The sequence below is a fragment of the Oryzias latipes genome, chromosome 24, assembly GCF_002234675.1.
Source record: "Oryzias latipes chromosome 24, ASM223467v1".
Taxonomy (NCBI): domain Eukaryota; kingdom Metazoa; phylum Chordata; class Actinopteri; order Beloniformes; family Adrianichthyidae; genus Oryzias; species Oryzias latipes.
The window spans coordinates 6343583-6597718 of NC_019882.2; the positions used below are offsets into that span (position 1 = coordinate 6343583).

Consider the following 254136-nt stretch of genomic DNA (forward strand, 5'->3'; position numbering starts at 1 on the left):
AATGTCGCTCAGTCCTTAGAAAACATTCAAACAATCACGTGGATTTGTGTTTCCAGTCGTGTCCCGACTAAATAAAGGCTGATGTTATTCTTACACGTTTACGTGCAGCGCCACCCAAAGCTAATGTTGTTAGCCCGTGTTAACATACTGCTAATCCTGGCTCCGTTCAGAAAAAGCACTGACCACACGGATTAAAATTCAAATGATGAGCGAACAGGTGTTTGATAATAACCGTAACATTATTAAAAGCACGTTTAGAAGATCATCTCGTATTTTACCGAGCTGACATGTCAATATATATAGCCGCTCGGTGCTGTTATCGTTTTGTATTGAATTGTTACATTCAATAAAGTTTGGAAAAAAAGCCGCTCGGCGGAAGTTGTATCCCCTTCCGGTTTTCAAACTGCGCATTTGCGAATACTGCGCATAAGCGAATGATTTATTCCGACCGAAATTGTGACCTTAGTGAACGTTTTTATATTCTGAAAACATTTTTTCTGGGCCCATGTACACAGTTGGATTCTAATCCGACCATTGATCCCATCAAGATATTTTGTACATGTAACCGCGGCTTATGGTGTCGACGCGCAACGTGGCGGGGGCGTGGCATCACGATGGTGGTCTCTCCATCGGGATGTCAGTCACCCATCACGATGGACGATGATATCGTCCATCGGCACAACCCTAGAAGCACATGTTGGCTTATATCCAAGATGTTATTAAAAAAAACGTATTATCTTTTATCAGAAGAAATTTTATTGTGTGTTGGTGGAATAAATGGAGCAAAAGTTTTGAACAAAGCAGTAACTAGACACATACATACAGCCCCATGTAACTGAGTAAAAGTTCTAGTCTGTTGTTAACAGACTTTGGAGAGAAAGCAGAAAAACGTATCTGAAGAGTTTACCAACAATAACTACAGTAAGTGTAACTGAGTAAATGGAATGGGATACTTCAACTGAACTTCTACCTAAAAAGTCCCTGTTATCTGGCGTCGCGTGGACACCAGTCTTGTCTAGTTTATTGTGCTGCACATGTATAGAAATTGTGAAATGCTGCTTTATAGATAATTAGAAACACATTTTTAAAGTCATTTATGGAAAAAAAAAGCACAACATTTCTATTACAATCATATGACAGCATGTACAGATATAAAAAAGTTGAGACGTTAAACATTTAACATAAATAATTTTTGAAAATGTATATGTCTTAACAAAAAGGCACGAAGTAACTCACAAATTAGAAAATAAACAGATTTTTAGGTGTGCAAAAGAACTGTTTAGGTTTAAAAGCTTTTGTTTTGAAAAGTTTTTAAATCAATCAACGCTTGTAAATCACTGGTGTTAAGACAAAAACGATTTAAATATAAAGCACGGATGGTAGCAGCTATTTAGTAATACAGAGCCATGCTGTAATCCATTTATTTGTATTGATCCAACAGAAAAACAACTTCCCTGAGTAAATTACCTGAGTTTCCAGTCATAATGGGGTGTAAAGCTTCAAAAACAGTAATGATTGTTCATTAGGGAAACCATTAGAACGTTATTTGTTCATCATGTGTTCTCTGTGAAGGAAGGTGTTTAGTAAATGGCAGAGTTAATGTTTCACTGGAGGCCCCCCACTGTACTTTGAAATCCACCTATCAGACTCGGATCACAGAGTTCAACGGGTTGCACCAGCAATCATTGATTCCTGCACGATAAAAAGAATGCTAACAACTCATCTCCAGCCACTCTCGCAAACTGTTCCTCCACGATTGTGTAACCACTGACTCCCATTATGTCACAGCTCATCTAATTAAGCAGAAAAGATGAGAAATATTTCAACTTCGTGAGCAAAAAGAGACATTTATCTGTTCATTTTCTGGTCAAGTTTAATAGTCATTAATCAAACTTTACTAACTATGGCTTTTGTGAGCATAAACATAAAAATATGTGGTGAAATTTAATTTTTAATGTTTGATTTATGAGTTTGACAAAGATGATGTGTCATCAACAGCTCATCTCCCTGATGACGCATTAGTCGCTGCTGTTGTTGCACAAGGCTGCAGCTCATCCATCCTCTTCATTTTCTTCCTTCTCAGACTCACAACTTTTACAAATCTCAGCTTCATAATTGGTCATCAAAACATTGTATTTACTCAGGTTTGTTAACAGGAAGTTTATATCTCGTCCATGGGACAACACTTAGCTGATCAATGTGCTTTTGATGTGCTGACACACACAGACACTGAATACACAATTCTGTGTGTTAACTGGAAACAGTCCAAACTAAAAAAAACTTTTCCACTCAGCAAACAACTTCAGGAGTTTATCCTTTCCATAATTTCAATAAAATTTCAGAAAATTTGCATAAAAATGTTTTTTACACTCATAACAATATTCATAGTAAAGTAGAAGAAAAAGAAGAAAGGCTGCAAAACAAATAAATGTTTAAAAGCAGCCTAATATTGACTTCACAGTTTATATTTACCAAAAAAGACAAAAGGTGGAGCTGAAAGAAGGAATTCCCAGACAGCTGAAGGAAGCCTGGATGACTGGATCTTAAACTGAGACTGTCTAAAAAACCAATTGCTAGAAAATATAGAAAAGCAAAATTACTTTTTTTAACAAGTACGGGACTTCAAGATAAACTCTTACAGATTTCATACTAAAAGTGTATTTCCCTGAGCTGCAATCACTTGAAATCTGCTGGAATTGAGATTTTTGCACACAAAGGATTTCAGCTTTGTGGTTTCTCCCTACATTCGTTCATTAGTTGCCTCACATAGCTGTCCCACATTCTCTTCCTTTTCTGACACAAAATTAAACTAAAATAAGTATCAGGTTAGATCTGGTTTGAGTCACCCCCAATTTTTAAAATACACACATTTTTCTGCATACAGATTGTAACTGCAACAATTTTAGTAAATGTAACCTATGCGATATCCTAGAGGAAAATCACCACACCAATAAAGGACTTCCATCCATCCATCTATTTATTCATCTATCCATCCATGCAAATAAAAACAATCAGCAAATCTATCTATCTACCTACCTACCGACCGACCTACTGACCGACCGACCTACCGACCTACCCATCTATCGATCGATCGATCGATCGATCGATCGATCGATCGATCGATCGATCTATCTATCTATCTATCTATCTATCTATCTATCTATCTATCTATCTATCTATCTATCTATCTATCTATCTGTCTATCTGTCTGTCTGTCTGTCCGTCCGTCCGTCCGTCCGTCCGTCCGTCCGTCCGTCCGTCCGTCCGTCCGTCCGTCCGTCCGTCCGTCCGTCCGTCCGTCTATCTATCTATCTATCTATCTATCTATCTATCTATCTATCTATCTATCTATCTATCTATCTATCTATATATCTATCTATCTATCTGTCTATCTATCCATCCATCTATCTATCTATGTAAGTAAACACCTCCAAAGGTGGTAGAGAATCAGAGGGCAAAGATCCTGTGAGACATCTAGATCCAGTCTGATAGGATGGTAATGGAGAACCAACCAGACATTGTAGTGGTGGTCAAAGAACAGTGGAAAGCCGTTGTGGTGGGTGTGGCAACATCAGGAATAAGGAACATGAGAAACTGGAGAAATACCAGGAACTCAGAGAAGAACTGGGGAAAGCCTGGAAATTGAAGGTGACAGTGGTGCCTGTGGTAATTGGAGCACTCGCGGCAGTAACCCCCAAGCTGGAGGAGTGGCTACAACAGATACCTGGAAAGACCTCAGACATCAGAGGATGAGAGGGGCAGTTTTTTAAAAATACCATACATATATATGTACAGTTCATCCCTTGTGCTATCCTAGGCACTTTAACATTGGGAAATGGGTCATCTAGACCCACTAGACAGTGCTCTGAACCTTTCTTCTTCAATGATTTGTGATCTTCACTGGTGTCCGTGGATTACATGAAATCTTTCCACCTTTATCTACCTCTGTCATGGTAAGGAGAACACGTCAATGTAAAGGGGGGGGGGGGGGGGGTGTCATCCAAGATAGCACAAGGGTTGACTATGCTTGAAGGTGACAGAGCGAGTGCTGAGCTGAACAAATATGCCCCCAGCATCTTCTGTCCTCCCTCAGACTGTTTACTCACAAACCATCTGGACTCTCTGCACTCCAAAAAAGCTGGCCGGGTTTTTTAAGAACACTGTTCACAATGAGTTTGTTTGTGCACAAGTCAGTCCGGCATGAATTAGCAAAAAACAAAGAAAAAAAGAGTCAATTCTCTGTTTAAAACCACAGAGATGTTACGTTTTTTACTGTCTTTCTTACAACAATTATTAGCTCTATGAAGCAGTTATATTACATCTATTATAAAAAGCAGACAAAGAAATACAACTATCCCATCAAAACACGAATATAAAGTTTATATGTTAGTTTATTAAAGATGGCATGGAGAGAAGCACCTTTGCCTTGAAACGAAATCACAGATAAGATGTCAGAGGCTGGGGCAAAAACTGAGTGAAATAAATATCATCGATTAATTCTTTTAGAGGTTTTAAGTTGGTGATCAATACAGTAAACCCCAACTTTAAATATAGACAGGAAAACATCACTTTAATGATTTTAGTTGTAATAAAATTACAAGTTAACAAAACACAACTAAAGATTTTGAGTCTGAGAAACACAAAAATAAAAAACAAACAAAGTTTTCGTAAATTGGGAGCATCTGTTTGCAGTTTCAAAGAGGATTTTATTCTTTGTTCTGTATTTTTATGACGTTTTAAATGTGGTTTTTATCAAGCCGAGAATCAGGCCTCAGGATGATGCCAGTCCACCGAACTGGAAAAACTGGAAGGATTCTGACAGAGACAAGATAAGAGGAAGTAAAGAGATCTGCATTCAAATGCTAATCATTTCTTTTCTTTATATATTTGAAAGAACTATAAAAGTTCAGGTTTTCAGTTTCATTTTTTTTTGTTTGGGTTGGGAGACGGTAATGCAACTTCAGGGATTTGTTGAACAATCATTTAACCAGGAGTTGAGCCTTTTATTTTAGTGACAGGACAACCCCAAAGCAACAAAAACAACACATTTTGGGTCATTCAGAATATTTTTAAAGTGTGTTTTAGCCTCCTAATGCCTGCTTTACGTACAGCTCAGAGCACGATGAGCAGTGAGAGTCCCGATCTCCACAGTGAATTCCCTGACCTCAGAGAGCAGTGGGCTTTTCTAGTAAAAAGGCCCGTTGAACAAAGACCAATGAAAAAGGGGATGTCAGCAAATCCGCCCCAGCTCTCATGTGATCTGCCCTGAGCTTCCTTCCCTGTTCTCGCCACAGAAAGGCTTAGGATTTTGCTGTCAGGTTTGTTCCTGTGTGATTCTGAGATTACATAATCAAGTCTGAGTAAAAAAAAGAAGGACTCATTTTGATTTTACGTGAATGAACCTTCATAAGAGCCTTTAAACCCACACAACCCCTGTTTTTTTTATTCAGCCCTTTTTTCTTTGCTGTAAGGTCCCTTTTAGGGTGGGTCAACAGACATATATATGGTGTTTTTGACAACTCAAATTTGACCAGTTAAGATTTATGCAAATAAGAAAGAGTCATCTGAAAAATGTAAAGACGTGTTAGCCTGTGAATGTAAGAGGAATCCATTTACTAAGAACAGTGTGTGCATGCGGTAGTCCTCTTTCCTGCTGAAAAATAACAAACACAGAAAAAAGTCAATGTATGATTGCACAACCAGCAACAAAAATAATCTTGTGTACAGTTTTTGTGTGTGTGTTTGTGTGTTCATGTTTTTTTTTTAAATTACAATAACACTTTTAAAGAACTGCCGGTCAGGATGACCTGACTTTGGTTTGTGAGACTTCTAGCTCCCAAAGTGTCAAAAGTGTCTGATTAAACGCCTACTGTCACATTTTCCATTCGCTTATCATCAAATGCACAAGTAATCTAACATCACTCCAAACTATTTGATATTTGTTTTTTAGACTTTCAAGATTTTTTACCAGGTCTTGCGTTGTTTTAAATTAATCTTTCACACCTTTCCAAGATTTTTTTATAAATCAGCACAGTGAATAATCTTTGTCTCATTAAGAGCTAGAATCTCAAAATAAGGAAATTGTTTATTAAAATGATTAAAAATGTGTTTGCGACATACTTTTGACATTAATAAAACTTGATTCAAGATTCAATAAAACGTCTGTAATTTTATGAGTTTCAATTGTGTTTTTTTTAAGTCCAGTAAATTTAGATTTATGTCCTAAGAATATGTGCTAGTTTTAGATTTTATGAGAATTTATTAAGATTGTACTAAAATGTGGTGTCCTCATTTTTTTTAAATGAGTCATTTCCACTCATTACAGTAGTTTTTCATTACTGTTATCAAAATAATCTACAATTAGGGGCATAAAAACTGATAAATACTAACTATTTACTTAGAATTGATAAAAAATGAAAGCTTCTTATTAGGCATAGAACAATAAATGTTCTATGCCTAAAGCTTTTTTGACAAACTAAAGGGACTCATGAACCTGTTATGCTTTTGAGAAGTAAAAATAAAAGCTGAAAATATGACTGTTCAGGGGAAAAACCCAAAAAGCAGTGTCAGTGGAACTGATGTTGGTATATTTTCATCATGTGACTTCTTCAAAGTGTGGCGTGCACAAAACCTGGCATGAGATTCCAAAGGCAACTCCATCCTGACTATCAAACCTGGCAAACGTGCGCCACACCCCTCTTTTTTGCTGAAACCTAAAACCGTCTGTTGAAAATTCTGCGAAATATTTCAAAGAGTGAAATAACTGAAAGCAGGTGTGAATTTCTGCCCCTCTAAAAACCTCGCCTCTTTGTTGCTGAGAGCTCAGAGAGGAATGAGTTCATGCATCTGGAATAATGTTTTTTCAGCAGGTGAAGCAGGGTGGTGCTTGTTGAAATTCAACAGTGATAAGAAAGGCTTTTCAAAACAACTCCTTCATTCCCTTTTATCCCCCCACCAGAGCAATGGTAAATTATTTGATCAAAACCTCGAGAATTTGTAGAGAGGAGGGACTCAGCAGTCCTCTGTAACCTTTCAGGAACATCTGAGCAGATAAAACTGTGATTGGACGTCCTCTAGCGGTGTATTTGAGTACTGCAATATGCACGTGCACATCAAATTTCCAGATTAATACTAGAATTCCCTCAGACGTGCCACATGACACCTCTACCTAAAGTGCCAACCACGGTGGCAAATGACACCAATTGCATCCTAATCACCCGTGATCAGCTGCTATTGTTACTTGAAAGGGGTAAATACTTTTGCACCGCAGGTGGGCCCAGGATGAGCCATCTCAGCAAGACCTGTTTTGTCACTTTGCTTTCTTTCTTAGGAAGAGATCAACACACGTTATCTACCCATTTGCTTCAAAGATTTAATGATTTAAAAAAGCAAGAAAATCATGTTTACAAACGTTTATAGTTTTAGAGCACATTTCACTGGCAATTGTAGCATTGCCATGGCCTCTCTATCCTGCATTTTCCACAAGTGTATCAGTAGCAATCAACACAACGCTGACTGGCATGATTCTTTTGACAACTGTGTGCAAACTTACATCTTTTGTTTATAACTGAGCAACCCCTGACATGCATACAAGTGTAAGAAATGTTCACCTAGATACAAAAAGAATTACCTTATTTGTGAGCAAGCTGAACGTAAAAGAATATATCTATGGGAGAGCAAATTTACTGAGAGGTGAAAAAACTTAACATCAGGATTGAGCGGAACAAGGAATAAGTGTTAAATAAATGTCATCCTTGTAAAAAGTTTGTAAATTGTTATTTTGCTCATTGAGCAAAAGTAGGCCCTGAAAAGCCTGAGACTTCTTGTGTTAATTGACTTAAATTACATGATTCATATAAAAATACTGTTCACTTTTTCATTATTATCAATGAAGAACTTACAATCGGAAACTTCAGATGTTTATAGAGATTTTACCAAGCTCCAATCCGAGGTTTGTAACGATTTAATGGTTGGGAAAAAGGACCTGATCCTGGTTTTTGAAGATGTGCTGCTGTTCTCGCCATGGCAGCTGTGTTGTTCTATTAGCTCAGATCTTTACTCACGCTGACTCACTGCCTATTTATTACACGTCCAACTGACTTCTTTATGCGGTTTATTTACCAGGATGAGCTGCATCTGAAAAGAAAAAAAAACAGCTCCAGAAACATTGGTATCAAAGGCAAATACATAAACGCAGGAGGGAACTGTGACAAATCAAGTTAGAATAGATTAAAACAAAAAACAAATAAATAAAAATCTGTAAATATTTTGTGAGTGAACCTAAATTTGCTATAAAAAAATGTCATTGTCTGTGTAAGTGAAATTTAGGAAAAAACAAAACGTCTCTCACTACGTATTGTTCAAATCATATTTTATTTCCATAGAACAACAACAAAAAAGAGATCTTAAAAAGATTTCCTTGAAAATGAAATGGAACATTGACACATTTTTTTTCTATCCCTTTTACATACTTTGAAGAAAGAAAAAGATTTGAAAAAAAGGAAAAAGAAAGAAGGTACTGCATCTAAACAAATATGTTCGTTTATTTGCATGAAGTTTACATTAAAACATTCAGTTCAGAATGACAGACAATGGAAAGTTTGTATCTTGTTTCGAAATTTAGGTACCTAGAATTCAGTAGCAAGGTTCATTGATTGTGTCGTTATTTTTAACATTTTTTTTAAGGTAATGTATATTCTTTGTTTTAGATTATTCCGTATCTTGACTCCTTAAATTGAAACACATATTTCCTTTGTTTTTGTTCAGAATTTTGGCAATGAGAAAATCTCGAGTCCTTTTGAATTGTAAGAATTTGCCTTTTTTTTTAAATCTTTGTTGTATTTTGTGTGTCAGGTAATTCTGGTGTGTATCATGCATTATCCTTTCCCTTCATGGTTTCAAACATGCTTAGACCTGCATAAAACAGAAACCAACATGAAGAAGCTGAAGAAGAAGACTGAACTTGGTTATCCATTGGTTATGGTGCTGCAGATTAAATCCACCTGTTAATCCATTGAACAAACCGGGGCGGATGATGTAAGAAGGACCTGCGTCACAACTTCACAAAAAGAAACCTGCTAAAACTCTCAGATAACATTAGTGCTGCTGATGCAGAGGCACAGCCTGGGGGGCGGGGAGGCCCACTCTATGAGGGCAACATGCATCTGAGGGAGCGAATCTCTTTAGAGGATTGAGATTGTTGTCTACCTGGATTACAGAGTGTTTACCTGCCCATCTGTCACCTCCTAGCAGAGCAGGCTGCACCGCATCTGCAGTTCAGAGTCACTTCTGCGGGAGGATTAGTCATGACACTATGAGCTGGAGTCTTTTTGTCAGTGTTTATATGTGGGAGACAGGTTTCGTGTGAGGATCTGATCTGCAGAGAGTGTGCATGAACACATTGGACTTTCTAGAAACAAACAAAATAAATGAACAGCTAACAACCAACAAGAATAAAGAAATTGGAAAATGAGGAATATGCACAGTTTATAGATGAAGGCTGAGGTAGGGCTGAAATATGACACCTTCATCATATTTTTTATCTTCTACTCCTCTTCTCTAAAATGAGACAATATATGAGAAATATAGATAGATAGATAGATAGATAGATAGATAGATAGATAGATAGATAGATAGATAGATAGATAGATAGATAGATAGATAGATAGATAGATAGATAGATAGATAGATAGATAGATAGATAGATAGATAGATAGATAGATAGATAGATAGATAGATAGATAGATAGATAGATAGATAGATAGATAGATAGATAGATAGATAGATAGGTAGATAAATAAACAGTTCATTTTTCTGTCATTAAAAAAACATCTTAATAATTTAATAATAATTTGATTAATAGATAAAAAGTGCATCATTTGGTCACCAAAAACAAGAAATTACAACATATTTAAAAATTCACTCTGATAAAAATTGTGTTATTGGTGTTTTTATCATGTTCTTGCAGCATTTTTCTGATGATGGAGGACACAAAATAATAATAAAATTGGATTTCTGTTTCTTTCTTCTTCTTAAATTTAGATCACTGTAAATCAGGAGCAGATGAAAAAATGTTTCAGGAAAAAGCCTGTAGCAATGTCTTAGGAGCTATAGTCTGCGTGCTGCAAGCTCCCTGCTCCCCTCCATTCGGATGCATCCACTTCTAGACGACTAGATCTATGTACATCTTCGTTCAGCATCTGGCTCCAAACTGTAGGGCTGGATAGCTCTAATATTGTTCACCGTTTTTGTTTCACCAGTAATGTTAGGTTCGGGTTGGGGGGGGGGGGGGTTAAAAGCTAGCGAGAGAGGGTGTAAACAAATGGATGATGGGAAATGAAGACAGGCTCCAGAACTCAGAGGTGAACTTCTGATTAACTCCTGCCGCTCTGCAGAAACTATGTCCCAGGAAATGACACAGGTTTTGTGATATAGGCTAAAAACGGCATGATCATGATTAAAAGACCACTGGGAACACTTTGAAAATAGATCAAAAGATGATCCGGGAGGGACTTTAAAACTACTAAAAGGTGTGTCCATCAATAAAATCAAGAATTTACTATTTAAAGAGCATCAAAACTGTTAAGACAAGCCTGTTAATAATGAATATACGCAAACATTTCATTGCTTCAGGAGCTGCAGTTGGTTGTTGTGTCTGGACATGTGTTGTTGTTAAATGCCTCGTTAAAGCTTGTGTTTTATCCACATATACATACCGTAATTATCTATATTTGCAAACATAGTTTTTAAGTATAGGGACTGATTTGTGTGTTGGCTCACATCCGTTTATTTAGCAGTAAGATGGAGGGGGAGAACGGTTTTGTGTGATGAAGAGGTGAAGGGAAATGTGAACGCGTACAGAAGGGAAAGTTGCTGAGGTCAGGTTTCAAACACCTACACAGAAAAAGCAGGGAAAAAATGGATCTCCACCCACACAGCTGCAGTCTGGACTCTCTCAGCTGTTCACTTCACTAACACACAGTCGCACGAACAATCTCTCCTGTAATTAACATATTTCTAACCCTCCTGGGAATCACCCTGGGCTTTTCTGCATCAGTGGGCCTCATTATGTGTGAGAGGTTCAATCCCGCCGGCTGATCTCTCCCAGTGCTTTCCTCTGAAAGGAGCTGCTGCCGGCTCACACTGAGCCCACACCACGACTCCATCCTCCAAATTCTTTGATTTGTCTGCCTTTTTCCATCAGCCCACTCAGTCTCTATCTGCCTCTCCGCCTCTCTCCAGCTCCCTTTAAGCTGATGGAGCTTATTGTGGGCAAATAGGCTTATGAGCATCTCTATGGTAACAGCGAATCGTAAAAAGCTACATGAGCACTTCATCGCGGGGCCGGGATCCAATGGCTCCCTTTAGAGATGGTGCCCTTAACCTCCGGCAACAAGTAAAGGCAGGCCAGGGGAGCTCAGGGGAGGAGGAGGAGGAGGCACAAGGTAAAGAGGAGGGGCTTAAAGAAACCAGGAGAGGACCGGAGAGCAGAAAGAAGAGGACTATTCTCCTGGTTTTGTTTCTTCACCTGACAACGCTCTCTGGGTTTTGAAGACTACTTTTAAATCTAATTTCTGCTGCAGTTTTGATTCGTGTGCAGACCAAGAAAAGCCTCAGAGGAAGAAGAGCAGGTAACACAAAGGAGAATTTTACATTTTTTTATGATTTGGGCAATCAGAATGCTTGAAAAAAAAGGTGGATGCTTTAAAACAAATGAAGATAAAGCAAATAAATGATTTAAATAATCAGTTTTCTGCTGACCTGGTTCAGAACTACAATTTCATGCCACTAACGCTTAAAAAAACTAACAACAGTAAAGAACAGACACATATAAGGCTGTTTGAACACTTTCCAAAGCGGGATCTACAGATTTAAAGAGTTTTCTGTGCTTTTCTGGACTTTATTCAAGTTAACCCCACCGCTGTTGCAGACACACATTAAAAAGACAACAACCTCTTCTGCTGAGATCAGGCTTTTATTTTTAACCTGAACCAGCTGCTAGTGTGTCTGTCCAAATGTCTGCTTTAAAGCAGGGGTCAGAAACCTCAGGTAAACTGGAGGCTGCATATGTGAGAACAGCTTTCCCACTAATCTCACTTTGTCCCTCTGTTGTGAAATCTTTACTTTACTGTTTATTGGAGTCATGAACAGGACAGCAGCATGTGCAGGGTTTAATGGTACAAACAAGCAAGCCCACTTTAAATTGCCAAAAAAATTGGACAGAAATCCCTCATTTATGGGGAAAACTGAAAAGATTCTTAAATAAAAAAATCTACACTTTATTGGAACGTGAGTAGAGGAGAGATGAGAAGCAGCAAATCTAAAAATTGAAGCAGCACACCTGATTATTCATTTGAATACATCAGTGAGCAGCTTTACTTCAATGCTTTTGATGAAAGGCACCTGCGGAATAAAAGAGCAACACCAAATTATGCTCACATTTTGCGTCTTCATAAGCAATACAAAATCAAAAATCAAAAATTCTGAACAGGCGTTTTCAACTCAGTTGTGTTCTCCTCACAAGGAGCCGTAAAGGAGGACAATGGCCTCCTGGTTCAGCTGGAATGAGCCTTACTGCCGGAGCCCCCGCAGGGACCCGGCGGATGTGGTCACCGACACCTTAATGCTGGAGCTCAGCTGGCAGCTAAAGGAAACAGAGAGGCAGCAGAGGGAAAGGGAGAACGAGTACCGGCGCCTGAAGAGCGGCGTGGACTACAGCTGGCTGGCCAGCACGCCTCGCTCCTCCTTCAACATCAGCACCGGGGAGAGGCTGGCCCTGGAAGACCTCTGCTCCAAAGTGCCTCCGTCCTGCTGTGGGATGGTCATCCTAAAGTAAGAAGACACAGATCTGGTGTAGGCTTCAGGTCACATGGGACCAAAAATGTTTTTTTTGCATTTTTAAATAACATTATTTGTGCAAACTAACTTCTACAATAGCCAAAAAAAAAGAAGAAAAGAAGTTACATTTTCAATCTTAAGGGGGTCTGCAAGGGGTCAGCATCCTGCTTTTGAAAGGTATTATTGATGATTCACATTCTGATGTGATTCTCAAAGCACAACCGATTGAACTTTTCAGCTGAATCATGTCCATTTCTTTTAAAGGAAAAGCACAGGAAACAAGGAAAGAATAAGCCCTTAAACTGTTTAATGGGAGGTCTCACAGAGCAAAGACACTGATCAGCTGGCGCACGTCTCCCTCGTCCAACATGTGTTCTTCCTTTAATCTTCTGCAGAGATGCACTGAGCTCACCTAACACCTGTTCTTAGAAAGCTGCTGAGGTCTTCAGCATCTCATTACAGTTTGACACCATTAATGTTACTGAGCAGGAGGGGACGAACAACATGGAGGACGTTTTTTTTGCTTTTACTTTAGGGTTTTCTGTGAAGTAAAGAAGCTTTGGATGGTTATAACTCAAAAACGGTGGTTAAAAATGTAAACAAAGCTTGACATTTTACAAATCAATAGTCTGGACAGTAAGATGGCACATTTTGTTTCTCTTAATGACTTGATCGAGGATTAAAACAAATCAATTTCCCATCCAAGAGAGAAAAACAACGATAAAAAACAAAGCAAGATGACCGAGCTGGAAGCTTTTACTGGAAAGAGAGTATTTAGAGGCGGGTTGAACCTAAGCTTTGTCTTGTTTGGAGGAGAAGTGATAATCGGGAGCTTGGCAGGAGTGTGGTGTTTGTGTCATGTGGGTGGAGGATGTTGCTGTGTGCAGGGAGGAGGAGGCAGGGTTTGAGGATCCCATGATGCTAGCAGGACCATTTGGTCCAGTTTCTTACCAACCGGAACCCAGCGAGAGCCACAAAGTCACCTTCAACATTTAAATTATACAATTTATTTACATTTTGTGGCCATTGAGCCATTTATTTATGAAAAGTAGCTTTTAAACACCTAATTTAGAACTGACACATGTTTCTGTATATACAAATAGTTGATTTCTTTTACTTTTTCAGCACACACGAGCTCATTTCAAAATAAATTACACCCTCTGTCCAGTAAAATCCTCCTGCTGCAGCAGATTTACTTGAATTAACAATGCAAAAAAAGCAAAGTCAAACATGGAAAATTTTATGATTTTTATTCGATGCACCGTCATCCTTTTTCTTCTTATGCTATTAAATCTAAATATGACAATCTTAAAAAAATTGATACATTTTTTAAGATCATTGCTGATGTGGTCCCGAGGGAGTTTATTTTTCTATTGGCAGATGCACACAAAAGAAGGCAGGAGACGGAGGTACAAAAATTAAAATGATTTTATTACAAAACATTAAAACCAATTAAAAATGGACCCGTTAAAAGACATACACAACAAATTCAGTATGCTGAGGACCAGAAGACTTAAGGGAGGTGGAGGCTCCCAGAGAACAAAGATAAAATTTCACCCCACTCACGTGATGCAGACCACACACACACTGTGAAACCTTCACCCAAGGACACGTCACTCCAAACTGGGGGGATAGCCTCCACCTAGAATTCTGGGCTGGCACCTGAGTCCTCAGCACTGAGGGAGGGGGGAAACAAAGGTGGATCACACAATAAAATCCAGTTAAAACACAGGTCTAAAAGAATTGTGTAAAAATGCTAAAAACAAAATAAAAGAAACTCTCGTGAGAGTAAGTCCGCCCGTAGGGTGCTGCTCAATGAACGGAGCGCGGCCGAGCTTTTATTCTCGTTGGTGGAGGATTCAGGCGTGACGCCCCGTTAGTCCTCCGTTGCTCAGGCTCAAAGGCAGCTGAGGAGCACCCGGGCCCGGCAGAACCCTGGTCAGGAGTCTACAGGGATTCTGATCACGAGCGGTGACAGTTCCTTAAAATAATTCTAAAATTCAATATATAAAAAGCAGCAGCTGTTCAGCAGGTGGGAGCGTCAGAAAGTCCCCGGCGCAGACAGACTGTTCGTCACCTGGGAGGCGCGCTCGATTGCAGAGGCTGTATTTTGCTCAATCTGTGCCTGCAGGTCTCATCCGGAGCTGTGAGGCTAGCCGGAGGTGTGAAAACAGGAAGTGGGCGGTTCCAATGGCCAAATGCTGCCCCTGGCCGAGTGAAGGCTTCTTTGCCCTTTATAGCGCCCCATGAGGCCACTGCTAGTAATCCTCTGCCCTACAGCACCTGAGCCAATTAATCCTGCCACAATCCTCCCCCACAAAATGCATCGTCGACCCGACGATGATTCAAAGTAAACTACAGCCATGGTCTAAAAGCAACAGCAGATGATATGCTTACTGAGGAGGAGCTTTGCTCCTCCCCTACGGCCCGAGGAAGCCGGTGAGGGTTGGAGTGCTGTCCAGCAGTGGGCCGTGACGTCCGGCGCACTGGCACGCTACTCCTATCCCGGTCAGCTTGTAAAGTGACTCCGGAAGCACAGGGTACAGCAGCTGCCGCGGAATCAGCCTCAGAGAAGACTGGTGCCACCTGTCCAAGATGCAGTTCAGGTTGGTTGTCCTCTACCGCCTCACTAGTGCGGTCCTCCCTTAGAACAAACCAGTCCCCGTTCTCTATTGGGTCCTCTTGGGAGAAAGAACTTTGTGGGGGTTGGCTCGGAGGGCAACCAGCCAACTCTTTGTCTGGTCCTCGCCTGACCACGGCCTTCAGTAAGGACCGATGGACTTGTCGGGGTGTACAGGGTTCATCCCTGGGGGAAATGGTGTACACTGAGCCCCCCTCTCTGGGTGCCTTTAATACTCTGTGCACCCTGTGATCCCACAAATCCCTGATTTTCTGTCGTCCTCTAAACCCCAGGTCACGCACTAAGACCAACTGCCCCTCACTCAAAGGAGGGTCCCTTACCCCCTCATCATGACCTCTCTTCCTGCGATCAGCAGCTGCAAGCAGCTTCTCTCTGGTACCCTCAAAAGCCAGTTTTAGCCGAGCTTTGTGTTCCTGGACCCACTCCTGCACAGTGCCCTCCACTGGCTCTTGCACTCTTCCTAACAGGAAGTCAACTGGAAGCCTTGGCTCCTGTCCAAACATCAGAAAAAATGGTGACTCACCCGTTGAATGATGGGGAGTCGTGTTATAAGAATACAAGAGCTGCGGCAGGCACACGTTCCAGTCCCGCTTCCGGGACACTGGTAGAGTTCTGAGAAGGTCGTGGAGGGTTCTGTTGAAGCGTTCACACTGACCATTACCCTCTGGGTGGTAAGGTGTGGTGCGAGACTTCTCTACTGCATAGAGGTCACAGAGTTGTTGAATGAGGGCGCTCTCAAAGCTCCGACCTTGATCGGAATGTATCCGAGCTGGAACGCCAAATTTTGAAAACCATTCTGTGACCAAGACCTGGGCCACTGTTGCAGCACGCTGATCCCGAGTCGCAACCGCCATGGTGTATTTACTGAAGATATCAGTAATGACAAGAACATTCTCTATGCCACTGGTAGTTGGCTCCAGCACCGAAAAATCCATAGCCAAAATCTCATTGGGCTTGGAGGCCAGCAAATGACCCATGGGGGCGCGGGCTGCGGGACGAGTGACTTTAGCTACTTGGCAGCGCTCACACTGACTGCACCACTCTGCCACCTCAGCTGACATACCAGGCCAATAACAGCGCTGCCGTAGCAGGTCAAGGGTCCTGTCTACACCCTGATGACCATGCTGCTGATGGACTGCCGTCAACACTTCCTCCCTGATCGAGCCAGGAAGCAGGATTTGCAACACTGCCTCCCCACCATCATCTCGAAAGACCCTTCTGTACAGAACCCCACCTTGCTCAACCAGCCGGTTCCACTGTCGAAGCAATGCCAGCGTGGGTGAGGACAACTGCCTACGCTCCTCTGGGCTTGGGCGAGTCTGACGTTCCCAGAAAGGCAGAAACTCCTTTAGAACAGGATCAGCCCCTTGAAGTGAAGCCATGTCAGAGGGGCTGTGATGGGGCAGGGCAACCATGGTGGCTTGGGTTGTACCGACAGTCTCCGTCTGTTGCACCTGCTGCAACGACATGGGCAAGCAGCTACCCGGAAGAACATCTCTCCAGGCCTGCATGTCTGGAAAGTGCTGCCTTGACAGAGCATCTGCATTTCTGTTGCTGCGGCCCGAGCGGTACCTTATCTCCAGGTCAAACGCTGCCAGCTGCGCTGCCCACCGTTGCTCCATGGCACCAAGCTTGGCGGTGGACAGATAGCTGAGGGGGTTGTTGTCAGTGTACACAATACACTTCTGTCCCAAAAGGTACTCCCTGAATTTCTCAGCTACTGCCCATTTTAGTGCCAAAAATTCCAATCTCATGGAGCTATAATTGACTGGGTTCCTCTCGGTAGGCCGCAAGCCTCGACTAGCGTAGGCTATTGGCCGCACCTTACCCTCTTGTTCTTGGGAAAGAACAGCTCCAAGGCCTCCGTTGCTAGCATCGACCTCTAAGATGAAAGGGCGGGAGAAGTCTGCATACGCCAGGACTGGTGTTGTAGTCAGCTTAGCCTTTAAAGCCTCAAAGCTGCGCTGGCATTCCTCCGTCCAGTGGTTAGTTAAACCACGTGCAGACTTTTTTCTGACCTTGTTTCCCTCCAGCTCTGCCACTAACCGGTGCAGCGGTGCAGCCAACTTGGCAAATCCCTCCACAAAACGTCTATAATAGCTGGCAAAGCCAATAAACGATCGCAGCTGGAACACTGTAGTAGGGGGCTCCCAATTAGCCACCGCTTCCACCTTGCCAGGGTCTGTAGAGACTCCCTGGTCCGAAATCACATGACCCAGATAATGCACCTGGTGCTGAAAAAAGGCACATTTGGCGAGCTTAACCTTAAGCCCTTCGAGCTGCAGTCTCTCAAGTACCAGCTCTAATCGCTCCAGATGCTGCTCGATTGTCGAAGAAAAGACAATGATGTCATCCAGGTACAAAAGCAAGGACTGACCTTGTTGCTCGCCAAACATTCGCTGCATCAGCCTTTGAAAGGTGCTGGGGGCGTTGCAAAGGCCAAAGGGCATGCGGTTCCACTCAAAAAGGCCAAATGGTGTGCAGAACGCGGTCTTAGGACGATCTGCCTCTGCCACCGCCACCTGATGGTAACCGCTGGCTAAGTCCAGAGTGGAGAACCAACGAGCTCCGGACAAGGCATCCAAGGATTCCTCTATTCGAGGAAGTGGAAAAGCATCTTTCCTAGTCCTGCTATTCAACTGCCTGTAATCCACGCAAAGCCGGAGACCACCATCTTTTTTGCGGATCAAAACAATTGGGGACGCAAAGGGGCTGCTGCTCTCACGAATCACCTGAGACTGGAGTAAATTGTTAATATGCTCCTTAGCCGCCACATAATCCGATGGGGGAATGCGCCTATAGCGCTGCCGGACTGGAGCATCATCCACCAAGGGAATCTCATGAGTGATTAGGCTTGTGCAACCCAGGTCCCCCTCATGCAGTGAGAAGACAGTTAAATACTTCCCTAGGAGGGCCCGGACTTTCTCCTGCTCTCCCGCCGAAAGTGCAGAGAGGTCTACTGACTCCAGCTGAGCCAGAGGCAGGGTGGATGCTGCATGAGCAGCCACCACAGCGGCTTCCGATTGTACCTCAGTCACTTCCTTGGGTAAACTTACCACTCCAGCTGGAGCCACCGTACCCACCAGGGTACGTGGGTGGAGTCTCACAGCGGTGGACCCCACATTGATGATTGGGATGTAGGCTGTCCCCCTTTCCACCCTTACGAGTGATGGAGTTGCTAAAAGGCCGGCAGGGAGGCCTGAGCTACATGGCTCAAACAACACCGCTGAACCAGCACACTGCTCGGAACAAGTGGCAGCAACGATAGCCAGGACACCACCAGAAATCCAACGAGCCTTTCGACCACGTGTCCTTACATTAAACATGCTGGGGGTTACCGTAGCTTGAGCTTGCTGGCACTGTTTCAGGGCCCCAAAAATTACATCTGGGGCTGTGGACACCTCAGATTGTCCAAACAGGGCACTGCCATACTGGGCAAAGAGCTCTTGGTAACAGCGCTGGATGATGTTCATCCCCAAAACGCCCGGCGCCTGTAAAGGTCCTCCACCGGGAATATCTTTAACTACTAGTACACCACATTGTGGCAATAACTTGCCACAAAGTCCCACTTCCAACTCCAAGTAGCCAAGATATGGTATAGCCAGCCCGTTAGCTGCCCTCAATTGTAGCCACTGACAGGAGCGAAGTCGCTCTGGTCCCCATGGCTCAAAATTCTGCTTGAAGAAACTTTCCGTGATGGTGGATACCATGGACCCAGTATCCACTAAACACGAAATGGAACGACCCCCCATGCACACCTGTAAATGAGGACAAGATGCCAGAAGTCCATCAAACTCCCCCTTGGAGCCAGCGGCTGCCCCCTCCGAGCTGTGGCTCAACAACTCGGTGGGCATTAGTTTTCCGATGGTGATGGGGTGTTATTATTTCTCTGGCGGGACCTTTGGGTAGGCGAGACTGGGCGGGCCGAAGGAGCCACCCGAACGCCATCACAATCCTGGGCAAAATGCCCAGGCTGCTGACACCTTCTGCAAATAATGGGACCACGACGAGGGGGACGACTGGCCTGGCTAGGATTCTGCAGGCGTAGCAGGTCCTGAGACATCTGGAGGATCTGCTCTTGTTGGAGCCTTAACATCTCCTTTATCTCCGATAGTTCGGACACCGGAGGGACTGATTGGGAACTACCCCCAACGCCACACTGGAACCCAGGGACAGAGGGGACGGAGTAACTACGACTCCGTACGCCTCCAGGGAGACCCTCCCGCTCCCACTGCATTGCCTCACCCCTGACCTCCAGCAACGTAGCGGTGGGCTGTCGGCGCACAAACTGTTTTAATTCACGGCGTAGGGCACAGTCAAAAACTTGTTCCACAAATTGATCCCGCAATAAAATCTCTGCATTTGGAACACCACTAGGTGCAGCTCCCTTAACGGAGGCCATTAGGCTCATTAAAGCCAGGGAGTATTCATGCAGTGTCTCACCTTCCTGCTGCCGACGAGAAAAAAATGCCTCCTGCAAGGCAACATAAGAGTCAGTGCATCCGTATAATTCCTGCAGCACTGCAATGACCCTAACCGGGTCCTCCCTGTCGGAACCAGGGCGATATTTAATTTCGTCGCGGGCCTCTCCCTCCAGGTGATCGAACAAAAAGAACGCCTGATCGGCTACACCTAAATGGCGGGTCCTCATGCAAGCCTGCACCTCCTCAAGCCACTCCGTAAGCCCAATACCAGTCCGTCCCCTAAACATGGGACATTTTCTGTCTCTAGGGACATACAACAGTCTCTCAACCACGGGAGGATTGGTCGAAGGCCCAGCCAAAGTGGCAGGTGCTGCACCAGGGCCAGAAACTGCTGCTTGTTGCTGCCGCAGCCTCTCATTTTCAGCTTGCAGCCGTGAAACCAGGTCTGTCAAATCCTGGACCTGTCCTTCCATTACTTAAACCTGGAGGTCCCAAAAAAACAAAGTCCACTTTCCAAGGTTATTAGGATGCCAAGTTACCTTGCACAAATCACCTTCCTCACTTCCAAGCGGAACCAGCTGCTGCTTCTTTAAAATTAAAAAATAAATAATTAAAAACAGAACAAAAAAAAACAGTCTGCGTGGGACCAAACACAACCACAGAATAATGTAAAAACCACACGTCTCTGCCAAGTGTGCGATCCTGCCGACAACGCCAATTGTGGTCCCGAGGGAGTTTATTTTTCTATTGGCAGATGCACACAAAAGAAGGCAGGAGACGGAGGTACAAAAATTAAAATGATTTTATTACAAAACATTAAAACCAATTAAAAATGGACCCGTTAAAAGACATACACAACAAATTCAGTATGCTGAGGACCAGAAGACTTAAGGGAGGTGGAGGCTCCCAGAGAACAAAGATAAAATTTCACCCCACTCACGTGATGCAGACCACACACACACTGTGAAACCTTCACCCAAGGACACGTCACTCCAAACTGGGGGGATAGCCTCCACCTAGAATTCTGGGCTGGCACCTGAGTCCTCAGCACTGAGGGAGGGGGGAAACAAAGGTGGATCACACAATAAAATCCAGTTAAAACACAGGTCTAAAAGAATTGTGTAAAAATGCTAAAAACAAAATAAAAGAAACTCTCGTGAGAGTAAGTCCGCCCGTAGGGTGCTGCTCAATGAACGGAGCGCGGCCGAGCTTTTATTCTCGTTGGTGGAGGATTCAGGCGTGACGCCCCGTTAGTCCTCCGTTGCTCAGGCTCAAAGGCAGCTGAGGAGCACCCGGGCCCGGCAGAACCCTGGTCAGGAGTCTACAGGGATTCTGATCACGAGCGGTGACAGTTCCTTAAAATAATTCTAAAATTCAATATATAAAAAGCAGCAGCTGTTCAGCAGGTGGGAGCGTCAGAAAGTCCCCGGCGCAGACAGACTGTTCGTCACCTGGGAGGCGCGCTCGATTGCAGAGGCTGTATTTTGCTCAATCTGTGCCTGCAGGTCTCATCCGGAGCTGTGAGGCTAGCCGGAGGTGTGAAAACAGGAAGTGGGCGGTTCCAATGGCCAAATGCTGCCCCTGGCCGAGTGAAGGCTTCTTTGCCCTTTATAGCGCCCCATGAGGCCACTGCTAGTAATCCTCTGCCCTACAGCACCTGAGCCAATTAATCCTGCCACACTGACTTGACCCTTAAAAAACAACACACCGAATTTTGTTTATGTTTTTCTTATTATGATAAATTAATATACACTACTGCTTTTTTAGCATAAAAAAACGTGAAAAAAGTGAAAATAAAAAAAGTTTATAACTTTTGACAGAGGTTCACATGACTTCCTTTCAAAATAAGACACCCTATGTCACATAAGATCTCAAGGCAGCAAATATAGTAGTAGGTAGTGTGATGTCAGCAGTGATTAAAAAAATACAAAACACAATTTATTTTACCGTCTCAGCCAGAAATGTGAAAATCAAACAATCCAAAATTAAATCAGAGCTAATTGTGTGACCCTATTGAGATTTTTTGAACCACTTAAAATCCTTGAATTTGTTTAAAAATAGAAAATCTGGTTTATAATCTGGTACACCTGAGTTCTGGTTATTATTGACTTCCAGTTGATCTTCTGTGGTACACGGCGCACAAATATCTACCAAAATGTTTTAGTTCTACTTGTGATATGCACTGTTCTTCAGTTCCATGCGAAAAAGTTAAATAAAGTTAGATTTTATTCTGCTTCATTTTCTTTTTTTTCTTCACTACTTTCAGTTTTCGATTTTTCTTTAACCCGAGAGTCACTATAGAGGGGTAAAATAGTCACATGGAGCTCTGGAGCAGCAGGTTGCAGACCCCTGAACTAGACACTATTGTGCAGCAGAAAAGAAGAATCTGTGCTTTAAGCTTATTCTAGTAACAAATCACTCTTTTTTGCACTTTTTCAAACAGGTTCAGAGATTTGATTCAAACTAATGAACCCGAGGCCCATGAGGTCTCCGGCCTTTTCCGCTCCGTTGTCATGGAGATGTTGGATGGCTTGAAGGAGGAGCAGGAGGCCCAGCGACTCTCTCGCCAGTGGAACCACAAGCGCGCCATGAGCATGAATTTCAAGTCACGGATCAGGATCAACCCGTTCGGAAGCACCACGGGCCTGACTGCTGTGCCCGACAGGACTGGCATGAGCGATCTCAAAACAGTGTCAGAGGATGTGGAGAAAGGGATAGAGAGGGAGGACAAATTTCAGAGGGGGTGGAGCATGCCTGACTTCAGATACAAAGGAAGCAGCAGTAAGCTCGTCTGATGTGGACCCTCACAGATTGTAAATTCTGCCTCTGTGCAGTATCTCATCTTTGCATCAAGCAAAGGTTTTTCATTTACTACCACTCAGCATTTAATCCTGATTTAGGTTTTCATCTCAAAGGGGAACATTGCGTCTTTTCTCAGTAAGAGTTAGACTTTGCCTAAAAATACTGCCTCTTGCTTTGAGATTTACTGCAGCCAAATAGGGAATTTGTGTCTTTTTTTGTTTTTCTTTTTAGCAAAAGGTTGGTGGATCAGAATAAATAGAAGAAAATATAAAACATGTAATGCCTTTTAAAAGTAATCGTGTTTTACAGAATATTTGGCATGGACTTTAGATAAGCAGCTCTTGAAATTCAGAGCTTGAATTCCTCTCTGAGAAGCACAAAGACTCAGATGCAGAAAGCATCCGTCATTCAAGGTCACTAGTAGGTACCAAAAGAACAGAAATGCACTCGCCTACGCAGTGACATGTTCTTTTTGAATAAAACAAATCCAAGAATGACTGTGTTTTTATTGAGGGCTCTCTTCCTGTTGAGGTTTTTGAGGCAGAAAATAAATCTTAAACAGATAATTAAACAGCAATTAGGAAAAAATATACAATTCAATAATGATTTAGATTCATTTTAAGATTTTTGTTGTTGTTGCAAAAAAATATGTTCCCATACTGAATGACAGTGAGCTTTCAACATTAAAATCTGAAAAACAAAAAGAAAACTCTGCTGCACTGGATTTCTTTTAATCAGAAAATCTGACATCAACAGATTCTTCTGAATTGTACACTTCTTTCATCTTAATCTCACATTTAGATATGTACAAATCGATTTTTACAATTTATTTTACAATGACCGTTGAAGAACTTAAACATTATGTAAAAAGGTGACATGTCCAACATCAAGTCTGAACAGGGAGCTGAAATTCAGCTCTATGGGTTAAATTAGTTTTAGTTTCCGTCTTCTGGGGCAGAAAACCTGCCTTTAATATTTTCCTTTCATAAAAGTGTCTTCAACAACAAAAAAGAGGGGGTTTGCTGAGTTTGCAGTGGCCTCAGAGGGTCGAGTTCAAAAATTCCAAAAGTTCTGCTCGATTTTTATCCCGCTGGAATGAAACACAAATATCAGTCAAGGCGGCAAACTGTCAAACACATAAAACCACATGGATTTACTTTATTTTACCTGCTTATCTTTTTTGGACTTCTTTAGTTTCATTTTAATCTTCTTTCCTGAAATCATACTGTACTTGCCCTTATCTCTGTCCTTTAAGTACTGCAAGAAAAAGATACTTGTAATCCTGAAAACAGATCAGAGTAAAACACCTAAGGAAACCGTTTGGAAATATGTCGATACCTTTGAGATCTGAACAGGTCCAGACTTTTCTTCTCCTTTAGCTCGCTTATCTTTTTTATGCTTAGGAGTCTTTTGCTTCTTTCCCTTCTAGTTCAGAACAAACAAACAAAAATCAGCACATTAAAAAACATTTTAAAAAGACAATAAGTTAAACTCTGCTTTTGGAACCTTTTTGTGCTTCTTCTCCTTTCTTTTTTTGGACTGCTTTCTGGATTTACTGTGTGAATCTGTAAACAAACAAAAAGCATTGAAAAGAGGAGATTTATAATGGTTGCTGCTGTAACAACACATTCAATTCAGCTAATCTGACCGAATATTTTGGAATTTCTTGATCGTTGCCTGTACAGTATAATGCAAACTAGTGCCAGCAGTTCTTCAGTTTTTGCCAGAGTACATCAACACACACGTGTTCTTAGAGGAGACGAGCGAAGGATGAGTTTTGGCCAAAGCTGCAGCACGTCATGCACCAAGTTCACACAAAGATCCCCCTGTTTAATGTTCTTCACTGACATTTAAAGTTGACTTACCGCTGCTACTGGAGCTACTCCGAGAGCTGCTGGACGAGTGTGATGAGCTACAAGAGGACGACGAAGACGAGGATGAAGAAGAGGATGAACTGGATGAAGACGAAGAGGAAGATCTACTTCGACTTTGTTTCCTTTTCCGTTTTTCACGTCCTAAAGAGAATTTAAAACGTTTATACACATATTTTGAAAAACACATCCGAAATACCCAATCCTTAACCAGCAATTATTTCCAAAATCCGTATTAAAAAATGGTAAAATATAAGTCCCTTAGCTACTTTTTAATCTTTTGGTATTATTATTTGTGTGTGTGTGTCAACAGGAACCCTTTGTGAGTTTGTCCCAGTCCCTGTGCTGCCTGTGTTTTATTGAAACCAGGTATGGTTTTTAAGTTAAACATTAAGTAGCACAGTGAAAGCCTTGCCTCTGCTGCTTGATCTCCTCCTTTCGTCCGTTCTGGACGTGGAACTGGACGTGGAACTGGACACCCTGCATTCGGTTCTCGTTGACTGAAAAGCAGAGAAATGTTTCCACGTTTACGCGCGTTTCATCCCAAACAAGAACCACAACATAGCTTTAGTTTGTACGCTAAACAATAACTTAAGCAGCCACTTACTGCTAAAATATATATTTCAAAGTCTTACATTTGAAAATGAGCTATTTTTATATTTTCATTGGTGCAGATCCATCGTTGTGCTAGTTAAGCTAAAGCTAAAAGCGTATCTATAAGGTATATAAGTCATCTATACTTACCATGTTTAGATTCTATTGATGTTAATAAAAACATATATCTGATATATATATAAAAAACGAAACAAATAAGGAAGAACAGATAGTAAAACGTAAAATATACTCGTTGTTTTCCCTGGTAAATTAGCAATAGTTAGCATCCTTCGGAGACATTATGTATCCCATGATGCATTGCTGCGTTTAAAAAAAAGCGTTTAAACGAAGGTCACTAATGTTGGTGTTACACCTGCGACCGGACCATAAAAATACATATGCGATTTACCATCTATTATGATTTTCTAGTAAGCTATAACAAATATAGCTTTATGTGGGGTCAAAAACAGCCTTTTTTGTCAGATTGTTAGAATAGAATAGAATTACAGACTCAAGTCAAAACCATAAAATACCATAAATAAAATACATACACAAGAATTAAAACACAAGTAAAACACAAATTGTAAGGTCAAAAACTTCATCTCCTTTTTTCTCCAGTTTTTATTTGTTTTAGTCAAGAATTCATCATTTACTTTGTGTTTTTTTCTTCTTTCCATATTGTGGTGTTTATGACTTCAGAAAAGCTGTTGTTGACAATATGCTTGACAATATTGCATATTTTATCTTTTATCTTATAGGGCTCCTGACAGACTGAACTGGCCTGATACTACTGTCATTCCTCGTTCCTGTTCTCAAACTACCTTTTCTTATTTCCAAAGTTTAGTCTTTATATATATCATAAAAAAGTCATAATTCCATTTCCTTACTGTAAAAGTACTTAGATTTAGATCAAAAGTATCACATTTTTGAAAATTTCGACCATAATACCAGTAATAAACCTTCTTCTTTTAAAATAATATTTAATTCATGAGCAAGACGATATTATACTCTAATTATAATTATTGCATAAGATAGGACACATTCTTGTCTTTGCAAAATCTTAATTAAGTTTGGCCTTGATCGTCTTGATTTATTGATCTTTTCTTCCCTAGCAAAATACTTTCTTATTTATTTTGCCATAAATAGTCCTTTTTGTTCAGTTATCGGAATAGAATATTCGTTTTTTATGAGTAACCTAACATGTTAATAATGTTCTACTTAAGTTAACTTGTATTGTTTGTAAAAGGTTTTGACTTTTATCAGACAATTTAAAAAAACACATAATCATTTGAATTTAATTATATTTATGTCTTGATCTTAATTGGGAGGAAATTTCAAAGATTGAAAAAGAATCACTCTAGCGTGGCTAAAAGCCAAAAAGGACAAAGGAAGCAGGAAAATTGTACAAAACGCTTTTATTATTATGACAGTATTAGTATATTAAACAAAAGGAGCACATGTTCGCTGTGTAAAAATACAAAAATGTTCATTTTCTTCAGTTTTCTGGGTGTCACATGTGACCGACCTTACTGTCTTTGATTAACTTTAGTTGAAGTCAGTTTTATCAAGCTTAACTTATGATTGAAAGCAAAACCAGTTTTTTTGCACTTTGACGCAAAAAAGTCCTTTACAGAAAGCGAGTTTGTTTCAACGTTGAAGGTTTAATTTAAGAGGCAGACAGAAAAGGCATAGAATATGTAAAGCACATGGTGTAACTTCAAAATAAATGTTTCATTTCTTTGCTTTGATAAAACTGACCGTGTCGTCTGTCTGTATGTACATGTAAAACTAGTAGTAAACACACAAAAAAAACCTGGTTTGTCTGGGAACCCCCAAAGTCACGCTCAGATATACAGGCGTCCCCATAAAATAGGAAAGTCAAAGAAGTGGAAACACATTTATTGTGGGTTCATTGTGCGACCATCGCTGCCCTCCTCAGAGTCTTGATGCTGGACTCTGACTCACAAGGACTGGGCTCCAGTGAGGTAATGCAAAGCTGGAGAGCAAAGCCCAGTTTTTTGGTTACAAATGCAAATGTTTTTTTTTAATGAAAAACTTTCAAGACAAGATTATTGTCCTAAAGATGCTTGTATGCTCCTTATAATATATAAAAAAATATGCATAGCTCATAAAAATAGTGATCTTGTTGGAGTAAAACGTCTTTTCATATTCTTCTGCGTCTTCTAATTTAGTTTTGTTTTATTTTGAAAAATCTGCATGTATATATGTCTCGCATAAAAATATTTAAAAGTTTGACAGCTAATTTTTCAATTGCATAAAAAATTTCAAGATCTACAGTTTGACCTAAAAGAAAAATAGCTCATTTGTTAATTTCCAGCTGGGTTGAGGTTGTTTGTGTATTTAAGCTTCAGTTTTGTTCTTTGAGTGATCTGCAGGAGCCAAGCTGCCATCGCTCTCCTCATCCGCCTCGGGCACCTGAAACCACAAAGGAAATGTCTTCAATAATAGAATCAATCACAAAGTTTTTAATCATTTTGTGCTGTGCTGTTGCTCTTGATGTCAACATCTGGATATATTCCTTGACTTCATTATTTCTGCTAACAGTTGGCAACTCTGTTTTTGTTGATTCTTAGACTGAATGTGAAATTTATGAGGGATGGGACATCTTACCTCCCAGTAAATAGAGTCATCGAAGCAGTTCTGGTCTGGTGGCTGTCCCCAGACAGGCAACTTCATTATTAAACCTTACAGAAAAAAAAACAGTAATGGTTCATTGAAAGCTATAAGACCCTTTAATACAGTCGTAAACTTCCTCTTCAGACATTTCACATCCACCAACCTGTAATAGCACCTCCAATCAGAGCAAACCCGAGGGATGAAGCCAACGCGGCAGCTTGCATGGCTGCAGAGCTGAAATTTAAACACACTTAAAGTCAAAGCAGTAACGCCTATTTTGGTTGAGCGTTTTTGTTTTGAAGAGATTTTTTTTTACCCATCTTTCTTTCCCAGCGCCACAGCCACGATACCAGCAAGCCCACCCAGGATGCCGGGCATGCCGTGCAGATTGTGGACCCCGCAGGTGTCCTGGATGCCCAGTTTAGATGCCAGTACGGGCTGCGAAAGGAAAAACAACACATTTGACTAATACTGTACACATTCATCAGTACCTGTAAATATTTTTGTTGGTTTTCTTTTTTAAATTGTTGGCTTTGAATTTTCTGTTTTCTAAGTCAGAAATTCATAAACAGAAACAAACAAATATTTGAAGGAACTGATTGGTTTAGACCAGGGGTCTGCAACCTGAGGCTCCGGAGCCACATGTGGCTCCTTTACCCCATCCATTGCGGCTCTCTGGTTAAAGAAAAATAAACAATGTCTCCTTTTGAAAAGTAACTGTAAAATAAAAAGTAAGTAAGTTGTGAAGTTAAAAAAAAAAAAGTAAAGTAAACAACTCAAACTTTAGTCATTTTTTTCACTAACAGCTGGAGGACAGAACATATCACAAGTTGAACAAAATCATTTTGACAGATCTTTGTGCGCTGTGTACCATAGAAAATCAATTGGAAGTTTGAATGCCCATCCAGAAATATAAACCAGATTCTTAAGTGCACCTTATGGTTAAAGATCCTGTAAGGGGCATTTAATTAGCTCTGATTTAAATTGGGGCATTAGATTTCTGGCTGAAATGCACCAAAAATAGTAAAATAGATTGTGTTTGGTAATTTATTTTTTTAATCACTGCTGACATTACACTATACTACTAGTACATTTGCTGTATTGCGATTATCTTATGTAGGGTGCCTTTTATTTTGAAAGGCAGTCATGTGAACCTCTTGTCAAAAGTTGAACTATTTCATATTTTGAAAGACGGCTATTTTCTCTTTATTTTTATGTTTTATCAATGCAGAAAAAACAACAATAGTTCATATATAGTTTATATACGTTTATCATAACATTAAATTATGAATTAGACGAGAGCAAACTGTTTTCTTAAACAAGTAAATAATAAGGCAGTTCTTTTTTTCATTACTTATACTTATTGAGAATTCATAGATCTGTTTGTAGTTACATTGTTGGTAGGAAAACACACTTTTGACAGGTTTATGTTTTTCTGGTGTTAACTCACAGAGAGATATTTGAAGCCCAGGGTTGAAATGATACCAGCCACCACTCCGATCAGCATGGCTCCAAAAGGCTGGATGTTCATGTCAGCGCACGTTCCCACTGCAACTCCACCGGCCAGTGTGGCGTTTTGAATGTGTACCTGTGCAAATGACAGATAAACAAAAATAGTTCCACCATTTTGGCTGTTTGGAATATTATTTTCAGCATTTTTTTTAAACAGCAGCACTGCAATCTGACCATGTCCAGCTTTCCTTTGTGCTCCACAAGGCTGGAGATGGCGTAGGCAGAGAGCACACAGGCAGCCAGGGAGAGGTAGGTGTTGATCACTGCAGTCAGCTGGACGAATCCTGGTTCGGCAATGGCTGAGTTAAAGCTGGGCCAGAACATCCACAAGAAGACCGTTCCTGCAGAACAGCTCAGTTAGTTTTTGCTTTTTAAAATCGAAATTCTGCTCCTTTCCTCTTGGTGGCACAAGTGATGCATGTTGAGACAAGTTCAATGCCACAAGTGAAATAAATCACTTGCAAAATGTCAACCTTATTTTTTTTTTTTAATCTGTCTTGATGTTTGCAGTGGTTTTGCAAAATTATCAAGGCAAACCAAAACTTCAATAAGGAAAATTGCAGACTAGAAAAGTAAAGCTTGTGACTTTAGAACAGAACTTCCACTCACCAATCATAGCAAACAGATCAGAGTGATAGACAGATCCATCGTTCTCATGTCCATTTCTCAAACCAGGCCGGTACAGAACTCGGGCCACGGCCAAGCCGAAGTACGCCCCAAAAGCATGGATGATCATGGAAGCTCCAACATCATTGGCCTGTTTAGGAAATATGCATTTGAACACATTTGATGTTGATGAATAGTCAAAGATTTGGCTTCCATCCACCTCAATGAACTCACGCTCAGAATGTTAGCCACCAGGTGCTCGTTGATGGAGAAGATGGTGATCTCCAGGATGGTCATTATGAGAAGCTGCACAGGGCTGGTTTTACCAAGAACAGCACCAAAGGAAATCAGGACCGTCGCAGTGCTGAAGTCTGCGTTGATCATTCTGCAGGAGACGAGGCAAAAAAAGGGACCAAAAACTCAACTCACATTTGTTGTACTTTAAAGTCAACTGTCAGAGATGCACAGCAGCTAAAAGCTTTGATATAAAAGCTCCGTGTACGACCAGTAGACTTTGGAGTCTCTGCAGGACACATTTAAGACTTTCAAGATCTTTGCAAAATATGTAGTAAAAAGGCATTAAAGAAAAAAAAACTAGAGCTTCTTAGTTCTGCAATTTTTAACTTAACTGCAAATCTTTCAGAGTCATGTTTGTGATAAAATGCCACAAAGGACTGATGTTATCCAGTTCAGAGTTTTTTTTTTCCAGAGACATACTTGAAGACGTCGACTTTAATCTTGCCATGATCCATGTGCCAGACTCCTTGCATGAGGAGGCCCCACTGCAGACCGAAGGCAGCCAGGAGCAGGTTGATTCCCACGCTGCTGAACCCATACTTCTTGAGGAACGTCATCAGGAACCCAAAACCGATGAAGATCATGACGTGGACGTCCTGAAACACTGGAGGTTTGAGAAGGGAGGTCAGTTCTGCTGTAGTCAAACAAGAAAGCTGAGCGCGACGAAATTTTAATACTCCATCAGAAGGAAAACCGCACTGTCAAGCATACATTGGAAACTGGTAAAGAAATCAATCCAAAGACGGTCCAATTTTCTGCTGTGACTCTTAAAAGTTTTGCCATTGCATGTTTGTTGAAGCCTTCTCTCCTATTGTAGAATCACACAAACTGGCAGAATTGAGGTCGTTTAGAGCTGAGCACTTCTCCCAAAAGTCATCTTCATGCTTTCCTAAGGCACCCAAGTTCCCAAGATGAGCTTCTCATGTGGAAAACGTATTAAGGAGGAGATACTCAGGATAAGAGACAATGGGCTTCATTTCCTCAGATCTTAATGAGTGTTTACAGTGAGCGGCCTCTATTGTCTAGACCGGACTCTAGTGGAATTATTTCTAAGGGTGAAAGCAGCCTTTTCATTTCTGGCCAAAACAAGTGGAAACACTTAGACTCGTGTTGACTAAAATAGCTGAGATGTTTGCTGTGTTTAACTTGATTTATCTGATGTTTTTAGTGAGGAAAGGCTTTAGTAGTACTGCAAGACAACCGCTAGAGGCGTCATTGAGCTGCTGCTGCAGAGCTTCACTCATCCATACACATACTTTGAGTCTTTTAGCAGCAACAAATAAAAATAAAAACAAGCAAATAACAAAACAATCTTCTCTAGATTAATTCATTTTATGCGCCGGTTACATCTTTAAGTGTTATATTAAAGCATTGAAATTATTTTATGAAATCTTTTGTCATATTAAGCCTGAAATGCCAATATATCGACAATAGATGCTTAAAAAACTGTGAGCAGAGGGGATTTTTTTTTATTTTTCTTGCACTTTTGATGAACAAAAAGTAATTTGATCTTATATTCTATGGAACAAATTTTTTTATTAGATTACTCAGTATCAACACATCGACAACAACTAAGATACTCCTCATAGATTTGCCTTTTTTCGAGAAAGAAGACAAAAAAATATTTGTTTTGGTTCAAGTTCTTTAAGTTTGTTTTAAAAATCTTTTAAAAAGGTCTGTTTTTACTTGATTTTGCAGCCTTATACTAAATTAACATTTTTCTAATTGTAGTTTTTGAGTCAGCTTTCTATAACCCTGTTTATTTGTAATAACAGTGTGCAACATTGTCTAAAGTCTCCTTAAGGACTCCAAGTAGTTTTCAGAAGCCCACATGTGGAAATAACTAGTAAAATGAATCAAAAAGCAATTAGCGGAGCATTGTTTTAAAGAAAAGTCTGTTTTTTCCTGTAGCTCTTTACGGCTTCTATGTGAGGCTTAGCAGGCGGACGCAAAAACTCTTTTCTGGGAGAAGTGGGGTCCAGGTGAGCATTTGTTTGATGAGACCACAGTAAAAAAGCTGGAAAGGCACTGGCACTGCGCCCAGATGTTAGGTAATGCACTTTATCTTCAGCAGAAATGAGTGAGCCAAGACGGGAGAGAAGCTCCTCAGGAGCTTCTGTAGCGCAATGTGGAGGAGTTATGTAACCGGCGCATAAAAATGAATTAATCTAGAAAAATTCAAATGCAACAGCCACGCATCTGTTTGTCTTTGATGGCTCCATCATGTGTCATGTTTGCTTTAAGAGAAAATTAAATTAAAAACTGATATTTGGTCACATCAGACATTTAAAGTGTTTCTATAGACTCATTTTTAGCACCTCCATTTTTTGCTACATTTAACATTATTTCACATGCTGTCAGTTCTCATATTTAAACATTTATAGGTTTGATTTTATAGTTTTTTTTCCTTAATTGGATTAAACAAATTGAAGCTTTCTGTATAAATTAGTTGTCTGATCCAAAATCCAGCCTTTGAGAACAATTATTAACCTAATATGACATAAAAATAAATAAAATAAGCATTTATGATTAGATTCTGCAGAATATTTTCTTTTTTGAGAATATTTCTGCATTTATTACATCCACCCTGAATGGAAAGATGTTCATAAATATGAAGTTTTGCTAATCTCCAATGCTCACGCCGGCCCCACCCAACCGTGAGCAGACATTTGTGAACCAAAACGGCTGTTAAAGCTTCCAACCATCCAAATGCAGATAAGAAGATGCAAGCAAAGGAACATTTTCCTTTTTGAAATGATGCTCTTAAATAACACACACGTTTGTGGCTGTTTGACTCTATTATCGTGTAACATAGATCACATGCAGGCTTCTCCATGTCACCACCAACACTTCCAGTAGGATCTTCACGTGTTAGATAGGCAGCCACATGACTTTCTTTTATTGCATTCAGAAGACTTGGTCTGGAAATACCCTCCAAATTCTGTTTGACTGTAATTGGGAAATTAATTTGGTGCCTTTGAAGGAAATAACATCAAGTTACATAGGTCTTTTGCTTTTTTAATTTGGAAAAAACTTGTCACCTCTTGCTAAAGTGTCCACATAGAACTTAAGAAAAGGGAACCATTTAAAATGATGCTATAACTTTTAAAGACAATAAAAAATAAAGTCTTCAGCATGCTGGGGGAGTTGGCTCCTCAGCATACCGCCTCAGGTAAACTTACTGGGGTAGAGCTCCACAGGATTGGAGGTATGATTAGAGTTGGCATCATGTCCGTGACCTTTCCCATCATCATAGGTCACAAACACAGCGTACAAAATGATGGTGATAATCTCCAAAATCAAGGCCAAGATGGGGAACTTCAGCCTCATGTTGGTGGCGTACGCAGGCATCCTGGTTCTTCTTATCTCTCAGCCGCTCTGAGTGTCTGTCCCTCCCTATGTCACTTTTTTTTTTTTGAAAGGTTGTGCTATGTGAAGGGCGGAAAGAGAGCAGCGCCTGGTTTTAAAGTGCTGCGGGTTTTGTGGTGACCAATGAGAGAGCAGAAGATCGGGGCTTGGACACCCTCCTCATGCACTTTGCTCACAAGGGATGGGTTTCCTCTGTGGACCGAGGAGGGGGTGAAGCAAGACTAAAACATAATGACGCCCAGTTAGGGGGCCGACATAAGAAGACACTAAAAGGCCTTGTTTCACTATTTACTGTCAGCTTTTAAAATGTAATTTGTTATCAAAGTCTAAAAATAATTAGTAGAAATGTAAGGTTTAAACTTTCAAAGACTCACTTTGATGAAAACAGGGGTTTTAGTGTTTTTAACATGTTCTTGTGACATTTTTCTGATGATGGAGGACATATAGAACAGAACAGAATGCCTTTATTGTCACTATACACATGTAAGATTCGCATCACGCGCGCATACAGTGAAATTAGAGCCGATCACTGTTTAGTGCAGACATGCATAAGGAAAATAACTTCACCCAAAAAAAGTAAAATTCACAAAAGAACAAAAATGTACAATAAAAAATGTATCTAAAAAGCTTTACTTTCCACAGTGAGGTAGGTATTGCACTGCTATGCCCATGACAGCAGAGATACATTGCACATAATGAGATGATGTTGACATAATGATGTATTGACATATAATAGTAAAATTAAGTAAGTAAGTAAAGTAAAAGTAAAAATTAAGGTCAAAATTGTATTTCTACGTATTTTTATTTAAGTTGTTGTAAATCAGGAGCAGATGAAAAACTGCAGTTACAAAAAAAAGCTTATTTCAGATGTAGAAAATACGCTGGGCGGGCCACAAAGTCTCTGCTCTGCTCCATTCTGATGTAATTCTCATGCATTGAAGACAACTAGAGCCATGTACGTTTTTCTTGTCTGAGCTGGCATCTGGCACAAAACTGTATGGCTGAATACCTCCAAAAATGTTCGCCATTTTTGCTGCACCGTGAGGTTGAGGCTGTAAACCATGTAAACACAGAGCTCTCAGCAACAGGGACGGGAAAAGAGGGAAGGGTTGCTTCAAGCCAATGGCACTGCCTATAACTCAGAGATGAATCTCTTATGAACTCCTGTTGCTCCGCAGAAACTATCTCCTAGAAAACGACAGGTTTCTTTATGCCTGAAAATGGCACAATCATTATTAAAAGACCTCTGGAAACGCTTTGACATTAGATCAAAAGACGATTTGAGTCGGTTTTTAATGCACTTGCACTTTGACTTACAAGGTACTTAGCAGTACTGGGCACAGTCAGTGATATCTTAAAATATTCTCTTATTATCAACTCATTTAAAAAAAAACACCTTAAAATAAAAGGCTCAGTTTGAAAATTCTTTCTCTGTTTTCATAAAGCAATGCTGCAAAACACAGGAAAGAGATAGGACATGTCACATTATCAAATCCTTTCTGTGTCTTATCTTTTGGGGTATTAAATGTCTGAAGAGATAAAACCAATGTAGAAGAGACATTTCTTAAAATGCTTTTTGCAGTGTAATTACATGACATGTACATAAAGAAAAGTGCCAAGAACCAAAGTTTGATGGCCAAAATACAACATTTCCTGTTTGGAAAAAAATCCCCTTTTTTTAGGAAACAAGAAAACATTTCAAATATTCCAGTCAATGCTGTTAGGTAGTTCTCATCTTGTGACCTTTCTGTCATTAAAAAATGCAGGATTTTCTTGCAGGCTCACTTACATCCATGTTCCTTGTTAAAGTAAAAATTCAAATTCTAAAAAAATGTGCAGATATGAAGTGTTGCATTTTGGCCATCACCATTGTCAAACGTCAAAGCTCTGTCTCCACCTCTGGTCACCGGTGGGAACCGTCTCCAAAGTACTGAAAACACTACATCATTTCTGGATGCCACACACTGGACTTTCTTTTGCAATCACTAACAGTATACTTGAGTCTGCACTAAGCCTCACTGCATTATAGAGTGGTATATCTTGACATGATCTTCTGCTTTCCTGACCCTGTTTTGTCTCTCACTCCGTTTGCCTTTCGCCTGCCCCGAATCTCGCCTGGATCCTGACTACTCCTGTTTCTTCTCAATGCTCTCATGCTCATTATTGACCCCTGCCTGACCTTGATTTAACTTTGAGGGCTTTTAGCTGAGTTAATAAAACCTGCTGCAGTTGGAACCAGCCGCCTCCCCATTCTTGTGACAACTGTGCATGATACCAAACCATAAAAAAATAAATGAAAAGCAATTGTGTTGAAGATTCTCATTTGTCCAGATGACGTCTTGAAGATGTGTCACGACTTCTAGAGAAAAATTTTACATCTAGATGTCATGACTCAACTTAAAAAAAAAAAAGAAATGGTGATTTTTGTGAAAACTAGCTGTTTCTCAAACCCCTTAACAAGCTCTTCCTGTTTTCCTTTTCTTTTTTTAACATATTTAACCTCCAATTCAAATCCTTTAACTTCAAATAATAAACTTTTGTGATATAAAAAAGTATAAAAACTGAACTTCCTTGCTGTAGAATCTTGGTCAAAGTACAACGCTCAACAGAATAAAATTAACTTATCAGATTTAATGACGGTGGATGGAAAGTTAATGATGCTGCTGTAACTTAACTGCTGTTGCTTCATGTTATTCGCCTCATTCTTTACAACACATCACTTGAAAAAAGTAACAAAAGACTGATGACCTTACAGATTTTATCTTGTTCTTTAAATATTTTTATAGAGATATCTTGGTACTTTTACAAAAATCACTGATCTAAATGCTTTTTCCTGTATGGCCTGGTTGTCATCATTTGGAGTGCAGCCCCTGGAAATCGTCCAAGCTCATGTCAAAGTCAGTTATGCAGGTTTTGCTCCAGCAATTGGCCCCCACTTCAAGCGTGCTGACAATCTAACAGCTTCTCACCAAACTGCATTAGGCCACAGGTCCTTCGTGAGGTCCAGGAGCTTTACGAGCGAGCAGAGAGGCTGATCACTGCCGGCGGCACATTTCTGTTTGTCTTGGAGTGGAGACCAGTGACAGTTTTCCCAGAAACTTTCAGAAATCACTTTTAAATGTTGAGAGACAAACCCCTGCAGAAATTGTGCTACACTAGTGCTTACACATCACTTCATCAGTGTTGGCTGCTAGATGTTTCCTCTTCTTAGCATCTAAAGGATGCTCTTCCAGGAGATGGAAACAGAAATGATCTGATGGGACAGGTGAGAGAAGTTCTGCCATGTGGAATGCATGGGAAAACATGTGGATGTTGCTTTATGGTTCCTGAGAACCCATCATGATTTTTATGGCGATTTAATGTTTTGTGCCGACATAAAAGAAGAAAATTCAGGGAAAAGACAATTAACTTTTGAAAATCTTGATAGAAATAGATTTTTTTGAGCCAAGAGAATAATCCTACTGCAGCCTCTGAAAGGAGGTGTGGCTTGATGTAAACCCCAGATAAACATTGTGGCATTTAACAGATCATTTAGGAGCAAAATAGAGGAAAAAAAATCTGTGAGAAATAGGTGGGAAAACAAAGAATAATGAAAGCTGTCTTTCATGTTTCCTCACTTTGTTAAGGAGCTTTTCACAAGTGCTTTCTGACTGACAGCTTTTTTTCTGTTTGACCTTTGGATTGGTTTCCTTTGCTCAGATTGTTTAAACAAAAACAGTGGTACAAAATGTGAATGCACAATTCCTTGAGGATGTTTTTGAGGGGCAGCCGTAGTGCAGAGGTTACATGGATTTATAATGTTTTGTGCAGACTAAAAGGAAAATTAGGGGAAATGTTTTTTCTGATTGGAAGATCACAGTTAAGGTTCCCGCCTTGCCCGTTCTTGGGTCGAAGTGTCCATGGACAAGACGGTGAACCCCATAATGTTTCTGGTGGTTATAAATTGGCGCTAGTGTTAGGCAGCAGAGCTTACAAAGCTTTTAGGTGTGAGGTGCAAGCGCCCTGCTTTGCTCCATTCCATGACCAGATCCATGTACTTTTTTGTTTTCTGGCATCTGACTCAAAACTGTAGGACTGGATAGCTCCAATATTTCTGATTATTTTTTTTGCACCTGCAATAATAAGTTGGAGTTGTGAGGGTCTATAAGCTATCGGAAGAGAATGTAAACAGATAGATGAGGGGAAATGAGGGCAGGCTTACTCTGCGCCAACAGTAGTAACAGAGTAAGCCTAGTTCTAAGGAGCTGCTGGTGCCCTGCAGAAACTGTCCTAGAAAACGGCACAGGTTTTTAGATTTTGGCAAAAAACCTCATGATCATAAATAAAAGACCACAATGCTCTTACAAAAAATTAGATGATTGTAATGGGAATTCTGATTAACCTATGAAAATACATTAATATAAATTGCACAAAAAACACAGAAAATTGAGCAGTTTTCAGATTATAAAAAAAACACTTCATTTCCCTTTTTTGCCATGATCTTGTGAGACATGTTCTTGTTGTTCTAATCCCAGTTGGGGTGTTCTGTGTGAAGTCTGCATACAGTAGATTTTCTCCAGGCTTCCACCCACAGCCCAGAAGACATGTTTTACATGATTGGTGGCTCAATAATTAGCAGACTGTGTTTGGTTGAAACCCCTGTGACCCTGCTAAGGAGGTGGGGTGAGTATGGGACGCTCCTGATCTTGTTTTGCAACACTGTTTATGTTTAAATTACATTTTTTTAGCACTTTCTAAAGATTCTTGCTCATTGGTTGGAGCCATAGTTCGACTCAAGGGTGTCATTTATGAACACAGACACATATATTTAGACACAAACAAATTTTTTTTCAGAGTTTGAATGTTCAGCTTTCAAATTAAGTGGTTAAATAGCCCAATAAACCTTCTGAAGAAGTGATGATTTCATATTTTGCAGTTGTGCTTCAGCCTTGCAGAGATTACATCAGTGACTCCCTAAGGATGCACTGCATTTATCTTGGTTTCCTCCCTATTCTCTAACATGTTCTGCAAGCTCTGCATGGATTCCATCCCACAATTCTCAGTGTAAAAGAAAATAAAGCTTCTGATCAACTTGTGAGCAAAATTTTTGAGCACAAAAAACAAAAACAAAAAGAAAACCTTAGCTGGGACAAAATGTCAAAGCAACTCATTTATCAGCTGAAATCTGTTTTATCTGTCCTCCCTGTGAACTTAACATTCCAGGAAAGCCATTAGGCCATTTATCTCTCCTCACTCACAACCCCACCGTAAAGCAAAGATTTGTGGAAAATAAACAAGTCATCAGGCTTAGATGTGCTCCTTTTGTCTCAGATGCCCATGAAAAGTTATGCAACATGGATGCCACATTTCAAGATCAGAGTTCACTCACTCTGTCCATCTGTCGCAAGTCTCCCTGTACAATGAGACGACTCGGTCAGACTAAGGGATCAAAGATGTGAGGAGGATGACAAAATACTCCTTTCTATCCCAACATTCTAAAATTCTTAATTTTTTAGAGTTCCGATTGAGGTTTGGAGGGTCATTTTTTTTCAGGTAAGCATGCACGAAATGAGAATTTCACATGTTATCGGGAGCTTTTGATCAAGCTTCCCACATTAGGAAAAACAATTACTTTTATCTGATTGGTGAGAGAAGAAAGGCTTTCACTTGAAAGGAACATTTTGAATGAGAAAGATTATCTTGGAACCTCGTAACACACTTTAATGACTTTGCACAAAAACGAACATGTAATAAAGCTTTAACCTTTGAAGTGCGGAAACTGATTTTTATGTAGAGGTTTTTTTAAAAAAAAAAAGCTTCAGACCAGCTGGGACGTAATGGAGTCATTAAAGAAGATTCATAAATTCTTTAGTATTTGTAAATCGTTTCTGTATCAAAATGTAGGAATAATACAGAAAAAAACAGGACACATGCAAAAGAATGATAAATTTGTTTTAGAAATGCATGCTCTTGAGCAACCTGCACATCTGGAAAAAGAGCAATTATTTCTGAGCAGTTCATTCAGCTTTGAGAGCAACATAACCGCCGTCCAGATGGGTTTTTCTTCACCTTATTTATTCTGGTAAACAAAGAGACCTTAACTTCTCAGCATGATGCCCACTGGAAACATTTGGTGCATGAGGGAATTAAAAAGAGGTCCTGAATTTCAGAAGAAATGCAACAAAAGGAAAAAAAATATCTATTGGATTGTTTCTTGCATTATTTTTGCTTTGATTGCTTGAAATAAACCATTTCCAAAGCACCAAATGTGTTTTTAACATGCTGAAACCCACACAGATTAAGATTTTATTTTTAAATATCAACAAATGTGGCACTTTTGATGTTTTCTCTGAGCATTACTTAATTTCTTCAAGAAAATACCTCCATGGATGTCCAGGTTGTTCTCATGCAAAGGTCATCTCCACATGCTCCACACTCCTCACTATGAGCTGCTTATCATTGCTCATTGGGGCCCCTTGAGGAGTCTCTACACTGACCTCAGCACTCGTGCGAAGGTTCAAACCCTCCTCTCGTTGCACACTCAGGGGAGGACATTCCCTATAGATGCGAAGGGTTCTTCTGTATATGGATGTATATACGTGGCTGATTAGAATCAGAGACAAGCTAGTGAAAGACGAAGCCCAGAAGTTTTTCTACTCCTGTTTCTGAAATGTAAAGCCATCCATCTTTGGGCTTGGTGAGGTTACAATGTGAAGTCACGTTCAGCTCTCCCAACAGACCAGCTGCTGCTCCGGAGACTTTTACGTAAACAATCTGCAAACCAGCTCCTCCTTTGAGGCCAAAACAATTAAATTGACACAACTTGACAAAAAAAAGTTCAATTTTTTGTAGAAAGCATTGTGATGCTTGCTGCTTTTCATTTTATAATTGTGGCGTCATCTTTCTGCTGTGCCGTAGCTTCTTGTCATCTTGTTTTTAGGCGTTCCGAGTGGTCTTTTGTTTATAATTATTACATTTTTAGCCAAAAGGACATCATTTCTGCATAGCAGCAGTAGTTCATTAGAAATTTGCCTCTGAGTTGTGGGTGGGATTGTTGGCGTGGAGTAAGTCTGCTCCTACTTCCCGCCATCTATCTATTTATTCGCTCTCCCGCTGGCTTAGAACTCTTTACACCCCCAGTGGATCAGAGCTGGGAGCATGTGGCCTGCCGACTGTAGCTTCTACGTCACAAGCTTTCTGAACTGCATTTTTTTTGTCTGCTACAGATGTACCACTATTTGAATGAAGGCATACTTAGAAATGCAATTTTTTGTCATCATTTTCTTTCCATATTTATTCTCATGTTAACACAACATGTTAAAAAAACCAAAAACATCATTTTCATCTGAGTGGGTCTTGAATTGATCTCTCAAGCTGCAGGAAATGTGCACAAAAGCTGCTCACCATAAGTGATGTAACACCAAATATTATTAACCTAGAGGAGAAAACATTTTTCCCGTTTTTTTATGCTTAAAAACCAAAAATATATCTATTTCAGTTCCTTTGAGGGAACCAATCAGATTTAAAGTTTTGGGACTGCTTAGAAATCCTCCTGATGAAGAAAACAAGGTTTCCCTCAAGTCATTTTTGATTTTTGTAACTCTTCTTGATTACTTTTTGAACACCATTTGGATGCAAAATAGACAGCTGAAGACACTCTCTCTGCACCACCCCAAAATGTACCCCACCCTTTGTTTCCTGTGGCTGAAGCTTAAGGGAATGGTTGTGCGCCCTGATAAGCCTGCTCAGGGAGAAGCCTTTGCGGAGCTGTAATCACCATGTTAGCTGCTAAAAATCCAAAGCAATCACAAGCCTCCATCTTGTTTGCAGTTATTTATCTAAGTTGCACATCCTTCCTGTGCGTTCTTAAATTTAAGAAAACATAAATAGGTCGAAAATTAAGGAAAATTCCTTTAGACTTTGCTTAAACGTAAAACCTGATGGAGTGGGTTATGCAGGAATGCTGACAGGAAGGATTTAGTGGTGCATGAAGCTATAGTGTTACCACAGGATGTGCATGGAGCATCACATAAAGCATTTTGTTGACAGAAGAGCACACATGAAATATATACACTGTAAAACCACATGTGCAAAACAGGACACACAGGAATTTCAGCTATGAGGCTTTGCACTGAAGAAGAATGATGTATATTTCACTCAAGTCAGTTGATTCTCAGGAGAAATGCATTATTTGAGTTTTGAAATGGGAGAGCATCTTGAAATCTTGTGAAAGTTGGGTCTGTATCTGTGATTGAAGTGTCAGAAATTTGATAAAGGGCATAAGCAAATGTTTGGACACCTTGGATGAATTTAAGTGGTTCATAAAGCACAAGTTTGTTACTGTTTTTGAGAGAATTTCACATACGTTCCTGTGACTTTATTTTGTTGGCCTATCATGCATTTTTTTCTACAAGTCTGTGTGAAACTGCTAATGCCAGCGTAACCTTCAGCTTATTCTTTTGCAAATAAATTCCAAAATTTGCAACATTTTCATCCAAGTTTTGTTGCATAGCACTGCACCTTCTCGAAAGCTCAGCTTTATCGCCACTTTTCTGTTTTTTCTGCCATTATATCAAAATGAAAACTGAGTGTGTGCGAAGTGTTTGCATGTTCTACCTGTGCACGGGGGGTATTTTTTGGGGGGTTTGAGCTGTGATAAAGTGGTCTTTGGTGCACCCTGTCTTCAGCCAAAGACAGCTGGCATGAGATCCTGCCGTAACCCCTGACACTGTCAGGACAAAGCAGGTGTAGAAAATAGATGGATAGAAATATCACTGACATGTAATCCTATTTCAAAGCCCCACTTCACTTTGTAAATGCCGTTCTGCAACCAAAGGGGAACCAATGCCCGCTGCTGCTGCTGCTGCGTAAAAGGAAGAAGAGAAGACTGTGCATGCTTCCAGGAACTTGATAAAATTATTATACAGTTGTTATAAACAGTTACAAGTCATGATCCTGGAAAATGTGTTTGTTTTTGAAACTTTGATTCTATTCTTGTCCATTTGGTAAAGTATAAAGAACCATGAAAGCCATTTGTGGAAACCATCAGCTGCAGAGAAAGCTGATGAAGCGGGGGAGTGGGGTTGGGTTTGTTGCTTTGGAGAGTCGTGGGACATTTTCTGTTTGTGGACCTACAGAGATAACTCTCTGCTTTACTTTGTAGTTTCCTCAATTATGAAGATAACGTGAGCCAAATCCATATCATAAAACTTTTCTCCTCTGTAATGCATGACTCTGTCACATTTTAAGTGTTTTGACATCGTGCAGCACAGACGGCAAAAGTGCAGGCGGAAGAAATAGAACCTGCTGCTTTTCACTTTTCTTAACGTTTGATCCATACCTTTATCCCTAAGAGTAATTTATTCTATATTTTTTTTTCCAATGGATGAAGTCTGTAATAGCCATCAAAGCCGGATGTCTTATGGCGTCCCAGGCCTCCCTGCAGTGATGTAGTAATTGCTTTATCTAGTGAGGACTTCTTCAAATGACGCCTAATTGAGGGCCTTTGCCGCACCCTTTCCTCGTGCGGCTCCACGCTGCAATCAACCTGCAGCGCTATCACAGCATCTTAATAAAAACTCAAAATGATTGGACCACAACCCAGGACTTCCGCTAGAAAAAGGAAGAACGAAAAAGACGTTTGGGGGGGGTTGACAATGAAAAAAACATCCTGACTTTAACTGCTCTTTGTAGCACAGGATGTTGGAACATTGTGTTTTTAAGGCAGAGGAGCACAGCTAACAGGAGACTTGCAATATAAAGCCAGCGTTATCTGTGTGGAGAAATAAATGAGCCATATAGAAATATTTCAACTTTTACAGTGCCCAAAAGTGGCATCTAAAGTAAATTTATATTTGTTTTGGTCTGCAGCAATTTCCTGACTTTATTGAAAACCTTAAAGTGGTCAGAAGAAACAGGAAACAAGCTGATTACGTAATTATTCAACTGTTTAAATATTAGCTCACATGCTAGGTATTACAGGAGGCATGCTAATTGCATCGGGCCCCACACAAGAAGCGTTCATACATGTGGGAACACACATGTTTGTTCTTTAACCTCAAAGCCCATGCCTCTGGACGAATCAATGAAGTCCGTTTAGGTTTTGATGCTTTGCAGCCTGATGGGAAAAAGACTGCCAACTGCTGAGAAGACGCTTGCTTGCATGTTCACGCAAAGTTCTTCAGAAGACTTGTTGTGCCGTTATTTTAAGACATTGCAAGGTGAAACCAAAAATGTGAAAAGGTGAAGAGATGCACGTGGCATGTTTGTTTCCATGTGACTTAAAATATAATTTGAAGCATTTGGCTCACTTATTACTGACGTGTTTGTAATAACGACTGTGCTTGGTTACAACACTTTTATGTAAAAGTGCGTCTTCTGTAAGGTTGCCAGGTTCTGGTCTGGTCAGGTCTGCAGATATCAGCTAAATATTTGAGTGCAATATATCAAACTTATTCATTTCTGGATGCACGGGGGCCGGTTTAGCTCGTGCTGGTTTGCGGCACTTTCCGTCCGTGAAACCTGGGTTCGGTCTCAAGCCCGGTTGGATTGAGAGGGTTGCGTCAGGAAGGGCATCCGGCGTAAAACATTGCCAAGTTAACCATGCGACTCATCCTCGAGGGAGGGTTGTTTCGCTGTGGCGACCCCTGATGGGAGATGCCGAAAGTGAAAGAAGATTCATTTCTGGATGCATGCAAATGTATTCAATTACTCTCATTTAATACATTGAATGTGTAGTCTAACACATGGTTGTCATAATATATATTCTGGCATGCAAAGATTTCCAAATAAATGAGGCCGCCCTCCCTTGAATTTCTATCTGGATTCATTTAGTAATGTGCAAAAAGTATAAACTTATGCAATATATGAACAGAAAAACATGCAATAAATCTCTTTTCGTTTATAGTAATGAGACCCTAATGAACCTTTACCAGTCTTTATCAGTGAGGCTAATTTCTTGTCACAACATTTAATCTTTTTGCTCAAAGATCCACTTTGAAAAAAATTGTGTTTTTGGTGTTCTTGTTGCATTTTTCTCATGACGGAGGACATATATAAAGAAAATTAAGTTAAAAATTGCCTTTCTGAGTCTTTATCCAAAGGTTTGTGAATAAGGAGCCGATGAAAAACTTGCTGTTTGAGAAAGCTTGTAGCTATGATGTAGAAACTACAATGGGTGTGGACTTCAAGCACCCTGCCCCGCTCCATTCTGATGCATCCCCTTGCAGACAAAAAGATCCATGTGTTTATTCATTTTTATTGTCTGAGCTGGCATCTTGATTATATCTGTAAGGCTGGATAGAATTTCTAATTAACTACTGCTGCTCTGCAGAAACATCCTCCTAGAAAACAACACAGGTTTTGTTTTTATTTTCGATAAAAACTGCATAATCATACTAGAATCCTAAGAAAATAGATCTTTAGAACCTGAGGCATAGCTCTCATATTCTGTTCTAAGCTCTATTCTTAAATAAACGTTATGATATTTTTTTTCTATAGGCTTGCAGCTTGTGATTCAAATCGCTGTCCTGCTGCATCAAGTTTTGCTTCCTGGGTTCACTTTGAAACCTTTACTGTTGTAAAAATTCTGTGCAAGTTATGGGAGACACTGAGAAAAAATGAGAAGGATCTGTAAATCAGGACCCTTCATAAAACCAAACGCTCAAAACCGGTCCCTGCTTTCTGCTTTCAACTTGGAGCAAATCCAGAAGCATAAATATTGCAGCTCCAGGAAATGACCACTAGAGGCTGGTTACACGAGGGCACATTTTACTACAGACTTCAGTGTTGAATAACCCAATTTCACATCAAAGTAAGCCTTTGTAACATCTATGGACCATCTGCTTCATTGCTTCATTTTCTAAATGCTTGTGTCAGTTTTATTTGTCCACCAATCTGGCAGAAAATTTCAATTCAGGCTTTATTTTGTTGCTCAATATGAGTAATGTTAGAGATACTATATATCTATGGTGTTATGTCTACAGTGAAAAAAATCCCAGAATTTAGTTTTAACTTTAAGCTACGATGATTATTTTACGAACTAGTTTCCAAATTCCAACATCCATGAGGAGTAGTGGAGATGTTTTTTTTCACTTCAAAGAGTTAATTGGAAGAAGGAGAACATTTTTTATGAAGTCCCTTCAAGACAATTGAGTTTGTTTCTTTCTAAATCTGATCGTCAGCTGACTTCACTTCCTTTTATTTAAGTTTAAACATAGACAAAGTTTAAAAAACATAATTTATTAGTGTTTACAATAAAAAATAAAAAGCATTTACTATTTAAACATACCACAATTGAATAGCTTTGGGAGCAAGTTTAGCTCGTGCTGGTTTGCGGCACCTTCCGTCCGTGAAACCAGGGTTCGACTCCGGGCTGCTCCCTGTTCCCTTCTCTACCTCTGCTGGTTCCAAGCCCGGTTTGAGAAGGTTGCGTCAGGAAGGGCATCCGGCGTAAAACATTGCCAAATTTACCATGCGACTTGTTCGCTGTGGCGACCCCTGATGGGAGGAGCCGAAAGTGGAAGAAGACAATTGAATAGCTTTGCTGCTTTTCTTACTCAAAAATACCACATGTCGACTGGAATTTGTTCTTTAAATTCCCCTTGTACTATTTCAGTGTTTGCACTTAAAAAGGGCAGAGACAAGCAAAAACCAAAAATCTCGCACACATCTACTCAGAATGCCTTGCATGCCTGTGATTACTCATGAAATCAGAGCTGTGGTTAGTTGTGACACAGTTTTAAACTAGAGGATCATGAGGATACTTTATAGCAGCTTGTGTACCCACACATTCTTCCCTCATGTTTATGCCTGTAAAGTAATTCATTTTAAAAAGAGAACTCTGATTATGCAACTAAAAAAGGAATTACCCTCCCTGAATCCTGCATGCTATGTCATTTATAGTCCTTATGACATATTAGCTTGTTTTTCTGTAATACGTTTCACCTCCTTCAGCCTCCTGAAACAGGTGCAGTATTTAGAAAATACACTTAAACATGTAAGAAATGTCAGCGAGGTTATCTCGCACAACACAATTACAAACTAAATGCATTTAAGTAAGATAAGATAAGATAAGATAAGATAAGATAAGATAAGATAAGATAAGATAAGATAAGATAAGATAAGATAAGATAAGATAAGATAAGATAAGATAAGATAAGATAAGATAAGATAAGATAAGATAAAGCTTTATTGTCATTGTACATTCCTCTCAGTGCACTCGAGTCAACTATGGAGTCCCACAGGGCTCAGTCTTGGGACCGATCCTGTTTACGCTTTATATGTTACCCCTAGGAAACATAATCAGGAAACACAGCATTAATTTTCATTGTTATGCCGACGATACGCAGTTGTATTTATCCATGAAGCCTGACCAGAATGACCAGATAGAGAAACTGAACGCCTGCATCAGTGACATCAAGACCTGGATGACAATTAATTACCTCCTCTTGAACCCAGAAAAAACTGAGGTCATTATACTTGGTCCTAAAAACCTCAGAGATGCTCTGTCTGCTCAGATAGTCTCCCTGGATGGTATAAGTATAGCCCCCAATTCCACAGTTAGAAACCTTGGGGTTTTACTTGACCAGGATTTATCATTTAAGGCTCACATATCTCAGGCATGTAGAACTGCCTTTTTTCACCTGCGAAATATTGCTAAGATCAGAAATATACTTTCTAAGAGTGATGCTGAAAAACTCATCCATGCATTTGTTACGTCGAGGCTGGATTACTGTAACTCCTTGTTAGCAGCGTGTCCTAAGAGTTCCTTAAGAAGTCTCCAGCTTGTTCAGAACGCAGCTGCTAGATTGTTAGCTGGAACCAGCAGAAGAGATCACATCACTCCTGTGTTAGTTTCGCTCCATTGGCTCCCAGTTGATTCTAGAATTAAGTTCAAGATCCTCCTGTTAACCTATAAGGCCTTACATGGAATGGCCCCGTCCTATATTAAGGACCTCATAGTCCCTTACCAACCAATCAGAACACTTCGCTCGCAAAATGCAGGACTGCTTGTGGTTCCTAGAATTAGTAAAAGTACGGTTGGAGGTAGAGCGTTTAGCCACCAAGCCCCTGTCTTATGGAATAAACTCCCAGCTCATGTAAGAGAGGCCGACTCAGTTTCTACATTCAAAGCTAGACTGAAAACATTCCTCTTTGGACAGGCTTATTGTCAGACTGGCTAGTATTCAGAGATTATTTAACTTAATGTTAGTTTGTTTAAATTAAACTTAATAATAACTATTTCTTTTAAAAGGCTGCTAGAAGTTGAAGCTGGGGTAACTATGGTGCACTGGGGTTCTGTCCTCTTTCCTTTTTTACTTCTACCCTTCCTCTCCTCTATTCTTGATCATAATTTATCATTTAGTTCTCCATGCCTCTGTTTGGTGCAGTGCGATTCATGTATTGTCCCTCTTTTCCTCTCCCCTCCTGGGGAGTGGGAGTGCTTCCAGACTCCTGTTGGCTCATCCGTGCTCCAGTTGCTGACCGTTTACCTCGCCTTTGCTCCCGCTCCTACACCTGGCTGTGGATCCTGGCTGTGGATCCTGCCTCTGGCTCATCTCTGGCTCGTCTCTGCTCTGTACCTGACCGTTTACCTCGTCTCTGCTCCTGCTCCTACACCTGGCTGTGGTTCCTGTCTCCGGCTCGACTCGCGCCTTTGACTGTCCCCACAACCACGGCTGGATGAAGCTCGTCTGCTGGACTTTTATATATGTAGTTGTAGATTTAGATAAGTTAATTCTTCTCTAAGATTTCTGGTAAATCGCCTGTCCGTCCTGGGGGAGGATCCCTCCTTCATGTGGGCACCCCTGAGGTTTCTTCGTTTTTTCCGGAATCCGGTTTTTTTGGGAGTTTTTCCTTACCGCGAAGGGGGGTCTAAGGGCAGGGATGCCAGTATAGCTTAGTCAGTTTGTTAGTTCATTTTAGTATTTTTCTATTGAACTCTTTGTATTCGTGATCCTTTTGATTTCATGTTTTACTTCGAAGCCCATCGAGACGACTGTTGTTGTGATTTTGGGCTATACAAATAAAATTGAATTGAATTGAATTGAATACAGTCACTCTTGGTACAACAGTACAACGAAATTGCAAACTGTCCCACATTGGTGCAAAGAGAGAGAAGAAAACAACATAATAAAAAACAGCAACAATTATCTTACATACAAAAAAGTATCTAAAAAAATATACATATATAAATGTATACATATACATATGTACACAAATATATATAACAATATACAAATACAAATGCACAACAAGTGTATATACAGTATCTACTTTCCTCCTTCTCCCAGACAATCTAAACCATGTAAGTATAGTGAAGTATAGTTTAAATAAACTGGAAGCAAAGAAATGTTGGTTTAGCAAACAAACACAAACTTAAACATCAGTCTTCATGGACAAATTTTCCAAGTGCTTGACTTCCAGTACTGTTTCCAGATGTTTCTATCTGTTTTCTGACATGTTCTATGGGGTGTTAGTACCAACAATGCCCTACAGCTTCCAACCACTCTTGTTTAAAAGTGATTTGTTTGCAACCAAAGTCACATTTTATGTGTGCCAACAGGAATACTGGGATTTATACCATCTGCAGCTTGCTCCGAAGCTCCACGGGTGACCCTTGCATAACCATCCTGACTGAAGCTGAAGATTCGGTTCATGCATCACATTAATGACAAACACATTTGCAAGATGGAGAAGCAGGAATGTTTTCCCAGTTTTGTGTGTAAATGCAGGGATGGTAAATGTCCGTCAGATTGTTGGAGTAACAGCGATAAGATGTGAGAACCCTCAAGAGGTTTTTTTTGTTTTTGTTTTTTATGAGAGTGGGGAACGGTCCTGGAGCATTACAAATATTGGCTCTCATGCAACTTGTCAGGCTTCTACTGGGAAACTAACAGTGAAAAGTTTGATTTCATAAGTACAAGTATGTTGTTTGTCAAGGTATTTCGAGAAATGTCTGCAAAGTATAAGTGTGGAAGTCAACAGGAAGAATGCATGAAAATATATGAACATGCAACACATCTTGTGACTCTCATTGGTCACAGAGGTTCAGAGACAAATAGTTTTCCCGAACATATAGAATCGCATTTATGATTTTCTACCCTTTAAGAATCTCGTGCACTGCGAGGGCCTGCACCAACAACCAGCATAAATTCCTTCCCTTATGCATCCAGTTATCCTGATATCAAAGAGCTCTTTTCTTCTGAAAATTCAATCAAACCACAGAATATTCCTGTGCTACGGACACAAGTGCTGTAGCTAATTGAAGTTCCAGATTCACACATAGACCTTTTAATCTGCTCATCAGACAGACATAAGTTTGTTAAACTGATGCGGATTGTTGTCATAAGTGCATCATTTAAAGCAGTTGATTGAGAGCTTTTGGGTAATTTTGGTTAGTGGTTCCATTACCAGCTACTATTGATGCATCTTTGAGCAAAACACATAGTTTTGTTTCCTTTGGCGATTCCCGTCATCCATGTGTGCGAGATGTAAAGCGACGTTGCTTCATTTTAGGTCAACGTTGATATTTGTTGCTTAAAGATTTTAAATTGTATGACATTTATGGACGAAACTGCTTTTTGAAATAAAATCACTTTCTTAGATTTTTTTTTAGCAATTTCTAGCACATTTGGATAAAAGATAATGGGAAAACTGTAAAAATAAAATGAAGCCAATATTGCTTTTATTAAAAGAAGACTTTGCATTAGGGAAAGGTGGAATATTGAAATCACTCAAATGGATGAAAACCAAAATGTAAACTCCTAAAAATCGGATCAAAGTCTAATCTGAAAAGCAGATAGAGTTCCTTATTTTTTGGAGCACCGATTGTGCTCACATGGATTTTCTTGCCACATGTTGTGTCTGGAGCTAACATCCTACAACCGTTTCCTTTGCTGCTTCTCCTAATGTTTGTTTAATGTACATTTGTTTGAGACAATCTATCATGGACATGCATGTTTGAGAGGCCGACACCCCTCGGCTGATTGCTGATGTGAACCAGGCCTCTGGTGCGCCGCTCTGGGCAGCTCAGAACTGTGGCCTTTGAACTTAAATACATCATGCTCGCCCATAAAACAACACACACTCAAGTGAACATGGGAAGCGTTTGGAGCGCCGCACTGTGCAGTCATTCCATACATTGTACACTTCTCAGGACAATTAATGGAAGTATGAGGTTTTTCTAGTGCCAGCTCCCAGATTCAGATTAGAAATCGTGTGCCTGAAATGCAGCGGTGTGCCTTTCCTCACATCTATCAGCACGGGTGACAGCGCAGATCAGTTTTCAGGCGTGTTTTTGTTTGTGCTGAAAGCTTAAGAGGTGAGCTGTGACGCCTGTTAGCGAGCCTTGTTTTACTGTATCGAAGAACTCTCAATGAGCGGAAGGAAGCTGAAGACTGAAGTACTCAGAAGCCTCTTTGCTAACTCAGCGGTACAGGTGAAGAAACCTTTTTTTGGACCAATTGCTACGGATGAGGAGTTGTCTTGTTTTCCAAAAGACTTCACTTGAACGTTTTCATGTTTTGGTGAGGATCAGCTCATCATCGAAAACCTTGAAAAAATGTGTTTTCTTCAAATCCAGTTAGATTTTGAACTGATCTCAAAAAAGTTCCCCAACTGTTGCTTTTGACTGTAAAAACAAAATATCTGAAAAAAATAAAGTTTACAATTTTGAAGCTTTGGGCTTTCATCAGCCACTTCCAATGTTGGTAAAGATTAAGGATGCAGCCACTCACTTTCCCTATGATTCAGTTCAAACCTCAATTTTTGGATCAATGCTTTGTTTTGACTTGATTTGTGTATTAGAAAAAAAAAAATTCTGAAAAATCCTTGTTTTTTAGTTTTCTAATAAGCAAGTAACAACGATAGAAAAAACATTTAGTCAGATTATACTAAGCCTGCACTCAAACATTGAATCGTAAAAAAAGTAAAAAGTCCCTTGTGTCAAGAAAAGCTGTACTATTTTCTGTCTTGCAAGAAATTCATGTCCTTTATACTGACCGGATTTTTTGTCTTAAAATAAGAATTCTTGCTAAGACCATTTTTTCTTATTCCTGTGGCAGATTATATTTTTGCACCAGTTTTTTCCATTAAAAAAGTTGTTCATTCTAAAGTCCCATCATCTTTTGATCTATTGATAATCTAATTGGTCTTTCAATTACAATTATGCCTTTTTTAGCCAAATTACAAAAACCCTTGTCGATTTCTAGTTTTTTCTAGAACTACTGCAAGCGGCATAGTTCATTCAAATCAAATCAAATACAAACTTTATTTATAAAGCACTTTTCATATAAAAATATAACACAAAGTGCTTTACATTAAAACCCAACAAAAATATAAAAACAAGGATGACGGTTAAAATAAACAAGCACAAAAATTAAAAAATAGGGCCCCCCTCCCTGTACCTAGCCCCCCACTCCTTTCACACCTCCCACCCCCTAACTGATGGGGAAAGACAATGAGAAATAGTCTGAGCACGAAAACAAGATTTTGTAAACGCTGATAATTGGAACCTCTCTCTCTGTGAATAGCTGCATAGACAGCCAAATGCAGCATCACAGGCGGGGACCGCTCCACCACAGCTAAGCGGTGATGCAGTTTCCCATCCAGAGCCGCAGCGGCTGAACAGTTTTTTACAATCGGAATGGTTAACAGACCAGTGCCAGAGGATCTCAGGGTCCGCGAGGGTTCATACTTCACTAAAAGATCTGATAAATAAGAAGGCGCAAGACCGTTAAGACATTTAAAAACTGTTAAAACTATCTTAAAATCAATCCTGAATCATATGGGGATTTTAAAATTGGGGCGATGTGAGCCCCCCTCCTGGTCTTCGTGAGAACTCGTGCAGCAGAATTTTCGAGAAGCTGAAGGTTCCTAATGTTGGCTTTTGGAAGACCAGCAAGCAGGGCATCACATTAATCAATTTTCCTCATAATAAAAGCATGTATCAGCATTTCCATATTAGTAAGAGAGAGTAGTGGGCGGACCTTAGCCAGATTTCTAAGATTATAAAAACCAGTTTTAACAACCTGTTTTACATGGGGGATAAAGGTTATCTTAGAGTCGACGATAACACCCAGGTTTTTGACTGTTTCTGAATGACTTAATGAAAGTTCCTGTAGCTTCAGAAACTGTTTCTCTCTCTTGGCTTCAGGACCGATAACTAAAATTTCAATTTTTTCCTGGTTGAGCTGGAGGAAATTATTTACCATCCATAATTTCACATCTAAAATACAGTTAAAAAGTGCTTCTATTGGTTTTGTGTCATTAGGAGACATATCCATGTTCAGCTGGGTATCATCAGCATAGCTATGAAAATTGATGTTGTAGCTTCTGATGACATTCCCCAGAGGAAGCATGTAAATGATAAAAAGCAAGTGGTTTGTATACTGTGATGCATAAAACTGGAGGGCTATTAAAAACAAAGGCATTATGTTCAAAGCTGGGGTACTCATCTACTGAAACCTTGCTACTGCAAAGGAGTTGGACATTATAGATGCAGTACCCCCACCCTTTTGGCCCTCTCTGGTTGAAAATCAAAGCTAAAATTGGGTGGAGAGGCCTCTGTGAGAACAGTAGATGCATCCATGCTCAGCCATGTTTCTGTTAAAAAGAGACCATCAATTTTATAATCTTGGATAAAATCATTTATAATAAAAGTCTTGTAAGACAAAGATCGAATGTTAAAAAGGGCCATGTTAAAAGAGGGGGTTGGAGTAGTTGTGGAAGTTGCTTCCTCAGGTTTTGGTGCTTCCTTTAGTGGACGAAGGCAGTTAATGTTTGCTTTTCTCCCAGCACTTCCCCTCATGGAAGACCTGATTGTAATTATAGTTTTAATGGGATAGACTGGGGGGGGGGGCAGCAGGTCATGGCAAGGAGGCACTGTTGATGGTTGAAGCAGTTTTTTGGGGTATTTGGGGTGGTGACACCAAATCCAGTCAGTCAGTCATTAAAAAAATCCTTGTGGACGGGACTGTTGGCACAGAGAAACTCTGCCTCACTTCCCATTATCAGCTGAGCTCTGTTTACATGCTCTAACATTACCTAACAGTAGCGGTGCAACAAAAACGGAGAGCAATATTGGAGCTTTCCGGCTGTACAGTTGGGAGCCAGATGCCAGCTCGGATGAGGAAAACGTACATGGATCTAGTCGGATGCATCAGAATGGATAGGAGCAGGGAGCTTGTGACCCTCAAATAAACTCTTTTTTAAACAGCATTTTTTTGTTTCCTCCTTATTTGAATAAAGAAATCCTCAGAAATGTATTTGTTGCGCTTAATTTTCTTTATATATGTCCTTCATCATCAGAAAAATAGCACACAAGAAAGTGTTAAAATCACCAAAAACACAACTTTTATTGGAGTTGTTGACATTTTAAAAATTGTATTCTTATCTCTAAGGGGCCTCTTTTTTTTGTGTGGTGTAATGCAAAAAACAAAAACAATGAATCCTTCTTAAATGTAATATAATGCATGCTTGACGCTTTAAACAGATGCAAATTTGTGCAACGATTCACTTTCCCTACGATTTGGTCCAACATACGGTTTGGTTTTAAACCAAGAATTATGGCATCCCTTATAAAAATGTATAAATGTGAGAAGAACCTGAACAGCATGAGCTCTTTAGCTGATTTCAAAATGAACAACTTTTTTTTAATCCTGTTTCCAACCCAAGGGGACTGTGATGTGTGGAGATAACCACTCAGACTAAATGTGCTATCTTTCGTCTAGACACACTGATGTAACTGATTCCTGTGTGCTTTCCTGTATTTGAAAATATCTTTTTTTGCATTTCCACTAAGTGAATTTCCTTTTTCTTTCTGCTTCCTTTCCTCGTTTCTCTCTGTTTGATTAGAAGAAAAAGGCGGAGCAAAAGCACCTATAGTGAGTGAGCTTTTACACCACCCTAAGGCTGTCAGCTGAAGCTAGAGTGGTTGGTAAACCACCATAAAACGATTTGTTTTCATGGACATCAGTGAGTTTTTTGTACTTTAACGTCAAACCTTCAGGACACAAACAGTTTCTGTCTTTGGGCTTGACTGTTGCGGATTGCTGTTACATATGATAAGCCCGGTGGCATGGCAGCAGGCCTTATCGAGCTCAACCAAACCAGGGGACCTGTGATATCGCTGGCAGAAGAAAAACTGGTGTCCTTTATCTTGCTTTTGCTCCCTCTGCAGGTGCCTCTCCCATCTGTCCCACAGCTCAGCTCATTTTAAACGAAGGGGGCCACACAGAAACAACAGGCCCCTGCTGTGGTGCGACATTCCAGACGTGCAGGGAGATTTGTTTTGGCAAGATTTTACAGAAATTAAATTTAAGTGTTTATTTTTAAACTGAAGAGGTCTGTTATCACATGGAAGAGGGCTAATTTCAACACAATGGAATTGTGCACAGCAAAGCAGCAATAGGAAATCTCCTGTTGAGTTTGGACTGCATTATTTTATGAAGTGAAATGGAAACACATTTCAATGTGCACATTTTTTTTTTTGGGATGAGAAAAAAGGCATGTAATTGAAAAGACAGAGGAGAAAGCTGCTGCACAAATGACCAATAAGAAGATTCAACTTTCTAAACATTCAAGGATTCAATATGAACAAAATACAGCCCCTTAATGACAATGATTTGAAGTGTTTAACCCCCATTTTTAAACTTTTGGCATATTTAGATCCTTTTGGGTGTTTTGAACTGCAAATGTCAAAGTGCTAATTGAATAGAGAAAGCAAATAAAGATTTTGGAAGCACGTGTTTCAAGGATTGGTGTCTTTATTGAATCTGAGTCAGAGAATGGTTTGCTGTTTGGAGAATCTGATTGGTGCACCTGCAGGAGGCGGGGACACCAAAGTGCCACATCGTGGTGACTGTGCTGTCCCACTGCTGCTACTTCACTGCAAGAGACAGAATGTGTTTTAGTGCCCTCCATCCGTGACTTCTTCCTCACTGGTCACCGCAGCAATTTGCTGCAATTCATTTTTAATTGGGCACTCCTGCGTTCTCGACTTACAGCACAGTTTGTTTTCACAGGCAGAGGGGCAGTCGGCGCAGGAGGGTCCTGACTTGTAGGGCAGAGACAGCTGGTAGTTTACTCTGTAATGTAGGACAGACCATCAAAAATTTAACACGGCAGAAAGCGGGGATATCACCACAGATACGACAGAAATTCATTCTGAAAGCTCGCAAACAAACTGAAGAGCAGAAGGATAAATAAGAAAGAATCCTCAATTTCATGGAATTGCTTAAAAGAATAAGTGGAGCTCACAGTGGGCATTAGTGTGAGACACTGAAGTACTTAGAGGTGGAAATGGGACAGTAAGCCATGGGACAGCCAATCTGGTTGGAGTTGTATCAAACAACCTGTACAGGGTGCAAAAGCACATCATTTCATTCATTTTAGGTTTAGGCTGGTTTAAATGGAACCTGAATGAATGGGAACTGGTGAATTCTGCTGCACCTGGGTGTAATGCCCAACTACGCCTCCATTAATGAATCCGACTCCATACTGAAAAATGAATCGTTCAAAAGGGGCTCAAGTCCAAGAGGTTTGTTTTTCTAGTAAAATTATTTGAATTGCATAGTTTAAAGGGAGGCTACACCAAATGATTAATACTTTACCCAGATTTAGCACTAGTTCATAGCTTACAAATGCTTTAATATGAAGCACCTCACTTTTATAATTTCAGAGGACTAGCAAACTAAAGTCTGTGGACTTGGGCCCTTCTTGAATTTAACAGTGGTGCTGCCATATTGGATAACTAGTGCTGCCATCTATGGGATAAAACAAAACCCATGCAAGAGAGGCCCAAGTCCAGGAGATTTGCACTTAATATATTTTAAATGTCAAGCATAGTCAATACATTACAACGGACTTAGGACTTTTTTGCACATAATCAGACAGCTTTTCCTTTGACGACCATAGTAACTCTATTTTGAAAAATTGTGGACTTGGGCCCCTTTTGAACAAACCGATTCAAATCTTTCACCTAATTGTACCAGGCCTGGAGCACGTTGGTCCAAGAGTTCTTAAAGCTGGACATGTACAGGTTCTCTCCACAACCACTGGTTGCAAGGAATGAAAAGAGTAGAAATGTACATTTTTCCTTTTTGACCTCATAATCCATAAACAAAATCAGATGATATTCATCATTTTCATCTTTCAGGCTCGATCGGGTCAATTATTTAGGATCAGAGCTGTTGTTTCAGCACACCCAGATTTGTGTGAAGCTCGAATTCATCTAAACGTCTTACAAGAAAACTCTTTAACCTTTGAAGACCTGGCGTCCTTTTGCGTGGACATGACATTGTGAGTTATATTACCACAGCAGTTATAAATGCTTTACTGGGACCCAGTGACTACAAATAAAAAATAAATATCAAGCAATATCTCAGGTCTTAAGGGGTTAAACATGCAGAAGCATAATGAAAAGGAAAAAATAAGTATTAAATCAAAATATTTTGTTGCTATAAATTAGGGGAAGTAACTTACAAAAGCACAGACGAAGTCATAAAGTTCTGTTGACACAAAAACAGATGTAATAAAAAGCTTTAATGAGCTGCAGCTTACCTGAAACTAAAGTCTCTTTATTAAATGATGCTTTTTTAGAAATCAGTCAATATTTTACCATACAGAGGAAGTCTTGTCAAATTGTCTTGAAAATTTGAGCTTGTTAGATAATTTTGGAAAAACACAATTCTACAAGCAAAATTAAAAAATACATAAAATGACATAAAATAAATGGCCAAAGCTTTGAGTGTTTATTGATAGCATGAAACAATAAAAACGATTAGAATTCAAGTTGTTATCGCTCCTAAAGATTTCATTAGGTCAGTAAAAGATGATTTGGTGTCACATGGAGCTTACTGCTGATTTTATGTGGAGCTGGCAGGGCTGTGGGTCATGGAGCAGGTATTGGCCCATTTCTGAGCATTGGCCTCAGCTTCAGTGTTCCATTTCTGTGGGAGGTAAAGACATATACACTTGCTTACACGTTTGTGATCCATAAAGGGTCTTTGATGGTAAATTCATTTTAAAAATGGCTGGTGAGTGTAAGGGAATAAAAATATAAAATAGTTACATTTTTAAAAGCAGATAGTTTTAAGTTTTGTTTTTTTGTTTTTTTTATTTATAAAAATAGCTTTTGGCAGCAGTTAGTTTGTTGTGGAGTCTGGAATCATAAGTGGTGAGTCCCCCTGCGTTCCTCTAGCGTGCTGTATTCTACGCAGAGAGCGCAAAATACTGGCAAGTTGACATGATAGTAGGGGCGCCCTGGTGCATTTTTTTAACATTGAATGAAAATGGGTGGTTTTAGTTTAGAAAAACTTGTATTTTTTGTTTTGTATTTGTTTTGGGGTGCTCCTCCGCCCCCGACAACATTGCCCCCTGGGCCACCGCCCACGTTGCCCTGAGGAAAGACCGCCACTCCTCAGAATAAATTAAGAAAATTACAAATTGTGTTAATTTTCAATATTTCTGATCTCTTTGGAGTAGATTTAAATATGTTTTTGAAGTTTTTGCAGTCAAAATTACACAATTGGTCATGATTTTTCTTTAATTTGTTTAGCTTTCTATTGCTCCTTATAACATTTTTATCTAGAATAATTAGATTTTTTTTCTAAAAAAGTATGAAAGAACCTTTATAATATATGTTTGTCTGATTGCTTTAATTGCATTAAACTCTTTAATTGTTTGCTCCGTGTTGATGCTCCCCTCCTGCGATAAACACTTGTAGGTGCAAGCAGCTGTGCGCATGCGCACAGCCTCCGGCGCCTGCCTTCGCAGACCTCATCATCCTCTCAGGTTGAAGGGAGCATCCTCGTCCACAAGGAGGAATCCGGTTTGTTTGCTTTTGTTTCCGCGCCTCCTCCCTCCGCCGCCGCCGCTGCTGCGAGCTCGGACACCAGCAGGGCGGGAGCAGAAGCCATAAGATGAAGAAACGCTATGTGGACGCGAACAGGCTCCGAAAGATGAAAAAACTGAGAATCACGGAGAAGCTGTCTGAGAGGTAGCTGCGCGCCGCGCCGCGCCATGACGCGCCGTGCCGCGACGCGTCGGCAGGCGGCTTCTTTTGTTGTGGTGCCTGTCTTTGTGTGAATTTCAGCCGTCGTCATCCTGCTCACCTGCATCCCTCCTCTTCATCAGCGCTTTTCTCAGCAGAAGCAGCAGCTTCATCTTGTGACTTCAGTTACTTCAGTGTTTACAGACAGAAAGCAGCAGCTGTGCGATTTCACGTCGGCCTGCTTTTTTTTTTTACAGTCAACCCATCTTCTTTTTCTCTGGATCATTGTTTTTTTTTATCCAAATAAAATCATTTGTTTGCTCATAAATTGAATTTGAAAATAAGAAGTGCCAAAAAATGAAATTTCTTGTTGTGTGTCTGTTAACAAACACCTTGTTGTGTTCAAGTGGTTTACCTGAATCTGCCTGGTTGGATATAAACTAATTACTTTTCTTTTTGTGGGAAAAGACTTGCATGATTGACTGCTTTGTTTCAAAAGGAAATTGTACTCTAAAAAAACCTTTCAGATCCAGTTTCTATTATAATTTCAACACAACTTTTCGTCACTTTTATGATTATGAATTGCAAACAGCTGGATTTTTAAAAACAATTGTATAAATTTGAAAAATTTGAAACCTAAATATTTATTCTAAGATAAATGTTTTTTTTGGTTGGTTAAATTGTGTGAGATAGTTTTAAAAAGACACTTTATTAATCGGAAGGTGTTATCTCAAAGCAACAATGGAAAAGGCAGCTGTAAGTGTGATATGGGGGGGGATGCTGTGGTCCCCCCCCCCCCCCCCACTCTCCTCCAGATGAAATATTGCCATGGTTACCAAACAAAGAAGGGGTGATGTGATGGAAGTCTAAGGATGAGCAGAACAAAGGAGGAAGCCACAGCTTTCTGTTTGGCTTGTGTTTGTCTAATAAAATGATGAAGGGGAGAGTTTCTTACTGTTCTTTGTTCTGCTTTGAGGCGTGGATGAGATTTTTTTAAAAGATGCAGCTGCTTGATTAAAGGTTTAGCTCTGATTTCTGGTCATCTGTGGAGGTTTGGAGCTTGAAGATGCATCATTTCTTTATTGGAATCAATTGTCCCCCCCCCCCCCCATTTTACCCAAATAACTCTATGTATTTGAGAATTATTTCTAAATATGATGAGAATAAGAGTTGGTTTTGCTGCATGTGTCCTTTCAGCGCGTACACCTTTGTGAAGTTTATGGTGATGTGGACGCTGGTGCTGCTGGCAGATTTCATCCTTGAATTCAGGCTGGAGTACTTGTGGCCATGCTGGCTCTTCTTCGGGAGTGTGTACACCACTTTCCACTGCCACGGGCTGGTAAGGACCCCCCGCTGTGGGATTTATAATTCAGTGCAGAGCCTTAAAAAGCTTTGTGCCGTTGTAACATGTGTGCTGTTGGATTTTCTTGTGTTTTAGGTGAAACAGATTTGTCTGCATTAAAGTGATGACACCTTCTTCCTGTTTTTCAGGTCATTTGTGTTGTTTTCGTTTGTGCTGCCTTCACTCTGGACATCTTTTGTTTAATCTTTGTTCCTTTGCACTGGCTGTTTTTTGTGGCAAGCACTTACGTGTTATTCAATTATATATGGCACACAGGTGAGGATTTTTACTTTTGCTGCACATTTTTGCATGGAAGTCATGTTTTCATGCATACATGAGCCTAAATGTTGTAAGAGTAACCCAAAAGACGAGAAAAAGGTTGAAAATAAGTGCAACAATTTTCCTGATTTGTAAAAATGTCAAACCGATGTATTAAATATTATAGTTGAGCATTGTTAGAGATTATTAAAAGCAGTTTAAATGTTTAAGATTCAACTACCGGTTATTTGACCGTTGGGATTGTTCTTTATTTAGCTGCTATAAAATTAAAACAACTTTTTAGCAATTCATAAAGAGTGAAACTTTTTTATCTGACAATAGTTTTTAGAGTTTTACCACACGATCTAAATTTTTTATGCTTTTCTTGAAATCAAAAGTGCATTCTACGATTGGAAAATTATATATTTTTCGCTCAGATTGTGTATTATTTTCCTCCTCCTCAGAAAAGGGCATCTGCATTTCGACAGTGTCCCTGTGGATCCTTCTTGTGTACACAGAGGCTTCCCTTCGACTCAAAGATCTTAATACTTCTTATCCCAATCTGTCTCATCTTTTTGCTGCACACTGGTAATTTGATGTTTTGTTTGCAAAATTGCATGCATTTGAAAACAAATCTTACCTATAATACATGATAATTTTATGTAGATCACTTGCAAGAGTTTTTGTCAACAATCCAGCTTTTGGCTGTGTTAGTTATCCATGTTGCTGGAATTTAAACGGCATTGTTTACTTTCAGCATCGGATACCCCGTAGTTTATCTGGGATTTGATGCCACCTGCTACTTCACCAACGTTTTCAAGCTGCGTATTCAGAAAGCCGTGCAGAGCGAGAACGACTTTCACATGCACCTCCTTCAGCACTCGCTCCCGCCAGGTTTGCAGTTTTACTCCAAAACCGGCACAGATGGCGGCAGCAGTAAGTCATAGCACCTGCACCAAACATTCAGCTGATATTCCTGCTACCAGCAGATTTTTGCTTATCACTCACTCAACAGAAAACTGTAAACATTCTGTGCAAAAGATGGGAAAATATATATTTCTGTTTCTGAAGATGGAGAGGAGTCTAGTGGGGGATGATAATCATATTTATAGTTATTTTAAAACTGATTTTCAGCTTCTTTTTTTTAAAAGGAAACTTCTACTTACATGATTTCAAAAAATTTCCATGCAAAGTTTCTGTATTTCTTCTGATATGTTTGGAAAAATAAACGTTTTTAGTGCTCAGATGGAAAATGAAGCATAAACTTTCACTTATGTCAATTTAATGTATCCAGTGAGTCATAATGTTATAGTTTTGTTGGACCAGGACAATCAGAGGAAATAGTCTAGTCATCAGTAAACTGTTTTAAGAGATTATTTTGATTTGTTTTGTTCACACCCGGAAAACATAATATTTTTTGACTTCTCAGGGCCAAGTGGAAATATTGACCTCCATTCTTCCTGCTGTTTTTGCAGGCTCTAAATGGAAAATCAGGCCTGAGTCGGGTCAGTATCAGTGTCAGAATGGTGCCATGGTGGCCCACGATGACGCACATACGGTGGACTGCCTTCAGATATTCAGCGAGGAGAAACCAGCAGAGAAGGCACCACAGGAGGCCAGGCCAGCTGAATTAAACCGACGGCCACTGCCGTCCAAACCTGCTGTGTCCGAGCCCAAAGAGCGGCTTCACTGTGGGGGAGGAGCCCCAGAGTCTCCTACAAACCTAGAAAATCTACCTCAGGAGGAGCAAGGAAGCAAAGCCACAAAAGGGGCTAAGAACTCCTCACCGAAAGCCCGCAGAGGCAGCACAAACACTCCTTCACCACCTGGAGGAAAGTCGGAGAAGAAGCAGAGGTCGAGCTTCAAAACGATAAGTCCCAGCAGGGATGCAGCGGACAAGAGCACCACCGCTGCTCAGAATTTCCACGCAGAACAGATAAACAAGTCCGTTACTTGTTTTAGGCAGTTCAGTTTAAAATAAATCCATTAAGTCATTCCTAAAAAGATTTTTTTTTTTACATTAGGCTGGAAGCAGAGCTGCGGAGGCTCAAGGGGGACCTGCAGGCAAGTCGACAAAGTGAGCAGGAGCTGCGAAGTCACGTCTGCAACCTAACTAACAGCGAGAGGAGCCTGAGACCAGAAGTTTCCCTGCTCAGACAGTCCAACATGCTGCTCCAGAGCAAGTAAGAGTGGCCCACAAAACCTATTTTACATAATGTTCCTTATAAACATTAAATAAGGATGCATCCACGTAGAAGAGATGCCCTAACAGGATTCTACAAAGATGACTTGGAAATTCACATCAAACTTGTACATAGACTAAACTTTTATATTTTATTTACATGATTTAAAATCCCAAGGAAGCCTTTTTTATGATCATATTGAAATCACTCAGATACTCTATGTTTTTCCACAAAAAATGATATTATTTTTATCTGCTAAAACTGAGTTTATTGAGCAAAATTTAAAATATCTGAAAAGTTTGTGCCATCACTGATGTACTCCCAGTGCATTTAGCACATCAAAGCACTCCCCATCAGCCAGCAGCATCAAATCATCAGCGAGATGAGCATGTCATGCATTCCAGCAGCGACACCAGCTTTGATAGGACATGCTCCAGTTTTTGCAGGAAGCTGCTCTCCTGTGGCTGCAGCTTTCACGGCAAACACGCCTGTATGTTTTCCTGTAAATGTCTTCCCTGCAGGATTCTGTGCTTGACTAAAGCCAAGCAGAAGGACAAGCAGACCAGTGCCATGCTGGAGAGAAAGAGCAGAGCAGAAGCTGAGGCCAGACTCTCTGCTGAGAAACAGTTGGCCGAGCTTCACTCTCAGAAACTGGAGGAGGCGGCAAACGCCGCACGGAGTCTAACAAACAGGTACTTTCTTGAATTAAAACAGCGGTACAGAAAAACTGTATTCAAATGTGATCTAACTTAAGTGCTATGTGTTCTGTTCAAAAGAAGAAAAGATCATCTTAAATCTGTGCAAATAGCAAACACAGCCAACTGTGGCTTAGCTACTGAGGCGACAACAGACTGCAATTCTAGTGGTTTAGTGCAAACTACTACAAACTGCATAAACAGCATCGTTTCTAGCATTACATCCTGTTTGACGCATGTCACGACATTACCATCTACTGTAAATCTGCAGCAGTTTTTCTTCCTGATCATCTAAAGTCTCAGTTTTGAAAGACCCACTCCGATGAAATTGGTATTTTTGCCGTCTTTTTGTGAAATTTTTGTATTTGTATTTTGTATTTATTTATTTAAGGGACAATGCATACAACAAACAGTGTAGAGTACTCTAAAAGTAATGAGACACTGTAAATATGCAGGATTGTAGCCTAGGCTAATTTCCATCCTCTGTCCCGTTCTGACCATGGCCAACCACCTAGAGACTAAAAATAAAATGAGTAAAATAAAGTAAAAAAGTACATATATAGCGTAGAATTGCATTAAATAAATGACATAAAATTAACATAACTCAGATAACATTTGAAACAGTTTCAAATGCATAGTTTCCCAAAATATACATCAATAAAATCGCCAATATCAGAACAATACTATGACAAATGTGACAAATTTTTTCACCCCCCAATGATTTTTTTTTAATTTTTGTTAGCAAACAGTTTTCTGGCATTGTCCCTAAAGTTAGCTATGAGTGCAAGTTTGGTTTTCCAGCAGCCATGATCTTAATTGTTTTGAGAAAGATGGACGTGTGGAGAGCCTTCGAATGCTTTCTGGGATTGTGTTCCAGGTTTGAGAGGCTCCTCTTGATAGAGGAAATATACGAAGAATACTATTTAAAATCAAACTTAAATTGCAATTTTTTTATTCAAAAAAATGCAGTTTAAAAAAAACTTTAGTTGTGGAGTTAAAGCTACAATCTGCAGGCCACAAGCTCCTTGCTCTCCTCTATTCTGATTCTTACTGGATAGCTCCAATATTGCTGGCAATTTTTGTTGCACCTATAATGTTATGTTGGGGGGTGAGGAGCTGTGAGCTAGCAGGAAAGTGTAAACAGATGGGTGTGAGGAATTGGAAACTGGCTTTCTCCATGGACTCCTGCCACTCTGCAGAAACTATGTCCTTGACAACAACATGCTTTGTGATTTTGGCTAAAAATGGCATAATCATAATAAAAAAACTCACCACAAACACTCTTAAAGTAGCTCAAAATAATTGGAGTGTGTCTACATGTAGAAAATCCCTTTAATCCACTTTTTACAACATATTGTGTACTTTTTTTTCTTAGTTTGCTTTATTTCACATGACAGATGTGTGGTTTTTCTTTTCTTTTTTGGAAAAGGGAAATGTAAAAATATGATATGACCACTCAAAACTGCTGTTTTCTCCATCTCCCACATCAGACAGGAACACTGTGAAACCCAAATGTTAAGGAAAAGAGTTAAAGATCTAGAGACAGAGTACAAACAACTGCAGCTGGAGTATCAAGTGAAAGAGAGTCGTGTGCTAGATCTAGAGAGAGATGTTGAGGTATATTTTTACTCTACTTGGGAATGAAGTGTGTCTGTGAGTCTCAAGTGGTCCAGTTCTTTGTTGTTTCTGAGTTTGCTCATGAAATTCTTTTGTGCTCATCTGAGGTTTCTTTGTGTTTATTTTTTGGCCTGCAGTTCACGCATTGCACTTTGTCATCACATCTGTTTGCAGTGTTGCTGTATGATTGTTTGTGATGTCGTGGGCATCTCCTGTAGTGACGTTCTCTCCGTGATGCATGCCAAAATAAAAGCCTGTTCATTTTTAATTTAAAAGATAATTTTTTTAATGATGTCTCAAAAATATTGTTGATGCTTTTTTGAGTCGCACATCAGTGCATCAGGTCTCAAATCAAATCCTTTGTTTCTGAGGGGGAAGCTAAACAGAAATAGGAAATGGTTGGGAGTCCAAAGCCCCCTTTTGTTCTTACTGGATTTTTTCTTTTGCACACAGGCTTTGGGGAAGTATCGCTGTGTGGAGAAAGAGACAGACATGCTGCTGTCTACTCTGACAGCCATGCAGGAGAAAGCTCAGCACCTGGAGTACAATCTGAGCGCTGAAACTCGCATCAAGCTGGACCTGTTTTCTGCCCTAGGAGACGCTCGCAGACAGCTGGAAATTGCTCAAGGTCTGTTCTCTTAATCATAAATTCTATTACCTTCCACTTTGGCATCTGTGTCCACCTGTATAATGAAGTGACATCTTTTTAAAAATAAGTATATTGTCTAAAAGCTAAAGCTTTTTACTCTCTAAATATTTTTTTCTGTTAAAGCACGTTAAGAAAACGTTTTATTCTCTAAAATGTGCTTAAGCATAGCTGTGGGCTCACAATGACTCAGAAGAAAATTTTGTTTTAAATCAAAAAGTAGAAGATTTACCCCCTCGATGCCTAGTGATGCAAATACGCATCAGAACTTACTTTAATTTAGCATCTACTTGAAAGGAAAAACATGGGTTAATTTATTTTTATAATTAGAAATAAAAATTCAGATTTCAAGGGGTGGCAGATAAACAAATCTAGCAAGAGTATTTAAAGATACAACAGAGGTCACTTTTCAGCTTCTCTTGTGCAAAAGATTTAACTGCCGTTCCTGTTTTCTACCAAGAAGTGGTGCAAAAACGAAGAAAGTTTCTTTGGTTTTCTAAAATGCAAACTCATCTTACAAATTTTTTTCCTTCTTTTTTTTTTACTCCATAACTGGGTTTCAATTACCTCTGTTTATCTTAATGCTAATCCATACCAGCTTAAAATGACATAATTCACACTCTTTCCCAGGCTGATACCAAATGCTCATTTGAAGTCCAGTTGCAAAAATTAAAAACTGTTTGTTTGTTTGTTTGTATTGATTTACACAAAGAGGTTACTGACAGAAAGATTCTGACAATCCATTTTGTTTTACTTTACATTTTTAATCTATCGTAATTACATAATTGTATATTTTTAAATAACTTTGCCATATTTTAAGAAAGTTATTATGCTTTTAGATGTAATTACTCAGCCTCATTTTCAGTTTACAGGGGTAAAGTTTGCCCCCTGCTGGTAACTTTTAAAAATAAACGGAATAATTGTAGCGTTTTATTACAGCATGTGAGGAAGATACTCTAAAAAGTAAAGATTTTATTTGAACAGCTTTTATTTTTGGCATTGTATTTCCGATTTGATCACCATTAGTCTCATGATTCTGCAGCTGCAGACGAATGTGAGATTCAGTTGCAGTGACGCTTTGCAGAAATCTCAGTATTTGGGTTTTCTGGGACATTAAAGATGTTTTATCTTCTAGAGTCCCTGTCATAACATGAACCTTTGCTTGTCTGACAGATAAAGTAAAGAAGCAGGACAGGGAGATCCGGGAGATGAAGCGGAAGATCGCAGAGGTGATGGCGGTTAGCCCCGACGTGTCGTATGTGGCTCCTCGGCCACAGGTGCCTCAATACCTCACCAAGCTCCTCAACTCTGAACGCTACATGCTGAATCCGCGGGCGCTGATGTACCAGTGTCTGAAGAAATGAGAGGCCGCTGTGCCGCTTTGACGTCACCTCACCTCCTCTCTTCAGGACCAAAGGAGGGCATCACAGAGCTAAACGACACCAGAGGAGACCGTTCCAGACTTCAAAGGTCAAATGCCTTCTGCTGCACTCTTGGTGCTACCTTGATTTGTCACTCGCTACATTTAGCTCCTCAAAGTCCAATGGTTTTGCTCTAAACCGAGGAATCCCACATGTGGAACTACTTTTATCACTAAATTATAAGTTTTGCAGATGGACGGTGTGATGCTGGACCTCCCTACTCGACTGATAAGAAAAAAGAGTGAAACCAAAACTGTATTTCACTTCTGTTCAATTGTAAACATATTCACATTATTTGTACTTTTAGGTACGTCTACCTAGAAATTGAAGGAACCAAAAGAATACCGCTGCAGCTATTAGATATTTGATAATCACTTTGTAAAGTGAGCATCCTGACATGTAACTGTTTTTGACACAAGTATCGCAATTGTACATTTTTTAAAAACTATTTAGAAAACGTCATTATTGAGTATTTAAACTGTGGAAAAATTTGAAATGGAAAATTTTCACAAAAGTACTGCAGGTTTTTACTTTTTAAATTGTGGCTCCTGCTCTGCATCAGGTAAAAGCAGCTAAATGGAATTCAGCCATAAATGAATGTCAGACCTCTGCTTTGATGATGCAAACGCACAAATCCCAAGTATTTGGAATTTGAAGATGCAGCAAATTTTGTATCAATGACTTCAAAAAGAACTTTTTATTAATTCACCAAACAAATTTGGAAAAAGAAATCAATTTTTTGTGAATTTCTGCCATGAAATGTTTCTATTAATTTGATAAAACATAGAATATTAGGTCCAAATGATGAGTCTTTGAGGAGAACAAGTTTTAAAGGCAAGTTGTTTGTAAATAGGGATTTATTTAAATTGTGCTGAAATTCAGACAAAAAAAATGGTTTTATTCGAGTTTTCAAATCGTATCTTTAAAAATGTGATAAAAAAATAGTTGAAGCCTCGGCTGCTGACTGGGACAGGATACGGAGCGGAGGATTTGTTGCTATGGTAACCTGCTGAGGAGGCACAGTTTAAGGTGTTTCATAGACATTTAGGCAGTGATGCTGTGTGAGGAGGCAAACTAAGCAGCTGTTGCTTCATCCTTGAGCTAAAGCCGAACTATAAAAGACGGTTCATGGATTTAAATACTGTGCCTACATACATTACTTTCAAACTTGGAAGTAAAACACTAATTTAATGTGAAAAAGTAATGTGTTTGAAGTGCTATGTACTGTTTTTCTTTTATCACAATGTAGAAAACTGAAAACCCCACACAGCAAAAAAAAAAAAAAAAAAAATCATAAATGGGATGTGACCATTTGGTAGCTTTTTATTTAGATTGTGTTTCTAATGTGTTTTATATAAAATCTATTTTTTAGTCTTGCTGTACTTCTATTTTACTGCTGTATTTTGATTTTCTAATGTTTGTCAGCATGAAATGTGTGAGCACATTCTATGTACATGACGTACAAGGGCTATCATTTCTAAAACTAACGTTTGCTAATTCCAGCAGGGAATTAGATTTTGTATGATTTAAACTACTGAATTTTGTGTCTGCGTGCACATTATTTCTCTTCAGTCTTCTACAATGTAAAGTTTCGATTTCAAAGATAAAACTTGCTTCTTAATTATTTGCTCATCTGGTAACAAAAGAATCCACAACATGAAGGTTTTTGTTTTTTTTTAATTGAAGGAAGTTGGAAAAAAGGGGTTTTGTGGGGAGTAAAAGCCGTGTGGAGACAGAAGTGTCCAGCATACAGTGTTTGGGATGGTTACGAGCATGCCAGGCAGTCCCACGCCTTATTTACAAAACCCCCATCAGCAACTAGTCACAGCATTGACGACGAGATTCCATCTTTCGATAAGTCCTCTGCTTTTTTCCTAAATCACTCCTGTTGGTGTGCATGAGCTCGGAGGCCACGGGACATTTCCAACAGCAGTGTTACATATGTGCAAACTAGCAGAGATCCCTAGACAGTTGACGGATACGAGTGGTCTGAGCCTGCAACTTAAGAGGCAAAGCTGATGCACAGGATTTCAGCCAAGAACCGAAAAAAAAAAACAGATCTGAAAATTGGAGAACAGAGCCAACTCCAGAAGCAAGTTTATTCCACGCATCACTTTCCATGTAGACGCCAAAGAAGATCCAACCGCTGAAATGCATCTCCAAACAATATCAGTGAGAAAGCTCTGATTGGTGAAACATTCTACTTACTCCACTAATTTCAGTATGATTCGTACATTCAAACACCGGCCTCTTGGCGCTGGGAGCGAGGAACGCACTCGCGGCGGTCCAAATGGTTTCAGATTGTGTTGCCTCTTGAGTTTTTTGTTGTGCGATTGTTGAATTCTTTAGGTGACACAAACGCCAGGTTGGCAGACACCTCCCTCGTTGCTCAAGACAAAAAGTCAGACCCACCAGACTTCACCTCACAACACCGTAACACATGCCGGTATGCAGGACAGACAACTAGCAAACAATTTCAGGTAAAAACTTTTAAAATACAATTATAACACTGACTTAAAGGAAAATATTCCTCACTCGTTTAATTTTGCTTATTTCTACTGTTTCTATATGATGTAAGGAAATAAGCCAAACAGTGAGGACGCTCGTATTTTCTGTTAAGTTGTAACTAGAATTTCCTCTTTCCAAAGAGAAGCAGATGGCTGTACTGAGTGAAAAAAAATATATATAGAAAGCGAAAACCACTTAGTGGCAGCTTTTCCCGCTAGAAGATACAAGGACAGGCGGCAGGATCTGCAGTCAGATCAAGGCTTCCTCCCCCGGTCCACGCAAAGCTTCTTCCGGCAACTCATGGAGCAAAAAGCTAGTCCTGTTGAGGAGCCCGAGGAGGTGCTGAGGGAAGGCCTGAGTCCTGGGCTACGACGAGACCGTCACCGGATTCAGAGAACCGTTTCGGCTGTAAAACTTGGAGAAGGCCTCTTCGAGAACGGACGCGAGTCGCGGCTGGTCGCCCTGAAACAGACGGACGCGTGAGACGGCGTTTTCGGAAACCGCTTCAAGAGGCGGGACAAACTCCACCTACCTCACTGATGAATCCCAGCTGAAAGAGCTCCACCGCCAGCTCCTGCACATTCTCATCTACACAAAGCACAGCCTTTAAAAAATAGGATCATGCAACATATATATCTCAGCAGGACAAATACGTACTTGGTAACAAGTCACAGCTCAAGTGCCTGTTCAGTTTATCCTCAAGTTTTAACAACAAGGTGAGCTGTAAAAAAGAAAAGAAAAAAGATTTACAAAAAAAGCATAAAACAAAAGAAATATGTTTCAAAACCGACTCACATGATGCTTTGTGCCCTCATCAACGGGCTCAATATTACACTGCATCTGAAGGACCTGAGGAGACAAAAGAGGAACTTTTAAATTTTCTTAAATACCAACTTCAATGAATGGTGTTTTTGCCGTGTTTTACATGTTCTTGTGACATTTTTTTGATGACAGAGGATATATATTAAGAAAAGTTAGCTCAAAATTCTGAGTGTTTCTTTTTTCAAATCATGACGGACGAGAAGTAAACAAAAAAATGAAATTTGAAAAAGAATTAATTTGTGGTGTAGAAAATATTAGGGGTGTGTATTGGCAAGAGTCTGGTGATACGATACGTATCCCGATATACGCCTCGCGATACGATACGCATCCCGATATTTTACAAAAACATATTTTCTCTTCTTTTTTTTCTTTAAATATGACTTTGAAAAAACTCTACCTGAATTTTAATGTCTTTCACTGTAATGAAATGGTCAAATTCAGTTTATTTTAATGATCACAATGTTAAGCACTGCAACTGTATCCCATAGATAAGTTGCATTTACCAAAGCAAATTCATAGTGCTTTTATTTTGATAAGTTAAAATATAGAAAGGGAACAGTCAACATTGTATGATTTCCACAATAAAATATTTTTCAGTATAAGAAAAAAACAAAGAATGAATGTGCCTTAACCAATAATTTTATATTGGGGAAAAAATGCTGTTTATTTTCAGCATTAATGTAGATTCTCCAGTGCTTTTAAACGGTTCAGGAGCCTGAATGGTGCTTCAAAAATAAGGGGTGGGACACTGACTCTTTCCAGATACAATAAAGTTTGATGATGAGGCAGCATGACAGAATGAAGGAAAGTTGCTTTAATTTGACAAAGAAGGTTAGGGTTAGGGTTGTTTACATATCAGTCTGCTCTGCTGCACCTTTGTACACATCCCTCTGATCCATCAGGTCACTAAACTAGAATCCATTGCTGGGAGATTCTACAGAACCTTGGCCCGCTTTGCCGATAGCATTTTAGCCGATGCTAAGCGCATTAGCCTATTAAACGCTGCCATGCTTCACTCGTATTTATCTGGGCCGCTAAAAATGACCACAATCCTCGTTTTTATATGTTGCTGGCAGCAACATGGCACAAAGTGTCTGTTTGGTATCCATCCCAAGAAAAACCATGTATTTAATGTCTCATAACAACAGAACAAGCTGCCTCTGGCTACAGTCTTCCTGTTGTCTTGTGTGGAGTAGAGCTGCTCTAAGAGGCTCTGTGTTCTCTGCTTCCAACTAGCGGTCAGAGGTTGAAGTGGACAACAAAAGTCAGACACTGAAGGACGCTCACAAACAATTAAATAAATATCGTTCTGGCAGCATTTTGAATCGATACAAGTATTGCCAAATGAACTAATCGATTTTTTTCTTACACCCCTAGAAAATATGCTGGAAGGAGCACAAGCTCCTGGTTTAACTCCCTTTGCAACGGAGAGGGGAACGGGAGCGGGGTTGCTCTGCGCCAAAACGACAGTTTTTAAAAATTTTGGATAAAGACGACTTGATCTGAATTAAAAGATCACTGGGAACGCTTTAAAATAGATCAAAAGATGTCCGGGGGGGTATTTAAATTGTCATGGTAAGGTCATGCAGGGTCATGCAAAGGTATGGGTGCCAAAACTCTGTGCCAAGTTCTTACCTGTACTGTATTAAAATGCTTATTTCTGTCATGTAAATCACTTGTATTTCAGTTTTGCCATACGATTCTAGCCAATCACTTGACCTTTTCAGCAATTGTGGGCATCTCATGTTGCTAAATATCTTCTGATATCTTATTTATAGGGATTAAAAAAATAAATAAAAAAAAATCGGAATCACAGATATTGTGAAATCTAATGACTGAAAGTGATTACATACTTTCTGAAATGTGTCAACATAAAAATAAAAAAGCTGTCTTTTTCGGCACAACAGCATATCTGAAAAACGTCCGTTTCTCACCTTCCTCGTCTCCACCTCTGCAGGTTCAGGGGTCGGGGACTTTACTGAGGGGGGGACTATGGGTGACTTGACGGCCTCCTGCTGAGGCTGCTGTGGACACGGAATCCCGAACGCGGTCAGAGGATAAATGCCATTCCTGATGAACCAGAGAGAACACAGAAAAACTCAAGACTTGCAACACAAACGCCTTCAATAAAAAACAGAAGATAACTTTATTGGGTTTGGTTTGAAAATATAAAGGACTAAAATAATCTTCTATGGCAAAAATGACAATTCATCAAAACAATACCTAGATTTCCCTTAAAACTATTTCTTGATCATTTTGTAAGAAAAACAGCTCTTTATGATCACTTAGAGTTTATAATTTTATTAGTAAAACTTTTACCAATGTTGCTATCTTATATAAAACAGATGGTCATATTCATTAAAACTTGACTTTAAAAGTTATTAACAAACATGAATTGATCTTTGATTAAATCCTGACGTTTACATCATGTGAAATCATAAATTTGTGAATCTAAATTGATAAACTCTGTATTTTGTAAGCAATAGGAAGCTCACCGAGGTGCATAACAAACATTCAAGTCAGAAACTTTACATTTTAGATTTATTCATGTTTCTATGAGCTAAAATGTTGTTGTTTTTTTTACCTCACGTCTTCTAAAAATTTGTCCAGCTCGAGGGCAGGAAACTGGGAGAGCCTGAGAAGTCATAATGAGAAATACTGTGTTGATCCAAGACTTTTTAGAGAAGAGATATCCAGCTGTTTTTGCAATTAAAACATCATCTTACTTCATCTGGACGCCATTCTTAGCTTCAACAATAACCAGGTTTGGGTCCATGTTCTTCGTCATCTCCTCTAACGCGTTTTCTGGAATCATGTCTGCACATTTAGGGACAAAAATTGAACATTTCCTGCTTAAGGAGAGTCCTAGACACAAAATATTGAGATGTTTAAACAGTGGACTCACGCTGGTGGCTGACGATGCAGTGTGCAGCCAGTAGCTTCAGTAATGGTACCTCGAACAAGGCCTGGTGGAACAGCAGCTCCTTGGCTGTGGGTCGTTTGCTGGGATCGACTTCCAGACACTTCTGGATGAATTCCTGAATGTGCAGTAAAAACTAGGAAAAATAAGCCCACTTTTTGCACAGTTTTTCTTGATGCAACCTGGATTTTTCCTCACTGACCCGCTGCAATGGGTCCTCTAGCGACTGAATGGCACTGTTTATGGCTTCTTGGGACACGTAGGAGGAATCTCCGTTACTCTGGATTTCCAACACAGCCATCTGAGGAGGGGAGGAACGAAGAATGAGGCCGAGAACGTCCCATAAAAGTGTACGCAGAACAAAACTTTACTCTCTGCAACTTAAAAATGTTCACCTCTAAGGCGCACATTCCAAAGGAATAAATATCCACCGCTGTGGTAACGTTGGCAACAGCTGCAAACAAATAAACACACATCAGCATCATAGAAACACTGTTTCACCTAGGAATAAATGACATTTCCTTTCACCTCCATATTCTGGAGCAAAGAAGTGAAGGCTCTTCTGCTCTTCCCGACAGGTTTTCACGTGGTTGTTGATGGTGTCCGGAGCAACTGAGAGAAGAACACTTTAATAACATCCTCGCCCAAGTGATTACTTAAGGAATTCGCTGCAGAGAAGATGGCTAAAACCCACCAGAGCCAATCTTGATGAGGCCATTGTGCTGGATGAAGATGGTGTCACAGGTCAGGTTGCCGTGGATGATAGGAGGATCACAGGAGTGCAGGTAGCTAAGAAGATGTGGCAAAAAACTTGGGTGACAAATAATCTCCTAAAATCCAATTTAAGAGGTTTTTATTTCCACAGGCTGGAAACTGCTTCATCATTTAACAGTGACTCACCTGAGAGCAGAGAGAATCTGCGTGCACCAACGCTTCCAGGCCTGTTAAATGGAGAAAAAAGTCATAAAGAAAATGATTTTTTATTTTAAAGGCAAAATGGGATTTCTGATCAGTATTTCTGATTTTGTCATTTCCAAATCAGTTTCCAGACCATATTTCTGCAGAATTTCACACCTTTTCATTCATGGTTTTGTGATTTTTCTTTGTCTTCTTCAGAAACTGTTTGAGGCTTCCTGAGGACATGTACTCAGTGATGAAAATGACCTAGAAAACAAAAATGAAATGGGGATAAAACAATACAATTCATGTAAGAAGGAGATCATTTATTTTGTGTTTTAACTTCCTACCCTGGCTCTGTTTTCCTTGACATCTGCCCAGTATTTGTGGAACTTCACGATGTTCAAATGTTCCAGTTGGATCAAATTGTCGAAAACAGCTTTGACTTTTTCCTGAAAAAAACAACACAAAAAAGCTTTTAAGATACTTTAAAAAGTGAATGACTTCTCAACAATATTGTGAACTAATTTAACCCCAAAACACTACCCTCGTTCCAATGTTTTTATTCAAAACACCTAAAACGTATCAAAGAATAATTGAGTGCAAGATGTCAACATGATTGAAATATGTTTGTTTTGTATAAACACACATCTGATTCATTAACACTTAACCATACATTTAACAGAGAGGCCACTGGCCCAAAGAGTGCAAACAATGAGCACATTTTTTCCATTACCTCACCACATATACAAATCATAACATGAACTCTGACCATTGCAAGCATAGATTTTGTGCTAATGTTATCTCCAGCTCATTCTAAGGAGGTGTAATAAAGCTGGAATAAGTGTTGGCTTCAATGGCCGAGCTTTCCACCCACCTCCTGCAGCTTAAAGTTCTTCCTCTCTGAGAACATGACCTCATTCCACACCACCTCCACTCCTTCTTCCGTGTCCATGCCCAAATATGCATTATCAATACCGGGGACGTTGCGCTGATTCACCTTTATGGGGAAAAACAAGAAAGTGATGCGTTTATAGTAAATAAATATACAACTTTTTACAATAATATATTGTGTTTCCTTCTCCTACTTCTTCTCTGCGTTTCTGCCAGCGTCCACAAGGGCTTTCCTCCAAAATCTCCGACTCATCCTCACTCTCCTCTTCTTCATCCTCCGTGTTGGCAGCCGGAGGCTGGGTCACCATGGACACCGGGGGGGACACGGATGACACGCCTTGGCCTGCAGGCGCAGCGGCCGCGGACTCCGGCTTCACTTCCTGGCCGCTGTCCGGGCCGTGTTTGCTCTCTCCCTCGGACATATTCGCTGTCGGGCTCTGCAGCCTGTTCCGCGACACAGAGATGCTCAATTTCCAGTGAAATATCACCCGATAAATCCGTCCGGAATACAAAAACAACAATAACAAAAAGCGATAGCGCCGTGGAGCTAGTTTCAATTCACATGTCATGTCACTAGTTCGAAGCCGTAGCTATTCTAAAGGTTAGCAGGGAGAATAACCCAATACACAAAGTGCAGAGAAATACATTTATCACAAATACAAGCAGATATCCGTACAAACCTGCTAAAGTTGGGGAATGTGTCGATGCCAGCTCCAGTTTATCAGATTTCCACCTTGACAGACCAACCCCCAGAAGGCTGCTAAGCTCCGTTAGCCTTAAATCTGACCGGGTTCTCAGCGGAACTGCGTGTCGCTACTTCGGTAACACTTAATTTATCTGTTGACAACAACAAAAACCATCCGAAAAACCGTAAAACAAAACTGAAAATCTGCTTTTAGTCTATTAAATCGAAGTATCCCACGATGCTGCTAGCTAGCTAACTAGCTAGCTGTATCGCTGCTACTTCTCAAGACTCACAGATGTGTGCTTCTGCTGCCACTGTGATAAAACAACACAAAACGCGTTTACTGATTATTAATATTACAAAAGAAAGTCGACATCAAAAAACAAAAATATGTGAACTGAATGTCGTCAAACACAACAGCTGACTGTCTTAAAGAGCTCGCTCAATATTTAGCCACCGCTGATGGCGACAACTTCCAGATGAATGCTGCTCCTGATCTGCACGTCACAGGCCAGGCTGGTTGCCAGGTAGCGCTCGGTCATCCCCTATTTTAGTTGTTCAACATTTTACTAGTGAATCCAGTACTGTCTTTTATCCAGGATACTTCCAAAGCAAAAAAGTTCGATAAAAACTTTTCAGAACTACTTATTTTTTTTATTCATATAAAAATATCCGACTCTTTCTAGGAAAACATTCCAGCTAAATTTAAGCTACATTTAATTTGTGGGATCAGAAAAATATGTAAAATACATAATGTATAAACTAAAGGCACTTAAAAACCTGGCAACCCTTATTGAACCAAACCCTATTTTTCTATTTAAAGTGTGAAATTTTGAAATAAACCGGCAGAATTTAGCCAAATATTAGCCTAGATTTACATTCATGGCATAGAAAAACACCAATAAACTTCAAATAAAGCAATCAAACATGGTGAAAACACAAAAGTGACTCTTTGTTATTAAAATCTGCTCAGCAAGCATGCATCAATTCAGTCAATTGTTTAGCAATTTAATTTCAAACCCCTAACAATGGTCAAATAAAGGGTGTTTAAAGAAATTAATGAGAAAATTCATTCACAGATCTTGGACACCTGACCTCCAAATACTGCAGGCTGGAAACGTTTGCTTATGATCCTCCTCCCCTTTTCTGAAGACCTATATTTAGGTACAGCCTGCTCCAGGGACATCGATGATGGGACAGCCTGCTGACTGTCCATAAGTAGTGACAGTTTAGCTAACCAGTAAAGGAACTAAAAGGTATTTAAAAATCAAGAGGATTCAGGAAGTTCATAGGGCTGTTTTGCAACTTCATTTGGTGCTTTTGCAAAGAGAACAAAAACACTTTCCTCTTCCTTCAAAGAGTGACCCTACAGGCTGAGGTGATGGGGGACAAGAAAAACATGGAGAAGGTTCCTCTAGTAGAAGAAACAAAGGTGAAGGTGCTTCATGAAACTGAGGCCACCCTCGATGTTGATGGCGTAACTGATTACAGCCTCACTGGAGCAAACTCCATCTACTCAGCAATTCTCAGCAGAAACGAGGCCGTCAAAGATGCCAAGCGTTTGAAGACGTTTTTGGAACTGCGAGATAAATATGTGAAGAAGAAGGTTTTGTTTGAGGATCCTCTGTTCCCTGCAAATGACTCGAGTCTTTTCTACAGTCACAAACCTTCGATGAAGATTGAGTGGAAACGTCCCACAGTGAGTGCCAATTTGTTTTGTTTTTTTGTTATAATGTCCTTAAGGTCAAGTTGCACTTAATCCAGAAGAGTCCCTGACAAGTTTATGAAAACCCTCAGCTAAAAGCCTCTGTATTTCAACACTTCCTCCATGGCAGATGGGTGGGGTGTCATGTGTTTGCCAGAGCATGGGGTGCATATCTCTAGGTTATCACCCTCTCCGATCATGCACAGCTGACTCTCACAGCAACACACAAGAGTGACTCAGTGACGGCTTCAGTGGAGCCTAATAGTTGGCAGAGATTTTAACTTGAAAAGTGAAATGTTTTTGGCAAAATACAGTTTTATTTTAAAATTATTTGCAGACTTAAAAAAAAAACAGAAGCATAATTAGCTCAAAAGAAAATGTGAAAAATGAACTATTAATATATTATAGATGTTCACAACAGTAAACTTGTATGGCGTTTAAGCATTTTTTTTTAATAAAATCTTTAAAGCCCCAAGTTGGAGGTGTATTGTTCTATGGTGTTGGATTTTTACTATCTTAAACCTGGAAAATGACCAACCTGTGTCATAATTGTCATGATCATTTTTAAATTTTATTTGTTGAAACCTTTTTTTTACTCAAATTGTGAATTTTGCACGTAAAAGTTTGCACAGGTTTTCCTCCCTAACTCCGATCCCAGCTAACATTTTTTTCTCATAAAAAATAGTGTAAAAATCTATAATCAGCTTTATAAATCACAAAAATGACAGACCTCTAAAAAAAACTCAAATATAACAAATCTACAGCACTGCTTACAACCATAACGTGACTACATGCACTGTCTACGTTTAACGTTCGCAAAACAGTTTCTAAAATCTCAATAACTAGATTTAAATACACTCTAATGTGTTTATAAACTGCCCCATTTTGTGGTATAATTAATGCTTGATTGCAGATTAGTTCAGTAGGTGGAAACACTTTTCTCAGATTAGTGTCATGTGCATCTCATCCAGAGGTCAGCAGTAAAGCCAGCTCTAAATTCAGAACAGGCGGGCCCATAACTTATGCTGCAGTTTTACAGCCTTAGTTCCTTTAAAACACATGAAGATATAGACGGAAGTACTACTTCTTCAAAATCCTTCCTTTAAATGTGCCTTTAAAACTCCCCTTTTTCTGTTGCAGTGGCTAAAATAATCGGAAATGCTGAATTTGGTTTATGTTTTCTTTGTTTGTTACGGTTTAAAACGAAGCAAATCAAGGGATCTTTAATCCATTTTTGTTTAAAACCTTTTAGCCATATGTTACATTTGTGCATTTCACCATTAAGAAAATAAACAAATAAATAAACAAGTCTGGAATAAATTCTATCTATCTCTCTCTCTCTCTGTCTCTCTCTCTCTAATAATAACTGAATAATATCATTAAAAAACACAAAAGAAATCAGTCTTGTCGTCTTTCTCTGCAACCTGAAACTTCTTGTGACTTCTCGAAAGTATTTTCTATAGAATCTTGTGCACAATAAGCTCTGTGCATCTCTTCCATAACATATTATTAATGATAATAATAGCGGTTTATTACTTTAAAAGTCAGATTTTTTTTTAACTTTTTAATTCAGAAATCTATTGCCCAAACATCATCAACCAAATATCAACAAAACAGATTTTTTGTTATTATTTAATTTTTTTTTTTATTCAATGCCCTGCTTAATATTAATGTCAGAAAGAAGGCTTACTTACACTTTGCCTCTTGCAGGAAATCTGTGAAAACCCTCAGTTCATCATAGATGGAGCCAACCGAACTGACATCTGCCAAGGAGAACTGGGTAACAATTTTACTGTTTCTGCTTTCAGAAACATCGGTCTGTGCGTTTAAAAAACTAAAAACAGAAAATAAATTTTTCAGGAACAAAAAAAAATATTATAGAACCATTACTGGTCAGAATTATCTGTATTTCTGAGTGTCATAAATGTGATTTTACTTTAAAAATGAACAAATGACAACAGAAGGTACACAGCAAAGTACTGAATTGAACTTTTTCACCATAACTTACAAATAACTTCTTTAAAACTCAGACAATGGGATTTTCTTGACTTTTTCCCCCCTCATTTTGTCTCTTATTGTTGAGGTACACATATGATGAAAATTACAGGCCTCTCTCATCTTTTAAAGTGGGAAAACTTGCACAATTGGTGGTTGCCCTAAAGTTGAGTCATGGTAAGTCCTCTTGATGTGTCAGGATGCTATGACTCATCTTCAAAGCAATTTCACTTGGGTGAGTGAGAACCTTCATAAACAAGCAAAAAAAGAAAAAGCACAATTAAAACAAAGTATAAGCGGATTACCTTATCTGTAATAGTGTCAGAAGTCAGAGCTCTGTCTCCCCTGAGACAAACAGCCTTTGGGGTTTGCAATATTTTCTAGAGTTGCCTGTAATGAAAATCGAATATACCCCTTCACAGAAAGGGTTATAAAATTGATGTGATCTTCCAATAAATAATAAATTCTGGCCAAGTTTGAACATTCTCTAAAATAAAACAGGTACATTTCAGTCACAACAGTATGAAATCACATAGATGACCTTTTGATGAATAGCAAATCCAATTTAAAAATAAATATTTTATTTTTTTCCCTATTTTGCAGTTATAAATAATCAGAAAATTATGGGAAACACCAGAGATTGAGCTCAAAGCCTAAAACCAGACATAAAGTCACAAATAGTTTGGTGCATGGATTCAGATACCGCAGAAATGTAGTTTTTTACTGTGGTGTTTTTGTAAAGAAACTTTTTTTAAATGAATCATCTCTTACAGCTGATGCATCTTCTGTTGGCAGGTGACTGTTGGCTGCTTGCTGCCATCGCCTGTCTCACCCTGAGTGAAAAGCTGCTGTACAGAGTCATTCCACCAGAGCAAAGTTTCACAGAAAACTATGCTGGCATCTTTCACTTCCAGGTATTCAGAAACTGAATTTTCTCTTCGTTCACAAAGAAAATTTGTTGAGGTTTACAGAAAATAACAAAAGAGCTTTTGTAAATGTTCTGAATTGGTTACCTTTTAAAATTATTTCCAATACATAAATAAAAAGAAATTTGCGCACAAAAAACAGAAAAAACAAAAACAAAGAGTAGCTGCTGAACCATGGGGGTTTATAAATTCACATCTGGTTGCAAAACGTACAGCTGCTGAAATAAACAGTAACTGCAAGGTTAAAGCATTTTGTTGGATTTAGTAGTTTTAGTAGTTGTCAGAGTTACTTAAATTATTTTAGTAGTATGAAAGTATGAAACAAAAAACAGCATTTTGAGATAAATAATTTAGTTTTTTTTTATACTTAAACACTAATAATCAATGTGAAATTTACCACACTTAAAACATTTTAACCCATTGACGCCTGAATTTATTTACAGCAGTGAAAACAAAACTTCCCTTGTGGTTTTTGCTTTCATGTAGATATTAAATTAATGTCATTTTGAAGAGAAATTGGTTTGAGGCATATTTGTATCAATAGGCATCAAGGGATTAAGCATATCTTGTCATATTTCATTACAATAAATACCCATTATTTCACAATAATTTGACAAACTCAAAGAAATGTTGTTCGACATTATACAAAACCCTTACTTGCATTCTTTTAGGAATAACAAAAAATAAATTGCATATTAATAATAATAGTGAGAGACAGTAGCATTTTTAGCATCACTGCACAATCAGTTCTTATTAATAAGTATATCTAACCTTTACTGAGTTTTCTGCAAGTCATCAAAAGGCCGTTAAGTTTTTCTCCTCTGGTTTATTATTATTGTGTGTCTGCTTTCTAGTTCTGGCGTTATGGTGAATGGATTGATATAGTTGTGGACGACCGGATCCCCACCTGCAACAACCTGCTAGTTTTCACCAAGTCATTCAGAGAGAATGAGTTCTGGAGTGCCCTTTTGGAGAAAGCTTATGCCAAGTGAGGAGCTTTCTGAAGTCATGCTTCTCATGTTACAGTTTTTTGTATTTCCAAATATTTTAACAAGCTCTCTCTAATTTTAGCCAGGTGCCCAAATGATTTGCATATTTTTGCAACTACTCGTGTTTCATAAACTGGCAGCCGACAGGAGAAGCTTTGCCTTGCAGTTGCAGTTATGACGTTAACCAAACTTTCTCCCAGGCTGCATGGGTCTTATGAAGCACTGAAAGGGGGGAACACGTTGGACGCCATGGAGGATTTCACAGGAGGAGTCACCGAGCTCTTTGAGTTGTCCGAGGCGCCCAAAGGCCTGTTCATCATCATGAAGAAAGCACTGGAGAGGGGCTCACTGATGGGCTGCTCCATTGATGTAAGCGGACAAGAAAAATGTCCAGGAAAGTCAAATAATGCATCGAATGATGAAATGTGGCAGCAGAGGCACAACAATGAAAGTCTCAATTAGTAAACGTGGTTCTTTGCATCACATAACAAAGGCATGGAGTGTTCAAATTCAGCTCTGTTTTCATTTCTTTCAAGTAGATGCACTTGTACATTCATTCTCAGATAGAAAACAAAATGTTAAGTTGTCTCTGCATTGTGCATCAGGTCACAACAGCCAATGACATCGAGAGCCGGACAAATCAAGGGCTTGTCAGAGGTCACGCCTACTCCATCATAGCCCTGGAAGAGGTCAACTAAAAAATATATCTATTTAAATGCCATTTAATAATATTTACAATTTAATAGACGTTTTAAAACATGTTTGCAGTGTGACCAGGTTTCAGAGGACGGCAAAATTCGCCTGATTCGTTTGCGCAATCCCTGGGGTTGGGTCCTCTGGAAGGGACCCTGGAGTGTGAAGTAGGACATTTGAGGGACAAATAAATCAACAAGTCAATCAACAAACCACATCTCTTAAGGGTGTGATGATTCTCTCTTTTTATTCTTTACCACAATCTAGTTCAAAGGAGTGGTCGACCGTCTCCACTGCAGACAGGGATAATCTGAAAAAACAGACGTTGGAGATGAGTGAGTTCTGGTGAGTGAAATCTGTTGTTTTTAAGCACATTAAAAGTAAAAATATGGTTGGTTGTCATATTTTATAAGTAAAAAAATGAAAGAATGAAAGCTGTCCCTCTCCTTGCCGCCCCTACTGGCCTAGGCCCACTAGCTGAACGTAAAAAATCTACGAGCAACAACGGCGAACACCACTTTTGCAAACCCACCACGCTAACACTGTTCAAAATCTACAACTTGGAGTTCGAACATTTTTTCCTCAATTAGCTTCTCAGTGATGCTCAAGAAGTAAGGTGGCCATAGAAGCAAGGCCCTGGGAGGAGTTGGAGAGGTTTGAATTTGTGGCTGATATTGAAGGTGTTCCTAAGGTCAGAGGTCAACGAAACTCTCGTGGTGGATGTGAATTAAACCTTTAGGTGTGTGTGTGTGTGTGAAATTTTGTGGCAATTGCAAAAGTTAATAGAAGTGACCCCTGACAAAAAGAAACTAGAGGAAGAACAAAATGAAAGCTTTTCAAATGTGTATGTTTGTTACGTTGCATTAAATGCATTCTGTAAATGATTATCTAGTATAATGCAACCCATTTAGAGGTCTCTCTGGATACTGTAAATAGTGCCTCACAAGAAGTCTTTCTGTAGCTCATAAACAGACAACCTTTCTTTTAGCTCCATCTCCACCCACTTTAGATTGCTTGTCCCACTATAGATAAAATACTATAAATAAGCCACTTTCCATGCACCATATAGCTATTCTGTCTATGTGTCAATCCCTTATAGTATATTCTAATCAATATTGTTTTATTTAAGTTTTGAGTTTTTTTTGGTGCAGAATTTTTGAAGAAATAATCAGCCTTTTTGAGAGTTTGGACAGTGTGCAGGACTCTATAACCCAATTTCTATACATGCATGGTGAGAAATTAAGTGCATTTGAGAAAAGAAGGCCACTTTTTATGCTGCAGTGTTTATCCTAAATCATTTTTATTTCCAGGATGTCTTTTGACGATTTCAAGAAAAATTTCACTAAACTTGAGATGTGCAACTTAACCCCTGATGCTCTCACGGGGGACGAGAGACAAAGCTGGACGGTGTCAATCAACGAGGGTCGCTGGGTGAGGGGCAGCTCTGCTGGTGGCTGCAGAAATTTTCCAGGCAGGTGTTTGTTTTCCTTTCTGGTTGTTGAAATGAATCAAGTCCAGCAGACTGTTTGAAACAAGAGCGTTCTCTAGACACATTTTGGACCAACCCTCAATACCGGCTGCGGCTGTACGAAGAGGACGACCCCGAGGAAGAGCAGGTACTCTGCACAGTTGTGGTGGCTCTGATGCAGAAAGGTCGGAGGATGCAGCGCCATGCTGGAGCCAAATTCCTCACCATTGGATTTTCCATTTATGAGGTAATGATTTACATTCACATCCATATTTTACCCGCTGTCAGTTTGACATCTTACTCCCTTGTTTTCTCTGCAGGTGCCAAAAGAGGTAGGAGCATCTTGAAGGAGGATGGGTTTCTAATGATCTCATCACTTTGCCTTGGCTTGTCTCCCCTCTGGTTTCGGTTGACTGTAACAGTATGCAAACAGTATTTGGTTGCTGATCAACGTTTTTATAAACCTCTGCAGTACTTACAATCTAAATAGTGACTTACAGTTTGTTTGTTTCTATAAAAAAGGAACCGATAGGGGTTGCCAGCTACAAAATTCTGCATTCTAAACAGACATTTTAAAGACCCACTTAAATGAAAATTGTGATTTTGGTGTTTTGAACATGTTCTTGTGGCATTTTTTTCATGATAGGGAACATATATATGGAAAATTCAAATTGAAATTGCAATTTTTTAGTGTTTCTTTATTCAAATTGTAGTGAATCAGGAGCAGAAAAAAAACGTTGTTGTAGGTGCTCCAATTCACTGCTCTGCTCCGTCCAGATGCGACCACTTGCAGACAGCTCATCTCAGACTGTGCGACTGAATACTTAGAATATTATTAACCAATTTTGTAGCACCTGTCATGCTACCTTGGGGGTGTGAGTGGCTGTAAACTAGTGGGAAAGCGTGTAAACACAAGGATGATGGGAAGTCAGGGCAGGCTTACTCTCTGTGGAAACAGTGCAGCCCACAATTCCAAGATGAACTTCTAATAAACTACTGCCACTCTGCAGAAACCTTGTCCTAAAATAATATTTTTTTTTCTTCAAATTTGGCTTAAAAACAGCATAATCATTATTAGAAAAGATTGCTGGCAAAGCTTTCAAAATAGATCAAAAGATGAGTGTGTCTTTAAAGTACTTGATTAGGTACTTCCTAATGTTTAATTAAAAAAATTATAAATCTGGTGTCATAATTAAAAGTAATGATGAAAATGGCCACATTTTTAAACTATTTCTTTCGTTTTGAATCTGACTGATTCTCTACTCCTCCATCCTCAGTTGCAGGGGCAGAATCAGCATCTGCAGAAGGACTTTTTCCTCTACAATGCCTCCAAAGCAAAGTGCAAGGCCTACATTAACCTGCGGGAGGTAACAGAGCGTTTCCGTCTCCCTCCGGGGGAGTACGTCATCCTGCCTACAACCTTTAAAGCTCATGAAGAAGGAGAGTTCCTCCTGCGGGTTTTCTCTGAGAACAAAAGCACATCAGAGTGAGGATTTGTGATCAAAATAATGTCATCTTCAAAGCGAAATCTACTCAAAATAATTGTAAAACAAAGGAGTAATGAGTAGTAGAATAATTAAGCTTGTGCTTTGTTGCTTCACAGGGAGGCAGAGACCAGCATTGACAAAATTGAGGTACCGTACCCAAAATAAGACAAGTTGATAGTAAAACATTTTGCATATTACCTTAAGATGTTATTTAATTAATGCAGTTTATTGCATTCACATTTAGTGATTTATTGAATAACCATTTCAGAAAACTAAATATCTTTATTTAATTAAATGTATGCTTTAACTTAATAATACGCAATAATTTATTTCCCTTTAAACTTCCTTCTGTGGCCATTAACCTAATAAGAAAGGAAAGGTAAGCATAACCTTTAATGTCAATAACCTTTTACAAAATTATTACTATAAATGGTAATTGTATTAATTTTGTGTCTTCTGCTTTGTCATCCCACACACCAGCCAATCGTGTTTGTGTCCGACAGAGCACGCACCAATAAAGAAATTGAGCACGAGGGCATTCGGGGAGAAAAGAAAAAGAAACCAAAGGTGAGATCCCAGGGGGTGGGGGGTGGGGGTGGGGGGTCAAAGCGGGGTGTCAGCTGACGCTCCACACACTCTTAGAGCCGAGAACTCGCACGCCGCCAACTGACACCTCTGCTTCGACATCATTTCTCCTAAACGGATCAAGTAACGCTCCTGGGAATGATGTCAAGAGCCTTTAACTGAACTCCAGCGGCTCAGGCCCACCTGTTGCCCTGCCCAGCCTCTGTGCCTCAGTGCTGACCCCGTCTGGTAACACAAGGAAAAAAACATTTTGGCAGCAATAACTTAAGTAAAAGTAACTTCAGTGTATGAATATTTAATTAAGCGTACATAGATATACAGATAATTTTGCATATTATTAGCCTTTCTAATGCAAACCTAATGTCATAAAATATAATTTTACAATGCTGTAGAGGACACTGTCCTTCCTTCGGGGGTCGCCACTGGGATGCCACAATGCTTTATTGATAACCGAACTATATGCTACACCATTCAACCGAATCCCCACAGCATACCAGTACGGTATGTTTACATTGAAAGTGTCAAACACATGTTTAGTGCTAAATTTGAGAAGGATTCCGTATTTATTGTTTTATTCCATTATACTAGTCTTAGTATGGGTCAGCTGAATAGTTTTTTTGTCATTGTTATTTGGTTATTTGAAAAATAAAAAAAATGATTTTTCAAAATTTTTTGTTGTTTTGCAACACACAAATTATATATCTTATATTATTATATATATATGAAACAAAACCTTGACCAGGATTATGGGTAAAGTGAATCACTGCATCCCTATTCAATTTGCAAAATTGTGACTTCTAGATGTCTGGGTACACCATCAAGCACACCAAACTGTATTGCACGGCGGTGGAACTATCAAAGTGTGGGCTTTTTAAATCAGAATCTCAACGTTCTTTTAGGGGTTGGAATGAAGCCGTTGTTTTTGTTTAATTGATTTCTAAGAATTTCTCAACATACAGTTTCTTTGTTTTCACTAGCGTAAACCGCTACAAGCCGTGGAAGAGACTGAGGAGGAAAAGCAGTTCAGAGTCATTTACCAAAAGATTGCTGGTGAGGTAGGTTGATCAGAGTTGACCCCCCCCCCACCCCCACCCCACCACCAACAGACATAGATGTTGGTGGTGGGATAATCACGGCTCCCATCCCCACAGGACATGGAGATCTGCGCCAGCGAGCTGATGGCGATCATGAAGAACGTACTCTCCAAGCGTGAGCATGACAAAAAATATGAAGACTAATGTTGCAGCTCTCTGCAAAAACATAATTCTGTTCCTGTTCACAGATAGCGAAATAAAGTCAGACGGCTTTAGTCTTGAGACATGCCGCAGTATGATTGCTTTGATGGATGTATCCTTTGAGAACGACTGAGGAGGTGCAGCTCCAGATGAGGAGCCAAAGATGGACACCTAACAATTTCTTGTTCCTTTTCATGGTTTTATGCTTTTTCGTGGAGTCAAGGAGTTGTAACGACTTATTTTCAAACTAAAATATTTAAATAATCTTACAAAATACAGTTAGTTTGGTCCTTTTCAAAGTTTTGTGTGGTTCTGAAATGTTTTTTTTAATTGTACTCGGAGTAATATTAGTTGCCGTCTCTGTAACTCATGGTCCTCAGACTGATGGGTCTGGAAAGTTGAACCTGCAGGAGTTCAAACATTTGTGGAAAAAGATCAAGGAGTGGCAGGTAGGAAGATTTAGGTCTTTTCCTTGAAAGCTTTTTAATATGCTGTATGTTTTTTGTAAAACCGTTTGTCACTTGACATTTGCAGCTCATCTTTAAGCGCTACGATAAAGATGGAAAGTGCTCCATCAGCAGTTTTGAGATGAGGAATGCTGTAAATGACGCAGGTGGGCAACAAGGCAGGAACATTATTGAACATTTAATCTCGTAAAAGCACCCTCTTCTCATTTATGTTGCATATTATATCTGTGTCTCTACAGGGTTTAATCTCAACAAACAGTTATATGACATCATCGCCATGCGCTATGCAGACAAGCACCTCAACATCGACTTTGACAGTTACATCTGCTGTTTCGTAAGACTGGAGGGCATGTTCAGTAAGTTTACACAACTGAAGAGCATGTAAAGCTTTAGGTCATCAAATAAATGTGTTTTAGTCTTAATGTCAAAAATGCCCAGCGACAGAATGGTGACCTGTCGAGGGTGTACCTCACCTTCACTGGGACAGGCTCCAGCAACCCTTTGACCCGAAAGATTATTAAGCGGGTTAAGAAAATGGATGGATGGGTATCTAAATTAATAAAAAAAATATAAGGAAGAGAAAGATGTTCAGACAAAAATGACCAGTCAGTGCTACATAACTGCAAAGCACGGCAGTGGGAGGTTGGTGGTGTTTTTACAAAGAATCCAGGAGTTGTTTCTGAATGTGTTTACCTAGATTTAAGACTTTTAGGAGTGCAGGTTTATTTCATAAACTAAAAACGCTATGTATGCATTTCCTATTGTTGACACCTGTCTCACTGAGATGAAAAGGAAAAGCTTTTGGTTAAAAAACTCAAACAGAATATTGTTCATATTTTTTCTGTCTTTGCAGGAGCGTTCAATGCGTTTGATAAAGATGGAGATGGAATAATCAAACTCAACGTGCTCGAGGTGAGCCCCACTGTTTTTCTGCTCCTTACAAGATACTCTTATGTCTTAAACAACATAATTTAAAAAACTGCAAACACTCCAAATAGGCACCAACAATAAAAGATTTATTTTGTTACTTTATTTTAGGAAACCTTCAGGTTCTCTAAAAAAAAAAAAATCATGTACATAGCAGTTTCAAAGTAACTTAACCCTGTAAGACCAAACGACAAATTTCTTCTGGGCTTTTAATGTTAGACTTTTTTTTTATTTTGGGTAGCAGTAATGAACAGAAGACAAAACCGAAAAAAGAAAAAAGCAGCAGTCCTATTCGACACCATATGATCTCCAGAGTTTGAGCCTTTTGCAGTAAAACTTAAGGAAGTTATTTTGTATACAAATTTTTACTCATAAAAAAATATTTGAACTAACTGCAACTGAATTTCATAATATATAAAATGCATTAATTATCCTCATTGTGTCTCTTTTCCAGTGGCTTCAGCTGACCATGTACTCTTAAATCACCAACTTGTGGAGAAAATGAAAACATTTTTTGTTGTTGACGTGACTGAACTTTCACTTTTTAGCCAAGGATGGTTCAAATTTTGGATTAACCGCTTCACTTTGCAATGAATTTTAAATTGCATCTTTGATGCAATTCTGCTTATAAATATGAAGACATTGCAGTATTTTAAATCAAGATAAACCTTTGAATCTGTCTTTGTTGTTTAAACATCCATAAATCTCCCTAGACTCTGCGCAGCATCATATATATATATATATATCTGGACATGTTGTTTTTTTAATGAGTTTATAATGGTATAAGCATAATTGGGTTAAAAATGAGATCTGAGGAGGAGTTTGATTGAAATTATTTTTTATTTTATAATATCCAATATGAATTAAAAGCAACAGTGTTAAGATTTGGGACACAGGCAGAAAAAGGATCCTGGCATTATGGGTAATGTAGGCAGTAACGGTCCTAAAAAAAACCCCTGTAAATACCCCTCCTTAAAAAAGGAATTACAGGATAATTACCAAAGAGGAATACAATCAATTGGAATATAGAAATCTGCCCTACTGCTGTTTATTTTATTGACGTTGAAGTGAACATCATGAGATTTACTGTTTATGTTAACTTAGGTCGTCAGCCTTTTGGAACATCTTCAAACAGATGTCTGCAGATGAAGAACAGTGTCTAGAATCAATCACCTCATCAAGGCTGCTGCATGCTGTCATTCTCTATGTGGCTCTGCATGTGTTCAGGCAGCTCCTACCAGGGAGAAAAGGTTAAAAAACGTCAGAAAACGTCCGGTTTGAGGACTACAGTGCAGATCAATTTAAACTACATACTTTTTTAACCGACTGCTGCGTGGAGAAAAACGCATTGCACCCTTTCCAGCGGCATTTGACCGTCTGCAGATTGGGGTGGCTGTGATCGCCGACGAGGTGCTGCAGGAGATGCTCCGCCATGCCGAAGATCAGAGAGCAATTTTGCCACTGAAAACCGAACAAATAAACTCAACAAATGAGGTCAAAGATACGAGGATGTAACATAAGAGAGGGGGAGTTCCAACCCAGCAGCGGTAGTTCTTCATCAAGTTGAGTTTCACGGCTTGAATGGTGCCGTCGTAACAGCCAGTGTAAATCTGTGGAAGTTCAGCAGACATTTTTTTTTTAATGTACAGATTTTGGTGAAATTGATCATTATGTGGATGTCTGTTTAAATGCACTCACCAAACTCTTGTGTACTGCCATGCACACCACCATGTCGCTGTGACCCCCATACACCTGCAGGCGGTCATGAGACTACAGAAAAAAAAAACATCACATCATCGGGCATTTATGGAAAAACGTATGTTCAATAATTGAAGAAGTTTAAATACCTGCAGCTCATAAACTCGCACCAGTTTGTCCAGAGAGGCAGTCACCATCACCTTACCCAGGATTACGATGGACGTGACGGCGTGACCGTGACCTTTATAGATACGGACCAGCTCCCCGGTCTGCAGGCGACAAAGGTACCATGAAGGAAATCGGAAGTACAGATAGTTTGGTCATCCTCAAAACCTACATGGATGTTGTGGGCGTGCACAGACGTGTCACTGGAGCCGCTGAAGACAAGGTCATTCACCACCTAAAAAAATAACAAAATTCGGGTGAAGCAAGTAATAAAATGGGCTTTTTATTTATATTGATTTAACTTTTTTCTTTTCTCAACCACTGAAAACTCAATACCAAGAGATGGTTGGCTAAGTTTTTAGTCCTTAAAGTTATGTCTGATTAAAAATATTTTATTTATGAAACAAAAACTGTATCTCACTGTAACAACTAACACAATTCCTGTCTCTTTGCACCAATTATATGGACCTAAAATCTGTTTAGATGTTCAAAAGTGACAGGATTTCATCACCTTCATGCAGAGGACAGTCTTAGTGTGGCCGTCCAGTGAGCGCAGCAGCAGGCCGCTCTTGGCGTCGCGCACGCTGATGGTGCTGTCGTACGATCCGACCAGCAGCAGCCGCCGGGCGCCCTCCTGAGCGGTGCCCAGACAGCTCACCCCGCGGGGGCCGTGGCACTCAAACACATCCAGCTCCTTCAGAGTCTAATGAAGACGTGGTTGGAGAAAGCATGAGGCGGCGGGACAACATCCTGAAAACAATAGTTCTGTAATAACAGACCAGTTCACAGATATGACTGAATATGTGCGGCTCCACAGGTCGAGGCCCATCGAACGGCAAACATGGCGAAACTTAGCCGTTATGATTCATATTTAAGGGGAAAATTATAGGACCACCTGCGGAAACGTAGTTTGCTAGTTGGTAGGTTGGTTAATGAATTTAGGGCGCTTGCTTATGCAACAGACATGAAGCAAAAACGTCTCATCCTGACCAAGGAAGATGAGGAGAAATCGAGGCATATGGATGCAAAGAAGTTGAAAGAAATTGAAAATTCATAGCGATAAGTCCTGAATACAGTTGTCTGTTTCAAAATTAGCCCTATGATACTTTGATATTACTTTAATATAATAGAGATCAATACTAGTGTTTCCCAAGTTGGAATGAAAGTCAGGCAAGGAAAAAATCCCTGAACTTTTCTTTGGGCCTTGGCCTTGGCCCTCGGGGCACACCTTCCTGCATGTTTTCCATGTTGCCCTCCTTATGCACACCTGATTAAGCTGATCAGCCTCTGCAGAGGCATGACAATGACGGTCATTAAAGGTGGGTGTGTTTGAGCAGGGTTGGATTCAAAAGATGTGTTCCCAGAGGACCAGGGTTCTGGAAATACTGATCTATACTACTAGTAGAAAGGCTCAAATATGCCACATTCTCTGCAATGACAGAAAACAATGCTGTCCTCTCAATTGAAAGACAGCTAGTGAGGCAAATGGTGTGAAACTTTGGCCGCTCATCACAGTTACAGACACGTCAATCTGATATAGGGAGTAGTATGCTATTATATATATTGCCAGAATTAGCTACAAATGCATAAAAATACTTGAAACGTACATTGAGACTTGACTACTCCACCCATTCTAAATGACGTCAGCGCCCGTTGTAGCATTTAAAAACACAGAATCTGACACTGATCCTGTATGTTTCTCAAGCCTTTCTTTCCCAGAATTCAATGTGTCATTTCTCTGAACTGACAGGTTTGAAAAAGCAACTCATTTTTTTGTAAGTATTTTAAATGAATAAGAATTAAGTCAAAATCTAATAAATGAATATGTGGCATGTTTGGAGGTTTTTTTTTTTATAAATCCAAAAGCTTTCTGCATTACTTCCACTCACCTTTAGATCGTAGCTGAAGACAGAGCCGCTAGCCAGCCCGGCATAAAGAATATTCCAGGCTACGTGCAAACACAACACCCTGTCTGGAAGGGAGATCTGCTGTAGACACCTCTTTGACTGGACAACAAAAAGTTAGAGATGAAGAAAGCTTCTTAGTAAAAGACAAAAATCCTCCATTTATTCATTTAAAATGGAAAAAACTGATGTTTGGGCTGCAAACTGAACCAAATCTACCAGAAATTCCCATGTTCTTCTTCCCATGCAGATTCCCTACTCTGGTTTAAGTGTGGTTAAGATTTTTAGTACCTTCAGGCTGTAGCAGCGGATAGTCTGGTCGCTGGAGCCTGTATAGAGACGTGCTGGCAGGTATGGAACTATAGACACCAGCAGACAGTTGACCTTGTTCGTATGACCCTGAAACACCGCCTGGCACTCTCTGGTCTAAACACAGAAAAGAAATGTATCACCAGTATGGAGAAAAAGACATTTCCTCCGTACCATTTTAGCCTGGATGCATCTGCTTCGGAAGATCCCGTGTAATCTTTGTCCATTAAAAACAATAAGAACTACTGAAATGATTTCATGTAGGAAATGGATTGCATTGGTGCAGAGGAGAGAAAAAACACACCACCAGATTGTAGGCTCGAGCTGTATTGTCCGCGGAACACGTGTACAAGATGCCGTCATGGATTTGCAGGCCATGAACGGGGCCAGCGTGACTCGAAAAGGATCCTACTGATGGTTCCTGATCCTCCACAGAATCTGAAAAATGCTTTTTTTATTAGTCTGGCATTTCATCAAATGAGCATCTCATAAGAACTCACCTGCAGGAGCAACGTCGTCTTTTACTGGCTTGAATTTACTGGGAGTTAAAGATAAAAAAAAAAAGTAGTTAAAAGTCACATGAATCTGTGAGTGAGTTTGTGATTTGTTTTGGCTAAACTGGTTCCCCTGAGCCTCACCCATCAGTTTGGTTTTGCTGAGATGTCTGTGTGCTTGTAGAACTGACTTCCACATTCACGGACTCCGGAGGATCCTTCGAGTTCGTCTCCACCGAGTTCTCGCACTCTGACTCGTCCACTTCTATGACCTCCACCTTAGAGGAGCTGACCATTTCAACTGAGGCATCGCTCTCGTTCCCTTCATCCTCTGCTCTGTCAGCTTTCTTCTGTCGTTCGGGAACAGACTTGTCTGCAGCAGTCTCATTTCCAACCTTTTCTACCAACCCTGTCCCCACTGATTGGGATTTGTTTATTCCCTTTCCTGTGTCATGTTCTCTCTGCTGGGCAGAGGCTTCAGATGCCGCTTTGCCGCTCTCTGTCAGATCTCGTCTAGCAGAGGTAGCATCTGTAAGAGGCGGTACAAGTGGTGGCCTGAGGAGCAATGGAGGGAGCAGATCGGGTGGGAACAAAGGCACGGGCGGAGTCAGAGTCACTTGAGGCACATCAGCGGTACAGGACAATGCTGTGGGCAGAAGGCTGGCCTGTCCAGTCGTGGCCACATGGCTGACTTCTTGATTTAATGGGACAGCAGACAGCACAAGGGGATTAGAAAAGGGTTGGGTGCTAAATGGAGCAGGGGCTGCTGTGAAAGGCTGCTGACTGGAAGATGCTGCAACTGCAGAAGAGGTGGTTGCTCTTTCTACTGCATTAGATGCTCCAGAGTATCCTTCTGCAAAAGATCAGTGGAGAAAAATTCTATGCTTTGGCAAAATAACTCAGAGTCCAACTGTTTAGCACCTTTTTCCCTTTACCTTGCATTTCTTGCAGGATCTCGATGCGCTTTGCTCTCAGACTGTTTACTTCAACTGTGAACTAAAAGAAAAAATATTTAATTGAAATGTAAAGGGGAAAAAACAATGAGAAAGCATTGTTTCAGTGACCATACCTGCTGTTTTAGCAGCAAAAGTCTTTGGACCTCCGCGTAAGCAGCTTGCACTGCATTTCTGGCCTGGATCAGAGATGTGTCCACATCCTGCAGAGAGCGGCTCAGCTCATCCTCCTTCAGAGACACTGCAAGCAGATGGTCCATCTGATCCTGGTCTAAAAGTGAATAGATAACATTTTAGCATACATCATTTAACTTTAAAGACAAAAACAATAAGAAAACATCAGAAAATAGGAGAGTTACTCAAGGTTGACTTTGTTTTCTTCTTTTTTCTGTTTGAACTGTCAGCTAGGGTATTGTCCTGCAATGTAATTTTAAAAAAGGCATCAAAGCAATATATGATAAAGTCAGATGTTTAATAAATCAAAGCACAACCTACTGTCAATGCATTCAATTTTCTCTTGTTGGCATTAGTGCTCATCTCATAATCCTCCAGATTCGGCTCTTCCTTCACCTTTACTGTGGTCTGACCCTTACAGCTGCTCTGAGCTGCTTCACGCTCCAGCAGAGACTCCACCTGAGCATCTGACACCACCCCGGTAGAGCTAAAATGGGGTGGAGGCGGTGGAGTAAGATGTGGCTCGGTGGAGCAGTCTGGAATCATCTCCCAGTGAAAACCTTCAGATAGAGGCAGGTCATAGTCATTTACTGAGCTTTGAAGCTCAGTCTGATGGTTTGACAACTTGATTCCAAACCTAAAAGGAACAAAAAAAAGTCATCTGAAAAGGATTGAAAGCCAAATACAGTGAGTACAGAAATTACTCAGACGCCTTTGCACCCTTTGCTTCATTGCAGCCGTTTGCCAAAATCAGGAAAATTCATCTTATTTCTCAATAAACTTTACTGAGTGCCTCATGGCACCATCATGCTTTGGGGTGTTTTTACGCAGCAGGGACAGGACCACTGGTTGCAACTGAAGGAAAGATGAATGCTGTGAGATATTTTAGAAGAAAATCTCAGACTGGGCTGAAGGCTCACCTTCCAAAAGCACACTGCCCAAATAACAAAAGAGTGGTTTCAAAGCAACTCTGTGACCGTTCTCGAGTAGCCCAGCCAGAAGACCGACCTAAACCCAATTGAACATCTCTGAAGAGACCTGCAACGTTCACCAACTAACCTGATGATGCTGAAGAAGATCTATAAAGAAGAATTGTATTTGCTTCTACTCAATACTAAGAAAAGGGTCTGAATACTCACGGCAAAGTGTTTTTTTTCTTTTTTTTTGTACATTTGCAGAAATATTTGCTCGTGTTTTTTTCTATCAAGACAGGCCCGTCTGTGTAGATCATTGAGAAAAAAAGGAACATTCCTGATTTTGGCAGAGGGTTGAAATGAGAAAAAGGCGTCTGAATACCTTTTGTACCAAATGTGTTTCAAGAGATCTCGTCTTCTTTACCTCGGACTCCCTTCACTTCTTTTGTTGATTTTCATCTCATACATTTGTCTCCAGCTCAGTTTATCGTTGGCTCCAGTTGGGGGTTTGGATACAGCTTCTTCCTCCGCATGAATCCCACTTGATTTGTGAGCAATTCGAACCTTACGGCTGCCACCCATGTTGGGCTCAGAGAGTCCAGTACTTCTGTTTAGAGAATCTGAACTTTTGTTCACCTGAGAGTCTTCCTTTCCACTGTCTGACATTCCTTCTACAGTTATAGACAGTTTTGGCTTCTGTGCAGTGACTCTGGAGCTACAAACACCAGCAGAGGAGGGCACAGTCGGAGCGCAATTGTGACTCTTGAGGGAGTTTCCCGCTACCTCTGCTTGTTTTGCAGTGCTGCACACGGTCATGTGGCTGCAGGCCTCGCTGTTCTGCTTCCGGGCTTCTCTGTCGGCTCTGCACGGCTCCCTCACACCCAGAGCTCGTCGGATTTGCTTGAGCATGGTGCTGACGTCCACGTCTTGCTGGGGAGCTGTTTTGTTTTCAGATGCAAGTCGATCTGAAGGGTTGGAAGTCTTGGACTCCGTTCTGTCACCTTGGCAACGTTCGAACCCAAAAGATCCATTTTCCGGGAGGATATCCCTACGGAAGTCTCTCTGTCTTGAACTGGTATGCTGTCCATAGAAATACTGGTTCTGGTTGATAGAAGGCATTGTCTTCTGGTTTTGCGTGACAGGGAAACCTTGATTCATCTGCGGTCCGTCGCTTTGAGAACTCTCCTGTCTGACCTGATTCGTTGGCAGGTGGCTGCCAGGAAAACTGTCATCAAACCTGAGGTGGCGAGCTGATTGAGGAAACACATCCTGAGCAAGCTGGTGCTGCGGTCGATCTACAAAGTTTCCCAGATAACAAGTCTGCCTCCAGCTTTGGTTCTGCAGGGCCGGGTCTCTGCAGAGGAAAGGTCCAGACATGTTGTTCTCTTTGTTTTGCACAACTGGATAGTTGTTTCCCTGAAAGGGACTTTGCTGCATCTGATTTGACCACCTCATCTGCATTTGGTCGGGTTTTTGATTTGTCTTCTGTGTAATGGTTCCCTGCTGCAGACCAGCCCACCTTTGACCAGCCACCTGCCTAGTTTTCTTTTTATGCTTTTTAGTAAATTTATGCCTGAAAAAAGAAAAGAAAATCAACAACCATTGAAACAAAATTTTTAAGCATCTACTCTCAATTGGAGCTGTAAAAGGTGGAATTCTCACTCTTCTTTTTTTAGCGCCTTGTTTCTCTTCAAGATCTTTTCGATTGTCTCCTTGCTCAAGCTTTTATGCAGGGAAACGGGCTTCACGTTTTTGGCCATCAGGTTTTCCAACCTTGCTTGGTGCTGTGGTGTTGAGATGTGCTCTGCGTACTCATTTAGACCCAGGGACGACTTCTTGCATGCCTGGCAATCATGGAGGGCATTCCTGATAAAAACAAACAAAACAAGTTATGTAAATATCTGATGTATTCAGAGTCAAAATAGTGAAATAACATCTACTATTCTTACTTAACCTACCAACAAGTCTTCACATTTTTGAAATATATTTTGAGTTATTTTTAGAATAGGACATGTCTCAAGACTGAGGTTTTCTTTTGCTTATAACCTCTTTTTCAACATATCTCTGCTTTCAATATTTTAAAGATTCTCAATCAAAATTAAAGTCAGACTCATTTTCAACGCATTCCTATTGGTCTTTTATTTATAATAATGCAGATTTTAGCCAAAAAAAAAAAAAAAAACCTTTGACGTTTTCTAGGACATAGTTTCAGCGGAGCGGTAGTAGCTCATTAGATATTGCCTCCGATTTGTGGGTGAGACCGTAGGCACGGAGAAACCCCGCCCCCCTTCCCCACATTTCGTAGATCCAAGCAGCGGAGCATTTTTGCTACTTCACAAATGGCACTTTTTGCATCTGCTCCCGATTCACAACAATTTTCATAAAGAAATACTCAGAAATTCAACTTTAAGCCTAATTTTCTTTATATATTTCCTCCATCATAACCCTAACCCCATCCTAATTATGTGCGAACAGTCACTTCCATTTATTTATGTATCAATTTATTTACGTATTTGTTTGTTTATTTGGTCATTTGTGGTTTGAGTCATTATTTGTTTTTCTCTTGAGCTGACGTGACATGTAAATTTCTCACCTGAGAAATGAATAAAGTCTAATTCAATTCAATCAAATCCACTTCAATTTTACTTTAAACCAAGTTCCCGGTAATGCTTTAGAGAAAATCCTGCTTTTTAAGTTTTTTTTAATGCAAACGTGGTTAAAGTAAATTTCACTTTAGTTGTATTTTAAATGACAACACCGAGAAAACTATTTTTCATTACCAAACATGTTTTTAAATAAAAATTAATCAATAATGTAACTTTATTTTTGACTTTTCCTATCCAAAAGACAAAACAATTTCAGTTAGCTGTAAAACAACTATATCTCTTTTAAATGAAGAATACTATATTATACTTAATAAGAGCTGTCACCAAGATTCAACAACACAGTTTTCATTTAAGTTCATGCAAAAACCACTTGATGGAACTGATTAATATTTTTGAATCAATCTTGATGGTCACTTACTTGCCCAGGACTGCCTCCAGTTCTCTGTGATGCAGCATGCTATGCAGGTGCTCGTGTCCATCCTGCATTTTTCAGACATGATATCAATGCCATTTTATATGTCATTATATTTGTTTTGTGTTTGTTTATTTTTGCATGCAGTTCACATTTAGCAACATTCAAATAGCAGAAAGTCACTTACAGGTTTTAAGTAGTCCTTGCGACACAAAATACAGTAAACTTTTGTAGCCTTGAAAGACTTGGGGTGTTTTTTTACACGAACGTTCCTCGCCGGATTCTGAACAGCTGCCATTTCTAATTACGGTTGTGAGTCACAAAAAACCGTAAAAAATGACATGAATAAAGTTTAAACCTTGAAACGTTCAAGTTGGTTTTTCAAAAAATAGCACTGGCTGGATTTTATGTAACAGATCAGCGGGAGCATCACATGCTTGGAGTAGTTTGCTATACAACTTGCATTCTTCCTGGTTCAAACCGGAAAAAGATAATGACGTAGGTGGGCTTCCGGTCAGCGACCCTGCGGGAATAAAATGTTAAAAACAAAAGAATTTGTATGGCTGAAATAATTGCCAAAATTTCGAAATTACTTACATAAAATAATACAGTACCTTTTGATCAATTTGTTTTTTTCTTCAATTCTGGTGGAAATTTAAACTCTTCTGTTGAGTTTGCTGAATATTTCTTTTCATTAATTCTTTTTAATTAAAATATGATGGTCGCAAACAAGAGGTAAAAAAATCTAAGAGCACTGCATTAAAAAAAAATCCTTTTAATTTTAAAATAAAGGACAAAGGGGAAAAATAGTTTTTCTTTTCCCTAAATCAATAACCTGATGCATTTATGCATAATATTTTACATAAAACCACAAGAATATTTTACAAACGGAGTTCAAGTTAAAGAAAAAGTGTTTAAATGTTTGAAAAATTCTTATAGCTGAAATGTTTTTTATACTTTTTATCATTTATAGAGAACACAACATTTTGAAGGATTTTAAGCTTTTTTTTTCTTCTTTTTTGCATTAGAGCTTCCGAATAACATACAAATCACAAGTGTGTAAAACTGTATGTCAAAGAAGGTATTTAATTAAGAAGCTGAATAACTTGGTTACAAAACAGTTGAAATGAAAGTTGCTTAAAAATAAAGAAGAGTAAGATATTTTTTCAATAGCTTGAATGTCATCATTCAAGCTATTTTTTTAAGTCAGCAGTTTTAGTCTTTTTCATGATAAGTTCATCATAATTGGTTGTTTTACTGTTCTTGTTCTTTTATGTAATTGTTTTTATATTCCTATGTCATTGTTTTTTTATACTTTTATGACATTGTTTTTTTTTTAAAATACTTTTTATGTCATTGTTCTTATACTTGTACTTGTTTGAGTGTTTTATTTTTATCCTTGTCTTTTATATGTTCTGCAAATGGACCTTGAGTCTGTAATTAAGCTTATTTATTATCACATCACCTAACAGTATATCACATTTTGGTTGTTATCGTCTGAGGGAATGTAAGGTAAAATAAGCATTTATGAGCATGTAATGCCTTTAGCAGGCTGGAACTTCCTTATATACCTAACAAATATATAAACCACCAATGTTTTATAAGGTTTGATGATCATTCCCACAGCAAAGTGCTGACAAAATAAAAACTGAGTAACACAGAAACCATCCAATTAAAAAGTTTAAATAAAACGAATCATGATGCAAAAGTATTTTTTGCTAATTTTTAGTGAGGTTTATTAAAAGGATTTGCTCCTAAAATTAACTGAAGCACTAGTTTATCTAAATCTTCTATCACTAAACCTTTCTCTTTATATATTAAGCTACTTTTTGGTTCAGTTTGTTGTGTTTCTCGCTGCAAGGCAAAAATGATCATAATTGCATGGTCTTAAATGACTCAAACTAATAAAAGAAATATATGAAACAGTAAATCACATTAAATTGAATCTCAAAGTTAATTATATTTAGGAAATATAGTGTAATAACTGTCTAAAATAAAAGATAGATAGATAGATAGATAGATAGATAGATAGATAGATAGATAGATAGATAGATAGATAGATAGATAGATAGATAGATAGATAGATAGATAGATAGATAGATAGATAGATAGATAGATAGATAGATAGATAGATAGATAGATAGATAGATAGATAGATAGATAGATAGATAGATAGATAGATAGATAGATAGATAGATAGATAGATAGATAGATGACTTTATTAATCCCACAATGGGGAAATTTCATTTATCTGTGGCAGCAACACGACATTCAGAAATAATCTATATAATATAACATCAATAAAGGACATCACAAATTACATTTATATTAGATAATTAAAAATATTACTAAAATTATTATGACAAATTATTATCAAAAATGAGATTCTTATTAAATAAAGAAATAAATATTAAATAAATACAGCTGCAAAAGTGTAAAAAAACATGCGGTCTGCAAAACATGTAAACTGTAAAAAAACATTACAAATTTTTTCAAAATACAGAAATAACTAATGAAGTTCACACCAAAAACAAAAACAAACAACTGTTCAGGAACAAAAAACAATTTAAAATTGAAAAACAACAACTACAGCAAAAGTAAATGAATCAATGACTAAACAGAAAAACACCCCTGGGACCGTGGAGTGTCACTTTGACACGGTGTTGTACAGTCTGATGGCTGTGGGGAGGAATGACCTGCGGTAGCGCTCCTTCTTACACTGAGGGTGCAACAGTCTTGTGCTGAAGGAGCTGGTCAGCGCCTCTACAGTTTTGTGCAGGGGGTGGGAGGGGTTATCCATGATGGATGTCAGCTTAGCTAACATCCTCCTGTCCGCCACCTCCTCGATGGACTCAAGTGTGCAGCCCAGGACAGAGCCGGCCCTCCTAACCAGTTTGTTAAGCCTCTTCAAGTCTCTGCCTGCACTGCCCCCCGCCCAGCACACAATTCCATAAAGGACCACTGAGGCCACCACAGTGTCGTAAAAGGTCCTCAGCAGCTGTCTGCACACGCCAAAGGACCTCAGTCTCCTCAGCAGGTGAAGGCGACTCTGGCCCCTCCTGTACAGAGCATCCGTGTTGTTGGACCAGTCAAGTCTGTTGTTCAGGTGAACACCCAGATATTTAAATGTGTCCACGACCTCAATGTCTGAACCCTGGATGTTCACCGGTGACTGTGATGGTGAGGACCTCTTGAAGTCCAGTATCAGCTCCTTTGTCTTGCTGGTGTTAAGCAGCAGGTGGTTAACTTCACACCAGCCCACAAAGTCAGAGATGACCCCCCCCCCTGTACTCCTGCTCGTCCCCCCCTGATACACAGCCCACAATGGCACTGTCATCTGAGAACTTCTGCAGATGACAGTGGTGGGAGTTGTAGGTGAAGTCTGATGTGTACAGGGTAAACAGGAATGGGGAGAGCACAGTCCCTTGAGGTGCCCCCGTGCTGCAGACCACCACATCAGAGCAATGGGCACAAAAAAGTTTGACAGTCATGGGAGGTACGCCAACTCTGTCAAGTTTTTCCCTTTAACGTGATTTCAAACAAATTATGAAACTTTAAGTAATAATAGACTTTTACAAGCTTACAGTTACAATTGCCTTGTCACTTTAAATGTGTTCAAGATGAAAATAAATAATCTTATAATCTACCTCACTAAATAATATTGTATAATAATCTTTGTTTTTCTCACATAACTATATTTACATATAAATACATAGCAAATACCAACGTCGCAAAACAATACAATTCCGCACAGACAAACCAATTTCCGGCAACACTTTTCTTTTTGGCACGACACAGGACGTTTAGCTGCACAGTGCAGATTTACAAAACATAGCGATCGAACAAGATGTGAACTTGAAACATACGCGGTCCGTTGTGTATTCTTTAGATCTGCACAGTCACATCCCGTTTTTGACGGAAGAGGAGTTTTGCGTTAAACTGCATGAGTTCGCTACTACAGAGTTTTACCATTTAATTTGTTGTTTTTGTGAAATTTTATACTAAAATGTGCAACGGTTGCGTGCAAAAGGAATATCCAGACCGGGTAGGTTGTTACTATTTAAGCCTTACCAATTATTTCAGCAAATATGCAACATTTAAGCTCAATAAATAGCGTTCTTTAACGATATTCTCCGCTTCCAGCTTTGCTGAAACGAGTTAATGAATCATCGTGCTCGGAAATAAATTAGTGTATTTTATTTTCACTACAGGGTAACACTTGTTTGGAGAATGGCTCGTATCTGATGAACTATCTGGGCTGTGCTAACTGCCACAAGAGGGACTTCGTGCTCATCAACAACAAATCCACCGAGGATGATGATGGAGAGGAGATAGTGACATACGATCGTTAGTGTCTCCTTTTGTGTTCCAACTTTGACATAAAATCAGAGCTTTTGTCATGTAGACAGGATCACCATCACCTGTGTATGAATGAACTGCAGTCATATTTGCTTTGAGAAAAATCCCCATCTGTTGGTGTTGGAGAATCTCGAATTAATGGACTTTTATCCAAACATTTTAAATGAGTCTCTGTCTAATGCAATATACCAGTGGCTTGCAAAGGTATTCACCTCCTTGGATGTTTTACCATCTTTTTCACACAAAAATGTATTGTGAAAAAACAATTCCTGTCTAGTTTTTGCAGTATGCTTTGGATCATTGTCTAGTTCCCCTGCAGACTGAAAATGATTTCCTTCCAAAATGGTTTTGTATTTTGCAGCATTCATACACCTTTCTATCTTTACAAGCCTTCCAGGGACTGCTACTGGGAAACATCCCCACACCAGGATGCTGCCGCCACCATGCTTCATAATGGGGATGGTGTGTTTTCGATTACGTGCAGTGTTGTTTTGTCTTATGGCCGAAAAGTTAAATGTGGGTCTTATCAGACCAAAGAATCTTCTTCCACTCCATGGAGTCTTCCACATGCTATTTGGCATAAGTTATTTATGCAACTATATTTCTTTATATATTTTTGTTTCACTGGCATTACTTTGTCAGAATCTGTTTTCACTTTTGACATTAAAAGTGTTTGAGGAAAAACATCCAAGATGGTGAATACTTTTCCAAAGTGCAGTAGTTTTTACACCCATATCCAATTTATTACCTGTGATCATCTCCATTGCGTTTTGTCCTCTTTTCGTTCCAGATGTTTGTAAGAACTGTGACCATGTCATCGCCAGGCATGAGTACACCTTCTCTGTTGTTGATGAATACCAGGTAATAATGTTGGATTTGTCTCTTCAGGACAGTTCTGTGAGATGTGCCCATTGCTGTCTTAACATGCATTTCATACTGTCCAGGAGTACACCATGCTCTGCATGCTGTGTGGAAAAGCAGAGGACTCCATCAGTGTTCTACCAGATGACCCCAGACAGTCTGCACCTCTTTTCTAGACCTCCAGCATCACACTTGCAGTTTTTAGATCAACATGTTTATACTGCTGGCTAAGGCTTTGACTATTCTATATGTTTTTTTTACATCGGTTATGAGTTCAGATAATTTTTTTAAGAGGGATCACTGAAATGCCACAAGACAAATGTCCCATCTGGACGGAGATAACCTTTTTTCTTCCTGTCATTAGTGTGTGTTAACATTTTCTTTAGCTTCCTATAAACCTGTAAAGCTCGATTTTCAACTTTGTCTTTTGCAACTAGTTGAGAAAAAAAAATGACCAGAAGAAAGTGATGCTTTGATCACAGAAAGACAAACGCAAAGAAAACGAGGAACAAAGCAGACTAGTATTTGCTGGTCTATGCTGCAATGTATTTTGATAAGCAATTCAATAAAAATACAGATGTTTCAGCTGATTGTACCAATAAATAATTTAAAAAAATATTTGCAATAATATTCATGCAAATGTACAATACCTAAACGAGTGCACTTGCAATGTACATTCTAATATGCTAGCTGCAATACATTTATTAGCAAAGTAAAAGCACAATAACACACAGATTTTTGCCAAAATGAGCAGCTCATTGCTAATACAACAATAGTTGATAAAAGTAAGGTTGATGCAGGAGTACAGGCTCCTGCTCTGTATTTTATATGCTGAATCAGGCATGTGGTGTTTCTTTTTTTCTCTACAGTTTAGCTTGTGATGTGAGTAAATGGTTTTTATATTTACTGATTACTACTTTTCTGATGTTACATATCTACAGTTAGTATGGTTTTTAAATCCCACAAAGTATTAAATCCTTTTGGTCTTATATCAGGCTTTTCTGGAGTTTTAACGGGGGAGTAAACGGAGTTGGCAATCTTAGGACTTTCCTCCCAACATCCAACGAACCCATAAATAAATAAACTCGTTTTATCATACATTTTAAATTACATACAGTACATTCCCTTGAGTAAATACATGTACACATGCTGTCAGGGACTGGAAGTGAAGCCGTGTCTCTACAGTTGTCCAGATCGGTCAGCCGGAGGTAAATACAGTCATCGGGTCACTTTGCCTTTACCCTCACACAGTAGCCCCCGTCCTCTGGAACCGCGACCCCAAAGACCCGGTCCTGCCGCCCGGTCCTGCGGGTCAGCTTGCCTCGGGGGCGGGGAGCCCGAGAGGCTGGATGGGGAATGGCAGCGTCCCGGCAGCGCCCCGCCTTCCCGGAGCTCCTGTCGCGAAGGGGAGGAGCTTAGCGAGCGCTGAAGTGAGGATGAGGAGCTGCGAAGGCGATGTGGGGGGCTGAGGAGCAATCCTCCACGATCCTGCATGAGCTGGGTCAGGCTGGCCAAGAAGTCTGCATCGCTGGTGCTGCTGGCACGAACCCTTAAGCGCCGTCGCCTGCGAGAAAACAAACCAGTGAGACATTTTTGTCACGTTGGATCCTGTGGAAGCAATTTTGTCTTTTTAAATGTTTCACATTTTCAAAACACAAACAATAGACTAATAAGAATTTAAATTAAAGCCATGGGCAGCATTGTATGACGCGCTGGCAGTACTCGCCCCCTTTTGACCCAGCCTCACTGTCTGAGCGGCTGCTACTCCACCCTCTTCCCCAGCCACCCTGGTCAGACGCGACCAATGCATATAGAAACAAAACCCCTTTATTAAACTGCGTCTTTTCTGTTGGTTATATCTCCATAGCAACCATTTTATGTTTTGGTCAAGAATCAGCAAAAGTAAACTTTTGGGTTTCCTTAGCAACAGAGTTTTTTTTGTTTTGTTAACCATACCCACATTCCTAAAATGTTCATTACTGTAGGTCATTTCGTTTCGTTTAGCTTGTGCAAGGGAGCCATGTATTACATTATCACAATAATCCAGTAAAACTGTGTGAGCAAAGGGAACACCACTTTGTGAGCTCGCCACACTAACACCGTTTGAGATCTTCAACTTCCAAATCCAACATTTTTTTCGTAAGTAGCTTCCCAACGATGCTTGAGGAGTTATGAGATGACTCCTCAAGCATCGTTTGAAATCCCCAGGAGGAGTTGACATTTGTAGAAGGTATATAAAGGGGATCTTTATGGAAAATTCAAGATGGCGGTAAACAAAACTTCCGTTGTGGTTGCAGACTTCACCTGGTAGCATATGTGTGAAATGCCAAAGGTCCTGTGGCCATCCTATAATAATTTCAAAACTTTCTTAGGATTTCCCCGACCTGTGTTCTGGTTTTGTGAGTGGATTTTTTTTTTGAACAACATAAGAGAGTTTGGCCTCATTGATTTTTTTTGACGCTGTGATGTCATCGTCGGGTCGTTCACTGTGCTCAAAACTCATTTTCACCAGGTACTTGGTGCATGTACATTTTTGTGTGTGTTTTGAGCATGTGGCAGTGGTGAAAACCTTGCCCAAAACAAACAAAAAAAAAAAAATCATACTTCATACCTGCTATCAACACAAGGACGGATGGGGGGTTTTCCAGGAGGCGGTCGAGGCAGAAATCTGCTGTTGAGCTGCTCCGGTAGAAACGAAGCGCTTACAGGACGAGGGATTTTACTTTTACTCCCTGAAGAAGACGACAAAGAAAGGGGATCTTCTCCCACGCAATCCGACCGAGAGCCTCTTTCGTAGGAAAGTCTGTCTCTTGGCAAAGCGCAGGGCAGGTTATCGCAGGACAGAGAGGGCGAGGGGGAGTGCGTAGGGGAGCCGGGGACCGGGCTGCTCCAGCGGTGTCGCTTCTCCAGGTTCAGGTCCCTGCTTGGAGAGTCCAAGGGGTTGCTGGGGTCTCTTACTGGGATTCGACTGAGTCTCGGGGAAGAGGGAGAATCTTTTTGTCTAAGCAGAGCTGGAGGAGGAGAAGAGGAGACGGTGACTGTGCTCTCCACAGCGCCTCCGACCGTGTCAGCCTGCAACTGCTGATTCGGTTCAGAGGAGCGGTCCGGCAGACCAGAGTCACTCTCAGGGTCTCGATCTTTAGTCAGGTGGGCTGCAATGGCCTTAGCTGGGCTTAATGCTGCAGCTGAATCCAAGTGGCCCCCATTCTTTAAGCCTTCTTCTGCAAGTTCCTCCAATTGAACGGATGTTTCTTCCAAGGCAACGCCATCGTTTTTCAGAACTGGTGACTGTGGGGCACAAATGCAGGTTAGATTAGTAAAAGAAATGACAGTAGATCCTAAAAAGATCACGATTTAAAGACCTACTTTGATGAAAATTGTGTTTTTATTAGGGTTTTTAACATGTTTTTGTGGCATTTTTCTGGTGTCGGAGGACATAGATAAAGAAAATTAGGCTCCAAATTTGCATTTACTCAAATCCTTATAAATCAGAAGCACATGGAAAAAAAATGCTGTGTAGATCCATGAACGTCTTTGTTTTCCTCCTCTGAGCGGGAACCTGGGTTGTGAGGGGCTGTAAGCTAGCAGGAGAGCATCTAAATCGATAGCTCGCTTATGGATGATGGGAATGGGGGACGGTGTTGTTCTGCATCAACAGTACAGCCCCCCAGCTAGGTGAATTTCTAATGAACAACTGTTGCTCTGCAGAAACTATTTCCTAAAAAAAACACAACAGGTTTTTTCATTTTAAAATGGAATAATCATTATTAAAAGACCACTAAGAACACTTTTAAAATAGATCAAAAGATGATCTGTGTGGGACTTTAATATAATAGATTCAGTAAAACTGAAAGAAGCAATAATTGGCAACAAAAAAAGTGACAAAAGGGTGTCTAAGTTACTGGATTTGTTCTTTTTTTCGTGTTGTTTTAGATATTCTAACAACAGCTGTTATTGGGTTGTTGCTTTTTAGGCTTTACAGCAAAAACTTTTTATTTTTAATCTTGAAGTGCCAGATATTTCCCCCAAAAATAAGATAATGTTATCAAACTTGTCTGAAACTCTACAAACTAATCTACTTAAAAATATCTAGAATTAAGAAACCATGAATATTTAATCTTGAATTTAGAGAGTTTTTTTTTTTTTAACAATGTTGACATTGAAACAACAGAACCTTGTTACCCCCTACCTGCTCCATCGGGGGTCTTCCCATCACCACTGAGGGCATTTGTCCCAGCATTCCTGGCAGCCTCCGGTGACCCAGTAACCACGTGCCGGGCATGGCCATCTGTGACAGGACGGGGCTGCTGGGAGCTGCAGGACTGGTCTTCTCATCATGCGGCTCTGACTTTTGAGCTTCAACAGGGATGTGGGTCCCACGCTTGTCCTCGTGCTTCACATCTGCGGGGGGCTTGCTTCCTGCGGAGCCACTGCCTTGCTCGAGCTCCAGCATCACCCACTCCTGAGAGTCTCCCTCCTGTGGCACGGGGCTGGCGGTCACGGCGACAAAGCCGCTGCTGGCTGCACCCTCCTCTGGATCAACCGTGGGTGTCCCAGAATGCTCCTGATTGGAGGAAGGGGTGTGCATCCCATTTTCTTTCTCAGGAATGGACTTCTCCCCAACACAGGGAAGGACTGGACGCTGTTTTCCTAGACTGAAATAAATTAAACAATTAATCCACTTCTTTGCTTCACAGTTTAGCTTTGGTTGATTGGAATTTTTTTAAGCACTAACTAGGCCTCAAGGAAGCGTTCGATGGTGGGTTTGGGTTCGGGGGCGAGCCTCTTCTCGAACGCCAAGCTCTGGCTGTGCCTCATCCTCCGGAGCAGCGGAGCAGCTCTGTCTAAGAACATCGTTTCTGATCGGACTCGTCTGGGTGAACTCTGCATGGAGCCGGTGTTGGGACTCTGGTTCCCCTGATTTTGACTGTGTTCATCTTCACTCACCACCTGTATGAGTGAAACAGACAAACAACAAAACTTGAGGCAAAAATAATACGGCTTTATGTTGCATGACAAAACAACTTTTCCTTCCAAGCACAAAAGAATTCCAGAATTCTCTTGCGGAGCAGCAGAGTCATTGTTTTTCAAAGCTAACAGAACGTAATCCTCATGTTATATTTATGACTGAATTCATAGTAATGTATTGCTGAGCTTTTACAGTAAAGTGCCCTCCCCACCTTCCTGATCATGGGCTGGGCACGTTTATGGTTTCGGTTGCGGTCCATCTCCTCCCACACATCTCCACCAGGGGCTGTCGGTGTAGGGATGGGGAGGCAGTTGTCGGCATCACTGAGGCGCTCCCCTTGAAGGACATCCTCTGTGTTCTCCCGCTGCAGCTCTCCTGGCAGCACTGAAGCGTTGGCCATGCTGTGGGGAGGAAGCAAGGAAGGTGACCCCTGCAGCTCATTTCCACAACACAATTTAGAGCCAAGTTTTGCCGGGGATCTCTGACTGTGCAGATTTTTAGCTGTAGTTTCTTGCACACTGGGTTTCAGTTCCAAAAGAGTAGGAAGTCTTGAGAGCAGAGGCGCAGCTGCAGCAGCTCGAAAGCGTCAATGGTAATAGAATATTCTTAGCCTTAAGTACCCGAGGTAAGCCGGTGTGAGGCGAGTGAGCTGCTGAGCAGTGTTCGCTGCGGCAGTGATGGTCAGCACATCCTCCGAGTCACATTTCTCCCAGTCATAGGGGTCATTCTCCAGCACATTGTGGCTCTTCATGGCACTGTCAAACATTGACGTCAGGAGCTGGGGGGGTAGAAAAAAAAAGCATGCATCAGCATCTGACAGCCAGAGAAAAATCACAGAGTATGCAAAACAATCAAAACAAAAGATAGACAACCTGATAGTCAGGCTTGGTGAAGTAGTCCAAGGTCATAATGTGATCCAGGAACGTACTAAACTCTGAGGGGAGGTGCTTCAGCATGAGACGATGGTCGTACGTTTCTTTAAGATTTCCTACTTGCTCCTAAAACGAGAACACGCTAAAGTGAGTGGATGATCGGCGTTCATGCGTGACAGCACCTATAGTTACACAGTCAACACACCTTATCCTTTATTTTCCTCCAGGGAAGCTGCCCGACCATGAACTCAACTAGCATGTAGAAGAGAGACCAGAGGTCGTCATGACGACCCATTTCCTGCAACACAAATAAGGAAACGTCAGAAAAAGAGCGGGGATTTATGACAAACTGCAGAAAAGAAAAAGAAACTGCATCGCAGCAGACGAAGGGGTTTTGCTGATGTAAATATATAGATGTACAGTAGTCCATCGCTATAATACCTTTCATCTTTTGCAGCAATGAAGTTTTGTCATTTTTGTCAATTTTTTGGTGCAATTTTGCTTTTTTCTTACAAGGCATTGTGCGTCCTGGTTGGCTGTAGGGCATTGTCAATCAATCTCCTCCGTGCTGGGTTTCTTGCACAGAATGTGTTCAGATCTTTGATCACAAGCTGTGTGACTTTTACAAAAGTTTAGAGTCCCAGTCTAATCATACTGTGTCCAGATTGTAGGGCTGCTTTCCTCCTGGGCAGCATTTGAAGGCTGCTCACATCCCAGCGCTGTCCAAATTCAACGAATCCTTCAAATGCGGCCAACGAATACGGCCTTCCTTTCCTCGATTGCAAGGATTGGTCTGGTGTATCCTTCTATGCTATACATATCCCAAGATGCATTGCAGCCGAACCCGGAGATTTGGAAAAACAATGGCGGACTGTGAAGCGGGACCCAGGTTGGAGATAATTTCATCTTTTATAATTACACCTCCAAGATTAAAAATTGGATCAAATAAGCCAGGAAAATTTTGAGCTCCATGCCTGGTTCACTACTCTTCTCTGTTCGGGAGTCACGGTTGCTAGGCGACAAGACATTCACCGATGTAACGGCTGGAATTATCTAAAGGATAGAACTTGTCCAAATTCACAGCCGTTAACATCAGTTTCGAGCCAAATTCCAGCTCAGAGGAGGAAAACAGACGCACTTGGATCTAGTCGCCTATGGATGCTTCAGAATGAAGCGGAGCAGGGAGCTTTAAGCCCTCCAAATGTATTTTCTATATCACAACTAAGCTCTTTTGCTGCTCTTGCTTCACTACAATTTGAATTAAAAAAAATTCAGAAATGCAATTTTAAGTTCAAGTTTCTTTATATATGTCCTCCATCATTGGAAAAATGTCACAAGAACATGTTAAAAACACCAAAGACACAATTTTTATCAGAGTGGGTCTTTACACTTAGAGTTTAAATGAGGGGTAAGTGTGAAAATGTTCATGTCCATATGAAAAAAGTGTACAAAGTGTGTAGTAGGTGTTTTTACAGCCTTACAACATCTATAATTATAATTTTTAAAAAGAAAAGCTGACTATTTTGCTGATTTTTGCCTATTGTGGGTTATTTTTAGATCGGAACTCCTGCAATAAACCACTGCAAAAGGCAAAGACAGACATGCCACAAGACACACACTGTGGTTTAGTGTTATCAAAGAGAAATTTAAACTTTCAACATGTGCAATGATCAAGAGTCCACCTTGTTCTTGTGAGCGTTGATTGAAGCGTATCGCACAGTTCCTCTGAAACCTGCAACCGGACGAGGCTGAAAGAGAGCGCAAGAACTGCTGTCAAAACACAGGAAGTTGAACCGTTTGGTTAAATTGGCTTACAATGTTAAATAAAAACCACTACAAACTAATTTTTGGAAGTATTTTGAACCTAATTTAAAAAGTCGATTAAGTTAAAGCACTTACTGGTCGGACTTCCTGATTTGAGTTGGTAAACTGACGAGCCAAACCAAAGTCGAGCATATAGCAGCATCTGCAGGTACTGGCAAGTCTTCCCATGGCAAAGTTCGACTGCATTTAAAATAAACAGTTTTAGTTTGATGTAGTCAAATTTTATTTTTGGTTCATCACACACACACACACACACACACACACACACACACACACCCAAAGGACAAACAGCTTCTTACTGGTTTGATGTCACGGTGCAGAAAACCAACAGAATGGATGCTTTCAATGGCTTCTAAAATCTGCTTGCCAAGTCTCAACGTTGTGGAGACGGAAAACGTGCCCCGGCTCATAGTTCTGCGCAGGTCTGCCAGATTCCTCCCCTTAACGCAGCAAATGAGTGGTGTTTGTCACATGTGTGAAGTGGAGCAGCAACATTATAAGCATGACTGGTAGAAATAGAAATTACCTGCAGCTCCATCACCACGTAGTTGAAGCGATCATTCCTGCCACAACCCACAAAGCGACACACATGGTTTTTGCCTAAAAAGATTATATTCATATTAATTTTTACAAACTTCAATCAATATGCAAGTTATAAATTATCTCCAAGCAAACATTGATTATGAGAGATAAAAGCGAAATGATTCTATATTTAGCTGACAGAGTTCAAACATTTACTTTTTAAAGTAAATGTCTGATAAAAATTGTGTTTTTAAACATGGTTTTGTGGCATATTTCTGATTTAGCCTAAGAATTGCATAAAGATAATTAAAAGAACACTGAACATTTTGAAAATAGATTCAAAACTGAGTGGAATATGATGTTAAGACTTTAGCTGCCTACTATAACCTTCACACTTTAATACCACCATCTTTTAGCTTGCTAAATGTGTAAGATAGCATCAGTGCTTACAGTTTACATAATAAAATGTTTATAGTTAAATTAAATAAAATGACTGAATTAAATTAAACATCTATAGTTGTCTCTGTTTAAATGGGAAAAGAGCAAAAATGCAGCAACTATAATGACAGCTGCTGCTAGTTTAAGTGCAAAAAGAAACATATCAGCATTGCTAAGGACTTATTTTTGGTTAAGCTACCGAATCAACATATAAGGTGGTAAAAGAATTACAAGGTAATGACAAAAAGGCAGCTCCCCTCCCACAGTCAGGAGCACCATCACTCACCCTGAAGCTTCTTCAGCACAGCCACCTCCATCTTCAGCACCTGCTTGGGCTGCTGAGCGGACTCAACCTTCAGTGCCACAGTGGCCTGACTCAACTGGTCCAGAACTTCATAGATCTCCCCAAAGCCGCCCCCGCCTATCTTCCTGATCTGAAATCAGATTAAGGTATTAGGACTTCTTTCCCCCCCCCCCCCCCCCCCCCCTTAGTAAACAGACTCCTGCGGAAGAAAACGTACCACTTTCCACCTGTCCCTGACCACATCTCCCACGGTCAGGATATCTGTGTGGTCCACACCTCCATTCATGATCCTGACTGGTGCCACCTACAGCCTGGCATCAGTTTGACAAACACATCCCTGGAAGAAAGCAGATCCTACATTTTAGACATCAGTGGACGTGATTTATTTACAGATCTGAAGATGGAGCACAAGAAAAAGTGTCGATTAGCTTTTGTTTAACCACAACCTAACAACACATACATGTAAAGATGATGCAGATCTAGTTTATAAGCTGCCAGTGTGTTAGCATCGTTTAGCTTGTCTGATTGTGAACAAAACTACTAAATATTTAAAACCGTCTATTGTTAATTATTGGCCTTGTTTAAGTTAATAAAATCGTATTTTTTTAGGTAAAACAACAACATATGTATGGTCGTTTTAAGTACTAAGGCGACTCCTTGTGGTACCGTTAAGCTAATTAGCATGTTTCCAAATGGATAACTCTGGAAGGAAATCCCTCCCGATCTCCTACCTCGCTTCCTTAACGATATAAACCAACACTCTCCTTGCTTCCGCTTTGCTTTGATCCAAACATTTTTTCTGTTACGAAACAGTCTTCATTTTTATAAAGAGCTAAAAGATGAATCATAGCTGGCGTTAGCGATCCTTAGCCATTTAGCCGCTAATGGATGGGAACGATATCCCTGCGCTGCTGTGATCATGACGTCACGAAGTCTGTGTGTTCTGATTGGTCAACAGATTCCCGCATCCAGGAGGCGTGGCGGAGTACCTGCAACACGAAGAGAGCCCCGCCCACAGACTGCAGCGCAGAGCAGCAGTACATTCAAACTAAAATATGTTATTATAAAGCAACAACAGTTCATCTGCGGTCATCTGGAGTCTGAGTATTCCTACAGACGGATCAGAACTAGCTTTAAACGTTCTCAGAAAATCTGACCAACTTCTAACTTTAAAAACCAAGTCCAGATGACATCCCATAAACCTACTACAATGGAACCAACCTGGATGAATGAGAGTCTTCATAGACATAATTAGATATTAAATCAAAGATTGCTTGAAAGGGAGTGGAAGGAAGCGTATTTACATAATCCCACCCCTGTTCTACTGTAACCATTTTGTAACACTCATGATTACATGACTACATGATTTCATACAGATCAGTTATCTAAAATATATTCAGATAATTTTCATTAGAAAAATCATGTGTATGATTAAAAATAACACTATCAGAAAATAAATATAACAAATCATGACTTTTTGGAGCAAGTGAATTAATACAGTTAGAAAGCAATCATTTTAACCATCTTCAATAATTGATAAATCTTTTTTTTTTAATATTACAAACGGAACATTATTAGAACATTTTACCACACTGTATGGTCACATGTCTTTGTTAAATTAAAAGCGTTTCCAGACATTGGACTGGAATAATGGCTTGATCATTCTTTCTGCCATCCAAATGTGTGATGGTCCTTCGTTTTTTACGGTATAGTAAAATAAAACTACCATACCTCAATCCAAATGGTATTTTCCAATATCGCTTATAATAAATTCAATTCATGTTAAAATGATAAAATGGTAGAGGTCAATTTGTTTTGATAGGCGACCGTGGTGCAGTGATAGGGCGGTCGACCTCTGATTGGAACACTGCAGGTTCGATTCCTGCCTTGGCCACCTATGTGTCGAAGTGTCCTTGGGGTAGACACTGAACCCCACCTTGCCTCTGGTGGAAGGTTGGCGCCAGTGTTCGGGTGCCGAGCCGCCATCAGTGTGTGAATGTGTGAATAGGACTGTGGCTGTAGAAGCGCTTTGGGCCTTTGAAGAAGTTAGAAAAGTGCAGAGCGGCAAGAGTTCATTAGAAATGGTCCTTACAGGTTTCAGCTTTGCAAATACATACAACAAACTTCATCATGACAGAAATGTTACTGAAATCTCAGAGACAGTCAGACAACAAGCTGGTTACCAATGGATTAAAAACATTGTCTTTATTTTAAGATTTTTGAATAGCATTAAAACACATCAGTTCTTATAGGTTAATTGCTCTTTTCATTTTCAAAAAAAACATGAAAGCAGTTACTTTTTAGAAATGTGTTTGGAATCATTTTCATGCTGGGAGATCCAGCCCAGTTTTATCCACAAAACTGTATTTTATCCCAAATCTCACCCAGGGTGGCCCAGTTCATCATTTTCAGCTTGTAGAAAAGCAGCCCCAAAGCATGATGCTTCCATCCCCGTGCTTGACAGTGGGTGCTGTGCTCTTTTGGATTCAAATCAGCATTCTCCCCCCTCCGAACAAGGCCAAAGAATTCCATCTGGGTGTGATCTGACCATCTGACACTCTCCCAATCTTTCTCTGGATTAACCAGGTGGTTTCTGGAGAACTTTGGGCAGGACTGGATATGTGCTGGCTTAAGCAGGGAAGTGAATCTTAGGAGCACTGCAGGATTTGCAACCATTACATTTGATTGTGGTAATCCTTGTTACTGTGGTTCCAACTCTCTTCAGGTCATTGACCAGTAACCCCGTGTGGTTTTGGGTTTTTTCTTCATAATTCTCTCCAGATCATTTGTATCCCACCAGGTGCATTAAGGCATGGAGCTAAAGGTAGAGGGAAATTGACAGTGATCTTGTATTTCTACAAATTTCTAATATTTGCTCCCAACAGTTGATGTCTCCTCACCAAGCAACCTGCTTTTGTAAGATGCTTCATCCCAGTCTTGATGAGGTGAACAATCTTGTCCCGGGTGTTCTTTGACAGCTCCTTGGTCTTAGTCGTTCTGAAGACATTTTAGGATGTAGAAAGGTGTCTTTTATGCAGATAACCAGTCTAAACAGTGGAGGATATTAAGAAGTAGGATTCATGTGAGAGACAGAATTCTTGCTTGTTTACAGGAACCAAATACTCATTTACTGCACCATTATACAAATACATTCTTTAAAAATCTAACAATGTAATTTCCAGGATTATTTTTGTATCCTGTCTCTTATGGTTAAAGTGTATCTATTAACATTACAGACCTCTCTCGTCATTTTAAGTGGGACAATCTGCAGAATCACTGACAATTATTAAATTAAATATGTTGATTTTGTATTCTACTGTCTTCTTTTTAAATAACACCTTTACATATCTGGAAAAAGAGGGGAATTGATGCAATGTTTTATTGCCCTTATCGGTTCAGATGATTTAGTTTATTAAGGGTTTGCTTTTCCTCAATCAATTAATTTAATGCTTTGATGTCATCATTTAGTCACCTTATTACATCACTATTAAAATAATATAAGGAACATGAAATAAAAAATATATCTAAAAATATTTGTCAGTCTTTACTTTATTTAAGTTATATAAGTGAATAAGACTTTTTTTTAATTTAATGAACCCCTCCCCACACACACACATTTGTGTGTAAACTGTCTCCTTAATGTTCTCTGCTGTCATTTTAAAAATTAGGATTTACATTTAACAGTATTATAAGATGTTTCTTTGACTAAAATACTAAAAGAAATAATAATAATATTATTAATAATAAATAATGCAACTAAAAACCTAGTAAATTATGTCAGAAACCCTTAAAATACAATTGTCACAAAAGAAGCTGCTTGAAATTATCTTTAAGAACTGTAAACGTTTTTTTTGGCTTCGTTTGTTTGTTAACTTTATCAACACAATTACACATGTAGAATTGGACAAACAAACAAAATTGAACAAAGGGGCCAAGGAAGAAAGCTCCAAAAAAAATCCAGGTTTTAAAAGCCTTTCAATTTTAGCATTTTATTAAATAGTCTTCATTAGATTCAGCATGCTCTTTACAAATAAAAATGGCCAGAAGGGGTTTGTTATGAGTGTGTTTAACTGGATACGTTCTCTGTTTGCAGTTAAACTTTGACATACGGGGCAGCCTCATCAACAAAACAAACGTACACGGATACAATTCTGGGCGTGGTCGGATGATCTGATTGGATAGCTTGCCGTGAGTCACGGTGTTTATGGTGAGCCGGTGCGTTCGTGTCTGTCTGAAAACATTTAAAAAAAATAACTGTCTACAGTTTTGCGCAGTTTCGCACACTCAACAAACCGGAGAAGCAGCTTTAACACGGCGGAGCCACGCAACAACAACTACAATACCAGTTTTAGCCGCGGCGGGGCAGCGTTTTCACGCCGTTTTATGTGTGCTTCCCTCGTTGATGAGTGTAGGGGGTGGTGGTGAAAGTTGGGGACATGTTTTCCTGGAAGTGCACGGTTTTACGGATACAGTGTGCAACATCGCGGCTACTACGGCGATAAAAGCCCTTCCCGAGCGGCCGGACCTTGTCGGGTGTTTTCGTGGGACCGTGAAGTCGTCAGTTCGCCATATTGTGCGCAGCGAAACTCGATGGAAAGTTGTCAGCTATGACATTTGCTGCGCACACTCCGGCCATGGAGCTGCACCGAGTCGACTTTGATCGAAACCAAAGTGACTCCATGAAGCTTTTCATGGAGAAGTCTGTGCACCACTGAAAAACAAACAAAGGTATTGCTGTTTAATCCGCCACATTGACTCTGTCGCTTCCTTATTACTTAGAAGTAACAGCATTAACTGGCTATCGGGTGATTGAACGAGCCCCTTCGTTTCCTGTATTTCTTGTTGTTATGCCAAATGGCAGCTGCGCCGCAGGCGCCTCCTTGTTGCTCAGAACTTCAGCTCGAAACGTCCCTTCTGCACTAACCTGCAGGTATATTTCCTCCAAATTGTCTTTTGTTTGAACTTTAGAGAGACCGGGCTGTTTTGTGGCGCAGGCCTCACTTTGGGGTTGCTAGCAAGTTGACTCAATCAAAACTAGCATGAAAGTACTAATCTGCCTTTTCTTTCCCTTTCTGTCTCTATAAAGGTCTGCCTGCTCAAAGAGAAGAAGAAGAAGAATGGACAGCAGAGCTGAGGATTGATTGTTGGAGGAGGACTAGATGTTCCCCACCCTGCACTTTCCTCCCAGATACCTCTGCATAAACACAGTTAGGTGAACACTACAGAGGCACTGAGAAAGTTTTGCACGCTCATTTTTTATTTTTATTTTATTTTATTACTATGAGTTTTCCTTCCCAAGTTAATACTGACAAGAGTAAGCATCGAACTGTGGCCATGAAAAAGGCCGTGCAGCATCCAGGGGAGGCGCATTATGGTATGGGCCCACCGAGTTTAAAGACGAGCCATAGCGACGGCGCCGGCGGCTCCAACGTTGGAGCTCTACCGCACTATCAACAGGCTCCTTCGGTGAAGTGGATGCAGGACTCCGTACAGGGGGCCGGTTGGTCCCAGGAGGCTTCCGTTCAAGGCTGGGGCCAGAACTTTGCCCCTTACATTGGTGGCGTGAATGTTAGGGGTCAGATGGGCTTCCACAAAGGCACCCACGATGGTGTGAGCCTGCAAATTGGGGCAGAAAACCAGCTGCCAGCACCTGTGGAGGTTTACAGAGATGCCACGCAGGCTCAGAGTCAGGGAAGAGGGCTGGAGTGGGAGCAGCACGCTGCCGCTGCCATGCATCAGGCTCAGTTGCAAGCTTATCACCACAAAGGCATGGAGCTCCAGAGTCAGCCACCTGTGCCGTCTCACACCCTGCAGGGACAAGTGTTGCAGCCCTTCCAGGCATCATTTGGACCCAACAAGCAACAGTTCCCATCTGAGTATTACCCTGTTTTTCCTGGAAACAAGGCCGTGCAAAGCCTGGTCTATGGCGAACAGCCCAAAACTCAGCAACAACTTCTGCACCAAATGCAGCAGCAACAGATGCATCATCACCACCAGCAGCAGCAACAGCAGCATCAACTCCAGCTGCAGCAGCACCAAATGCAACAGCAGCAAATGCAACAAATGCAGCAACAATATCACCAGCAACAAATACAGGAACAACAGCAACAAATGCAGCAAATGCAACAACTCCAACAACAAAATGTGCCGCAGCAAGAACCGACGCAGCCACCGGTGCAATCAAAGCAGCAACAGACTCAAAACTTTGGAGCATATCCACATCCAGAACTGCAGCTATCCGACAGCGTCCCTGTAAAAGAAGAACCTCAGTCGGTGCTGCAGCAGCCGGAGACTCCAACCTGTGATGCATCACCTGCGCCCGATCAGTACCCTGAAGACCCCACACAGACTCCGGACGCGGCACAGGCCGCCCCTCGGCGCTCACGCCGCCTTTCCAGGGAGGGACAGTCCCCGCTTGGTCCCCCTCCAGCAAACCTGTGGCCCAAAGAGCCGCCGCCATCCCTGAACGGCGCTCCAGGTGTGCCAGCAGCCAAAGGAGGAGGAGGAGCAAGCCAGGTGGCAACAGGAGGGGTCATCCAGAATAACCGGAGAAGACGGAGAGCTTCCAAGGAGATCAACCTGGAGACTCTTGCGCAAAAGGCGTCAGAGATGGAGTCTCTGCCTGCTAAAACAAATAAGGTGAAACAACACAACTAACTGCCGCATTCATTACTCATTTATTACACAAATGTAGCTAAATGTGTATGAAAATAGCTTCAAAGAGCGAAAGGACAATTATTTTTTGAAAGTGAGAAGTTTTGTTGTCTGAAGAAAATTGTGCCATATAATGAGGAAGAGCCCCGTTTCAATGCAGAACTTCCTTATGGCTCTCAAATCCTTTTTCTTCCGTCTTTTTTTTTTCTCTCAACTGCCCAACAGTTGCTGTATCCCGTACAGTGATTAAAAACGCTTCTGCACCACCTTTCCCTTTAACCCTGTAAGCAGACACCTTTTTTATTCAAGGTTTATGTCGTTTACATAGTCTGGGGCACACCCACCGAAACATTCCTCCGGAGTTTTTTTTCCCCGTAGCGGCTTTATTACACAGACAGTAAACACCAAACGGCTTGGACGCGCAGTTCTCTGCAAGGTTACGAGGCTTCCTTTAATGCAGCTCGTGCGCACCGAGTGAGCAGTTGGTGCAGCAGCAAGTCTGCACACCTCCACATTCCTTAGGCTTTTTCTCTGTCTTTTCGTGGAGGTAAGGAGGGGCAGATCTGTCAACATGCATGACTCCACTTCTTTTCTCCCCAAACAGGTTTCTTGCAACAATTCAGAGCTGTTGTTTTGTGGTTAGAAAGGAGCAGTTGTCAGTCCGATAAGCCTTACAATTGTCTGATGTTCCCTTTTGGAGAAAGAAAAACTGATATCTAATTTTTTGTGTCCGAATTCTGATAAAAAACTCTCTGGTTGACTAGAAATATCTGAGTTGGTGAAGAAGTTATGGCCCTGAAGCAATATTTTTTGACCTAAAATAAATCAGATTTAGCCTTTAATCTATAAATTGATATTTTAAAGAAGCCAAAGCCCAAAGTTTGACCTTGACGTGTCATTGGGTATCATATACAGTTACTCAAGTTAGCCTGAGAAGAACACAATCATGTGCATTCACCATCTTCCTCTTTTTTGCTGTTTTCCCTTCCACTCTTTGACTTCCCTGCGACTTTCTTTTTTTCCCGCCGCTCCGTGTCTTTTCTGGATTTGGGTCGAAGCAGGAGGACGGTGCGTCCGGCAAACAGCCCCCCGTTGTGCCGCTGGTTATCCCTGTGTCTGTGCCGGTGCCTCGGAGTCAAATGGACCCACAGGGTGGCTGGGCTCAGGCAAGTCTCAGCCAGAGAGAGTGGTCTGCAGGACAGTCGGACCGCAAACCCTCTGTCATCGTAGCTCGGCGGCGGTCTCGCAGAAACTCTGTGACTGAGAGTTTTAGTCAGGTTGGTTCTCATAAGAGGAGAGATTTGAAGTAAAAGTAGATTGCAGATCTAGACTAGATTTACTTGCAATCAATACGAAAAATTGGGTTGGTTGCCTCATTGTCCAACATGAGTCTCCAAAAGTGTTTTGGAGGTCAAAGTCTGTATTGTTTCAGTCCAGAAATCTATTGCAACACAGATAAGAAGTCACTTCCATGATAGCATGGAAAGTTTTCACATTTAAAGCACATATATTCAATAAAGGAATTGACACATTTGAATTTAAAGATCCACTCCCATCTATGTTAAAACGCTCCCAGTGGTTTTTAAAGACATAGCTTCTGCAGAGTGGCAGTAGTTCATTAGAAATTCTCCTTTGAGTTGTGGAGGACCGTTGGCGCAGAGCAACCCCGCTCCCCCTTCCCATCTGCAAGGGGATGCATCAAAGCAGGGAGCTTGTGCGCTCTTTTTTTCAAACTGCATTTTTCCATCTGCTCCTGATTCACAGCGAAGATTAAATGAAGAAATACTCAGAAATGCAATTTTGAGCTTAATTTTCGTTTTCTCATGTCACTCATTATCAAAAAAATGCCACATTAATAACACACTTTTCATCGGAGTGGGTCTTTAAAGCTGTTGTAAATTTTTTTTACAAAATCTTAAAATTTAGACAGTTAAACACCACTTTTGATCATATTTCCCCCAATTTTTTGCATGTAACAGCTTTTCGCTGTAAAAGTAAGTCTTTGTTTGCATGAAACCTAACTCTATCCTGCGAGAAGTAAGCTCCTGTCAATCATTGTTTTGCATTTTTTGTTTTGCACGTTCTGCATTACAGCTTGTTATCAAAATTGTCGGGGACAAAAACTTGCATCCCATTTTTATGCAGGACGGGGAAAATGATTCAGGAGCAGACGAAGATGGAAAATCCAAGTTTAAGCGACGACCTCGCCCTGAGCCTCTCATCATCCCTCCACCTAAAGCGTCCTCCTTCATCCCTCCATCACTCTACCCCAGCATCACCTCCTACCAGAGTAACCTTCGCTCTCCTGTTCGCTTGCCGGAGAACCTTCATGCGCCTCCCCCGTACACGCCGCCACCTATTTTGTCCCCTGTGCGAGGGGGGTCAGGGCTCTACTTTTCGGCTTTCCTCACCAACATGGCGAGCAACCAAATCCTTCCTCCGCCCGTGACTCCAAAATCTGCAACACGCAGCCTGTTGCGTACTGGTATGTTTTTGTTGTTGCTTTGGATTGAAGAAACACAACATAGAAGCTTTATGAGATGACGCGACAAGTTTTTATTTTCTATTTTCAGTGTGTTCCGACAGTACTCCTCCAGTTTTACCTATTGTCACCGATGCAGCCCCTGTCAGCCTCGAACCGTGAGTACAAACTAGCATCTGAGCAGGTTTCCTTTAAACAAAAAGGACTCCCGTAACTGTTAAAACCCTCTGCTGGCACGCAGGCGCATCAACATCGGCCCTCAGTACCAGGCAGAAATCCCCGATTTGCAGAACCCAGATTTCGCCCAAAATGACCAGCACCAAGCCGACTTGCTTTGGCTTCCTTTGGAGGACTCCAACCATAAAAATGCTAACCAGCACACCAGTTAGTATCTTTTTGACTCATCTTAAAATCTGATTGGAATTAAATTGAATGGCAAATCTGTGCGCTGCTTGCATTAAACGGACATAAAGAGAATTTTCATATTCATAATTTCCTATATTACCAAAAATTGTCACTTGTCTAACTAAACATGTAAAATATGTTCAATACATCTAACAAAATGAAATACTTTATGCCTTTAATTCTTGTAAATGTGATGACTGTGGTTTACAGAGAATATAAATGTAGCGTTTAGTCTCCTACAAAGTTGGATTATTACATTAAACCAACAAAAACATTTTTTTTAAAGCACAAATGTCACACTTTAGCAAACTATGTTCACTTTTATGCACTTATTGGGCCTCCGTTTGCATGATGTATTGCATCCATGCGTTGTGACACGGTGGCCTGTGGCGCTCCAAAGGTTTGATGGAAGTCCAGTTAACAGCAGGTCACTTATGTACGCTTTTGCCCCATGGATGGTGCAAGCAGGTCCTGCTGGGAAAATCAAACCAGCATCTCCATTAAGCTTTTGAGCAGACTGCTTCATGAAGGGCTCTAGAATTTCCTGGCTGCATTGGTATGAACCTCAGAGAGCACAGTCAATGACATGGCGGCCAAACCACCGCTGATTGTGGAAACTTGTAGCTGAACTCCAATCAGCTTGTGGCTCTCCACTCTTCCTCCTAACTGTGGAAACATTCATTTCCAAATAAAACGTGCTTTCATTCGGTCCGGTTCTTTTTCTCCTCTGGTAAGAAGCTTCTGGTTGTGGAGCAAGGAGGAATCTAACATTTGAAGCCCATGTCTAGCATTCCTCAGTGCTTGTGATGCTCCTTCTAATTCTTCACTGTTTTGCTCTATGTGTTGCTGGAGCATCTTTTTCTTTCACACTTCATTTTCTGTTACTATGGATACAGCACTCTGTGAGCAACCAGCTTGTTTCGGAAAAACCTGGTTCCTGGATCTCTGCATAGTCAATGGTCTTCCTCATGATTGCATGGATAACTAGGCTGTAACACCACGAGTCTCTAAAATAGATTTTTTTTTACTATATTTTATATTAAATTGAAATGTTGAATTGTTATTGTTATATGTAATTGTCAAAGAAAAGAAAAGCTTGAAATATTTGAAAGTGTTATTGTTGTTTTTCACAGTATCCAGTTTTTTTTTTTAAACGTACATTGTGCAATACATTTCTGGAATATTCATTGCTTTTATGAGAAGTGTTGTTCTAAATCTCAAAGCAGGTGGCTTCCTCCTCACTACTCGTTGGTATTCAGAAACCCACTTTCTTTAAACCGTTGAGCTCGTTTGGGACCATTGCTCCACAAACCCGTCAGGACGTTTCCTGGCACCAAGCTGAGGTCAACTTTTAGGTCCCGCTGGTTCAGCATATCTGAGAACTGGAGCGAGTGAGAAAATAGCTTATTTCCAGCTCCAATGACACTCATTCAATTTTGTCGTCACTTTTTCGCGATTATAGATGTTGTCATGTTTGGGCCAGATGTCGTCAATAAGCAGTGATTAGTTCGAATCGGTTTGAGTCACCATTTCTGTGCCAATCACTCTGTTTCCTCAAAGTAATCATTCTTTTCTAGATGGACGGATTAGCAAAACAGAGCCCAGACCATCATGGAGCCACCACCATGTTTCACAGTTGATGATGCTCTTTTTCTGTTTAATTTTCTTTGAATTGCCTTGTTAGGAATAAAGTCTTCGGGTTTTATTCTGCTATAACCACAGTCTGTTCTAAGTTAATTCAAACCCTTATGGGAAATTTGTTTGTTTTATCTGTTATAACTATGCATTTCAAATCTTTGTCCTCATTTCATCTTTTTTGCAGTGGAGCACTTTATGAATCTAGCCTGTTCGAGTGTTTTGGAGGGAGGGGGGACCAATCAGGAGCTGGTTTTACACTGTTTACATGAAAGTGGAGGCAATCTTCTCGTGAGTACAGCCACTTTGAAACCCTATGATGTTCTCATCTCTGTAATGTTCTAAGCTTCTCTCCTTTTAATGCCATTTTAAGGAAACACTGGAACGGTTGATGCTTCAGGAGCCAATTTTCCCCGTTGACCATCATCTGAAAAATTATCACTACTCAGGTGAAGAAACCTCTCAGCCATCACCTCCCCCATTTAGTCCCTCTGTTCTCTCCGTTTAAATGTTTCCTTCGAGTGTTTCGTCTGCTCATCCATGTTTTCCTCACAGGCTCAGACAGATGGACTAGAGAAGAGAAGCGTTACTTCAATAAAGGAATTTCTGCCTACAGGAAGGACTTCTTCCTGGTGCAGACGCTGGTAGGTGGGATTTAGAAATTTCTAAGGAAGATTTTGAGTAACTGAACATAAAACCTACTCTTCTTCATGTTATATGGATTATTTGCACACAGGAAAATGATGCAAAACTTTACAGAAGTTGAAAAAAAACTAGAAAAACTGAAAAAGTCACATCCTCTTTGTGGCAGGAAGTCAGGGTTGAGAAAACTCTGTTGCTCATATTTTGCCTCCTCTTGTACAGAAGTGGATCAAAGTGTTGGTACCCTTTGTCATTGAGTCCGGTCATCGATTCAGCACAAATTAACCCATGAGGCATTGCAGCCCCAAACCATAATCCCACCTCCTCCGTGTTTCGCAATTTCACAGTTGGCAGTTTTGTGCCTGGGAACAAAAAACTCAATTCTCAAAAGAGATTGTCCCAAAAGTTGTTATGTATGTCGTTACATTACAGCTATTCCCTTGTTTATTACAGGAGTTGCTTTCTAAAAACAACCTGCGAGCCCTGGAATCCACAACATAGATGTTTTAATGCTGTAAAACCCATCACTACACACTTAATACACTTTTCTAAAGCAGATATTAGCATTTTTACACTTCTCTGTCTTGTTTAAACTCTTAAAGTCAAACCTTTTTTTTTTAAATAGCCCTGGTTCTATAAAAGGAAAGCAAAAGATCTGATCGCAATCGAAGATTTATGGAAATTTGGCAGACATTCTGGAAAGGCAGATTGAGGGGATTCATTGAAATGATCAACAAAAAAAAGTGCTTTCATGCAAAACTGCCCAAAAAAATCCACAGAACAACCAGACCATAAAAAGTGAAGGGTCCTATAACTAAACTGTTATGTCAACATGGCTCCTGTGGACCCATAAAACTGTCCTGTGAGTCTTACGCCTCAACGACAGTTTGACACCCCTGTTAGAGCGCATAAAGTGTCTCAAGCTCTGTTTTTCCTAATCGAAATTTACAACAGCGCTGTCTTCTTTTGTCTTCTGTTAAATCCACTTTAGCTCAACAACAGAACACTTTAACACAGGAAATGACGTCAGCTGCACTGAAATGGCACACGCTCCATGACATACCGTAAAAATGTGATAGTTTATGCGATCAACTTGAATTCTGACACAGAGAAAAGCATCTTTGCATATCGACTTTGCACCAATATGCAACACTGTAAAGCTGCCTTTCTCCACAAAAGAGTCCTCTAGACTTCTGTTAATTTGTCGAAGAGTTACGGTAGTCGAAAGAATGTAAAAAAATAAATAAAAAAATCCTGGAGCTTCATTTAATCCTCTGTTTTCCTCTTTGGAGCCACATCCAGGCTGTTGGCTTTTTAAAATCTTTTTTGGATAATTCTATGGAATTACAAAGTCTGCTAATATTGGTTGATATTTACAATCAATCGTAGATTTTTCTTCATATTTCTATTTATAATACACAGGTGTTTTAACCAGAGGAAGCACTTTCAAAGAGTCATTACAGAATTGACTCACATGACGCCGACTTTGCTCGTTTCTTGGTCTGTTTGAAGGTCCAGACTAAGACTGTGGCTCAGTGTGTGGAGTTCTACTATACGTACAAGAAGCAGGTGAAGATTGGTCGAAACAGCATCTTAACCTTTGGGCCTCCAGATTCCCCCTCAGGAAAGCACACAGAGTCTGTGGTGGACGTTAAGGTAAACTCGTTTTTTTTTCTTCTGCTCTCCAGTCATTAACTGTGGAAAATCTGTGACATTAGACCCGCACATTTGATTCTTTCCTCCAAAAACCACTTAGTTTAGTCTCTGAGATGACAAACCTAAGTGGTTTAAAGGTTGCACGTACTATCAGGGGAATAAAAATAGAGTGAGAACTCGGTGAACCTGAACGTGTCGGTGTGATTACAGAGCTCACAGCTTCCAAAAGAGACTCAGGAAGAGAGACAAGATGATGGGCAGAAAGAGAAACCTTATGAAAGTCATGAGAGACCAGTGGATCGGTCGCTCCAGGTTCATGACTATGTAAGTATAAATACAACTCCCACTGCTGGTGAAGACCCACTCTGGTAAAAAATAAAAAAATAAAAACCTGTCGCTTTCTGGGACATAGTTTCTGCAGAGCAGCAGGAGTTCATTAGAAATTTGCTGCTGCGTGACTGTTGGCACAGGGCAGCTCCAGCCCCTCTTCCCGTTGCTGAGAGAGCTCTGTTTGCACTCTCTCCTGCTAGCTTACAGCCCCTCACACCCCCAACCTAACAATACTGGTGCAACAAAAATGTCAGGCAATATTGGAGCTATCCAACCATAGTTGTGAGCCAGAAATGCATTTTTAAGCATAATTTTCTTTATATATGTCCTCTATCATGAGAAAAATGCCACCAAAAAAAATAAAAATCCAATTTTCATTGGAGTGGGTCTTAATAGATATTTTCTAAAATACTTACGAATGACGATGTTTCATGATTTGCGGTGTTCAATTTCATTTCTCCAGGCAGGGACAGTGTTGGTGTTTAAAGAGCCAGAAGCCATAAAAAAAGAGCCTCAAAGTTTTTCAGTGTCGCCCAGAAATCGAGCCGAACCCACAGCCAAGAAGGCCAAACCCCAGCCAAAGCCTCCTCAGGATCCCAATGCAGTGTTTCCATGCAAGAAATGTGGCAGGTACTTCCACCTCGCAGAGGAAGCACCTTTGGAATTAGCGATGCTCCGTTCTCCTGCATTTGTCTGTAATTCTACCAAATCTTAATCCCTTCAGGGTGTTTTCCAAAGTCAAGAGTCGCAGTGCCCACATGAAGAGTCATGCTGAACAGGAGAAGAAGGCGGCGGCGCTGCGTCAGAAACAGGAGGAGGAGCAAGCCGCCATTCAGGCTCAGGCCAGGAAAGCAGCGGCCTCTGCTGCTGCTGCGGCGGCGGCTCATCACGGCGGAAACGGGAACGGATGGATGCAGCAGGCAGAGATCAGCAGCCAGGACGACTCATCCGAGGCCGAGGATGACAATGATGCAGACTGGCAGTGAAGCTGAGGAGGGAATGGATTGTTGTGCAGCTTGTAGAGATTATGAACAAAGCCGAGAGCATGAGCTTCAGAAATGAGGGACAATATAAGCACAAAAGAAATGATTTCCAAGTCTTCCTGTTTATTTTTACACAGCTTTTCCGACCAAAACAAATGTCTGACTGGCTTCACACTATCAGCCAGCCCTCCACACTCCATCATATTATCTGCTCTTTTATTTTGGTAAATGCACTTATCTTCTTTGTTTGCCCATACTGCATTTTTTTAATTCTTTATTTAAAAAAAATCAAGTTTATTTTACATTTTCACTCTGGATTTATCACGAAATTGATATTTCACGAGTATCTCTGTTGCAATGTAAGATCAAGATCATTATTAGCTTCTTCACCAAAGCGGCCTTTTTATGTACAGATGGAGGTGATTGTATGTTGAGCTCCGGTGTTTTCGAATTTTGCAGATGTTTGCCACGTTTATAGTTAAACCGTAAAATTTATTCTTACAATAGCAAGGGACCTTTGAAGTGTGCATGGACAAAAAAAAAAATTATATATATAACTATATATATATATGAGACTGCCATGTATTTATGATGCAACATTTGGAAATGATTTTTTTTGTAAAGATAAATCATGTCAGTTGAGGATTGACTGGTGAATTAAAAAAATATTAAAAAGTCAATTTTAAAGAGTGAATTTCCTTTTTTTTTTTTTTTTTTTTTTTAACTTGTCCTGTCCAACAGCTAGGCAGACAGATGAGAGCTGAGGGCCTCTTGTGTTGGACATATTTTACTTTAACAGGAGTGAATTTCCTTTTTATTTCTTTTTTATTTTTTTGAGTCTGCAGTTCCACGTATCACCAGCAGGTGGGGACATATGTTGTGATTATATGATCATGTTCATCATCTCAAATCCAAAAGGGCTTCTGTTGTTTCAGTTGTGCTCTCCTGGGTTTTATAAAGAATGCCAGATGGGCTCCACAGACCTATCCTTTCAAATTAAGGGCTGGAAGCTGACTTCCCTCATTTGGATGCAGTGAAGTTTGTCATTGATCTGTGGTGACATATTTCATCCATTAAAGAGTCTTTTCTTCAGGAATCACAGATGCTCTCTTTTTTTGTTTGGGGATGCTCTCACTGTTTCAGACATTTTTTTTAAAGGTCGGAAAACTTTCAAAGTAAAATAAATTAATAAGATGTCTGTTTTGATCATTTGTTTTTCAAAAAAATAAAGTGAATTATGTACAACAGCACATCTGATTGTACACAAGTTAATAAGTTGTATTTTTTTGTATAACTGATTAAAGTTTTTAAGCTTTTTTGAGATATGTATAGTATCAATTATGATAGGTGATTTGATACATTTTTGCTTAGAACAATGTTAGTTTATGCAAAAATATTCACGAGTGGAAAAAGGAAAAAAAGCGCCTTATTTCCACACATCTCAATTTTGATCCATACATTTTAACTGTACTTTAAAGAATTAATTAGCAACCAATTTTTCACAATTTCATCAGGGGTAGATATTTAAAAATGGAATAACAATAGATCAGTAATTCTATCCACTTTTGAAAATTGGCTTAACTTTTCTTGCACAGGCCATTTTCAATTAAGCAGGAAACGCCCTTCTACTGCCTCTAGTGGAATGAGGAAGAACTACAGGGCAGAAAACAGACGATGAGTTCTATCCAATTTGGTTTGGTAAAGGAAGGTTTGGATCATGCTGTTGACATAGATAGAGGGTATTTGAATCAAATATGACATGAATGGCTATGTTTGGTCAAAAATGGCCATAGACCAGTGCCAGATTATATTTTTCTCATGGGCTATTTGGGCGACTGCTGTGCTCGACAGAAAAGATGAAAAAAATATATTTTTACGCAAACGTCTTAAATAAATATCAAACTTATCTAGCTTTTGATCCACTAAAACATTTTTACAGTAATTTTATACTATCCTTCACCACAGCAGCATGACAGACTAAAACAGGAAGAATGAGAAACAATTTTGACTTGTTATTTATTTAAAAGTGATTATTAATGCCAAAAAAAAAGGGAAAAGTCAGAATTGATTGTAATGTTTTAACCATTGACAAACAAATGTGATATAACAGCAGGATAGCCACTACACTTTTGCAAAAACAATTAAGATATCGAATCCGATTTGCAATTTTTCAGTGACAACAACCAATACTGTAAAAAACTTTAAAAGTAGTTTGAACACACAAAATTCTTACTTTAGAGAATATCACATTATTTCTGTGCATAAAAATGTGGTTGTTGTTTATTTATTATCTTACTTCATGGTTGGTTCACACTGACGATCTAATGTCTTCTCTGATTTTCCAATTCAAATCCAGCTTCAAGAACCATAAAAATACACAATTGAAGATTAAAACATTACAAGGGGGTGTGAAAACACAGACAATACTTCTGAACTGATGGCACTAAAGGTCTGGAAGATAAGTGAACAGGGCAATAGATCTTCTCCAGCCCGGCAGAGCAGAAATTTTCTTTCAGATTAATACCAGGCATTAAGCCGTAAAGTGATAATTTTTTTTGGAGGTCACGGTCAGATTTTACACCATGTTTGACTAATAGAAGTTTAAATTAGCAACAAATCATCTTTGTGAAATCGTGCAAACACAGGCGTTTTAATTGACTGAAAGGTGTTTATGAATCCTTCAGATGAGACGTTTCCACAGAGTTTAATCTCAAAGACCTTCACGCACGCTCATTCACAGAAAGGACGCCGCTCCTCTGAGGCCATTCTGATGTTGGTAATTTACATAATCTCTCCGGGTTTTCCTGCCGTCTAACCGTCCTTGATGTGAAAACTCAGCCATTTCATGTAATTACTCCACACGCCACACAAGAAACAGAGCACTCAGCTGCATCCTGATGAGCAGCCAGTGGCCTCCAGAGATGTAATCAGCCTGGCTGACCCCCTGACTCCATTTCAATTTGATTGGTAACGCATAAGTCACCTTTATGATCGGCCCTGCGGCGTTCTGCAGCCAAGTTCAGCGCGCTGGACATAAAAGAGCTTCATGCTTTGCTGCAGATCAGTCGCTACTCTATCCTCACAATTTCCATCACTTAATAGGATTAAAGCCATCTGTTCGTGTTTCAGCCAGAGTCAGCATGTCTATCTCCCAGTTATGCAAATAGCCTTTGACTCAAGACCATTCATCTGCAATTCAGCAGGTTTTGATGCCACAGAAATGGGATCGGCCTGTGATTCACCGGCACGTTGGGTGGGATTTATTTCTCAATTTGGCAGATATATGGATCCTGTCTTCAGACATTATCAACTGTTGGCTCTGCCTCAGAGTGGATGAACTCCTTTCTGGCTGTCGTCAAGTTCAGGAAGACGATATTTTATTTAAATGTTCAACATGTATCTCCTTATTTGAGGAAAATCAAAAGCTCAACGGGGAGGAAAAAAAAGATCTGAATAAACAGATATCGTGCTTTCATAAAACATTCCCTCCCTGATCCGACGAGGGGGTTCACATGTGAAGAACCACTGAAGCATGTGAAGATGCCGGCTCTCCACATTTCAGACTAGTTAAACTGCCACCACCCATGTGCTGAGCAGATCTGTTGGACAATTCTCCGATCTCTAAGCCTGGACAGATGACACACAGAACAATGACTCCATCAATTTCCAAACGCAGGAAATCAAAGCATCACTGAGCTGCTCGTAAAGGACTCATAAATGTCTCAGTTGCTGCATAGAACGCGTCAGAAAGTTAGTTCTTCCTGTAAGTCGTCACTCTGCTGAATCTGGCTCCAAATGACTCCCATTCAGAAGCCTTTGTCTCCATCTGCATGAAGATCTGACTGGCATTTTGCTCAACATCTGCTCTTTACTGCTGCTGAATGCATCCTGCCTCACACTCAAATCAGGGGGATGACGAGGGGGGAAAAAACTCATTGTTTCTCAATTTATGGTGCAGGTGGATATCTGATAATTTTTTTTTTTTGGCTCTTGTGACACTGCAACAATCCAGTCTTACTGTGTGCAAAGAGGTTTCAAAGGATTTCATAGAAGGACTAAAACAGCTGCAGCAGCCAGTGAAGCTGTTCCCACCTGCACTGTCCTCCAAGAAATCCTGTCAATTACATCCGTTTTTTTTCCTCCACTATTCTGACTCAGCAAAACTAAAACTGCAGCTTGGAAGGCCACCGAGTTGAAGTCTGAAATGACCCGTGAATGAAAGCGGCAGCCGCTGCTGCAGCCGTGCCAAATGCACTCACTCACTCACTGTAAGTGCTCTCAACTCAGAACTCATTTCCTGACTCCTGCCCATCTCCCCATGAGGGAGCGGTGCTCTCTTGACCCACCCTTAGCGAGGCTTAACAAAGACGGTTCACATACAAGGACATGGTAATTGCTCACACTGCAATAAAACAAGCTTTCATCAGGAAAGGTGGTTGCAGGAACGCCACAAAGTGCCTTTCCATTGAGTCCTAACTTTCTGATGTCTAATTACAACTTGATCTTTTCTTGGGTGCGATACATTGTTCACGCGATCAGATATTCTGTGACTACAATAAGTTTGAAAAAGGTCCAGTCAGAGGGGATTGAAGCACCATTGCTTTCATTGACATAAACTCTTGTTTTGCATCGGTGCTGCAAAAACAAAGGTTTGCATGCTTTGGCATACCGGTGGCGCTTAATCAATCTGAGGTTTGGGCTGTTGTCCTTTAGATTTGCATTGCTGAGGTAAATAGAGGACAAAAGTCAGATTTATGTTGAAGTGCATTCGAGGGAAAGAAAGTTGTTTCTCTTTTCTATGTTTACATCTTTGTAACTTTTTGAAATATTTTGCCTATAATGAAAAAGGATCAAGATAAACAAAATATATTTTAATGCATTTCAACTTTGTAGAAAAGCGGAGGTGGACATAGTGTTTGCTGTATAATTAGGAGATTGAAGGATTTTTAGTAATTATTTGCCAACAAATGAAAAGGTCTAACTAGGAAGCAAGATTCATGCAGTGGAATTCTGTAAAACTATGATACACAGTTATCAAAAGTGGTCCTATTATTAATAAATGAGTCCAAATTATGTCAAAATTGATCAACTGCATCAGTTTGTTTCTTCCTGTTTGAAAAATGTCAGTCTTAACCCCCTGAACTGGTGCTTTGGCTCGGCCAGCGTCCTTCTTGATGCTCTTCCATCAAGATTCCTGACAGATATTGAGCTAGTCATCCATCACAAAGTCATCACCATGGACTCCAGTCCTGTCAAGCAGGTGATGCAGTAGGACTGATGCTCAGATTTATCTCTGCGACTGAGTTTTCTCAGTTCAGTTGCGTGTCCGGCTCGTCCGTCACACCTCCACCTGCCAAACACAACCATGATTAAGTTTCTTCCCTGCTTCCTGACGTGATGGAGTCGGCTCCTGATTTGTTGAAATTAGACCTTTTCGGCATTACGGCCTCCGGATCGATCTGGGACAGCAGCCAGTGCTCCATTAGTGAGCAGGCAGTGTACTCAGAGCCTTGATAAGTTTCCACTCCTGCTTAAAGTAAAGATTGAGAGATGGAGCGATGTGGAAAAATGAGAGATAGAGAAAGAAAATGTCTTCTTGCCTAAAGAGAGAAGTCAGTAAAAACTTTCCCTAATTGATTTATTCTGACTGTCAGTCTCTACTATAAGAGACGAAGGAACAGAAAAAGGTAGATTCAAAATTTAGTTCACCATTTAAGACAATCATTAAAAAAAGCAAACTATTAGCAAACGTTCATTGATGAACTTGCAAAATTAGTTCAGTTCAAAAGCTAGAGGCCCAATCCTGTGTGTTTATGAGAGACAACCCATCTTAAAGACTCATTGGGATCAAATTATGTTTTTGGTGTTGGTGTTTGGTGTTCTTGTAGCATTTTTCTGATGTTGGAGAACATATATGAAGAAAAATCAAGCTAAATTTGCATTTCTGAGAATTCTGTTTTCATATCGCTGTGAATCAGGAGCGGATGGAAAAAAATACTATTTGTAAAAGAGTGGAAAATACGCCTGACAGGCCACAAGCTCCCTGCTCCTAGCTCTAAGCAACGGAGAGGGGAAAGGTGGCGGGGTTCCCAAGAGGGGAATTTCCAACGAAGTACCTCCAGCTTGCAGAGACTATTGCCTAATCCTCCCTGCCCCTTTGACTTCTCCCTAACCCTACATTTCTCTCTCAAAATGAAGAGAAATGGAAAAAATGGTGTCTTCAAATTAGGACGTTAATACCTCTTGATGATGTCATCAATAGTTGTTGGTCATCTTCATTAGTGCATGCAAAAACAAAAACTAAATAACTACATTGATTACTTTCTACTGTGCTTCAGAGCACACGCACGTGAAGAAATGCGTTTTTCCGCTGTGTTGCGCTGTAGTGTAGAGGAGAAACGCATTTTTTCTGCAAGCATGCATTTCAAATCTTCTGCCCATGGATCCCTTTAGACTGCTTTTGTCAGCGTAAATGTCAAAAATTGGTTTTTATGAGGAAAAACCATTTTAAATCTGCAAGGGGAACATAGCCAAAGTGAATTTTTGTGGTCCAGAATAGTTTGACTTTTTATTTTAGAAAATAGTAAATTATTTTGAAACACTTTCGGACCCCAGGGATAGGAAGCACTTTGGATTTGGCAGATGTCCTAGAAAATGACACAGGCTTTTTTGATTTTTCAAAAGATGATCGTAGAAGGTCTTAAACAAACATTATATTAAAATAAAATACACTGTCAGACATGCTCCCTCTTCCCAACAACTCATATAAACCGTCCCATCCATCGATTTTCTTCCACACATCCAGGACAGGGTCATGGGGCAGCCAATCTAAGTAAAGATGCCCACACTTTTTCCTGCAGCTCCTCTGAAAGAATAGAGAGGCGTTCCCAGGCAGGCTGAGAGATATAGTCTCAACAGTGTTTGCTGGGTCTTCTCCAGGACATGCCCAGTATCCACACCAGGTGCCCAAGCCACCTTCACTGACTCCTATTTATGTTGAAGAAGCCAGAATGCTCATAGAAAACCCATACATACACGAGGAGAACATGCAAACTCCATCCACTCTACACAAACAGGCCCTGCTTCCTGAAACAATTTCAAGTTTTTATATTACTACTATGAAAAGCATGTTGTCTGACCTCAAAAATCTCATAGATCGCAGTAATAACCACATCTTTGCACAGTACTTTTACTATTTTTGACAAGGCAATCACTATTTCCATGAACACTTTGTTTCTGCTTCCATATCCAAGTAAATTCAGGGCAGCCGTACTGCAAAAGATCCTTCTTTGGCTCTTTGGGCTCTGATATAAATTGAGCTGACAACTTCAATAAGAACTATCTTTGCTCTTGGACGTAAACAACCAGGCTATCTCCTCAGTTACAGCAGATTTGCTGAACGTCGGAAACATCCAATCCATGATCTAGTTGCTGCTGCTTTGAAAATTGTGCATTGCTGCTCATAAAATGCACAAAATAGTTTACAAAGGAGTAGCGGCAGATGGAAAGCTCTCAGACAGAAGCAGGGATAGAAAGTAAGTTAGCCAAAATCTATTTAAAGCTGAGCAAAATCGATTCAATTAATCAAGAAGATGCAAGTTGGAGTTAGGCAAAGAAAAAAGGCAGACAGAATCTCTGATTAATCACTCTCGCAAGATGCCTTAAAATAATTTTACGGATCATCAGACCAGAACTGGAGCCCAGAATGGCTGTTCCATTTTAAGTAAAATCATACTTTAAGTGCACAAACACATGAAAGACTACAACAAAGAAGGGACACGTTCTGCTCTGGGCGGGTTTATTGCGGCAACACTGTGGCAAATAAAATCTTTCCATCAATTATCTGCAAGGTCATCCTCCTCTAATCAAAGCAGTCACTGGAGCACAATCCTGCTGAGTCCTGCAGGAGACACTGAAGCGCTGAATAATGTCTTCAGATTCTAGTCGAGAGGTTGATTTTCATTTTGATCTCAATCGACACCTCACAGTAACTAATGGGAACGCAAGCTACCCCGTCCCTGCTGCAGGGATGCTGTTGTGTTCGGTGGGGAGGATGCAAAACCTGTCAGGTTCAGTCTCGCTTTTATTAGTGCATGATTTGTTTTTTTATATCACAACATTTCTCTCTCTCAATGACAGAATCCTCACTCCCCGCCTTCAGAAATTGAGGAACCAACCTTTTTTTTCCCCCTATACAATCCTCGCGAGGCTCTGCAATGTTTATGTGAGTCAGTTAATGTATGGTTTATTAACTTCTGTCAGGGTTTTACGCTGCATCTGTTTAATTGCAAAACCTGCACTTGCAGCACAAGCTGCAGGAAAGACAAAAATGAAAAAGAAAAACGATGATCATCTTCTATTTGTCGATCTATTCCAGAAAGAATAACCTTTAATTGAGGAATGGATTTTTCTGGATTTGTATTTACAGACACATATTGACGCCCTGAAAAGCTAAGTGGTCTTTATTGTTATTTATGCAAATATTGCAAGTGGTTCGCATTAAAAAGTCATGGAGGATTGACTGTGCTCAGTCTCCTTGGATTTTATGACTGCATGGATACATTTTATGACTGTGGGCTAAAAGTCATAAAATCACACCCTAAGTGGCTCCAACAACAAAGCACTTTACGTAGATCTTATATTCTTGCTTTTGGAGAAATCGCTGGGACTGATGCTGATTGTTTTTGCTTGCTGAGTTTGATTTATGGGTGATTCTGAGGCATAAATTTGATGATCAGATGCAATGATTTAAAAGGCGTTTTCTCATTTTCAAAGTAACAAAAACAATAGCATCCACATCTGCAGCCGCTAGATCTCACAAGACAGGACAGATCAGATCATTTATCACAGTAAGAAAGTGAGACTAAACCAGGAAAGAACGGTTTTGGGCCATTAATCTGAGGCAATACTCAAGTTTGTCAATGTGAGACAGTCCGGGAGAGCAGTTCTGCTTTTGCAGGCCCTTTCAACAAGCTAAAGGAGAGGTTGAAGTTTACTTTTCATACACTATTTATATACTTCACAATTTAGTCTGACAAAGTATTCAGTTAGTATATTTCCTACACTATATGCATGATCTACTTGGTGTACTTGTACTGTCACTCAAGTTTTAGTTTTAGTTTTTGTAGATTTACTTATTCATGTTAAGCTTCTGATGTCATAGACATCAACATCAAAGCAGGATGTAATATACAAGTTTGATTATTTTTTTTAACGATATGGTTAACAATGCTACAGCAATGAGATGATCATTAAATTTGTGGAAGAAAACAATTTGAGCCTCTAGGCTTAAGTTAACAAAAAAAACGGTAATGAATTAAAGGCTTCAGTGATTCATCAGTTAGTTTAAAAGACGGTCTTTTTTTAATCTATTTTCTGTGTTGTTTTATAGAACATAAATTTCTGGAGAGCACCAGGAGTTCACTGGAAATTCTGAGTTGTGCATTGAACTGATGATGCATAGTAAGCCCTCCCCCATTTCCTATTATCCATCTCTCCCACTAGCTTACAGCCCCTCACATCCCCAACCTAACATTACCAGTGCAACAAAAATGATGAGCAGTATTAGAGCTATCCAGGTTTGAGCCCGATGCCAGCTCGGATGAGGAAAACAAAGGCGTACACGGATCGAGTCGTCTACAAGTGGATGTCTCCGAATAAAACAGAGCAGGAAGCTTAGAGCTTTCCGTGGTAGCTTCTACCTCACCTACAAGCTTTTTCCAACGGCATTTTTGTGTTTGCTCCTAATTCACAATGATTTGAATAAAGAAATACTAAGAAAGGCAATTTTAAGATTAAATTTCTTTATGTATGTCCTCAGTCATGAGAAAAATGCTACGAGAAGACCAAAAACACAATATTCATCAGAGTGGCATAGACAAAAAGTTTAGCTAAAGGTCAATGGATAAATATGGGTAAGTGGACTGCTGAAGACAGTTCTCAAAATTCATAATTAATTTTGTTAGCAGTTTTTTCTCAAATTTCCATGACTCTACGTGTGGACTAGAGTTTTGGTTTGCAGCACAGACATCCCAGCCAGCAGGGCCAAGTGGGCCCCATATGTTTAAAACCATATGGGGCCCTACTTGGCCCTGCTGGCTGGGAAACCACTGGATTATGGAGAAAGGTTGGAAAGCTGCAGCCTTTGCGGATGCCTTATAAAATTTAGTGAAGATGAGGCATTGTTCACGCCAGAGGTCATACATTTTAGCAACCAGCAGTTTTTCTTCAGGGGTGAAGATAACTCAAAGACTCCATGTGCATCCTTTAAGAGCAGCAGCAAACGTCATCCCAAGAACGTAAAAAAAAAACTTGTACTAAAGTGTGTAAAATACATTTTATGGGGGGGTGACTAAAAAAACATCAATAAAGATGTTTGTTGTCTATGAATATACATATATTTAATATGTTAAATTAGGAAAAAATGATTTTAAAGGGTCAAAAAAGTGGAGATTTTTTTAAAATCTCTCAGTAAAATTGAATTTTACTGATATTTTCGCAGCTTATGGTAAGATCTGAGCATCATAGTTTCTTTGCAGGAGCCGATGACCCCCCCCCCCCCCTTTTACTGCTCAGAATCGTGCCCCCCCCCCCCCCCCCCCTCTTGATTCATTAGCAGGACTCCAAGCCATCTCTTCCTTTACAGCCTCCATTAAATTCTTGCTCTCTTCTTTCAACTCTCCATGAATCCCGCCTGCATGAGTTTTTCATTCAGGGTAAGTGCTGCAGCCCTACTGTCGACATTTTTCAGGCCACACATCATTTTTAGTCAGGACCGCCCCAGCCAGCCCGTCAGCTCCGTCACTCTAAAAAGTATTCATAAAATGTAAATTCAGATCATTAAGAGTTGTGATAAAGAGCTGTGGATTTTATGTGTATCTGTTGTTTTCATTCAGATTTAAGAATGAAGAGACACCATGGCCCCTTATCTCCCAATAAACATGGAGTTAGGAGTAAATATACAGTTAGATTTTGTAGTTAAGCTGTCAGGAGAAAAAAAGGTTGGAAAAGTACAGGTTATTCCAAATGTTGCTGCAAAAATGAAGCAATAAAACATCTAAAATAAAATGTTTAGAGATACCTTGCAAGAAAAAAACGGATCACTGCAACTTTTTCTCATGTATTACGATATTTAACTATTACTTTTTTGATTTAACGCTATTGATGCTATAATATTATTGAACTTTTTGGGAACACTTGCTGCTGAGTGTCCCATCACAGATGTGCATGCAAAAACTTTCCTATATGTATGCATCATTATTAAGTTTGAATTAAGCCGGGCAGCCAGAATTTGGACATCACCGAAAGCTGTGCTGTGAATTTTAACATGTTACAAACAAAAAGCGCGAAAAAAATGAATTTTTATGCAGACTTTTCATAATGAAATTTTTCAATTATATACATTTTGACAATACTTGCTCAAAAGAATTAGATCTATCTGAAAAATAGAAAAGGCTTGTCTCGCCACACTGATAAAAACATAAATGCATTTTCATTTTTAGCCTGTAGAATTTATTTATCCAAATGTAGAAGACTTATTAATGCAGCGAGCTGACTGTGTCCTTTTCAGTAAATCTAATTTACTGGTACTTAATTTATTGGATTTTTTGTTGTTTTCTAGAAATACTTCTTGTGGCTTTTTGTTTATGATTAGAGTTTGTGTGGATGCTGACAGCACATCCTGATGAATAAAAATGGGTAGTGTCAACGTAAAGGGAAAGGTTAAAGCTGGATGGCTGCTGTGCTGTGGTTGTTCACATTTGCAATTCAAAGTCAAAACTTTTTTTTTGGTCACAGCTCCTGCCTGAATCAAAACTCTGTGAACTAAAGTAAATGACTTGTGTTATATTATGCAGAAGGAAGTAAGCACAGTAGTTTAAAAAGTTCATAAAATATTAGGAAACTTGCTCTCACAGTTTTAGGACAATAATCTAAAAAGTTACATCTTTTGTTAAGATAAAAACACTTAAAAAGATAATTAAACAAATATGAAATATAGATTTTTTTTAAAAACAATTAAAAAGATAATTAAAAAAATATGAAATATAGATTTTAATGCACAGTCAGGGTTAAAACCGATGATTTATTCTTAAATGAATGTTTTTTAACGATCCCAAAGATGTATAACTTTTGTTTTTAATAATAAAAGACCTTTCGCATTCTAAAAGTGACTTGTCATGGGTGGATTCTTTTTTTTTTTAAATATTCTTTTTACCCACAGAGGTGGAACGTCCGGCTGTTTTTTACTCTCCATGGTCTGTTTCCAGGAAACTCCCATTATAAATACAGGCTGGACCTGTAAGATGTAAGTTCTGCGTTTTTTTGAACTAGTGTTGTGTTTGAGGCAGAACCACTCCCTTTGACAGTCTCGGAAACAGAAAAGCTCTCATCATAGTAGTAGGTTTAGGGGCTGTCATCTGGACTTAGTTTTTAAACTTGGAAGACGTTTCACCTCTTATCCAAGAGTCCAGATTACAACCCTTAAACCTACTACTATGATGGAATCAACCTGGATGAATGACAGTCTCAATAGACAGAAAAGCTCTCAGTAAAAAAGGGAGGAAAGTCAATATTTACACTAACTGCAGATTTGTTTTTGGCACTATAGGCACATGAAGATAAAGTAGCTAATCGGTTAAAAAGGCTGATCTCCCCATTAAGTCCTGTTGTTAATGTTACTAGTGCATAGTAGTGCTGGAAAAGAAGACTCAGAAGTCTCCAAATACTGTTCTGAGTTTATTTGTCTCATGCAGAGGTGAAGGTGGTAAGAAGGACCGATTGGATTCAGGCCAACCCCTGCAGAAAAGGTTTGTCAGTCAACAGAAGATCTCCATCAGAGCTCAGCAGCCAAACTATGCATGTACAAACTTTCAAAGTCACCAGCAAATGCAGCTTAACCAGTCCTTTACCAGGCTGTGAAGTGCTGCTTTAGTCTGGACTCCAGATGACAGATTTCCCAGCAGAAAGCCTGCTGTTCTTATTTTTTTTTTTTTTACAAAATATTACATTTTTATGAAAAAAAAATCAAAACTGTGTTATGTTATCATACTGTGGACCTGTATTACTCCACACGTACCTATCTGGCTATGATCACTAATCATTATGAACTACTCCGCAAGTTCTATTACTCTTAATGTGACAAAATAAATCCCAAATTTAAATTTCTAACAATATCATTAATTTTTTTCATGAACCAGCTGAATGCCTTATAGGGTCATGGGTTGCTGGAGTCAAACCAGCAGCTATAGAGCAAAGGCTGTATTCACTCTGAACAGGGTGTCACTTTGCCACACACTCACATTCACACCTATAGGGACCATTTAAAGACACAGATTAAGCATGTTTGTGGACGGTCGGAGGAAGTGGAGTTTCCCTGGAGGAAATATGGTATGCAATCTTACCAAGAATTCTCATTTTAAGAGAAAAATTCTAGCCACAGAGACATACTTTCTTAAACTAAGATTATTTTGCTACTGAAAAAAACAGAAAAAATACATCATTTTCTTGAAACAATTATCTTTTATACATTCTTAACATTCAGTTTTTGCAGTGTGAATGGATAGATAGATGGAATGTGACCTTCTTGCAGTGAGGTGCCATACAGCCAACAATGGAGGACTTCAAAATGCAAAGGGTTTCTTGGTGCTAATGATACAGTGGACAATTGTCATTTCATAAAAATCCTTCTGTCTTTATATGTGTTAAATACAAAAATCAATCTTCTTCAACAAACAAAGTGAAAAGAACTCTGAACATTCAAGATAAGCTTTAATTATTAGTGGAAATATTATTTTTTCCATAAAAGTAGCATCTGCTTGACTCTGGAGTTGATCCCTGCGGGGAGCTTCATGGTTATTTGTCTCTGCGAGGTTCTGTAATCGACTGGAGGTCTGGACATTCTCTGCAGCCTGACGGATGACAGCTGGAAAAGAAGACTCAGACCGCCACAGAGATGGATGGTTACATCTGATTGTCTTCACCGCAATTCGACTGACAGATGCCTGAAACCATTTATTAAAGCTTTAATATAGACATCAGTTATAAACGGATCATACTTTATTCTGACATGACAGTTGTGACGCTTTAAAGCATCGTGCAAATCATTTTTAACTAAATGTGTGAAAACTTCAAAGAAAAATACCTGAAGTCAGAACCACCCAGGGAAAGCTCTCATCACCTGCGGCACCTTTGTGACTGCTTGCAGTGATCTTTCATTTGGTGTGAGGCTTTGGAGTAAAAATGACTCCATTAACCTAAAGGCGTATGCTTTATGCACGCTCATACCTGAGAATAAATGCCACACTTTTCAAACATAAAATGGAAAAGTGTGCTGAGCACACAGTATCCAGGCTGAAGCTCTGCTGCCTCTGCTCTTTCCTGCAGTGACTTGTGTCCAGCTTTAGTGCTCAGATTGCAGCACAGACCATAAGAAACATCGCTGTCTTTGGCCTGCACTCAAGTGGCACACATCAAATGAGCATTAAAATGCTTTCCGGTGATTACAAACATAAATCCAAGACAGAGAGTGAGAGGGAAAAACATCTTAATAAAATTGTATTGATTCTTTTTCTTAACTTTCCACTCATGAAAGAGACTTTGGGGTTTCTGATCGAAATCCGATTGTTCAGTGGCACCTTTTATCCCGGCCGTTTAATGCTCCACCGCATCCAGTCGGCTTGCATTAAGATTTCCACGTCCCCGGCAGAGATATTGTGGCGAGCAGCGTCAGCTTTACCGTAATGACTGAGATTTAATTCAGAGTAAAGAAAAGCCTGAAGGCGGAGTTGGAAACACAGGTATTCATTCAAGCAGCAGTGGCATTTCTGCTGACACAATGTGACCTTTACAGGTAATTGCCTGTTTTTCCTCATATTTGTACTGCTAGGACCAGGCCCCACAAGTTTTACAGTCCAGCATACAATTAGCCGTGCATGAGCCCTTCATTTGATGCACAGTTTGGTTTTGCTGCAGTTCACCTGAGGTCAGTCAGACTCAGTTACAAACATTTACGGACAATAATTGAACACCTGGCACAGGATCAACACTGAAACCTGATCATAAACTAAAATTTATAGCCCAATTTCATGACTGTCATTAAAAAACAAAACAAATGCACCTTTTATGCTTATAAACAGGAAAATACATCAGTATCTCATTATCGGATCTGTACTTAAAGATACAAATTTGATAATGATGATGGTAAGGGCAGACATTTTCTGAACTAATTTAGCAGATCCTCCGTTTCAGACTCTTATCAGTGTTGCCAAAAATACTTGTTGGCATCTTTTTAATCCAGCTATTGCTGATTATTATTCTTAAAGACCCACTCCGATGAATATTTGTGTTTAACATGTTCTTGTGGAATTTTTCAGATGATGGAGGACATATTTAAAGAAATCTAAGCTCAAAATTGCATTTCTGAGTATTTCTTTATTTATGCTGACAAAAAAAAAGCCTATTGTGATATAGGAAATTTGCTGGGCAGAGCCACAAGCTCTCTGCTCCACCCCATTCTGACGCAGCCACTACCAAATCTATAGGTAGTCGTGTTTTTTTTTTTTTTTTTTTTGCATAGCTTAGCCAGGGGTTCAACTTAAACTCAAGTGCGACTTATATGGAATTTTTTGAAAAACAATTTGGCTCACATGTTCATTTTTTTCCACTAACAACCACTGGAGGACACTATAGGTACCTGTATCAGTATTTGCTGCTGACAGCAACACAGAGGAAGAACCTCTGCAGAGTTGTTCCAAAACAACACAGATGATGAAGAATTCAATAGATTTAGTGATTTCTGAATAATTATCATATGTTGAGCTGATATACTAGACACTTCCTCCTCTGTTTCATGAAGCTAAACATGGTTGCTATATATTCTGTCAGATGTTGTTACCTACTCTGTTGAAATGTCCGTTCTTGGTCCCATATTTTGTTAAATAAATTTCCCCCAATAGTGCAAATTATATTTGATGTTTTCTTCTTTATTAACATTTTTTGGCGGATGTGTGATTTATAACCCACAAAATACGGCGGATGCGTTTGTGTCTCCGTTTTCCTTGTCAGGCTCAAAACTGTACGATTGGGTAGCTCCAAAATTTCTCACCATTTTTGTTGCACTGCATGTCAGGCTGGGGTGTAAGCTAGCGGGAGAGCATGTAAACAGAGAGCTCTCAGCAATGGGGAGAGCTCCTCGTTTCGCCCACAACTCAGAGGCGAATTTCTAATGAACTTTTGAAGCTCCTACAAAATGACGCTGTTTTTTGTTTTTTTAATTGGATAAAAGCGGCACAACCATAATTATAAAGAACAATGGGAAATTATTCCAAAGACGATTGAGTTGATTTTTTATCCATTTATTTCTGTTGTTGGGGCCTAATGTTGTTTTTGTTGATGGGAACCAAAAAGCTCAAAATCAGCATTTCTCTGAAAAGCTTTTGATTAATTTAGTGATAATCAATAGGTTTCGATGTCAGTCTTCCCCTGGAGTAAAAAACAACAACAAAAGAAAGCAAAATGTAGATTAAGCAATATGCTAATCCAAGTGATGGTCATCTGAAACCTGCTACAAAAATCGAAACTCGTTTGTAAAAGCTAATGACAAACCCAGCCAAAATTAGGTTTTTATTTGTTCGTTTGTTTAGCAGATACTTTGAAATCTATTTCAAAAAGATTACTTTGAATTTAAAAACAAAAGCAACAATCAAATCAATAGAAATAACATTGAAAAGGCTAATTCTGTAATACTTTATGAGCACATTTGAAACCCAAACTTCTTGCAGCAGCTCATCAAAGTGCAAACACCGCAAAGGAGATCAATACTTGCAGGAACAGAATGTTAAAGAACATTTGTGTTTGTTTCTTTTAGTTCCTCTTTAAACGTTTTTCTCTTGAGTCTGCATGCCGAACAAAATGACCACTACTTAATTTAACAAATGTCATGGATGTGCAGCAATCTCAATATTTTAGAACCATTTAACTTTATTTTAGAACTTGCTTTCAAAATGTATTTATATCCAGTCATGCACATCTGTAACTTTTCAAGTGTGAAACAGTGTTTTTTTGTCATTTCCGCCTCTTGCAGCTCAGCTTGAACTTTTCGCACAAATCAATACAGAACATTAGTTTGAGAAACATTATCATTATGGCTTCCCGCATGCATCGCTGCAGTTTTCTCAGAAAGAAAATGGGCTTTCAAAGCAAAGTTCAGGAATTCCCTTTGGGTTTCGGAGATTTTTCGACAGTGAACAGAGTAAAAAAAAATTCAGTTGTTTTCTGTCTGACGAAAGTCAAAGCGGGATGCCAAGGACAGTGATAAAGCACTCAGGCCTCTGAGGCACGGAGTGTTTTACCGTCATGAGGAGATATTCTGCAAAATGGTGGAAAACTCATTTTGCGGCACCATTATCGGGATCATACACCTCCATGTCCTGGAGGCTGGAGGCATCGGTATTATCCCCTGTACTGCTAACACTGTTCCTGAAGGCGATGCTTCCTAGAAAAGGGTACACACTGCCTCTGATGAACAGGTCTCTGATGTTATAATAAGGCAGTTCTGGGTCCTGTCTCTCAGGTTTGGTGATCCCCTTCCCCTCCAGGGCTTTGTTTCTTTGATAGTACTTTGAAAACTTATTAAAGATGACAGAAATTGGCAGAGCAACCACCAGCAAGCCGCAGATGATGCTCACGGTGGCCACGAGCTTTCCTCCCACGGTCACCGGGCATATATCGCCATAACCAACGGTGGTCATGGTGATCAAGGCCCACCACCAGCCGGCGGGGATGGTTCCCAAATCTGTGTCCTTCTCCTCTTTCTCTGCAAAGTAGATAAGCGCAGAGAAGACAGAGATGCCCACAGAGAGGAAGAGAATGAGCAGACCCACTTCGTGGTAGCTGTGGCGCACAGTGGCGCCCAGAGCTCGCAGCCCAATGGAATGGCGGGCCAGTTTGAGGATTCGGAGGACCCTCATGAGCCGCAGAACCTGCACCACCCTTCCCACGTTTTCCAGGTCCTCGTTCTCCTCGGCGGTTTCTTCATCGGCCGTCTGCAGGGCTAAAGTGGCATAAAATGGCAGAATGGAAGCAACGTCGATGATGTTCAAAGGGTTGCCCAGGAACTTCTTGCGGGAGGGAGCCACAATCAGGCGGATGATGAACTCTGCCGAGAAGCAAGCAATGCATATCTCCTCCAGCACTATGAGAACGGGGTCCTCGATGGGCTTGTCGTTGTCGTCCACTCGCTGAAACTCAGGCATGCTGTGGACACACATGGCAATGATGGAGGTCAAGACCACGCTGAGGGACGCCACAGCAATGACCTTGGCAGCCGTGGAGTGAGCCGGATCCTCCAGCCTGAGCCAAACGTAGCTCCTCACCTCCGCACACCAGGCGCCTTTGAACTTTTCAAGATCTTTATCAAGAGCAGAGAGCTCCTCAAAGGAGGAGTCGAAGCTCGGCTGCTGGTCATCGCTCCGAATGTCCCAGTCCCTGTCCTCTATGAAGTCCTTCCTCTCGTGGTACCAGTTGTTGCAGCAGGGGCCGAGGTGCAGCTCCTGGATGCCCCAGTACTCGATTTCCTGGCTGAATGAGAAGACGCAGAACTCCTCCATCATGTGAATGCGTCCCGTGTGGTAGAAGTTGAGCACGCAGAGGAAAACCCGGGGGTTCCTGTCAAAGTAGTACTCCCTCTCCATCGGGTTGTAGTCGTCGCACAGCTCCAGGATGGCGTCCTCACTCTGGCAGTGCAGCAGGCGGGCCAGGCGCGTGCGAGGGAAGCGGAGCAGCGTGTGCGCTTCCACTCTATGGCGAACTCCGCCCACATTGAGATGGACCTGGTCCTTCTCGTTCCCACGGTGATGGAGGACTTCCCCGTAGCCCATAGTTCTATTGATACATGCAGAGAAAAATTGGTTTATCGTTTGAACAAAAGCTTGTAGCGTTTTTCTCTGAAGACACTATTGGTTCCTCTGCAGAAATCAATAAACCTGTGAGGAAACCGCTTAAGAGGCTGAGTTACTGTCACTTTTATCGCAGTAGGAGTCAAATTACAGGCAAGCTGGGAGGAAATAAAAGGCAACAAGTTCAAATAATTCAGGAACTTGCATCATAAACACATTTCTATTTTAAAAGGTTTGAGTTTTTCCTGCAGAATGTAAAGTTTACCCGCTCTTGGAGCCGTCCTAGCCATTCAAAAGAGTTCCTCGGCCGGTCTGGCTTCAATGCTGCCCCTGACAGCTGCAACCAGCAGGTCTCTGGTGGTTGTGAGGAGGTGCCGCAGCTCTGGGGACGGGACAAGAGGAGGAGGCGGGACAGCAGTTCTGTGGGAGCAGGGAGGAGGAGGAGGAGGAGGAGCGATTGGAGAGGAAGCCTGCAAACGTCTGCAAGGAAGGATTCAAGTTCATCAACCCAGATTTACTCTGTTGCTTTACCAATAAATCTGCCTTTGAGTGAAACGTCTGTATCAAAATCTGCCAGTGTGCAGAAAAAAAGATGTGACATCTTGAATATAGCTATGCAATATTCATCAGGGGCAAATCTTCCTTTATTTTTGGAAAGAAAAAACAACCAGATTCCAGTTTTTCTGTTACACCAAAGCAAAATGTAGAATCTGGAGTGTGCCGGTTCAATCAATTCTAATTCAACAATTATTAACACATTTAAATATTTTATTGCATTACTTTAAAAAAAGGTATTTTCTTTGATTTCAAAAATAATTTCTGATTTTGTAAATGGGACTTTTAAAAGGAACACTAACTCATGGTTGCAAAAAGTAATTTGAAAACCTTTCATGGATTCGTAGATGTAAATTTAAGGATGTAACCATTAATTAACTTAATCAATGAATCAATTTATTTACAGTTTAGATCAGTTTTGAAGAGTTGAGCAGACAAATGGTTTAAATAAATATTTGCAAATATTATATTATTACTATTAATATTATTATTGTTGAAATACAAAATTCTGGATTGTGGATTTCTACCTTCCATCCTATTCCTATACCATTTTATGTTTCATTATGTTGGGTGTGTGGGGCTTGTGGGTTTTGTGTGTGTTTTACAAGGATTTTTTGTGTGTGAAACTCTTAGTTTTTGCTTTTGGTTATTCATTTTTTACTTTATTGTGTACTGTACAATAACAACTTTCTGTTAAATGTGTTGAAAATTAATATAAATAAAGTTTGATTTGATTTAAATAAAAATAGATGACCAAATATACTTACAATATTTTCTTTCACCAAAACAAAGAACCAAATTAATTAGAAAAAATTAATCCAATGAAATAAATTAATTTACTAAAGCAAAGTTTGGTGCAACTGCACTTCTTGGAGTACAGTTTAAACAAAAGTAATAATACTTAAGAAGTAAATGACTATATTTCCTCACCTTTTGGATTTAATAGGATAACTTTTTTTCCTAAAAACATTGCTCCTTTTTGTGAGTTATCAAGTCAAAAGAAAATGTTAACATAAAAGTATGCTGTCCATGTTTTCCTTATGTACAACAGTTAAAATATATATAAACCAGCTAGAATAAATGTGTATGTTTGTGTCCATTTTTATTTTGTTATGACATTTGTCTCAGAATTTAAGTTTCATTTGCTTAAGATGGAGTTGAAATAACTCCATAGTATGGAAAACTTTTTTTGTTTTCCAAAAAGTTTTTGAAAGGGAACAAAAAGTTTTTGAAAGCAAAAAAAAAAATTTGAAAGCAAAAACTAAAAATAAAAATTGAAAGCAAAAACATAATAATAATTGAATAGCAAATATTTCATATTTTCACTTGCAACTTCTAAAGTTTTGTGTTCAACGTGGTGGCAGAAATATCACTCCATACATTGATTGACTTTTTAAATAAAAAGCCATCATGTTTGCTTTGAATTGTGAAACTTTATTTAAAAAAGATAGCTGCATTGCTTCTGGACAGGATTAACCCCTTCACACTGTGTGTCGCTAATTCGCTACATACACTTTAATCCAGGACTCTGCCTGATTTAGCATCACCTTGAAAAGAAAAATTACTAAAGAATATCTTTTATTGAATTTCAAATAAATTCAGTTTATAGTTAGAGACTAGTGTTTTCACAGAAACAGACAATAACTTTTTACAGGTTGTCAGTGAATGCAACCCTTTTTTTAGCCCTTGCACTCAATTAGCCTCATCAGGCTGTGATGGGATACATCTGGAGTTGGATGTATTTATTGGACCGGGGCCTCTCACAGTACAGCCTGAGTGGTCCTATTGCAATCACTGCCACCAAATTCAGCAATAGGAGCTGCAAGAACAGGAACTCTAAGGTTGCCAGGCTGTCACCAACTGTGCCATGGGTCATCTATTTGGATTAGGGTGTGTGATCTACTTAGCTTCTTCCTTCAATTTGTCCACGGCAAGTTTTAATGTTGCTGCTTAATGCTTTATTTTGCAGATGTTTACTCATCTTAATAGGAATGGTGGATGTAGAGGCTCAGAATCCCCCTTTAAGTGAGTTCTTATTTACTGGAGGGTTTTTTTTTTCTTTTTGTGGGGGGGTGTCTTTTACAGTATTTCAACTTAATGCTTTGCTTTTAAATCCAGCTATTGGCAAGAAATGCTTGGGGAATGTGATGCGTATTGATGTTGGCCCTCTTGGAGGAAAGAACCTGGAAGTTGCTGCTGTCATGAGTAAATATTTGCACAAATGCTCTCCTGGCTTGTACTTTCAAAGTTTCTAACATTTCAATTTCCTTTTTCTTTTATTTAGATAACACTGCTGTCATCCTCACATCAAGTTTAGCATCTCAATGTGGATTCAGCATGAAGAGGGACCAGCTGGGAAATGCCATGATCTTTGCTTCCCTTCAGAATTGTTTTGCTCAGAATCTGGTAACTAGACCTGCAGTTTTTCTGGAGTGGAAACTTTTCAAAGCTCTTCACACCCCCCCCCCCCCCTCCCTTCTCTTTCAGGCAGATGAAATGTTCACAACCACCTTGCATCTCCGTGTGTCTGGACCCTTTCTTCTGAAAGATGAGATCTACCAAGTGGTTGAAACCTGCCAGTACTCCACCTGGGCCTCAAGGGAAGTAATTTGTGACAACAATTATATGGAAGTAAGTGAATTCTGTAGTGTTTAATAAAATTTTTTTTATTTTTTTTTAATTTATTTTTTTTATAAATGAATTATGCTAATGCTGACTTGTTTCTAGGTTTCTTTGAAAAGGGCAGTGCCAGAGGACTACCATCATCCCAAACATGCCATGCCACTGACTGGTTCAAAGCCTGCGAATGCTCGGCGCTCTGCAGAGGTTTGGGATGGCTACTCTTAGAAATCTAGGCTGCAACTATAGGTTAAAGATTACAGTTTGTAACTTCTCTTTCAGAAAGTACCCATGGATGCAGGATTCAGGATAACAACTGTAGTGTTCTTTACACCTGAGGGGGAGAAGGTCATGACTGTGAATGATGCCCATAAGAAGGGATACTGGGTTGGAAATTCTCCCACAAGACTGGTCCAGAGAGTTCCTTCAGCAGCACCAGAAATATTCACTCATAATGTTAGTAAATGCACCTCAATATCCAACTCTTGACTCTTAAACCTCTCTAAAAAGTCAACTTTGCCTTCGCAGGTAGCGGGGGTTCCAATGAGAGTTTTCAAAACTTCAACCATCTTTGAGAAGACATGGCTGGCAACACAAATTGATGCAGCAGCTGCTTGCCCACTTCAGGAGGGTAATTGCCCACTTTTGTACCCTCTAGTCTGTCTTGGAGTACATTCTAGCTTGTGCTTCCAATTTAAATTGGGTGGCAAACATCCTAATCTAGAAATTGGGGAGCTAAAACTGTTATCTGTACAGGAAGTGTGTTCTTCACTCGAAGCACGATTACCTGGTACCTGCCCCGACACATCGACCCAATGATCACGTCGCAACAGTTCACGCTGCTGGAGGTTCACTTTGGGATAAATGGGCAAAGAATGGATGCTGGTGAAATGCAGGCCAATAAATACTCATTGGCTCTCACTGATCACTACATAGTCACCGAAATTCCTATTGGAGCTGCTGGAGGTTACTTTAAGGTGAGGCTCCTTCCAGCTCATGCTAAACTAATGTGACATTTGATTTTGCTCCACTGTACAAATGGCTGTACTCTTTATATTGCAGAGCCACGTTCAGGCAAACCTGTACTACATCTCCTACGTGATTGAGCCCATGCTTGAGCTGCTGTGGTCTGAAGACTCAGTGCTGGAGCTAACAAAATACAAAGTGTATTTTACCATTGCAACAAATGTGCTTCCTCATCCTCCACAGCTTGTTGACAGTAAGTCCTGCTTGTATATTCTTGAAACTGCTTGCAGGTTTCACCTAAACATGAAACTGTTTGTGAACCAGATACAGTTCCAGCTGACCGGATGTTCAAGATGGCTCTGGGACACTTTGCTCTTGACGTAGTCCTGCTGAACATCACCTTTGGCTCTGAGGTCTTGTCTGTGACTGACTGCATGGCTAGAGGCTTCAACATCATGGAGCATTTGTCCCACAATGACACCATGAGGGTCTATAGTCTTCAAGTACCCTTCACAGACCCTGCAGTGTCAAAACTGGTAAACTTGAATGTCAAAAGGATAAACTTGCTTTTGTTGGGTCTAACTGTCTTATTCTCAGGCAGGAGAGGGTGTGATTGTTTACTCACTCCACCTAACCTTTGGCTTGCTTGTGTTGGACACACTTGCTCCTTTTTCTCATGCTGCTTACTTGGAAGCTGTCTTGGAGGACATGAGTAAGTATCAAAGTTTGGAGACTTCCTTCTTCAGAGAAGGAAGGATTTAATGCTCTCCAAATTGCAGTCTCACCGTCGGTGTCTGGTGGCTGTGATCAACGAAACTTCTTCATTCTGGTGAAATATGGAACCAAAGGATTCAGCTTTCAGACCACAGTGGGAAAACGCTTGATGACTCCTAGTCTGGCTCAACACTACAACTACATGGAGAATGGCACTCACTTTAGTTTCGTTGTGCCATTTTTGTCTTCTGATGCTGTGGTTGAGGTCTGATTCTACTCTGATATTTAGTTTTCTTTAATTTCCTGAACTAACTTGACTTTCTATATAGGCTATAGAGTCATCTTCCATTAGGAGCAGACTCAACGTGATTCTGGTTAATCCCCAAACAAATGAACACCTGAAGGACTTCTCCATGGCTTGCAACTTTCCATCAACACTTACTGGTTTGTGCAGATCTAAGACTTTCCCAACTTGAGTGTGTATATTCAGAAAGGATGACCTTTATGTCTTTTAAGAATGTTTCCCAAATGGAACAATGACTGCACTTGCTGTAAAACTGGAGTCAGTCCCTTCTTTGGACCCTAGTGGGCTAACTCTCCGAGACCACAGCTGTGGCCCTGTGTACAGTGACGAGCGCTACGCCTATTTTGTGTTCACCGTTAACTCCTGTGGGACGACCAGGAAGGTAAAGGAGACTGTGGTGGCTTAATTGAACCACTGTCAGATGACTTGACCTGAATTTTACTCTTGCTTCAGTTTTTACCTGACGGCATGCTCTATGAAAATGAAATTGCTCTGCCAGATGACCATCAAATGAAACCTGCCACAGACTCAGAGGAGGCCCATTATGAGTGAGAACAAATCTAAAGTTTGGCTTGAATCTAATAAATGGGAAGTTGACCCTTCTAATACTATATCTGTATTTCAGTCTGAAGGTTACCTGCCTCTATGACATAAACACCAGCCATGCTGTAGCTTTTCACACAAGGCCTCGCAGGAGTGAACCATATGCAGAAAACTCTGAGGGCCAGCTCCATGTTGTCATGAGACTTTCTCTAGGTAATCAAATTAATGGAAAAGCTGAACTTGGTTGGAGTTGAAAAGCTAAATCTCAATCCTATTGTTTAGATGACTCCTACAGTAACTTCCAGATGCTTGAAGACTTTCCCATTGCAAAGTATCTTCAGCAACCACTGTACTTTGAGGTGGAATTAAAAAGGTCGACAAACCCACAAGTATCTCTGGAGCTTGAAAACTGCTGGGCAACACAAGAGGATGACAAGACTTCCCAACCCAGATGGAATCTGATCATTAATGGGTAAGTTGATGCATTCTGTGTAATCAACTATATTGTCTAAACACTTTCCCTTCTAAGCTGTCCAAACCCAGTGGACCCATACCAGGTGATCTTCCACCCAGTCTGGGCTGATGAGAGGGTTCGCTATCCCCCTCACTTCAAGCGCTTCGAGGTGCAGATGTTTGCCTTTGCTGATGAGAAAGATGACTTGGTTGGCCAGGTAACCACCACAACTATTAAATGTGCCTACCAATAGCTGCCGAAATAACCAGGTTATTTTATTGCAGCTCTTTGTTCATTGTGACGTTGTAATCTGTGATGCCAAAAACCCACTTGGTGGCGTTTGCAGCAGGCAGTGTCCAAACCCTGACGCTGGAATGAGAGGTTTGAAACCGTGCACGATCGCATATATTTTCATACGGACGGACACTAACCTCTTTTCCCTTGTCTGCAGGTCAAAAACGTGACATTGTCGATGTTGCTGATTTTGAACACGTGTCTCTTGGACCCATTGCATTTTTGCAATAAATGAAATAAAAATTTATTTTAAATAAGCATATGCTTTGTGTTTGAACTGCTGAAATTTACTTTTGCTTAATTAGTACTTTGTTCTGACTTCTAAACTAGACTGCAATGGTGTTAACTCTTAATGGGTGGAAAATGAAGCTTTTATAAAAGCCTGGAATTCCTTAATGTTAATACTTTTATATAAAGTGACCTGGCAAAAGCTGCAGAGTTTCAAATTAACATTTCCTTGTGTAAATGTGCTGATGGCTCCAGTAATTGTGACTTTAGGTTTTGACAAGACAATTGAAAGTCGTTTTGTGATACAATCAAGATACCTGTAAACACTAAAGCTTCAAAGTAAGCCTGAATTTAATTCAGTTTGCTCTTCAGAGGAACACGTGCAACATTTTATATTAACTTTATCCCAAAAAAAAATTAAGGATTAACCCTTGTGCTTAGATGACCCCACCCTCTCATTGACATGTTCTCCCTACCATCACAAAAGTGGAAAGATTTTATGTAATCCATGGACACCAGTGGAGCTCACAAATCATTGAAAGGTTCAGCGCACGGTCTAGTGGGTCTAGATGACCCAGCTCCCAATGGTAAAGTGCCTAGGATAGCACAAGGATTACACAAAATCTAACATTTTGAGTAAATGACTAGGCCATCCACTGCTTAGACTCTTGGACACTGCAACAACCCTAAAGACATGCACTGATTGGCTTGGTCACTTTTGCCTTAAACTTGGAACATGATTTTTTAGAGCAAAGTTTTAATTTTTTTTTGTTTTTTTCTTTAAAGTTGGTCATTTACAATTTGTTTAAGACTTAAAGATCTTTGCATACTTTAGCCTTTTCACAGTTTAAAATTATTCTTTTGAAATTGTTCCAGTCAGGTTAAATCTAAATGTATTACACTTGACACCAAATGTAGACGTTAAACTACCAGTAGTTAAAATTGCCTGTTAAATTTTCTGAAATTTGTTGCATTTAGGTAGGTTATTGCAAAATTAACTCGAGTGTTAAAGGCATGCTGATTTCACTTGTGCTATCGTAGAAGACCCCACCCTTGCATTGACGTGTTCTCCCTACCATGACAAAGGTGGATAAAGGTGGAAAGATTTCATGTAATCCATGGACACCAGTGAAGATCACAAATCATTGAAGAAAAAAGGTTCAGAGCACTGTCTAGTGGGTCTAGATGACCCAACTCCCAACGTTAAAGTGCCTAGGATAGCACAAGGGTTATGCTACTTGTGTTGAAGTGTTACATAGAAATACTTAGTAGGACTTGGTTCTTATGTAAAGCAAAATATACAAATTGTGTAAAACCTAATTGTTAAATAGAATTGTAAAAAAAACAGCTAAATCATATTGTTATTGAAGCCCAACCACTACATTTAAATTTTAGGCGTTACTGTCACCAAATGTCACTAAATGTTACGTCACCAAGTGTTATATATAATAAATGCAAGTACAATATATGTACAAATGTTGACCCTAAAACTTTGTATTGAATTTAAATTGAAATGTCTAAATTGTAAAGCTGAAGAATACCTTAAAAATGTAAGGGTTAGTATAATTCTGTCATAATCTAAAATGTAAATGAGAAATTACTCTAAAATACAATGATTTTATGTGTCCAAAGCTACATGACTCACTGTCGTAAAAATAACTGTTCAACACAAGAGGTCCTCGCTGTTATTTTAATAATCTTTAAATTAAATAAAAAATAAAAAATTAAACAAAATTAAAAATTAAATAAATATTAAATTTAATTTAGTTTAAAATTAAAAAATAAGATTCTAAAATTAAAAATTAAATGAAAATAAAATTTAAGCTAATTTAATTTTAAAATGTAATGTTAATAAAAAATTTAATTCATGAATTAAAAATGTAATTAAAAAATTTATTATTTTAATTTAGGTTTATTTAATTTAAAATTAAATTATTTCAACTGCAAATGTATTTGTACACTAATATATTTAATATAATTGACGTTTAAGTCAACAAAAGTTTACTTAGATTGGCAATAGGCCAAACGTGCATTTTTCATGAAATTCTTTTCAGTCCACGGCTGCAAATTCAAGTCTAAACTCAAGCCTTGTTGCAAAGTGTCTGCCGTGAGACCGGAATGTTGTGAGTTCAAATCTAAAGTTTTGTCATGCCAAAGACTTTAAAACATGAGATCAAATGCCTCCCTGCATGACACTGTGTTGTGGGGTTGGATTGAAGGGTAGAACCACCAAATGCTTTCTGCTTGCCCGTCTCTGCAGCCCATTGCACCCCCACTGGATGGGTCAAATGCCAAGAACGAATTTTACTCACTTAGGTTTGTGACACATAATGCGTCTTTGACTTTGACAGTCCCTGCAATAAGTATGTCTTGACTTACTGTTGGCTTACTGTTGGCACAGTCAAACATATGACTCAAACATATTTTTGTACAAAAATGTACATTCATTTTTGTACAAATACAAATTGTTGCCTAAGACTTCACAAAATGTAAAGCATATGTTTAGACTGTACCCACCTCATGTTGGTTGAATATGTAGGTTGTTTACATTTTTTACTTAAAACATAACTTGTTTCTCAACTGACCCTGAAATCCAGTTCTGAATTTGAAACAAGCCCACTAATATTTGGCATTGCAAATGTTCAGAGATTTTCGCGAAATCAAACCCACAAAAAACTTCCACAAGTGTATTGAATTTATTGTAATGCCAATTTATTGAGATAAGCAGCTCTTATCCCTTCATTTAGGTTTGAAGAAAAATGCTAACTTGTATAATTAGGCTATGTTCACACTGCAGGCTGAAACGACCCAATTCCGACTTTTTTTGTCCCTATGCGACCTGTATCTGATCTTTTCATGACAGTCTGAATGACTCCGATCCGATCTTTTCAAATGCGACCCAAGCCACTTGGGTATGTAGTCCTGAATCCGATACGTATGCGATCTTTTGAAATGCGACCTCCGTCTGAACGGCCAGGCCACATCTATCCGACCTGTATGTCATTGATACACTACAAACGTCATAATTCTGCGTTGAAGTAGGCGGGAACGGGATCATTACCATCAACCATGGCGGACGATGCTGCTGTGACCAGTCAGTGGAAGGGAAGTGAGGTCACCGATTGGATTAATATTTGGGGTGACAGCTCTATTCAGGCCAAGCTCGAGGGCTCTCATCGCAACCGGACGGTTTTTGAAAAAATTTCCAGCGAAATGGCCGAGCGTGGTGTTGAACCTTCCCAAGGATGACTTTTTTCCCTTTCTGACAGTGGTCATAAGCGCGGGGGCCCGAAGGCGGATCCTCCTTCAAGGTTCACTTCCCCATTCGGATTCTCCAGAGCGCGTTAAAGAGTCAATAGCAGTTCTGGGGGGGGGGGGGGGGGGAGCTTTTTATCATCCCTCCATAACATGAATGCGCGCCCCAACAGTCATCCCCTTTCCACAACAGTGGGTGCAGACAATCCCAGCTCCAATGCCTTCTTACAAGATTGTAATTGCTCCTTTAAAAAAAAAATTGGCTGTTTACATCCATTTTAAACGTTGGCTACTTTTGAAAACGAGTGACATTGTTCACCATTGAGTACTTTGCATGCAGGTCACTTCACAAGTTTCCATTTTTTGGAAGTGTCAGACGGCCTAGCAAAAAAAAAAAATAAAACCCTACAGTGCGAACGTAGCTAGTCTAGACCAACAATCCAGATAACAGGTAAAGGATTTACTGCAAAATTTACAATGTCTAGCTAGAATGTGGCATATTTGCTGCAGCAGGATCTTAGTTGCGACTTTTTGAACTTTGAAAATTGCCAAAATTTTAATGCAACTTTTCATTACAGGAAACTGGCCTTAGTTTGGCATTAAAAGGTTTCAGATTACTGTTGGCAGGTTAAACAAGGGTGAGATTCAGATATTTAGAAAACTTAAAGACCCTTCAAAGGAGGAATCAAGTTTAAAGACCAGACCAATGACTTTGAGCAACATAAGTTCTAGTTAAAGTGCAGTTAGGAAAGTTAACTGAGTCCCTTTAGTTTTCACAAAATAAAAGGTTAGAATGAGACAACGTACAGAGTAAGTCATTTAAGAAATTTTTATTTGGACATTCAGTTATTCAACAGAATACGCCCAGAGGAGATCTGCTTGTGGTTGGTTGAGCTTTGTGGTCTTTGTCCTGGAACAAAGAATTTTTTTTAATTGCATGGCTGAACTTCTGTTTTTCAAATTCTTTACTTACCCTTTTTTGTGCTTTGGTGTGCCTTAATGCCAGATGAGTAACCACATTGGCCTTTGCAGATGCCTTCTGCAGGTGTGTTGGCATCACAGATCACTACATTGCAGTGGACATGAATCTGCAGGGAGATAAATTTGCTCTTGAGACTGATTTATAGAGGTGATTTGTTCAAGGTGTTTCCTGTACTTGCCTCATCCTTCAGAACTTGGTCATTCTGGATGAAGGCGAACATCATGATGGAGAAGCGCTTGACATGAGATGGGATTGAAACTCTGCTGTCCTTCATTACAGGGTGAAATACTGCAGCATAACTGTCATCTGGGTTTTCACAGCTGGAAAGAAAATATTCTATTATGTTTTGTCCAAAAGAAGAATTCTCCAAAGTCATCATTACCCATTGATAATGATGTCCCAGCTTGGGAGAGAGTTCCTCTCTTCTTTGCTTGTTGCCCAACAGTTTTCCAGCACCAGTTCCAGTTTAGGGTCTCTTGACTGCATCAGCTCCACTTCAAAGTAGAGAGGCTCCCTCAGGAACTTCTGAACTGGATAGTCTTCAGTTTGGTAGAAGATTTGATATGAAGCATCTAGGATAACCCAAAGAGAAAGTTAGCAATTCTTTTTAATTGTACCTTTACAACATGTTTCCTGTTAAATTACCCTGAGCTAGTCTCATTTGAACCACCAGGTGTCCGAATCCAATCTCTGCTTTGGGTTCATGGAGTCTTGGTTGAGAAGCAAAGGAGATTCTCTGGGTATCATTGACCACATAGTAGCAGGAGATGGTTTGCCTGAAAGGACATTTTAGTATTTAGATCAAGTTGCATAAAGAACTGGCAATTTGTGGTCTTACTTGTAATCAGGATCAACTGGTGATGTGTAAGCAACTCCTTTCCTGTTGAAGTTCAGCCTGATTTCATTTTCGTACATCATGTAGTTGTCGAAGAACTAGAGACAGAGAGCAAAGGTTAAGCCCTGAGCCATAGAGACATGCTTTTCCATGTCTGAACTCACCAGTCTAGTGGTTCCACATGAGTCAGCATGGAAGACAAAGTGAGCAAAGCGGTCATCAATGAATGCTGGTGTGCATGACTGGTCCTTCAAGGTCAGCCAGCTTGGGCTGAGGTTTGGCACAGACTCTACTTTGACAGCGATGGCACTGATTGTTCCATTTGAGTAGCACCCTAAGGAATTAGTCAGGAGTAAAGATGAGTCAGGAGTACTTAAGTAATGCCATCACTAATAACTGTATACATACTTGTTGTTGCCAGAGGGAAACTGCAAGACAAGTAAAGGTCTCCAAGAACCCATTGGTTGATTGAGTCCCACAGCAGCATATTCAGCCTGGTTCTGACTGAGTTTGTTGTGATCAGCTGCAAAGAGGTTAAAGTTTAGAGTCTTCTAGAGTAAACCGACCTTACTGTGACATTTAAGTTACCTCAAATGCAGTGACGGGGGCAGCATAAGGCACCACAATGCTGAAGTGTGTGCCATTGTCCTGATAGGCTAGTGTCTCTCCCAGTTCAGGTGTCAGGTCCTGATGGCCGACCATGGTCTTGAAGTGATGCCCTTGACTGCCGTACTTGACGGAAACGAAGAAGTGCTCCTGGTCACAGGTTCCAGTGAGTGTTGGCAGAACTGGGGGGGGGGGGAGACTGGTCAAGTTTCCTTTATACTTTCTTCCTCCAGATTTCATAAATTAAATATTCTTACCAACATCCTGCAGAGATGCCTGCAACTCTACTTTGTGGGCAAAAGGGAGATCCTCAGGCAGAACAGCAAAACCAAAGATCAGAGGGAGGAAGTAGGTTGTAACCAAGGGCTCAGGATTCTGTGAATTGAGAAAAGTTCAGTACCAGTAGTGTAGCATTTAAGGAATTAAAGGGTCTGTCAAGAAGACATACATGCTTCAGGATGGGATCGGTGTCAAAGGCCACTTGAATAGAGAACACTTTTGTGCCGTTGGAGAGAAGATGTTCCTGGACTGCAAACCCTTTGGCATTGCACTCTTCAACAGTAAGGACTCCAGTAGAAAATGTGATGTTCTTCAGCACCACATCATGAAGGAAAGCCCCCACATGAACATTAAACACCCTCTCTTCTGGGATTGTGCCTAAAGGAGAGGAGTTGTGTTACCACAAAGAACTGCAACCTTATGAATTAACCATGGGTGGGAGGCTTTACGGTCAAAGGTGTTGATTGGATGAAGGATTGGTGGAGTTGTGATGGGAAACAGAATTTTGTATTTTGTTTCTTCTTGGGGATTCTCTGGCCTCCATAGAACTTCAAGCATTGGCTCAATGGTGTAGGTGATGTGGTACAGGAAGTCTGGAGCATGGCTCTGCAAGGAAACATTTTTTTTAAAGCAACATTTAGGATTTCCTCAAGATACACCCACCACACCAACCTTGTAGTAGCCGTCAGGTGATCCCACTGGGATGTCAACAACAATGTGGAACTCTGTGGTTGAGAGGGAGTAACCTCTTGCAGCTATTTGAGCCTTTTCCAGCCTCTGTCCATTGATTCCCATGTACAGCTCTACAATCTTGACCTTGCCCTCAGTTAGAGGAGTTACGCGGCGAGGGATGTGCCAGGAGATGAACTCGTCAGTGAAGAGAATGCCACCTGTCAATGAGTCCATCAACACTGCAGAAATGTTTTGTCATTATTCTTAATTGGGTAGATTTTACCTGTGGGGCAAGCAGCTGCCAAGTTGACAACATTCAGTCCCTCTTGAGTTTTGTGGTAAACGCTCACTTTGAGGATTTCCATGGGGACTCCAGCAACCTGTTTGACATTTGGTGTCAAAACTGTAGAGCTCAATTTTCATTGTGGCAACATGATACTTACATCTTCAGAATAAGTCTCTGAAGTATGATAGGGGCTTCTGATTGCCAGGCGAGTTTGTCTCATTGTTGCACCATAACCAGCTTGTTCGGCTTCTTTCAGGACCATCGCAACAGGTTCAGGAGTGTAAAAGGTCATCTTCCAGATTCCAGGGGCGTCATTGGAGTCCTGTACAGTATACTTTTAGAATCATCGTCACCATCTCCACTTGGAATTTAACCTTCCAATACTTACACCAGGAAGCTTATTTGTTTGAGAGTTGTCCTTGTTCTGAACTTGTCCTTTTGTTTGTTGACTGGGAGCGATGTGAGCTGACACCTAACAAAAAAAAATGAATAAAAAAGGCAGACATTAGTTTCATGTTTGACCATTTCTGAAATAGAGAAATTTGACCCACTTCCATGTAGTTCCTGTCACAGAGGACATCTCTGAAGGCCCAGCGAGAATAGCTGCAGGTCTGAGTCACATCATGGCTGACCACATCAGAGGGACTGTGCTTGTACATGTGCAGTTTCAAGCTGGTGCTGAAGGTGGACTCATCCTGCAGAGGAGATAAGTTTGTGTATTTCAACTGAACACTGTGTGGACCTAAGACAAGAGCATGTCATTAACCCACCTTGCTAACCATAAAGCAACCCAACAGAGACATGTAGATCCTGGTGTTTCCCCATGGGTCAGACTCCATGCTGTATCCACACTGGGCAGCCAGACTGGGTGTCACCAAAATACGTTGTGTGCCATCTGTAGAAAGAAGTCAATTAGTGGCAGCCTTTTATCTAGGAGCTACAGATCACTGTGAGAAAGTAGTACTTACTGATTGCTTCCACTTGAAGTTGATTCCCAACTGCAAGAGCCTCATCCAATGAAAGCCTCATCAGATTACCTGCACAGTCCAATCTAACTCCATTGGCTGAAAGAAATAAAGACCCTGGTTAAGCAGTCACTGCTACAACAGGATGAAAGTGTTAGAAAGCTGCATACTTGACTGCAGACCATGCTTCACATTTGGCCATGCTTGACTCAAGACAGAAACTGCAGCCATCAGGTTCAATAACAAAAACCTGGAAAAGTTTGACATAGTTTAACACAATTAAATGCTTTTAAAATACACATTTAAAAATAAATATATATTAAAAAAAAAAAAAAACTTACATTTTCTCAGGCTTCCGCATGTTGCAGTGTGAAGGCATTGGAAAAAGGAACTGGAAAGAACTCAACCACCAGAACTTGGCTTTGACTTTTACACCAAGGCCAAGAAGATGAAGCAGCTCTAAAGAGAATGAGCTGAATGTCCTTCTCAACCACCACCAGGTCTTTTATATGGCTGCAAACCTCTGTCACACAGCTGACTGGAATCAGTAATCACACCAAACAAGCTTTCTAGCAATTGTCTTCATTTTGAACAGACACGGATGTCGGTTCATTCATCCAATAACCCTACAGTTTATTTTATTAATTCCTTATCAACCTTTCTAAATACAAAAAATGAATCTGTGAAAAGTTCGCAGTTTAACATTGGATCAACATCAGCAAGTGTCTAGACCTACCTGTTTAAATTACCTTTTAGCTGAAATTTAAGAATATTTGATAATTGCATTATTTGTGTATTTATTTCTCTTTTTGATTCACTTTTAGTCATTTTACCTGTCCATTAAGGTTAATTTAGTAATTTGATTTTTTTTCAATAAAGGATTTTGTTTTACTTTTTGTATTTAAATTGAAAAATGTTCTATATAAGTGCTCTGTAAATAAAGCTTGATTTGATTCATGAGCAGAAAGATTCTTTACGGATGTTCTCATTATACGTTTTGATCAATTTAAATCTTTTGAGATATATATATGTATTTTAACTAAGTAGCCTACAATTTGTAACATTGTTAGCTTGGCTTTGGCAGAAGGGTGACACTGTATTTCCCAAATGATCTGGTCTTCAATTTTATATGAGTTATATTGTTATCGTTTCTTCATTTTATTTTACCAAAATATTATGTGCTAAAAGAAAAAAGAAAAAAAAACATTAAATTAGGAAAATCTCGCTGCTTCGTTTAATGTGACCAACTTATATAATGGCTTTACCTAACTGGTAGTAAAAAACCGTTGCAAAAGTAACTTTTTATATTTATGTGTAAGAAAGAGCCATTCTCTTTAATCCATTTCTTTTTTTTTTTTCAGTTGTTTTACTTTCCTGATTGTAATCCAGCACACCCAAAAAGCAGCTCATCTGCCCCTGAAGCAACACTTTTCATGCTAAAGTAATGCTAGAAGTTGAAATCCTGGGCTAGTTAATGCAGGTGAAGAACCACCACACACCAGAGAGCAGTTTGAACATTTCAAAAGAAGAATAAAAAAACAAAACAATGTATGAGTTTCAGTGGTATGCAAATAAATTATGTTTTATTATTTTACTATAAATGCAAATGAATGGAGATCATACGGCTATCACGAGGAATGGTACAAGTTAAAGGCATTGTCTGTTAAAAAAAATCTTAAGGATTCTGCAATGTAAGTTTTCATAAAAAGCTCTTGTAAAAGCTAATGGAAACTTGAGTTAATCTAAGAAAGATTAGTGTATATGTTTGTTTTAATTGAATGAAGGTACAATCATTAATAACTCATTATGAACCGTCAGCGGACAACATTTTTTTTACATTAGTGTTTTCCCTCATATTTCTCAGCCATCAGTTGACACACTATCTTATTTGCTGGAAAAAGACTAAAACAATAAAAGAAAATTCTTTAACTGCCACATTGACTAAAAAAATATAATGTTTGGCTTATAACTTGGAGCAACTTCTTCAAACTTTAAGATGACATACTGCCTTTTTCAGCATCTTAATTGAAAAAATGTACAAAACCCAAAAAACCTATAGCATATCAAATTATTTTAATATTTACCTATTTAATAAGGTTTACATAAATCAAATGAGAGCATCAAATATTTCATAAAAAAAAAATTTCTGCATTAAACTGATGTCAATTTATAAAAATGGGACCAAAACATTATAACAGAACAGTTACAAGTCCTGAAGAAAGTGACAGTTTTGTGTTTAGATAGATATCGCACAATGTTGGTAAGTAACAAAAATTTGTGAACAATTACGATTGCTAGATTGTCATTTGTTGGTATTCAAAACACATTTCAAAACACAACGAAATAACATGAATCTTTGTGATTTATTATTGATTCATACATTCATTTGAAATATACAGAATCTGGGAAAGGGATGTGGTTTTTCAAAAACATGATTACATTAAAAAAATATATAATTTTTTATATCAGTATCCCCTGTTAATCTTCTGCTGCTGGTCGAGAAGTGTCTGCTGCAGGCTCACTTTGGCATCTTCAAAATGTGGATTGAGATTCAGTGCTGTCTGGAAATCACTCTTTGCATCATCAAAAAACCCTGGAAAAAAAGGCAAAATACATTTAAGAGTTATGTTTTTTGAAACGATGCTGGTGCACAGAAAGAACAATGTAGTAGAGGATTTGCAAAGAAGCAGCGCCACCTAGTAGCTTCAAAAAGTACACTTCAAATTGACATGAAAATAAAAGGGCTTTTAATTTTAAAAGTATTTAGCGGAAGTAGGTTTTTACGCTCTACGTCAATTATTTTCCGTGTCATCTTGATAAATAATGCTTCATACCTACCTAATCTATAATGTATGAGACCTCTGTTGTAAAAGGGAACCTCAAACTGACTGTCAGCTTGTATTGCAGAAGTGTAATCCTCTATTGCTTCATAAAAATCCACCCGGAAGTACTTTATCTGCCCACGGTTGTTATAAGCGGCGGCCAACTTCCCAGCTTCACAATTGCTGTTACGAAAACGAAGAAGGAAAAAAATGTACATATATGAAAAATAAAAATACAACGTGAAAATAAAAGACAAAAAAATCAAACCAAGTAAGCTGTGCTGTGTAAGAAAATCAGATAATCGATTTTGGCAGGTAGACGGTGACGTACACATGACGACCCCAGCCAGTTCAGAACTTCAAATAGCTGCTTTACTTTAACCTCCTAAAAAATAGTAAAATAGTACCTGGACCGGAAACAAGACGAAATGAACTTTGAGTACAGACCCTCCGCCAAATTAAAATTGCGCGTGTTAAATTCTGTGTGGGCATTTTGAAGAATTTGGAGGGTGTCTTTATCCATTAGCTAAAAGGTAAACAACAGCCCAGTTAACTGCGGATGTGACGTATTCTGACCGATTGTCCAATCACATTTCAAAATGTTTGAAGTAGGCGTGGCGATATTGAAGCCTTGATTTTCTTTGACGGTATAAAAATTAAAAGAAGTCGAAATTGGAACACAATTTTTGTCTTTCACAAGACCTAATTATACTACACAAAATCAAATTTAATATATCGGAAATAAACGGAATGGAATAAAATAAAAAAAATTGTTATTGAAGAATTAACTTCATTTAAAAATGCAAGTTATCATTATATTACCTGCTGTCTGACCCCCCCCCCCCCCCCCTAAAAAAACCCCAAATGATTTCAACAACACTTTTCATACAATGATGCCAACTTCAAATTCAATTTTTACTAATTTGAAATGCAGTGTTGTAACACCAGGGGGCAGACTTTCTATGGATTTCCATTAAACAAAATAATGAGGACTCAAAAAACAAATTGCAATTGTTTTGGGACATCCATGCAAATGATTATGTACAATTCTCTGCTCTTTGCTACATTATCAATTGTTTATGTCATATTGATCAAAATGTATTATGTAGTTCACTGTGCAATAGTCTTACTCCTCAAAACACCTAGTCATTAGTTCATCGTATAAGTCATTAACTGCAAAATGGTTGACCAAGTTGTCATAATGTGACAAACGTATTTCGCTGCATTGCAAGAGAGGATATTCGCTGTGATGTGGATGAGAATTTGTGGCCTAACATACAGGAACGACAAGAGGTGTAGGAAGACCACACCAATTCCTACTGCACTGCCTGTACTGTTATATAGAGAATGTTGTCCTATCTTTTTTTCCCTTTGTGTTACTGTTTGCAGTGGGTTTTTTCTATTTTGGCATGACATGGACTGTCAACAAATTACAATGAACAATAAAAGTGTAAATGTGAATCTTGTCCAGTCTCTTGCAATCAAACAAAAAAGGTGTAACTTACATTTTACAATAATTGTCATCAAACCTTTAGCCATAGTTTACATCAGAACCTCCCTCTAAAGTACAGTTATATTGACAACATGACTAAGTAATTTGACTGTCTTGTTCATAGACAGTGACACAAGGACTTGACATTCTGATGGCACTGACATGTTCAATGACATAAAGACTTAGTTTTAAGAGCTTTTGCAAGAAATCCATAGTGTTTTGCTGTTTGTAGAAATTGTTTTGAGAAATGCACACACGTATTTGCAAACTTCAATTCTGATCTGAGAATTGTACTAAAGTGACTGAGAAAAACTGTAATGGAAGCATTTCAATTAAGTCCGTGATCAAACTAAACCTCGACCCAATCAGGATTTTAAAAGATCAATTTTTTTTTATTGTAAAAAATACAAGAAGAAGTAGAAAAAAAACAATCTTATTTGACATCTGCCACAATGAAACAAAATCTCAACAACAAGTTGCGAGGCCAAGAGGCCCCCTGAAAATAAAATAAAATCTTTTTGGGGAAAAAGACTCAAACAGCAAATGTGTGTTTACCTTCAGGGGTTTGCTTATCTTTGGTCTCTGATGAGTTGACAAAGGTCAAACAGAGACTGGGACTATTAAATCCTATATTAGGTCAATAATATGGAAGCAGCTGTTTAAAAAAAAACATGTAATCACATAAAATAATATGAGGTTTAAGGTAAAAAGGAATGACATAATTTTATTGCATTCTTTTTACTTTGTTTATTATTTTAACTATTATATATATTTTTTTATCTTATTTGTTTTTATTCTTTCTTTGGGAAGCACTTTGAGATGCTATGAAGCATGAAAAGCGCTATATAAATAAAGTTGAATTTGAATTTGAATTTGAATTTTACTGACATACTTTTTTTTTTTTACAGAAATACTCACAAAGACCTTGTTTGTTGTTTAGAAATAAAACAAATAATTACTTAAACTTTTTTTTCCTTTATTACCTTTTACCTTCAGTATCTGAAGCTATTTCAGATGGTTTAGACAGGTCAAACTGGTTTATTCTGCACCCTGAAGCGCAGGTTGTTCAGGTCGTTATGTTCAGCAGCCTCAGAGCTTAAATGTGGCTGTTTGCTGACAGAATTGACACAGAGACTCCGGACAGACACTCATCTATCACATTGCCACTTCTCATAAGACTGTACCTAAATAACAGTTCTTATTTCATTGCAGTCAAAGATATAAGTTGATGATTTAAGTTTTTACAGTTTGATTCATAGATTAGAAGAGAAACTAAGTAATATTTGTTTCTAGGGAGATAAATATGTTGACTTAGTACACAAATTTACTTAGATGTCTGGAATTCTGGTTTTCATAAATACTTAAATTGATAAATGAAAGATACATCTATGCTGGTTTTAAGTTTTTTTATTTAAATTATTTCAGTCTTTACCCAGGCTTTTTTGGAAAATAAACGACAAATATGCTTCTGTCAGACCAGACATTTCCATAAAATCAAGCTGAAGCTTCAAGTTCATCACTAGCTTCTGTTAAATCCTCAGAACAAGGAAGGATTGTACCACATTTGATGCATCTTTTCCACTTCTCAGAGGCATGTGACATCCATTCGTCTTCTCCCTCTGAAACCCTGCAGGTGTGTGAGTGTGCGGCAACCGTGAGCTGAATCAGCAAACAAACATAAAGCAGCTGTCTGTTTAAAGAAAAAGGAGGGAATAAAAAGGGAGGCCAGAGGTAAACGTCTGGACTCACAGACGCCGCAGACAGAGACGCTCTGTTGTCAAGGCTGTTTCAACAAACACACCAGGACATTCCAGGGATGACCCGCGTCTGTTGTTTTCTGCATCAGATGCTGTTTAAACGATAACAGTAGTTAATAGAGAGTGCAAAGAATGCAACAAAGATGAACAAATTGCTAAATAGTGGTTTTAAAAAAATAATTTTTTAAGTGTTTCTTAATTGTTTATTTTTTTTGTACTTGTCAATTCTACGTCTTTTCGGCCCTTTTTTGAAGCGATATTTAATTGTGGGTATATTTTATAAGAAAGTTTCTTCCCGAAGGCATAAAGTAGTTAATCAAAAGGATTAAATTAATAAAATAAAACAAACTAATAGTCAAAGTAGTGTGAGCCTGGTAAGATGCTATAGACTGATCTCCATCTGACCTCAAGATATCAGAGCTGTTTCAACTATAGCACATAGTTAATAGAAATGTCACACCTTCACTATCACATCTATGTTTCTGTTTTGACACAGCTACACACACAATGTAGAAATGTTAAATATTGCCAGGAAGACATATAGAGCCTCATTTATACCCACAGAAACATTTTACCCTAAAGCAAGCAGCCCTAAATGTCTCATAATGAAGCCTCTAATATTTCTTTATGACCCTAATTTATTGAAATTATTTGACATAAATATCACATAAAAATGTAGTTAGGAACAATTTTATCTGATTTTCTAAATTTCAAAAAGCAATGAAGAAGTTCAGTTTTTCCCCACTACTCACAATAAATCAGGGATATTATTAGTTACGCGACTGCTTTTTCCTATTTGGCCTAAATTTTACTGAAGTATGCAAAAGTACTCTTTGATTTAACAAATATTGAATTATATGATTGGTAGTTTGATATTTATTACCCCCAAAATTTAGACAATAATAAAGATAGCCCCAAATAACACAAATTGACCATTTGCTGCAATGACAGCTTGACAGCGATGTGTCATGCTCCTCCGTAGACTCATGATGTTGTTTTGAGGTAATACCTTCCACTCTTCCACAAGTCCTACATGCAGTTCTGCTACGTCACTTGGGAGTACGATCGTCCAGTCTCTGCTTCAGCTGGTCCCAGTAGTGCTCTATGGGGTTCAGGTCGGGGGACATTGCTGGCCAAACCATATGAGGCAGTTCCACTTCCTGTAGTCCAGCTGTGACAATTCTGGCACCATGTGATGGTGATGTCTTTGAGGTAAAACATGCAGAGACTGGACCATCAACAATAACCAAATTGTTTTTGCTTAGACTGTTGCAGCTCCTCCACCAAAGCCAACTCTGGCTCACCTTGCCTTTTTACGCTGACCACCATCATTTCTGTGCTACGTGACCCAGTACTAATCTGTGAGCAGGGTGGTAGACCATTGCTGCATTATCCAGATCACATGGTCTTGTGCCCACTGCAAATGTTCACGGAGGTGTCTTGGTGTCAGTGGAGTCACCTGCAACGGTCATGTGGGATTCAATTTAAAGTGGTGGAGTCTGTTGTGAATGGTTTATGTGGAAAACCTAGTAAACTTCACATCTGATAAACGGGCTGCAGCCATGTGGCATTTGCTAAACCATGTCTGAGTGCAGAGATCCTGAAGTACTGATCATGGTTGTGGTCCCTCCTGTCACCAATCCTGCTAGTAGTTCTTTGTCTTGATGCAAGTCAGCTGATGACACTTTGAGACAAGTTCACCTGCAACATCTGACTGCATACCACCAACCTGGTGCGCTAAAAAAGCAGCACCAGCTATCGCCAGCTGGCGCTGTTTGTCCGATGAGCGGCGTTGTGTGTTAATGGTGGTTTGAATGATGAACTTCCAATTACTTGTTGGCAAAATCAGCTTTTTATTCACACAGAATGTTGAAGTGGATGCCACATTATGGCAAAAAGGTTTTTCTCTTAGAATTTTGGGGTTTCGGCCTCAATAATTAATGTAAACTGAAAAAAACGGTGAGACCACTATGTGGAAAACACAAAACGAGATCTAGAAGCCTCCCCATCCTGAAAATCTGTACGACATCCACTCAGTTTGTCACAACATCCCTAACTTATTGTGAGTATTTCTATTTGACCTTATTGCAACTGATTAAATTGGCTGCAAACATTTATTTTCAATACTTGTTTTTTTTTAACTGCTCAGGGTCCCAGGGTTGCTGGAGCCTATCCAGCCACTGTCAGGTGAAGGAGGGGTACACCCTCGATTGTTTGTGTCACACACAGACAGACAACCACTCACACTTACATTCATGGCAAAGGGACAATTTAGCAGTGAAGTGATTAAACATGTCATTGGACTGTGGGAGGAAGCCAGAGTACCCAGAAAACCCCCCCACACATGCTCGGGGAGATGAAGAACCAAGACTTTCTCACTGTGGGTGCTGACCACTGTGAAGCTCTGGATGCAAAAATACTTAATAATGTTATAAATATTGTAAAATGACCAGCTGGGCTTTGATAGAAGATTGTCCCAGATTTAATAAAGAAATGACACTTCTACACCTTTGCCGCATCAACAGGATGGCCACACTTCCTTTCACAGTAAAATGTCAAATAGATAATTGTCTTTTTTATTTGTTTTGTAAAAACTGCATTAATCAATAATTTTCAATCTGTCTTTATGTAAAAGTATAGATTCAATACCCTAATGTTTATTCACTTAATTAAAATTAGATCAACATCACTAAGGTTTTTTTAAGACAAAAAAAATAAAAGCACCAAACGTCAAGGTATTAAAACTTTATTGTTTGTGGAGAGTCAAATATTTGAAGATACAGCATGTAATAATTTCTCATCTTTATCTAGCATTACAATATTAAATCTAACATGTTACCGTGTTACATCACCTAAAGACATTTTTTCGGTGGACGCGTAATGTCCTATGTACAGTTTATAATAATCTTTGTACAAGAAAGATGAAAAATAATAGTTTTTTCATTTCTATCAAATTAGATTCATAAAGTAAATAAGTGTTAGTCATGTTTTAAAGTTGAACAAAAATATTACTTTATTTTATGGAGTCTACTATAGTCTACTCCATTTGTGTCTTTTATATAGTACTCATTGTTTTTTTCAAATGAAGTTGCTGGAAATGTGGCAATGAGTTGCTGCTCCAGTTGAAACTATACAGTGAGGTGCTGGTGGTCATGGGGGGGGGCCCAGACAGGAAACGCGTGGTGCAGTGGTCCACGGACGCCTGCAGAAGGAAAATAAACAGTGGATGAGACTGTGCACAGATGGTGGGAATGTTTTCCTTGGGGGGAGATAAAAAAGAAAAGCTGTAAACACTCACTGCCGTGTGAAGCTTCAGGCTTGGCCCAGCACGCCCTCAAGACGCTGTATTCTTCCGGACACGTCAGCTAGTTTGAGCAGTCAAAGAAGACAAGAAACAAGAGAAAAAGGACCCGAGTTGAGTTGATGCTTTCAAAAACTCTTTTTAGATCAACTTGGTGCCATCTGAGACAACAGAAAGGATATGGTTGGCTGTGAGCTGCTGGATGGCCGCCTGAGTCTGCTTCTGAAAGGCCACCCTGGCCTCACATTTGCAGGGATCCTCCAGCACCTCCACCTTCACCTCTTCACCAACAGAAAGAAAATTTCACATCAGCGTGTGTGGAGAGCACACAGAATACCATCACCTTCCTCTGACATCAAAGAAAGGAAACACATCTTTAAAGGGGTTAGCGGGTGAAATATTAATTTTAACATGATATTCTATAATAGTACCCGGTTATTGTCCAACAAAAGGCTACAGATATCCATAAAGTCAGGAGCTAAACACCAGCTTTTTGTAAAGTCCTTAAACTTCCTGCACTTTTTCATTATTTTGACACATAAATCAAAGCAACAAAAAAAAAGTGTCAGGAATCCAGACAATATGTTCTTACGTTTCAGGGAACATGTTTTCTTGTCCGGATTCAAGACATAACCATTCCAGCACTTGCAGTGATAGGAGGCGTTGGTGCTGACACACGTGTGTTGGCAGTCGTGTCCCATGGCACACGGGTCCACACCTAGAATAAACCGGGATTAAAGACGGCAGCACAGTTTTTGGCACAACCACTCACTGGGGTTTGGGTACTGTGGGCGGCTAAAGTTGCGTCTTCTACGTTGTTTTTCTCACCATCCTTTGCTGGATGTGGCTATGACTTATTTGTGACTTTTCCATCACTTTTAGATACTCAGAGGGAAACTATCAATTTCATGCACCTTCACCACAACTGCTGCTGTGCTGGACAACACGGGTAAAATCACAGAACCCGCAACATCAACAGGACAAAGACACAAAGACATTTTGTGACTGAGGTGATGAGACAAAGAACTGCAAGGCTGAAAAGCATAACATCAACTCCAACAGCTGGGTGTGATGTTGTGAAGTCAAGAAATTAAGATTTCCTGCACTTTTTACAAACATAAATCACAGCAGAAAAAAGTGTCAGGAATCCAGACAATATGTTCTTACGTTTAATGGAACATGTTTTCTTGTCCGGATTCAAGACATAACCATTCCAGCACTTGCAGTGATAGGAGGCGTTGGTGCTGACACACGTGTGTTGGCAGTCGTGTCCCATGGCACACGGGTCCACACCTAGAATAAGCCGGGATTAAAGACGGCAGCACAGTTTCAACTGGCACTCACTGGGGGTTTGTGTTCTGTGGGCATCTTGTGATAGGTAAATGTATGTCCTCTATGTTGTTTTTCCCCCCAACATCCATTGCTGGATGTGGCTGGTTCCAATTTGTGACCTTTCTGTCACTTTTTCATTGTCAGAGGGAAACTATTCATTCACAAACCTTCACCACAACTGCTACTGTGTTGAAAAAGACAGGTAAAGAAGGACAACATTAACAGGACAAAGACACAAAGACATTTCCTGACTGAGGTGATGAGACAAAGAACTTCAAGGCTGAAAAGCATAACATCAACTCCAACAGCTGGGTGTGATGTTGTGAAGTCAAGAAATTAAGATTTCCTGCACTTTTATTAACAAACATAAATCACAGCAGAAAAAAGTGTCAGGAATCCAGACAATATGTTCTTACTTTTCCGAGAACATGTTTTCTTGTCCGGATTCAAGACATAACCATTCCAGCACTTGCAGTGATAGGAGGCGTTGGTGCTGACACACGTGTGTTGGCAGTCGTGTCCCATGGCACACGGGTCCACACCTAGAATAAACCGGGGTTAAAGACGGAAGCACAGTTTCAACTGGCACTCACTGGGGGTTTGTGTTCTGTGGGCATCTTGTGATAGGTAAAATTGTGTCCTCTACGTTGTTTTTCCCAACATCCATTGCTGGATGTGGTTACAATGGCGGAAATAAGCATTTGATGCCTTGCTGATGTTGTAGGTTTGCCCACTTACAAAGAAATTGACTGTCAAGATGAAGCTCTTTGGCATCACTTCAACCTGTCATGTTTGGAGGAAGAGAAATGCTGCATATGATCCAAGAACACTCTCCCCACTGTCAAGCATGAAGGTGAAAGCATGTTTTGAGGGTGTTTTTCTGCACAAGGCTACTTCACCCTGTTGATGGGAGGTTGGATTGATGAGTCATCTGCCGTCAAATCCTGAGTGAACAACAAGCTTCCCTCCACCAGGAGGCCAAAAATGTGTCATGGATGGGTCTTCCAACAGGTTAATAACCTAAACCAAACAAACAAGGCAACCAAAGAATGGCTGAGGAAGAAGCATTTCAAGGTCATTGAGTTGTCTAGTCAGTCTCTGGGCATTAATCCTGTAGAAGACCTATGGAAAGAGCCAAAGCTCAGAGTTGCTAAGTGGCAGCAACTACATCTGAATGATTTAGATGTCATTTGTAAAGTAGAGTGGATCAAAATTTCTCCAAATATGTGTGGAAAACTGTTATTAAACAAGAGACGTCTGACCTTTGTGCTTGATAATAAGGGTTTTGCTAAGTCTTTCCAGCAAGAGGGTTCAAATACTTATTTCCTCCACTGTATGCTAAATATGTAACTTTTGTCATTTTTTTTTAGCTCAAAGTGGAAACGATCCATTCGTACACCTCCACCACATCACAGCCCCATAACAACTGCTGCGTGTTGGAGAACACGGGTAAAATCACAGAGCAGACACACAATAGTAACAGGACAAAGATACAAAGACATTTTGTGACTGACATGATGAGACAAAGAACTGCAAGGCTGAAAAGCAAAACATCAACTCCAACAGCTGGGTGTGATGTTATGAAGTCAAGAAATTAAGATTTCCTGCACTTTTTACAAACATAAATCACAGCAGAAAAAAGTGTCAGGAATCCAGACAATATGTTCTTACGTTTCATGGAACATGTTTTCTTGTCCGGATTCAAGACATAACCATTCCAGCACTTGCAGTGATAGGAGGCGTTGGTGCTGACACACGTGTGTTGGCAGTCGTGTCCCATGGCACACGGGTCCACACCTAGAATAAGCCGGGATTTAAGACGGCAGCACAGTTTCAACTGGCACTCACTGGGGTTTGTGTTCTGTGGGCGGCTTGTGAAAGGTAAATTATTTTTTTCTCCAACATCCTTTGCTGGATGTGGCTGGTTCCAATTTGTGAGTTTTCTGTGACTTTTTCATTGTCAGAGGAAGACTATTCATTCACACACCTTCACCTCAACTGCTGCTGTGTTGAAAAAGACAGGTAAAGAACGACAACATAATAGGACAAAGACACAAAGACAACTCATTACTGAAGTGATGAGACAAAGAACTGAACTGGGCTGAAAAGAAAAACATCAACAGCACAGTAAAACCTCAGTTTTAATTCATTACTAAATGAATTTTCTCTCAAACCAGACCAGAGGAGATACCAAATATTTATAAATATTTGGTTTTTGGAACCAATTCATCTGGAGAAAAAAAAGAAATGAGGTTTTACAGTACATTTTTAAGAAAAAACATGCATGCTTTGATGTCAAAACAATTACAACAAATCCCATTTTTCCCTTTTTGATAGTATCTGAAAAGTTTCAAGTTTAGGACTAACTGAACCCAAAACTTTGCTTGACTTCAAAAACTGGTTCTAGCTTTGACATCTGCAGCCCATGTGGGGGTTTCTGAACATCTGCTCTGGTTTTTCTTTTTTACATCTGCACAAAGGTTAAAGTTCACCAGTAGTAATGGAAATGTTCCACATTCTCCAGAACCCCCGTTTGTAGACTGTAGATGCCCTAAGTGATGAACTAGAACCAGGGTTAATGGAGGAAAAGGTCTCCGGTGCCATTTTTTTTTGTCCTACCACACAGCGTCTCCCTGAACTTGGAGGTGAGCTTCTCGATGACGCCGTAAGTCTCCACGTAGAAGACGTGATCGTCCAGAGGGACGCTGGCCATCAGCTGCAGGGAGCGCATGTCCGCACGGTCCACCCCAACGGCGTACATCTCAACGCCCGAGGCCCGAGCTTCAGCAGACACCTCCTCCACCTGGTCCTGAGGTCGACCGTCCGTTACGATGATTGCCACCTTGGAGATGTTCCTGGAGCGAGGGCGGGCTCCAGACTGCTCCGTGAAGGCTTCATTCATCGCCGTCTTAATGGCCAAGCCGGTCATGGTTCCTGTGGCCAAGGGCTGAATGCGAGCGATGGCCTTCTTCAAGTCCAGTTTGTTAAAATAGTTTTTGAGGAAGAACTCGATCTTGACTGTGCTGGCGTAGTTGACAATGGCCACTCTGGTGGCATCCGGTCCCACATCCAGGGTGTCCACCATGTTGGCAAGGAACATCCTGACCTTCTCGAACTCGGCTGGACGGACGCTGCGAGAGCTGTCGATGATGAAGACCAGGTCCAGGGGACGGCTCCTGCATTGAGCGTCTTCTTCTGCTCAAACCATGGCAGGAACAAGTCCGTTTAATGCATCACACACATAAAACATCACATTTTGTTGTTTCACAGTGAGATAGATGTGGTTAGTCATCCAAAACACAACACATTGAGATGCAAAAAAAGGTGTTTCTAAAGGTGAAATAAATGCATCTCTGCAGGTTTTGACTGTACCAGAAATGATATAGCAATCATTTCAGAGATTAGACTGTTCATCTTACTTTCCTTTCTGGAAAGAATGAAGCCAGACACACAAACATGGATGTGGGACCCCTGCCTGTGTACTCGCATGCACAAATATCCCAATTCGAAACTGAGAATCTTTCTGTTTTCACTGCAAAAACAGAATCTGTGGAAAGTAGAGAGAGCCTTTTTACAAGAAAGACATTTTTCTTTTGTTACAAGAAAAATGATCTTACCAAGAACATTTTTCCATCGCAATAATATTTTAGTTTAAGAAAGAATTTGTCATTTTTTTCTTATATTTTGGTTTCTCACCCCATCTGCAGTTATTTTGCTTATTTAAGAAACATTTTTCAAACTTATTTAACTCATTTCTTGAGGCCCTGTTTTTGCAGTGTGTCTGGTTTTTTTTATAACAGTTTTAGTTCTACGTGTTAGCGGCTAATTTTGTCCTCTCTACCTTTACCTGTCCCTTTTTGTGATTGGCCGCAGAAAAACACAAAGGTTGGATGTGGAAACCATTTAGGAGCAGTGGCTGGCATGAAAAGCAAACCTGACTGGTAATTTTCTACCTGTCTCCACAGGAGTGACGGTGGTGGCGAAGCCGCTTTGGGTACTGACCGGTAGAGTCCAAGGATTGGGGGTCTCCAGCGGCGGAACAGTGGTCACAATGGAGGTCACTGGTGCCACTGTAGATGCAGTTGTTGGCTCTGGTGTGGTGGGAAAGATGGTGGGACGGACAAGTACCACAGGTTTTGGCACCGAGGTGGACTGAGTCGGGCATGGGGCTCTCAGTTTGTAATGGAAGGGGCCTTTGACTGTATGGAGGGGATGAGAGGGAAGAACTGGTGGATATGGACCTTTGTGTGTGTGATGCATGTTTGGTGCCACCGGCCCTTTGAACCTGTGCTGAAAGGGCGGAACAGGAACCAGGGATCTTTGGTAAGTCACGGGCGGAGACAGGGGAATTGGTCGATACACTATCGGCGGAGGGATCCTCGGTGGCTGGAAGCGGTAGTGATACCCTCCTCTAAACGTGTAATCACTTCTGTGATCTACAGACCCACCAGAAAGGAGAAGTGATAGAAAACATTAGTAGGTAAACAGGAAGGTTGTGTAAGATGACAGTGTTGTGTAAGTACTGGTAAAATGATGGCAGTAAGTGATTAGTGGAAGCAGGAGGTCATGGTCAGCTGTGTAGGTGATGTCAGTCAAGCTGAAAATAAATTGTAAAGTCTGAAACTCCTTTAGGCTTTTAGATTTCATGGATGTTCTTTTAAATCTAATTTTCAGGATTTTATTCTTCAAATTGGGATGAATATTGCGCTACTTTAAATTATATTTGTCATTTTATTTTAAGTCTAGCCCCAATGATCCAGACAAAAACAAAAATAAGTCATAATGCACTCTGAAAACCATGCATTATTTATGTCAAAATGGTCATTTTTGTTCTTAAAATGTTCTTTAACATGTTCTTTTATATTACACAAGTTATTGGGGAGTGTATACAACAATTATTATTATGCTGCTTCTATTCATTTCTATTTTAAATTACATATCATTGGATGTGTGTTTTTCTGTAGTACATTAATTTGAAAGAAGTTAATTGTTTATCCAAAATTTCCACTCAATGGTTTTAAGTAATGGAGGTTTTTAGTTTTAACATTATGAGAGGTTAGATTAAAAAGCTGTTAAAATGCTAAACTTTCCTGTCGACTTTACATTTTTTTTTCCAGCTGAGGTAGCAATTACATATGTAAGAAATATTCAGGGTACTTACTTGTTGGATTCAGGGTCCTGAATGGTGGTCGAGCGTTGTGTCTGGCCTGAGCATAACTCTGCGCAGCTATAAGCTGAGGATCCCCGGACCTGAGGTGGTATGTGGCCTGCACAACATCTGACAGCAGCAGGGCTGTGCAGTACAGGAGGCTCCAGGTCCAATGCTTCATCATCATAGCAGCATAAGCGGGTTCCTGGTGATCCAGCCTCTAAGCCTCCTGTTTGAGTCTACTGGTCTGGAGGGTCCTGCTCACCTCTGATGGGTCCAAGTGTCTCCAAATGGGAGGAGACCACAGAGGAACACCCAAAGGTGGGCCCTGACCTGCAGCATAGAAAAAAATAAAATCTCTTCACTTTTTGTGATAATATATAATTATGAGCCTTTATCCTTTCTATTTTACTAAAGCAATTAGTACTTTTATTTAGCAATCATTTTATTGTCAGGCTATTTTATTATTTTTTACTTAAAGAAGTTACATATGTCAACCACTCTGCAATTTTCAAGAAGAGTACTGGAAATCAAAACAAACTAACTTTGAAAGCCTCAAAATGTGTTTGTAGTTAAATATATAGAATGTACGTCATACACTTTTGTGTTTTTCTTTTTGTCATTTGAAGCTATGCAGATAAAATATCCTGCTAGATTTTATGGAAATCATTTACTAAAATTAAACATTTCTTAGCGTAATCAACATCTATCAGAAATTGTCATCATAGCAAAAATTTGTGATTTTCTCGTTAACTATTTTGTCTAGTGTATTAGTGGTTTTGTTTTAAAAGCTAAATGGAAGTTTATGGTCTTTGTGATAGGGCGCCCCCTGCTGGTGTAACCTGAGCATACAGAAAAGTGGTATAAAACTTCATACAAAACAGAATATTTTTGAATAAAAACATTTTATAATATTCGTTTAATTTTAATATAGCTTCCCCTTATAGAATTTAAGGAAGATAAAAAACAACACAAATTTGATCCGAGACATTTATTGAAGTCAAATTTAATTCCACTGGGACAAAGTAATAATATCAGAAAAGGCATGAGAGCAAAGGGGTGGTTGTAATGACTGCATGCAGCTGACTTTGTCTATCTGCTGGAACTCTATCAGCTGATGGTCAGACGCCCAGCTGAGCCTTCATCCGCCGGTCCTTCATCGAGTTCTCCCTCCTTATTCCAGTACCAGCAGCGGTTCTCCAGATTTTGGGCATTTTTTCCTTTGAAAAAAACAAACCCCTTCAACTAAGATGCATGAGCCGATAAGCATGCGACAAGTAGTGCGAACAAAGCGGCCGTTAGTTTCAGAGGTGAAAAGAAGGGAAAACAAGAGAAGGTGCTCCGCGGTCAGCTCCCTCTGGAAACCCAATCGCTACGTCTGCTCAGACAACGGAGCAGCAGAGGGGCTGCTAAGGAATCAAATCACAACAAAGCAAATAAATAACCAACAAAAAGTGCAAGAAACTAAATTCTCAAGTGGAGCAAAGCTCTTTTTTTTGTTTTTTAGGGAAATATTAACTAGATCTAACAAGTGGATTGTCAAAAGTTCTTAACATTGAATCTATTGATAGAATGGTGCTGGGTTGATGAAAGCATTTTAAACTATTTCATTTTCACATATCCCTTTTGACTAAGACTTAAAAAAGGCTGATGGGAAGGGGGTCGGGGGGTCCTTCTGTCACTTTTCAAACCACAGCATTCACACGTTTTTAAATCACAGATTTCAGCTTCTCGCTCCTCATATCTGCAGGATTCTTCAAAGCGACTTTAAGAAAAACGGCGGAAACGTTTTCACAGGCTTTACACAGACACAGCGGCCCAGAGATGGGATGAGAGCGGAACGGCGTTCAGGAAGGGTCTCGTGAAGGAATCTAGGAATGCATATGATGGCTGTGTGTCCATGTGGGTTCAGGAACGGGGGCGGCTTCTTAGGCGGGCATGTAAGGAGGAGGTGGGTCCTTCTCCGGCATCTTCATTGCCATCTCATAGGTGGGAAGGATGTACTAGGAAAGAAATACACAAATATCTTTAACTTTTAGGAAAACAGGCAGATTAATTCCATTTTTTAAAAGGAAGATTAAAAATGTCAATTGAGAGAAAAATACAAAGTTGTTTCAGTTTTTTATTTGTTGTTCTGCGGTTAAAATCTTACTTGTCAAATCGAAAGTTTTTCTCAAATAAAAAGGACAAATCGCAAAGGATGATATATTTACTCATTTTGGAAAAGAATATTTCAGATATTCTCATTTAGCAGACTAGCTCAATGTCACTGGACTCTGGCAGTAAACAAACAACCCATAATTTTCTTTATACGCACCCTCAGTCAGTAGAAAAATGCCACAAGAACATATTAAAAAAAAAAACAGAGGGTCTTTAAGTCGTGGTGGTCAGATCAAAACAGAAATGCATGAATCTTTAACAAATTCCTTCTCCCTGCAGATTACCTGAGGGGGAGTCTCAAAGGCTGGGTAGACGGCGATCTCCGGCATGTTCCTGTTGTTGATGTACTTGTAGCAGTTCCACACACAGTTGATCAAGTAAGCCTGGAAAGAAGAGAAGAGCTTAGCATGGTTTACTCTGGAGCCACTGCTGCTATTTAAGAGAAATCAAACATGTGCGACGGTCTATTCACACTAATCCAAACAGAATTGGAATCATCTATGATCTATGCTGCTGCATGTCCAAAGGCAACGTAAATTTGCTCCATAAAAGGTGGATTTCATTCACTTTCTTCCCAGACGGAACATTCTATGACCTACTGACCAGCAGTGACCCTGCAGGTCGCGCAGTGATGACCTCACCTTGAGGATGATGAGGAAAGCAAAGAAAACCAGCACAAACAGCAGCAGGCAGCTGGAGTTCATGGACAGGAGGTTATCTTTGTAAGGGAAATCCGGCTGTGGAGGGAAGGAGAAGAGATCAAACGTCAACAGCTTTAAAAAAAACTCTGATGGAGAGCAGTGTAAAATAAATAAATGGGTGAATAAAAGTGGGAGCAGACAGACCAGCTGATCCAGGTAGTCCCTGATCCTGGGCAGGTAGGTGAGAGAACTGATGGCCACCAGGCAGCTCAGAGCAAAGTCAAAGAGCTGGTAGCAGAAAAAGGGGATGAGCCAGCCGTCGCGGTGCTGAAGACGATAAACAAAAGGTTACCCACTTGGACAAATGTTTACTCATGCAGGAAGGACCGCGTTTGCACCTTTCAACCACGTCTCCAAACAACAGTTTGGCCATAAAGTGGACAATAGTCCTTTAGTTTTATGGTTAGAAGATTTTCTCACAAAGTTCACATGATGTTTCTATTTAGAAACTACACCAGACATGGTTGAAATAGCAAAATGATCTTTTAATCTAACCAACTGATTATTTATTCTCCAGCTTTGACAAGAATCTACTACCTTATACCAGTTGATGTTCTATGTTTACAACAGTAAGGACTGAATGAAATACTTCCACCTGCTTCACTACAGACCGTCTGTCTAGTGTTCTGGGGGGGGGTTATGCATTCTACTTTAGGTATGCAGTCATCTACAAGCTCCACCACAAAAGCCTATCAAACCTGTCAGTGTTGCTGCCGTTAAGCAGGTCTGGGAGGCAAAGATGACATGAGGTGAGACAACAAACTACATCATTAATACTTGAAAAGTCTCATTTAAAACAGACAAACGTGGAGTTTTGAAGCGTCTTGGCTTTGACTTACTGTTCGCCTCTGCTGCAGCTATTCCACAGCTACAAATCCACGTGTTTTCAGTGAAATGTGCATAAACGGGGATGTTTCTGCAGAACTTACAGTGATGGCTCCATACACCATCATGGCACTGATGGTGAGCATCAGCAAGGAAATGGCGAAGCCAACACAGGCGTTTTCTGTATAAACAAAGGAAAGGCTCTGAATAAACATGCAGTGTCTTTCCAGTTCAGCTGTGGTTTGAATCCGCTGTAAGACGGACAGCCTCCAGGCGCTCTCTCTATCATACTCCCTCTGATTTAATGGCCGGCTCTGGGGAGCATTAAGCCGCCCGCTTTCAGTTGCACAGTAAAGTAAGAGTCAGTCTGTGATAATTAAATGGTCTGCCTTTCATATCCTCTTTTCTCTCCATCACTGGCGGCCGCAGAGGTCCAGTTCAGACGGATTCCTTTGTTGTTCAGCATGAACTTCTCTGAAAACCATCAGCAACTGGACTGAGAAATAACTGTGCGCTCCATTCAGGTGATAATAGTTTTACTTGGACAAAGCCAAAAAAGCAAAGATATTTGTTGATTTTTCAAGCATGATTACTTTTGCCAAATGAATTATTTGTACTGGTCCTTAACCAACAACTTAGAATAAAATTATGTTTTGAAAGAATTCACTCTGATCATCTTTTGATCAAGTGTTCCCATTGGCCTTTTATTTATGATTATGTCAAGATCAAAAACCTGTTGTTTTCTAGGACATAGTTTCTGCAGAGAGGTAGTAATTCAGTAGAAACTTGCCTTTGAGTAATGGGTGGGACTGTTGGCATGGAGCAACCCCGTCCCCCCTTCCCCATCCCATTCCCAACAGCTCAGAGCAGGCAGCTTGTGGCCTACTGAGCATATTTTCTACGTCACAAGTAAAGTTCAAATTAAATGTAAGGTCTCATTAGTCGTCATACTCCGAAGGGTCAATTGACCCACCACCCTGGGGGAGGGGTGAGCTGCAGACAGCTGACCCCGGTGGTTTAACTCCCCAATCCATGCAGGGAGGAATTGGCTCCCATTTTTGATATTGACTTGACCATGGACCCAGGGCGAACACTCTTCCACTAGGCCACTGAGCTCTTTTTCAAACAGCATTATATCGATGTGAACAAAGAAATACTCAGAAAATGAATTTTAAGCTTAATCTTCTTCATACACGTCTTCCATTGTGAGAAAAATGCCATCAAAAACACTATTTTCGTCGAATACTTTAAATAAATCAGAATGAAATACTGCGAAGTGGGGGTTCTTTTTCCGTAATCCTTTAATATTTTCACTAAAACATGACAAGGAAGAGAAAAAAAGCTACCTGATGACTAATATAGCTGTAATGCAGGTCAAGGACAATAGCATCTTAAATACTAAGACGCTGCAAGACTTCTTCTGTAAATTGTGAACAAACACATGCGCCTCATGTCTTGACATGAGTGTCTATGCTTGCTTTAAAAAACAAAATAAACAAGCTCTACATCCCAACAACTGTTTACTATAATCAATCATGCAGTCTTGAAGGCAGAATACTGGGATTCAACTATACCCTGTGATGTATGATGGGAAGTAAATGTATCTGTTTCTGTGGGTTAACAACTTTCGGCAGACAGACATCTTGTTCAATGACGGTTTAATGAAAGCTGAACAATATAAATGAAAAGCAAATGATTTTCCGTACCGGACATCCTGTCAGAGGCAAAGTAGTGGTCAATGACCTCATACTGAAGGTCAATGGTGGGCACATTCTCCGGGTGGGTCACAGCGACCGTCAGCAGGATACCCATCAGCAAGTTAACCACCTGAATCCAGGAAGAAAAAACAATTTTAGAAAGGGCCCCATTGAAATAAATGCATTAATTGTGTTTACATAAAAACCATAATAGTGCATTTAATAACTTGCAAGTACAAAGTCATGGTAGAGCAGGTTAGCTGTTCACTCTTACACACCTTTCTTAATATGGTGATGCGAGAAGAAAAACAACAGAACCGCTGAAATAAATCAACACTACATGCAAAGCAATGGAAAGAGAAAAACAAGAGCAAAAAAAGGGTTCAAACAACAATTTGTTCTTTGAAAAAAACAAGATAATTTTGAGCAGATTGTAAAATATGAGCTGTTTTTCCTCTTGTTTGTTTCCACCAATCTCTAAAGCAATAAACTCTTATGTGATCCTGCTTTAAAATCCAGAACAGGTTAGATAGACAAAAACACAAGTGCCTCGTGCAGCTTCAAGTATATTCAACTGGGATTTTCGTCATCTTCGCGTTTTAATTTTCTACAAATCTTGCTCCTTTTAATCAGTATGCATATTAGTAAAGACAATGGCAGTGCCGTTTTCAACAAAGCTGCCTTCCACAGGCTAATAAAATGGCATAAAAAAACAATTAACTATAATATGTTAGTACCAAGAAGCAAGATGTAGCAATTTGCTGGTGTATTGCAAATTTTAGGTAAAAAAAAAAAAAGTAAAACACATTTGATCTGTTATTTATTTAGCTACTTTAACTTTGCTGAGCCTCTTTCCACTAAAATAGCAAAAATACAAACTAGTGAATAGATCTGTCATAGGGGATGATAACACATATCCAAAATAAATAAATAAATAAACAAACAAATAAATAAATAAATACCCAGAACCTCTTCTCGATTTTGATGGGAATGGGAAACATAAATAGATGTTAAAAGACAAATAAGCCTTTAAGTCAATAAAACAAAACAATGACAAGACAAAAAGAGGTGTGTGTGTGGGGTCAGCAAAATATAAATCATATTTGAATGTTTTAATTGCATAATTTTTCTCATACCTTTTCTGATTAAGATGGATGATCTTGTGGGATTTTAAGTGTTTCAGCTACGTTTAATTCACGATTGAACAAATAAAAGCATTTTTAGTAAAACGTAGACGTTAAAGTTTGGGTTAAAAATATGATTCAGTCTGGTTATTATTATTTCATAAAATATCACCAAGGAGGACTTAAACGCTACAGGACACTAAACCCTCTGTTCTGTTGTGTGTCTGTCTGCCACCGAAATACAATAAATTATTCGGTGCCTTTAAAAAGTACGACATAAAATGTGACAAATATTGACATCAGTCCAGTTTTTCGACGTGGACAATTCAACAGCGCATTTACGATGAAAAAGTGAGAGAAAGTCACGACACGCGAGATCTTTCCCTCGATTCCGCAACTATTTTGGCTGATCATGTCGGCGACTGCAACAAGTTTACAATTCCAGATATCAAAAAAAACATCAAGTAACATATAAATATAGGGTTTTTACGTAGTCATTTAGGCCTTTCCGTTATACTAAACCAATATTTGAGACATCGGAAAAAAACACAAGCGAACAAGCTAGCGCTAACCGCAGCTTTCCGTTAGCATAACTTTGGCACATAGATGTTTTTTCCGCTCTAAAAATACAATCCAAATAACATTTACTTGTCTACAAATCTTAAAAACTACACATGAAATAATAAACCTAATTGTTTATAAACGCGAGTAACGTGTTATGTAATTTTTCACCGCATAACAGTTGACAACACATGCTAGCGTTGGTAGCATGACCGCTTTTTTGCGAACCATTTTACGTACAATGTACCACGTTCCCAGGATGATGGTCCCTGTTCGGACATGGCAACATCCACAACACCGGGTGGTGTACAGTCGATCTCGACTTGGTTTAAAATGATGCATGTCCTCCACGAGCGTGGGAAGAAACATCTGGAACACGGATCGAGTCGGGGGGCAAAATGTCCTCAGCGTCAACAGTTAGCGAGCGATCGACGAGAAACGCCCACCCGCTGCCCAGAAGACCTGCGCACACGGCGAATGACAACAAACGGCAGAGAAGGCGGAGCTACGTGTGAGTGACAGGAGTTTTAGCCAATGGCAGGAAATAAATTCATTTTATTTATTTAAAAAAATGTTTAAATATAAAATGAAAAATGTATGCATGTATAAGGATAATAATAATAATCATACTCATAAACTGCATTTATAAAGCACTTAAATCGTCCACACAGACCGGAAGTGCTGTGCAGTCACAGAGAGATCAAAATCTATAAAATAATGGACAAAACAATATTATAAGTGTACAAAGAAATGCTCAAAGTTTCATTATAAAAACAAAACACGACAGACATTTCATTAAAACAGGCAATTATGTAGACTCTCGAACATGAATTGAGATTTTTCCAGAGTATATATATATGAAAACAATTTAACAGTCTTTTGACAAAGTAATCAACCCAACATAAAATAGGTGAGCCATTAAAGCTAGGTGTTCGATGCTTTCTCCATCTGCCTGACAGAAAGAGCACTTTTTACAAACATCAGTGAAAACCTGATGAATATAATCTGTTACTGGATAAATATCGACCTGCTCTTGTGTCTGCACATACCGATTTTCAGCAACAACAAAAAAGCATTAAAATTCAATTTTTACATGCATTAAGGCTCCCTGTCTTTGTCAGTAACAAAGAAAATGAAGTATATTATTAAATAAAATAAAAATATTTTTAATCTATAACCTTTGGGTTGCTTCGTTTTTTTTAATTAATATTTGAAAGTAGAGGTAAAACTGAAATTGTATGTGCATTGTCACCTTAAACAGACAGCTCCTGTCCTGGTGATGAAACCTTTTGGAAATTCTCCATTTGCTGTGTTTTTACACACAGAGTAAAGCTGGGCATGTATACAGACAGTTCAGTAAAAATCATCTGGCTTGCAGATAGCACATCTTCCATTCACAGCATCGAAAACAGAAAAACAGATGTTCACTCAGCCAAGTTAAGGATCCTATTTTTGGTAAAAATGGAAAAGGAAACTGAGCGTTTCTGAGAAAGATGACTGGAGTAGCTATACTAGACATACGGGTTCACCCATGACTAATGAGATTACTGGAATGGATGGGGCGGTGCTGCAAAAGTCCTCGAAATGACTCCTGGATTCTTGCAACAACAAAAAAAAAAAAATTAAAGGACAGCCCTGCAGTGAGCAGACAACTTATCACCCTACTTTTGATTTTATGCCAATAGGAATAGGAGCATAAAAAATATTGACCATCTCTACATAAACAACATGGTGACATGTAGAAGGATCTCTGATGAAGAATACCTCGAACAAAACACATTTATCCCTGACTGTAGCAAAAATTAATCCTTTTAACGTTTGAATTTATTTTTAATGGCAGAAAATTCTGATTTCTGTTAGTCTGTTTTTCTTTTTAGGAAATGTATGAATCAAAACTGACCTGTGACCCACAAATGTCAAAAGCATCACATGCAAAAAGTGGTCTTCATGAAGTAATTTATTTACAAAGAATATGCAAATATATTCGATATTTGTGGTTTAATGGAAGCTTAATGTGGTCTGTTGGCATATTTTGAACAAGACAAGTACATTTATTGTATTTTATGGAAAGAAAGGTTGTAGCCTTAGACTTTTGCCATTTCTTTTTACGTCAAAACAACTAAACATTTACATGAATTAGACCCAAATATGCATAGGTCAGCGTTAGTTGAAATAGAAAAAGATTTAAATTTAACTGTAGGTGGGGAAAAAAATCATGCTTGTGGCTATGAAAAGTAGGATTAAAAGGATTTAAAGGGTTTTTAATCACCTGTAATTATTTTTTTTAAATAAAATGCTCGGAAAAAAAGAGGCCATCAAATAAATAGATGGAAAATACAATGAAAAAAAATATATATATATTTAGCCTAATCACCCCACAGATTTATGAACTAAGTCTCATTTAAAATAGAATTTTTTTTAAATCAAATTAAAACCATAAACACATTGGCTCACCGTTGCCATGTGTAAAAGAAAAACTTTTGGTTAATAATGTAAGGAAAACTATCAATATTATTTGAGAAATTAGTTGCATTGTGGCTCTAGAGAGAAAGGGGGAAATTTACAGCAGCTCCCCAAAACAAAAACAAAAAGTTAAGCAGCTTTAACATTTTGATGGCAAAAATTATTATATTAGTATAATTTATGTGATTTCTCTTTTGCCCAGAAGCCCCCCTTCATCCTCCCTTTTCTTCCACTTGTAGATCAATATTGCTGTTATCGTAGCTCCGATTGCCGCTCCCGTTAGAACCCCTGCAATCATGCCTGTTGAGACCAAATGTGCAAAGATTTTATGTGCAGTGTGACTCAGCTGCAGCACACAAACAAAAAAAGGAGATGCATGGATACAAATATTAATAAGTACCAGCCAGAACTTCTTCCTTTTCCCAAAAATGCCTGCCATTTTCCAAAAACACAAATCCGGACGCGGAAATTCTAGTAGAAGAAGCCTGCAAAATAAGAATTTGAATGGTTTTTACACAATTTTAAAAAGAAATAATGAACAGAGAAAATCGATTGATTTGTTTATCGTTACACCCCAACAAAATATGGATGCAGTGTTTAGCACAAGAACTGATCCAGATACCATCAGAGTGTCAGCTGGTAGCTTCATCCTCCCAGAATCCATCGTTTTGTGTACCTCTCCTAAATGATCTCCTTCTGGCTCCTCATCTATGTTTTTACCTTCAACGGGAGAAACTAGAGGCAGAGAGAAGAAGGAGCGCACTGTGAGAACATGCTGGGAAAAACAAAAACAAAAAAAAAAACAGTATAGTGTAGTGCAGTATAGAATAGTATAGTGGGATTAGCAGAGCGCTTTGATTTACCATGATCTGACCAATCTCCTGACCCAGAACTCTCCAAATCAATTCCTGATCCTTCCAAGTCCTCTGGAAGGCCAGAAATCTACAACAGAGACATAAAAATATATAAATTAGGATGCAGAGTCAGTGCAGATCACAGCCAAAGTGCAATTAAGAGACGATCAGATGCAAAGATACAAAGTCCTGCTGCAAAAACAAAGACACACACTTCCTCTTTGACAGCCAGATGTTACCCCACAGAAAAATGGTGGTAGGTTCACCACGTGATTTTAAAAAAAAGAAAAAGAAATCAGCTAATAAATTCCGAAATTTGTTCAGAAACTGTTTACTAAAACTTTAAATCAAGAAGTGTAGCATATAACTGATATCTTAAACTTATGCAGAGGTTGCCACACTGTCAACAAAAGGCATTTGAGAAAACTATACATTTTAAATGCCCGTTTTAACTAATGGTCGTTTTAACGTATTGTATTTACCAATTAGAATAAATGAAATAATTTTAAAAAGAAGTGCGTGTAGACGACTGATCGGTCACAGGGCCAAACAGCTTACAAAACGCGTAACTGTGTATTTGAAATAATGAGAACATACCATAAAAAATTCATATGGAACCATAAACAACATAAACATATTTCAACAAAAGTTGTACTTTTAGGGCGTCTTAAATTACATTTTAGAGGGGGGGGGGGGGGGGGGGGGGAAATCAAAGTTTTCGAGTGAGATAACAGGAAGTGGGTAAGAAAGAAAGCGATGACGTTTCCATCGCTTAAAAACGCAACAGACGAACTTTGACTTACCGAGCTCGTGACAGCAGGAATTAAACCAGCAACTAGAACTAACGAAGCTGGTAAAATGAACCGCATGTTTGCGTTTTCTTTGTTTAATCTGGTGTCGATTCTGTCTTTCTGGCGTATCGCTCCTCACGGCACCTGCGGAAATACAGTGACTGAACCCAAACCACGCCCACACCTGTGTTTTGATAGTACCGGTAATAAAGTCCACCTGTGACTGACTGCTTAGGTGTGTCACCTGTGACGTAACATCATGAGTTCATATTTTAGTATGGTGTTATAAAATAAACACCTCAATATTCTAGACTCTTGTTTATATCAAAATACAACAAAAATATTTTCAAATTTTAATAAAAGCAGCATGTTTTTGCTTTAATTTGCATCTTTTTAAAAACTTCTTTACCTGGCGGATGGATAGGCCATCTTAAATTGTGCTGAAACAGTAACCTTTAAAAGAATGTACTCAAGTGTGAGCAAAAAGTATCCAAACATTTAAGTAAACATGTAAATACCTCAAAACTTTTTAAAACAGAAAAAAAAGAGAATAAAAATCTAAGAATTTTTAGATACTAAAAGAAAACATTTCAAAAGAAGTGAAAAGGGAAACATACTATTTACAGTATTTTTGTATAATAATGTCGAGAATCATTTAGGAACAGAATAAAAAAAACTGTTGGTCAATATTAGACATTAACATTAATGCCTGAACTGATAATAGATTTTTGTAATTTATAACATCAAAATTCAGCTGAGATTTTTAAAGGCGATCACCAAAAATTACTTTTAGAAAGTAGTATTACAGCAATCTCTGAAAAATATATTTTTAATAAAATTTTCCAAACTAATATTGTGCTGAATATTGTGCAAATATAAATGGTAAAGTTTTCAAAACCAAAATACAAATATAGCTCATCTTGGATGGATACAAGTACTTTTTCACCATAAAGTTTTTTAATTTAACACTTGTAATAAAGAAAAAAAAATCCTTACTAATCATTTCTGGCTCCTTTTCTCCCCTTCCAGGACAGCAGTTGGCTCAAAACCAAACAAGTCAAGAACAAACACGCATGAACGAAGGTCAAATGTTAGAAGAACAGTTTAATCATACATCGTCATATTTCTGCTTCCAAAAGTGAGTTTGTTTTCTTCATCCAACATCTGGAAATGTACATAAGGCCACCTGAAAATGTACATGACTGACAGTGTGACAAAACTCATATGTTCATATTTATATAATTGACAGTATTTTACATTGCTTTTGCTTACAAGGTAGGAGCTGTTCCAAAATACAGCACTCTTCTGTACAAAAATAAGTCATCATATCCTGTTTTTGTGGTAGCGGAGGACTAAAATACACCCTCCGTTTTGGTGCAGAGTGATTACTGTTTAAACTGTCACACATCAGAGGGACTATCAACAGTGGATGTTACAGCTTTAGTACAAATAAAGGCTGGCCTTTCCACAAATTATAACCCAAAAAAAAGCCAGATTGTGAAGCCATAAAGATTTTTTTTTTCTTTAAAATAACACTTGATCAAATAAAACTGTATACATTATGTTCAAGGGGGAAAGGAGTGATGAATATACACACATCTAAATGCACATTTGCCTTTTTCCCCCTCCCCAAAAAAAAGTGTAAAAGACATCCCATTTACAGCATAAACGTTTACAAATGTACAACTGTACAGACGAAATAAAAGCATCACTACAAATTTAGAGCAAGGCCTGTCAAACACACCAACTAGACACATTTTTTTCAATTTCAACTAATAATTTTACACTTATTACCTGCACATATACTACATATAATCTACAATCCATATGAAGTAAAGAAGTCATTACTACAAGCGTTTTCAGCGGAAATGTGGAGCTTTGGATGGCCGCCGCCCCCCGCCTCATAAACCAAACTAATGAGGATTTAGCAAGAAAGAGAGAAAGAAGCAGATCAAATTGAAAAGCAGAACAGCCCATCGGGTTCTTGAATCACCTTTAAATTATTTGTACTACAGCTACTTGATTTCACCTCAGCATGTTTTCTCTCTTTGTCAGGCGGTGGGGGGTTCCATCACAGCTGCCCTTCTACCCAAAAGCAACAATTTTACTCGTACATAAAAGGTGCTATACATCGCTAAACTACTTCTAAGCAAGAGTTGATTATTTAGTACATAAAGTTAATAGTTTTCTAGAGCAGTGTTCATTTCAAAACTACAAGACAAATGTTACACAAAGTAAAAAAAAAAAAAAAGGAATTTAAAAGATTAAAAGATGCATGCCGACACATTTCCCAATCCCCAAACTCCCACAAAAAACCCAGCCCTTCCATTATGGTCATTTTATATTAAGATTAAACCAGTTTACATCGTCTCTGTAAACCACTACTCATGCTCTTCGTCTGCGAAGACCAAACTGTTCTTCTTGCATAACCCCCAGAGTGATCACCTGGACGGAGGAAAGTAGAACGGCTGGAAACGGGGCTCAGTGAACAAACAGCAGCATACGTTTGCCTGTTTGTGACATTAAAGAAAAAAAAATGAAATAAAATAGAGGCAGAATCTATGCTGCTGCAGTAAACGTACATCCCCCACCAGGTCTGGAAAAGGAGGCAAGAAAAAGAAACAACTCAAACACTATCAAAGACACCCAAGGCCAAGGTAGTGTCCTGAAGGCCTCTGGGTAAATGCGGCACACGCCACTTGCCTGTGGATGGAGGCGTCCTTTGTATTGTATTACTCTTTAAAACGAATCAATCGGCTCCTTTGGCATGGGGCAATGTGTTACTCTGTGTGGGATGCTGTACAAATATTATTCAATTGCCCAGACTCGATTAAATCAGCTGACATAAAACATCAGGTTAGAAAAAAACAAAAAACAGAACGGAATCGTGTTTTAAAAGGATCACTGGGTAACTTTACAAAGTCACTTGCTGGTGTTAACTGTAAGAATTTCAGCAAATGTTTTAACAAGATTTTTTTTTTTGTATAGAGAATTTACAAGGTAAAAAACTAAATATACAAGATAATATGAAAACCAGTCAAATACATCTATCACATCATTGACACTGAACTTGTGCTTTGCCCGGGGAAAACTAAACAAAAGCTAGCTCACTGCACATGCCCTTGGAGCCACACTGGGGTCCAGCACCAGGGGCGGCATAGTGACGCGGGGGGGCAGTTGTCACAGCATTCTTAGGTGACTTTTCCTTCCCTCCATAAAGGAGGGGGGGAAAAAGAGAGGAAGGAAAGAGAAAGGATGAAAGAGTTTGTCAAAGTCTAACACCTATGGCTAAAAAGGAGCCTCTCTCACAGATCAGGGGGTCCTACTCCTCCACTTTAGGGGATCCAGGATATCAGCAGGACTACATAAGCCCATTTGTGGGGCCGCCAATTGGACCCAGTTCAGTGCCGCTCTTCATGTAGTACTTTTCTAGCTTGGCCAGGATGTGTTTTCCATACGTGTACTTGCGCAGAGTAGCGATGTGAGGCCGAATCTGGAAAAAAAGAGGAGGTTGTTTCAACATTTGGTAAATGGCGTATATTCATATAGCGCTTTACTACCTTCTTAGAAGGTTCAAAACGCTTAAAAGCCACAGTTCCATTCATCCATTATTACACTGATGGCGGCTCCACTGCCGCACACTGCCATCAACCTATAACCACCAGGAGCAACGTGGCGTTCAGTGTCTTGCCCAAGGACACTTCTACACATGTGTGGGCAGGGCAGGGAACCAAACTGGGATCTTCTGATTAGAGGTCGACCGCTCTACCTCTGGACCACAGCTGCCCAGATATTAGGCTTAACACACACAGTCAGAAAAACAATGGAAACTCTAAATATTGTGTGTTTCAGGTCTAAATGATTTATAAGACAATCTTTCCTTTTGATATCACAACAGATGAGCAACAATGATAATGTCCAATATGGCAACATCAGCATCGGGGGTAAAAATGACAACTGAATTGACCGCCTTCCACTGGAGCCGGAAGCAAGTTATTTTCTATGGGTGACATCATCTCACTCTGTTCAGTTCTTACAAACAGTCAATAGTAGCGACAGGCATCCTGTAGCCAATCAGAATCGGGTATTCATCCAGACCATGGCATCAAAACAGATGCACTGCGGCTAATGTTTTTAAAGGACTCAGGGATTACAAGAACCAAACCAATTATCTGGGAATTCAGACCCACCTTGTGGCTACACTTAACCCCGCAACCACGTGTTCCCATGACAACACACGTTGTAAACAAAAAGCATCCATGTGAGCACAGCTGGAAACAATAACAGCCCTTCCATTCCGGACCCAGAGAGGATGCTGACGCAGAAAACGCGGTGGGGTTTCTATCTAGAACCTGTCATTGTGCACTCATAACAAAAGCATGGTGGTGAACCCATTGTTTCTTCTTTTGGAAAGTCAACTTCTTAACCACAAAAATACAGTTGCTGTTAAACCTGTGGCTTATCAAACACATCTAAATATCACTTTATGAGACTCCAGAAAATAAATTAAAAACTTGACTTGTTTTAAAGAAAAAAAATCTGTAATTAAGACCATTTGTGGCCTGCAGTTAACGATCCTTCAGGATAAATATTTCCTGCTGATTGTTAAGACTCCACATTAGTGGTAAACCCTGACAGGTCAGGAAGCCTCAATGCAGATTCTGCTGTCTCACTTTCAGGAGAAGCAGATTTCTGTTAAAATGTCTACAATTTAATAACAAGCTCAGTTTAAAACAAATAAAGGATTACAGTTGGTTGAGGAAAGTCTTCCAACTGGGGATTTTATTTTTTCCCCATTCAAAATGAGTTTTTAGGTCCATTCATCCATGTATCTTCTATTCCTTTAGTCCTGTGCAGGGTGATGGGGTCTCTGGGGTACACTCTAGATCAGGGGTCCCCAAATCCAGGCCTCGAGGGCCGGTGTCCCACATGTTTCCCAACCAATCTGCCATTGAAGCTCCTCATTGGCTAAACACACCTGATCCTGGTGATCAGCAGCAGGGTGGCCCTCGAGGCCTGGATTTGGGCACCCCTGCTCTAGATAGTCACCAACCAACCCATGAAGCTCGATTATAAACAGCGGGAGGAGAAAACCCCCCACATGGCAGCAGGAGAACATCCAAACTCTACAGAGGAAAGACCCAGCATCACCTCACTGCGAGGAAATCAGAGCCAACCAGCACGCCCCCATGCAGCAACCTATGCTTTTTTTTTAAATCTAGATAAGCACACTGATCAAGATGAACTCACCTTGTGCATGATGATTTTACGTTGAGCCGGTTCCGCCATATCAATCATTCTTTGGACGACATAGTTGGCATACTGGTCCTTCATCATGGTGTACAAGGCGCTGTGGGGGCCATCTTTCTGGCAGCACACCTCGTCTATCAACAGAGCTCTCTCTGCGCGCGAGGAGTGGATCACACACTTCTCCACAACATTACTGAGGACGATACAAAAAAAATGTTACAGAAAAGTCAAAAAGGGTTGGATTCATCATTCCTGTGGCTTCTGTTGACATCTAAACCAAAATCATTTGTCGTTTGTGTTATGAGATAAGGCGTGTGTACGCTGACATTGTGTACACTGAGTTGAAACGTCTTACTACACTTTCAAACAGAAAGTGATAAAAAAAATGACCTTCATGCTGTTTGTGACTTTCTCCATTTAAATGGTAAGAGAAGAAAAGGGTTTTTCCAAAAAAAAGAAGAAAAAAAAGTGGATCAGTTAAAAGACACCAAACCAGACACCAAGGCTCTCGTGGCATTTTTCGGATGACAAGGGGGAACATATAAAGACAATTAAGCCTAAATTTGATTTTCTGAGTGTTTCTTTCATCAAAAACTTGAGAATCAGAAGCAGACAAAAAAATGCCATTGGAAAAAATGAGTGCGTTTGTAAAAACGCTGGGTGGGCAACTCAACCTCTGAACTTTGCTAGCAAGAAACAGATTTTACCGCACTTCATCCTGAAACATTTACAGACTATTCAATACATTTTATTGTAAGTTTTGTCTGCAACTCTCCTCCAGTCCTAGTTCCTGCAGCGGTCATTACTTGAATTCAAACAGGCCGAAAACACAGAAATATTGAAAATAGCAGCAAATTCATTACAATCATTCCATCAAAACAGAACTTTTAGCATCAAATCAGCTGCACCTACCTTGCAAATTTATGCTGACTGAGGGCGAGGACTTTACCTCGAACCTCTGCCACAATTTTGCTCTTATCCTCAGGTCTGCCATGCTCCAAAACATGCTGAATGACGTAGTTACCATACTGATCCTGCAGGAGGCAGCACACATGTAAATGCTTCAGAAACGCAAAACATTTCTACTTTTTGTTTTTTGATTGGTTCTCATGCAGTATATTTTTTCACCACGTTCACAAAAATCATGCATCTCTATGAAGACAGGCTGGAGAATCAGTGACACCCCCTTAGTAGTAGTGCAAATACCCTCACGTCATCACTGCGGAAGGTCAGACAAAGCAGATGCTGCTGGTTTGGAGTGTTTCCCGCAACACGGTTCAACCAGCAGCATCTTTGCCCCTTCGGAAACGGGTGATAGACAGTTGTGGGTGTGATTTTAGTGTGACGAGATGGAGACAAAAACTCACCTGATCAAGCATCAAACATTTCTAGTGGGGATTAGTGGGGTTTTGAATATAATTTCCATCTTTAATTTCAAAGTATTGCTTTTAAGTTGTTTTCCTATCAATCTGTTTTAGCAGAAAAATATGTTTCTTTTTTTGTGGAATCTTTGATGAGATTTTACAAATATTTCAAGATAAGTTCACACTTTTGTTGGAACATTCAGAATGTAATCTCAGCCAAATAAAAATAAGAGAAAAACAGATTGATCAGAAAATACTGTAGAAAAAACCCCAACCAGATTGGGTTGCAGTTAAGCGAGTGCCTTGTAAATCCTACGTGCCAAAAAGCAAGAAGAGGGCAGAAAGAAGAAAAAAAAGGGGGCTCAGTTCATTCGGAAAGGTGTGTGGAAGTTGGGAATCGGAGGACTAAATGTTAAAACAAACTTTACAGAAGAAGAGATGAAAAAGGGGAGGAAAAAAGGCAAGAATGGGGACATCTGAGAGAGAGGCAAATTGCTCTGACCTTGAACAGTGCATCACGGGACACTGTATAATATGTTTTGGGTGTCATCTCCAATGATACGGCTTGATATTTCTAGATGGAATAAGTGAGGGGGGGGTAGGGTGGATGTTTAAATCATCACAAGTCAGATGTAAATGACAGCTAACAATAAAACAACTTTCATCCTTTCCAGGATGAGAAGCTAAAACAGGAAATACTCAAAACACAGGGACATGCATGCAGTGTACACAGGTGATGAATGCAGGTTCTGAGAGGAGGCAGACTGGAAGCAGATGTGCTCACCTGGCCCAGCTGTTCCGAGTGCTGATGCAGCTCCTCCAGGATGGGGAGAGTTTGCTCCTGAGTGCAGTGCTCCAAAATCCTTTGAATAACTCTGCAGCCGTAAGGATGTGTGGAAAGCACAAACACCTGCACAACAATGGAAAGGGATGGAAAGACGAAAAAATATTGTATTGATCGGAAAAGCATTAACAGCTAACAGGAAAAACACTTTGACTGAATGAAAGCTGGACCCCCAGGAATTCCAAACAGGAAGTAGCGGGGGCTTCAAGAAGCCAAAATCTCATACACTTAACATGGCAGCGTCTATATTGCACAAAATTGGCGACTGAACAGACTTCATTTGGTTGGATCCTGAAGTAAGCCATTTGGGAGTCACGTTCTAAGAAAATAACTCGCAGTAGGTGAAATCTGTGAAGTAGGATTCCAGTTTTAAGGCTGTAGAAGCCCTTTTCACAGACATACTTAAGCATTTTCATACTTTTCTCTCTTGTTGAAACTCTAAAAGTTCAAATCTTTATAAAAATTAAAAAAAAGTTAAGTGTTAAAGATGTTCTCGAGATCAGTACATGTGGTAAACTGAATACATCTGTACAGGACACACAGCAGGGAGGAGATTGATTGACAGGGTGAACTGCATGCAAAAAAAAATCTGCAAAACTGCAAGACCGCGAAAGGTGAACAATGTACAGTTAATGGGGAAGAAAATCTTCAAGGTATATCAAAACTCTATTGAAATGGAGTATAAAACAAACCAATATATGTCCTAGCTCTTACATTTATAACAAAAGCCTTTTAAGAAAGCATTATGAGATCTTAGTCCCACATTTCTTGGTACGAAAGGCAAAAGCTCAGAGGCTGCCGTCCTCCTAGTTTACTCAAGCGGTTCAATAACCTTTAATAACTGACCTCATGCATTTATGTAAACAAGCACCAGCCACAGAGAAAAAAAACATTTGCATTAATCAATGTTTAGACTCACAAACTCTACCGACATTGACAAAAAAAATTGTAGCCGTTTCTTGTAGGGTTAGCAACAGAAGAAATAAGAAACTAACCTGTCCCTGGAAAGCATCAATGATGAACTGCAAAGCCTGAGGCTGGACACATTCAATGCACTTCTGCACCACGTGGTTTCCATTCTGGTCCTTCACGCATTTCAACACGTGGCCATCCAACTCCCTCACGATGTCACCCTAGAAGGACATCCGAGGCATACATTAGTGTTTGAATTGGTCATTTTACACATGTTAACATGGGTAAAATAAATTAAAAAAAGGTAAAATCTCACTTACAATTACCTGCTGGTCTGAGGAAATGGACTCCAGAGCTTTCTGTATAACCCTGCAGCCGTACATCTGCAAAGCCAGGGGGAGAACGTGTCCACGAATGCGCGTGGCCAAGGCCAGTTTTTGGTCTGGGCTTCCAAACTGCACAAAAAGGACATTTTTTTATGCTATGGGATAAGCAAAATAAAGGAAACAAACAGAGGAATAAAAGATTTCATACCTCAAAGAACTTCTGAATCACATAATTCCCAAATACATCAGTCATCAGCTGATATGCTGCTTGCAAAATCTCCCCGAACACCATCTGCCTCTCAGCCGGAGTCGCCCTCTCCAGTTTCTGCTGAATAAATCTAGAATGACAAAATAAAAGATGTTGAGGCGTCCAATCATTTCCAGAAGTATTTAACCAATAAACGAAAACCACAAAAAAATGCATTTTAAAGCCAGTCACCTGGATCCATGCTGGTCCTGAGAGAACTCCACCATGTGACCTGGCAGATCCCGGAGCTGCAGATTTGGGAAGCGGTTGTTCCTAAAGTCCTCGAGCAGGCGACTGCGGCCAGAAGGCATGACATCTGAGCGACTATAGCGGGGCCGGATGGGAGGGAACAGCTGGCTGCTGGAGTTGAAGAGACTAGATGTGCCGCCGGCGTTGCGATATTTGGCCTCAGCTCCTGGAGCAGGAGAAATGTAACGCCCGCTGCCATTTGGCAAGCCACCTAAAAAAAAAAGAAGAAAAAAGATTTGTTATAATTAAGGCACCAATTCCTTAAAAATTGTTCACATTTTTCCTTCTTAACACATTACATTAAACAGGGATTTTCTCCCATAAATCAAGTGTGTTGAAAGAACAGTTTCATAACTAGAATGGTGATTTCATTCTTTAAAAAAATGCACTTTTGAACACAACAAGCACATGTGACACAGACACAACTTCAAAGATGTTCAAACATGTGATGTCTGAAAGAAGGCGGCTTTAAAGGGTAAAAAAAAAAAAAAAATTAAATAAATAAATAAAAATCACAGGTTTACCTAGGTGAATGCTGGAAGAAGATCCATGAGAAGAGGGCAAAGAAGGTGGAGGGGTGAGTGGGGAATGGCCTGGAGTCAGGCCAATCGGGCTGGGTGAAGAGGAGTAACCCAGACTGTTGTAAAACGGCTGACCAATGGGGGTTAAGCTGCTGCCGCCTCGTTTGTATAGGTCAGAACTTGCCAGCAAAGAGTCCCTACGAGATACGCTGCTACTCGTAGAGCTGGATACTGTGAGGGTGAAGAAAAGAGCTAGCTTAACACTAAAGCTAAGCAACGTGTTGGTACTTGAACTTATTCAGGATTGATCTGGAAAGCATGAATATCTCTACTTTATTTTACTACATCGGAGGCCACCAACCTGAGGAGCCGAAGCCTCCCAGAGCAGAGCCCAGGCCAACGCCAAGAGAGCCGCCTGTGTTGCTGAAGCCCAAGGAGGAACTTGGGGGTGGAGCAGCGGAGTTGTGGGAAAACAGCGAGCTGCTTTGAGAAGTGTTGGGGACCGATCCAGATCCATAGAATGAACTTGAGGGCAAACCGCTGCTGGGTGGGGGAGCCTGCTGCTGCTGTGGTTGAGGCTGAGGTTGAGGGATGGAGCGGTACAGCCCATTGGCAGGGGGTCCCGACATGTTGTTGCCAGAACCAGATGCAGATGCTGCCAAGGTTAGAGAATAACATTTACAAAAATGTCACAGATTACCACAACCTTTAATGAAGAGTTTCATAGGTTTGCGTTGGTTCATACCAGCCTGTGCTGCTGCAGAGGGAATGAGGAGAGGCGTCTGGACCAGACGAACAGGCCCACCAAGACCTGTTCGGGCACCAGGGCCCATCACCAGAGCTCCAGTCTGGTCATAATAGGCTGCAGGGGCCAAAACCTGATAACCTGTGGAAATAATAGATAAAAAATGAAGGATTAAGAGTTGCAACGCAAACTTTACACTACAATGATCAACCCAAATCCCCTGCTTCGCCCACTCTACATTAAAAAGTGCAAACTAAAAAATAAATAAAAATCAAAGGGTAAACTGGCGTAAAGTCATCCACCGACCCTGCATTCCTGCGTAAGCCAGTGCAGAGTTTGCAGCAGCTAAAGATTCCTGCTGGCTCTGTTGGCCTTGTCCGGGTGTAAGAGGTCGCTGGTTGGCTCCTGTGCGCATTACCTGATGAAACAGATTCATTAAAATCTGGAAGAAATATAAAACAAAGGTAAATCCCTGTGATCTAAAGAAACAAAACCAACAAAAAAAGACAAAACATACATTTTTAATGTGAAGAGTGAATGGATAGCAAAGCAAAACAATGTGAAGGTTTCAATATTTTTTTTAAATAAATACATCATATTTAGGCTTTTTTTACCTGGAGGTCAGTAATTTGCGATAAAATGTATTTCTCTATGATCTTAATGGCAATAAATTATATTTATATTCAATTTTCAATAAATAAACAAATGTTTAAAAATCACTGAAATTAAGATTTAACAGAAATAAGATGAAGCGATGTCAATATGTTTTTGTTTTTTACAATTTACAGAGCAAAAAAATATATAAATACTGTTAGGTAAAAAAAGCCTCCTATCTCAGAATATAAAGTAAAGGCCTCAGGTGTGGATCAATCCTACCTGTGGCTGGCCTGGTCCTGGACCCTGATTGGATGCTTGCTGATTAGCAGAGTGACTGGCAGTGGATGCAGCCTGTTGCTGAAAAAGACTGGCTGGGTACACCCCCCAAGGAACACCATAGTACTGTGGGGGTACAACAGTGGGGCCTGAGGACAGAAATGGAGGAAATGTAAATGTCCTGACCGGTGGATGAAAACGTTGACGAAGTAAAAGCAAACTGTGGGGGTCATATGTGTGCGCGTCACCTGTAAGTGTAGCTGCTGCTGCCAGTCCAGCAGCAGTGTAGGGGTCAGTTCCATGGGGGGCATTAATGATGTAGGGGTTTGGCACAAATGCAGGAGCAAGGCCAGCTGGGAAATTGTAAAAATGAGATGAAAAAATTGGTATTTTCTGGCCAAATCCCATTAAAAACCAATAATTTATGCAGACAGACAGGATCTAAAAACAAGGTAGTATTATATTGTATGACGATACAACAGAAAAGATCACAACCATCAGCTTGACTTACCGAGATGCTGCTGCTGAGCTGCAGCCAGAGCGTACTGCTGCTGCTGAGCTGCAGTAAGCGACTGAACAGTCAGAGGGTTTGATCTCTGGAACAACTGAAAAACCAAGGATAAAAATAAAAATCTGTTGGATAAACTCTCAATTAGATCTTATTCTTGTGTTAATGTGTCTACACACTTGCTGTTGGGAGCTGTAGTCGAACAATCCCACAGGAGTTCCTGAGGGGTCCATCTGGATCTGGTTTCCAGCATAGTCAAACTGCAATGACTCCACACCAGCTTGTTGCTCCATCCCTCCCATGTTCTGGGGGTCCTGGTTCTGAAAGTCCTCGCCTGGGATCTTGTTTTGAGCGGGATTTTGTTGTTGGAGGACGTGAGGGTGGTGTTGTCCCATCATTTCCAAACCGGCCTGACTGGGACCCATCCTCTCCACAGCTTCAGTGGGGGAAGCTTGACGACTTCCAGGGGTAGGACTGTTGGAAAATAAAATAAAATAAAATATATATATATATATATATATATGAAGGCACCATATATTAATTCATATACAAATAAATACAACACCATTAGTAATTGCAAAATTGAAACTCGTTTACATTTTTGTAAAGTTTTGGCATTGCTCAAATGAACCAAAATGGAAACCCAGAGGTAAATCATTTTTAATTGACAAGGAAACCAAACATCCCAAAATGATTCAATCCTGTGCTAAAAATCTGTCGGGATGGCACAGTTTTAAGTTTAAACTGCATACAGGCGGCCATGGTGCAGCGGCAGGGCGGTTGACCCATGATCGTAAAATTACAGGTTCGATTTCCACCTTGCACGCCCATGAGTCGAAGTGTCCTTGGGCAAGACACTGAACCCCACATTGCCTCTGGTGGGAGGTTGGCGCCAGAGTTCGGCAGCGGAGCCACCACCAGTGTGTGAATGTGTGTGTGACTGCAAATGCCATTTACCATATTAGACTATTGTTATTACAATTATTATTACTGCATACCAGTATGTTTGAAAATGGGTTGTGCTAAATCTAAGCAGGATTTATTATTTATTGTTATATTTCTCTACAATCATTACATAAACATGCAGCAAAACGTTTCTAATGCAGAAGCCTTTTTTAGAAAGAGCCCTACAGAGTTATCTGTCTTGCGATAGCATTACTTGAATGAATGAGACTCTTCCCAGAAAATGTATATATGTTTATTACTGCAACATGATGACTGTCCAATGTTTCTATGAGTCCAGCGGACGTTCATGACCACCAAAGATGCAACGTTTCCCTTTTCTTACGATTCAGAATTTAAAACTAGTTTTTGGATCATGGTTTTGTTTTGATATCTGATTTGTGTATTACAGAACAATCTAAATCAACATATAAACGGAACAACAGAAAAACAAAACCCTTTTCTAAATTTACTAAATTAGCCTGGATTTCCTCTAATGGCCACGAAACGTTTTGATTAGTTTGATTATGTGATCTGTTATTGAGATGTCACTTCTGCGTAACTCAGACTCTTCAAAATGTTCTATTTTAAATAGCCATGAAGTGCAAAAACAGACTGCTATAAGTAAGGGATAGTAGCCGACAAGGGGGGATTCAGAAATGAATGCACGCCATGGGAACCTGAACCGTTCGACGCCAAGTGCGTTAATTTCTGATAATGCACATTTCGAAGCCCATTATCCCGATTATACTACGGTAACTTACAAAATAAATAAATATTCAGTTTTTAGTACTTTATCCTGTTATTTTTTCGGTTTAGATTGCTTTTTTCACAAAAAGCTGATTATTTGTTACGTGGTGCGGCGCATTGTCACCGACATTGACTGCAGCTGCAAAAGAAAGAGATATAAATGCCGATCGACACGATGGGTCAAATAAAGCATCAGTTCAGAGGGAAAGTTCCCCTCTTACCAGTTGTTTTTGTCCAGATGATGAAGCAAAAGTTTGTTTTAAATAAGCCAGCGCAGTGATATAGAACATTTAAACGATGCGACTGGAACTTCTTTCTTAGGCGTGCATCATCACCGTGGATTTTCACTTTTTAATCCACACCCAGCACCCCATAAGAGTCGAGTGTTCACCCGGATCATGGTATAAATTCATATAAAGGCTCTGAAAAATTAAAACTTACTTAAAGTCTTTACAGTCTCTATCCATGCCGTTGAGGAGAACTCTTCCATTGGTTTTAGTCGGATCGCTTTCCTCCCCCACTTTCATCTCTGCGCTTTTATCTTCTTCAAAAGGTGAAACCTTGTCTTGTGCATCACTTTTCTCTCTAACATCTTGATCAATATTTCCTCCACCCTGCATTATTATAGAAAATAATAATACAGCTGTTACAGTGGTTTAACATGGGAACCCAGAGTTGTAGTTTTATGGTAGGCAGAAAAGGCGGAGCTTACAAAGCCACCGTTCCTGTAGCGACCATCCATCTTATCCCCAGGAGAAGAGCTCAGGACGTACTCCACCATGCTGACTCCCAGACCGCCGCCTTCTGAGCGCGGTGAAAGCACAGAGTTGGCATCGCCGTTCCCGTGGAAACCCTGACCTGGCCGTCGCTGTACCATGATTGGCTGAGATACTGAGTGATCTGAATGAATGGTGTTAGTCAAATACTGCAACTCAGGAGCTGCACTTTGGAATGCATTTTTAACCTCCTATAAAAAAATATTGCTTTTGGCAACATTCCTTTAAAGAATAGCTCAGCATTTTGTTTAGGGTGCTCCATCTCTGATTATTTGGTTAAACAAAGAAAATTTAACATCTCAATGTTTACCTTCCTGCAGAACATTTGAATAAATAAATGTTTCAGATAACTATATTGTAAAAAAACAACAACATCTTAATACATTCAGAAACAGCTGTTATATTCAAAACACAGAAAAAAATGTATAAAATGTTGCTTGCTTAAAAAAACCCCCACACATCACCAAAAAATATATCAATACACGTACTACCGTAAAAGACAGGTAACTAAAGTCAGGTTTGCATAATGATTAGATATTCAAATAAGACTTTATTTAAATGATCAGATATTATTAGACTGATGAAACTTGGGAGTTACTGTTCCCTTACTTTTTCTAAAAACTATCCTCTTTTTTTGAGGAATAATGTTTAGTAATTAAAAAAATAAATAACGAAACTGTTTTCTGATCAGGAGCAAAAATAAAACGGAAAAAAAAAAAAAAAAAAGAGTAAAAAACTGAACAAAAAAAAAGAGAACCAAACAGAATAAAACTCACGGGATGATCCCCAGGCGTTGCCCCTCCATTCTTCTCCAAGAATCATCCCTTTCCTTCCGTCCTTGGTGAGCTCATCAGAATCCCAGAGCTTTTTGGCTGGCAAAAGCTTAATACAAAATAATAAAAAAGGTTGTCAGGTTTTTTAACTTCACTGAACAACGCTACAATTGAAAAACCCAACTATAATCAACATTTGAGTAGAAATCAGGAACAGCACACACAAAAATAGAAAATCTTCTAATAGCATTTGCATTAAAATGTTGAAATAAACAAACCTCTCCCATTCCCCTCGATTCTAAAGCCAGAGCCTGAAAGTCATAGTTCATTTCATCAACTGGTCTGACCTGAAACAAGGATGAAATAATGTCAAAATTTCCATCTGCTGGCTTCAAAACTCAAATATTTATACAAATGATGATTACATTTTCTATTTTTTTCTAATGACAAACAAAAATTGCCACAATTTATTAATAAGTTCAGCCAGAAAGCTGTTGGTCTACTTGTTTTTTTTGGAAATTTGCATGCAAACAAGAGAGCATAAACATGTTCTCTACTAAAATGACAACCAAGAATTTATCATCTTTAGCATCTCCACATTTATGCAACAGACTTTCAATTTAAACATAAAAACACAAAATCCCACAAATCAAAAACTTCATACAAAGGAGAAAGGGCTTCTTCCTTACATACTTTTTACAACAAACACATACACCAAAGATTAAGTCCTAATTCTATTGGCTGAAATGAACGTAAAACTAGCCAAAATGAAGCCCTGCAGACCTAAAAGAGGTCTAGACAAATGTTCTAGTGCCAGGTTTATTAACAGAAACACCTCATTTAAAAACATGGTCTCTAAACAGCCTGATGTTAAAAAAAAAACAAGCAAAGAAATAAACTTTATTACTCACAGACATAATATTTTATTGTCTTCAGTTAATAAGAAGAGTCTTTAACCTCCGCTGTGCCAGAAAAATGACCAAAGCTATTCTCTTTTGGGTTTGGTTCTTATTTTTAAAAAAAAAAGGGGGGGGGTATTTTTAATTTACTACACTGCCATTTAAAAACACAAAAGGTTGACCTGAATAATGAGAATACCTTGGACACAATGCTTTAGCCACTGATGGTTTCTCATTCTGGGAATAATAGGCTAACTGTCTGAAATACAAAATGTGGTGTCATGGGTAACTAAAACCCTTTTGTTTAGGCGACTCTTCACACAACGTGGTCAAACGAGGTCTCACAATACACATCGACAAAATAATAAACTGCCTTCTGTTGGGATTTTACTTTTGAGAATAATAAAAATAAGAAAATAAAAGAAACGCTTGATGGTTTCTAAGTTTTGTGACACCTTTCAAATTATATGATCAAAAAAGGTTTAATTTTGATGACTGGTGCTTCACATTAGGGTTGGGCGATGTCCCTTAAATTGGCCGTTGACGATGTTTGCTGTCAACCATCGGGATGGACGATGACATCGTCGGGGGGGGGGGGGGGGGGGGGGGTGTGTGTGTGTGTATTTTTTACATTTTTCGTTCTTATATAACTGCTATTCGTTATTTTGCTTTTTTCATTTTATTTCCCAACTAATGGTTAATCCGCGATGATCCAGTATAAACTGAGGGAAGTGACTTTAACAGAAAAAGTAACAAGCAAAATACAAAAGAAGTAGTCCGCTCCCGCACTTAACTAGCGAAGTGGACCGGCGGAGGGCGGATTTACAGCTTTATGTTTGATGGGAAGGGGGGGGGGTACATGAGCGGTATGTGTGGGAGATTTAAGACTGCGATCCGTCCCGCAGCTCTAGGGGTACGAGCTATCAAACTCAGAACCGGGTCTAAACGTGTGTCTGAGCACAGCTCGGATCGTCAGCACACACAGCGGTTTGAGCTTCAAAGCAGAAATGTCGCTCAGTCCTTAGAAAACATTCAAACAATCACGTGGATTTGTGTTTCCAGTCGTGTCCCGACTAAATAAAGGCTGATGTTATTCACAGCATGCAGCGCCACCCAAAGCTAATGTTGTTAGCCTGTGTTAACATACTGCTAATCCTGGCTACGTTCAGAAAAAGCACTGACCACACGGATTAAAATTCAAATGATGAGCGAACAGGTGTTTCATAATAACCGTAACATTATTAAAAGCACGTTTAGAAGATCGTCTCGTATTTTACCGAGCTGACATGTCAATGTATATAGCTGCTCGCCGCTGTTATCGTTTTGTATTGAATTGTTATATTCAATAAAGTTTGGAAAAAAAGCCGCTCGGCGGAAGTTGTATCCTCTTCCGGTTTTCAAACTGCGCATGTGCGAATACTGCGCGTGTGCGAATGATTTATTCCGACCGAAATTGTGACCTTAGTGAACGTTTTTATATTCTGAAAACATTTTTCTGGGCCCATGTACACGGTTGGATACTAATCCGACCATTGATCCCATCAAGATATTTTGTACATGTAACCGCGGCTTATGATGTCGACGCGCAACGTGGCGGGGGCGTGGCATCACGATGGTGGTCTCTCCATCGGGATGTCAGTCACCCATCACAATGGACGATGATATCGTCCATCGGCACAACCCTACTTCACATCAAACTACATAGTAGTGCAGCAGTTTGTAATTAAGGCTTATACCTGATCAACATGGTTAGAATCTCCAGTAGGCCAGCGATGTTTACTGATTGTGCAACCAACAAGCTGCTCTCCGGGCTGTCTCTGAAAGAAGTACCCGACTGTGGCATCATCCTGAGATCTCCCGCTCAGCGGAGGTTGGGGTGTACCCGGAGTAAGGTTGGGATTCCTGTCCATGCCTTGTAGGTGCCCAGCACCCCCAACTGTGGTTAGGGGACCTCCAGCATGAACCCTAATGCCCCCGGTCTCAGGAGCGCCATTTGCGTGCAGCACCCCACCCCTCGTCTCCTGCCAGCCCACGTCATTCATACCTAGGATGCTGCATGGAACGCTCATTCCACGGGAAAACCTACACAGACAAAGCATGAAGAAATGCTACATTAATATGAACACATCGACATGCCTAAATATCACCCAAAATCTATTAGCTATGCTTATGTTGTTTTTAGCCAAAAATCAGTAAACCTGTGTCATTTTCTAGGACATAGTTTATGCAGAGCTGCGCAAGTTCATCAGAAATGTGCCTCCTAGTTGTGGAAGGGAATAGTGGCGTGGAGTAAGCCTGCCCCCACTTCCCACCATCCCTCTGTTTACACTCTGTCCTGCTAGCTTGATGTCCTGCATCACCAGAGAAATGACACAGGAGCATGTAAAAAACAAAATTTACACCGGACTCGGTCGTTAACGAGTTTTATTTATTAAAATGTGTTCTGCCAAAGTTATATTGACGTTAAGAGCCTGTTTCATGATGTTTTTAGCTGAAAGGTTAGTTTTTAAATCAAAATAAAATCGAACTTCTAGGTTCATAAGAAAACATCAAAACTATTTGTTGCTTAAAATATAAGTTCTGCTTTATCATGGAAAGCCTACAAGGTGGTTCTAATAAAAGGATTCACTCAGAATTATAAGTATTTTCCACGTAATCACTTCTTCTTAAGCAGCTTAATTACCCAACAGTCATTTCTGCTTTTTGAATTAGTTTTATTTCGATTGCTGGCTTATAGCATTCAAATTTGTCAGTAAAATAACTCCGTAGTTATAGTGTGGTCACGAATAAACTTGTTGGTGCAGCATTAGCATACAATATTAATAAACATATGCAAGCCTAAAAATCACGATGGTAAAGATTTATGGGTAATTTTAACCACGATAACATAAATGTTTTCTCTTACAAAATTGTTATTTTGGTCAAGGCAAAAACTATAAACGATCATTGTTGTATAATTTTGAAAATTAATTTAAACGGCAAAAATTAAGCGTTTAGTGTTGAGACAAATCAAAGAACAAACCGCTTTGCTAAGCTTGCTAGCAAGTCCGGTGCTAATGAGCAAGCTAAGTTAGCAGCAATTAGCAATTTTTTAAAACGAAAAATAAAGATTATTGTTACAGACTCAGTGGCAGTTGTCACGGGTGTGTTAAATTAGCTTTGAATAATCACACTAATTAAACAAAACATGTTCACGCCAAAAGACATCATTTAGAAGCTCGCCTTCGCAACATCCATGGCTAACCGGCTAATGCTAAGGAAAGCGGGCCTGTTGTGTTTGTTTTTGGTTTGTTACAACCAGACGTCAAATTCAGTTTGGGAATTAAACAATCCTAACCAGCAAAGTAGTGGAGATTTTAAATGATTTAGTTTGCAAAATGGCTTGTAATCATTTCTTACTTTTTCCTGACTCTGTCAATCACATTCAAATATGTTCAACAGTTCAAGCAACCCATGTCAGCTAAAATAGAAGCTAATTGCTGTTTTGAGAGCTAAAGCATCAGCCAAACACTCAGCGGCTAAACAACATGGCCCCCCTCAAGTTCCAAATAGAGGGGCCTTTACCGCTAAACAAAAGAGAAAATATTAATCTTGCGGTAACTGCTTCAAGGCGGTCGTCTCGTAGCGCCCGTGTTTGTATTATGAGCACAAAAGGGGGGAAAATACTCACGCCTTTTTGTATCGAGAGAGGATCTGTGCTCGCTGCACACCGTCAACCCTATTCTATATTGTTTTGTTTCCTTGAGTGCGGTGATTTAGCTTCAGCTAAGCGCTGTGCCTTCGCTGGTGCCCCCTCCCTGTAAATAGAGCGAACTACGTGGACACACACGTCTAACAAAGCTAATGTAAATCTATCTTTCCTGTATCATGTGTATCATGTACTCTTCAAACGCATATCAGCTCCTGACGGGTTGAAAAAATTCAAAAACAAACAACTCCGAAACAAAAAAACAAAAACAAAAATCGACCTATTTGTACTTATCTGAAAACTTTATCATCTGTGTATCTGATTTCTATTTACAGGTTTATTCTACAAATTTGAGGCTAATGTATATAAATTAGCTAACATAAAAATAATATTTAAAAAAAGCTATACATGAAGATTAAAAAAAAATCCGTGATTCCGCTTTATTTAACAGATTTTGGTGATTTTAGAAGCCGGTATGGTTCTTCTTGTTTTTGGACACGCCCCTTACTCCATAGGAGCCAATCATCTTTCATCTCCCAAAGTGTGATCTCACCTCCCCATTTCCGATTGGATTGCTATATTTAGGAAAGCGCACAGGCTTTATAAAACCACCCACTGGCCTGTAGATGGTTGGGAGTTTTTTTTTAATTAAGTGTCTGGTTTAACTGGTTAGATTTTGCCCACAAAAACAGGGTCAGCAGCACCAGAAGACAAAGAAGAAGACCGCGTCAGTATCTTTGGATGATTCGCCTGAGGGGGACCTCCTAGGAAAAGGCAGGAATGGCAGACATACGGAAGAAGCTGGTGGTGGTCGGGGATGGCGCATGCGGGAAAACGTGTCTGCTCATTGTGTTTAGCAGGGACGAGTTCCCCGAAGTGTACGTTCCGACTGTGTTTGAGACGTATGTGGCGGACATTGAGGTGGACAACAACAAGCAGGTCCAGCTTGCTTTGTGGGACACGGCCGGACAGGAAGACTACGACCGCCTGCGCCCGCTCTCCTACCCGGACACTGATGTCATCCTCATGTGTTTCTCCGTGGACAGCCCCGACTCGCTGCAAAACATCCCGGAAAAGTGGGTCCCCGAGGTGAAACACTTTTGCCCGAACGTGCCGATTATTCTGGTGGGCAACAAGAAGGACCTGCGCAACGACGAAAACACCAAGAACGAGCTGTCTCGCTTGAAGCTGGAGCCCGTGAAGGCGGAGGACGGACGCGCCATGGCGGCGCGTATCGGCGCCTATGACTATTTGGAGTGCTCTGCCAAAACCAAAGAGGGGATCTGGGAGGTTTTTGAAACGGCAACGCGAGCGGCCTTGCAAAAGCGGAGAACACCCGGAGATGGTTGTTTTAAATGCTGCGTTTTAATGTGAATCATCTGCTATCCATCCGCTGAGGCGTCTGGACACGCGTGGGCCTGATGGTTTGGGCACTCCCCTGCTGGAGTCATACGCCCTTGATTGAGCCACACACTGACTGAATACAAGCAGACTGTATTCCCTCATTTCCCCCCCGAGCACGCATGAATATCAACAAATGTTTGTATTTTTTGTTTTTTGTTCTTTGTGAGTCACATGATCACAGTCTGGCTGGTGGGGGTGAAGAGAAACCTGACCCACTTCCCATGTGGACACGTCCTTGTCGAAGGCCTGCTCCTGGGCCAAAGTTTTTGTTCTTTTTCATTGTTGAGTCTGGATAGGTCACTACAATGTGTAAACTTTCAAAAGACAGAAAAGAAAAAAAATAATAATTTATTACCAGTTTGTGCCATAACATTTTTGTCAACCTGCAGTGTTGGACACTACAACAATTTATAAATATCGGTGCAAATAGTGTTGGGTGAAGTTTTTGCTACATTTTACTAGACAAAAGCTCCAGTTTACAGTTCATAAACCATATTTGTATTACAAAAGTATAGGTTTTTCACATAAAATGAAACAATCTGGGATCATCCCAGAGTTAGAACTTCCCAGCTTGCCTTCCTGAAAATGGTTAACCTTTTAGATCCTTTAAAGTGTTTTTCTTCTCAGTGTCGCACAGTATTTTATACAAGAAGGCTGTTTGGAAATTCTAGCCCTTATGGAACCAGTTGTAAATAGTTGAAGTTCTTTTAAAAAAAATTAAAGTTATGGGATTAAAGAGAGAGCAGGTTGCATGGTTTGACTCTGGGATGCATTTTCTTTTTAAAACACTACAGACATTTTTTAAAGAAAATGTGTTCCTTTGACACAAATAACTTATGGAAGGACATTAGATTCATCACTGTATGTTTTTTATCCAAACTTATTTGCATCCAATTCACAAACTTTGAACAAAAGGCTTCTTGAATGTAAACGTGATCCATTACTGAAGCTGTAAAATACAGTTACTGAATTTGTATTAATTAAGGGCTTTTGCAACTGCAACAACGAATGTACTTTTTCTTGTTAAAGGAAAACTTCATAGGAACAGATGTGTTTTTCTGAAATAAACCTAGCTCTTGTGTGGCTACACAGACGTCTTGTGTAACCACCCCGTTGCATGCTGGTGGGAGTGTTTGCTGAATGGACATCAGTTACTGACACTGTTGCTACACGGCGATCTGTTGTAAAAACCCGGTGGATTTACTGTTCCAGCTGTTCTGTTCGTGGTACATTTCCACAAAGAAAGTATTTTAAATGTGTACATAAAAACAGAAAAAAACCTTAACAATCAATAATGAAGTTACCTTAAGTTAAAACCTTTATATTGAACAAATCTAGGCAGAGTTGGAGTGGTATAAAAGTCACATTCCTGTCTGCCTTCTGTTGCTAGGCTTTGTGCTGACTTACAGGATGGGAATGCTTTGTGCTGGACTTTTTTTATTGTCACAGTGGCCTCACTTGTGCCTCTGATTTACAGTGTTCTGACACTGCTTGCTGCAGGTTGCCTCATCTTTTTTTCAGTAAAACATGGGCAGGACTGTGCCAAATTGTTTGTGTCTTTCTGGTTATTGCCTCGTAATGGTACAGAAAAGGTTTTACGGGGCTTAAGGGAAGAACTGCTACTGCTCTGGAAATGTCAATAAAAACACATTTCACTTTTCATTGCTTTAATTATTTTTTTCCCATAAAAATGAATTTTAAAATACTTTCATAACATATTTATTGGCAAATGCATATGCGTGGATTTTTTTTTCAATTTACTTTCTCAGTAAATATTTACTATTTCTAACATATTCATAAAGAGCTGGGGTGTTGTACTTTTATTTACTTTAAATATGTAATATAAAGTTCTTTGTCTTTTAGTCAGTAATAAGAACATTCCATGAAATATATCAAGACTAATAGATGTTAGTCTTAAAAACTTAAGGACTAACATCTAATGAGCAGACAGTTAATAATAAAAAAATGGAACGTGTCTGAAAAATACTATGAGAAAACTGGCTTTTGTCGCATGTGATAGGTTATACATAGGGTAATCATGGGTATTTATTTTACAATCAGTTATTGCTCAAATGATGTAAGAGCTGCAACTGGAAAATGAGTCATTCTCTCCGAGTCAAGCAGTTGCAAATAGAATGTTTTGGTGTGAATTTCATTGTTAACACACAAACCTGCTGTTTTGTGCACCAACCAGCTTTGTTTAAGGACAAGAAAGATGGTGTGTCACAAGAACTATTTTTAACTTAGACTTCCTAATGACTAATGTCCCTTTGGGAGTGCTATCTAGTTCCATTGTTTTCAGCATATTTTTTAAGAGGCACATTTTTGTGTGTGTGTTTTAGGTGGAACAGCAGAAAATTAATTTAAAATATTAAAAAAAAACGAGTTAGACTTCTGTGCAGTAAAAATTGTATTTATTGAAACCCAGAGAGGTTTTTAAATAGTACAAGGCATAAAGAAAACACATGAGGGTGAAAAGAATTGTTAGTCTGCAGTGACACAATGAACAAAATTACATGGAGTAATGGTACAGAGATAAAAGGATGTACCGTAATTGTCTGTCAATTGCTCAGCTTTTTGGTGCATTTATGGTTGTGTTGTTGGTTGCAAAGAAATTGATTAACACTATGTTGTATTTTTGAGAGTCAAAATCATTTAGTTGAATCTGGCAGCCAATGGTAAGGGAATGTCCACATCTATCTGTCTGTCAGTCACTTTCACATACTTTTTAACATTCTTGGTTGTTTCTTTGAGAGCTCTGATGATGTCGTTGTGGAAAGAATTTAGGCGTTTTACAGACAGATCAATCCAGGACTGGATGTCAGATCTTAGCTGTTCAGTGGAGACGTCCGCCACAATGTTGTAGATTTTATCAGACACAGCTTTAAAATATTCCAAAATGATTCTGTGAATTTCTTTTAGCTGCTGCGCAACATCGGCAAAAATCTGGGAGTTCATTGCATCACTAATCAGATCGCTGAAAAATCTGGAGAGATTCTCTGCACTGAGAGATTTTAGAGACTGAAGAAACCTCTCACTCTGTGCAACTGTGAACTGCACAGATGCATATAATTTTTTCGAAATATCCTCAAGTGAGATGTCTCCAAGTTTCCTCACTGTAATGATTATCTGCTCCTGGATTTGCCTCAAAGCTAACAACAAGTCATCAAGAAGCTCTTTACCACTGACGATGCGGTCAGATCCAGGAAAGACAAATTCAATAGCTTGGAATTGTTCGAGGACATCTGCAAACATGATAGTAAAGTACCCTGGGATCCTTTCAACAGCCTCTTCTGATACACCAGCAACAAAAGCACTAAACTCCTTGTAAACCTCTAGTCCAGAGAGCTTCTCTTCATAACCTGGAATCCGGAACTTGGTCTCTCTGAGGAATTTCACAGCAGCGTTAAGGAAAAGTTTAACTCTTTTTTGATATTCTTTTAGAATTACAATGGTCCTATCTGTGACAGTGGTCATAACATCAGAAACATCTGATGCCATTACGCTCTCAATAGCACTGTTGAACCAAACTTTCCCCTGCTTCTTAGCTCTTTCTAAATAGTTTTTGAGGCTTCTGAATTGCTTGTTAATTTTGTTGTAGGCTTTGACAGCAGCATCAGACAGCATGTTCATGCCTGAGGGGACTTGTTTCTTCAGTCCTAGCATCATCTCATAAGGCATTTCCATATTCCAGGTTCCCTGAAGGTTCAGCTTCTCAGAGTCCATCACTGACATCTTGAGGGCAACGATATCAACATCCTTTGTCAGGTCAGTCTGTTATAAGTAAACAAACACAGAAATGAGACAGAAATAAATCACCTTGACATCTAAATTGTCAGCTGGCAAAAGGTGAATAGTAAAATTACAGGTTTCTTACCGGATAGCGACCATAGACTCTTGCTTTCATTTGGGGGAGCCGTTTGGTTTGCACCTGAACAGCAAGGAGACCTGCAGTTGGCGTGGACATGGTGACAACAAGACCCTGCACTGGATTTCCAGTAATTTCCTGGTTGATTTCCAAGGTCTGGGAAGGTAGATTCACCCTTCCTGTATTGGTGATAGAGGCTTGCACAGTGTCATAGTTTAGGTCAATGTTGCTCTTGTGGTTCCCCTCCAGGACTGAATGTGCAACAGAAAGGATGGAATCCACTTTAATGCTGTCATCTTCTAACTTCACATTGGTCTGGCCTTCAATTTTTCCAATCAAAAGAGAAAATGGAGAGGATGAGGAGGCATCAAATTTGGCGGAGAGGTCTTCCTGGTTAAAAATAGTGGCACTGGTTTGGAGATTGATAACTGCAGTCTTCATGGAACCCTCATAAATCAGATCGCCCAGTTTTGGAATCTTGATTGTTTCAATTATGGGTAAGGAAATCTTTGGAATTCTGACTTTGCTGAGCGCAGATGAGACATCCTGAGAAGACAGCGTTACAGTTTTGGGGACAGGCAGGGGGATTGTGAATGAAGACAACTCGAAATCAATCACTGGGACTTCATAGGCAGGAACCGTAATGGTTTCTGGCACCTTAGAACTGTATTTTTCATACTGAACCTTTGCTTTGTCGTAGGATGAACCAAGAGTGGTAGCAAACTTTTCCTTGCCAACAATGACTTTTTCGCGTAATACCTTGAGATTGCTGTTAATGCCCTGAAAGACTGGACCCACATTAATTAAGGCATAAGGTTTTTTGATGTACTTGAGGTTGGAATTCATCTCATATGTCTGCTGAGTTGTGATTAGGAAATAACCTAAACCAGCATCTTCCCACAGGGAAAAGTTCTCCACTGTTGGCGTCTTTATGCCAAGAAGAGGCAACGTTATTTCAGGAATGGTGACAGTTTTCTTCAGCACTTCAAGATCTGCTTCTGCGTTGATTTGGGAAAGTATGTTAACTTCTTTATCAAGGTTTTCCATTGAGAATAGATGGGAATATTTGTACTGGTTGAATCTTGCCAGTCCTGTCCAGCTTGCTTGGTGTACATCGGAGTTCAGAGTGAAAGCCATGTCATTCTGAAGATTTACTTTGCCTGACAGCTGGAATGGAAGAACAAACTTGGCATTCCCCTTGTTTTTGGTGTCAAATGAAACCTCTGTAGGTCTGATTAAAGCAAGAACAGAACTTGAAAGCTTTCCTTCAACCTGACCCTCCAGCTTTGATTTGTGAGAGGCAGTGACGTCAATTCTCATGTCTTCCGCTTTAGCCTGAAGCTTCACCTCTGTAACGCTGTCCTTCAAAAAAGGCGTTTCAGTTTCAATCTTGGCCTCAACAATGACATGGCGGAAAACGCATGCATCAAGGAGAATTTCTTCCTCCAATTTCAGAAACTTGCTGTTTGTGTCACTGTTGAAGGTCAATTTGGTTGTGTGGAGATCCATAACCACCTCCATGTCACTCTTGTGAGTTGCCTCATCAGAAAAGTCTTGAATGGAATATTTTTCTCGAGCCACATTGGTTAAGGTCAGACGGGCTGTGCCTGCTTCAAGCCCAAAGACAGTCTTTTGATTTATCATCCCCTCACTGACTATGCTGAGAGGTGGCATGTTGAGATTGTGTTGACAAGTGGACTCCACTGAGGCAAAAAACCCATTTCTCATGGCCAAGAATGCATTATTCATCAGCTCTCCCTTATAGAGCTCAGTGTTGACTTTTGCTGTGGTGTTGGCAGAAGCTTGGGCTGACAGGCCATAGAGGTTCATCATTCCCTTATGGTTTAGAGTAAAGGATGACTGGACAATATCGACACTCTCAGAGAGGGACAGGTGCCTCATTTTGGGCAAAGCAAAATGTGCCGTGGCATCCACAGTGTAGTCAAGGATTTTCAAAGAAGACTGAGCTCTTGAATTGAGGTTCATTTTAAACTCGGGCGTGACGGATGTGGTTGTTACGTTCTCCATGTCAGCAGTGGTACTAAGTTTGTAATGAGGAGAAGTAATTCTGAACTCACCATAAAGTTTTCCAAAACAGGGGATCATACTCATCTCTGCCACTTTCTCCTTGAGCTCCATGGTTAAGGTGTCATAATCAAAAGATTTGATTTTCTGGATCAGTCTTGTGAGGTAGTCACTTATGTCATCCATCAGCAGTTTGAAGTCAAATGAATATAGCTCATTCAGCAGTTCCTGAACAGGGATCTTAACTTTTTTCACCAATGGCTGGATGTCAATGCTTTTGAAAGCATCAAATATTTGCTGAATCTTCTCCTTGACTTGATACTGCTTCATCATTTTAACTACCTCATCCATGAGTTCTCCAACAATTTTTTCAACCTTGTAGTTGGACAGAAACTCTTCTAACTTGGAATAAATTGCATTCAACCTGCTGGAAATGTTGCTATTCTTGATTGCGGTCTCAACTTTGTCCTTGATAGATTTTAGGAAACTGATGACTTTGTTGGCTGGGAACCTTACTGTGAGGTTTGTGATGAACTTCTCCATTGGCTTGATGAACATTTTCACATCTTGGACAAAGAGATTGAAGTCAAAATTGTCCACAACTTCTTTAAGTTCTGCAACCTTGCTGTTGAAATAGACACTGATCCCATATGTTGAGTCAAGGTTTTTGCACATGTCAATGCTACTGTCCATCAGACCCATCAGAGCGACTTTCATCTTTTCAATGACTGCAGGCAGATGGTCAACAAAAGGAATCTGGATGAAGTGGCTGTCGCTGTTCTTGTCGTATTTCACAAATCCAGAAATGATGTAATCTTGGGTGGCATCGCTGAACAAAGGGGTTGAGACTGCTCCTCTCATTTCAACACCCATTTTTTCGGCATCATTATATGCATTCATCTCTTCATCAAAGGCATGGTCGTTTACTTTGGTTGTCATCTTCAGTGTTACACTTTGCTTTTGGAGGTTCAGGTTGGTGTTAAATTTGTTGTCCACGTTGGTCTTGATGGTTTGTCCGCACTCCATTTCATGGGTGGTTGAGGCTCTATACTCAAATGACTCTGTGAACAATGTGGGTTCTGCTTTAAGGAGAAATTTGCTGTAAACCTCCCCATTATGTTTTCCAAAAAAATAGACTTGACCATTTGAGTTAAAAATGGCATCAATGTTGAGAACAAAGGGTTCAGCGGTGGTCTTTATTTTGTTGTCCAGGCGAATAGTTGGGGAGTTGAAGTTGGCCACATTGTTGAGCTTCACGCTGAGACCAGCAACCTCCATGTCAGTAGTCTGGGTAATCTGAGAACCCAGGAGTTTTCCAATGGTATTGGTTTTTGTAGAGAAGACTGTGTCAACAAATTTGAATTCATAAGTGTGCTTGAGCTCCTCCTCTGAGTAAACTCCATTCAGGGTTCCGATCAGTTCTATGTTGTAGGGCTTTGCGCTAAATTGTGCATCATTTACAAAGCTAATTGCCAATACCTTGAGGTCATTTTTCACGTTAACGGATGCAATGTAAGGCTCAACATTAACTGAAATGTCATGCATGTAGGAGTTGCTCTTGTCAAGGAAGTTGTTAGTTTTGGACTGGAGGGTAAAAGATCTCAGTGAAAGAGACATTGAATTGGTGTTTTCGGTTTTCAGCTCACCAAAAGATCCAACTACGTTGTTAGAGAAAACAAGGCCATCTTCATTCAGTCTGAAGTTCACTCTGTTCATACTGTCCAGGTCAAAGAGGTTAGCCTTAAACATGCCATTGAAATAGATCTCTGTCTTTGCAAGATTTCCCTCAACGTTGAGCTCAGCTTTGTTGTCTTTAATGCCTCCTTTGGTTGTGAGAGACAAGGTGGCGCCAGACGTGTCAACTCCACCGTGGAAAATATTCTCAAAAGTCAGCGGGCTGTGGTGGGCGGTTGTTGTGCAGCTGGTTGTCAGCCCATTTGTGGTTAGGGTCAAGGTGGCTTTGTGAGATGCAATGCTTGAGAAGATGTTCATGGAGGCATCGGCATTGATTTCCAACCCAGAGGGGTTCAAAGAGCCAGTAAGCAAAGAGTAGACACGGTTCCTTGTATCATCAGCTTGATTCTCAATTCTGAGGGTGGCCTGTCCTCCAGCAGCAGACATCTCTATCTGACTACGAAGCATCTTCTCCCCTTCGGCATTGGTCACAGAATCTGACTGGAAGGTGAGCTTGGTGTCCTTGTAGCTGAAGCCTACCTTGGTGGTGTGTCTGACTAGGTCACTGTTCATGTTGATGTTGGACTCATACAGAAATTCATCGTTTTCATAGGATACCTTAACTTTGTTTGAAAGCTTCACTATTTCAGAGTTTACATTCAGCGTGCTCTCCATTTTTGCTTCTTTCTTTGCTGGCTCAAAAGAAAAGGTGTGAAGATAGTTTGATCTGGCAACCATGGGCCCGACAGTCACACTGGCATCAGCATTAAGATCACCAAAGAGTACGCTGGAGTCGAGGGTGCACTGGGTGGTGACGGTCGCAGATGTGTCCAGACCCACTGATGAGACAGCCTTTATGTTGTAGCGACCGGTTGCAAGTATGTTTTCTGTGACAGCAATGCTTTCCAGCACACTGAACTCAGTGTCAATGAGCATGTGTTTCAAGGATCCATCCAGAATGACTTCAATAGTTTTGCCTTCTGTGTCTGTGATAGAGTATGAACCTATAAAATAGAAAATATGATTGTTATGTTCAAATGTCAATATAGTTCTGTAATTTTATAAAGTATTTGTGGAACAGAATAAAGTCAACATACCTTCTGTTGAGAAGGAGAGAACTTTGATTGGACTCTCAGCCTTGATCTTGAAGTTGGCCACATAGTTGGGGGACTCGCCAGTGTTGTTACCTACTCCAACCTTTCCATTCCAGTGATAAAAGTTGCTTTCCATCTTGGTAGAAATTTCCACCATTCCCATCAGAGGCAAGGTGAGATCATACTCAGAGGGTATGGTGAAAGTTGGGATTTGGATTGCCTGAGGGGCAAGCTCCATACCCAGCTGAGGAACGGATATTTGCGGGGATGTGACCACTTGAGGTATCCTCAGCTCCTTTGACGATTTGCCTCCGAGGGGCAGCGGGATGGTCATGGTGAAGCGGTTCTGGTTGAACTTGTATTTCAGTGTGCTTTCACTGGTGAGATGTAAAAAACAAGCATATATCACAAAGGTGTAGAAAATAATTTAATCAGTTTGAACTTTTCTAGTTAATGACACTTACAGGTTCACGAAAAGGTTTTCAGGCATTGATGGCATTTCCACTGTGGAAATACTGTTCCTCAGATTCTTAATGTAAGGAACATCAGTTGAGATCTTGTCAAGCCAGATGTTGCCAGCCTAAAAAATTGTATTAAATAAATGTCATTATTTTTACATGAATGAGAAACAATGTAAAAGTAGCTTTCTGCAATTGCTTTTTTTTTTTTACCTCAAGTCCCTTGTTCAGGATTTGCCGTAGTTTCATGTCCGTGTTAACCACCTGATGGTTCATGATTTCCTCAGCAAATGTCTTGGTCCAGGCCTGAAGAGCTTTGGAGTATTGCACTGGAACCTCAGTGTCAGCATTCATGTTGGACATCAGCTGAACCTCAGCCTGTTCTTCCCCTAAAATACAAACACGTTTTTTAGTTACATGTAAGTTGAGGACTTTCTTTCCTAGTGACTGCAAATATGGCTTAATTTATATACCATATTTAAAGGTGACTGTCTGAACAGAAGCCATTTCTGGGAGTTTGATGTCACTCTTCAACTGCAGGGTGAGTCCTTCAGCTTTGTTCATAGTGGCACTGAGAGTGGCATCAGTCTTAAGTGAGGGAACCACTAGCTGCACCTGCAGCATGCCATCAGCCATGGCCTGAAGTCTGTGATGAATGAAAAAAGTTAGCAGAAGGTTCAGCTGAATTCTTACATTTTTAAAAGCAATAGAATGAACATTTCTTTCATGTGAATCTTTGAAATACACAATTTTACACACTTGGCACGGCCAATCAACGAAAGCTGGGGCTCGTTCTTGTTGGAGATCTCAAAGATGATGGATTTGCCCCTTGCACTGTTCCCTAATACACCAATTTTAATGCCGCTCTCAACATCAAAGTCTGGAATCTGGATTTGAGTGGTGAACGTGTTCCTGTTCCTGTTGTATTTCATGGTGGCCATGGCTTCTGAAGGCTGATCACCTGAAATCATATTTGGAAAAGCCACAGGTTCATTCCTGAACAGTGTAGAATAAAAAGTACTATCAGAACGTGATTTTAACCATGCTGGTTTTACCTTCTGCTCTCAGGATCACCTTCAAGGTATCAACCTTCTGCCGGCCCTCATTTCCTTCACTAAGGAGTTTGTAGGAAACTGTGGCCGTGTACTCAGACACTTCTTCAGTGGGTTCAATGTCAATAGCAAGTCTACAGTTGAAAAAATGAAAAGTCCTGGTTAGTTCTTATAAATAATTTATATATATTGTGCATAGATTCAGAATATGAACAAAAAAACATTACACTTACGTTGTCTCTCCATTTACAGGGAAGTAAGGAGCATCGCTCCGCTCACCAGCCTCAGGCAGAAGTGTTTTGATGCAATATTTGACTCCTGTGAATACAGGCCTACACTTTGACTCACTCTGTCTGTGTGGGATCAGAGTGGCCTGTTCAGCTCCCACAATCATCACTTTGTTGCTGTTTAGGAAAAAAAGAGTAAAATAGTAAGCAAATAGTTAATCTGAGGATTTTCACAAGAAATGCACAATTTAATCTTGCCTTAAGTGCTGGTTCACATTCTTATTGAACCACATCATAATACTACATAGTTTGACTACTTTTAAAAAAACAACAACAATACCTTAATCTGAGGAGCTTCATGGTGCCTTCTGGAGCAGGGATGGATAGCTTGAATTGGTCTGGCTCCATGGTGATCTTAGCTTTGAAGGCACTCTCATGGTACACGGTGGTGTGCATCTCAACAGCAGACTCAACAAATTCTGGAATGTGGACTCCCATCTGAGTCGTGAACTCAACTCCAAAAGAGGGACTAAATGACACTGTTTTCTGTGGATAAAAAACATCATATAGAAAAAAAATCAGAATGATAGCAAAAATTGGAACTGACAGGGTTTTATGACTTACAGACAATACAATTAATAGAAAAAAAGTGGTGTTTGGACTGAAAAGATGAAAAACATACCATGTTTGGATCAATGCTTAAACGTCCTTTGGCGCCAGGAGCAAAGGTACCAGACAGAGCAAATGCCAGAGGCAGGCCAGAAGCTGTTGGCATGATGAATTTGTTGTCCATAAAGATGTAGTGGGCAAAAATGTCATTCTGTGTGGAAGACATCAGCGCCGCCAGAACCTGACAAGTAGAAAGAACCAACAATTACAGAACTTTCCTAAATAAAACGTCTGTTTTGCAGCATTTCCATGCATTATGACCACAAAATAATACCTTGCTGGGAGTGATCTTCTGGAAAATGTTTGCATACATCTCAGCAACTGACTTCAGATCGCTGCCCTTGATGAAGCCAAGCTCAGCTCCCATGATCCTCAGGTAGGCCATGGCCTCTGGGGACTCCTGACTTTGCAGATCTTTAACCAGCTTGTTGAAGTTTTGAAGAATTTCTCTCATCAGATTTTCAGGAACCTAAAATGAGATTGTGTTGGATTAAACAGAAGAAAAACAAAAGGTAACATCATTTATTATAAATGGTGACATACCTTTTGGCCCTCTGGTTTCAATGGGGCAACCCAGTTATTGAGAACTTCTTTGACCTTTGGTGGAAGTTTTCCCTCTACCCAGTACAGAGCTTTGGACACAGTGTCGGGGAAGAAACCATTCTCTCCAAACAGAGCCTCAATTGTTGGTTCAAAGCCTTTTCCCTCCATACCAACCTATGGAAAAATATCAGGGATTGTTTCATCCAAATCATTTTTTTAAATATTTTTTTTTTTACAAGCTATGGCCAACCGCAACACATACCTCCCAGATATCAGAACTGTAGCCAAAAGCCTTCAGGGTTGTTTCTAACAGGACCTCCCTTGGCAGCCGACTGCTTGGATCAAAAATTACGTTTCCCTGAACGCTGGCCTGCAAGCTCTCATGTGCCATACCCAGTTTGTAGTTTCTGGATTTTATGGTATAGTCGTAGTGTGTGGCAACATCTGTGTCCTCCATGGCGTCCAAGATTTTCTTACCAAAGCTAAGGAGAGGGTGAGCGTAGAACATTATAAATCATTCTGATAAAATTGGATGGAAATGGGACATTAGGTTTTTTCTTACCTTTTGGTGTCTGGATCATTTGAGGAAATGATGTTGTAGATGTGTGAGGACACAAACGCCTTGACTTGAGGGTTTTGCTCCTGTGTGAGAATCTTCGTCACTGCCTCAATGTCACTGTCCTGTGGATTCCTCATCAGGATCAGGTAGGCTGCCAGGCGCTTTTGCACCGCACCCTTGGGATACTGACTGACCCGCTGGAGGTTGGATCGAACCTATATGGGAGGATAACATTGACTTTGCTTTACTGTTTTCCCCCATATTTTTTGAGGTTTTGCAGTGAAGAATGACAAAGCGGGAGGATGTTCGAGTGTGGTAAAATGTACGCTACCTCATCATTCACAGACATGCGCCTGAAGGCCTGGATGGCAGCGAGCTGCACGGACAGGGTGGTTGCAGGTTGCCTCATGCACTTCACAAGGGTGGTCTTGATTTTAGGGTCAACAGACTCCATTGCATCTCCCATGTTACCAACAACCTGAATTTAAGAATGTATTAGGAATAGTAATGACAAAAAAATCACCACAAAGGTTTTCTGTTCTGCTGCATGTTTGTGACCTACCCTTAGGGTCAGGAAAGTCAGCTCTTTTTCTCCTGGACAGTCTGCCCCCAGAATGGAGGTCACAAACTCATAGACATCATTGATCTCTGGGGTGACTCCTTCAGACTTGAATAACCTGGAGAACAACAGTAACACCATTGAAGTAGTGCAAATGTTTAACAGTAACTGGTGAGAATGGTTTTTGTCTCTCTTTTTTTCACTTACTTCCTGGTGGCAATGCTGAGGGCATACATGATGGGTTTGCTTTGTTTGGACTGAGCCATTTCCAGCAAATCTTTCACCATCAAGCGGGAGGGGTGTTGGAGCATTCCCATGGCGTAAACAACAGCATCGACCTCCATGGCAGCACTGTCGTAGGTCCTGAGAGTTTTCAGGATGGCGCTGGTGCATTCCGGTGTACCACACTGAATCAGAGCCTGCCACGCCAGTGAGCTGGAGATGTCCATCATTTCATCGGTGACGGAGCGCAGGAGGTCGGCCTTCAAACCACGGAGCTCTGAAACCAGCTCGCGAAAGAGGCCGGCACGCTCCTCGCCATTAGCGGTCTGGGACAAGGTGTTGAGCTTCTGCATTGTGGCAATCACAGCATCTTTGGTCTGCAGCGGCGACTTGTCATCAGCCACTTCCATCGACAGGTGTCTGAGGCTGGCCTCATCTGGGCGAGGTTACAGCACACAATGAGAACATTGTGGAGGAGTGTACATGTTTAAACATATAAGATGTGAAACGGTAAAAAACTCACTGATGTCAAAGATTCTGTCGTTGATCTGCTCAGTTTCTCTTAGGGTGACAGTCTGCCTGACAACTGCTGAAATCCCGTACTCATTCCTTTTAAGAGATAAAATATTAAAATTTTGTATAAACATCTAAATGAGACTTTTTTTGGTAGAAAAAAGTCAAATTTGAATAATATTTTTCAAACCTACTTGTGGGAGAAGGGCAGGAAGACGTGTTTCTCCGTGCAGGATCCACTGGTCATGTGCTTCATCTGGTTGTCAAACTTGTAGTTACAGGTCTGGGTACTGCTGATCATTTTGGATAAGGGGTAGTTCTGAAAGTTGAAGGAGCCCAGTGAGACATGCAAGGTTTGGCTCACTCGAGTTTTCCAGGGAGAGTGCAGTCATGGCAGGGAATCAGATTGTTGCTCACCATGCCAGAGATGAGGGCCAGAGGACTGGTGTGTTGTCTGTGGGCGGTGAAGCCGTCGCATTTGGACAGATCCCTGATTAGCGTCACATCAGTGGGGATCTCCTCTCTGGAATTGACAGTAATGTCTGTGGAGCACACTCCATGAACAGTGGGCTAAAAGGGAGGAAAAAAAGGCCAAATGAATGCTAAAGGAAGAAACCAAACTGATAAATTGATGAAGAAAACATTTCCTCTGTCTTCATTATCTCCATATGCTAGATAATCAATAATTCTTCTTGTTATGGGAGCAGGTGATGCCAAAGTAGAGATAAACTAATCTGGGACTTTGACCTGAAAGTTGTCACTATGAGAACGTGTCCTACAGGAGACAATTTATCACTTGGGATTGGGACACTTTATCTGCTTGTTGTGTAACTTGTTTATCTTTGCATGACTACATCTCAACCTGGATCAAGCTCCACTTTATTAGTCGACAGCCATAAACCCACAAAAAAACATCGATGTGGCAACGAATAGGCGACAAACACGCAAAAAGATTTACCACATTTTGGTTTTTCTCTTCTGTCATTTCGGGCACCATAAGAGCAGAGACGATTCCCCTCTTAATGTTCAGGATGTTTACAGGCTCATCATCTTCAGGGTAGAGTTTGACCTCAGTCTGTCTTTCCACTGCGACCCTCAAAGGGTTCCTGTGGAATTCACAACCAAATCTCTAGTGGGCAGTTTTAAAAAAACACATCAAATGCAGTTCTGATTGAATTTACTTGGCCATTGCAGTTCTAAAAGCCTCCGCTTCAGCAGCAACACGGTACACCGGGTTCCCACCATCGTCCACTCCGGAGATCTCGCTCAGAGAGCACTCCGTTGTGCGAAGGATGAAGCTACATGTCTGGGGTACGTCGACCTCGACCTGAGAAGCACATTTAGCATGTTTCTTGGAGCGTCTGAATCAAATATAAGGTATAGGAGCTGAGTAAGGGGGGACTTACTGTGCAGGAGACTCTGGGGCCGCTTTTGTTATCACTTGCACCGTTTACGCTGTTAAAAGTTTCAGCTTTGTAGCTGTAGACAAACCGCTTGAAATGTCCGTATCTTTTGGCCACTGTCAACAAAAGGTATAATAAAATGAAATCTCTCGTGTTATTTTACTCTCAAAATAATATTTGTTCTGTTTAATTACAATTACAATGTTTAAATATTTCAAGTTAGTTTGTGGCTTTTGTCTAAGTGAAATATTTTCCCTTACACAGTTTTAAATGACTCATACTTGAATAGATATTACACATTTTAAGTACATTAAAACTCAGTTTTCTCAGGAAGATTGCTATTTTAGATATAAATATGCACACAAACAGAGGAAGAAAATCCAAAAAAGAAAACTCACAAAAGCAAACTGGAGAGTGTTCTTCAACTCTTTCCACATCTTGCTCTGTAAAGGATGACAACACAGTTTGCTTAAACTCAGGATTCAGTTTCAACGTAACTTCTAAATATTTAAAATTAAAAAATAAACTACTGTATTTACAATTAACATTCCATCTTAAGTAAATTACCAGTAAAGCCATTTTCTGAAAATTGTTAGCATTATTTTAACTATTCCTGCAGTAGATTGATTTTTAGAAAAGATTTATCTTTAAATATGAACTATATGCATCTTTTTTTCCTTAAAACAACAGCAGAATACTCACGGGCAACTGAGTATGACCCCAGAAGCAGCAAAAGACAGAGCTTGGGACCCCACATGATGGGTTCAGCTCTTGTGAGTTGAGGAGAGTCTCCCTCTTTCTCTGAAGACTAATCCTTGGGCTTGAGTCTTCAGGCTTTTATAGACCTCCAGTTTTACTGTAGGTGATTGCTGTGACTTGAAGATATGTTGTCCTGCTTCCAAAGTCTGAGCAGCCCTTGTGGCAGGCCAAAGGTAAAAAGACATGTCTGTCAGCAGTGGGTGGGGGTGGTCCAGAAGATAATGTGAAATTACTACTGTTTTCTTATTTGGTGTGTTGGGTTATTTGGAAAGAGGAAAAAAGGATTAAAAAAATAAACAAGTTACAGCTATTTTAAAATTAAATATATAATAATCAGTTTTATATAACAATTAATAAATCCTAAGAATTTGATTTAATTACTTCCTTTTTGTATGTAATCATTTTTCTTGTGACAATTTAGGAAAGCATTTTGGAATGGTTGCATTTTGGGTTTTTTACCTCGACTAATTTGAAATGGGATGAGATTAAGAAATTTTTTTGGTTTGAAAATGCAACCTTCAGCCAATTCGAAAAGCAAACACAACATCCATGTGTGGAAAACAAAAGAAACCAAAGAGCTTTACAGAACCTGGAGTGAACTTTTGTCCTTCTCAACACTGACGCAGAACCGAAACTTGAGTCACGTCTTGCTGCTCGGACACGGTTATCTTCACATATGGGAGCAGACCTGAAGCTCTGGGTGTTTTACAACATGCAATCTCCTTGAATGATGGATATAAATTATTTGAAATGATAGCATGTAAAGCACTGGTGCATCTGTTTTATTTAATAGAGCTCAAGCAAAAGCTTTAATTTAGAAGAATCGAAAAGATGTTTAGAATAAATTGTGCTGTCAGTAATGGTAATTAGTGTATACTTATATTACGCTATTCTTCCTTCCTCGAAGGCCCAAAGTGCTTTACAGTCACAGGCCCATTCACCCAGTCACACACACATTCACACACTGATGGCAGCGCCGGTGCTGAACACTGGCGCCAACCTCCCACCAGAGGCAAGGTGGGGTTCAGTGTCTTGCCCAAGGATACTTCTATACATGGGAGTGCAAGGCGGAAATCGAACCTGCAATCTTACGATCGGGGTCAACCGCCGTATCGCTGCACCACGACCGACCCGTAATGTTTAATATATCTTAATTGTTTAATTTTAGACTATATAAAAAACTTAGAATTTGATATTAACAAAGTTTGGTTTTTATTTAGTTATGTGAAAAAAATTGGGAACCAAAATCTGTGCGCATGTCATCTGGTACCCGGCAGGTGAAGGTTGGTGGTGGTAGTATCATGGATTCTTTGTGAATGCCCAAACTGGCATCAAGAGAATAGTTAGAAACCCAGGTGCAAGGAAATATCTAGACAGATTATTGTAATATGTCTTTTCTCCCTCATTTAAATCAGAAATTGGTTTTTAATTTTTTAAATAGCAGTGTGGTGCATGAAACAAGATCCCTCAAAACACAACAAAAACTCAGGACTTTAAACATTTTAAAAGCCAACAGACTTAATTGGAACAAATAATCTTTCTCTGTGATGCAGGGAACCATGGATAAATGTGCGGGGTTCTTGAGCAAAAGCCAGAAACAGTCTGCATAGAAAACAGAAAGAGAACCGAGAACCAAACCTCACAAAATCCCAAAACTTTGAAATTGTGTTACAAACGTTTTAGGGACTCACTAGTTGGTAAACACTTTAACTTGATTTAAATAAAACTAAGAATGCGATATTCTTAATTTTCAATGAATTGACCTAAAGCTTACAGCTAAAATCAATATTCTTACTTTGGTCCAGAATTTTCTGAAAGGAAATTTTTCATTTCTTGTGACGTTGAAAGGGTTTCAGCTGGTTCTGAAGATTGATGGATGGAAATCTTTTTTGTTTATGACATGAATGAATTATTGACCATTTAATCTTAGTCTTACCAGATGCCCAAATTTAAATGGTTAAAGGCACAATTTTGTTTACCTGAAGCAAGAAATAATTGAGTGAGAAAGTGAGGAAAAAAGACTAAAATAATATTGAAAATCATGATGCTAAGTAGACTCAGATGATTTTCAGTCCTGAAATTAAGGCTGAATAGACTCAGATTCAGTCTTCAGAGCTAAAATTAAGGCTCAAATTCAGACCAAATAGACTCAGAGCCCTGAAATGCTGAAATCAGGGCTCGAATTAGGGCCCACTAGATTACATTTTGAGTTTCATTGCTGGAATTAGGGTGACAACTAAATTAAACAACTAATATTGGATACCAGTTCATTATAGAAAATACATGCTTGTCAATGTGGGAACCAAATATCTGTTGATTCTACAGGTAGTACAGAATCTGAAAAGATTAAAGATCTGCAGGACAAAATCAGCTCGTCGAACCTAAATTCAGACAGGATAAAGCTGCTTCTCACTGCAATGTTGCACATAAATGAAATAGCTTTTTTGGTACTTTTATTTAAAACAAACAACACTAATTACTTCATTAAATGTTGTCTTTTATTATAAGCCAAAGCTTCTGTGGAGCTACACAAAAAAAACCCCAGCCTCATTGCATTGTTGTTATTTCTTTTCGCCTTCCTCATCATCTGCTTTGGTTTTCTCTTTGTTCCTTCTTTATTAGTTTCTTTATTTCTATCTGCTTCCCCTGTTACATTTGAGTCTTCCACCTGTTATGATACCTGCCCTGACATCATACCATCATTATTGTGCTTGGGTTTACAATCTTTCAGATGTTTTCGCCAACTTTCCAAAAAATGGGTTTAATGCAAAGAAAAAAACACAATAATATTGGTTTGTTCGACACAATGTGGAGCAGATACAATAGTTGCTTTGTGGAGAAACTTTTCAGTAATCATTTTATATAATATTTTCCAGTCTTGTTTCAATCCACATGAGCGAGTTACATCATGCAAGTTCATTCTGTAAGTCTCCTTTTTAGTGTCTCAGCTTCTAAGGAAAACCTTTCCCCCAGTGAAGGAAGTGTGTGCATGAAGCAAACTCAAGATAAGGAAACCAGACTGAAAAAGAAGCCGTTATCACAAAAAACTGAAATCAGCAGAGGGAGTACAGTATGAACCATGTTTCCCTGGTGACCTATTGGAGCAGATGACAAGTACAGTTATCTCTAATTTACCATATTTAATTGAAAATTGTTCTGACAGCATAAAATGATAAAAGTTGAGTAGTTGTGTGAACTTTTTTTTTATAGAAGAATGAACAGTGACAGCAAAGTGCTGCAGATCAGCTAAAGCTGCCTCGCTGTTTGTGGGAGTCTCAATTCCTGTCAAAGTTCAATTTGTGAAGCTGTGGATTTTCACCAGTCGGATCAATAAGGTTCAGTAAGTTAAGGAATGAGTCCCATCTTTTAGAGTCCTACTCCTATCATCTTTTGTTATTTTGTGAAAGACTTCTCAGTGGTCTTTTATTTATGATTATGCTGTTTTAAGCCATAATAAAAAAAAAAAACTGTATTGTTTTCTAGAACATCTTTTCTGCAGAGCAGCAGGAGTTCATTAGAAATTTGCCTCTGAGTTGTGAGCGAAACTGTTGGCGTTGGTTATGCCTGTCTGCATTTCCCGTCAGCCATCAGTTTACATGTTTTCCCACTAGCTTACAGCCCTTCACACCCACAATCTAACTTTACTATAAAGGCGAGCAATATTGGAGCTATCCAGCCATACAGTCAGCTCGAGCGAGGAAAACAAAGACCGTCATAAATCTAGTTGTCTACAAGTAGATGCATCAGAATGAAGCAAAGCTGGGAGCTTGTGTCACATCTACACACTTTTATAAACAACATTTTCTGTCTGCTCCTGATTTACCACAATTTAAACAAAGAAATACTCAGAAATGCAATTTTATGCTAAACTTTATTCATGCCCTCCATTATGAGAAAACAGGCAAAAGAACGTGTTAAGAACACCACAAACACTATTTTCAACAGCTTTTAAAGGGATGTATACTCACATTGTATATATATTTAGCACATTTCCACTTGCTTCAAAGGTCCAAAGTGATTTATGGTTACAGCCCGACTCTCGTTAGGAGCCAAGTGAGGTTTTATGGCTTGGCCATGGACGCTTTGGCATCATCATAGGCCTGCAGAGCAGGAACCGACTCTGCAAACCGCTGTGCCTCTCTATGCACCATGACTTCCTCAGCATTGGGTATGACCTGATAGTACAACCAAACCGAGTGTCTGTGAATTCTCTCCTTTTGGGCCTTGCAATAACCGAACCTCAATTTGATGAATGTCAATTTGACAAAGAAAAAACGGAAATGTGGTATTTCTTATACTTTTTTAAATAAAAGGTAAAGCCAACAGTTATTTTAATTTTTTTCCAAAACCTCTAGAAATCATTAAAAGACTAAAAATGGACTGCTTGACTCCCTTTTTAAACAAGTAGAAGATGTTTTGATCGTTTTAGTACCCCTGTAATATAAAAATCGAAAAAAATCCATACAAAAAGCAGTTTAATTTTTACCAACTCAGTCACGTTAACTTCCAGCCATGACTCTATGAGGACAAACGAGGTTTTTTTTGTTGTTCTGATTAACTGAGAGGCTTGAATACAAATTCAGTTACTCATTACGATGAGTCATGGGGGTGTTTGTTTGTTCACGAACACAGACCAGCTCACAGCTTAAAGAAAAATCACGAATGAGCAACTCAGTCTCTCCTGGATGAATTTGGCTCACAAATTCTAAAACAAAGGAAGTCAACAGGACAATTTTCTGACATCTCCTTCTTTGCCAGAATTTCAAGAACGATTTTTGAACTATGGGAATCTTTGTATTGAGAAGCCATTCAGTACTTTTACAATTTTCAGTCATGTTTATTTTGGGGCTTCCTTTGCTCTCACTTTCTTTCATCTTCACCGCGCATAGATGATTTGTTTTGCTCATGCAATCTTTGGGCGTGATTTTCCTTATTTTTCTGTATTTAACTCGTTATTGCATTTTTGCAATTAAGGTTTAATGAGTTTTTCTAAAAATGTAAACATTAAAACCTGAATAAATGTTTATCGATTAGTAACTTTGATCCTCTTGATTCTGAATATTTCAGATAATCTGCATTTAACAAGTCAAAATCAAAACACAGGAATGTATTTTTCTCTTTTTGGAAATATTTGAAAATTGTGCAAATAAAGAAAAAGACTAGTGTGGGCAGCTGGGGCTTTAAGGGTTTTTACCACTCAAAGGGGTTAATCATTTCAGTCCTGATTATCCAAATTTAATTCATTTTTTGGTAAGACCTTAAAACCTGAGTTATTTCTGGTGGCTGGCAGACCTTTAAGAAAACCGGCGTCAGTGCCATCATGAAAATCATGATTCCAGGGCACGTGTTATCTAACTATACCTGTTCAAAGCACCACCTTAAAACATTGCCCTACATTTCAGTGACTAGGCCTGCATGATAACATGTACCTTTCTACAACGGCAATCGAGGATCAAAGGTTTCAGTTTTTGACGTTCATCCACAAATGTCCTCATCAGTGCAAACATGTTTTTCTGTACTTGATTAGATCGGTTTCTTCGTATTAACCAACAAAAAATACAAAGTTGGGCTTTTCTTTTTAACCAAATGTAAAAATACAAATGCAAAAAAATCTGTGTTACAGTAATTTGATGAATTTCAATCATAAAAAAATCACTACAGCCAAACTGTTACGCCTTCTAAACAGTAAAACCTGGATGCATCTAAGTGCCACGCTTTGGGTCTTCAGGTGTTCAGCACCACATGAAGGCAAAATATGACAGTTGTTACAGACTTGAATAGAAAAATACTATTGTGGCTTCACAGCTGCTACTTGTACACACAGCCTATTAGTCAACTTTTGGGATCTCCCCCTTTAAAATAAAGGAAGATTCCTGCCAGGATCTGGCAAATAGCACATGTTAGCTGCAGGTCAAAACAACAGATGGGAACTTTAACTTGACATGCTCATCATAAAGTAGCAGAAGGATTATGAATCATCGAGAAACATCACACTGTCCTCTTCTGGTTGTAAATAGGAACTTCATTTGCCATCTGTGACTTTTCTCAAAGGGATTCAGGGTGACTTTGGTTTCAAAAATCATTAATTTGGGACATAAAGAGGTGAAGAAAACATGCTGATTTACAGAAGTCAAGGCCACTTCTTTAGGTTTTGTTAAACGGTTTTCCTTTTTTAAATTACTTGAAATACTTTGACATTAAACTATGAAGTAGCGACTGGATGACTGAAATGACTGTGTTTAGGACTGGCTCATGGGAAGCAGGGGTTCGCTTCCCAGAAGGCGTGATGAGCTTCATCTAGTGTAGGAGCTTAGGCAAGACCCTATGCTCTACTGCCAAACTACGTAGCCAAAAGGGCGCCCAGGTCTGGGCCTCCCAGTGCCGGTCCCCCGCCCGGATAAAAAAACAGGGTTGTGTCACGAAGGGCATGCTGCATTAAAAATCTCTGCCAAACTCAAATGTGCGACTCAGTGGAAGCAGACTTGCTGTAGCCACCCCTGACGGAACATGCCGAAAGGTGAACAGCAACAACTTGTTATGAAACTCTAAAACAAGTCTGAAACAAACACCATAGCAGCCCCTTAAAACTAAAGCTCAGCAACAAAAAAGGTTAGTTTCCTCAACAAGTTTCTCAAACACTGTATGAACAGACAGAGGCTGTCGGCACCTTTAGGGAATCCCAGGGCTGCTGTGATTGGCTCATCTCCATCATTCAAAGGTACAGAAGACGACGTTAGGCAGCATTTCCATCATCCATCTTATAGAGTGTTTTAAAATTTACATAAACATGTAGTTACCATGGAGACAAATAGTAAACAACAGCAATAAAATGGAGTTATCAAAATGAGTGTTACAGTTTGAAGCTGGTCCTTTAGGTGTGTAATATTTGCAATGGTAATTTTCTATATATCAAAATCCTAAAATGTTTTTTTTACTTCAAGAGTTACCAGATATATTAATTGTCAGACTGAAAGAAAGAATTGAATGGATCTTATTACCAAAAAAAAAATATTTCAGGAAAAAAAAACACCCATGTTGGTAAGGTTTAGTCATCCATAAGACGGCAACAAAGCTTTAACTTACAGTATTTTTATTAAACCTGACAGCATGCATGCACAAATTAAAATTCACTGATTATAATTGAAATAAACTTTGGAATAAAATTGATTTCTTAACTTATCTTACATTTCTGAAATTATATAAAAGTTAAGTCTTACAAGTTCTCATTTATTTTAACTTTTCCATGACTGTTACTTTTAAACCATACAAGAAGTTTCTTTGAGTAAAGTGTTTTGTAATTTTCTATTGTTTCAAGACTAATGCTATATTGTCTTTAGAATTTTTTGTTTTAATAAACAATTTTAGGAAATCTGAGAAGTACATCTCCTGTACTGTCAAAAGGTTTCTTCTTAAAGTTGATTAAAAATCAGACTACAAGAGAAGAAAAGCTTCAAGAAATAAAGCAGACAAACTGTTTTCACAGCTTTTATTCTTCTTTTCCTCTTGGCTTGACAGAGAGCTTCATACTTATGAGGTTCTCTTTACAGCACAAACCATCACATTCAAATGACACAACTGTTGTTTCAATGAAACCTACTGCTTTAAATACTGTTAAGGTGTCTGTACTTTTTGCTGGCTCTAAACATATAGTCTGGTGTATCTATGCCTCACTCTGAGGGGTTTACTTAAGGCTGACAAGGATAATATGGAAAGCTAACGCTGAACTTTCCGTCTCTAACAGTCACATATTCCTGCAGTTCCTGAGATGTTTGCTGCAGTAAGTCGTCAACGGCATTATTGAATCGGTCCAACATTTGGATGATCTTGTCCATTACCTGCTCAAGCACTCTGCTAAGCTCTTCCTGGCTGAAAGCAGGGATTTGGTCAGCTACCTTCTTCATTATTGTGACGAGTTCACGGTCTAGCCTGTTGAGGGTGCTGAAGACTTTGTCGAAATAGTCCGACTTGATAGAGTCTACAAACTCTTGAGTTTTCTGAACAACTGCCTCCAGGGTCTCACCTATTCTTGCTAGCATTGTGTCAAGACTCTCCAAGTTTTTCACAAAATCCACTGCTCCTTCATAGAGCTGCATGACAGTTGTTTTGACCTGATCAATCATTTGGGCTCTTTTAACGTCATCACCAGCAGGTATTTGGATTAGGACTTGGCTTATCTCCTCAACAAAATAGTTGTAGTAAAAGGGGATGTCTCTATGCAGCACTTCAAGAATGGTTTCAGTCACCAATTTCAGCAGCTCAGGCAGAGTGATCATATCACTGGTCCCTGGCAGTTTGAAGCGGAGCTCACTCAAGACCCTGACAACTGCATTTGAAAAGGCTCGAACGGTTTTCTGGTACCCAACAACTGTGTTCCTAAAATAATTGGAAATTTGACTCATATTAACATCATAGTTTGAAACAGCATTATAGGAGTCCCTGATGTGCTGCCTGACAGTGTCCTGCAGAATCTCTAAGGTCTTTGTAATATGATACTCGTCAGCAAACACTTTGAGTGCAGAGAAAATAGAGGGGAGTCTTTTCTTGAGCTCAGTGAGGATCACTTTAGACGCCTCCATGTTGTAGACAATCTGCAGGTTTGTGTTATCGGCATCTTCAGATGATTTGATGACCAGTATGTCGACATCAGTCATGGCCAATGTGTCATCAGTCTCCAGGAAAGATAAAAACATGTAGTTTTTAGAACTTTTTTTTAATCACTCTGTTCCAGTTGTGTTATCAAAATGAGCAATACTCACAGGATAAAAGGCATACACTCTTGCATTGATCAGGCAAGGGTCTTGGTTACTAAGCTGAAGGCCAATGAGGCAACCAGAGGGAGTAGACACGGTTGCTCTGATGACACAGTTCTCATAACGAAGGCTGACTTTGGTGAACAAAATTGTGGAGACGTCAACGTTTAATTTATGATCAGAGCAGCTGGAAGAGGAAAAGGATATTTCAAATTGAAAACAAGACTGTTTCTTAATGTTATTCTTTTGGACAGCATGCACAATAAAATGAAAATATACCTGTCATCTTGTTGAAGATTTCCCCTGAAATGCAAAATATTTGTATATTATCTAGTCTGTTAAATTCTAGTAACATTTTATGCCTTAGTCACATGCACTCAAACAGAGGTTGACCAGCACAGGTGCTGCGGGTTTTGGGCTCATGAAGGGTTGTCAACATCCTAAAGGAAGCGCAGGAATCGTGTGCTCGTGGGGCCACCTTAAGAGGTGTCAATAAAATGGAACGTGCAGTTTGTCGTGCATGTGGTACGTGAATTGTGAAGTATTTTTGAGGAGAATGTAAGTTACATGCACTTATGACATACGAGTGATCCTGTCACATGCTGCAAAAACAGGGTGGACAGGTGACACACAATTGCCCGTAGCATGGCTGCAGGATTTCCACACAAACTACACTGGTTGTTTAATTTCCAACAGGTTCCCTGCAAGGAGCTTGCAACAGTTGCACCAAGAACGTGCACATGATCAGCTCTAACGGCCTCCCTGTGCAGTGCGTAAGGTTTGGAGGGGGATTAAAATAAAAAATAAAAACGTCTCACTCTGCATCTGCGTCTCACCCACTTCACCGTTACTTACATGTTGTTCAAGTGTTCGCTACGATCTGTCGCCTGCAGGATGCCTGTAGACAATGTGCATTCACAATTTTGCTCTATGGGTTCATCAAGTGGGATTCGACTGTACTATTTTATGCGGGTCATCTGTGTACAGGTTTAAACATTTTTCAACCCGTAGACTTGGTATCCACCCGTAAAGTGCAGTTGTGACTAAGCCATAAGATGTAGCAAAGACGAAGAAAAACTACCACAAAGCTTTGGTTTTTAAATAGTTGGCAGACACTGACGGTTTTGCATGTGCCAAAGCAAACTTGTTAAGTACTTACATCAGGCCATTCTCAAAGCTGACAGAAGAAGAAGCTGTTGGAAAAATGTAGACATTTGTCAATAGAGAGATTACAACATGATTAAAGTAAATATGTGACTTTAATGTACTTACCATCTACATCATAATCCAAGACAACAATGGGAGTGGAGGCTGAGGACTTGAATGCTGCAGTGAAGGCAGGAAAATTGCCCTCCAAACCAGCTTCCACGTTTGAGGTGTAAAAAAGACTATCAAGCTTGCTTTCAAAGGAGATCTTTTGACTGGACGATGTAACATCAGCAGAAAGCTTCTCAAAGTAAGTCAGTTCACTCAGATCGCTTGGCTGGCGCATATCAATCTCAAAATTGGCTTTTAGTCCAGAGGATAGTGTAAAGTCAATGTTGCTCTGAACACTGTGCTTTCCTGTGGTTTTGATGCCGAACAGATTCGCTTCGTTGTGTCCAGTGTACTCCAGCACTGCGTAAATTTTATCCATGGAGGCCTCTAAGGCCAGATTTTTGTTTACATCCATGTTAACGATTTTGGCTGTGTCTTGGTTAAGTTTGGTATCAGCAATAAGCTTAGAACTAATGCGTATTTTTCTTTCATTCACATAGAGATGAGCATCATTGTCCAGGGCCCCCAAAATTATGTAGTTTTCCCATACTTTTCCATCCACACTAGATTTAATAACTGAGTCCACTGAAACAAACTCAGGAGTTTCCTCTATCTTCAGACTGTGGTCTGCTGTCAACTTCCCAATAGCTTTAAAAAGAGGGATGTCAAAATCACCTTTGATTTTCAGAGTGGAACGAGTATCTGCCTTGGACTGGGTATTGGCCACCAGTGTATGGCTGACTTCAAAGTTGAGAACTGGAAGGGCAATTTTTGCAGATGTACCCACAGAGACAGCTGTTTCCAAAGTGTCAGTGCTAACACTGATGGTGCTGTCATGATTGCCATTCAGGTGAGGATTTTTAAGAGACAGGGAGTTTGCCAACTTGATTCCTCTCTTGGTGGTAAGACTGCTGGTGCCCTCAAGTTTACCTGTCAGAGCCTCAAACACAGAAGCAGTAGTGGCACTAAGGCGGAACACTAGATCCTCTTCTCCAAACAGTCCAGCATTGGTGTTCAGATTAATGATGGCAGACTTGAAAGACAGCTCAGTGATGAGATTGCCGAAAGAGGGAATGGGAATTAAACCCAAAATATCTGCAAGTGGAGCAGCATTGCTTTTCTGGTAAACAATCTTGGCCTCTGCATCAATAGCTTGGTCTGTTGTGGTCAGGAAACTCTGCAGTCCAGTAAGCTCATAAACGTTCAGGTCATTAGTGGCTGGAGAATGGAAGTCAATAAAAGGAAGGTCAATTTCAGGAATGCTGATGGGCTTTGTGAGGAAGTCTAAGTTAGCTTCACCCTTCATTTCTGCAAAGACACCAACCTCCTTTCTATTATTTTCTACGCGGAAGCTGGAGGAGATTTTGTATGGATTAAAGCGAGCAAGGAACACTGCGTTTAATTTTTGGCCATCTGGATTTAAATCGATTAAGTAGTCATTCTGTAGATCAACCTTAGCTGTATAGGGGTGAACTATATTGACTCCTGCATTTCCTTTGTTTTGAAAGTTAAAGAAAAACTCAACTGGGCAGATTCTAAAGATGACTCCGTTGGAGATAAAGACTCTGTCAACACCATATGATTTTGTGTTATGCTTTGCTTCCAACTCAATCTTCATTTCTCGAAGACTTGCAAGTCCAGAAGCTTCAAGACTGCTGTAATCTATACCCATATCCCTAGCCCTTATGTCATTACTAACATTGAACTTAAAGTCATGTAATGGGTGGAATTCACTTGTTAGAAGCTGTTTTGCCTGAAAGACGTTAAAGTTTGTGTCACCAGAGAAAGAGAAACTAGAAAAGGTTGGGCTGAGTGACAAGTCAACCTTGCTGTTGTGTGTGCCATCCTGGTCATTTAACTGCCCCTTACCAGTAGTTTCACTTGTCAACGAGACAGTGTTACCATCCTGGCGAAGGACTGTCTTTTGGGTTGCAGAAAATTCACTTCTGACCAATGGTAATTGCACGTTATGACTGTACTCTGTGTCACTAGTGGCTGTCATTCCTCGCTCTATGGCTATAAAAGCTGTGTTTTGTAATTTGCCTCTGATAGGTAAAAGTGAAACCTCAGTTGTGGTCTTTGCTTGCGCCTGGACTGATTTACTGTAGAAAGTCACAGAACCCTGATGATCAAATCCAAAGGCAACATGGTTGAGTTTTATAGTCTGTCCAACTACTACACGCTTCCTTTTTGGAATTGAGATGCGAGTGGTGGAGTCAAATTTGTAGGTGAGTATGTCTGAAAACTGAGACGTTCCCTCAGAAGAGAATAGTCCAGTGAACACGGGTGTTACTTTAGATTCAGTTGCGTTCTTAAACTCTGCAGTGGTCTTAAAGATGTAAACGGGGGTGTTTAAGTTGATCTCAGCATAGAGTTTGCCAAAGCATGGAAGCATAATCTCTTTTGGAATAGATGGTAGTTTGATTTCGGGAATCTCAAGAGACTTAACAAGTTTCTCTGCAGGGATTACTGGGATGGAGGGGAATGTAATATCTGAAAAGGGGAATTCTGGTAGGGTGAAATCTGGCAAGGTTGGAAAGTAATTCATCCTCAAATCTCCAAAAAAAGAATCCTCTGGCAGCATTTGGATGTCAAAGTTGACAATGAAATCAATGAAATCCATCATTTTCTGTTTGATGTCATCAGAAGAAATTGTGGTTGCTTTAAAGGTATACAGACCAATAAATGTGAATTCAGGGATCTCCAACTGTGAGGGCAGATTATAGTTTTTCAAAATGTCCACACTGAACTTTGTGGAAGGCACATCTAGATCTGTAAGAGGAATGGTAAATGATGGAACATTGATCTCAGCTTTCTTCAGTTCATTAAGAAGCCCTTCAAAGATTTGCTGGATTTCTGTGATGATCGGCTGGTCAGGTAACCACTCATTTAATATTTTAAAAAGACGAGTGAAAGCATCACTCAAATTGGACACAATCTCTGTGTAAAACCTATGCACACAGTTTAGAAAAAAAGAAATTTTGGTCTTCACCTCCAGTATTCTGATTTCTTTTTTTAAGTCCTCAGCTAGCTTCTTCAGAAGCTCCCACACCGTAGTTTGAAGTAGATCATTTGCAGATTTTGTTATTTCTGCAACTTTGATTTCTCTTAGGTGTTCCATAAAGCTCTTGATGGAGGAAAGGACAGCATTAATAAATTCTCTTGTTGCTTCGAGTTTATGGGGAATTTCTAAAGTCCTGATCTGCTCGTTCACAAATGCGTTGTACGCAGCAATCTTTTCATTGGTTAGATTTACAAATTCTTTGTAATCCAAAGCCTTCAGGTTTTCCACAACGGTTTCAATGACAGCATTCAGTTGATCGATAATGTACTTCACTTCACTTTCTTTAAGGTAATTGATGCTACGCTGGAAGTTTTGACTAAATTTGGAAGGGATATCTGCATCTTCTATCATTTTGATAATAGCAAGGATAGTTTCCTTAATTTTCAGTTGTTGAAGTAAGTCTATGGCTTTTTCCAAGACAGTCTGCAATTGTTTATCAACCTGAAATTTTACAATTAGCTCCTTCACCTTGTCATTAAATGCATTGATCTTCCCAATAATGTCATAATACTCGACATTTTCTTGAATGGTATAAAATATAAATCCTGAAACTTCTTGTAAGACTTTACCTAATTCTCGAATGTGGTAGGTCAAGTTTGTAGAAATGTGATTTTGTAGGTTAGCAGCAAATTTTACAACGTCAAAGCTCTCAAACATTGTTCTAATGCTGTTCAGAATTGCTTGTACTTTAGCCTTGATTTCATACTTAAGTTCAATGTCTTGCAGAAATGCAATGCTGCTGTCCATCAGTTCTTCAAGGTCAATCTCATGGACCATCTCTTTTACACTATCAATGACGTGCAAGACAGCTTCTTTGATTTGATACGTCTTCCACAGTTCATCAATCTTCTGAATTAGGGGTTCTGGAAAAGTCACACTGGAAAGAGTATCCTTGATCATAACGGTAAAACGTTGGATGTAAAAAGTGAGATCAGCCAGCAGTTTCTTAACATTAAAGTTTAGATTTCTTAATGAGGCCTCTACATCCTCCTTGGAGATGGCAAAGTTTTGAGTCAAATTAATGATGAAGTCCTTCAGTTGAGTTATCTTGCCTTGAATATTCATTTGCTCAATGCTGGCACTAATTTGCTGAGGGAGAGCCTCAAGTTTAGCCCTTACCTCCTTGTCATTCATGAAGTTTTGCAGAGCTTCAGCCACATGCACAACAAGTCCCTTGATGTCCTCTAAGATCTTTGGTAGAGTTTCAGCCAGAGGGAAGGAAATTATATGACTGTCTGATTTTTTGTCATACTTGAGGAAGCCAGAGAGGGTAAACTCTTGGTTTTCATCAGAAGCCGTGTTGATTATGTTTGTGAGGATGGTGCCAGAAACCTCAACTCCAATCTTATCTGCAGTGTTGTAAACATCAATGTCCTCATTAAACGCATGTTCATTCATTTTAGACCTTATTCTAAAACTGCTTTTCTGCTCCTGGGGTGACAGAACAGTGTCCATCTTGTTGTCATATGTGGTGAGAAGGGAAACGCCATTGTCCAGCTGGTGGGTCATTGATGCTCTGGATTCATGTGAGGCAGCAAAAGCCAAGGGTTGGGTTCTGAGGTAGAACTTGCCAAAGAGCTGGGCACTGTGCTTTCCATACAAATCCACATCGCCGTCAGCATTGAAGATAGCATCAAGGTTGAAATCAAAGGGAACAACGCTGCAACGAATGGTGTGGTCAAAGCGCATTGGATGGGAGTTAAAGCGGGCTTCATTGTTGAACGTGGCTGCTAGACCGACAATTTCCAGTTCAGTATTGTGATTCATGTGAGTGCCAAAGAGTTTTCCAGTGGTGCTGCACTTGGCGTTTGCACTCAAATCAGCATAGTTAACCTGGTAGGTGAGCTTGACCTCTTCCTCTGCATACGTAGTCTTCAAACTTCCAGTTAAATCCATCTTGTAAAGCTCTGCATTTAGCACGGCTTCATTTATGAAATTGGCACCAAGGAGCTCCAGGTTGTTGTTAATAACTGCAGAGGCGATGTAGGGTTTTAGATCAAAGTCGTACTTGTGCTTGTAAGAGGCATATTCCTTTGCAACTGCTTCAGCCTGGGAGGTGAAGTGAAAGCTGGAAGGTGTAATGTCCAGATTGTTGACATTGTCGAACTTGATATCAAGCATTGCAGCTTTGTTGGAAATCGATAGAACAGCTCCTGTGGCTTTAACTTCACCGCTGAAAACATTTTCCAATGACAGAGGACTTTGCAGGGTCGATGTTCCGCTTGTGATCAAACCGTCCTTGTTCATTTTGAGAGTGGCCTTATGGATTGCCTCATTCTCGAAAAGCTTCACATTTGCATCAGAGGTTATGACCAGACCATTTTTATCAAAAGAGGCAGTCAGCATAGAGGAACCCTTGTTTTCGAAGTGGTCACAGTTTGTGTTAACACTGACGGTGACTTTGCCCTCTTTGACAGCAGCCTCAACAAGGTTGCGAATCTGCAAGCCAATAGCAGTGGCTGCTGTCTCACATGTCACTGACAACATGGAGTTTTGGAATTGAAGTTTAGCGTCTTGACGGAAGACATCTTCCAAAGCACTGGTGTGGAACAGAACATAAACATCGCCTTTAGCCAGTTTTGCTGCCACTGTGTTCTTCCCCTTAAAAACAGTGGAGTCAATCTGAACTCTAGAACTACATGTTGCTTTTGGTTCTAATGGGAACACAGCAAAGGATTGCCCTGAAGTAACTTTGCCATAAATGGGCCCAGCCTTAAACGCCCCTTCATACATGTGTTCACCGGTGATTTTTTCAGTGTTGACTCCAGCCATCGCAGTGTGCATAAAGTTGATGCTAAGACCCAAAGGACTTGAGGCCTCTATCTTGCTCACTGAATTCAAACTGATTTTTTCCTTGATGAGTATATCTTCTTCAAAATTAAAACTGGCTTGAATGAACTTATGGGTCAGAGCACTCTTCAGTTTAGCCTTGATAGAATCACTGGAGGACACCATTCCAGAACCTGATGCAAAACACAAGAGGAAGACAAAATAACACTTGTTTACAGAGGCCCAACAGAAAACAACAAAATGACAAGATCTTGATGAAAAAGGGGGCCACATGTGCTCAATAGACTTCAATATTTTAAGTCCATGAAGGCTACTTCTCCCCTAAAGGATCATCAATAATCTCCCTAATGTGTCATAAAATATATAAGCAACCCCCCTCTTATCAGCTCTTGTGAAATTTAGAGAGCATTGCAATATTCGTTTGAAGTCGGAATGGTTCAAGGACTTTTCTAAGTTGTTTTCTAGGGCTTGGTGACATAAGCGTGTAGAACTAATCCAAAAGAACTTGTTGGTCAATGTTGGGAAATTCGTTGTGGACTTTTACAGAGCCCAGAGCGGATCATGAGCAAACACTTTAAAACACTGAACTTGAGTTCAAGGAGACATTATGTCACATAAATAATTGTAGATTCTAGAATACAGATTAATAAATGCCATAACTGAAGGAAGATCATTCTGGTAAAACACTTATAATTCTTGAAAATATTCTTGTCAATGAAATACCTTCAACTGCAACTGTAAGGATTTCAATTGGAGAGGTTCCTTTCGCATCAAACTTAGCTGAATAGCTTGGTGGTTCAACAATGTCTTTACCGACCGCCATTGAGGCCTCTATGTCATACAGGTTGCTCTCCATCTTAGTCGAAAATTCAGCTTTGCCAAAGACAGGAATAGACAGAATGAAGTCTTCAGGGACAACAAAATCTGGGATGGAAATCTTCCTGGAGGCAATTTCCAGTCCAAACTGTGGCAGAGAAACTCTTGGGGTGCTCAGAGCTGGTGGGAATTTGAGCTCATCTCTTGATTTTCCTCCAAAAAGCACAGGGACAGAAATTTTTATCCGCTCATCATTTAAGGTGTAGGTTGCCTTTGCTTCTCTGTTAAAAACACAAATTAGACACATAGGAATCTTTGAAGGTAAAAAAGGAAATCTGTTGATGTCTTGTTTTATCAAAGGCATCTTACGTGTTTAGGAAAAGTTTCTCTGGAAGAGAGACCTCGGAAATATTAGGCAGTCTAAAGTTCTGTATATAAGGAAGCATTTCTGCACCATATTTTTCCATGTAATTATTTGCAGCCTACAAACAAGGAAAAGGAGTTCATTCTCATGTTTTATCCATTTGTAACTTAAAAAATGTGCAAATTATTTCTGGGAAATGAGTACCTCCACAAATTTCCTGAAGATGTGACGAACTTTCATGTCAGTTTTTCCCACCTTCATGTCAAGAATCTGGTTCCCGTACTTTTCTATAATTTTTCCGTTGGGGAGAGAGCTAATTTGAGTGTTCATCTCAGACTTGACCTCAGCTTCAATCTCTCTGCCGTCTGAAACAAAAGACCAGTTTAGATGATTCCCCCAAATGTCACACAATGGGAATTTTATCATGCTACTCAGACATAAATGTTGTTGTAAAATACCCTTACCATATGTTAGTTCAATTTTCTGTTTGGATGTAGCACCCATGACCTTAATATCACTCTCAAGTTCCAATTCCAGTTCCTCCTCAATTTTAGCTTTCGTCTTGACAGAGGCATCAACCTTCAATGAGGGAACTAGGAGTTGGACTTTCAGCATTCCTTCCTTCATGTCCTTCAGACTAAAAGATGAGCCAGTAAGTCAGCAAGCCGTGGGTCATGAAGAAAACATTCACAAAATTCCTTCAGATTTATTGGCTGATTTCTTACCTGGTGCGGCCAATGAGTGTGAGCTCTGGAAGGTTTTTGTGCAAAAACTCAAAAGTGATGCCACGTGTTTCTTTTCCTTTTTTTTCCTCAACAAAACGAAATCTGATCCCTTCTTCAACTTTTAAGTCAGGGATTTGGATGTCCAATCCCATGATCTTTTTCTTAATGTTAACCATCATCACGGTTGTGGCTTCAGTTGGATATGCCCCTATTGTGAATCAACCGATTGAGTTACTTTACATTTTTCAGCTTGATTTGGTCAACATAACAAAATGTCAATATTATCCTTTACCCTCAGCTCTCAAAACAAACTTTAAAGCGTCCACTCTCTGTCGGCCTTCTTCTCCTTCCTTTAGCTGCTCATATGCAATGGTGGCTGAGTACCCGGTGACGTCACCAGTGGGGTGCAGCTCCACGGAAAATCTGTTTGGTTAATTTTTTGTTTTTAATAAATAACTTGAGTGCTGGTCATTCACATATGCTTTAGTAAGTCTTACTCACTTGCTGTCTCCAGTAAAGGGGAAGTAAGGGGCTGTCTCATGAGAAAATGCCTTTGTGTATTGCAAGGCAGTGCAGATTTTCATGCCAGCCAAGGCTCTTGAGCATTTGCTAATATCAACCTTGTCAGTCACCAGTGGAGGGATTGTTTTCACCTCAGATCCAACCACTGCTACAAGAGTGTTTCTGTATCGTAACAGAGGATGAATGGATTATTTGCAGTAAAGGATAAATTAAGCTGCAAGAAGGGTTAAATTAAAGAAATGTTTTCTTACGTCACTTTGAGGAGCTTTGTGGGACTAGTTGGAGCAGGAATAGTCAGCTTAACTGCTGCCTTCACTTTGGGGAACTCGACTTTGATTCCACTTTCATGGAATAAGTTTGTGTGCATCTCTAGTCCAGAGTCAACAAATTCAGGGATGTGCGAGCCAACCTGAGTGACAAACTCTAATCCAGCAGATGGCATGAAACTCACTGAGTTCTGTGTGAAACCAGAAGCAGATTTAACAACCATGTTGATGCAACTACAGGTTAGGTTTCAGAGTATTTTCTTGATAGTCACCCTGTCATGAGCTTGTTGAATGCCTCCCCTGAATCCTGGAGCAAAGGTACCAGACAGTGAAACCCTCAGGGGCACACCAGTGACAGTAGGCAAGAAGAATTCATTGTCCATGAAGATGTAGTGTGCAAAAAAATTGGTGACAGGGTCTCTAAACAGAGACTTGATTACCTCCTACAACAATGAACACAGAGGAAATTAAACGCAGAAGCAGAATTTCCTATTTTTTAGGTAAAGATGCCCAGCATTAGTTAACTTACATCCTTTGAAATCATCTTGAACATGATGTCAAACATCATTTGAGCAGAGCTGGCGATCTCACTGGACTTCAGATACCCCAGCTCATTCCCCAGGAGTCTCAGATAAACCATTGCCTCTGGAGACTCTGCAGCCTTCATCTCCCTCAGCAGTTTTTCAATGTTTTGCCCGATTTCCTTAATGAGATTCTAGGAAGTTTGAAAGAGTTCAAGATAGTCTTAACACATGTTAAAACAAGATGCAAATGTGTCTCTTTGTGGAAAGAAAAGGGACAAATTAGGAAGTTGGTTTTAGTTAAATTGTATGTGTTTGTAAGCATAAAAGTGTTTTTTTCCCATGTTCTCACTACTTTGAACAGTTCACATTTTAGGTTGCTAGTCCGCTGTAACATAAGTTACTGAAAAAATAATAGAGAGATATTACATGGCTTTTTTATGACAAAAAATAATGTTACTGTAATACAATGGTTCTGAAATGAGTTAATCTCAAGTACTTTGACCAATACATTATTTTTACATAGCACAAAGAAATTTTGTCAGTGAATGATGACAAACTAGCAGGAATTCATTCACTTGTGTCTCCAAAGAAACCATTGGTGTACCTTAATCTAAAATGTTTTTGTATCACACAAAAGCGATCAATTACATATTTAGATTGGAATAAAATGAGCAAACACATACCTCCCTCTTCTTCCTGTTCTTTAAAGCAGGGATGATGTTCTGCAACATCTCGCTGACTGCATCTGGCATGTTTTCAGTGACAAAGTACATGGCCTTCAGGGTGGTGTCTGGGAAGAACCCGTCCTCTCCAAACAGGGCAACAATGGCTGGCTCAAATCCTTTGCCCTCCATTCCAATCTGAAAGGATTACAGTATTCCCTTGATCAAAATGTTGAAAAGCCCCAAAGCACAACTTGGGATAGATGGTTCAAAATTGTTACCTCCATCATGTCAATCTCAAACCCGAAAGCCTTCAATGTCATGTCAAGCATGACCTCCTTAGGCAGGTAACTGCCACTTTCATAGATCATGTTGCTCTCTAGAGAGCCGAGCTTGTAGTTGCTAGAAAGCGTCATGGGATCAAAATATGGTGCAACCACACTTTTTTTCATGGCCTCATTTATCTTGTTTCTGATTCTGTGCAAACAAAATAAAAAATATTTCATACTGGAAAGAAAAGAAATCAAGGCACCCTTAATCCAAAAGAATCTTACTGTCGGGTCTCAGGATCAGTTGATGACAAAATGTTTATGATGTGGGACATGACAAAGTTTAGGAGCTGGTCGTTGTCTTCATTGAGAAAGGCATCATCCAGTTGGGCAAGCTCACTTGTTTCAGGATCTTTCATCAACACAAGATATGCAGCAATGCGTTGTTGCACAGGATTGCCTTTGTTCAACAGCACCTCCATCAGCACTTTCCTCGCCTATAAATTAGGAATACATTAATCAAAAGGAGTGCTGATGGAAAGCAAGGAGATGTAAGAATCTAACAGACTTTCCACAAACCTCTTGAGGAACTGGAATTTGTCTATACGCCTGGATGGCAGCCTGCTGAACTTGTTGGCCAGCAGCCGGTTGGTTCACACACTGGAGGACTGCTTTTCTGAGTGCAGGGCTGGCAGGAAAGACGGCTGGAGCCATGTTTCCAATCACCTACAATTTCATAGAAACAATTGTCTTCATCATATTTAGACATGTTCTGCAAGAGGCCTCTGGTAGGGGACTGGGACTTCGGTGAGAAACCACCCGCAGAGGGTGAGAGGAACTTTTATTGTTATTATTATTATATTTTTTAATAAAGAAGACATTTGATGCCATCGAATTGTGTTTCCATTTCTGGCTTTGGCAGAGGGGCTTACCCTCAATGTTAGGAAAGCGTGGTCCTGGTCTCCAGTGCAGTCGCCCAGCTCATCAGCCATGAACTCAGCAACAGAATGAATCTCAGGAATCAGTTTTTTCTCTGCTTTGTAAAACCTTATGAAAAGACAGATGTAGTTCAAATAAAGCTCATTGTATGTGGAGCAGGTTTCTTTAAAACTTGACACTGTTTGGACATCCTACCTCTTGACGACGTTGCTCAGGGCGTACATGATGGGCTTGCTGGACTTGAACTTTGCCATCTGTAGCATGTCGTTTATCAGGAGAGCTGAGGGGTTGGACATAAATCCCAGAGCAAAAATAGCTGCATCGACCTCTGGGGAGGTGGTATCAAAGGTCCTGAGGATCTGCATGATGGCACTGCTGCACTCAGGGGTTCCACACTGAGCCAGAACCTGGTAGGTCAGGAAGCGGGACACGCCCAGAGCATCAGGAACAGCAGCGCTCAGGGTTTCGGTCGTCAATCCACGGACCATGGAGACAAGCTTTTGGAAGAGGTGGGGCCTCCTTTCGCCTTCACTGTCGGGCAGAGAGACCAGTTCTCTCATGAGAGTTAGCGCTGCTTCCTTGTCCTGGATGGCACTTTTGTCCTTCACTGCCTCCATGTGAAGATCCTGGACATTGTCTCCTTGATACCCAACCAAAAAGACAGTGATGAGTTAAATGTTTAGATACATGAACCAAAATTTTGCTTCCAAAAACATTCAGGTGCTAAAACAAATAAATAACAACTTAATTAAATGACAGCTTAATGAAGTTGTCATAAAACTCAGAAACATCAAACATGTTTAAACAAATTTTTCCTTTACTAAAAGCAAAATTCAGAAATGTAACCCTATTTTTTTTGGGAAAGGGGTTAATTTTTGTTTCCCTTGAAATATTGGCTTTGCTGTCTGGAATTTTCAATACATTGTAATACTATACCAGAAAAATCTGAAATTAAAAGGTTTACCGCGGTCAAAAACTCTGTCATTGTGAGCTGACACCTGAACCAGAGTAAGTTCTTGTTTTCCAACATTAGTAACTCCATATTTCCCTCTGCAAAGAAAAAAAACAAGGTGGAATATCAGAGTGCAGTTGTGCAATGATAGCAAATGGATTGCAGTCACATAACAGTGAACAAGTATAAAAGTTTACTTGTGTGAAAACGGGATGAGGATGTGAGTCTCTGTGCAGGAACCAGAAGTCATGTGTTTTTTCTCATTGTCAAACTTGTAGTTGCAGGTTTGAGAGCTTCTGACCAGCTGGGACAGGGGGTAGTGCTGAAAATGGACCAGTTAACATAGGAGATCATTTAAAGTTCTAATAAATAGACATTTATAAATGCCTTTTCTACCAGTGCATAGACTGCACCGCTTAGACTCTCTGGAGCATCTCACCATGCCTGTGATGAGTGCCAGGGGGCTATTGTGATCTCTGATTGGGACAAATTTGTCACATCTGGACAAATCCCTGTTCAGATTGATGTCAGTTATGATGTCTTCTCTGGCATTGATATTGTAGGAGGTCCTGCACTTGCCATGGATAGTGGGCTAAAAAAAGAGACAGGGAATGAAATGATGCCAAGCTTGATTATGTAAATCCTAATTACAGATTAGGTGAGTGGTTATATTTGAACACCATACCATGTTCTTGTTCTTGTCCTCCTGCAGTGAAGGCACAGCCAGGGCAGAGACAATACCCCTCTTGAAGTTTAGAATGGTTGATGTCTCTCCATCTTCAGGGTACAATTTCACATCATACTCACCCTCAACTACAACTTTCAGAGGATATCTGCAAAAAAAAAGCATGGTTGAAACACTATGTTTTAACTAAAGAGTTGAATTAGGTGTGTGTCTATAAAAGGAGAGGAGAACAAATTGCTTCTGTCAAATATTGCGATATTTCATTTGACAACACATTTCATTTTCATCCAGAACAATCTTTAATTGATTTTTTTTTAATGTGGTTCAGAGTCTTTCTTTTGTGTTCCAATTAAACCACTGACCACTGCCAACAATCAGTCAGTGGTTTAGCTGGAACCACAGTCAACTACCGGTCAGTGGTTCCAGGTAACCCTTGAGCTATCCTAGGCACTTTAACGTTGGGAGTTGGGTCATCTAGACCCACTACTAGACAGTGTTCTGAACCTTTTTTCTTCAATGATTTGTGATCTTCACTTGTGTCCATGGATTCCATGAAATCTTTCCTCCTTTATCCACCTTTGTCATGGTAGGGAGAACACGTCAGTGTAAGGGTGGGGTCATCTAAGATAGCACAAGGGTTAAACCACTGACCGGTGGTTGGCAGTAAACCACACCAAGACTCAGCAGATCTGCACCACACCAAAACAACAACAGGATTTTGCAAGATCCATCTCGGGGTAGATGTACGCTCAGTAAGCTTTTAGTTGCTGTTGTTACAGGATTCTATGAGACATATATCAATCAGTTTTAACTGGGATGGGTGTCGCAACTCTGTTTCAAGTTGGTATGAGTACCACCTACGGAACCACCAATACCACATGAAAACACACGTTTCGGGGTTTTGTTTTAGACATGTCAGACATTTGCCTTCTATGTAGTTTTGCTGTAGAATTTTATCCAATCATTTTACCTTTCCAGTGATTGTGGGCGGGGTGATATAAGAACAGGTGAGGCCCTAAAGATGCATGCACTGTGCTGAGCTTCATTCAAAATGCTGAAGGCAACACAAATTAAAGTTTTGACATGCTTCACAGAAATTATTCAAATTCTTCGACCTGATGGATACACCTAACGTATACAATGCTCTGAAAAAAGACAGACGCTGTGCCAATGAGCGCTGAAGTGAATGTTTCAATTAGCGTGAAAACAGAAATGGAGCTGCATTGCAGCCTGCCATAGACAATGAAGTAAAGCATCTAAAGGCTGACACACAGCCGCTACGTACATTTTGCGTATTTCCATGGAAAAAAATTTACTCTTACATGATCCATGCGTGATATACTTTATTCTTAAGTGTTTCTTGCGTTTGTCATTCGCTATGTGTGCAGATGTCTGTCGAGGGCTTTGGATCTTTACGTGAATTCAACTTTGAGCTGTTCAAAATGTTTAGTCAATGAGAGTTACACAGCTTATGCATATTTTAAGTAGTTTATACACAATTATTGCATAAATGTTACCTTCATTTATGACCAGTTTTCATCCCTGCAATATGCGCATCATGTACATAGGAGCTGGGCGACACGGCCTTTAGGCTTAATTTCATTCACTTCGTCATACTGAAATGTTTATGGAAAAAATTGGCATGTTTTTTCATTTTTGAAGCATCTACTACAGTGTCGGTTCTGCACCAGCATCAAATAATTCAAACGGTATCCATCCCTAATTTTAAGTGAAATAGGCAGATTGTCCTGTTGGAGATTGTTCATTGTTTTTCTATGGTCATGCAATTCACCAACCAATAGCTAAGTTCTTAATGTAGGCTACATTCAAGTAGTGTTGCAAATGAATAACTTTTTTTAAAATTAATATTAGAATTAATTATTCAACCTTAGTTATTAAGACAGATTTAAACTTTGTTCTTTTGTATGCTAAAAATATTTTGCTGTGGAAACTAGTCGATTAAATATTTCTTTATTTCTTTACCAAAATATAAACCCTATAAATCTGAATGGGTAAGAACAACTTGTGTGTGAGATACAGTTGCACTGCTTAATGCTCCAATACTTAAAAAAGTGTATTTTATACAAATTTGTCCATGTGAAAGATGTATTAATATTCAGACAAAGGTTTTTCAAAGTCATACTCTTTCAAAAATGTTGATATATTATCTCTGGTGCAGTCTGGTGCATCGGAATATATATCATACATTTGTATCGTGACACATGTACATATTGTATCGCCTGACTTCTTGCCAAAACGCAACCCTAGTGTGCAGTACCTCTCCATTTCAGCAGCAAAGGTCTCAGAGTTGACTGCAGGCCTGAACACAGCGTTACCGTCTGCGTCCATGTCTGCGACCTCGCTCAGACTGCAGCCGCTGGTGCGGATGATGAAGCTGCAAGTCTGTGGCACTTCAATTTCAACCTGAGTGAGAAGATAAATGAGTCTAACATGTGATGATCAACATCTGAAATGGGAAAAAAAGTCAAATTTGCCATCTCACCTTGCAGGAGACTCTGGGTCCGTTCTGAAGCTGTGAAGCTCCATTGATGGAATTTAAAGATTCAGCCTCATATTGGTATTCATACTTGTGCAGGGCCTTGTATCTTTGGTCCACTAAGAAACATATTATTTAATAAAAATACAGAGACTTATGTGCATGTAAGTATATTTTAACACTAAAATTAGTTGAAAGAGACAACAACTTACACAGACAGGTAGGAAAGGTTTCATCCTGGGCAACTGTTCAAAAAGCAATAAAATAAGGGCTTAAAATTGCTTTAAACAACCACTAAAAATTCAAACGAATTAAATTTCAATTCCATTCAGAGCATAGAAAATGCATGCAGGTCCGACTCACAAGCCAAGGCGGTTGTGCCGAGGAGCAGCAAAAGGCAGAGCTTTGAGTCCCCCATGGCGGGCTCGTGGAAGCTCTCTCCCACTTGGACGGCGAGTACTCAGATGAGACTGATGCGTCAGTCTGAGTTTGAGTGTTTTATACCCTCAGCTGGACTCTGTCAGGGTACTGGGATGCACAGATGGTGCTTTGATGGCTCAAAGTCCACTGCTGCCTCCTGTGTGGAGGGACAAAGGCAAAAGGTTTAGGAACCTACCTATAGATCCGAGCTTATATGCTAAATTGATCCTTTGTGCAGAACGCTCCATGTTTAAATATAGTGAAAGCTTTTTAGTCCCAGTTGTCATGTTATCTTGTTATTGTGCACCATTCTACATGCTTCAGCATATTTACTCAAATAAGCTCAACATTTTTCAAATTAATATTGTCCTTCTTTTAGGATCAAGGTGAACTATTTTATACGCACAAATGTCACAGTTTACAGTAACAGACCACGAAAAAAGGAATATTTTCCCTTTTTCTTGATGATTCAAACAAAAGTTTCAGCTTCAGCCAGTATTCGGCCACAGACAGACGTTCGTCAGAGAGCAGTGAGTGATCAAAGCATGATCCCAACACAAAGTCCTTCTACTGTAAGTGGCAAAAAGATAAACTTACCTCGGCTTTATCTTTTGATAACTGTGACACAAAGCCATTCCAGCTGTTTATAGCAGTATTTCCTCTATGTTTTATATTTAACTGCCATTAAATGCAGTTTGGGGTTAAGTAACTCAATCTTTATTTTATGCACAATTCCAATTCACCCAGACTTTTACAACAGTTTAGAAGAGCCACTTTTTGAAGCCGTGGAAAAAATAAAGTTACTTACACAAACAGTCGTACCTGGAATCCAGTGTCTGCTGCTCTCCTTACACCTCCTGAAATGATGACACAAATCATTTGACAAACATTTTTGGTGAATAGATGAACTTTGATCAACAAAGATTCAAAGGTCCGTGCAGAGTTTGATTTGTTGTTTGAACTGGAGCTTTGGTTCACTCTGTAACTTGGACATCACATGCTAAATAAACAGTGATAACCTCAATATGGCTGCTGCAGCCTTGGTTTTTATAGATTTTAAAGTTTCATTGCAATCCAAATGTAAGAGTACACTCAGTTATTTTATTTTATATTTATGCACCTCTGTTTTAGTTAATCATCTCAGATTATTTAAACATTTTAAATGTAAGTACATTTGTCTTCAGTTCTTTTTCTTATATGCTAGGCCCTAAACGTGATGAAGATGCAAGAAATATGTTCAAGAAAGACAATAAACTAAAGCTGTATGGAATTAAAGTTTTAATAAATTAAACATTACACTGCAAAAACTTTAAAAGACACATTTAAAAAAATCTGATTTTGACTATCTTCAAAGAAAAAAATAATAGAATTGTTTTCAAAGTGGAACATGGTAACCCAAATTTGAGATTTAAGTAGATAGCAAAATGTTGACATAAGAAAGTAATTATTGCTACACACCATGTTCTCACCAAATGTTTCTGTCAAATTTTCAGAAAATCAGCCTGAAAGCCTCTGATTAAAAACAAAAGTTTAAACGTCTTTGAGCTCCAGTCATCAGTCACTGATTTAGCTTCTTCGTGTTCAAAGACATTTCAAAGCAATTTGGGAGAAATATTTGAAAATGTATGACAAAAGTAGGGTGATTTTAAGCAATCGTGGGATGAGCCTGTCCAGAGGGCAGCATGAGACAAAAATGTTGACTTTTGGGATTTGACCTGATTCATCGATTTCCCTTACAAAAAAAAACCAAACAAACATTAGAAACATATCCTTCACTGATTCTCTAAGTGAACACGTGTGCAGAATAGGGCTACAGGGTTTGTTTCCATTTCATTCATAACTTGAATGGATCTTTATTAGTGAAAAATCTATGTTAGAAGAATCAAAAGCAGTGTAACTTTTGTAAAAATAAATTATAATTATTTTTTTGCAGCATAATTTACAAAAACAAGTAAATCACACCCTCCCATCTTAGGAGAGTCTTGTATTTATCTCCTTGTGGTTCAGAACTGAATGTTTAGCCTTTGCATTGGCCAGAAGCTGTTAAAAAATAAAAATCCAAAAAAAGAAATAAAGGGGACACTGCATCTGTAAAGAGAGATCTAAAAAAAAACTGTTAGGATAAATCAACACAGTTTTTATGTAAACAATTGACATCACTCCAACGTTCATCCGTAAAATCAACGAAGCCTCCAGAGCCCTAAAAAACAAAATCAGGTTTCAATAAATCGCTGCAAACCATTCAATAAAACTAAAAGTTCTTTTAACTTAACTCTTTATTAGAATTTAACCCTGAAAAAACCCAAGAACATTTTTTTTCTGGATTTTTAAAGTAACTTCACAATTTTCTTGTGTTTATTAATTTTAGCTTACAGCATAAACAGCAGCTAAATAAATAAAAAAAACATTTAAAAACAATTTTTTTTTTCATGCTGTTAATACTTGTTTAAAAAACGGTTCTTGTTGCACATTTCGTCTATTGGAATGTTATGAAAGGGAAAAGCTGTTTTGATATTTCCAGGATGTCTCTATGAAATTTATATTTATTTTAACCAAACACAAAAACTGAAATTTTGGTGAACTCTATCATGTGCTTTTTTTTTTAAATTATTTAAGCTATCCACAGTTCATCTGAGTAGAAATGTGTTTTAAAAGAGCAACTTTGAAGTTATGACACTAACTTGATTGAAATTCTTGGTCACTGTGGAGCATCGGAAACCCAGCTGGACAGTGGTTTATTCCACTCCTGGTTTTATGCGTTGTTTGTTTATTTCATAGTAAAAACAAGTTGCACCCCGCTGGGGTGTCTACACAAAAAGGAACTGTGTGGATTTCTGAATGACCCGGTAGGCCCCCATGACCCCTACACCTTGTGCTCATCTGGAGACTTCCATATCATTTTTTACATCCACTCAGTGTGACAAAATGTTATTTAGAAAAAGACCTGCATTTACTTTTTTTTTTACAACAATCATTCAGTTTTCTCTTCTGAAAATGACTACAATTCAAAGTTTAAAAAAAGCAACTTGATAAATGGGGGTTTATAGCATTTGGAGTAAACACTATTATTTTTTCCTAAAGTGTTTTCAGTCAAAGTTGTGATAAATGTAATTGTTGTGTATTGTTTTCTCAGGTTTTCTTCATAACTTACATATTTAATTCAATGCACAGTTGTATTCTGCTGGAGATTTATCCATGTCTGTGTCCCACACTGTACCTGCAGTGTTTGGAAAAAAGGTTTTACATTTTTGTCTCAGTTTTGCAGATTGATGCAGCAGCTGAATTGAGGTCAGAACAAGTCTTTTCATCTCTCCATTGGTGCATTTAAATTGTTCCATTTGCCTTTCCTAATGCACAAAAAGAGAGATTTGCGTACAGATAAAAAAAAAACGGCCGGTCTTTTGTTCAGGAGCTTCATGTGAATTGATTCCTCCTTTGAACTGTGGAAGCAATTTCACAACAAAACACATTTGGTCCACTAAAGAAAATCAGCAAAAACATGAAATTAGATGGATTTTTGTTTTGTTCTGGTTCAGTGAGAACAGCCTTCAACCCTTGTGCTATCTTAGATGACCCCACCCTTACATTGACGTGTTCTCCCTACCATGACAAAGGTGGATAAAGGTGGAAAGATTTCATGTAATCCATGGACACCAGTGAAGATCACAATTCATTGAAGAAAAAAGGTTTAACACACTGTCTAGTGGGTCTAGATGACCCAACTCCCAATGTTAAAGTGCCTAGGATAGCACAAGGGTTAAACATGTTTAATGCAGAGAAAAAGAGTCATTTTGCACTAAATGATGGCGGCTCCTGTTACATCACTTCAAATTATTTGCCTCGCTGATATTAATAAGTAACATGAACATAAAAATCTTACAGTTTTGGATGAAAAATAAACTGCATCCACTCCAGCCTGCTTTGAAATTTCTTGAATCACTAATTATCTAATCTTCCAAACTTACGATTGATTTAAACAACAGTCTGATGTGGTTACTGATACGAAGGGATTCAACAAGCAAACAACACCAGGTGAACATTGAAAGTATTGGCTGGATACTAAATTACAATATCAAATTACTATTTTTCAATATCAACTCAATGGAAAACGGTCACCTGTATTTCGCATTATGCATTTTTCAGTAGTTTACTGACCTATTGGTCAATTTGGCTGAGCAAACACTTGTTGAAAGTGCAGACACGATGAAGTCATGTACAGGGTATCGCTCAGTCATAAACTCTTTCTGCTTTATCGGGAGCTGACAAATAGCTTTTTAAACAAAACTTCACTTCACTGATAGAACCGTTCCATGAAGATCGGTAAGGGTTCAACCAAAACCAATCCGCTGGCACAAGATCTGCTCTCAACATTTTTTAGGAAAGAGCTAAAACAGGTGAAAAGTATCAAGAACACATGAGAGAAAAAATGGAAACAATTGATGTTATATTATAAATATATAAAGCTGTATTCTATTAGAGTGATGCAGAAAATGATGTTTGAATAAACTAAAGATATTTATTTTATTGTCGCCTTTATTTTTGAGAATTCATTGGACCTTGTTTACCTTATAAAAGTCCAAAAACAAAACAATGCTGTTGTGCAAAAAACAAGATGAACTTTTACGTTGCAGTTTTTAAGCAAGCAATCATTTCTACAATATGGCACTATAGTCTGATTTTACATTTTTTACTAAACCTTTTATTTTAGAAAGGAGATGCCAATATTGTAAAGCACTTAACTTTACAAGTTTACCTATTTTTTTTTAACATCCTGCAAAATAAATGTATTTTGCAGTAATTTTTAATAAAGACGTGACATCGGAAATAGGTAATACGTCAAGTTTTTCCTTTCTTTACTTTGATTAAGTGTGTTTTTCTATTTTGTTCTTAACTTATTGTGTAACCACTTTTTCACAATCAGCTCAAGACGCTCCATAAAACTTCAGAAGCACAGAGTTAGTGTTTC

The 254136-nt window shown here is 39.8% G+C and overlaps 21 protein-coding genes and 1 long non-coding RNA gene across 33 annotated transcripts; 7 read left to right on the plus strand and 15 right to left on the minus strand.

The window, feature by feature from the left end:
- Positions 1-10486: 10486 nt before the first annotated feature.
- On the plus strand, positions 10487-23201 carry rd3 (retinal degeneration 3). Its single transcript, XM_023953031.1, has 3 exons — positions 10487-11630; positions 12524-12831; positions 22346-23201. The coding sequence occupies exons 2-3, from the start codon at positions 12542-12544 to the stop codon at positions 22695-22697; spliced, it is 642 nt and encodes a 213-aa protein (XP_023808799.1). The 5' UTR covers positions 10487-11630; positions 12524-12541; the 3' UTR covers positions 22698-23201.
- LOC111947075 lies at positions 14248-22337 on the minus strand. The gene is made up of 3 exons (XR_002872874.1): positions 20843-22337; positions 20442-20489; positions 14248-14513 (listed from the first exon to the last, which is right to left on the minus strand). It is a non-coding gene; the product is annotated as an uncharacterized LOC111947075 (long non-coding RNA).
- Positions 23202-23419: 218 nt separating the features above from the next.
- LOC101168832 (pre-mRNA-splicing factor CWC22 homolog) lies at positions 23420-25497 on the minus strand. Its single transcript, XM_004083443.4, has 7 exons — positions 25320-25497; positions 24991-25075; positions 24570-24719; positions 24211-24269; positions 24043-24129; positions 23872-23961; positions 23420-23794 (listed from the first exon to the last, which is right to left on the minus strand). The coding sequence occupies exons 1-7, from the start codon at positions 25320-25322 to the stop codon at positions 23744-23746; spliced, it is 525 nt and encodes a 174-aa protein (XP_004083491.1). The 5' UTR covers positions 25323-25497; the 3' UTR covers positions 23420-23743.
- A 1070-nt stretch (positions 25498-26567) lies between these two features.
- On the minus strand, positions 26568-33667 carry rhag (Rh associated glycoprotein). Its single transcript, XM_004083444.4, has 10 exons — positions 33404-33667; positions 30642-30825; positions 30159-30309; positions 29928-30075; positions 29493-29659; positions 29257-29394; positions 28123-28244; positions 27970-28040; positions 27801-27874; positions 26568-27605 (listed from the first exon to the last, which is right to left on the minus strand). Exons 1-10 carry the CDS (start codon positions 33570-33572, stop codon positions 27531-27533), a joined length of 1299 nt encoding a protein of 432 aa, XP_004083492.1. The 5' UTR covers positions 33573-33667; the 3' UTR covers positions 26568-27530.
- A 24664-nt stretch (positions 33668-58331) lies between these two features.
- LOC101157266 (macoilin-1) lies at positions 58332-68346 on the plus strand. Its single transcript, XM_004083567.4, has 11 exons — positions 58332-58569; positions 59761-59902; positions 60055-60181; positions 60628-60751; positions 60921-61099; positions 61639-62107; positions 62188-62346; positions 62868-63038; positions 64532-64658; positions 65112-65286; positions 66478-68346. Exons 1-11 carry the CDS (start codon positions 58493-58495, stop codon positions 66666-66668), a joined length of 1941 nt encoding a protein of 646 aa, XP_004083615.1. The 5' UTR covers positions 58332-58492; the 3' UTR covers positions 66669-68346.
- Positions 68347-68386: 40 nt separating this feature from the next.
- On the minus strand, positions 68387-75945 carry LOC101169578 (nuclear receptor-binding protein). The gene is made up of 19 exons (XM_011491565.3): positions 75745-75945; positions 75447-75603; positions 74961-75210; positions 74750-74872; positions 74223-74324; positions 74050-74139; positions 73876-73916; positions 73670-73764; positions 73504-73587; positions 73371-73429; positions 73178-73276; positions 72961-73093; positions 72782-72872; positions 72640-72690; positions 71990-72125; positions 70029-70082; positions 69891-69954; positions 69766-69821; positions 68387-69695 (listed from the first exon to the last, which is right to left on the minus strand). Exons 3-19 carry the CDS (start codon positions 75186-75188, stop codon positions 69600-69602), a joined length of 1602 nt encoding a protein of 533 aa, XP_011489867.1. The 5' UTR covers positions 75189-75210; positions 75447-75603; positions 75745-75945; the 3' UTR covers positions 68387-69599.
- A 663-nt stretch (positions 75946-76608) lies between these two features.
- On the plus strand, positions 76609-88608 carry LOC101169329 (calpain-3). Of its 3 annotated transcripts, XM_011491566.3 has the most exons (24): positions 76609-76707; positions 76811-77150; positions 78867-78936; positions 79947-80065; positions 80932-81065; positions 81267-81435; positions 81672-81755; positions 81835-81926; positions 82027-82104; positions 83070-83230; positions 83308-83474; positions 83548-83559; positions 84505-84713; positions 84831-84861; positions 85085-85093; positions 85195-85281; positions 86277-86354; positions 86451-86508; positions 86582-86646; positions 86915-86983; positions 87069-87147; positions 87241-87357; positions 87855-87913; positions 88383-88595. In XM_011491566.3, the coding sequence occupies exons 2-24, from the start codon at positions 76833-76835 to the stop codon at positions 88407-88409; spliced, it is 2292 nt and encodes a 763-aa protein (XP_011489868.1). In that variant the 5' UTR covers positions 76609-76707; positions 76811-76832; the 3' UTR covers positions 88410-88595. The 3 variants fall into 3 exon arrangements, with proteins under 3 accessions (XP_011489868.1, XP_011489869.1, XP_004083493.1); XM_004083445.4 differs by having other exon boundaries at positions 76624-77150; positions 88383-88608; XM_011491567.3 differs by lacking the exon at positions 85085-85093 and having other exon boundaries at positions 76623-77150; positions 88383-88608.
- A 141-nt stretch (positions 88609-88749) lies between these two features.
- On the minus strand, positions 88750-98025 carry LOC101157503 (zinc finger protein 106-like). Its single transcript, XM_011491568.3, has 20 exons — positions 97745-98025; positions 97564-97625; positions 96202-96405; positions 94964-96112; positions 93947-94262; positions 93811-93868; positions 93568-93722; positions 93434-93494; positions 92643-93351; positions 92505-92542; positions 92309-92442; positions 91987-92121; positions 91681-91797; positions 90303-90494; positions 89964-90026; positions 89776-89895; positions 89627-89698; positions 89467-89538; positions 89243-89389; positions 88750-89162 (listed from the first exon to the last, which is right to left on the minus strand). The coding sequence occupies exons 1-20, from the start codon at positions 97853-97855 to the stop codon at positions 89106-89108; spliced, it is 3972 nt and encodes a 1323-aa protein (XP_011489870.1). The 5' UTR covers positions 97856-98025; the 3' UTR covers positions 88750-89105.
- Positions 98026-101348: 3323 nt separating this feature from the next.
- On the plus strand, positions 101349-103362 carry churc1 (churchill domain containing 1). Its single transcript, XM_004083447.4, has 4 exons — positions 101349-101602; positions 101769-101904; positions 102707-102777; positions 102861-103362. The coding sequence occupies exons 1-4, from the start codon at positions 101564-101566 to the stop codon at positions 102951-102953; spliced, it is 339 nt and encodes a 112-aa protein (XP_004083495.1). The 5' UTR covers positions 101349-101563; the 3' UTR covers positions 102954-103362.
- LOC101157747 (tau-tubulin kinase 2) lies at positions 103306-112639 on the minus strand. Its single transcript, XM_004083569.4, has 15 exons — positions 112438-112639; positions 111924-112043; positions 111689-111836; positions 110969-111042; positions 110742-110882; positions 110518-110622; positions 110301-110366; positions 108824-108916; positions 108619-108744; positions 108367-108524; positions 107958-108147; positions 107513-107727; positions 106967-107432; positions 105389-106065; positions 103306-104341 (listed from the first exon to the last, which is right to left on the minus strand). Exons 2-15 carry the CDS (start codon positions 111990-111992, stop codon positions 103996-103998), a joined length of 2874 nt encoding a protein of 957 aa, XP_004083617.1. The 5' UTR covers positions 111993-112043; positions 112438-112639; the 3' UTR covers positions 103306-103995.
- A 3325-nt stretch (positions 112640-115964) lies between these two features.
- On the plus strand, positions 115965-127173 carry LOC101157990 (ELM2 and SANT domain-containing protein 1). 6 transcript variants are annotated; one of them, XM_020714433.2, is made up of 14 exons: positions 115966-116434; positions 116568-116636; positions 116793-118345; positions 119419-119637; positions 120506-120845; positions 120934-121000; positions 121084-121226; positions 123070-123173; positions 123256-123331; positions 123438-123526; positions 125037-125180; positions 125391-125504; positions 125974-126140; positions 126235-127173. In XM_020714433.2, exons 3-14 carry the CDS (start codon positions 116987-116989, stop codon positions 126494-126496), a joined length of 3084 nt encoding a protein of 1027 aa, XP_020570092.1. In that variant the 5' UTR covers positions 115966-116434; positions 116568-116636; positions 116793-116986; the 3' UTR covers positions 126497-127173. The 6 variants fall into 6 exon arrangements, with proteins under 6 accessions (XP_011489875.1, XP_011489873.1, XP_020570093.1 ...); XM_011491572.3 differs by lacking the exon at positions 116568-116636 and having other exon boundaries at positions 116793-116913; positions 117006-118345; XM_011491573.3 differs by lacking the exon at positions 116568-116636 and having other exon boundaries at positions 115965-116434; positions 119419-119526.
- Positions 127174-143100: 15927 nt separating this feature from the next.
- kcns3 (potassium voltage-gated channel modifier subfamily S member 3) lies at positions 143101-145758 on the minus strand. The gene is made up of 2 exons (XM_004083571.3): positions 145652-145758; positions 143101-145372 (listed from the first exon to the last, which is right to left on the minus strand). The coding sequence occupies exon 2, from the start codon at positions 145366-145368 to the stop codon at positions 143878-143880; it is 1491 nt and encodes a 496-aa protein (XP_004083619.1). The 5' UTR covers positions 145369-145372; positions 145652-145758; the 3' UTR covers positions 143101-143877.
- Positions 145759-147703: 1945 nt separating this feature from the next.
- LOC101170068 lies at positions 147704-152095 on the plus strand. Its single transcript, XM_004083448.4, has 21 exons — positions 147704-147831; positions 147911-147966; positions 148060-148146; positions 148226-148347; positions 148429-148572; positions 148669-148767; positions 148843-149016; positions 149089-149191; positions 149317-149537; positions 149623-149779; positions 149851-150062; positions 150124-150238; positions 150306-150505; positions 150570-150684; positions 150757-150926; positions 150998-151092; positions 151170-151300; positions 151370-151559; positions 151617-151758; positions 151826-151922; positions 151993-152095. Exons 1-21 carry the CDS (start codon positions 147809-147811, stop codon positions 152064-152066), a joined length of 2727 nt encoding a protein of 908 aa, XP_004083496.1. The 5' UTR covers positions 147704-147808; the 3' UTR covers positions 152067-152095.
- A 4039-nt stretch (positions 152096-156134) lies between these two features.
- Positions 156135-160401, minus strand: LOC100049331 (ZPA domain containing protein). The gene is given in 21 exon segments (NM_001104746.1): positions 156135-156228; positions 156292-156406; positions 156479-156620; positions 156683-156872; positions 156946-157076; positions 157139-157233; positions 157300-157469; positions 157544-157658; positions 157724-157923; positions 157999-158116; positions 158190-158398; positions 158470-158626; positions 158693-158910; positions 158976-159072; positions 159136-159300; positions 159367-159450; positions 159530-159673; positions 159749-159873; positions 159947-160042; positions 160114-160193; positions 160285-160401. Coding segments are annotated over 21 exon segments (2757 nt in total). The 5' UTR covers positions 160323-160401; the 3' UTR covers positions 156135-156160.
- Positions 160402-161498: 1097 nt separating this feature from the next.
- On the minus strand, positions 161499-163343 carry ttc32 (tetratricopeptide repeat domain 32). The gene is made up of 3 exons (XM_004083449.4): positions 163173-163343; positions 162782-162948; positions 161499-162536 (listed from the first exon to the last, which is right to left on the minus strand). The coding sequence occupies exons 1-3, from the start codon at positions 163286-163288 to the stop codon at positions 162409-162411; spliced, it is 411 nt and encodes a 136-aa protein (XP_004083497.1). The 5' UTR covers positions 163289-163343; the 3' UTR covers positions 161499-162408.
- Positions 163344-168744: 5401 nt separating this feature from the next.
- matn3 (matrilin 3) lies at positions 168745-176680 on the minus strand. Of its 4 annotated transcripts, XM_011491574.2 has the most exons (10): positions 175809-176680; positions 174601-175083; positions 173267-173842; positions 172319-172444; positions 171064-171189; positions 170483-170608; positions 169908-170033; positions 169498-169596; positions 169313-169382; positions 168745-169216 (listed from the first exon to the last, which is right to left on the minus strand). In XM_011491574.2, exons 1-9 carry the CDS (start codon positions 175981-175983, stop codon positions 169327-169329), a joined length of 1893 nt encoding a protein of 630 aa, XP_011489876.1. In that variant the 5' UTR covers positions 175984-176680; the 3' UTR covers positions 168745-169216; positions 169313-169326. The 4 variants fall into 4 exon arrangements, with proteins under 4 accessions (XP_011489876.1, XP_020570563.1, XP_020570565.1 ...); XM_020714904.1 differs by lacking the exon at positions 174601-175083; XM_020714906.1 differs by lacking the exon at positions 173267-173842.
- A 92-nt stretch (positions 176681-176772) lies between these two features.
- Positions 176773-183329, minus strand: laptm4a (lysosomal protein transmembrane 4 alpha). The gene is made up of 7 exons (XM_004083451.2): positions 183105-183329; positions 181189-181309; positions 179587-179663; positions 178802-178924; positions 178598-178693; positions 178241-178339; positions 176773-177799 (listed from the first exon to the last, which is right to left on the minus strand). The coding sequence occupies exons 1-7, from the start codon at positions 183231-183233 to the stop codon at positions 177725-177727; spliced, it is 720 nt and encodes a 239-aa protein (XP_004083499.1). The 5' UTR covers positions 183234-183329; the 3' UTR covers positions 176773-177724.
- Positions 183330-184803: 1474 nt separating this feature from the next.
- On the minus strand, positions 184804-187158 carry LOC101171049. Its single transcript, XM_023952822.1, has 5 exons — positions 186985-187158; positions 186191-186269; positions 185950-186062; positions 185728-185812; positions 184804-185627 (listed from the first exon to the last, which is right to left on the minus strand). Exons 1-5 carry the CDS (start codon positions 187048-187050, stop codon positions 185506-185508), a joined length of 465 nt encoding a protein of 154 aa, XP_023808590.1. The 5' UTR covers positions 187051-187158; the 3' UTR covers positions 184804-185505.
- A 2785-nt stretch (positions 187159-189943) lies between these two features.
- On the minus strand, positions 189944-206749 carry pum2 (pumilio RNA binding family member 2; the record flags this gene model as incomplete). Its single annotated transcript, NM_001172047.1, is given in 23 exon segments — positions 189944-190465; positions 192223-192415; positions 193135-193256; positions 194089-194160; positions 194371-194496; positions 195426-195563; positions 195663-195797; positions 195877-196006; positions 196108-196375; positions 196689-196916; positions 197047-197340; positions 197431-197571; positions 197737-197848; positions 198307-198452; positions 198552-198656; positions 198815-198908; positions 198991-199285; positions 200945-201117; positions 201216-201403; positions 202056-202161; positions 202331-202399; positions 204688-205033; positions 206622-206749. Coding segments are annotated over 22 exon segments (3600 nt in total). The 3' UTR covers positions 189944-190333.
- A 498-nt stretch (positions 206750-207247) lies between these two features.
- rhob (ras homolog family member B) lies at positions 207248-209703 on the plus strand. Its single transcript, XM_004083452.4, has one exon. It carries the CDS (start codon positions 207420-207422, stop codon positions 208011-208013), a length of 594 nt encoding a protein of 197 aa, XP_004083500.1. The 5' UTR covers positions 207248-207419; the 3' UTR covers positions 208014-209703.
- Positions 209704-210435: 732 nt separating this feature from the next.
- Positions 210436-223726, minus strand: LOC101158739 (apolipoprotein B-100). The gene is made up of 26 exons (XM_011491576.3): positions 223612-223726; positions 223308-223352; positions 222913-223025; positions 222688-222833; positions 222465-222612; positions 221924-222076; positions 221701-221825; positions 221517-221602; positions 220979-221429; positions 220775-220889; positions 220544-220690; positions 220216-220427; positions 219916-220135; positions 219654-219827; positions 219385-219579; positions 219124-219291; positions 218782-218987; positions 218448-218618; positions 218218-218348; positions 217922-218123; positions 217636-217808; positions 217376-217551; positions 217169-217284; positions 216708-217081; positions 211921-216614; positions 210436-211817 (listed from the first exon to the last, which is right to left on the minus strand). The coding sequence occupies exons 1-26, from the start codon at positions 223664-223666 to the stop codon at positions 210699-210701; spliced, it is 9915 nt and encodes a 3304-aa protein (XP_011489878.1). The 5' UTR covers positions 223667-223726; the 3' UTR covers positions 210436-210698.
- Positions 223727-231140: 7414 nt separating this feature from the next.
- LOC101158990 (apolipoprotein B-100-like) lies at positions 231141-250037 on the minus strand. 2 transcript variants are annotated; one of them, XM_023953279.1, is made up of 30 exons: positions 249993-250037; positions 249114-249327; positions 248963-248995; positions 248757-248869; positions 248532-248677; positions 246254-246401; positions 246008-246160; positions 245766-245890; positions 245581-245666; positions 244812-245256; positions 244610-244724; positions 244257-244403; positions 243963-244174; positions 243690-243885; positions 243430-243606; positions 242752-242937; positions 242495-242665; positions 242208-242413; positions 241936-242118; positions 241727-241857; positions 241435-241642; positions 241174-241346; positions 240914-241074; positions 240715-240827; positions 240253-240626; positions 233691-239702; positions 233578-233611; positions 232698-232721; positions 232425-232605; positions 231141-232337 (listed from the first exon to the last, which is right to left on the minus strand). In XM_023953279.1, the coding sequence occupies exons 2-30, from the start codon at positions 249166-249168 to the stop codon at positions 231354-231356; spliced, it is 11292 nt and encodes a 3763-aa protein (XP_023809047.1). In that variant the 5' UTR covers positions 249169-249327; positions 249993-250037; the 3' UTR covers positions 231141-231353. The 2 variants fall into 2 exon arrangements, with proteins under 2 accessions (XP_023809047.1, XP_023809046.1); XM_023953278.1 differs by having other exon boundaries at positions 249979-249998.
- Positions 250038-254136: the final 4099 nt, after the last annotated feature.

Coding starts and splice junctions, on each gene's coding strand:
- rd3 (XM_023953031.1), top strand. CDS start 12,542: ATGGCCTCCTGGTTCAGCTGGAATGAGCCTTACTGCCGGAGCCCCCGC. Junction 12,832..22,345: donor TGTGGGATGGTCATCCTAAA/GTAAGAAGACAC, acceptor TTTTTCAAACAG/GTTCAGAGATTTGATTCAAA.
- LOC101168832 (XM_004083443.4), bottom strand. Junction 24,720..24,990: donor GAGGAGATCAAGCAGCAGAG/GCAAGGCTTTCA, acceptor AATTCTCTTTAG/GACGTGAAAAACGGAAAAGG. Junction 23,795..23,871: donor AGTCCAAAAAAGATAAGCAG/GTAAAATAAAGT, acceptor GTTTCATTCCAG/CGGGATAAAAATCGAGCAGA.
- rhag (XM_004083444.4), bottom strand. CDS start 33,572: ATGCCTGCGTACGCCACCAACATGAGGCTGAAGTTCCCCATCTTGGCC. Junction 28,245..29,256: donor TGGGCTTCAAATATCTCTCT/GTGAGTTAACAC, acceptor TTCCTTTCGCAG/CCCGTACTGGCATCTAAACT. Junction 28,041..28,122: donor GCGCTGGGAAAGAAAGATGG/GTAAAAAAAAAT, acceptor TTTAAATTTCAG/CTCTGCAGCCATGCAAGCTG.
- LOC101157266 (XM_004083567.4), top strand. CDS start 58,493: ATGAAGAAACGCTATGTGGACGCGAACAGGCTCCGAAAGATGAAAAAA. Junction 58,570..59,760: donor ACGGAGAAGCTGTCTGAGAG/GTAGCTGCGCGC, acceptor GTGTCCTTTCAG/CGCGTACACCTTTGTGAAGT. Junction 64,659..65,111: donor ATCTAGAGAGAGATGTTGAG/GTATATTTTTAC, acceptor TTTTGCACACAG/GCTTTGGGGAAGTATCGCTG.
- LOC101169578 (XM_011491565.3), bottom strand. CDS start 75,188: ATGTCCGAGGGAGAGAGCAAACACGGCCCGGACAGCGGCCAGGAAGTG. Junction 73,277..73,370: donor TTGGAATGTGCGCCTTAGAG/GTGAACATTTTT, acceptor TCCCCTCCTCAG/ATGGCTGTGTTGGAAATCCA. Junction 73,094..73,177: donor TAGAGGACCCATTGCAGCGG/GTCAGTGAGGAA, acceptor CTGCACATTCAG/GAATTCATCCAGAAGTGTCT.
- LOC101169329 (XM_011491566.3), top strand. CDS start 76,833: ATGGGGGACAAGAAAAACATGGAGAAGGTTCCTCTAGTAGAAGAAACA. Junction 77,151..78,866: donor TTGAGTGGAAACGTCCCACA/GTGAGTGCCAAT, acceptor TGCCTCTTGCAG/GAAATCTGTGAAAACCCTCA. Junction 78,937..79,946: donor CATCTGCCAAGGAGAACTGG/GTAACAATTTTA, acceptor TTCTGTTGGCAG/GTGACTGTTGGCTGCTTGCT.
- LOC101157503 (XM_011491568.3), bottom strand. CDS start 97,855: ATGGCAGCTGTTCAGAATCCGGCGAGGAACGTTCGTGTAAAAAAACAC. Junction 93,352..93,433: donor GATCCTGCAAGAAATGCAAG/GTAAAGGGAAAA, acceptor GATCTTTTGCAG/AAGGATACTCTGGAGCATCT. Junction 91,798..91,986: donor TCCGCTGCTACAGCCTGAAG/GTACTAAAAATC, acceptor TTTGTTGTCCAG/TCAAAGAGGTGTCTACAGCA.
- churc1 (XM_004083447.4), top strand. CDS start 101,564: ATGTGCAACGGTTGCGTGCAAAAGGAATATCCAGACCGG. Junction 101,603..101,768: donor AAAAGGAATATCCAGACCGG/GTAGGTTGTTAC, acceptor TTTTCACTACAG/GGTAACACTTGTTTGGAGAA. Junction 101,905..102,706: donor GGAGATAGTGACATACGATC/GTTAGTGTCTCC, acceptor TTTTCGTTCCAG/ATGTTTGTAAGAACTGTGAC.
- LOC101157747 (XM_004083569.4), bottom strand. CDS start 111,992: ATGAATGGAGGTGTGGACCACACAGATATCCTGACCGTGGGAGATGTG. Junction 108,148..108,366: donor CTCACACCGGCTTACCTCGG/GTACTTAAGGCT, acceptor TCCTCCCCACAG/CATGGCCAACGCTTCAGTGC. Junction 106,066..106,966: donor GAAGACCCCCGATGGAGCAG/GTAGGGGGTAAC, acceptor TGTGCCCCACAG/TCACCAGTTCTGAAAAACGA.
- LOC101157990 (XM_020714433.2), top strand. CDS start 116,987: ATGAGTTTTCCTTCCCAAGTTAATACTGACAAGAGTAAGCATCGAACT. Junction 125,505..125,973: donor CGCTCCAGGTTCATGACTAT/GTAAGTATAAAT, acceptor TCATTTCTCCAG/GCAGGGACAGTGTTGGTGTT. Junction 126,141..126,234: donor CCATGCAAGAAATGTGGCAG/GTACTTCCACCT, acceptor TAATCCCTTCAG/GGTGTTTTCCAAAGTCAAGA.
- kcns3 (XM_004083571.3), bottom strand. CDS start 145,368: ATGGGCTACGGGGAAGTCCTCCATCACCGTGGGAACGAGAAGGACCAG.
- LOC101170068 (XM_004083448.4), top strand. CDS start 147,809: ATGGGTCATCTATTTGGATTAGG. Junction 148,147..148,225: donor GGAAGTTGCTGCTGTCATGA/GTAAATATTTGC, acceptor TCTTTTATTTAG/ATAACACTGCTGTCATCCTC. Junction 151,923..151,992: donor CCCTGACGCTGGAATGAGAG/GTTTGAAACCGT, acceptor CCTTGTCTGCAG/GTCAAAAACGTGACATTGTC.
- ttc32 (XM_004083449.4), bottom strand. CDS start 163,288: ATGGATAAAGACACCCTCCAAATTCTTCAAAATGCCCACACAGAATTT. Junction 162,949..163,172: donor TCGTCTTGTTTCCGGTCCAG/GTACTATTTTAC, acceptor TTTTCGTAACAG/CAATTGTGAAGCTGGGAAGT. Junction 162,537..162,781: donor TCTCATACATTATAGATTAG/GTAGGTATGAAG, acceptor CTTTTTTTCCAG/GGTTTTTTGATGATGCAAAG.
- matn3 (XM_011491574.2), bottom strand. CDS start 175,983: ATGATGATGAAGCATTGGACCTGGAGCCTCCTGTACTGCACAGCCCTG. Junction 172,445..173,266: donor GTTCAGGGAGACGCTGTGTG/GTAGGACAAAAA, acceptor GGCTTATTCTAG/GTGTGGACCCGTGTGCCATG. Junction 170,609..171,063: donor GAAAACATGTTCTCGGAAAA/GTAAGAACATAT, acceptor GGCTTATTCTAG/GTGTGGACCCGTGTGCCATG.
- laptm4a (XM_004083451.2), bottom strand. CDS start 183,233: ATGTTTCTTCCCACGCTCGTGGAGGACATGCATCATTTTAAACCAAGT. Junction 178,694..178,801: donor GGGACTACCTGGATCAGCTG/GTCTGTCTGCTC, acceptor TTCCCTCCACAG/CCGGATTTCCCTTACAAAGA. Junction 178,340..178,597: donor CTTTCCTCATCATCCTCAAG/GTGAGGTCATCA, acceptor TCTTCTTTCCAG/GCTTACTTGATCAACTGTGT.
- LOC101171049 (XM_023952822.1), bottom strand. CDS start 187,050: ATGCGGTTCATTTTACCAGCTTCGTTAGTTCTAGTTGCTGGTTTAATT. Junction 186,270..186,984: donor TTCCTGCTGTCACGAGCTCG/GTAAGTCAAAGT, acceptor TCTCTGTTGTAG/ATTTCTGGCCTTCCAGAGGA. Junction 186,063..186,190: donor AGGAGATTGGTCAGATCATG/GTAAATCAAAGC, acceptor CTCTGCCTCTAG/TTTCTCCCGTTGAAGGTAAA.
- rhob (XM_004083452.4), top strand. CDS start 207,420: ATGGCAGACATACGGAAGAAGCTGGTGGTGGTCGGGGATGGCGCATGC.
- LOC101158739 (XM_011491576.3), bottom strand. CDS start 223,666: ATGTGGGGTCCCAAGCTCTGTCTTTTGCTGCTTCTGGGGTCATACTCA. Junction 222,613..222,687: donor TTTAGAACTGCAATGGCCAA/GTAAATTCAATC, acceptor TGAATTCCACAG/GAACCCTTTGAGGGTCGCAG. Junction 217,285..217,375: donor TCCTGAACAAGGGACTTGAG/GTAAAAAAAAAA, acceptor ACAATTTTTTAG/GCTGGCAACATCTGGCTTGA.
- LOC101158990 (XM_023953279.1), bottom strand. CDS start 249,168: ATGGGGGACTCAAAGCTCTGCCTTTTGCTGCTCCTCGGCACAACCGCC. Junction 242,119..242,207: donor ACAAAGCTCCTCAAAGTGAC/GTAAGAAAACAT, acceptor GTTACGATACAG/AAACACTCTTGTAGCAGTGG. Junction 232,338..232,424: donor GAGTGTATGCCTTTTATCCT/GTGAGTATTGCT, acceptor TCTTTCCTGGAG/ACTGATGACACATTGGCCAT.